We start from the raw sequence: 288,358 nt of genomic DNA, 5'->3' as shown, positions 1-288,358 counted from the left end.
AATGCTCCTGGAGGAAGCCCAGACCAGCAGAGAAGCAAAGTGCCACTGCTGAGTGATGCACAAAGGGCGGGGCCCCCATTGCAGCCTCTCTCCTCACGCACTGGCCCCTGCCTCCACAGGCACTAGGAAGGGCTCCTGCCAGAGTGGCTCACGGGCCCCCAGCCATCATCACCTCAGCACTCTCCTGCTTGGGTGGCCCATTTGCCCAGCTTGCCACCTTGACTCCCTCCTGCCTGACAGGCTCGTACATCCCATAGCCACCCAGCACCCTCTCACCTGGGCAGCCTGCCTGCCCTGATTGCCGCTTCTACATCCTCCTGCCTGACAAGCTCGTGTGCTCCAGCAGCCTTGGGAGCAGACGCCAGTGGGTGGCCCACATGCAGAGATGGGGCTGAAACCACAGCTGAGTTCCAGGGGACATGCAACTAAGGAAGAAGAGCTGAAATCTCTCCTCATGGCTGTGCAAATCATGGCATTACACTTCCTCTGATGGCTTCCTAAATTCAGCACCTGGGAACATCCCAGTGGACAAGTGCTCCTGCAGCTGAGACAGGTCTGGCTTTAGCAGCTGTGGGTTTTGTGGGCACATATACGCTGGGGTTTGGCCAGGCCAGAGTCTGAGCTGCCTCCGTATCTCACATAGTGGGTCCAGGTACATAATTACTGCAGTCCTGGGACCTGACCTCAGTGGATCTGGGCCAGTGGCCTGGTGAAAATGATGCCTGAGTCACCAGGGCCAGTTGCCGCCATAACCATGGTTAAGGTGGGACTGAGAGCAGTACCAACAGCAGTGTACTTTGTAAGCCCACACAATGGGCGGGAAGGAGACAAAACAGAGCACACCCACAGGTGGACACCTCCAGAGGAGGAATACTCAACGGCTTCTGTCCCAGTGGGGGTGCGCCAGTCCTCCCGACCTCACACCGCAGATCAGAAACACAGCTAAGAAACAGACCTGAGGGCCTCTGCTCCAACGACTAGGGATCAGAACCCAACCCTGACAAGGCAGTGACAGCCACAGAGGAAAGGGAACTTTCTGCTGAATAAAAATCAAAATTAAGAAAATCAACAGGAAAGATCAAACTTGGAAAATGTTTGCAATATCAATATCTGGCAAAGAACTTAGATACAGATGAAAGAATTTTTACACTTCAAAAATAAAAAGACAATCCAATGGGAGAAAATGGCAAAAATATATTTATGGATATGTTATATATATAAATATAAAGTATATGTATCCATGAATATATGCCTATTGGCTATTTGCATGTCTTCCTTTTATTTTTAAGTGCCTAATTACATTTTATATATATATATATATATATATATATATATATATATATATATATATATATATATATATACACACTATTACATATAAAATAGATAACTAATAAGAACCTACTGTATAGCACAGGGAACTGTATTCAGTACTCTGTAATGACCTATATGGGAATAGAAACTAAAAAAGAGTGGATATATGTATATGTATAACAGACTCACTTTGCTGTACAGCAGAAACTAACACAACATTGTAAATCAACTATACTCCAAAAAATTAATTAAAATATTTACATATATTGTATACAACATATATATTAAGTATATATAATTTATATATATTTAGAGATTGCTCCATCAAAGACGTAGAAATTATAATTATGATGAGATACCACTACATACCACTATAATGTCTAAAATTTAAAAAACTGTTAATATCAAGTTTTGGTGTGGACCTAGAGAATCATGAATACATTGTTAATGGGCTTGTAGCATGAAAGCTTTAAAGTTAAATATACATTTGCATATGACCAAGCAATTACTTAATAGTTCATGCTTATCCAAGAGATATGAAGTCTTAGGTCACACAAATTTGTTCACAAAAATGTGTAACACCATTATTCATAATAGGTAAAACTGGATATGACCAAAATATCCAAGATTTTTTTTTAAACATCTTTATTGGAGTATAATTGCTTTACAGTGGTGTGTTAGTTTCTGCTTTATAACAAAGTGAATCAGTTATACATATACATATGTTCCCATATCTCATCCCTCTTGCGTCTCCCTCCCTCCCACCCTCCCTATCCCACCCCTCTAGGTGGTCACAAAGCACCGAGCTGATTTTCCTGTGCTATGCGGCTGCTTCCCACTAGCTATCTATTTAACGTTTGGTAGTGTATATATGTCCATGTCACTCTCTCACTTTGTCACAGCTTACCCTTCCCTCTCCCCATATCCTCAAGTCCATTCTCTAGTAGGTCTGTGTCTTTATTCCCGTGTTACCCCTAGGTTGTTCATGACCTTTTTTTCCCTTAGATTCCATATATATGTGTTAGCCTACGGTATTTGTTTTTCTCTTTCTGACTTACTTCACTCTGTATGACAGACTCTAGGTCCATCCACCTCATTACAAATACATCAATTTTGTTTCTTTTTATGGCTGAGTAATATTCCATTGTATATATGTGCCACATCTTCTTTATCCATTCATCCGATGATGGACACTTAGGTTGCTTCCATGTCCTGGCTATTGTAAATAGAGCTGCAGTGAACATTTTGGTACATGACTCTTTTTGAATTATGGTTTTTCTCAGGGTATAGGCCCAGTACTGGGATTGCGGGGTCGTATGGTAGTTCTATTTTTAGTTTTTCAAGGAACCTCCATACAGTTCTCCATGGTGGCTGTATCAATTTACATCCCCTCCAACAGTGCAATAGGGTTCCCTTTTCTCCACACCCTCTCCAGCATTTATATGATACTGGCACAAAAACAGAAATATAGATCAATGGAACAGGATAGAAAGCCCAGAGATAACCCCACACACATATGGTCACCTTATCTTTGATAAAGGAGGCAAGAATATACAGTGGAGAAAAGACAGCCTCTTCAATAAGTGGTGCTGGGAAAACTGGACAGGTACATGTAAAAGTATGCAATTAGAACACTCCCTGACACCATACAAAAAAATAAACTCAAAATGGATTAAAGTCCTAAATGTAAAGCCAGACACTATCAAACTCCTAGAGGAAAACCTATGCAGAACACTCTATGACATAAATCACAGCAAGATCCTTTTGGACCCACCTCCTAGAGAAATAAAAACAAAAATAAACAAATGGGACCTAATGAAACTTCAAAGCTTTTGCACAGCAAAGGAAACCATAAACAAGACGAAAAGACAACCCTCATAATGGGAGAAAATATTTGCAAATGAAGCAACTGACAAAGGATTTATCTCCCAAATTTAGAAGCAGCTCATGCAGCTCAATATCAAAGAAACAAACAACCCAATCTAAAAATGGGCAAAAGACCTAAATAGACATTTCTCCAAAGAAGATATACAGATTGCCAGCAAACACATGAAAGGATGCTCAACATCACTAATCATTAGAGAAATGCAAATCAAAACTACGTTGAGGTATCACCTCACACTGGTCAGAATGGCCATCATCAGAAAATCTCCAACAAGATTTATATGGGTGAACCAGTTGTGGTATATCCATACAATGTCTTATCATATAGCAGTAGAAGGATAGAATTATGAGGAATGCAACAAGGATGAATCTCAGAAACACTATGCTGAGAAAAAAGCTAGACACACAAGAGTATGTACTTTATGTTTCTGTTTATATGACTTTCTAGAAAAGGAAAAATGAATCTATGGCGACAGAAAACATATCAGCAGTTGCCTGTATCAAATATGGAGTAGAGAGTGACTGCAAAGAGGAAAGGGAAAACTGCAAAGGGGGGTAATAGGAAAATTGTCTACCTTGATGGAAACAGAGTTACAAAATATTTACATTTGTCAAAATTCATTAAAGTGGACATTCAAGTTAGTATATTTTTTATATTATACCACAATATATTTCTTTTAATAAAATAATTATGAAGAGTAGGTAAGTGGGCAAAGGACCTGAACGCCAGCTTTAGCTATGTTAGAGCTGTAAAATCAAAAAAAGATCAAGTTGCCCCTAATTTAAAAACCAAGAAAATGCATAGAAGTTGAGGAATAGAGATTTTAACTTATTTTAAGAGTGACTTTTCTAACAATTAGAGCTTCCTAAAAATGAAATAAACTTATTTTGAGTTGGCAATTTCTTTCTCAGTGAGGACATTCAAGTACAAGATGACGATCATTTTTCAGGTATGTTGTAGAAGTGCCTTAGAGATTGAAATTTGCATTAACCAATATTTAAGATGATTCAATAACATCAGAAAATATGCTATATTTATATATGCTCTTTTATGGTAGAGTTCTGTCTATAATGTTTTCTAAAATATCCTTTGAATTAATATTTCAATAGTAGTCTCCAGTGCTGCAAATGTAGGCCAGAAAGTTAGATCTGTGCACAGTCTATTTTTTAAGAAGCTTGTAATCTGGAAGAGAAGATAGACAAAAATGTTGTAGCAAAATGCAGTAAGTTTCATAATAGAGATATCCTCATGCTCTTATATGACATGGAAGCAGTGTCACATTCTTAATATGTCATCTTTTTTTCTGAAATACTTCAGTATGAATTTCTAACAATGATAATAATTAATTAAGGCATGAATTATTTACGGAGAGATACTAGTTATTTCTAAAATATTTGGAGATTGTTTTAACATGAAGGTATTTCTTAGAATACCTCCAGTAAAGTTCCAAAACGTGTCTTTCAAAGCCTAAATGTGTTTGTACAATCCTGAAAACCTCAAGGAAAAATGTGAATGTTGCTGATTATCCACCATTTAAAGTTTTCTAGGCTTTGGCATTTTTCTGTAAGTATAAATAGTTGACTATGAACTATGCAGAGAGTTGTTTTACCTGAATTTCTTTGAGATCCATCAGATGTGGCCATTAAAATGAGTCAATCTCCTCCATTACAACTACTCACTGTGCAGGCTTCTAGTCAAGCATTGGTGGAGATAGCGCAGCTCAATTTAAATGTAAAATTCAAGGTAATGTAACTAAACAAGTTAGTCCTATCCTTTTCCCCTTACTTTCCCTTAGAGAGTTTTTGAAGTTAGGGATTTGTAAAATGAAAATATTAAACCAAATTTAATAGCAAAATGTCATTGATATCATTAGTGAAACCAAGCCCAGTTTCCATTTACCCCAAAGTATAAATTGCCTATCTGAGAAGCAGTTCAAATTTAAGTCATGTCAGATTGGTGGTCTTTCTGAGTTTCAGTTTGGAACTCTTATTTGAAGTCATTGTTTCATTCAAGAGCATCTCAATATCAATAGCAGGTTTTCTACTTCAGCAAAAGCCTTGATGTACATCAGTGCCATTGGGTCCAGAGGATAGTCTCTTTGTACGTTTTTTTTCTGCCAGTCTCACTGCAATGTTAAAGTCACTGATATCACAGAGCACATTTCTAATCCTAACTATATGCCCTAATTTTGGCAGAAATCCACTCCTCCACTTTTATGCAATGTATTAACAACCAGAAATTTAATTGTATTTGTTGAGACTGTAATATCAACGTGAAGCATTCCTTTTTTGAAGCTCAAATTCTTAACACTTGCTTTCCCCTTTGCAAGAAATACTTACTCCTTTACTCCCTTGTCCCCTTAGGCTACCTACGTCATACTTCAGTTAAGAAGACATTTCACAAGGGATGCCTTTCCTCATCCTTCCAGGTGAGAAAGGTTCCCTGTCCCATGGCTCATAGTACCCTGTCTATATTTACTACAATTAGTAATTATTCTTTAGACTGCAGGCTCTAAGAAATATGGACAATGCTTGCTTTTCCACACCTTGTATTACCAGCACCTAATGCAGTGCCTGGGACATAGTAGAAGTTCTATAAATATGTAATGATTGCTGAATGAATGAATGAATGAATGTGTTAGTAACAAGATAAATGCATAAATCGTATTTGTAAAGCACAATACAAAGTAATTTCATTAATATTCACCCACTTATTTGTACCTTTATACCCTTCTCTTCATTTATATATCTTAGAATTACTTTTAATTTTATCAGCAGGGATACAGGATTTAATGATGAAATTTTGATGACATGTATTAGAAATATTTGTGAGTGAGTAAGCACTATGCCATGGTGAGAGAGAGAAAAAAACTAGAAGCTATTGCTATATTCTTGACTCAAATCATACTCAATATTAGTTGTTACATATTATATTACACACACAAATGCATTCTCACTGGCATGGTATCACCTACATTATTATAATTTCCATTTCCTTCCCAATCCCTTTAAAGCCCATATCTGACCCTTAGACTTATTAAATTGCATTGTTTTAAACCACTTCTCCAATTTGTCAAGGTCATATTACGGTCATGTTGAATTTTGATCTTGACAAAGTATTAATCAGTCTTATCAACTAAAGAGAACTGTAAATGACTAAATCCACATGCTTTTCTATCATCCTAGACTTGATGAAAATATTAAATAGCCTCTGGCCCAGGATTGACCTCTACATATAAAACTTCTGTCCACTTTGGTTGAGGAGGAACTATAAATGAGTTTCATTGTTCTACCTACTTTGTTTCCAATAAATAGGTCTCTGGTGCTGATCTATTTTTATAAATTTGTGAATGAATTCAATTAGTAACATTTTTATAATATTAATATTTAATGTCTGATTTCAAGTCGTGGATGAAAAAATGCTAACATCAATGAAAACTACTACTTGCCCAAATAGATTAATAATAGTAAGAACAGTTAAAGTAGATTTTAAATCTACTGTCATGTTTATTTACTTTCCTGAATTGTTCCCACTGTGCCACTTCCTTACTTTCTGAATATGACAGGTTCATGCATGACGTCCTCCTCTAGATGCTGTGCCATTAAGAAATCTCACTGATTATAATAGGTGATCATCTATGATGGATAATAAATATGCTTGTGCATTTTCAATCACAAATCCATGTCTTGCACACTGAAATGATTTTACTTGTTGCTTGATCACGGGGACTTCTTCCTCTGAATAAATAAGACTTGACTTTGCCTCTTTATGCAGTCATCTGCTCACAGTTCTGCCTCTCTCCAGTAGACTGTGTCTCCTTAAAGACAAATGACTATTCATTCATCTTTGATCCCCTTTGCTTAGCATGCATAGTAATTGTTCAACAAATATTTGTTTAATAAGTTAAACACCAATATGCCGTGAAGTAGGAAAATCTGGAGATGTGAGTGGTCAAGATGGGGGGTGTGATTAAAGGACCCCTCTGAATTCTAAGAACAACATACTTAGGAGGGAATGCATGAATAATCAACAGGGCTGACTACTTGACAACTAGTATGTATTCAACTTTCAAATTCTATATTATAAGCATCCCTGAGTGTAAGTTGAAATGGATAGACAGGAATTTTTGTTTTATTTTTTCTAATGAGGAAGCAGTGTAGGTCTCTATTCTCATGGCCTCTGTTGCTTCCTATGAATATTTCTCCAATATCTTGACATAATCATTTTCAGGAAGCCAAGAGAGTCCAAAAGAAAATGACAAACAACAGAAATTGCTTTCATTTTCTAGTGTTTGGAAGAACATAAAAATAGGTTTAAGTTTTTCAAACATACTTAGATTTCATGAGATTTTACTTGGTTTATAATCAATATGATAAGATGCATATATATGTATATAGAATCATCATTCATTTTAAATTGGAAATAATGTGTATCCCCATGGCTGATTTGCAAACTGTCAATAATAAGAACCAAGCTTATGTCCTCCTAAGTCTTTTGTAGCCCCATTTTAACACATTTTCTGAAAGTTATTTCACTTCAACCACTCTAGATACTTTCTAAAAAAACAAGAGATGACTTTTTAAAATTTTCCTTTCAAAATGAAACTATTAAAATATGCTACAAATTGGTGCAATAATGGAAGCTACAACTTACCACGTAAGTTTGTTTGTAATTGAGCAAAATATGTTCCAATAATTTTTGCATTGTATTTGCCTTTCTCTCTGTAATTACTAACCCTTTTTCTTTCACTATGGAATGTGAATTTTGATTTCTCATCTTCAAATTTGCCTTTAAATACATTTCTACCCTTACTTTTCTTCCATCTGGAAGTTAAGTTTTCAAGAGAAAATTTGTTGCCACAAATATTGAATGACTTCATATTAGGAATAATTCTAATGCAACTACTTTGTATTTGGAAATGTGCCACTGTGTTTAGGAAGGCTAAACACATACTTTTGGGTAAGTTCAAAAAAGATTACTCCAATGATTCAACCAAATATATTTCAAGCATATTGATAAGAAATTTCAAACTAATTGTGTGTGATAGCCATCAATTAAAGACGTAAAATGAATGCCTGCTATTTGAAAACATAGTTAAGCCAAGGAAAAGCTGTGCATAACTAGCATGTTCTGTAAAGATAATTGGCTCACTAACGAAATTCTAACAGCCCATTCACATTTCTAGATTTTAATTGAAGAATGGATGGAAATAGTAAGGTGAGCTCATTGCCCAATACACATAAGCATGTGACAATTTTAATTTCTGCAGAGATGCCCATATTGTATGAAATCTTATTAATATTGTGATGGAATACAGTGAATCATGCTGTGAAAGAAGCACATATTTGTTGTACATGTGTTCACACACACACACACAAACACACAGATACACACACATTTCTTTTCTCTCCTCTCTATTCTCATTTCAGTCCCATTTTTCCTCTTCTTAGATAACTGGTATCATGAATTGAATATAAATACTTTGAATCCATGCTTGAACTTTTTACTATATGCAAATGAATCCATGAAAAACACATGACTGCTTTGAGTTTTAAAAATTTATATACATGTCATCATGCCAAATATGTAATCTTAAAAATCATTTATCATGTATATAATTAATTACTTCGAGTGAAGTATTGCATTGCATCTTAAAAATAGTTTATATATGTCTTTTGTAAGCAGCATAAACTGGAATTTTAAAATTTATTTTTATTGTCTCTGTGATCAAATGTATGGTGATTATTGATCTATTTCTCCTTTATTTTTCCATGTTTTATCCCTCCCGGTACTAACTTCGTTTAAACACATTTTTCATTCTCTTTTTATGGTCTACCTTTTTATGAATCATATATGAAATCTTCATTTTTAGTGTTTTCTGAAAAATTTGACATATATGTCTAACTTGAAAAAGTCTAAAACTAATTATCTCATCTTCCTCCTAAGCGGTTCATGGACCCCTCAAATTTTAAATCTGATCTCCAGTATTTCAGTATATTATCTAGTGTTTTAGTTTTACTTTGTACACACCCCCATTGGCTATTATTTTTTACACTCAACCGTTATTCAGATTCATTCCAACATTACAAATTTCTTTGCTGGTCACTGTTCAGTGCACCTTCCTACTTCCTTTTATGCTTATTTTCTTTCTTACTGAAGAACATTCTTTGTACAATGGTCTCCAATCTTGCCTAAAACACATGAGAATTATGTGAGAACTTTTTAAAGCTCCCATTATTGAAACACCGCCTAGATCACTTTGGTTAAAAAAAAAAAATCTCCAAGTATTGGCTTCAGGCATCAGAATATTTTTTAATGCCTTCAGACAATTCCAACAGCTGCTGCTACTGCTTTAGTCATTTTGTTGTTGTTGTTGTTACAGTTTGTGGGTGGTAATTCCTCTTTGTCTATGAATGAAAATGTCTTTACTTCTTGTTCTTGAGTAGTTTTTTTAAAATGAAGTGTAGAATTTTAATTTGGACAGCTATATGTGCTCAGTACTTTGAAGATATTATTCTATTGTTTTCCAGCATCTACCTGTTTTCTGATAAGACAACAGATATTTAAAGCCAGCCCTGAAAAACAAGGCTTATTATTTCCAGGGCTCCCTTGAATTTCTTGGTTTCAACTCCTCCTCACTATTCTAATGTTGAATTTGTTTTTTCTCCTTAAATCCTGAGACTGGGGATCCCCCCATTTTTTATAAGCTTGTTCATTTTCTTTTTATGTGTTGCTACATGTAAAAGCAACATATAAAAGAAAACACAAGTATAACAAACTGTGTGTTCAGGTTGGAAGAAAGGATTCTCAATATCAGTTCAGCCTATCCTATTGACTGAAAGCATTTACCTTGTTTCTTTTACAACTAACTTGAATATTATGAGTCTTACATCTAATATACAGTACTCTTCACCCTTCTTGGAACGTCTATGCTCAATAAGGACATTAGTTGATTTGTCACTAATATTGCTTTCCCTACATGTGAGTGCATTCAGAGTTCTATCCTGTCCCATATACATAGCATAATCTTATATTTTGTATCTAACTGGCATCAGTTTTCCTTTTTTTTTTTCGATTTACTTTTAAGGTTTACTTTTAGCAAGACTGTACTGAAACACTCTTACACCTTAATAGATCTAATTGTCTGGACTTAAAATAATAGATTTCTCTATCACAGGGGCATTTGTCTGTACAGATACTGATTTCTCTTCTCTGCACATGTTTTCATGTTATATGCCCAGTGTAATATGAAGCGAGTTAATTTATTCTGTTGCATATAGTAAAGAATCCAGCAGAATAATGTTATTTAGGGATTTTTTTCCATTATTTCTATGAATAACAACAACATCAACAATAATAGTAATAGAAAAGATAATTTCTACCTATAGCAAGTCTCAGTTTTTTCTTAAATGCAGTAGAAGGCCCTTCACACTCTATTTGTCAGCTTGGCTTCAGGTTTTCCTATTGTTGGCTAGAAGACAGATAAAGGGGATTATGGACAGAACTGAGCCTGGTTTCTGCTAATCTCCAACTTGAATTCTTTCAAGGGTTGCAAAATATGATTCAAGTATTTCACAGGCCTTTATAACCTTTGTCATCTGTCTGGTATATGTGCCATCACGGGTGGATTTGGAACTGACATTTTATATCTCTGATCTCAACTGTATAAATATTTGTTTAGACTGACTATCAACATAGAACACAGACATTCTCTTCTGATGTATGGATGATAGAATAGTCCTTAACTGGGCCCCTAAGGATGGGGCAGGCACAAACTAACAGAGGGCAATGAGGCAAATTTTCAATGAACTCAGATTTTATATTTTCCTTTAGGTAAAAGAGTGGTTGCTTCTATACCAAAAAACTATTTCTTATAATTTGGGTTACATTAAAAATATCTCATATATACAACCATTTATCGGAATCTATAATAGTGACTTGGTTTTCTCAAATACATTATATATGGAGTCCTTTAGACTGGAATTAAATTAATCATGGTTGTATTTTTTTTTCTATAGACTTCCCAGCTATTACCCCCTAGGAAAACTCTCTTAAATAATCAAGAGAAATATTTTAGGCAACATTATGTAAATCATCACCCTTATTAGATGAATTAATATTCTTGAAGTTATAGCTCATTTCATGGAAATCAGATTAACCTGATGTTATGGGCATTGTCATTTATCAGTAAGTTATTTGTTAATATGCTCAGTATGTGACATAAAATATGTAACTTTAATAAGAGAATGGATCACCTCAAATAATTTAGCAAATCTTGAAAATGATAAGGATTAAAATTGTGGATGTATAAAGGACACAGAAGCTTGGAGAACTTTAAAACCATCTATTTCTCTCCTGTTTCCCTTACACAAGGAAATGAAGGCTGACACTTTAGCATGGTTGGGAAATCCTTCTAAAAAGTATCTGACTTTCTCTTAGAATTAACAAGTAATTTAAAGTTTTAAGAACTGCAGAACTGATCACATGAATTACCGTAATTTAGTCAAGAATTTTTTTGAATATCCATTTTTGACAAACATTGTACATATATATACCAGGTTGTAGAGATGAATAAAATCATCCTTAGTCTCAAATAACTGAAAGAAAAATCCCCCAGTATTAGTGAATACTGAGGAATTAAGGATGATGCTATGAGAAAATTTTTATAATGTGAAATTTATTAAGTTAAATAAAATATTGTGCTTTTGAGATTAGAATGACTTGGTTTTGTTCTAATGATACTGATGATAGACAGTGGTTGTATTTTGCAGAAGTTTTATGGGAGCAAAATAAAAACTTGATAATGTGATATAAATTTGGTCCCCCAAGGCGATTTTTATTGTTATTTCTATTGGTGTTTTTAATGAGAGAAATTTCTGTGAGCTATTAGAAAAAAAATATGGATATCAATATCTAATCAAAAAGAAGGACAAAATAATGGATAATTAGAGAATATATATAACCAGTAAATTAAAAATATACTCACATGCTAAGGAAGCACAGTGGTGGAAGTTTTGCTCATCATAAAGCTTTAACAGTGAGTACAAGGTATCTTGGTGTCTTGGGTGTGGGAAGATATGCTAACAACCAGTGATAGATCCGTTGTAAAATTTGGAGCTGTTTCTTTGGTATTAAATTTCACTTAAGACCTGTGCTTCTGGACAGGATGGAGTAATAGGAACTGGATTTACTCTCCTGGCTTAAACTGCTAAAAGTAAAAAAAATATATATATATTAAACAATACTTTTAGACATTGAACAACAAACAGCACAAGACAACGGTTGTATAAAGCTTTAATTATAATGATAACCCATAAAAACCAGTGGCATAATGTTTTGTGTAATACAGTTAAATGTTGGTGTTTGAACAAGTCCGTGGTCACCTGTGAAAAATAAAGGTGGATTCTCTTTTCATATTTATTAACAAAATGAATTTCATAGGGATGCAGTATTTAAATATGTTAAAATACTACAATTACTAGAAGAAAACATTTTTGTTTTATTTAATAAGAGTTAATTTTTATTTTTTTATATTTTTATGTGTTGCATTTATTGCTTTAAGATTATACAAATATGTTTTGATATAATTTAATACATGCAGCATCAACTAGAGTATTCAATACACAGAGTATTCAATGGGTATAGGCTTAGTAGTGGGACCAAATTAGCCCTAGACTAAATTGTTTCACTTGCAGCCTAATAAGGCTTACAAGGAAGCCTCAAAATGATCAAACTATTTCTTAACTACCTCTTTGAGCAAAGTTACAAATATTTTAAAAAAATACAAATACGCTCTGCAACCAGTAAAGTAAAATTCACAATATCTGACATGCAATCTAGAATTACTAGGGATGCAAAGACGAAGGAAAATATAACCCATAACAAGGAGAAAAATTAATTAATGAAAACAGACTGAAAAATGGTACAATCAGTAAACAAAGACATTCAAACAGTTATTATAACTAATTGTCATGGGTTCAAAAAGTTTAAAGGAAAGCATCAACATCTTAAATAGACATATAGAGGATATAAAAATAACCCAAATTGAGTTCCTAGAGATGAAAAATATAGTTTCTGAGATGAAAAATCAACTGGATGGGATTAAAAGAGATGAGGCAATGCAGAAGCAAAGATTGACCTCCCTGCAAAAGCAAAATTTTGTTATTATAATCTGTCCCACTGAGTAGTCCAAATATAAAGTCTGAAATGCAAAATGCCAGCTTGGTCATCTTTTTCCATTTCAAGTTTGCTTTACCCTTTCTGGTTTGTGCTTCCAAAAATAATTAAAGTATAAAATTATGAAAATTGTATTCAATGGTATTAAAATGAAGCATCTATCCATTTTATGGATTGCCCTGCATAATGCAAATATCTAAAATCTAAATATTATGTGTATATATACATATATGTATACATACATATATGTATATGTATCTCACTAGCAGAATGAAAAGAAAATATGAAAGTACAACACAAGTTGTGGAGGAATAGAGTAAAGGAAAGTAAAATGATAGTATTTTTGTTTTTAGATATAGTTGCCCTACGCCGTGGAAAAATGATATACGGATTAGCATATTTTATTTTCTGAGAAGCATGAATCAATTTAAAAGATGAAAGGGCAGATGAATTTAAAGAATCATTAATTTAAATACATAATCAGTCTTCAATTTTTTTGTTACTGACAACATCCCCTTTAAGATTTTCAAAATGCTGAAAGGTGGGATTCCAAGATTTTTAGTTGCTATAGAAGCAATTATTAGCAAATCCTTTCTTCTAGTCTCATTACAGAAAATAGTGCCCTTTGTGCCCAGAGAACTCCCATTAGAACAGATAGCTAGTGGGAAGCAGCCACATAGCACAGGGAGATCAGCTGGGTGCTTTGTGACCACCTAGAGGGGTGGGATAGGGAGGGTGGGAGGGAGGGAGACGCAAGAGGGAAGTGATATGGGAACATGTGTATATGTATAACTGATTCACTTTGTTATAAAGCAGAAACTAACACACCATTGTAAAGCAAGTATACTCCAATAAAGATGTTAAAAAAAAAAAAAGGAACTGCATTTCGGAGCAGCTCAGAACATAGGGTGTACCACTCTGGAGCTATCCTACATTTCCTGTGTCTGATTAAATATTGTGTATATATGCTATGTATTTATATCTCCATCTAAATATACATCTATATCTCCTAAAATACTCTCTCACATATAATGAAGTCACAGTTTCCAGATAGTTGTTCTGGTAGTCATTAGACAAAATATAGTCTCATTTATTTAAAAAATGTGAAATGAGAGAAATGTATGAAAAACTTGATCCATCTTCTGACTGAATTTGTGGTATTGGTACCTTCAGAAGAGGAAATAATTAATTTATTGTAAATTATTTTATTCCTCATTTATTAGAGAGGAAATTTCTAAACTGAAACTGTTAGGGCTTAAAGGGTTTTTTTTCCAGAAGATAATATCTGAGGTTCTCACCTTACACTGAGCAGTATATCACTAGTAAACAATCAGACAAATATGTACATTATTAAGTTATTTTCTTTTCACCTGGCTTTTTAATACTATCATCTGATATACATCATATTAATTGACACTGCAATTTCTTCCTTGATTTGTATATTTTTTTCTACAAACACTTTGCATTCCAACTTCCACGTATCTGATTTACTCATCCCTGTGATGGTCTTCATCTTCAGACATCTTGCTGTCTGGGCTGTTCAACCCTGTGACAGTAAAAGCACACTCACTAGGGACTAGGAGTTTGAGAAGGACTTAGAAAATTGTTTGGAACCTGAAAAAAATGGCTCCAGAATATGAAAACAAATCTGCAAAATTGAGATCAAAACCTGTGTAATTAATATTTTCAACTAATATTACTACAACAGCAACGTTACTCAGCTTTCATATAGTTATCTATAAATTATACTGGATATGTGACTTGGGCACATTTTAATGCATTTGATAACATTTAGGGTAAAGCTTTTAAAAGGGCAATTGCCTAGGACTGAGGAAGGTTTAAAAATGGCCCTGCACAGAATGAACTAGAAGTGACTTCAATGGGAGGCTGAGGCAGAGATGCTGGACCCGGAGAGTGACAGAGCAGGCGTACATTGGAGAGAGCTTTCCTATATAGGAGAGCCAAGAATTTGTTACTTATTGAGGGGGGAGCATGAAGGTAGTGGACCCTATAATGAGAATCCTAGGATTGCTCCTAGATTTCTAACTTGGATAAATGACAGGACGGTACTCTTTGGTGAATACTAAAGGAACAGCAACAGCAGCAAAAGTCTAAGAATGGAACTTTAACATATCACAATGCCACCTTTAAAGTAAATTTGGTATTCTTCTCCTTTTTGAATGAATGAAAATACATTAATTAAAGACACACACGGGCTCCCCTGGTGGCACAGTGGTTGAGAGTCCGCCTGCCGATGCAGGGGACACGGGTTCGTGCCCCGGTTTGGGAAGATCCCACATGCCGCGGAGCGGCTGGGTCCGTGCGCCATGGCCGCTGAGCCTGCGCATCCGGAGCCTGTGCTCCGCAACGGGAGAGGCCACAGCAGTGAGAAGCCCGCGTACCACACACACAAAAAAAAGACACACACATTCACACACCTGCTAATATCTGCTCTTCTGCAATCATGTGTTTTCTGTATAGTGTCTAAATATCTATTCCAGTTGAAGTAGTGCTTAAACACTTCAATATGCCTCTTTTCAGCCAAAAAGAAAAACTGTCTATGACTGTTTCAACATATTTTAAATATATGTATAATCATTGCCAACTTGTCTGCTTTGCAGATTCTAGTTTCCTGTACAATATTTAATATCTCCCTTTATTGAAAATGTCAGTGCTCAGTATTATGATTGTTTTTCATTTTTATTATATGTCTGAATATTAGAATTATTGATTAATCTCTTTATTAATGGAATAATCTCAGCACAATGTTAAATACACTTCTTCTCTACCATTATTATACGTTATTTTAAAGATTTTCCATACAGTTACTTTAAATGGGATTTTCAGATTTTTCAGGCCTTTTGAAGTCTGTAGGATAGGCTCCAGTGAGTAAAAGAAATGCTGAAGAACAACAATATGAATTAAACAAATTTAAGTAGTTAAGAAAGCACTAATCTAGTCACTGAGAAATGTATACTAATATTTACATAGTATGTATATATAAATCAATAGTTTCTAAATGAGATAATCTACTGAACAAAATATCTTAAAATATGAATGAAAAGATGTTGTAAAATCTCTATATGATTAAAGTACAAACATTTTTATAAGCTTGGAATATAAATAATAAGCGCATTTTTGCCTGGGAGACAAGTTGTTATCTGGGAAACCTCAAGACATTTTGTAGATTATCGAAATCACTTTACTATCAATCTTGAGCATTTCTCCTATCAACTCTATAATTAGTATTGGAAATTACCATGATGACTCTATTTCACTATCAGGAACATTGAAGAAACTATTTAAAGTGCTAAACATTGGTTTTAACAAATAAAAAACAATTCATCTGAAGAAGATGTTACAATGAGCTGAGGAATTAAAAGATCTCAAAGTAGAGAAATTTCACTGACTGCAGTATAAACAACTGGAGGGTAGAGAGTGTCTGTTTTTCCTGTTTGCCCTCCAAATTTGGGAACAGTTTTATATGCATGGTGCAGGGTAATAAGCAAATGTTTAACAAATGAAAAGTACTGAATTCATTACCTTGTGGTACAAATGAGGATTTCTTTTGTACTGTAACTAGAAGATTTTAACTTCAGCATTATGAATTATTAATGTCTTTATCTGATTCCCAGTTCTGTGTCAACCAAACTTATTTGAGTGATAATTAGAGGACTTCATGTTTATCCTATCTTCTAGGATTTCACTTTTGCATATCTGTTAATTCATAATTTTGACATTTTTATAGCACAACCAAAGACTATAAAAACACATAGAGCAAGCACTTGCCAAAGAACTCTAAATAAAACACATCTCAGATATGAAATTAGATCCATGCTTGGTTATACTTCTAAGTGCTTCATCTAAAGAGAGACGTGCAACACTGCTGCATGAATTCATCACCTAGGGTGACTTTTAAACCTACCAACAGCTGGCCCCTCTATCATATCTGATTTTATTCAATAGTCTAAGTGATAATAATTTTTGGATCAAGAACTTTATTTTACTGGTTGTAAAGGTGGGCACATGCACACACACACAATCCCCAGTGCTTTTCAAAATTGTGGGACAGAATTAATCATAACTATTGCGTTTAAATGCCATTTATCAACTTATTAAAGTGCAAGCATGCAGGGGAAATAAGCTAAAGACAAGACTTCCGTTTTTCAATTTATTTTTAAAAAGTCTTGTAGAAATCTTTATGAAATTAACACAAAATGGTGGTACCAAAGATCTTTTTGCTTTGTTTATTCCCTAGTCTGTGGCAATGTAAAGAGTGGAAGTTAAGCCGGAATTTAAGTTAAGGAAAGCTATATTGTATAAAGTTTAGCCAAAATTCTCTAACTTGCCATATTTTTTCAAATAAATAAACTTTCTATTCTCTTCCCTCTCTCCTCATCTCCCTTAAGGTATGTCAACTCTAACCCCGCCCCCCCATACACACATCTTGTTGCCTCTGATATTATCTCCTCTACTAGAGGCGCTTTTGTACTTATTGCTACACAATAGTTCAACAATAAAATGTGATAAATGCAGGCAAAGGTGTTTCAAGATAGAAGGTAAATGTCCTTACACATTTTCAACATAGAAACAAAAAGTTTACAAAACAGCACAATTAAAAAAAATAGTTATAGATAAAGTTTGCAGATAATGTCATCCCTTAAAGAAGAGGGATAAGGCACAGAAGAAATGTAGTGTTGAGGACAATGAAAATCAGCCGTTATTGCAATCTATTTATGCTGCATTCAATGGATTTAGAAGACAGAGGCTTGAGTGCTGTCGTTATTACTTGTTTGCCATTTGATGGTGGGCAAAATATTTAATTTCATTGGGTTTCTCTTTCTATGCCTCTAAACTGTGATTCCCAGGCTAAGAAAATATTTCAAATCTTTTCTAGGTCTAAAAGTCACAGACCTTAGTGTACCCTTTATAAAGGCCACATTTTCACAAATGATAGCATTCTTGTAAAACACCTTTATAGAAAGAAAAAGCTATATTTAGAAAGCCCACTCAGTGTCCAGGGTTTTCTGAAGTCGTACTGCTGTTTGTAACCAGGTGTAGGCCAGTAGGACAACACATTTGCTTTAATAACTGTACAGATTTCTTGGAGTTAAACATAAGTTTTTCATTATTCTAAGTGTTGACCTAAGAAATTATTGAAAATAAGAATTGTTCTAATTTACTTCTTGAATTGCCCAGTTCTTACATGGCCTGACATGAAAGGCGATTTAAAAGATTGCATTTAAGTTTGGACATATAGCCTTCATCCTGCTGTTTCATCACAGACCTCTTACAAGATAAACACGTGCAACCATTTTGAGTTTCTGAATGGGAGTGCTCCTTATAGTATTTTCCCCTTATAAATTCCTTGCCAACTTACTCCAATTTGAATGCAGGTAGAAATTTATAAATTCCTCCAAGAACTTATTTTTATTTTTATGAATCTTACAGATTTTGTTTTAATACCGAGGACTTTGTCAAATTCATAGACATTTGATAGAATAAAAAGAAAAAGCATAATTCAGAAAAATCCAAAAACCTCAAATAGAAAATAAGATGCTATGTTGTTAGTAACAGAAATTAGCACAAATAGACTGAAAAACTGACCACCATTGTAAACTGAGCTTTTAACTATGGCAGTCGCCAGGAAAAGGAGGGTTACTCCTCTTTTTTTGCCTTCTTTTAACAATCTCGAAAATTAAAGAAAGATTGAAATGACAATAAAAATAATTTATTTCCCAAACCATTTGAGAGTAGTTGCTAACACAATGCAATGTCTCCCCCAAATCCTCTAGTATTTCCTACAAATATATATCCAAATATAATCATGAAAATAAGGAAATTAACACTGACACATGACCACAGAGCTACTAGTCCTCAGACCACTTTCAAGTTTTGTCAATTATCCCCATCATGTCCTTCATAATAAAAGGATCAGCCCAGTGTCACATGTTGCATCTAGCTGTTCTGTCTCTTTAGTTTTTTAATCTGGAAAATTTTCTCAGGCTTCCCTTGAATCTCATGAACTAGAAAGTTTTAAAGAATATGGATCAGTTATTTTGTAGGATTTAGCTGTTTGTATTTGTCTCATGATTATTCAGGATATGTGTAGTTGGCAGGAATAACACAGTGGTGAAGCTCTGTTCTTCTCACTGCTTCCTATCAAACAATTTTGGCAAACTTTTAACTTGTAACCTTACTGGAATATCATGTTACTCATTTGATTAAGGTGTATCACCCAGTCTTCTCCATTGTAAAGTTATTTTTTTCTCCTTCATTATTAATAAATTTTGTGGTAAGGCACTTTGTAATTATGTAAATATCCTGTTCCTCATCAAACATAATTTACTCAGTTTAATTATTTAAATCAGTATGAACCCATAGACTCCTATTTTATTCAATTGACTATAATACATTTCTGCCATTATTTATTTTGAGGCTGAGATTGTTCAAGATTTGTCCAGTGGAAACCCCTTCAGTTTGGCTTCTATATCCTTTGATGTTTCCCATTTATTGTGTGATATCTCCCTTCTTTTTTTTTAACATCTTTATTGGAGTATACTTGTTTTACAATGGTGTGTTAGTTTCTGCTTTATAACAAAGTGAATCAGTTATACACGTATCCTCATATCTCTTCCCTCTTGCATCGCTCTCCTTCCCACCCTGCCAATCCCACCCCTCTAGGTCACAAAGCACCGAACTGATCTCCCTGTGCTATGTGGCTGCTTCCCACTAGCTATTTATTTTACGTTTGCTAGTGTATATATGTCCATGCAACTCTCTCACTTTGTCACAGCTTATCCTTCCCCCTCCCCATATCCTTAAGTCCATTCTCTAGTAGGTCTGTGTCTTTATTCCCATCTTACCCCTAGGTTCTTCATGACATTTTTTTTTTTTAGATTCCATATATATGTGTTAGCATACGGTATTTGTCTTTCTCTTTCTGACTTACTTCACTCTGTATGACAGACTCTAGGTCCAGCCACCTCACTACAAATAACTCAATTTCGCTTCTTTTTATGGCTGATCCCTTACTTCTTGAAACAATAATATGTTCTAGGGTCATCTTATATTTTCCCTGTAGTGGTTCTAGAATCAGCCATTTCTCCAAAGTGCTTTAGTTCCTTCAGTTGGAGAGCTGTATTTAGAAACCAAGATCTGGACACTAGGTGTATTCATTGCTCTTGGGAAGCAGTGGTCCCAGGTACTCTCAATAGGCAGAGCTAGGGGATTTATGTACATATATACATACACACATATGAAAACACATATTCATAACCATTTACACATATTCACAAACACATTCATTATCATATGCATACATATAGTCTATGATTTTTTCTATAATGCCTCTATATTGAAAATCATGTGCTCACATTAACATCCTCCATTCCCTTTCAACACCCTTTCATTCTAGTTTTTGCCCTTTTCATATTTTAACTCCCTCCACAGATATTAAAATAACACTGATTACCATATTCTTAATATCCTTAATTATTTGATCAATCTTCCTGTATTTAAGTAAATTCTTGTAGCTGCCACTTTCCCATCCACACATTTTCTCCACCTGGCATGGGTTAGGACAATCTGTACAGAGTGGTTGCCAAGGCCACTTCCTCATGTGGATGCCCTTTCACACGAATCAGACTTCAGCAGTCAACTCCAGGCTCCCTTATGCAGACATCCTCTCCCCTTTCTCAGACTCTGAGACCCAATGCCAAGTCATGTGGTTCCTTGAATGCCCACCTCCCCCATGCTGACAAAGTGTTATTTTACCTCACTTAATGGACTAATTTGTTCAAGAAGGGAAGGGATCACAACACTATAAAGCAGTTATACTCCAATAAAGATATATAAAAAAAGGGAAGGGACAAGGAAGAGGATGAAGAAAGGGAGGTGGACAGGGATGAACAGGTATCTTTCCTTTCTAAACAATATTTGAAGAGGTCCTTCATTTAGAAGTTGCAAAGACATTATGAAGTATCAGCTGAAGAACTGAAACAACGACATATATTTACACATCTGTATCCCTACATCTATGACACACAATGTACACCTAATTTTATAGCAACCAAAATATAATTTAACAAAACTTATGATGCTTAGCCATACACTTTAATACTCTGCAACTTAAAAAAATGTGCAGTGCCATTTGGCTGTTAACTATCATCCATTTATATGAATGGATTTGTAAAACTCCTAGCCAAGAGTGCTTGGGATAGCGTCTCTACTGGTCCTTACTGGATCCTCTTCTTCTTTTGTCACTCTTTTCAGTGATTTGTTGATTCTCGATTGTATCTCATTGGTGACTTGCATAACCATTGGTAATCATATCTGGGCAAATACCCCAGCTTTGTGTCTCTCAAAGGGCTGACTGAAAACCACCTGCAACAGAATCAACTGTGGTACTAGATAAGATTCAGGTCCACAGGCCCTGTTCTGATTTCCTGCTCAGAAGCTCTTTAGAGAGTAATGAGTATTTGGAAAATACCTTAGCTAATTCTCACACATTAACACTGAAACCATGGTGGAGTTTGCATGTCTACAATTCCTCAAAGTTCACGGTTTAAAACACATAGGTCTCACCAACTACAGTTCTTTTATTTTAGCTTGATCAATTCACATTTGTTATTTAACCAACTTGGAAATTGCCAGATGTGTGAAGAGCCGCCAAAGTAAAATGTATCTATCTTTTGCAAAAATGTCTTCTACCACGTGTCTCTACAAAATGAAATGTAAATACCTTCTAAGATCTTGCTTGGAGGAATCTTACAGATTTTTTAAATCTTCCAGGTTTTAGGGAATAGCAAGTGCAAAGGCCCTGACGTTGGGAAAGCCACTGCAGAAAGAAAATCTGGATGTGTGTGTGAGAGAATAGTAGTAGTAAACGAGCTTGGAGAGTAGGGTAGAAGAAATACTGAATAAAGCATGTGGGACAGGTAAAGAGTTTAATTTTTATTCTAAAGTGATGGGAACAGGTTTTGGAAAATAATGTGATATGATTCATGGTTTTTTGTGATTATTCTGGCTATTGTATTGGTTATAGACTCTAAGGATTGGGGCAAGACGGGAGGAAGCAAGGAGGTTGTGGAAGAGGCTGCCTATTGCATTAGATGAGGCAAGCAATGATGGCTTGGAGTAAGTAAAGACGGCAAGAGTAAGGTGAGAGGTAGGTGCATTCAGGATGTATTTTCAAGTTAGACTGGCAAGAATTTCTGATGGACTGGACACAGGAATTGTGGGAAAGTGAGAGTTTAAGGATGAATCTAACATTTTTGGCCTGAGCAACTGGATGAGTTATGGAGCCAGGAAAAACGGGAGTGCAATGGATGGATCAAAGCAAAATATTTAGTTTTATTTGCTAAGTTTGAAATGTCTATTATGCATAGACTGGAGATATTTAGTGGGAAATTGGAATTAGGAGTCTGGAGGTTAGGTGAGTGCTTAGGGCTAGAAGTACGAATTGGGGAATCATAAGTCATCTTCCCATTAAAGTAATGGGACTAGATTAAAACTCATGAGTAGTTAAGGTAGATGCAGAGTGAAGGGGGCCAGGAATGAGCCTTAGGGCATTCTAACAGACGTTGAGGGATGGGAGGCATCACCAAGGGAGACTGCCAAGGAATGGTGAGTGAGGAGGGGAGAAATCTAGGAGAGGATGGTGTCCTGGTAGCCAGTGAAACAAAATATTCATTCTGGAAATTATGAGGTTCATTTCCCAAAGTTTCTTGAATTGATGATCATTTGAAACTTGGTATTTTAAAAAGAGCTTTAGCAAACAGAAAAGAGAATAATTTTCTATCATGAGTGATTGATTGCAGTAGCATGGGGAATGGAAACGTTGTGAAAAGGCAATCAAGAATCTATGTAAAAGACAATTTTAAACAAAAGTATTCATTTAAAACACAAGTACACAATATTTAGACATTATATTTTGTCTTTGTGTCAACAGCAGCTACAGCATGCTGTAAGTGAAAGATGAAGGATTACAGTTTAATATCAAATCAGGGAAAAAGGTGAAATAGTTGAATTCTTTGTAGATTTTTAATAGATTTCAAAGCTCTATTGGTTTTGAATAATGTCATATTTCAAACATAATTTTCTAAATAATCAGAACAATTTTAGAATCAGGATAAACCTTATATAACCTTACATAAAACTTATTTAAATGCACATATAGTTCATTTTTACGGGTAAAACTAGGACTCTGGTCTTCTGATTACCAGTACTATTTCTTATTGCAACACACTGTTTAAATGTATAGATGACTGAAAAAAAAGAGCATACCAGTGATCTCTTAAATGTTTTACAAAATATTAAGTAATTAAAATTAGGGGAAATAAAGCTCATGAGGATTAAATTACAGGAAGAGTTTATAAGAGGGCAAACAAGTAGGAGATGTATTTCCACACAGATAAATATGAGGTTTTAGTAGAAAATGACCAAAACTGCATTTATAAGGTCATGATTCTAGCTAAATGATATAAAGACAACCATCATGTGAATAACATATAATTTTGAAGGTGAATTTTGAATATGGAGACTGACACAGATTAACATCTGATTATAATAAAAATCAGATCGGCAGGGTAACAAGGTCTTCTTCATCCCATCACAGCTTATCAGGAATAAGGGAACCTCTTGATACTTTGGTATGTGCCATTTTAGGACAATGAACTTGCTAAAAAGTGAACACTTGATATAAGAAATAGTTTAGAAACATAAATATGATTCAAGAAATCCATGTGTGGTGAAAGCTATGTTGGATTATTTCAAAAAGTTAGGGATGACTAGGTTAAGTAACTTCTCTTTTTAATAACAGAATAACTGTCACATGAAAGATCTCACTATGCCATTGACAAAGATAAAATCCCGGGACGCCATGGCTTCACAGTCTAATAGTCTAGAGATACAATGTCCAGTATAGTGTCCATTAGTCACAAGTGGCTATTAAATACTTGAAATGTGGGCAAGTTTGACTTAGGAACTGAAATTTTAATTTTATTGAACTTACATTTAAAAATTTAAAAACACATGTGACTAATGGCTGTAGTTTTTGACAGCACTAAGAACATTTCCATTATCATGGAAAGTTCTATTGACCAGAGCTGACCCATAACCTTTTTACTTGATTTTACATTTATTCCTCTTTGCTAAGAAAATCCTCTCTCTTACGAAAAAACAATATTAGCAAGATGGCTAGATATAAGCTCAAGATGCAAAAATCTATTGGATTTCTATAATCCAGGAACAAAGAGAGAGCTTAAAAATTATTTAAAATGGAAAAAAAACTACCTAGGAATAAATCTAAATAAAAATGTGCAAGACATTTATGGAGAAAATGAAACCTTATTGAAAGATATTAAAGAAGTCTTAAATAAATGGAGAGGTACATCTTGTTTATGGATTGAAAAGACTCATCATATTGGTGTAAGTTTTCCCCAACTTAATTTATATAGTCAATACAATTACAATAAAAATACTTAATAGAGGTTTTACAGGATTGCCAATTCTGAAATTTATGTGAATGGTCAAGAACAGCTCAGACACACCTAAAAAATCCATTCATTCCAAAATGGTCCTGGAAGACTTAATTATTCATAAGAAAACAAAGAAATTGGATAATACAGACAAGTCGATTGTAAGTGCATTAATGGCTTGAATATAAAACAAAGATACACTAGAACTTTCAGAAGAAAATATACTATATCTGGGTAGCATTAAACTAGGGAAGGACATTTTAAGTAGAACAAAAAGACACTAAGCTAAAAGATAAATTTGATTTCATTAAAATTGAGAGCCACTATTTATCAAAAGACATTAAAAAAGTTAGAAGGTATGAAATAACTTATTTGTGTCATATATAGCTGACCAAAGATTATTTGCTTGTATTTAAAAAACAATACAAATAAGTAGGAAAAAGATAAACAGTAGAAAAATGGACAAAAGATATTCTCTGGACTTCACAGAATAGGAAACATAGGCAACTGTTAAACAAATGAAAGGATTCTCAGCCTATCAGTAATTAGAGAAATACAAATTAAAATTGTTATGGACTGAATTGTGTTCCCTAAAATTCGTATGTTGATGCCCCATCTCCCAATGTGGCTGTTTGGAGACAGGGACTTTAAAAACATAATTATGGTTAAATGAGGTCATAATGGTGGGGCCCTAACAGATATGACTGGTGTCCTTGTAAGAAGAGAAAGAGATAAGAGGGATGTATACACACAGAGAAAAGGCCATGTGAGGACATGGCAAGGAAGCAGTGGTCATCTGCAAGTCAAGGACAGAGGCCTCAGGAGGACCCAAAACTGCCAACATCCTGAGCCTGGACTTCCAGCCTCCAGAACTGTGAGAAGATAAATCTCTTGTTTTTTAAGCCACTGAAGCTGAGGTATTTTGCTAGGACAACCTGAGCAGACTAATACAAGGAACAAAAGACTAGAATGGCCATTCTAACTGGTGAAGCTATAGAGCAAAAGGGCTGAAAATTGATTCCATAACTTTGGAAAACATTTTGACATGAAGTTTTAAAGTTGAATATTTGAATTCCCGACACCTCAGCAATTCTACTCTTAGTATGTCTACTCTTTTACTTATGTTAAATCTTGCACATGTGTACCAGGAAACATTAAAATAAATGTTCATGGAAGTACTGTCCGTAATAGGCCCCAAACAACCCAAATATCATTAATAGAATAAACACATTTTCTTGTATTTATACAATCAAATATTATACAGTAGTACAAATGAATGAACACTAGTTAAAGTAAAGTGGATGAACCTTAGAAACATAATGTTGAGTAAAAAAAGCAAGCACAGAAGACTCAAGTATGATATCAATTTTATAAATCTCAATAATAAGCAAAATCAGATAAAAATTATGTGGATGTTCAACATAAAGCCAAGATCAGAGTGATTTCTTTGGTGAAAGCAGGAAGGTGGGATCAGGGTAGAGAACAGAGAGAAGACTCAGCAGTTTTGATTCTAGTTCGTAGTTTTGGTGGTGTGTTTGCAGGAGTTTTTATTATTTCTCATAACTTACATACAACTAAATATATTCTTTTGTATATTATCTAATAATATTTAAAAAATCAAAATCCATTATATACCAAAGATAACCCCTAGACATTAATTATAGAGAGTCCATTTTGAAACAACATACATAGTTACTCATAAATCTTCTGTAGTTGAAAGCTTTTAGCTATGAAATTCTTCCCCCTTCATAGGAGGACTTTATGTTCCATAATGAAGGAAAATTGTTCCTACTTTAGGACAGTTTGCCTTCTTTATTTAAGTGATACTAGTTCTTTGGCTGCCTAGAAATTTTAAAAACAACTGATAACTACATCTACTGCCTGCAAGAGAATAAAGGAAAAGGAGCATAGGAGGCAATCTCATACATTATTGATAAACACATACAAAGACAATATTGGTACAAAGCTATTTCTCCATATAGCAACTCTGAATTTTATTAATAAACACACACACATATATATATATATCAAACATTAATAAAAGAATAAAATCCAATATGAGTACATTTGCTCTCTTTTTGCAATTAGTTCCAGGATTCTATTTTAGATTATTACTTCATATCTGCGAGAGTTGGGTGTGTGTTTGTGTGTTTGGTTTTATGGAAGTTGCATTGTGCTAAATTTTACATTTCTTTCTAGAATTAAATGGCTTTTGTTATCCCTTGGGAATACTGAAGATAGCAACAACAGATTACTACCTACCGGTGGAAAAGTATAAATAGCAATTTTAGCTGCTAGTGATTCTGAAATTGCCCTTAACTTTGTCCTTCTAAAAATGCTCCAAGAATTACGTTTTGCAAATCCACAGATTTACTATCCATATTCAAGTCATTTACGTGGACAAAGAATGTAGCCTGCGGTATCAGTACAAAGGATGTTATAGCCATCAAGCCATCAGCCACTGAAGCCACCCCCAATGCTCCACCCTGAGGGGATTCAGGATGGAGAAAACAGGATACTGGCGCTAGATAATTAAAGTGCATTTCAAGGGAATGATTTCCATGAGACCAGATTCTTGCATCGCACCATATATAGAAAATTGCTAAATTTATTAAATTAAGATGTCTAGTTTCTTTACTTAACAGTAATCTTTTGATGTTCCAAATACCTGGGTTTTTTTTTTTTGCAAGAACCCCTAAATATCCTGTGCTCTCTCTTACCTCTTCGGAACAGTCCCTCAGAGCTATCTGAGAGGCTGTCTCCTGATTTAAGTCCTCAGTATGTCCTCCAAATAAAACATAATTCTCAACTTTTAGGTTGTGTATTTTTTTTCAGTCAACATTTAATTGTATGGCTCACGTAGGTACTATGCCTAGATGTAATGGGATGAGCTGTAAATTATTAAAACTAGATAAATTCTGTCAACTCTACCACTAGCTGAGATCAGGCTTTCATCTCTGGATACTTCTGTCATAGACCTTGGTAGATATGGGGTCTGTGTTGGTCTTAAAATTATTCTTAGAATTGTGGGGACTCATTCATTCTTTCAGCAAATTATATTGCTTATATTCTATGTGTCAGTTACAGTGCTGGGTCTTGAAATATAGAAGTCAACACACGAAAATACAAGGATAAAACACATTTTCTACCATATTAACTTTTTTCATTCATTAATTCATCCCTAAATCATTCAACAGGCATCTTCTTATTGAATACTGATGAGGGGTCAAATGCTATGCTAAACACTGAGTATATAACTGCAAATGAGATGGGTAGGCCCTGATTTTGATGTCACTACTATCTTTAGTCCTGCCATATAATGGGACACCTTCATTATTCCCTTTACCCTAAGTTTTTATCACAAATTGCTAATGAAAATAAAACTGTTAGTGGAGTTTCAACATGCATAGATAAATGAGAACACAGAACTCCCCTTTCGCATGCCCCATTCTTCTCCTTCTAACTCCCTATGTGAACCCACTTTGTGCCAAGACCAAGAATTTGTGCCCCAATAAGAACCAAGCTGATTTCCTCACACTGACAGGGGCTATTGCTCACTTAGAAGACTTGAAGCTTAATTTTGATAAGCAACTAGAAGACCATGGAGACAACCTATAAAAATGATTTGTATTGGGAGAAAATACTAAAAAGGGTTAATGTGCTGTTCCACATGTCTAACCTCCTGGGATTAAACCACAGGCACCAAGATCACCAAGTGTACTTGGCAACAATGAGCTAAAAATGAAAAAAAAAAAAAGCATCATACTGTTATTGTATTCATTTCCCCCAAGGCACTCTCTGATAAACACCACAACCTCTAAGGTAATTGAGAACAGCTTCCTTGTGGGGTAGGTTAGATATGCATCTTTTTCCAAGCAGTTATATCATATCCAGCTATCAGCACACCTTACTTAAGATGATTGTAATGTATGAGATTAAATGTTCCTACCTGATTGGAAACCTTCTTGTCCTCAATTCATTGGCTATACTGGATTTTTTTTCTTGGGTCAGACCTCCAGAATTCTACCAGAAATCGTTCCTTTGGGGAAACCAGGCCTTCCCAGAAACTCAGGAAACTGAAATGGAGACAGCAAGAGAGAAGGAAATTATTTGGACATATAGACCTCAATTGTTTGGTTTTAAGTAAACGTCCCAGCAAACATCTTCTAAATGGTATAATAACTTTAGGGAAATTCACAGTTTATAAGTTTGTGTACTCATAAACTGAACATATTATGATAAGAGTACAGGTTGCATTTTGTGTCTTCAACTCAAGCAAAGACTTCAAAAAAGGCCCAGTTATACTTTGTTCATTAAGACACAAAGAGAGGGCAAAAAGGGCAAGTTTCTAAGTCTTTTTCTTTAAAATTTACTTCCTTTCTTCAGCCTTCATCAAGATCTTCAGGAAATTAACTTTACTAAAGTTAATTATTCATAAAATAAACATACGAACCTGCAGAAAACTATTTCACAGAGACCTGTAATGTACAATATCCATCGCATACATGCACCATGAGCTTGTCTTTTCTAGCACTGGCATACACAAAACTCTGTGTGTGTGTGTGTGTGTGTGTGCACATGTGTGTCTTTTTTTTGTTATGGAGCCATAGGGAGAAAATAAATCTATTGGCTGCAATTCAGTGATGTAGAAAGATTTAAGGGTAAAGGAAAAGGCTACATCAAGTGAAGCAATAAAGTCATGAGGTTGTGCTTCCATAATAATAACAATAGCAGTCTTCTGTAACCAAGGGAGCAGGCTCCTCAAATTATAGTCACACCTGTTAGACCATCTGCCCATAAATTTCACACAATCATTAATGGAAAACAAATGGCACTGTCTCTCCTTCCCTTTATCCATTGGCCATTCTCATATAAACGATTTTTCTCTTCAAGGTCATGCTCTTTCCTATCTGTTTAAAAATATTAAGATTTAGGAGGGGTGATACATAATGTGGCATGCCTTGGTACTTGTACCAGTGATGGCTCTATAAGGAGCACTGGATTGTTAGGAGGCTATAAATTGAATTCCCCTAGAAGCAGAACCTGAGGCAATAATTTCAATGCAAACTGTTCATCTGGAAGGTGCTTCCAGAAGACTCAGAAGTGGAGTGGGAATTGAGAATGGTGGCATGGAAGGAAGCCAACAGAGGTGCATTACTGAATCAATTACTCCTGCAGGAAACTGCTGCCAGTACTTCAGGGGAGTTCTGTGAAACTCTATAGAACATGTCTCAGAGTTATCCCAAGAACTGGTGAGAAACTTGAAGTACTTATCTTCCAGTCCCCTCTGTCCTTGGTTGAAAGCTACACCCAGATACATTAACTCCTGTACATTTCTGGCCTGCCCTAAGGTGGATAATTGCAGGTGGTAGCATGAGTCTATCAGCATATACTGGAATGATGAGTGCTGGGGTGATATGAGTGGAGCATTGAAACCATCTAATACAGTGGGGGCAGGAGATATCAATTATTGGCTTGCAAGTCCAAATGGGTAACCTTAAATTCCTGGGTTAATGGTTTTACTTTGAGGTATTTAAGCATGATGTATGAGTAAAAATTTCCTCTATTAAATCAAGTTGAAGATCCTAAGTCCCTAATCTTCTGGAAAACTCTGGGAATCTTTTTAACAGATTTTTGAAAAGTAACATGATTAAGATTCCAAACTGACCATTCATTCATTCATTCATTCACTCATTCAACAAACATTTATTGAACACCTAAAGTATGCCATGGGTTAAACTAGGCACCAGTGTTACTGTTACTAACATCATTATCGTGCCATCTAGAAGTCAATGTATTGTGACACTGAAATAAGAAAATCCATAGTTACCGTAAAAATTATTACAGAGTGCTATAGGAAGACATGGTAAGACCTTAATTCATGCCGTGGACAGTAGTATTTGGGGGATATCAGTAGGGCTTCCTGTAGAAGGCAATTGAAATGGATACGTAACATGAAGGAAGGGTGAATTTTTGAGGAAAAGAGAAGATAAATTCATGTTTGCCAGAAAATGAATGGTTAAGGATCAGGCCAGAAAGGAGTTCCATTCATAATCAGTATAAGAAATGTCACTGGGGCTTCCCTGGTGGTGCAGTGGTTGAGAGTCCGCCTGCCGATGCTGGGGACACGGGTTCGTGCCCCGGTCCGGGAAGATCCCACATGCCATGGAGCAGCTGGGCCCATGAGCCATGGCTGCTGAGCCTGCGCACCCAGAGCCTCTGCTCCGCAATGGGAGAGGCCACAACAGGGAGAGGCCCGCGTACCGCAAAAAAAAAAAAAAAAAAAAAAAAAAGAAAAGAAAAGAAAAGAAATGCTCACAGGAGTGTAAGAAAAGAAGACAACGGAGAGGGTGGTTGAATCCAGACCATGAATGGTCCATGTATGTATAGTAAGTGCTATGGTGTATTCTTTGTGTTCCCCTCCAAATTTATACGTTGAAATCTTAATTTCCGGAGGTGATAGTGTTAGTAGGTGGGGCCTTTGGGAAATGATAAAGGTATTAGTGCTCTTATAAAAGAGACGCTACAGAGCTCCTGAAGCTCTTCTGCCATGTGAGGTTACAATGAGAATTCTGTAACTCAAAAGAGGGCCCTCATCTGACCATACTGGCACCCTATTCTTGCACTTGCAGCCCCCAGAACTGTGAGAAAAAAATGCCTGTTGTTTATGAGCCACCCAACCTGCACCATAATCTTACAGCAGCCCAAAAGGACAAAGAGAGTTTGCATGTCAGATTTTACTCCAAGAAAGATGGGAATCCATTGAAGGATTTTAACTGGTAACTTAGAAGAGAGAAAAGTTTCGTAACACAATCAGGTATTTTTATAAGAAAAATTTGTTTCATTTTCAGAAAGATCACTCTGGAAATACTGTGACTAGATTTTTGGAGAAGGGTGATGGCAGTCCCGGATATAGAAAGATGAGTTAGTAGTCCATTAACGTAAGTCAAACAAGAAAGTGGATATAGAAAGTGTGAATTTGTGGCTGAGCGTTCTTTTCTTTTAGCACTTGAAAAATGTTATGTCAGTGCTTCTGACTCCAGAGTTTTAGACAAGCAATATGCTGTCATTGGAATTGGTGTTTCTCAATAAGTAATGCATTGTCTCTGCCTGTCCACTTTCGAGATTTTTTTTTGTTTCTACTTTTCAGAAGTTTAATTATGACACGTCTTGGCAAGGATATCTTTGTGTTTTTCCTCTTTGGGTTTGCTCAGATTCTTGAATTTGTGTTTATGTCTTCTAAAAAAATGGGAACTTTTTAGTCATGATTTCTTTGAATACTTTGTCAGTCCTACTTGCTCTCTGTTTTCATTCTGGAACTTTGATGATATGAATGTTAGTGCTTTTGTTACTGTTTACACGTTCTTGAGATCCTGTTCTTTCTCCCGTCTCTACCCCTCAGTCTATTTTTCTCTGTACATGTGGTGGATTGTATTGATCTCTTCTAAGTTCATGATTCTATGCTTTGTCATCTCCACTCTACTCTTGAGCAAAGTTTTTGATTGTTGTAGTTTTCAGTTCTACTGTTCTCATTTGTTTTTATTGTTGTAACATCTAGTTCTTTGTTTCCATTTGCTATTTTTCCCATTTCTGTCAAGGAACACATAATTGCTAATTGAAGCATTTATGTGACAGCTTATTTAAAATCCTTGTCTAATCATTTCAATAGATGTTTTACCTCAGTTTTGGTGTATGTTTATTGTCTTTTCTCATTTATTCTGTGATTTTCTGGTTCTTAGTGTCATGAGTATTTTTCCATTGTATTCTAAACATTGTGAGTTATTATATGACTCTGCATCCCATTTAATTTTATTATTACTTTTTAGAAGGAAGTCATCCTATTTGAGGTGTAGTATGAGGACTGGGGGGTTATGTATAGATTTCCATTGGGCCCTACTGACAATACCCCAGCAAAAGTGGGCACTTACATTGCCTCACTGCAGACAGATCAAGTAGAAGTTCAGCTATCCTATGGCCCTTCTGACACCTTCCCCCAAAAGTGGGAACATTAATATCATTGTGTTGCCTTTTAGTAGGAGTGGAAGTTCATCTCCCCAGTAGATTTCTTGACACCAGGGGAGGGGAGAAGTGAAGTGTTTGCTGTCCTTCCTCCCACTCCATTCCTTCTTGTTGATGCCAGGTGTGTGTAGAGGGTCAGCTACGTGCTGGCCCCACTGACACCAAGGTAAGAGGAAGAGAACTGCCAACTAGCCCTGCTTGTGCCATCTCATTCTGTCTTACTGCCTCAGGATGGTTATGGGGATTCAGCACCCCACTGGGTCTCACTGACACCATGTGTTGGGGGTTAGTGGAGTGCCTACTCCCTCCAACCTGTAACATCCTATTCTTATTGATGTCAGGGAGAGATGGACGCTAAGTCCCACCATTGGACCCCACGACTGTGTGAGGGCAGCCCAGTGTTAACTAGCCTGTCAGGCACCACCTTTTAAAGTCTGTTTGCTAATGGAAAGGGGTGGAGGCACAGCTCACCACTGGACCACACAGAAACAACCCTGGTGGGTTGTTTCAGAGCGCTGCCTCTTCTGGAGGGCAGGAGTGGGGTGGTGTGGAAGATCAAATCCTAGCTTGGCCCAACTGAAACCACAGGACATAGGGGATGGGTGCAATATTCCACTGGCACTTGGCTCGAGTAGTGTGTATATTATTGCCCAAATGGTCTTCTGTCTTTAGCAACCCCTTTCCTCATACTTTGGCTAGGGGGAACAGGGTTTTGTGTTTTTTTCTGAAGCTTTTTTGTCTGTTGTTCTGTTGGTGGTTATTGATTGGGGGTTCCTGTAATACCCTCTCCAGGATGTATGGGAAGTAACAGGAAACACAGGGGACTCATCACCATATTATTCCTCAAGTCCCAAAGTCCCTAGTTAAGTCTGCCTTCTCATTTCCACCTCTCAGCGTCTTCCTATGTTTGTTTGTTGTTATGTTCAGGGTTTTAGTTTTAAGTGGGAGAACCTGGGAGAAATGGGCTACTTCTTCTTCTTGGAAGCAGAGGTCTGGAGGCCTACTGATGTTAAAAAGTACTGCTGATTGTAAATTAAAATTTGATGATAAACACCTTGCCCTTTAAGAATTATTCTGCTAGATGATGTGGCTTCCCAAAGTTGCTACAATTTGATTTTCATACTTCTAAAAGTCAAATGTTTTGCTGGAGTTGAAATTTAATGATAAGCAAGAGATGAGGCTAAGATGATCTATGTGGTAACAGATTAAATTTGGAAACATCAAAATATATTCATGTTTAGCTTAATATTGTTTCATATTACCTTAATACACATGGTTATGTAGAGAGATACTTATAGATATGTGCGTATACATGGGTCATGTACACACATATTATCTCTTTGCTCTGTCAGCTGAGAAGATCTAGAAGCAATGACATCCGAGCAGCAATTAGCACACCCCACACCCAGATCCTCCTGTCTAATACCTTTCTCCACTAAAAAGACCTAGTTATCCTTGAAGAAATAGCTGATTTTAGGACTGGGGCAGTAAATATACAAGATTTATAGACAAGACCATCTTATAGTGTCAGAAAGTTCCAAAAAAATATATGGGATGGGGATACCTCAGAGTGGCACAAGAGCCAACTGAAAAGAGTTCACAAGGGTCAGGACTAGAGCAATTTGAGGAACAAAGTAACTAAAGTAGAATTAGATTATAACACAAAGTATAAAATAAAAATCCATGAGTTCTTCTGATATAAATAAATAATTGGATACATAAATAAATGCAGGAGAATAGATAAATCTCCAGTGCAATAGAATTCCAAATAGTTTATGTAGTACTCCATCTTAAGCATAACTCCCTATTCCTTAGTTGTGGGCTGAGCATATTGACTTCCTTCCAAAAAGTACAGTATGAAAATGGGAAAACAGTAATCGTACGATGGAGAAACCTGAAAAACACTACCTCAGCCTGGTGATCAAAGTCGACCTCAGCATTCATAATGCATATTCATACTTTGTACACTTGATGTGATCTGACAGAATAACCCTTCTACTCTGTGGTCTTCCTCCCCAAAACACATAATCCCAATATTATCATGAAAAATGCATCAAACAAATTCTAGTAGTGGGCATCCTACAAAAAACTAACTACTCAGAATTGTCAAGGTCATCCAAGGAAAATATGAGAAGTTATCAAACCCAAGAGGAGCCTAAGGAAACATGGCAACTAAAGGTAATGTGATGTTTTGGATGAAATCCTGGAATAGAAAAAGGACATTAGGTAAAAACTAAGGAACTGGACTAATGGATGGGCTATAATAAATGATAATGTATCAATATTTGTTAATTGATTGTAACAATGTAACATACTAATATAAGTGGATCATCATAGAGGGAAATGGGTATAGTGTATATGGAAACACTTTATACTATCTTCTCAATTTTTCTGTAAAATTAAAACATTTCTAAAAAATAAAGTCTATAAAAACATCGTGTTTCTTGTTTTAGGATTATGTGCCTGTATTTCCTAATAAATATGTCAATTTGCTTTACCTTCCTTGATACTGATATTAAAGAAAATACTAAGTAACTCTGAAAGGATTTGTAACTCCAATTCAACAAGCAATAATTCTTGGTATTAACTTTTTGGAAGAACCCACTGAATAAATCAAAGCAAATTGTCTTTAAAGGCTGAATTTCTTTTCAGTGTTTAATCTTTTATATGATTAATGCATACCACAAGCATGATTCTGTTTCAAAGGGCAGCAAACGTTGATTGTAGGCAATGTCTAAAGTAGAGTGAAATGTTAATGCCTGATGCTATAACAACTTTAATATATTTAATGTTTTCAAAATGATGAATTGTTATTTCAGTCAATAAAGTATTCACTTTTATACATTTCCTACCCACGTTTTCCCAAAATACCCACAAGAAATGATACTATCTTCTAACATTAGGTTCATCAAGTTATATTAGAGTTTTTGGTAGCTGTGGTTGCCAATGGTACTGGAATGTGTGATACTTTTACAAATCCTCTCCATGGCAAAATCTGATCCTCACAAGTAGGTGCCTAAAGCCAAATGATATATAGCTTTGTAGCTAGGTTACCAAGCATGTTACTTAGAGGCACAATAGAATGTAGAAAAGGCCATTTCTCTTTCTGTCTTTTTCTGCTCAAAGGTCACTCACCATCTTACTTTTTATCAGCCATCTCAGAAGTTTTCCACAAATTTAGATTATATAATGTCACTTAAAGTGAATGTAGCTCAACATTCTGTTTTAGTACAGCTAATCTCACATTATTTTATTGGTGCTAAATATGTAAATCATCAGCAAATTTTTGTACTTAACTTTTCTTTTCATGTGGACCACTTTTTAAACTCTTTATTGAATTTGTTACAATACTCCTTCTGTTTTATGTTTTGGTATTTTGGCTGCGAGGCATGTGGGACCATGGCTCCCCGACTAGGGATTGAACACACACCCCCTGCATTGGAAGGCGAAGTCTTAACCACTGGACCGCCAGGGAAGTACCTGTACTTAACTTATAAAAATATGTAAAATAAGCTATTCAACTTATTTTCCCTTAAAAAAAAAAGCAATTCTTAGGCTGGCCCTGGGCACATATGTGACTTTGCCATTTTTTCCATGGACTATTTTCTTATCTGTTCTACTGTGTCACATTTGTTCTACCTTCTCAAAAAGAAGCATTCAAAAATTCATCTATGCATTCATACATTTATTAAATAAATCTATTGAACACCTACATACGACACAGGAAAAAAGGCAGAAAACTAATCTGGGTTGCACAGAAAGTAATGAACTCAGTTAAAATTTTTGGTGAAAACAGGTGTTAATCTACTGGAAATTACGTTTCATTATGGGGACTCACAGACTCAAGGAAAATCAAGACCTAAATAATAATAAAGTAATAAAAGCTCTAGCCATTTACTGAGTGCCTGCTTGTACCTGACTCTGAAACTCTAAAATCATTACGGAAGTTTTGAGGATTGTCTGATATGATTATAATGTCCATTTTACAGATGAAATTAACAATCAGAGACATTCGGTTACTTGCCTAAAGTGAAGTGGCCCAGAAACTACAGAACTGGAAATTGAACCTTAGATTTCATAATGCCAAAGTCTGTGCTTTTAATCACAATGTGTGTGTGTGTGTGTGTGCGTGAGAGAGAGAGAGAGAGAGAGAGAGAGAGAGAGAGAATGTGTTTACTAGAGAACTTCTGAGAAATGGCAAGAAAACTGCCAGGTATCCATAAAACAATAATTTAGGAGCTTCTTACTATACAAGTAATTGTTAATCATATGGCTGGATTAAGCATCTCTCACTTTTGAACTAAGACATGAAAAGCTTCCAGAAGTTGAGTCTAAATTTTACACTTATATAAGATACTTCATACAGAATGCTCAAGTATAATAACTAAAGAGCTCTGAAAATACTGGAAGCATTCATATTAGTATGGTTTCATATTGTGGATAATAGAGGATTTAAGAAATTGGCAGAATCAACTGCAGACTCATTTGTTATCATTTCTGTGAAGAACTGAATAAAATGCGAAAAATGAAAAAAGAATGGCTAGCAATTTTAGGTAGTTTGCTGAATCTCCATACTAGGAAAGATTAAGCAAAAAAAAAAAAATTCTCAAAGTTTTATTTTGAAAGCAGCTACAAGTGTATATGGTCTTTTTATACCAAATAACTTGGAATTATGAACTGAAAAATAAGTCTAATCTTCTCTGATGATAAAATTGCTGACTTTATTTGAAACTATGAAATGAAAAATGAGGTAATAATCAGAAATTGTTAAGAAAAGGAGGAGAAAAAACAAAATTATAAGAGTTATGTTAAAAATATTTTGAAACAAACATAAAATCCCCATTACTGGTACAGAGCTTTTAAAACTTTATTTTGGTTTTAAGTTTTAATAAATATTTATATGTTTACATAATTAGTTATAAGGAAGACACAATTTTAGGTAAGCTTTCTTCATTCTTTCTTTATTAAGCATTATTCTATTTTGTTCCATCATCTTGTAATTATACTATAGTAACTGTGTAAGTTTCTACTAAGTGGATATAATTTCCTAAACTGTTTTCCTATTGTTAACAATTAAAAGTGTTTCCAATTTTTTGTTATTACAAATGACATGACAATGAGCATCTTTATATAATAATTTTCTGGATTATAAATTATTTATTGGCATAAGCATCCAGAATTAGAATTAATGTGTAAAAAGCTATTAACATTTTTATCTTGCTAGACATTGCCAAATTACTTGCCAAAAGATGGAACCAAATTATATTGCAAAAATCTTTGCTAACGGAAGACATTATATATAATTTTTGATTTTGCTAAATTAATAAGTTGGAAACCTATGTTCCATTTCTTTGAATTCTTTGATAACAGAGTGCTGCTGGAGGCTGGGAGGGCAGCCATGTCTGTGAAGGCTCCCCAGAGTTGGAGCGGGGAAGTGGAAAAAGGTAAAAAAAAATACTAATTGAATTTTCCCTCCATTGTTATCTCTCACTTTCTTCTGCCTTTGTGTAACTTATATCCAGGTAGCTGGAGAAAAATCATGTGGCAGGGCAAATTGGTATTCCAATAAATTAATAATCACCAGCTTCAAATGGATTTTCAAGACTGGAAATATTGCTCTGACTTACAGTAAGCTCTTTCTAATTCTCCTTAAGGACTATTTTCTTAGAAGCTTTACTTAACCTCCATCCTCTCTACTTCCTTCACTCTGAGCCGGTGAGGTGCTTCATAACACATTAAGAACACAGAAGTCAGTAAATAGTCCACTGCCAAATCCATTAATTCATTAGCATTTGCATTGATCTTTGTATTCCCTTTTACTACAGGAGTTAAAGTTAAAAGGCCGTGTGCACTACAGATAGGATTTCATTTTCTCTCATCTTCTCAAGTACTTCACAGCACTGCATTTTCTATAGCCCATCTACTCCTTATGAATGATTCTTGCCAAAATTCAACCTCATTCTAGACTAGTAACTCCAACTTAAAATGTTAAAATCTATACGTGTAACATGAAAGCCTCCCTCCTCCCCTAATCCCTGCATATCTTCTTTAGCCAATTCATGTCTGAACTTTTCAAAATTGTTATCTTCATATATTGTTTCCATTTCCTCACATCCCATTTACTCCATAATTTACATTCATCTGACTTCTCTCACCGTAGTCTCACTGCCCACTGTCCTGAAATTTTACTTATGAAGGTCACCAGCGATTCCCATGTCAGTATAGCCAATGAATAGTTTTTGTCCTATTTCTAGGCTCTTTCCTTCTTTAAAAAAGAAAAAAGAATAAGAAAAACAAAAACCATTTTTTTCTTCTATGCTTTTACACTCTCATCATCTTCTGTCTTGGTATATTTTATTGGCTTTCTGTGTTTAATCTGATTTCTAACATTCTATTAGTTTCCTTTATCTTCAGTGGAATAAACCAGTATATGAAGGATTATTCTCAACAGTTAGTTCTCATAATAACAGTACTAGTAGCAGCAGTCAACACTCTGTGATGCTTATCATGTGCCAGACACTATTCTAAGACACTGTTTAAATACATATATATATACACACACACACACACACATATATATATATATATATGAGGTTTTCCTCATAGGTCTATGAAATAAGCCTATTATTATATCCGTGTTACAAATGAGAAAACTGAGGCAATGAGAGGCCAAGGTCACATGATCAGTACTTGGTGAAGCTACGCCTGAGTTAATGCTGGAACTTTAGAGTAAACAAGATAATAATGTCTCAGAGATTGGCCTTAAATGTGAGCAACATTTAATTAATGACTTGTGAAGTATCAGAAAAAAATGGAACATTTTCAATTGACTAGGAACTACTAAGTCATGTATCAGTAACTAAGAATGACTCTTATTGAATGAAATTATTTTTCATTATTCTTTTGAAAGGAGAATAGTCTTGTGTTAGTGTTTCAGGTTTTTTTCATTCACATATTTATTCATTTATTAGACACACATTTCCTACACACCTTCTATGTGCCAGTGCCTGCTGCAAGCCTTGGAAGATTCAGTGGTGAGCAAAAAATTACAAAATCCTTGCTCTTAAGCAAATGTCCAGTGGTGGAGGAAGACAGAGTAAACATGTAAATAAATTTTGTACAGCGACAGAAATACAACTGGACAATGGGACGGAGAGGCACTGAGGAGGCAGTTCTCTTTGGTCAAGATAGCAGTGGTGGCGTTTGAACCGAGACCTTAATGATCAGAGGGAAATTGGTCTGGGTAGAAGGATTAGCCAGTCTAAAGCTGGGAGAGCAAGAAGTAGAGCTTGTTGCATCTGAGGGACTGAAAAAGACAACTGTGCCTCGAACCCCATGAAGGTCAGGGAAAGATGTAGTAAGTGACCAGAGCACATGGTCCCTGTGAGCCTGGTTAAGTAGTTGAAAATTTAATCTCTTTACAAGAGATAGCCTTTAGAGGTTAGAAGCAGTGCAATAATAGCATCTGATTTGTGCTTTTTGAAAGACTACTTTGACTGTTGAGTGTCCTACAAAAGCAAAATACTTGTGTCTCTATGAAGTGCAGATAGTAAGTTTTAAAAAGTCCAATGAGCTCACAAGCAGTTGATTTACTAAGTGTAATCATTTATCTTAACTAGACTTCATTAATATAAGCTTGGTGACCTTGGGGCCCTGGGACATATTAGATTAGGGAAACCCAACTATTTTCAAATAGTGTGACTTGAAAAATTCTCGATATTGTTAGGGTTCAGGAAGATTATTTTAGTGCTGGGCCTGGATGGGAAGTTTAGAATAAGAAAAGAAAGTATAATGGCTGGCTTCCATCTATTCTCCCTTTCTGTGGGAGAAATATTGATGGGGTGACTACTTTGCTGTTGACCCAATGCTTAAATTTCAGAGCTGGTTCAATCCAGTAAATATTTGCTGAACAACTATTATATGTTAGGCACCTAGCTGAAACTGATAATATAAAGAGAATAATTAATAATAAAAGCAGGTATTACTAACAAGAGACAGGCACTGTGCTAATGCTAAACATGCACCATCTCAAGTTACATTAATTTACACACTAACCATATAGGGTAGATGCATTTATGATACCATTTTCCGGGTGAGAAATCTAATCCCTTTAAGGGGCTTAAGTTACTTCTCCAAGGTTACACAGCTAGTTAGGGGCATAGGCAGTATTTGGACTCAGGTCTGGTATCAGCACCAATTCTCTTAGCCATTATGCTCTATAAGGACCTTACTTGAGAAGTTCAGGATTATACATATATGGGTACAACCAACCCTAAGACCATCTGGCAAAACTGGCTGCTTGAGAAGTCCTGGATTTATGTAAGATGCTCTTGGAATGGAGAAGATCGTGAAGGAGGGTCCCCAAAACACACTCTCTATACTAAGGGGTAAAAAGAGAGAAAGAATTAGCCTACAGCAGTATGATATTGAGAACCAAGAAACAGTGTTTCTCTCTTTTGTGAATAGTTATTAAATTGTTTCTACTTCAAAATATCAGAAAGAAATCACAGTACTATGGACAGTTTGTGGAGCCACCCTATCTTCGCGTGAATCCTGGCAGGTGTAGAGTTCATAGTATGACCCTGGCACCTAAGTGTAGTTAAGTAAGCTTTCATTTTTCTTTAGGTTGAAAGCAAAGTAGCTTTCTGATAGGTATAGTTTAGGAAAGTCTTCAAAGAAAATATTTAAAGTCCACTATCTCAGAGAAAAGCAATTTTGCAAAAGATCTGTCAGCAAAAGCAAGGCCAAACACACCAATTATTTAGTGAGACTTGTATTGTTATATCATTGCTCATGTTGTTTCTTTACGCATTTACCTGGAAGAAGGCTTTTAATGTTCAACAATTCTCAAAGAGATAAAGACCCACACTGACGTGTCAGAAAGAGCTGTGCCCTGGAATTAGATCAGTTTAGGTTTGACAACTTACTAGAATTAGGTAACGTTCTTAATCTTTCTGAGCCTGTTTCCTATCTGCAAATAGGTATAACACTATCTATTAGAGAGGGATGTGGTTAAATTAAATGACACATGTAAATGAAATATATCCTTCCAGACTGAGAACATACCTAGTAAATGTTAAGTGATCTGCAAATATTCTGCTTTCTTGAAATGGATGAAACCTGTTATCATGTTCTTAACCAATGGTCTAAATATCAAGACAATAGTTAGTTAAAAGTTATATTTGTTCTTTCACTGTCCATCTGCATTTTAACATATTCTAACATATTCTCCTTGATCAATTGTGTCAATATTAGTAACATTTGTCATTTAAGCTATTACTGTTCGTATGTTTAAAATATTTCAATGCGATATAAGTCATTACTCAAAGGGATGCCTAGCTGGCTTTGTCAAAGATTTATTTTAAGTAAAAATGAAAGACACATTTTTCATTTTCACCAAGTTTTATTGAACAGTGTATTCAATAACTGTATGAACTTTGTGGCCAACCCAATACAGTAGCCAAGACATGGAAACAACCTCAGTGATTTTTGTGGATGAATGGATGAAGAAAATGGTGTGCATACAACCTCCAATTATTCAGCCATGATAAAGAAGGAAATCTGGCTATTTGTGACCACATGGGTGGATTTGGGGGGCATTATGCTAAATGAAATGTCAGACAGAGAAGGATAAATACTTTAGGATCTCATATGTGAAACCTAAACTACTGAACTTATGATAGAAAGAATGGAATGATGGTTGCCAGAGCTGGGGGTTGGAGGTGAGGAAAATGAGTGAAGATTATAAACACTTCTAGTTATAAGATAAGTGTGTAATGGTGATGTCATGTACAGCTTGGTCGCTACAGTTAACAATACTGTATTTTATGTTTGAAAGTTGCTAAGAGAGTAGATCTTGAAAGTTCTCATCACAAAAATAAAATTTGTAATTATGTGAATTAAGGTTAACTAAACTTATTGTGGTAGTCATTTCACACTATATATATATATATATATATATATATATATATATATATATATAAATCATCACATTGTACACCTTGGACAGATACAATATTATATATCAATTCAATCTCAATAAAACTGGAAAAATCTCATTTATATTTTAGCATAAATATATCAAATGGGTTTCTTGACAAGATGAATAATAACTATAGATAAAAGGAAATAAGATATTGTTGTTGCTGTTGTTTGCTTTTCCAGAGTGCAAAACACTAAAAAGAGGGGAGGTGAGTATGGGCTTGCAAATGCTGCTTCATGGACCCTAATGCTATGATACAGACATTTAGTCCAGATCTGAAAGAGAACTTGAGTCATTTCAACAAATCTGCAAAACAGCCATGTTCAAACATGAAGAGATATCAGTAAATTCTTTTTCACACTGCAAGAAATCTGCCTTCAGCTTTCAGCAAAACCTCAGTTTTGGGGTTATGAGGGTAACAGTTCTTAAGCAAGCAGTACAATGCTTCCACCAGTGCTTTCTCCCTATGATGAATACGTTTTCAGTCTCCTCACCAGTGCTCATCCCTTCTCCCCTTAATGTCTTGGCCAAAATTCAACCATCAGCCCAGAAAACTCCTTCCCAGTTTCATTGACTGTACGTGACCACGTTATTTCAATCACCTTGGCACATTTATATTACCTACTTCCTAAGGTAGGTATTATATATATGAGATTTTAAATAAAAGAATGCCTGTAAAGTACTTAATGCTCAACTCCTAGCACAATATGAATATTCTGTAACTGCTGACTAGCATTATTATTATATCATTTACATTAAAACTAATCTGTACTTTCTTTCACACACCCATGTTCTTTGTCCCCAACTGGGGTAAAGGAAATAAATGAACATTTATTGGTTATCTACAGTGAAAGTATAGAATGCAGTGTAGGCTATAGAATTAGTGGTGTTCAACACTGAAACTGACCTGGATTTGAATTCCAGACCTCTCACTTACTTAGACTTTACGACGCCTCAGTTCCCTTACTGATAATTAGAGATCATAGACATTTCAGGGACCACGGTAAGGATTAAAAATATTATAATGTTTGGATCCAGAAAGGGCATTCATTACCTCATTTAATGTAAACTCTTAGATAATCTGATTGAGTTTTGAGAATCTGATAACGGCTCTGCATCCTTTTGCTATTTGCTAACTATTCATAGCATTTTGCATAGAATTCCAGGGCTTTGCTAATACGAAAATCAATCAAAGGCTTTAGTTGGCACAAAGAACTCAGAGAAATTGTTATGGGGCAAGAATTAGAATTCTTCTTGAAATACAGACTATCATCCTGGAGAAGAAAGAACAACATTTTAATGTGGTCACATTTGGGTCAAAACTATGCACTTCCATAATGGTGTTTCTACCAGGTCTTGATCTGATTGGGATCGAAATTTCTGACATTACTGTCCCCATCACAGACTTGAAAACCTGGCAGACAATCAAGTGCAACCTACAGTTAAAGGTCGCTCATCTAAAAAAAAAAATGTGTATGTTACTACCATTGTTACAAGAGCGTTATGAAGATTAAGAAAAAGCACAAATAAATTCTCCTAACACCTGACAGCCAAGTAATACATCTTTCAGCTCTTTCAATTCTTTTTCCTTCTTACCTGACTTATTTCCTTCCTTGCTCTGAGTTCTCACTGTGTTTCATGTCCCACAATGCTGAAGTCATTGTAATGCTTTTACTCAGAAATCTCATTTAACATTTAGCATAGTAAATAAGAAAGCCTAAGAAGTGATTGAGGTAAACTGCCATTATTACATCATTCTGATAACCTGATTTGTCCAGAAATGTAACTTTGCGATTCTCCTTTACTTCTAGTTGCTCACCATTCATGGGCACAAATTGAGTGTATATCAGATATATTAAATTCCTGCAAAATTCTCTGTGGTGTGATTTGGGGTTCTCTTTGTGTACTACAGCTTTCCTAAAACTAAACTATTATCATTTCTACTCCTCTTCTGTCTGAAAATCCTCAAAACATAATTTCTAATTAATAGTTATACTAATTGGCATTATAGTCATTCTTTTTTGCTTTTTCTCTGATTATAAGTATCTTCTGACGCTTAAGTCAATCAAATGGGTTCTCTACATATGAGGAAGTTCAAAGGGGAAAGTAGGAGGAGTAGGGTAAGAAGACATTCACACATAGAATTAGTGGAAACCTTAGCAGTAACAAAGCTAGTGAAATTAGAGCTCATTAATTAGCAGTCAGGAAAATTTCATCATGTGTTGTCATTAATTGGTCAACTAGGGTAATTAGGCTTACAAACAATAGAAAGCAAAGAATGGAAAATCTATTGCTTCTGCCAGCTTCTCCTGCTTGTTATAAGCGTAATTTTCTCCTAGTTTATGAAACAATAACAGTTTGGTATTAGAATTTAAATGCCATCAATATAAGATATGGAGATATGTGAAGCCTACTACACTTTCTTCGTAAACTAGTACTATAGCATCATAAATTCCACAGTAGAATGATTTAGTTGAAAGATAAAATTCATGCAGAGTACACTATTTGTTTAAACTTCAAAAGAATCAAAAAGGATTGCTATATCTTGGCACACTCTTCTTTGTAGAATATGTTAGAGCCGGCCTTTTTTTGATTAAGAGCTACTGTTCTGTAGAGAACACATTTTTCATATTCATAATCATCAGGCAAATCAAGGATCTGACTTCCTTAGAATCAGTGTTTTTTCCTCACTTCTTAACAAAGAACAGAACAGCTGATAAGAAAACTAAAATGCATCTTTTTATTGATGTATAGATGATTTACGATATTATATTAGTTTCAGGTGTACAACAAAGTGATTCAATATTTTTATAGATTATACTACATTTAATTTTTATAAAATGATGGCTATATTTCCCTGTGCTGAACAATAAAATCCCTCTTTTGTTAAAAAAAATAGCAAATGATGGAATGTTAGAAAATTAATTTATTTCCCATGAATAATGATCAATAACTATGGGACACTGGCCCATGTAAATTAAGAGGCTTCTTTTTCCATGTGATTCTGAATACAAAATGTATCCATATTCAGGAATCGTTTTCAAAGTGAATTTTTTTTGGTAACTTAATAATCATAATGGGTAGTAAGATCAATTTGTTTTAACACGTATGTAGATCAGTGTTGAATATAAAATGATAAAACGTAGGGTCTTTTCACTTTTTAATTTTAACTCTGTATATGAGACAAAGAAAACGAACTGCTTTCTATCATACTGTAGTTTTTGCTCAACTACTACGACCAAAATCCTTGAAAGAGAGAATTACCTGTTTGTGTCCTTTCAGAACAACCCCCTTGCATACCAGGGCCATAAAAAAACAATAGCCTTGAGAGACCATTCAAGGAAATCATTGTTATTGATTCATCCCTCAAATAGGACCCAATTGAGCAACAAAATGATGCTGAAGTTTATCGTTTCTTCTCAGTGAATTAATAACTCTGGCAGATTTAAATGTCTTTTCCTAGATGACAGAGGTGGCTTCTATACACATACACGATGGACACATACACACAAATAACATCCTGATATCCATTTTACATCTGTAATTCCACTCTGAATTCTCCCTGCCGTTAACCAACTCAAATGCTACATTATTCAACTCCTTTCCCTTGCTGGTTGGATTGGGTTCAGGAAACAGGAAGCTGTTTTAATGTCCTCTTTAGTAAACCTACACCCTATTTATGAACTAAGAAGAAGTAGTTTTGGTTTCTATTTTCTGATATCTTGAGCCTTTCATATGATTGCATCTCTCCAACTATATAGCTTGCAGAATTAGTATTATGACTAGAGATGCAGAAAAGTTTTGCTGCCTAAAAATGTCTTCTCATCTACTAACTGATGGTTGGCATTCAACTCTCATCCCTTTATCTCGGAATCTCATCCCTTTAGCTTAAATCTTTTTTTCCCATTAAAATTCAAATACTGGTTGTGCTTTAAGATCGTAGTCATTTTTACCTCAGCCTGAATGATCCAAAAGCAAGTTTTGATGATGTGCAAGAGGGAAGAGAACTTGAGGGCATAAGTGTTCTGCCGAGGGTATTAGGGAATAGAGAAGACAGAGCAATAAATAGACTCACAGGGGAAACTCAGAAAGTGGAGCTTGATGAAACAAGCAAACATCACGGTTTTGCTAAGGTCTCTTCTAATTAGTTGTTATTCGTGTGTAAAAGTTTGCCTAAAAAGCATAACCTATGAGTGATTTGTGCCCCTGCATATTACGGATGTATAATATAATTCAAACAGTGCAAGGAACACACAGATTACCACATGGCCTCAGCCATGCTCCATTTTGTAGTCTGCCCACTTTGAGCATCAGAAAATGGATGGTAGAAATCTGGTTCATCTTATTTTAAACTTCTCATTCCCCAAATTTGAAATAGTATTTATTTAAAAACTAGGCTCTTTATAAAGATCGCCAAAACACTATAAAGTATTCATTGAAAAGAACCTAACATTTACTACTGTAGTACATTATGTACAATTTATTGACTATATCTACTGAATATACATTTATGTATTACATAATCTAACATTTATATTAAGTATAACTATAATATGATTCTTGTGTCAACCTTGACAAAGCTGGTGAAATCCTTTGCTACAAAAATATGTCTCTGCCTTATCTTTTTGTTTCAGTATTAGTTTCCACATTTGCCAGCAAGATACTTTTCATCCTACTAAACTAATAGGCCACTTAGTTGAATACTGGATAAAATACAAATTGCAGAGAATTCTCCATTTCTGTTTATAATTTTTAAAATTTCAACTAAAAGTGCAAAGCTTTCATCAATTTCTGTAGCTTGCTCTCTTCCTAAACCTACTTGCTTCTTCCATCAATATTTAAGTTTCTGGTTTCAAATAACTGTGACTCTCCTTTAATGTGTTCTCTGTTAAAGGCTTTCTCTCCTTTTAGAATTGTTAGTAGGCGAAGTGGTATGTTTGTGGGAAGAAAACTGCATCTTCTCTACTACTCAGCTGTCAGGACTATAGAGCTACATCCTCAGTTGTATAATCAAAAACCTGGCCTGGCATCAACTAGTGAGATTAAAAACCAGTTTTTCAATTCCTTGCAATTAAAATATTTACATCAACTTCTCTTGGTTGTAACAATACCATAGAGAACCCAGTGTGGGTGTGGCTCATGATTCTGCTTCTCTGACTCATGATCTTAGATGTCTTGTTTCCAACTTCCTAATGAATGTGCCCTTTAGCAATTGCTGGGGGCCAGGTTTGTTTACTGCTACTCCTTTCCAACAGTTCAAGGCCATGAGGCATCTCTTGAATGTATTTCTTTGCTACAAAGTATTTCTCTCCCCTGCCCTCACCACACTCTCAGGTTCTGTTGCTTATTTAAGATTTGCATCTGTAAAGAGTCCTTTGGGTTTGTTTCCTTGGTGGACTGGCTGTCTTCCAAGATTTTGTTGTTAATCTTGTCTGACATTTTAAAGAGGACCTTTCGGTGTTGTTATAAAACTTCTCAAGGAAAGGAAAACAGAAGTGCTCATCTAACCCTCTTCTAAAGACTATGCAAAAAAGCCAGTTGTTTTAAAACATTATGGCTGGTGATATAAATGGCTGCAGCACATTATATCTACACCTGCATGTTTTTAACCTCCAGAAACTAAAAATCAGCTCTGCAACATGCAATCAGCCGTGAAGAAAGAAAGAAACAAACAAAAACCCAGTATTGAAAATTTTCTGCCTGATACTTGAATGTATTGGCGAACAAGCCTGCTACTTCTAGTGTTTACATAAAGACAGTAGTCAAATAACCAATGCCGTAAAACAAACAATTCTTCTGTGAGAAAAAAGAATGATGCTACTTAGAGTTGATGGACATGAACTTTAGGAATTTTAGAGCTGAAAATAATCTTGGAGACCTCCTTTTAGAGATGAGGAATATGAGGTCTATGGTGGTTAAGTGAATTGTCCAAGCCAGAGATGGGACTAGGGTCAAAGTTGAGGTCTTCTGCCAGGATGTTGAGCTTACGCTTTGAACTTGCTGGGTGTTTACATGTTGCATCAACAGAGCCCAAATGTACTGGATTTTCTTCCATTTACTAATAGAAGGAAGTTAGTGCCTTTACAGGTATTGTAGTATAAAATCAGCCCATTCAGCCAAAAATTAGTCAATCTAGGAGTCCCAAAGAGACAATGCTTTGCAGGCTTTTTCTTTTCTTTTCTTTTCTTTTTCCACTGGAAATGGGAATTAGATAGATAATGCATGTTTGTGTGTATGTATGTATACATAAATATACATATATATATATACTTATATCTTGTTCAAATTTAAAAGAATACAATTTTTATAGTCTAATTACGTATGACATAAAAATAGAACATCGTTAATCAAATACATTTGCAGTATTTATTTTTGTAAGTAACTTCCTTTCTTTATATATCTATACAGTTTTAAAGATAATGGGACGACACAGAAATATTATTCATTTTCAAGCTAACACTGATAAATAATGTTTTGTAAGTGCCCTAAATTATGTAAAGACTAAAAGTTCCATTGTTCTATCTATTCTATGGAAAGTGGTTGATGTTTAGCTATGAAATAATGTATCAATCTCAGGAAACAATTCTTAGGTTAAAAAACTCATTTTCCCTATGATGTCTTTTAACAAAGATTTAATTCAAAGAATTTGCCTTTGTAAGATCTCCATCACTTTTCACCATTGTTCCCATGCATGTTCCTGTTAAGAGTGCCTGATTCTGTTGCTAAGCAACCTTGCAGTCTTGTTGGGTCATGATGGTGAACTAATAATTATTTAAAATGTGTCTGTTTGGATAGGGTCTTTTAAAGAATATCGTGATACTTTTGTGTAAGAGGCTGGGTAAGAGGGTTCTTCATTTCAACTTACAGTTCTACAGGAATATAAGTGATAGAATGATGTTTTCCAGAAGAGTTGGAAGAATGCCAAGAGTACACTAAAGAGCACTAGGTCTTACTTCCTCCTGGTATGCTGTTTTTCTAGAAAAGGGTAAAAGTCAGTCAGATGACAAGCCAAGAAATTTACCAAAGGATTTCAAAGAAATAAGAGGAACATCATTATTCCTTTTATTGACTAGATTAAATTATTATGTTTTTCCTTCTCATCCCAAATTCTTAAGAAAAATTGTCAAGCCATATGATGTTGAAAAATAAGTCCCATGCAAGCGAGACATGGGTATTTGAATTTTATCAGGCTTCCAGATAAAACTAAATTGTTGATTAAATCCTCTCCATCCTGCTTGCTCTTGTCCCAGACATCCCTCTCCAGTTCAGGAATATCCTCCTTTAAACAGCTTATTTAACCATATGGGACTGATGCCAGTAGCCTTAATATTTTCTGTACGGTATACTGGGATATATAAGGGGACTACCATCATATCTCTAGCATGTAGTGGGAGTTGGTAAATAGCATTCCCAGTGTGTATCTGGAAAAACAAAAAGGTTGTTCCTTTAAACAATCTTTTTTGGTGATAAAGCAAAGAATCAAAGGTATTTCATTACTAAAGAATCAGAGAATGTCCTAACTCTAAGAGAAGAGCACTTCTAATGTCATCTCAATATCCATCCAATCCAGAAGCAGAGCTGATGGTGCTACCAAGAGACAGAGTCTCCTTGTGGGGACACCACCTTCAAAAGTTTTGGAATGGGGGCTTCCCTGGTGGCGCAGTGGTTGAGAGTTCGCCTGCCGATGCAGGGGACACAGGTTCGTGCCCCAGTCCGGGAAGATCCCACATGCCGCGGAGTGGCTGGGCCCGTGAACCATGGCAGCTGAGCCTGCGCGTCCGGAGCATGTGCTCCACAATGGGAGAGGCCACAACAGTGAGAGGCCCGCATACCACAAAAAAAAAAATAAATAAATAAACGTTTTGGAAGGTACCCCCAAACATCACCAGTTTTCTTTACACCCTTGCTTGTCTCTAGTATTTAAAGATACATCTGATACTTATTGATTCTATTTATATTTTGAGGGTGATCCCTTCTTAGGGATATCATCTCATATGCAAAGTTAAAAGTATTGATCATTTTTCTCTCCTAAACTTAAACTATTATAATTTATGTTTAAGGCAGCCAAGTTTAATAGCTTTATGACTTGGGGCCATAAAGGCGAGTGTTTCAATCTTGGTTCACTGTTCTGTAGGTGGTATATGGCCACTCCAGGTATCAGTTTTCCTACTTATAAAATAGGGTTTGCAGTGCTTTCTTCACAGATACACGATTAAATTTGATATGCTAACATAGTGTCTACCATATAGTGTACATTAAATGTGAGCCCTCTTTCCTATCTCCACTGGGTATGGCCAACTTCTAGTTTTCTAGGATTTACTAGAAAATTTCATACCTTCTAGGAATATATGGCTTCTGATCATATTCCCTTACCATCTTCATTTTACTAAACTAAAGGCTCTTATTTTTTTTTGTAATTCCCACATTCTTATTTCCTATCTCAGCTACTTTTCTGTTAATTTTTTAGAATTCAGTTTATTCTAGCAGGCATTAATTGAGGTAAGGGGAATTACAGTAGGTCCTGTGGTTACAAATGTAAACAGGATCCCTGTTCTCAGGTACCTTACAGTCTAGTGTCAAGAGTAGTAAACAGACAAAAAATTGCAATTTGACCTGATAAATTCTGTGATATTGGTAAGCCTGTGACAACACAAGTGAAATACCTAAATCAGATTAGGGAGGATGGGAAATTAAAGGTAAAGGAGCTGGTCGTACTTGTAGGCTTTTCTCTAGAGTTGGCAAATATCTGTACCTGTGTTCAAGGTTTAGATTGCCCAAGACAGCCTTAATATTCCTTTCAGCTTAATAAAACTTTAGACAGGTTTCTTCCTGACTTATAGGCCCTTGACCTCCCCTTATTTAGAACATTTACTCTAAAAAACATGCAAATTCTTTTTTCACCCCTTTAACTCGTAAATCTTCTTCTAGTCATCTTGCCAGATTTACAACCCAGGAATGTCTTTCTCACGGACATGGGAGGCAGTTTTCGAAATGTAATCATCAAGAAAGATAGCACCGCATTCTCTGTGGGAAGGCAAGAGTCTAACTTCAATAAGTGCTGATTAGCAAACACAGATGGCCTAATCACATTAACCAGTCTCCTCCTAATGTCCTCCAGTACCAGTCCACTAGCTCACTCCAGAATTGATAAACTGTCCCACTTTTTGTTTCAGCAGAGTTTAGTCCAATCTCTCTCTCCAATTGCAAATTTTCAATAAACTTTCCCTTGCCTGTTTAAGTCTGTCCTTGGACAGGATGCATCCAGGTTTTGTACAAGGGGAAAAAACGGATTTTTGCCCAATAATCTACTCACTGATGCCTGGCACTTGGTCAACTTTTGTAATTGCTGATTAAAATAAGTCCATCATTTCAATGTCTAGAGGGAAATGTTTTCAATGGCTCTAAACACTTTGAGCAGTGATAAATGAAATCTCTGAGTTCACCATCTTCTAACTGGAACTAGAATTAATTTTCCAAAAATATATTTCTTTACACTTATGCACAAAATGAGCCTCTGCCTCAAAGAGACTGTGAGTAGGCTCAAGTATCCACTTGTCCTAATAGCTTTATACTCATTCTTTTGGTATTTCAATTATCTCAAGTGTTCAGAATCATGAATAAAGTTGGGAGCAATTCATGATGATGTTAATCAATTATAAATTACTCAACAAGGGCTCCCCTTATTATACTCTCCATGAAGCTCTCTAGAGGATCAGCTCAGGTACTGGCCTCAGGCACAGTCTAGATTGAGAGAGGATTTCAAATAATTGATGGTTTTAGCCAAAATTTTGAATTCTAAAAATGGATGGAAATTTGGAAATTCTAAATCAATCATAGCAAATTACAAATTATCATCAAGAAAGACTGCATAAGAAAAATTTCTAAAGGTTACTGTAGAAATTAAGCTTAAATTCAAATTTAATTCTAAGGTAAATAAAACTATGTATTCCATTTTCTTTCTTCATTATAAAATTTATAAAACCAGAATTTTCTTTCTAATGTGCGCATTTGGTGTACTTGCTTTTTTTTTTTCCAAAAAAAGTTTCCCTAACTTAAGGACATATACAACATAAGGTACCTTAGAATTAAGGAAATATGGGAGAATGATTTTGATTACCTCCTCATGCTACATGAAAATTCATTACTTCAAATTTTCTTGAACAGTTTTTTTAAAAGATGCCAGTTACCTAACTCATACAAACACCCACATACATATGTACACCTTTCTTGTTGGGGAACAGACTTATATTAGTGTCAATAAGTGGTCATTATAGTTAATGTGTTCATTTTATATAGTCATAATTTAAGATATAGTAGAAATTCGTTTGAACATGATATATACCTTTTTAAAATATATTAGAGACTTATAGAACCACCTCACAGTGACTATATTTGTCCATTATGAGGTTTAGAATATACTTTACTACTTAAATGAGTCGAGTATGATATTTTATCATTATACCTTTGCTTTTGTCATATATTGTGGATGTAGAGTCTTTGGTCAGAAACATACCCTCTATATTATAAAAACATCATTATAGAAAAATGTAGTATTCTTTTAATATATAATTTAACATGAAACTAGGACAGATTTTCAGCAAAAGAAGGGAGCTGCATATAGTTGGCTTTTACTGGCAGGCCTGTTTCTGCCCAGTAATTACCCAGTCTTTACATACATGTTACAGTTCAGTGCTTTGAAGGAAATCCAGCTTTCTTTGCTCTCTGATCTTTTCTTCTCACAAAATACTTAGCAAACACATAGCTATTAGCTCCATAGGAAGTAGTTGTATACATCAGGTATTTTTCCCAAGCCCACTTAACCAAGGTACCAAGTAATTTGACTAGAATCCAAACCAAATCAGTTGAAGAGCTAAGTGTGCAAAAAATCCTGTAACACACTAGATTCCAATGAGCCGCAGTTTTATAAACACTGCATCACTTAGCAAACTCAGATGGGGTCTTTGGGTCTTTAGGTTGAGTTTCTTTAATTGGCAAATGCTTAAGAGCACATTTTATTGATTGATTGATTGATTGATGGATTAAAGAATCATCTTTTTTAATTTATTTATTTTTGGCTGTGTTGGGTCTTCGTTGATGCACGCGGACTTTCTCTAGTTGCGGGGAGTGGGGGCTACTCTTCGTTGCGGTGCATGGGCTTCTCATTGCGGTGCCTTCTCTTGTTGCAGAGCACGGGCTCTAGGCACGTGGGCATCACTAGTTGTGGCACACGGGCTCAGTAGTTGTGGTGCATGGGCTTAGTTGCTCCACGGCATGTGGGATCCTCCCGGACCTGGGCTTGAACCTGTGTCCCCCGCATTGACAGGCGGATTCTTAACCACTGCGCCACCAGGGAAGTCCCTAAGAGCCCACTTTAAATGCAGTTACACAATGACATCATGATAAGAAATGCTATAGGAATATAGGCATAGAAAAAAAATTAACATCACTCACATATGCCCTGAGCATTTTCTGCTGGAGAAGCTGAACTTCATAATGAGGGTACTAATATATTACATGCTTCTGATAGTAAGTTCTTATCACTTGAGAAATATCATTAAACGTTATATCTCTGCAGCTTAATCCTTCTTAACCTGAAATATACCTTTAGAAATAATATTTTAACAGTTTGAGAAAATTCAGCTATTACATAGCTATTTACCTAAATATTTATGTGAGATAATTATGAAAGCATTCTATTAATAATTTTTTGAAGACATTGTAATAACAATTTAGTCTTAGAATTTTAGAAAAAAATAAACCAATAAAGGTACTTCTTCTGTTTCAAACTGTACAAATGAAAATTCTGAAGCTAAGTAAATTGGGCAAAGTATGTTGCTGTTTCATAAGTTAATGAAAGTAAATTTATTTATTAAATTTTTATTTATTTATATTTTCATCGGTTAATAACACATAAGGTTCATGTGTATAATATTATATTTTGACATTTATATAAACTACAGTGTGCTCACCACCAAAAGATTAGTTGTCAACAGTCATCATATTGTTGACCCCGGCATTGGGTGTCCAGCACTGTAGCTTGCTGGTCGTTGAATGGAGCTGGGTCTTGGTGTTGAGATGGAGATCTCTGGGAGAGTTTCGCCATTTGATATTACATGGAGCTGGGAGGTCTCTTGTGGAACAGTGTCCTGAATTTGGCTCTCCTACCTTAGAGGCACAGCACTTACGCCTGGCTGGAGCACCAAGAGCCTTTCATCCACACGGCTCAGAATAAAAGGGAGAAAAAGTGAATGAAAAAAGAAAGAAAGAAAGAAAGAAAGAGAGAGGAAGGAAGAGGATAAAATAAAATAAAATAAAGTAATATAAAATGAAATAAAGTTATTACAATAAAAAATAATTATCAAGGAATCAATTTTCTTTTTAAAGTAAAGAACAAAAATGGACGGACAGAACCCTAGGACAAATGGTGAAAGCAAAGCTTAACAGACAAAATCTCACACAGAAGCATACATACACACTCAGAAAAAGAGGAAAAGGGGAAAAAATAATATATCTTGCTCCCAAAGTCAACCGCCTCAATTTTGGGATGATTTGTTGTCTATTCAGGTATTCCACAGTTGCAGGGTACATCAAGTTGATTGTGGAGATTTAATCCACTGCTCCTGAAGCTGCTGGGAGAGATTTCCCTTTGTCTTCTTTGTTCGCACAGTTCCCGGGGTTCAGCTTTGGATTTGGACCCGCCTCTGTGTGTAGGTCACCTGAGGGCATCTGTTCCTTGCTCAGACAGGACGGGGTTAAAGGAGCAGATGCTTCGGGGACTCTGGCTCACTCAGGCCGGTGGGAGGGAGCGCTACGGAGTGCAGGGCGAGCCTGCAGCGGCAGAGGCCGGCGTGACGTTGCACCAGCCTGCGGCGTGCCGTGTGTTCTCCCGGGGAAGTTGTTCCTGGATCACGGGACCCTGGCAGTGGCAGGCTGCACAGGCTCCCGGGAGGGGAGGTGTGGATAGTGAGCTGTGCTTTCAAACAGGCTTCTTGGTGGCTGCAGCAGCAGCCTTAGTGTCTCATGCCCGTCTCTGTGGTCCGTGCTCTTAGCCGCGGCTCGCGCCCGTCTCTGGAGCTTCTTTAAGGAGCGCTCTTAATCCCCTCTCCTCACGCACCAGGAAACAAAGAGGGAAGAAAAAGTCTCTTGCCTCTTCCGCAGGTCCAGACTTTTTCCCAGACTCCCTCCCGGCTAGCCGTGGTGCACTAACCCCTTCAGCTGTGTTCAGACCGCCAACCCCTGTCATCTCCCTGGGATCCGACTGAAGCCGGAGCCTCAGCTACCAGCCCCAGCCTGCCCCAGCGGGTGAGCAGACAAGCCTCTCGGGCTGGTGAGTGCTGGTCGGCACCGGTCCTCTGTGCGGGAATCTCTCCGCTTTGCCCTCCGCACCCCTGTTGCTGCGCTCTCCTCCCTGGCTCCGAAGCTTTCCCCCTCCGCCAGCCGGAGTCTCTGCCCGCGAAGGGGCCTCCTAGTGTGCGGAAACCTTTCCTCCTTCGTGGCTCCCTCCCACTGGTGCAGGTCCCGTCCCTATTCTTTTGTCTCTGTTTTTTCTTTTGCCCTACCCAGGTACGTGGGGAGTTTGTTGCCTTTTGGGAGGTCTGAAGTCTTCTGCCAGCGATCAGTGGGTGTTCTATAGGAGCAGTTCTAGTAAACTCAGGTAGAATAAAATTTGTTTACATTCATTATTGTAATTAAACCAACACACATTTTAATTAAAATAACAAACTTAAACTAGGTTTTATTTACTGAAGATTATCCCAGATTAACACTTTTGGGTTAGTTTCTATATTTCTGAGAGTTTTAGAAGACCCAATTTTTTCAAGTACTTGACCTTCAACCCAACTAAATAGAGCTCTTTTACAAATTAATTTTGGCAATACCATCCTAAGGTAGAAAAATACCACACATATACAATGTACATATATAGACACACGTACATATATAGACACACATAAACATACAGACAGATGCAAACAGGCCTTATAACTATAGTTTTAAAATTTTAGCTATGATTAAGGTACAGTAATATAAAACTCACGAGTTTATAAATGAACAGGTGGATCCAAATTTTGTTTTGGCAGTTGGAATAAGTGATGTTCACCTGCTCAGATGGCTAAAGCTTTTTATTAATGTTTGTGGAGAGGACATTTAAGATTTTTTTATTTGCCCAATTTCTAATTACCATCCCTCCCCGTTTTTCGGATGAGGAACATTTCCCTAAGATTTGCATTTTAGGGAATGGCTGTTGAGTCAATAGAGGAGATGGAGGTAGAAAATCTACATCACAGAGAAAGTATCCAAGTTTTCTCCAAGATGGAGTTTTTCAGGCATATTTGCCTGTTTTCAGAGGTCCAGGGTAATTACCATTTAAATTTTTCTTTTTCTTAAGTGCAAGACAGTTCTGTCTCCAATGTCCTGGTTTTTAACAATATCTACAAGCATTTTGAGATGAATAGGGGAGGTTTGGAGATTGGTAAAATAGGTGGAATTTGATTTGCTTCTAGAGCCACATTTCTGGTTTTTTAGAGGTTTGTAAGACAAAGACTGTTGTTTCCAGTTCCCCAAAGACCTGGTTAACAGCCTATCAAGGGACTGATGTGCCCATCCAACTAAACTTGCTTCTTTATATCAGGGAGATTTCCAACTAAGATGAAAATTAAAAGATTTCTAGAGCTTGAGGGTTTAATGCAGTATGCCTTCAAAAAGTCTGTCTAAAGCATTTAAGAAAGACCTTTCTGAGTACCAAATTCAACCTCAGACCAATTCACCTTAGGGAGAAACCTGTACTATTGCTTCTACTAGCCCCTAAACATTGGCCTCCAGGTGACCCATTTCCCGATCATTTGTAGGAGGGCCTGGGAGAACTTCTGGCCATCTGTTTCCTCTGCAGCGGGGAGGTGTTCCTCAGGGGACTGCCTGGCTTGTCTGATAGCTGTAGTATAATCAAGGGTGGGAAGAACATCCCTTAACAGCCAATCTAGGTTGCTGTGAGTGTGGTTGTGAATGGCCACTAAGCTTTCCATTCCTCTCTAAATTTGGTAAGAGGTTCTGAAAGTTGAGGTAAAAGGCTTTATAACTTAGAAGATCTGCTGCTGTTTGGGGGACATGAATTTTTTTTTTTGTGGGTCCTGGAAACAACCATAGAGGCATTGCATAGGAAGGCCTAAAGCTGGCAGAGCCTGTTTACAGAGTCCTGGAAAGTGGCAAGGGTCATAAGGGATGGAAAAATGATCCCTACCATCTGTCTCTGGTACTTGTTCTGAATTCTATTCCTTGCTTTTAGTATTTTAATGCCTAATCTGTATACCCCAGGCCTAGAGGTTAGGCCAGAGTGCTCTCTGTAAATCTTGTAAAGAAAGGGAAGTCAGAACAGGCAACTTGATGTTTAATGGATTTTGGGGGAATTTGGAGGAATCTGGGGACCTAAGGGAGTTCACTGAGGTGATGCAGTTCGATTTTGAGACGTAGGGTTTAGACCAGAGGCCCAGAGAGCCAAAAGATCTGGAGGGTCAGGGACAGGGAGTTGGGGGTAAAGGAATGTATAAGAGGATGAAAAAGGGGAATTTATGTCAGGTGTAGATGTTATTTTTGTTCTGAGTCTAATTTCTGTTCTCTCGTCTTATTAAGGGAGTCCCTAACAATAGCCATTACACTTAAATATAGCCAATTCGAAGCTCCCATTGTCTGGCAATTGACAGGTAGGATCTTATATTAATCTCAATATCAAATCAAACCAATAAGACTTTTTATGGCTTAACCATGGATGCAAGAAATGTCCCAAAGGAGACTGCAAACATGCAGCCCTAACAATATCTAGAATGAGACAATGAAGGTTGAGATGACAAAGGCCCCTTATGGTGCAGGGCCCCTTGTGACAGACTCCCCTGAGAGCTGGCATAGTCAGACAAAGAGATGCCAGTTGCAAGCCCAGATTGTTACCAGTGATTCTGATCAACTGGCTACCGCACTTGGAATCCCAGTCTTTTCAACTGGAAATGCACATAAGTATAGGTACCTTCCAGGTGGTGGAGACTAGACGTGATATTCTCACTGGTCATAAAGCTAAGCTCTTAAGCATAGAAAAACACAAAAGGAAAATTTCCTGCACCTCTTTTTTTTTTTTCATGTACACATGAATGGCTTCAGATAAGCCTTGGGTCTCTTGGAGCCAAACTGATAGCTAAGAGGCATGTGCCACTGGATTGGGGATTGTGGTATTTTACCATGTACCTCATGACATGGGAATTTTCTTGAGGTTGGTGGTGACCTAGTCAATTTAACCCATTCATGACCAACTTATCCTAACCTGGGGGTCTTGGAGTTAGGTTGCAAGTGCTCTAACAGCTTTTAAGTGCTCGACTGTGCCCACCAATTTTGTGGCTTGCTTCTGAAATTCCATTAGTCATAGCCTTTACCTCATGTGCACATTAACTCACAGTGCCTGTCTGGTGAGAACTGGGAACTCACCAGTCTGTGAGGCAGGCTCAAATGACAAGCTTATAGGACTTTTGCCTCTGTTATACACTGTGGTTTTCATCCTTATGGCAAATGACACAAAAGACATAAACAAAGAAAAGAAACAGTAGGAAAAGTATCAATAGAAAACAAGAGTACTCATATCAAATTTTTACCAGAGTAGGTGTTCCTAAGGAACGAATTCACCCAAATATTTTCTCCTGCTAATCTAAATTTAGAAAAAGCAAAGGACTCTCACCACCTTCACTTCCATCAGACCCTGCAGGCAAAGATCTGGGAGACTGACATGAGATTTCTTCTTTTGGCTTTTGTCAGAGGTCCCAGGTTCTCTCAGCTGCAGCAGCCAGAGTGAGCAGTGTCCAGCCAGTGAAGGTCGCTTCATGGTTGCCAACTCGAGTGGAAACATTTTCCTACTACCCTTCTAGGTTCTTTGGCTGGTCTAATAATCAAATTGACCTAAGACATTAACAGGAGAAAAACAAATTTAATTTTATATGTATGGGAGTCCCATAAAAATAAGAGCCCCAAAAGGCAGCCAGGGAATTGAAGCTTATATAACATTCTGAGCTAAGGAAAGGGGTAGGGGTCTGGGGGTACAAAGGGAAAGAAGGCCATTCACAGGAAGGAAGAGATGTTTAGAAAACAAAGTTTGCCCTGTTACGCAAGTAAGTCTCTTAGGTAAAAAGTTCTCTCTGGTAATAGCTTTTTTCCTGGTACAGGCTCCCTTTCCAATGTAAATTTAAGCTGTTGAGGGGGAGCTAAAGGGCTTTTCCTGAATCTGATGTATTTTGATTATCTTTCGCTCAAAATAGTCCTTATGCCAAAGAGACATCTTTTGGGGTAGAAAAATATGTTCCCCTTTAATCCTCCTATAATAAAATACAGAGAAACAGGAATAAAAAGAGAATTTTTAAAATAAATTTATTTATTTTATTTTATTTATTTTTGGCCACATTGGGTCTTTGTTGCTGCATGCGGGCTTTCTCTAGTTGTGGTGAGTTGGGGATACTCTTCGTTGCAGTGCGCGGGTTCTCATTGCAGTGGCTTCTCTTGTGGCAGAGCACGGGCTCTAGGCATGCGGTCTTCAGTAGTTGTGGCTCGCAGGCTCTAGAGCGCAGGTTCAGTAGTTGTGGTGCACGGGCTTTGTTGCCCCGCAGCATGTGGCATCTTCCCGGACCAGGGCTCAAACCCATGTGCCCTGCATTGGCAGGTGGATTCTTAACCACTGTGCCACCAGAGAAGTCCGCAAACAGAATTTTAATAGCAGGTATACCTCCTATATACATGGGAGGTACCCAGGAAAACTGAGTATCTCCCCAAAATGGCCCAAGCCACCACCTGAGATACCATCTCCAGCTAAAGACAAAGAAGATGTTTAGTGTGGGGGGGCAGTTATGGGAGGTTACCGGGCAAAGCACAGTAAATAAAGATATGTTTGTTATGCAGATTTAAGTCATTTTCCTCTCTACTGATAAGAGTTTCTAGAGATTTAGAGTCATCTTTCCTGTTCTGATATAGAGGGGGAGACACCCTTACAAATGGAGATTTCCCCTTGTAAATGTCCTTTTCAAAAGGGTAACTTCTACTTGGTTTTCTGAGTTTCTCCTGAGTCTGCTCTTTTTTAAAAAATAACCAGTCTAAAATAATTCTTATGCCAAAGAGGCATACTTTGGGGTCCCAAATTTTCCTCCACTTTTGTATAATGGATGATAGAATTGAATTAATGTTAATTTTCATAAGTGTGGTAGTGGTGATATGGGTTTGTATCCTCATTACAGGCATAATGAAGTATTTAGAGGTGAAGTATAATATCCTCAGGCTAATATCAGATTGCTTGATAAAAGAGACATAGGTGTGTGTGAGTGTGTGTGTGTGTGTGTGTGTGTGTGTCTGTGTTTGGAGAGTGAGAGAGAGAGAGAAAACTGGCATTGTGGTACATTAATAGTTGGTATATTTATTCATTATACTGGTCTTTCAACTTTTCTTTGAGTTTGATACTTTTCTCACAAAAATGCAAAAAATAAAATATGAATTAAAAATTTGGTTTAACTGTTTATAGACATTATCAACTGTATGTGTATTTATGCGATGTTATAGATTTTAATATTTCATCTTTTTTCCATAAATAATTGTATACCAAAAATCTATGGAACATCAATTTAAAGGAAATACTATAAGTACGAATACCAAAAGTGTTGCGTGTAGTGAGTATCAGCTCATGTTTTTTTGTTATGTATATAGATGATTGTCAATGAATCTATCTGTGGACTCAAGGGACATTCTGATATCAGCATTCAGTTCTCTCCTTGAGTCCATAGAATAAATGTACAAAAATCATAGTTGACTATGAAAGAGAGTTTGACTTAGAATAGATTTTCAAGAAAGGCTCACAGTATTTTTAAAGAACAGTAGTAAAATTAATGCTAGAGTAGATTAATGTCTGTGAATTTGGATTTTTTTTCAAGTCTTCAGATATTTATCTCCAATTCATTTCACGGAATTATTGTATAATGTGTCACCCAAGTAGAACTAACTATAACATATGGATGTTCATACATTATTTCAATTCTGTTTTGTTCTTTTTATACTATGCAATCTCATTATGAGGACACTGCATAATGATAGGTTTTACTCAATCTCACGGTAAGCTTAATATTCTCTTTTCATATTGTGTGCAATATTGCGGTGTGGGGGGAATACATATTACTTTTAGAAATCATAACCAAATCGGGTATATAGAATGGATTGAAATGGGAATTAAATGATCTGGTTAAAAGTATTCTAGCAAGACCTAGTAACTGGAAAGAAAATATTTTTAATAAAAACGATTATTTTGTAGTTTCATTTTCATTGCTAAAGCATATATTTCACATTTTTATGTTCAAAAAGCTAAAATTTCCATTATTCTTTCTTTCACCTTCCACACTTGAGAAACCTATTTTTCTGTACCTGCGAGTGTCCTACTTTATAATAGTAACGCAAGTGCAATTCTGATAGCATTTATGCTATCATAAAAATTGGCCTTCTACTCTCACCTCTCTTAAAAATTATACTCTTAGATTAATAGATTACCTTCGCATGCTAGATATTTAATAGTCTCCCACCAAAGTTATATATAATTGTGCACCAGTAAGTACTTTAGTCATAAAAGCTTTGGTTCCACCAGTGTTATATGATGTCACTTTCTCTACAGAAACTTTTATTTGCAAAAATAGTTCTACAGGATTCACGTCAGAATCATATTTAGAAAATTCCTCAGTCTACAATTTTCTGTAGTCTAGCACTTTTCTGGAAAGACATTTAACAAAGCAATTTTTACCTAATATACTGATGCTGGTTAATTGTTTCTTTTGTTTTTAATGCTCTTTAAGATAGCTTTCTAATTATGATACATATTTTCACATTTACTAATGTTGAGGTACTCTGTAGCACATAACAGAGTTTATTATAGTGGTTCACTTCTTGGAAGACAATTGTGCTATTTTGTGAGGAGTTTATGTTTAGGATAATGGCTTTAGTTTGCAAAGCTCATTCATGTGAATTATTCATGTCAACACATGTTTAATGTGTACTTACTATGTTCCATATACAAGGTTATGTACTAGAGATAAAAGGAAAAGGAGGAAGAGAGAAGAACTGGCCCAAGGAGGAGGAGAAAGCATGATCTAAGACTCAGGACTTAGTAAAGGACATTGATCCATTACAGTTTTTTTTTAACTTTTACTGTTTACAACTATTCAAACTTAATAAAACAGCACAGAATCACTAGTATATCCAAAACTCAGATTCAAGATGTGATTTTTCCCTATTTGATTGGTACCTTGTTTTAGAATAAAATATTAGTGATACACATGAGAGCTCTCAAAGTCCATGGCATTTTCCTTGCTGCTTAGTTACACACTGTCTAAAGTTTGACTCTACTCTAGCATCCATATTTTTGTAAATCAAGAATTTGTTTATAGTTAGAAATCCTATTCTACTCTTTTATATTTTGAACTTGCATAAATAATATATTTCCTTTTGTAACTTGCATTTTTCATTCAATGTTATGTTTTTCCCCTCAACAGATTTGGAGTTTATCTATTCTAATTCTAGATTTTTAGTAATTAAAGGTCTAACATTCCTACTTGAGTGATCACAGTCTTATATTTAATAACTTTAACCCTTACAGAAAACAAAATTGATGAGTTTCAAAGCATTGGTTCTGATTGTATTTTATATCATCTCCATGTAATTATCGTCTCTATTTTAATTGTACTTATTTATTATTATTATTATTTTTAGTTTCTAATTTCTTTTATTTTAATATCAATATTGGAGTATAATTGCTTTACAATGGTGTGTTAATTTCTGCTTTATAACAAAGTGAATCAGTTATACATATATATATGTTCCCATATCTCTTCCCTCTTGCATCTCCCTCCCTCCCACCCTCCCTATCCCACCCCTCTAGATGGTCACAAACCACATAGCTGATCTCCTTGTGCTATGCGGCTACTTCCCACTAGCAATCTATGTTACATTTGGTAGTGTATATATGTCCATGCCACTCTCTCACTTTGTCACAGCTTACCCTTCCCCCTCCCCATATCCTCAAGTCCATGCTCTAGTAGGTCTGTGTCTTTATTCCCGTCTTACCACTAGGTTCTTCATGACCTTTCTTTTTTTCTTAGATTCCATATATATGTGTTAGCATACGGTATTTGTTTTTCTCTTTCTGACTTACTTCACTCTGTATGACAGACTCTAGGTCCATCCACCTCACTACAAATAACTCAATTTCATTTCTTTTTATGGCTGAGTAATATTCCATTGAATTGCACTTTATTTTTGACTTGGCCCCCAAATTAGTCACACAATTACACAGTGCTTAACAGTTAAACTTCTTGGATTTATCTACATGTATATCACTTTCTTTGCTCAGTTTGTTCTTTAATCCCACTTCTTCACGGTGAGTTTAATTCCCTTCAGTAAGAAACCTATTCCTTGGAACTTTTAGTATTGAAGATCTATAGGTAGAAATTTCTGTCTTTGTCTGAAAATGTCATCTCTTTCATTTTTTAATATGGTTAGTTAAATGTTCTATTCTAGGCTAAGAGTGATTTTTCCATTAGTACTTTAAGGATAGTGCTTTCAGTTATCTTCTGGCATCTATTGTTACTGATGAGAAGATTGCTACTAGTCTCATTGCTCTTTTTATTTGATATTCTTTCTTTCTTCCAAGTTGCTTTGTAGACTTTCCCTTTGCCATTATGTGATGTGGTTTGCCAGCTGTTTTTTAGCCTTGGTTCCCCAGAAAGCAGAGCCTCAGGCCAAGAGTTTATGTGCTATTATTTAATTAGAGAGTACAATGCAAGTGAACCGGATTGCAGGGCAAATGTAGTGAAGCAGGGAAGGATGACGATTCAATATGAAAATGCATGATCAAGCTGGGATTTGACCTCTGGAAGTTCTGTAAACTGGATCTCAAAATTATGGGGAGGGAATGTGAAGAAAGGAGAAAGAATTCATCCATGGGTTTAGCCTGTGGGAGAACTGAAAGGGTTGCTTTAGGAATATTCTCACCTGCTGGAGTAAGGAGAGGGGTGGAGGATAGATTTGTTGGAATCATGAACACAGTGAGACACTGTCAGATTGTATATATAAGTAGTCTGCCAGTGTTGCACATTCTTTTAATGTGGAACAAAGGAAGGATCAGGCTGAGGTGAGGTATATGATACAGGATATAGTCATATATTTGTTTTCATTTCTTTTACTGGTGACTCCATGCACTTCTTTTATCTGAGGATTTATTTCTAACTTAATCTCTGAGAAGTACTATTTCTTCAAATACTTGTTAAATTCACTCTAATCTCACCTTCTAAAAATATTATTAGATGAATGTGGGTCTTCCGTTTTATCCTTTATTCCTTTATCATTCACATTTTCATTTAACCTCATCATTTTTTCTGGCTTATTTTCAACTTATAAAATTCAAATTCAGTTTTATCAAATATGTTATTTAAACTTTCTATGGGGTTTTGTACTCCAATGAACATACTTTTTCTGCCTTTGTCTGCATCAATTGAGATGATCATGTGGTTTTTCTGTCCTTCATTCTGTTAATGTGCTGTATCACATTGATTGATTTTTGTCTGTTGAACCATTTTACACATAAACCCCTCTTGGCCATGATGTATAATCCTTTAATATGGTGTTCAGTTCATTTTTCTAGTTGGATTATAGCTTATCTTTGAAGGTTCCAGCTTATCCTTGATCTTCTAGCTTCCGATCGTCTCTCATTCCTGACTGCCAGCCCTACTGACTTCAGGACTGGCACCAAGAGGCAGGGGCTGTGGATTTACATAGACTGCTTAACAAAGCCCCACTATCATGTAAGGTTTAATCTCTATAATAAAGTCCTTCTAGTGGTTCTAATTGTCCAACCAAACCTTAATATAGAGTTTATCGGATGTCATTTGATATTCTGATCAAGGAAAAATGGAGAAAGCCAAGGTATAAAGTATAGGAACAGAAAGATAAATAACACAAAGGGAAATATATTAAATTTAGGATGATGCACTGAACATAAATATGCTGTAAAAATCTAAAATCTGGATGAAATTGATTATTTCCTAGTAAAATATATACCACCAGAATTGATTCCAGAAGAGTGTGAAAAATAAAAGAGAACCCTTAGAAGACCTTCATTGCTACTTTTGGTGAATTTGTTCACATTTCCATCTGGTTTGGCTTGGAGATCCCACCTCCATATTCTCGTGCTGGGCATGTGACCAAGACCTGGCCAGTTAGAATTCCCTGAACTTGAGGTTTTAACAGAAATCCCAAGCTGAGTCAGTCTTTTGTATAAAGGCTGTCTCTTTGCCTGGGTTCAGTAAATTGGTAATATACAAAAATAGCATTGCGTTTGGTCATTTTTCTTGCCACCCCTTGGAGAAATGTTTCCCCAAAATAATACAAAACAAAACAAAACAAAACAAACAAAACAAACTGCAGAGGGAAGAATATCCAAGTCAGAGAAACATTTTCTATTTATATCCTTTGGGCCCCCACACTTACCTGTGTCTGAAAGTATCAGCACTTTCAAACTTTGTTGTATTGTGAGTCAATAAATTCATTTCCAGCCTTTAAACTAATTTGTAAGTGTTCTCTAGAATTACAACTTAAAATTAATACAATGACCATGGCAGCAATTGCATAAGATTTCAAGAAGCTAATTTTCTTGCAAAAATGAAGTTATGGGTATATACTCTTTCAAGTTCAAATACTCTGAAACCCTTTCCCTCTTGCTGAATTTTTAAATTGCTTTATATTGGATTTCAAAATACAAAAGAAAATGGGTTCTGCTTCAAGATGTTTGTGAATCTAAGCATACGTAGCCATTACCTTTGCCTCTCAAAAACCTATCATAATAACGGTGAAATCTGAAAGAAAGGGAAGCCCACTACTATAATATGCAAGGAGGGGGCTTCAGCTTCTGAGATATATATGTGCCCAGCAGAACTCCTGAGTAACTCAGGATGGCAAGAGGGAGACATAGACTGAAAGTCTATGTGGGGCAGAGTTACTTCACCTACACCTTTTTCTCCAAATAAAAAGCCTGACAGAAAGGCATTTAACCACCCTCTTACCAATTCTTTCTTTTAAAAAGGAGCCTTTTAAAAAAGATATGTAAAGACTGTTTCCAGGTGATCTATAATGGCCAGTGTGTTTGTTACAGTTCCTGCCAAAGACTTATTCTTTCAACATTTGTATGTGTTTAGAATAGTGGCAGGTCTCCATCTGTTCATGGTAAAACTAAGCCTTTCAGGTTCTTTCCTAGTCCATGAATTATTCCTATTTCTCCCAGGACTCATTTTGCTATTTTTAATATTTATCTTATTCTCTCTTATGTCATGCCTATCTCAAATATCTCAACAAATATTTATGGAACATCGACTTTGGGCAAGGCAGTGTTTTTTGGGTGCTATGGCTATTGTAGTGAAAATTACAAAACCCTTGCTTTCCTAGGAGTTTACATTCTTCTTAATATCTAGAGATATTTTGTTTTCTCTTCATATTTACGAATGAAGACCATGAGCTCTGTGTTTATGATTATCTTTACACCTCTCATTTTTCTGTCTTGATTATCTCTGCTAGCTTCTTTATGTCTGTCTACTTTATAATTGCTCCTATTCCAAAGGATTCCATCCATCTCCCTCCACTACTACCATGGAACATACTTTCACAGGCAATACCTCATACTTCTTTGACTTCAGTCTGGCATCTTTATCCTAATTTTAGAAGCATGCTTGTTATTCCGTGATAGCTAGATGAACATTGCCACTAAAATATCACTCTGACATCTCAAATCTCAGAGATTCCAGCTGAATTGTCATCTATTCCTCTACTATGACAAACAAGTTATATTGCATTTCTTATATCAGTGGAACTTCTCACCATCTACTCAGTCACCTAAACCAGAAACTTAAGGTCATCTTTAAATTATCCAAGCAGCCACCAAATTTTATTGTGCTTCTTTAATACTACTTGAATCTATATGCATCCATATCTCAACTGTCTCACCATTATATCAGGACTTTATACTTGTTTCTTCCAGTTAATGCCATAACTCCGTAAGTGGGACAATCTAAATTTTGACAATCTGTTCATATCCCTGCTAGTATGACCATTCTAAAAATTGAAAAATTTTATTCCTATTAGAAAAATCGTGTTGACTGTGCATTGCTTAGAAGATCTAGTTCAACTCTTCAGCCTGATACACAATACCACTTGTTACCTCTTTGGCCTCATCTCTTCATTTCTTGCTAATGTACTTACATCTCTTCCTCTTCTACCCCAGATCATGATGATTCATATTTACTGTTTACTGAGCCCTAAATTTTCAATGCATCTTTACTGTTGCATGCAGTGTTTATTTTGCTTAGAATAAAATTAATGACTTCATTTTATTGGCTAATTGCTACTAGTCCTGTAAGATACAACTCAGATATAACCCAACTTTAAGGAGGTTTGAATTATTAGTGTAGATTTCTCCTCCTAGATCATTCCATTTTATCCTGTATCTGAATCTGTGTCAGGGCATCCCTGACATAGAGTGTTACTGTATGTTTATTCATCTGCCTTCTTTAAAATGTAATACATTTCTTCATGATAAGTGCTGTAGTTCGTAACTATAAACCTAGCACCTAGCATCGCGCATGGCACATTCTTGGTCAGCGTTGAATGCCTGAAATAGTGATTTAGAAAAGGGTTGGCAGATATTATAACTTAATAGGCAAGAAACCCTATACAAATATGTTAAGTAAGTGAGAGAGATCTAGGTTGAAATACATCAAATCCAGGATGGTAAGTAACAGTATTAAAATAGGTTTTCTTTGGAGAATAAAGGGTGAAAAATAAGTCTGGGATGCTCACAGTGGCCAAAAATTCTGAAGCAGTGTGTTTGTGTGTGTGTGTGTGGGTGTGTATGCCAGTAACTGTTCTAGTTTTTAGAAATGTAGTAGTAATTTAAAAAAAAAGAAAGATCTTTTGGAGCTTCTATTTTGGGATAGGAATGGGGAAGAAAACAAGCACAAGATAAATAAAAAATGTTTTAGATAGTCACAAGTGCTACTAAAGAAAAAAAAATACACTTCCAGAATAGAAGATGACAAGGCCAGGGGTGGTAGATAACTGTGTTGTGACTAGTGATGTGAGAATGGAGAACCCAGAGTCCAGAGTTGGCTTATAATTAGTGTCTGTCCTCTACGAATGGTGGATGAGAGAAAAAGGATTTTCCCCAACATGCTTTTCCAAATCTCCACATTTTTGCAGTGATGTTAAAGATGCTGGCTTGATGCTTAAAAATGGAGAGTTTTGAATATCCCACAAAGGAGAGCCTCTTATTTCATAGTGAAAAAGCCTGAGTTAAGATGGTAACGAATTTTCAAATCTTAAAAGAAGTCACAGAAAAGAAATGCAGTTCAGATTTCCATTCGAAATTCTCATACCAGGAAACTTCTCATTGAAGGGAGTATACATTCACCTCTCAAATAATGAAAAGACATGAAATGTTTGGTTAATTGTAGTAAAGAAGATACTGAAGATCTCAAAGTATTGCATATGGATAACAAGTAATATTACTTAACAGAAACATCACATTTCTTTGTGAACTTTCCAGTACATGCAGTGTTTTGATGTTCATGTTGTTCGATGCTCAGGCTTGTTTGCATTAACAAAAGAATCTTTATACTTAATTCTTCATGGAATATTGAGAGCACAACTTATTTTCATGGTTAGCCAAAAAAGATAGACTTTAGATTAGTATCAAAAACTTATCCACAGGCTATAACTACTTTCAAAAAGAATTTGTTATTCAGATAAGGGTTTTTTTTGGAATTAGGCCAAAATAAACAAATGTTTTAAAAACTACCAAGAAAATACAGAGAAAATTCTTAAGATGGAAATATTTATGCTCACAACCACAGTGATGCTGTGTATTTAAACTGATATACTGTAATGTAAAAAATGTATCAGGTTGAGCTCAGAAGATTCAGGTACAAATCTTCTCCATTTCTGATTTGTCAGGGCAGTCAGAGAGGAATATGATTTGGAAGAGCAATATAATACTCAGCAATCGCTTTGAGAGCAAAATAAGTGGCTCTATAGTTTCAAAGTCAGAGTGTTAAATTGGGTTTATGATATAAGCAGCATACACTGGTAGAATGAGATAGGGTGATGTGAAGTAAAGTTAGAGCGATAAGATATTGGTGGTTGTTCAAACAGGAAGGATACTGTCTTCTAGCAGCTTCAGTACCAGGAATTAGGGATTTCATTTTTGGGAAAAATGGTAGAATATAATGTTATAGTGGGCCTAGAATCAAGATATTAAGCCATTTACTTGTTTAGGACTCATTATAATCATTTTCTAGGTACAGGATGGATCCTAGATGAGAAGTTGTATTAGTTGTCTGTTGCTGCATAAAAAATTAGTACAAATGTAATAGCTTAAAACAGCTTCCCTTTATTAGCTCACAGTTCTATAGGTTGGGATACTGGCATGGACTGACTAGGTTCTGTGTTCAAGGTCTTAAAGGTCTGAAATCAGCATTTTTAAACCCTTGGCAGATAATTCTAACATCTAATTCATCTCTGTTGGCATCATCTGTCACATCTTATTCAAGCTGTCATGTATCTGGTTCTTGGTATAAGTAGTGATATTTTATTGTCTTTTGGACATTTTGGCTATTATGTTAGGATACTTTGGTCCCTATTTAAAGTGTTTTGTTTTCTTTAATTTTTAGCAGGCATTCACTCTTTATAGGTTTGGCACACATTTCCTGTACTTTTATGGATGGTGGTTCCATGATAACCTAATTTTCTGACCCTTTGTGGTACTCTTATGGTCTGTTTCTCTTGTGCAGGTGGGGTTACCTCTGGTCCCTTCTCATGCTGCTTATGGGGTCTGAAGTAGCTTCCCCAGGATACGGCACTTGGTGCTTCTGGTGAGGGAAGGGAATCTCTGGAACACGTGATGAAGAGTCCTTCCTGGGCCAGGCACTTGTGACAGGGTCTCCCTGGACTGTAAGGAGTGGAGGGTGCTTACCAGGTTGAGAGCTTTCTGTGGAGGGATCTCCGTTGCCGGTACCAGCAAGTTGCCTGATGTTTCTGGCGAGGGGAGAGGAGTCTCAGGCCCATCTGAGGAGAGCATTGTCCAGGTGGGAGCTTTTTGTGGTAGGAGCACTTTTGCTGGGACCCTTAGCCACTGATGTGTCTGGGTGGTGAAGGGGGATCTCAGGCCCAGTGGGGAAGGAAAGCACTTTCCCTGGTCACTTAGTGTCATCAGGGCTTCCAATTGTTCGTCCTTGCAGGTTCTGCAAGGCTCGCCTGGTGTTTGGGGGATTCCCATTTGATGTGATGGAGGAAGAGCCTCTTTGAGCCACTTCCTGTTACTAAGTTGGGAGTTAGGAAATGCTGGGCCTGGATCACATTTTTTTGTTGGTAGAGGGTCATAAGGTGCCCTGCCATGAGGCTGTTCATCCATTCTGAGGGTCCCTAGGCAATTCACCTTCTCTAGACCTTTCAGAGATCTCCTTTGGTTGTCTCATATTATTTCCAGGATATATAGTTGTGCGTATAAAGGGGGAGCAGAGAGAGGGGAGTATAAACCATCTTATCTGGATTAGAAGTCCTCTCTGTGCCTTTTAAGTGCCCAACTGATTAGGTCAGGCTCACTCTGGATAATCTCCCAATCAACTGTACTATATATCATAATCTAATAATGGGAATGATATTCCATTACATTCACAGGTCTCATACTCAAGGGGAGGGGCTCCTACAAAGATCATTGGGCATCATCTTAGAATTCTGTCGACCACAGAAGGTGCATGTGAATGTACTGAAGCATTAATTAAGCAATTATCATCCTTTGGAAGGTTTTAATCTGTTAGGATAGTATGAAAGCCAAGTACTGTTATAATTATTCTACTCACTTTAAATGAAGTATATCTGATATCAAAAATACTTCCTAAAAATCAGACTATTCAAACAACTTTCAGAAGTTAATGTAAATTTCAGAGGTTTGAGCCAAGCCTTCATTTCTGGCCATGCAGATATCTTCTGTGTGAAAAATATGCTACCTCAAAGATGTTTTCAAAAACTTCACCACCACTCCCCATTTATACGTTGTAGTTATGTGCAAATACTGTGGCTGCCAGCATTTCACAGAGAAAAGAAAGTTCAGTGATGTTTCTGACTTTAACTTTTTAGAGAAGGTGTATACTTAACACTGCCTACATTTGTATAGGTTGCACATTGCACAAAATTTCTGATTATTGCTTTAGGTTATAATACAATGTACTCTCACCTATACCAGGATTGAAAACTTTAAGCAAAATTTTCTGGACTGGCCAATACAACCCCCCAAAAATAGTCTTCAGGCTGAATTAGGAGAAAAGTCCTTCACTATGTTTAGGTTGGGAGGAAGCATGACCTAAATTTTGATTTCAAATACTCGGGGTTTTGGGTGATGGTTTTACTGGGGACAATTAGAATTGAACTATGTAGACATGTTTCTTGAAGCCAAGTTTTACCTTTAAGGCTTTCATATTGCAGCTTGTGAGGCTCCAAGCAGCAATTGGCTACTTTGGGTCATTCACACAATGATTCAGAGTCATATATAAACCATAAAACCCTTTATAAGAAATCAGAATCTGTTTTAAAAATTAATTATATGAACTAAACATATATAGAAAGAAATTGAAGCTTGAATATATTGAAGAAGCAAAAATTAAAGACATACCTATAACTGCCCTTTATCCTTAGTTGTTTACAATCACAGCAAATCAAAGTGTGACATGTTTAAGAGAAAGGTAATTAAGTTCTAAGGCTTTGTCATCTTATCACTTTTAAAAATACAAGATCTGAGTAAATGAAAGGAAAATAGAGAGGGTTGTTAAAGAGCTGAGTCATAGAGTGGAATAGAGAACAAGCGGAAGTGGAAGAGGCAAGAAAGCATACACAGGCTGGGTTTGAAGAGAGTTGGGAATGCTGGTTATAATAGATGGTCTCTGATTTGCTTACCGGATCTACTCGCCATCCTTCTTAACCCTGCTTCGTGATTCCAGGAGGCTGATCTTTATCAGCTTCATGGACCAGTCTCTCTGTGTCTTCAGGTTGGGTTTGGTTAATATGAACTACTGATAAGTGATTAGAAGTCAGGAGGAAAGAAGGCAAGGGTATTTATTTCCATGATCTGCCCCCTTCCAAACTTTAGGTTGGCAGTGGATGCCATTTTCTAAGGTTACATCTCTTGTTGGGTGGGCTTCTCCTATAACTCGAAGACATTCTGGGTTGCAGGAACTGCTATCTCTCTATGCCCCTTCAAACCTAGTGGTTATAATACTGGTTTCTCACAGCTGCTAGCCGCAGGGTACTTCATCATCTCTTGGTTTCCCTTCATTCTTTACACACTTTAGTCTCTTCATTAAATGCTATTCCATCACTCTTTTAAAGTGTGCCATCAGTTTTTAGCTAGAACTGACTGATACATTGGTAGTGGGGAATAGGAGAAACGTTAAGGTAGTGTTAGGGAGGTGGGATAAACTGCTGTGGAGAGAGATAGGAAGAGAAGGGTTTCAAAGCTTTTTATGGCATTCTAGGAATGTAACATGACTTCTTTATGTGAATGACTCTAAGGTAGTCTTAAATGGCTTCTTAATTATTGATATTTGGTTGGGTTTCTGTTTCTTTGCATGCACAACCAGGATTGAACAGGGCTAAGAGATGTCTGGGATTTACATGACGAGATAATACTACTAGGATCTATCTAGATTCATTATATCATATTAAGGCATTTCTCCCATGGAATCAGGAACATCCCAACCCAGTGCACATGCTAAGCTTTTATTGAAATTCAGTGAACTGCTATGGTGTGAAATTAATTTTTATTGTCAGTCCCCTGCGTCGGCAGGCCGACTCTCAAGCCCTGCGCCACCAGGGAAGCCCTATAACACTTTATATAGCTGAGAATTCAGATCTCAATCAGGATTTTCACTCTCATTGGAATCCACTACTTCCCCACGACAAATCGGACAGGTAGAGTTCTCAGACAGCCAGCGATCAATGCAGTGAATGTGATATTCATGGGAGCAAGGTAGTATGCGAAGCTTGCTGTTTTCTGTGTAGTCTGTAAGGCAAATGCTACAGGCTTTTAGTGCATCATTTTCACCAAAAGATCTTACAGCCAAATTGTCAATCTGTGCTTTGGTGAGTCCTGTAGTTTGGTATATATCATCTTCATTTAAGAGGAAAAACTGTTGCAGATTATGGGAGGACCCAGAGTCACTTTCATCAGAAATTATTAGGATAATTTGTCTACCCCCTTGGCTGGTCTCTGATGATAAGTCTGATGATAAGTTTGTTTCTTCACTGCCTTCAAACATCAGTGAGCTAATTCCTGAATTTTCATCACTTGAGCTGGAACCGGAAATAGGACTAGAACTGGAACTAGACATACAATTGGGGCATGAATGACAACTCAGTGTGGAACTTGAATGAGTATCATAGCTAGCATTTGAATCAGAACCAAATATACCACTACTACTACCATTAGATGACTCTAGCCATTCCATGTTTTGACTTGGAGGTGAGACACTATGCTCTAAATTACTGTCAAGGATAATTTGTCTACCCCCTTGGCTGGTCTCTGATGATAAGTCTGATGATAAGTTTGTCTCTTCACTGCCTTCAAACATCAGTGAGCTAATTCCTGAATTTTCATCACTTGAGCTGGAACCGGAAATAGGACTAGAACTGGAACTAGACATACAATTGGGGCATGAATGACAAATCAGTGTGGAACTTGAATGGGTATCATAGCTAGCATTTGAATCAGAACCTAATATACCACTACTACTACCATTAGATGACTCTAACCATTCCATGTTTTGACTTGGAGGTGAGACACTATGCTCTAAATTACTGTCAAGGATAATTTGTCGACCCCATTGGTTGGTCTCTGATGATAAGTCTGATGATAAGTTTGTTTCTTCACTGCCTTCAAACATCAGTGAGCTAATTCCTGAATTTTCATCACTTGAGCTGGAACCGGAAATAGGACTAGAACTGGAACTAGACATACAATTGTGGCTTGAATGGCAAATCATTGTGGAACTTGAATGGGTATCATAGCTAGCATTTGAATCGGAACCAAATGTACCACTACTACTACCATTAGGTGACTCTAGCCATTCCATGTTTTGACTTGGAGGTGAGACACTATGCTCTAAATTACTGTCACTGTCCATAAGGTTACTTGAGTTACTAAATTCTGCCATTGTCTGCCTTAACGTGCTCTGAATTGGAACAGATGTTGTATCATTTAATCTAGTATTTAAAGTTCTGCAAACGGGATTTCTAATGGTATTGACATAAGCTCTCACACCTGCCTGCTCAGAATGTGAATACATATGCCTCAGTCCTCGTTCACTTTCAGAAGTGACAGTGTTGTTTGGTGTCTCAGATGTTAACTGAGTTCTACTAGCTCTGCTGTCTCTCTGAGAATATGCTCCAGAATAAACTTGTCCTACTTCAAGATTGAAGGGTATGGTTGGATATATTTCCCACATTCCCCAAGATTCACCACTGCTGGTTGTATCTGGAGAATTTTCTCCATGAACGGCATTCCTTGTTCTAGAAGTTTCAATAAGACCGCTATTTTGCAACTCAAATCCAGTCATTTGCTGTGTCAATATTTCTTGGTGCTCAGTTCTAGAAAATCTCGCATTCTCACTTAGCAGAGGCTGCTCAAAATTCTGAGAGGGTATACTATGATTAAGTCTTTGTACAATTTCCCTAAGTGAACGTGGAGGCGACCAACTTTCAATTCTTGCTCTGGTTCTCCGATACTCTGGGCTCCTACTTCTTGCTCTTCGCTGACTTGTGGTAGGTGGGAATTCCATTAATGTTTCAGTTGTATCTTGTTCAGACATAGATGGTCTTGTAAATATTGATTCAGATTGTGGACTTTCCACTTGCCTTTGGCTGTCTTCCATATTTTCTCTTCTGGAAAGTCTTGCAGATGCTACATATTCATTCTCTGCATTTGGACTCCCATTATCAAGGTTAACATTTATTTCTAAACTGAATATGAACTGATCACTTTTAGGATTAATTAGGCTCTCTTCCCTCCAAGATTGGTTTTCTCTTTGTCCACTTGTCATATTTTCAGTTTGTCCAGAACAGTTAAGCCAGTCTATTAGAGAGTCACCACTAGACACGTCATCTGAAGAGTCTCCTCTGTCTGTTCACAAAAAAAATGGGGAGGGTGCATAAAAGAACTACCAAAATTAGAACCATCATAAAATAGCACTCTGAAACTTTGTTTCAAAAACAAACAAAAAATGAGAACTTAAATACTCAGATGTTTTAAACTGATTTCACATTTATAGAGTTAATATTTTATAAACTGCACTGTGTAGATTTATACGTAAAGGTAGAAAAGTTTGGATTCCATCCAAAAAGAGTGAGCTAATCCTAGATAAACTTAGAGAATTTTTTAAAAAGGGAATCCGGAGGAAGTCTATGTTTCAGTATTTCATCATATACACAGCCCTGTGTACCACTGTCGGAGGAATGTCAAGAGACTTTTTTTTCAGTCCACTGTCAAAACACTAATGCAATTAAACAAGGTAAACACCAGTTAAGGTGCAATGCTAGTAGTTTAGTTCAATTTACATTATTGTCTAATTTTCATTAGTCTCCAACATGACTACTTGTAGGCTCTTCACTTATGTGCTTTTGATAATAGATAAGCTGTTTTAAAATATAAGGTTATTGCCCAAACATAAACAAGTTTTATAGGTTTAAAAGTGTTTGCATTTTGAATACTTCTTAATGTTACCAAGATTTTTAATTGACATTAAATTGAAGGTCAGATCAAATGAATAGACTGAACCTAGCATGGTACATATAAGACCATATTCAAGAGCCAAAGTATTATAGTATCCTCTTCATTAGACAGCAAAATCCTCTACTTCACACTGGGAGGGAGGACACCAGACCTGAGTTTCGAGCAGGGTTTCTCAGCCTTAGCACTATTGACATTTTGGTGCTGGACAATTCTTTGTTTTGGGGAGCTATCCTGTGCATTGTGGGATCTTTGGCAGCATCCCTGGCCTCTGCCCACTAGATGCTAGTAACACCCATGCCTCCCCTGTGACAACCAAAAATATCTCTAGCCATTGCCAAATGTCCCCAGGTGTTGAAGAGAGCACAATTGTCCCCAGTGGAGAATATTTCTGTTTGCTTTTTTTACATGTCTATGTAGAAAAAATAATTCAGGAAGTAGGAGGGACTTTCAGTTGAGGTAGAAAACCAAGAAAAATACAAATAGGCTACTTTGCACTGTTTCCCAATTAAAACAACCCAGATGTGATTCAGAAAAACAAACAAACAGACCTTGACATGCTCACCAAAAATCAAGTAAATGCCAGTTCTTTTTATGAGAAGTTACTTACCAAATTAATGTAAGTCACTTCTGTATAATTTACTATTTACTATTATGAAATTACTATTTCCTATTATGAAGTTCCTTATTCATCCCATCCTATTCCCTCCAAAAGCAGAATATACCTGTATTTTCATCTGAGTCTTGTGGTGCGTTTTCTTTAATTAGCTGAAGTCTTCTCAGCAACTCTTCTTCCGTACTTTCACCTGGAATGGCTAGAAGATTGTTGTCTCTCATAAGTTCGTAATCTTCTTCACTCAGGTTATTTACGAACCTGGAGAAATCTTCTTCCCGAACCAATCGGTCCGTTTGACTTATGTGTTGGGCCGAAACTCCATCTCCTTCATCGTTGGAATCCGAGTTTTCCACCTTAATAAACAAGTGGAAAATTATCTGAAATTCACGACGTGGTGTTGAAATTCACCAGTGGTCGTTTCGTTTTCTTCGCTTTCTACTTCCTGCCAGAGTGTCCGGTTCCGACTCAGTCGGATGACCCTCCGCACAGATTCCTCCCTTCTCCCTTCCCGACTCAGTTCTGTGGCCCCTGGTGACGCAACAGTTGGGAGCCGCCTCTAGCCCAGAACTTGCTAGACGTTGCCTAGGCACCCATTATCTTCCCCGCTGTTACCGAGTAGGGACTGGATTCAGGTTAGGTTTCATTTCATTCAAAACCAGCCAATGTTACTGAGGGTTTATAGTGTACCAAGCACCGTGCTTCACCTCGTTTCACCCACATGAGCCTATTCTCAGGTTTTCAGGAGGCGTTTTCAGGCTCTGATATACTCTATTTATTCGTTACATTCCATATGACTGCCTTCTTCAAAATGCCATGCCAAAGTCAGCCTAGTTCAATGCAGCAATTCTCATTTTCAGGTGCCCAGGGACCTCCGCCTTTTCTCATGAATTTCTCAAATCCTAGACTCTCACTAAGAAAGCCCACAATTTTTGATAATTTACCAGGGCCCTGGCTGAGTCTCTTTAGTGTGTCCTCTCTCTTTTAACTGTTAATGGCTTCATCTTGCATTATATGGTCCTTCAGTCTTGTTTCAAACAAACAAGAAACACCAAAACTTTGGCAGGCTTTTCTGCTCAGCCAGGGAATTCCTTCTCCACAAAAGCATCAGGTTCATTTTTGTCCTCCTTTCTCATAAATATTATAAATAGTACTTAAGCAAAACTAGCCAGAACATCACAGGAACTTTTAGGACATATACATAATAGTTACTTTGTCTGCCACAGTGAGTACTGACTTTGCTGATTTTGTCGCATGTATCACCTGAAAGGCTTGGTGAAAATAAAATAACGCTCATTTGCAATGCTATCTGGAGGAGACCTCTAATTCACTCTCAGTACACAGCTTAGAAGTTGAAGGAGCTGTGTAAATTCACAGTTGTTGTTTTGTTCACGGTCCACAGCAGGCTTTCTTCTTTGTTCTCAAGGAGATGGAAGGATGGTAACTTTACTGGTGTGACAGTGAAGAATCTAAGTCTATGTCCTGCTTTTGACATTTGTTCCATGCCTCGTTTAACTTAAGCTAGAAAAATCAATCTTTCCCCTCTGAATCAAATCTCAGCAAGTCTTTGGATGAGAACAGAATCCCCTAGACTACCCTGCCTCCTTTATGGACTTCTGAGTGTATTTGTTATCTTTTACTGAAGTTATTCTTTTCACAGGGGAACTCTGTTGTAAACTTGTTTGCTGTGCCTCAATCAAAACTAGCAGTATTATGAAAATTCAGCGTGATTTGTACTCTTGATGCAGGAAACCCTCACAATCGTTAGTGTTCTTGAGAGTGATTGATTCAGTTTAATTCAATTCAATCAATTCAAGTGTCAAGTATGTTTAGCGTTTGTTAAATGTCAGTCATATTATCAGATATTAAGATACAAAGATGAGTATATTTAAGAATCTGTTGTCATTAGAGTATAACAAACAATTGAGCTACACAGAGGTAAAATTACAGTTTTGAGGAGAAAGTGATTTGAGTGAGAGAGAAAATCGGTTTCACTGCATTTGGGTTTTAAAGGATGAATAGGAGTTTTCTAAGTGAATAAAAGGGGGAAATATTTTCAAAAGTGAGAACAGCAACTGCTAACACTCGTAAAACAACAAGGATAGTAGATTTTAATTACTAAAAAAAGACATTAGTTAAATTGGCAGAGCAAAGCCAAAAAATGGAGACCTTTATGACATGTTTAGAAGTTGGACTTTATCATTAGTGCAATGGAAAGATGTTGAAGTCTTTAGACAGTTGATGGTCAAATTTGCAATTTAGAAATAATATTGATAGTAGTGTTGAGGATGAATATGAAGGGCAACAGTTCAGATGGGAGGGTCAGAAATAGATAGAGGGCAGCCTAGGCTAGTGATGACAAGGATCTGAATCAGGGCAAAGGAATATGATTAAAATGAAGGACTTTAACAGATCTCTAGGCAGCAGAACTTACTAAACCTAGTAATATGTGGGAAAGAGGGAAAAGTGAGGAGGGGGAATATATGAGGGAAAGGCAGGGATCAGGATTACTTCTGTATTTCTGTCTTTGCTTAGTGGACAGTGGTACCAATAAGAAGTTACACCTGATTCTGAAGTTGTATGGTTTAGCTTAAGAGGGAGCATGATTGCTTATGATTAGAATAGTATGCAAGTTACCTGAAGATTCAGAAAGTCTTACAGTCTTTCCAAATTTAGGTACAGAAGCACATGAACTAATAGCCCCGGATGTTTGGTGTTCCCTGTAGTTGGCTCTCAGTGTCAATGACTCTAGCTTCCTGAACTATTTGTTCCTGGTTATGTCCCAATTCTGGTGCAAGTAACAGGGTATAGGGATCATCATCCCAGAGACCTACTTATTGACCTTGATTATTTAAATAGAAGCCACCAATATAGCTGTGCTTTACACTTAGTTCTCTCATGTCTTGACTTTCCTTCTGAATATTGCAGTGTAGGTTCAGTAGTTTTTCCTCTGGATGGCAATATTGCTGCTTTGGCCTTTGTTCTATCCCTTGTCTTGATATCAGAAGTCTTCTGAAGATGTTTTTTCTTCACTTCTCATTTCAGAGATGGGAGGTGCATCAGGAAGTCCGGAGGTTGACTAGAGCATCACTCTAAGTTGAGTTGGAGGGGAAGAGGTTGAAGATGGAAAGTGCTTACTTTCAAACAGAGTCAAGCAGTTAAAAATTTGGCCAATCCATTGTTTATGATGTGGTGAAAAAATGGGGTGTGTGTGAGCAGATTTGGCTGTTCTTTTATCCTGGTTGTAATAATGGAGTTTTGTCATCAAGAGTTTTCTTTTACTGACTCTGTCCAAAGAAGCTTCTGAACAGATTCTATGACTCAAAGGGAGACTGAAAATAAACAAGAGATAGCATTCTCCCTGAATATGGGTAAAAGGAGTTCCGTGGCTTTAGAACTATAAGAAATGATCAAGACATATATTCGAGATACCTATTGCATTATAAGAAACCATTCCAAAATGCAGTGGTAGATACAATAGAAACCATGCTGTTATAGTCAGGACTTTGTGAGCTAAGAATAAAGATAAAGAATACTGGGGATGGCTCATCTCTGCTCCATCATGACTGGGCCTCAGCTGTGGTGGCTTGAATGATTGGAGATAGATTAGACAACTTGACTGGTGTCATATGTCTGGGGCCTTGGTTCTGGCTAAGTTTTCTTTGAGTCACATCTTTTGGTGCTGAAATGTCCAACCAAGATGGCATCTTCATTCACAAATCTGGGGCTTGAGTTGGGCTGCACAGGCTGAAAAATCTGGGGCTGGTTTCCTCTCTGTCTCTGTCTTTCTCCATGAAATTTCTCGGTGTAGTTTTGGAGTCTTAGCAACCTGGATATCTCAAAGTAGTTGAACTCTTACATAGTGAGTGGCTTCACCCAAAGTAAACATCTCAAGAGACTTGGCTGGAATCTGTAAGTCTTCCTATGACTTAACCTCATAAGTGCAAGAACACCTTTGCTCTTGCATTCTGTTGATTGAATAAGCCAGTGTATCAGCCCATATTCAAGAAGTGGGACACCACATTCTACCTTTCAATAGAGAGGTAACAAAGAAAACACAATTTTAGACATCATTACACAAACGTAGTAAAATCTCAGTTAAATGAGATGCTTGAATCATGCTTGATCATTTTCGTGTGCCATTTCAATTCTGCTTTGGAGTTAGTCTAGAATATCTTCGTTTTAACTTAATAAAGAGTAATTTTAAATCAAGAAGGAAACATAATTAAAGCTTGATAAGATATTTCATATTTTTATGTTTTTTTCTTTCCCACCAGAAGGATGGGTTAAAAGCTTGAAAGCATTGATGCAGAAAAATGAATCTAAATATGCATGTCTCATGGAATCTACTGGAATTGGTTCTTTGACACAAATACTTGTTTTGAATCTAAACACGAAATTCTTGTTAATTGAAATCACACCCTTTCCACTTACATAGGCTTGACACTAGGAAATAGTTTCATCTCTTCCTTATGCTTACCTCTAATTATGGAAATAAAAATGTATTTATTTAGCAACGTCTCATCCCTCTTATGATTTCCTTTCTTCCCGGTTCTGCTCAGATTTAGACTTTTGATAGCTTTTCTATTAGTGCCGTGTCAGTGGATAGTTTGCTTCTATGCTCTCTAGTTTTGAGCCATTGTACACACTTTCTCTGATGCATGCTCCAGGTCTGTTATTCACAAGCAAGTTAGTTCATATTTCTGCACATTTGTTTATTTGTAAAGTCTTACATTCTAGATTATTGTAATAAATAAATAAACTTACATATACATAAATAATATTCTGTTTGTTACCTATATAGGTATATTTAAAGATGAATTTTACGGTTCCAAGGATGAAACAGATATCAGGTTTGTTTCTCAAAACAAATGAACACAGAGAACACAAAATGAATAAGCAACACAAAAGCTCACAATATATGAGCAAAACCAAATTAAGCAGGTCTGCCATATACAGATTCACAGGTTGTGCACTCTAAAATTCCCAGGGGGCACCATTCATGTAAAGAAGAAAGTGAATGACACTCCTATAAATATGCAGTGTACCACCTGTACAACTGAACATGCAGACACCGAAAATGAGCTTTAATGCTATCTTCTGCCTTCCTTCGACCCAGTAGGGAGAAGAGAAGAGGATAATGAACTCAGGGAGAGTAAATAGTTACTTTATTACTTGTTTTTCTCCAGGCCTAGAATTTTATATCCTCCTATTGAAGGGGGGTTGGTGATTTTGTTCAGTAGCCTGCAGACACAGGGAGGTGCACCGCCTCTTCCACCAAGTATTTACACCAGTAGGTGTAACCACAATGGCAGCGTGTGGTGTGGGTAAAAATGGTCACCTCACATCTCTGTCATGTCGACTCTCCCTTTTATGGTGCTAGTTGGGTGTTGTAGTCGCTCTTATGGAGAGTTATTGAATGGTCAGTCTGGGTTGCCTATTCAAAGAAACTCACCACATTTTCAAATTACATTACAAAAAGGCCCCTACATTTCAGGCATACCATTTTGCTTAAATTCAAACTACTGTACTATAATCAAGTTGCCTCTCTTGCTTAAGTCTCAATATCCACAAACCTCAACAAATTCAATGGACAGTAGGTTGACCAAAGGGTGAAAGTTCTTTAAAAAGTAGCATTTGTATTGGGAGCAGAGTTCGGGTTTCCTTATGGTCGGATTTCCTGGGGCCTCTTTAATATTCAGGCTAAATGCAAGCTCTTATCCACACTATTAGAATGCATCCTCTATCTTCAAACACATTTGACAACTTATTGCATATAGAATAAAGTAAAATGTGTAGTAAGTCCTTACAAAAATCACTCTAGATTTGCCAACATTACTACATTTTCATCTTTCAAACTTCAGTTTAAATGTCACTTCCATGGAAAGGTCTTCCTGACCAGTTTATCTAAAATAAAATTGTGCATGTCATGCTCTGTCACAGATGCTTATCTCTTCCTCCAATAAACTGTATACTATAAGAATAGTGATCTTTATAGCTCATCCTGTGTTTTCCATCTATTCAGTTCCTTAAAGTAGATACTAAATGAATATGCGTTGGAGAGTGAAATAAGTAAAGTAAGGAAGAAAGGCCAGAGGGAGGAAGGGAGGAAGGAAGGGCCTCTGGCAATGATTCTCTCTCCATCTTTTTTCATTCTGGCTGCTGTAACAAAATGCCACAGACTGGGTAGCTTATAAAAAACAGAACTTTATTTTGTAATGTTATGGAGGCCTGAAGTCCAAGATCAAGATAGCAGCATGGTCTCATTCTGGTGAAAGCCCTCTTCCTGATTCATAGCCAGAACCTTCTTGCTGTGTCCTCACATGGTGTAAGGGGGCTAGTGAGCTCTCTGGAGCCTCTTTTAAAAGACATTGATCCCATTCATGAAGGAATTTGTGGAATCTAAAAAATACAACCAACAAGTGAATATAACGAGAAAGAAACAGACTTACAGATGTGGTGAACAAACTGGTGGTTACCTGTGGGGAGAGGGAAGGGGAGAGGGTAGGGGATTAAGAGGTACAAACTATTATGTATAAAATAAGCTACAAGGATATACTGTACAGCACAGGGACTATAGCTAATATTTTATGATAACTATAAATGGAGTATAACCTTTAAAAATCGCAAATGACTATATTGTACAGCTGTAGCTTATATTGTATACCAACTATATTTCAATGAAAATAATAATAATAGTCACAAAAAATCTGAAATAAAAGGCATTAATCCCATTCATGAGGGTGCCACCCTCATGACCTAATCACCTTCCAAGGTGATTGCTAGTCACTAGGGTGATTCCTTCCCTAGTTCATATCGAACCTCTCTGCAATATCTGTACCCTTCTAGTCCTGTATTAAATACACTGCCCTTCAAGATGGCCTGTAAAACTCCTGTTTGCATAAATATTTGCCATTTTTCATCTTCCTGCTTCCTCTTAGACTCTTAAATAGAACAATGTGTGCACTTGCCTTCTACTAGATTGTAAACTGTAGTGATGCAAGAAGTAGGCATCATTATGTGCCCCTCTAATGCCTAACACCAAATGTTATGCACAGTTAGAAACTCAATAAATACCGGATTAGTTGAACTATGGTCCTACTATATAGTGAAAAATTCAAAGGCTATTGAATTGGATTCTGATCTCCCCCGCTCATGAGCTGTGTGACATTGGGTAAGTTATTTAATCTCTCAGTTTTAGTTTCATTATTTGTAAAAGTCAATGATAACTAAATGGGTTGTAGTAAACTTTAGTGACATTCTATGTAAAATAAAGTAAATGTGATACTATATGTAAAGGTGTCTCCTGCTTAAGGTCAGGAATCCATTTGTAAAAATCAAGCCATTTTTGTTAAAATGTAACGAGGAAAAAATTTCCTATTATTTTAATGGAAACCTTTAATATGTTTTATATGTTTGCCCAACAACCCCAACAAATTTCCTGATACACAATGAAACAAAAGAAACAAAAAATTGTTGATATAGATATTTAAAATCATGATATCCTAATCACCTAATAATTAATATGGTTTTAACAAACATTGCTTTGCAGTAACATGGCCTCTCTTAACCCCAGTAACATCAGAGTTGCACATCCTCTTCTGTGACACTTTGCAGGCTTTTCAAAATGTCTACACAGGAATCTGAAGTTTTACCCAATGTATTTGGAATGTAACTCAAATTTTCTCCAACCACTGTGTTCTTATAAAAGTTACCTTGAGTTTGCAGATGCAGATATGTTTTATTGCTGTATAATCACTGGCTGAAGAATATTTGATTGAGAACTAATTAAATTCTCTGTAGTGTAAGTATTAAAGCAAAGAGCTCTTCTAACAGGGAAGTAATAGGAGATATTTTGTGTGTTATATCTTCATATAGGATTGCTAAACAGTGTTGTTCTTAATAAATGTTATTTTCTAACTTCCTTCCATTATGAATCAAATTAATTCTAAACCCAAGATTTAATTTAGTCTTCATTTCTCAAATTCAGTTAAAACATTCATTTTTGGGGTTTTAAGAATTTAATTCAGTTATGCAAAAATATATCTAGGGGTTTATTTTATTTTTTAGTTTTAATTTAATTTAATTTCTTTCTTGAAGTATAGTTCATTTACAATATTGTATAAGTTTCTGGTATACAGCAAAGTGATTCAGTTATATATATATATATATATATATATATATATATATATATATATATATATATATATATATATACACATGTATATTCTTTTTCAGATTCTTTTCCCTTATAGGTTATTACAAAATATTGAATATAGTTCCCTATGCTATACAGGAAGTCCTTGTTGGTTTTCGATTTTATTTTATTTTATTTTATTTTATTTTTATTTTTTATTTTTTAGCAGTATGTGGGCCTCTCACTGTTGTGGCCTCTCCTGTTGTGGATGTGCAGGCTCAGTGGCCACGGCTCACGGGCCCAACCACTCTGCAGCATGTGGGATCCTCCTGGACTGGGGCACGAACCCGTGTCCCCTGCATTGGCAGGCGGACTCCCAACCAGTGCGCCACCAGGGAAGCCCTCGATTTTATATGTAGTTGTGTTTATATGTTAATCCCAAACTCCTAATTTATCCCTCACCCCCTTTCCCTTTGCTAACCATAAGTTTGTTTTCTATGTCTGTGGGTCTATTTCTGTTTCATATATAAGTTCATTTGTATAATTTTTTTTAGATTCCACATATAAGTGATATCATATTATATTTGTCTTTCTTTCTTTTTTTTTTTTTTGTGGTACGCGGGCCTCTCACTGCTCTGTCCTCTCCTGCCGTGGAGCACAGGCTCTGGACGCTCAGGCTCAGCGGCCATGGCTCACGGGCCCAGCCGCTCCACGGCATGTGGGATCCTCCCGGACCAGGGCACAAACCCGTGTCCCCTGCATCGGCAGACGGACTCTCAACCACTGCGCCACCAGGGAAGCCCCTATATTTGTCTTTCTGTGTCTGGCTTACTTCACTTAGTATGATAGGTCCATACATCTTGCTGCAAATGACATTATTTCATTCTTTCTTATGGCTGAGTAATATTCCATTGTGTGTGTATGTGTGTGTGTGTGTGTGTGTGTGTGTGTGTGTGTGTATATATATATATATATATATATATATATATATATATATATATGACACGTTTTCTTTATCCATTCATCTGTTGGTGGGCATTTAGGTTGCTTCCATGTCTTGGCTATTGTAAATAGTTCTACAGTGAACATTGGGGTGCATGTATCTTTTCAAATTATGATTTTCTCCTAGGGCTTTATTGATAATGACATACACTCTAGCCCACCTACCTCACTTGTATTTCCATATATCCTGAGTGAGTCAGTCTCTTTCTTTTGGCTTTTTAAGAAATCTGGATGCTTTCTAGATAATAGTTATCTCCATATGCACATCTGAACCATTTGCATGGCTTCTTTGTAAGTTTATTATTAGGGAAGCTTAGAATAATTTCATAACAACATAGAAAGTGATTGTATACAAACTTTATTTTAACTGTGGACTACCCCCACTCCTACCCCAAATACTCATAGACTGAAAGGTCATCAGAGATGAGCTTGTCTTTGGGAATTGGAGCGTGGAAATCAGAGAAAGGAAGGAAATCACGGAACTACTTCAGTTGGAGATGAAGGAGTGGGTAAATGCCCTTTTCTTGGAAAAAAGATGAATTTCCTACTAGAGGAGAAATCTCTTAAAATATTCAGCTGCACCAGTGATTAACTCTGTTGCAAATTTATTTGCATTCGGCAGGTACTGCAGGGAACAACTAGTGTGTATGCCTTGGCATAGTAAAAAAAAAATTATGTAGACAGAAAGTATATTTCATTTATCTAGTTATTGAATAGCCTGAAATATAGAGCAGTCGAATACTATTTGTAATTTGCGTGAGTGTGTGTGTGTGTGTGAGAGTGAGCAAAGCTATGTTTGACACTAACATCCATTTTTTCTGACTTAAGAACAATAGTTTAATAGATAATTGTTGTTTAAAGAACTGATTGATGCCAGACAGGAAGTTCCCCTCATATTGATTATGTGTAAAAATGCCTAGGAGGGCTTGGGACTGACAGAAACCATCAGTAAACTTCAAAACTCAAACGAGAATTTAGTTGACGGCAGGGTGTTCAGTACAGAAAATAGTTTCAGCACTGACACTGTCTTCTAAGGATCAGTATCTATCCATCTGTATAATAGATATCTGTGCGAAAGACAGTGTGGTATGGTGGAATGAAAACTGAACTTGTAATTGGAATATGGGGATTAGGTTCCAGCTGAGTTCTTTCTCCTGGTGCTATCTTGGAGAGTTACACCTCTAAGAATAACATTCTTTGTTTTTAAACTATGTCTAAGGATCTTTTGGGCTCTATATTTCTATGAAACTCTGATCCTATTTTATCATTGTAGGGGTACTGTGTGTTGGAAGATAGCTAGATAGATCAATGGATGCATATATGGGTGGGTGGAAAGATAAGTGAGTACATACACACACATATACATATACATACATATGTATGCACAATATATACATATAAAAATATATACTTATATATATAGGACTATATATGTGTGTGTGTAACACCTACAGGTTATTTCCATGCATATGTGTCTACATAGAGTGACATCACAAATTCTGGCCATGGTTTTCCTTTTCATTGGCAAATATGACAATAAATCATCTATCATCTATTATTAAAGAGGTAAGACCTCTTAACAGCAAATGGGTCTTGAAAGAGATTTTAACATTGTGAAAGATACGTTAAAATAATCCACAAATATTCATATGCATGTATTGTGAAAATGCTTCTTAGTGGATACAAATGTAAAAGGTGAATAATAAAAGTATCATGAATTCTTTATTCTTCATCGATAAAGAATTCCAATATTGAAAATTTATTGGGCAGTACTAAATAAGTGAGTATCAGGAGTCTGATCTTGCCAAAATCATAACTTTAACTTTTGATGTATAGTATAAATACTATTAGCAGAAACATATTTTTCTAGCAATGACCTTAATAAAAATAAAGCTCCTGTAAATAACACACAGTGAAATCTACATTTTACTCCGTTAATCAACATGTTTAGGTTCATGGGACACTAAAGACCACAGTCATCAATATTACAGAGCATTTTATTAAGTATACATTATTACACCGTAAGTGGGTAGACATTTAGATCTGTATTCTACACAGACTGAGTGCATTTCTGCGGCATAGTTGTCTTTAGTTGAGTGGAATAGGCCCATCGGTGAGAGGTCACAAGTAATCAGCTATCTATATATACTTGGAAGTTTAGAAATAGTTGAGTTTATTTATTTATTTTACTTTAAATGTGTACAGTTTATTATATATCAATTACACCTCACTAAAGCTAAATAATTGAGTTTTCTTGGGATTAGAGACAATGTTTTGAGATGGAGAGAGAATTATCTTAGAGAGTAAATGAAGAGTTGGGATAAATGATCATTTTCTCTGGAAGGAAAAGGGTTTATAATAGGAACCCCTAAGAAGGCATATTGAACTGGCCTTATTTAACATTTTTTTCAAGGGATCAAGATAAGAAGTACCGTGGGAGAATTTCCAAATTTGTGCACAGAACTAAGTTCTTCCAGGTAATAAAAAGATCATCAAAGTAGGATGAACAGGAGTTGAAATGAGCAGAGGAGCTCTAATGAGAGCAGGGAGAAACAGTTCAGGTAAAATCATTGAAACTCTTCTATGAGATGGAAGCCTCTGAGAACTGATTATCACTGCAGAAGAAAGCCTAAGGACTCTGTTGCCTGAAGGTTCAGTCTAAGATTATGACCAGGAAACCAACACTGACCAAATTTGTTGGACATTATCACAAAGGATATTGGAAACAAAGTGAAAGGTATTGTCTTACCCTTGGACAAAATAGAAATTTGTTTGAACCTAGAAGTTCTTAGGAAGTTTTGATAAGTACACCTTAAAATACAGAGGGAAGCAAAAACCATCGATGGAGAGGAGGAACTTCCGTTTGAGAATAGGCGGTTGGAAGAACTCCTCAGTCTGGAAGACACGATGTGGGAGTGGGAGGGAATCTGAGTAGCTCATGTAACGTGTGTATAGATTATTCACTAAATCTTGAGTTAGCTCTTAAGATTGGGAAGAAGCAGCATTAGGGAAAAATAAAGCAAGCTGTCCTCCACATCCTAAGACATGGTACCAACTGAGACTATAAATCTGCAGGTCCAGATTCATTCACAGATGGTAGGCTGATGGGAAGCTGTTAGCCAGAGTTAGGGGGGTAGGGAGCAAATCCCCAACTTCAGATGCTGTAGAGGGTAACGATCTGCCTCTCTCATGCAGGGGGGAGATGGAATTCTCAGCTCAATGCCTCAGGACTCCGGTCCATTATCATGGCTGTTCTAATCTGTTTCTGAAGTGGTCTTTTCTACAGCATTTGAAGAAGTGACTGCATTATCCTGAACATTTTTATCAAGTAACAAATCAGCTGATATAAATGCATAAAGTTGGCTGAAAGCAGGCCAGGATTTCAAAGCCCCTTCGGCATGTCTAGGTTGGGCACACGTCACGGAGCCTAAGAGTTTATTTAGATGGGGAGTCTTAAAAGCTGCAAATAAAAGTGACCATAAAATCATCAAACTTTAAAGTTGGAAAAAGCCTCATGCTTTTTCAAATGTAGAAAAGCATTAACTGAGTCATTAAATGAGCTTTTAAAAAAGCCTCCTGGCAAGAGAGTGACAGATATAGAAATTTAAACCCATGCCTCTGGGGCCAATGCTCTTTCTATCACAAAATGTTTCTCCCTAACATTTGAGGAATCAGAACATACACACACAAACACACACACACACACACACATAACGTTAAGACCCAGGGGTCACTCTTCAACTTGCTTTCAACCATATGGAAACTTTATGGATTGAGTCTTTCAGATATTATTTCAGAGCAGATAAGCCAAACGCTATTTCTCTCACCTGGCTCCCAGCACTGTTCAGTCTTCTCCAACTGGGTATAATTATTCACTAGGGATCTCACCTATTGTTCAACACTCAAACTTGTGATGGCCATGCTGTGGACTCCATTGTCTTGAGAGGAAAGCTTACACACCAAAACATTTGGGTGGGTGAAAGGAACACAGGAGAGGAGACTAGAGGAAAGGTATCAGTGAATATGTAGTGAGTTGTTGCTTTTCTACCTTGATTATACCTGAATTTTTATTTATTTTTATTAACATGAGCTTGCACTACATGCTTGATGTATGACACACGCAGACTCCCTTAACTTAGAACATAATTGTGGCACATGTATCTCCAGCTACAAATATAGATACCAAAGAGCCTAAGGAGCTCTGAGAGTCATATACCTTCATTTATTTTTTTGAGTTTTTATTTTTTTGGGAGAATTGAAGAGAAATAAAAGCTAAAAAAATATCCCTTATTCACCTGGCAATTTCTTTTCATCTTCCTTTTCTCAGGTAACATCTCCTCTAGGAATCCTCCCATACCCAGGAAAAGATAGTTTCTCCTGCTCTTTACAATCAAAACCCCCTGGGCAACCCTTTCTCATATCTTTTATAGCAGAGTGTTGAATTGTGGATTTACTTGTCTGAATCTTCTTTAACCTGTGAGAAAATTGAGTGCAGGGGCTGAATCTTCCAACAGTGTATCTTCCAGTGTCGAGCACAAAAGTGTCAACTAACATGTAGCTTTAAAAGAAAGTATCTTGTATATATTGTAAGTGTTCAGTATATTTGTACATCAAATACATGAAATAATCAAGGCTAAGAAATATGATAGGAAAAAATTAATGTTAAGGAGGATTTATAAATGAGTAGAAAGGGGATTTTAGGGAAGAAATCATGATTTAAGATTATTAGTTTTGTTAACCTGGTATAGGTTGAGGATTGCTATAGAAGAAAAGGCAGTTCAGTACTTTGAAAATGTGTGAAGTCTATATTCATTAGTTCATCAGATAAAATAAGGTGGTATGCCCATAGCTGCTCATCTTTCAAATTTTTTCATAAATGTCAACTTGTTGAAAATATTTTTGAAACTAATTTTTCTTTACCTTTTAAATCCTCTTGGAATTAAACGTGGTGATTTACCACTAAGACCTTCAAGATGTATTTATTTATTTAGGCCACCGTAATAAATGTCAGAGAGAGTCTTTGTACAGAGATGCATTTTAAAAAACACAGTTAATCACCCAAAAGTAATTTATAAAGCAATTCAAATTTTAACCATTACTCATAAAAAAAAGGGGAAAGGAATTAAATTCATAAAAAGTTGAACATTCTTAAATCTTCATCCCCCTACTCAATTTTCTTGTACTTCAGTGCTGCAGAATCTCTAATACAGAAATCCCCAATTATATCCAGCACTTTTTGGCTTTTCCCTTTTCTTTACAAAGCCGCCATTATTTTCTTTTTCTTTTTTTTAAACATCTTTACTGGAGTATAATTGCTTTACAATGGTGTGTTAGTTTCTGCTGTATAACAAAGTGAATCAGCTATATGTATGCATATATCCCCATATTCCCTCCCTCTTGCATCTCCCTCCCACCCTCCCTATTCCACCCCTCTAGTTGGTCACAAAGCACCCAGCTGATCTCCCTGTGCTATGCAGCTGCTTCCCACTAGCTCTCTATTTTTTTATATTTGGTAGTGTATATATGTCCATGCTACTCTCTCACATCGTCCCAGCCTAACCTTCCCCCTTCCTTGTGTCCTCAAGTCCATTCTCTATGTCTTTGTGTTTATATCTGTCCTGCTCCTAGGTTCTTCAGAACCTTTTGGGTTTTTTTTAGATTCCATGTATATGTGTTAGCATACAGTATTTGTTTTTCTCTTTCTGACTTACTTCACTCTGTATGACAGACTCTAGGTCCATCCAACTCACTACAAATAACTCAATTTCGTTTCCTTTTATGGCTGAGTAGTATTTCATTGTATATATGTGCCACACCTTCTTTATCCATTCATCTGTTGATGGACATTTAGGTTGCTTCCATGTCCTGGCTATTGTAAATACAGCTGCAATGAACATTGTGGTCCATGACTCTTTTTGAATTATGGCTTTCTCAGTGTATATGCCCAGTAGTGAGATTGCTGGGTCGTATGGTAGTTCTCTTTTTCAGTTTTTTAAGGAACCTCCATACTGTTCTCCATAGTGGCTATACCAATTTACAGTCCCACCAACAGTGTAGGAGGGTTCCCTTTTCTCCACACCCTCTCCAGCATTTCTTGTTTCTAGATTTCTTGATGATGGCCATTCTGACCGGTGTGAGGTGATACCTCACTGTGGTTTTGATTTGCATTTCTCTAATGATTAGTGATGCTGAGCATCCTTTCATGTGTTTGTTGGCAATCTGTATGTCTTCTTTGGAGAAATGTCTATTTAGGGCTTCTGCCCATTTTTGGATTGGGTTGTTTGTTTTTCTGATATTGAGCTGCATGAGCTGTTTATAAATTTTGGAGATGAATCCTTTGTCAGTTGCTTCATTTGCAAATATTTTCTCCCATTCTGAGGGTTGTCTTTTCGTCTTGTTTATGGTCTCCATTGCTGTGCAAAAGCCCCATAGCAGTACTGTGAGTGTCACTGAAGCAAACTTGAGTCCACTTATCCACATGCAGTAAACCCAATCTACTGACACTGGGTTGTGGTGAAAGAAAGTGCCGTTTTTATTGTAAGGTGCCATACAAACAGTCCGGGACAACTAGTACTCAAAAAGCCTCATTTTCCTGATGGGTTTCAGCAAAGTGTTTTTAAAGGCAAGGTGAGGGAGGGGAGTCCCAAGGTATGTGATCAGTTTGTGCACAGCTCTCTGTTTGGTTGATGGTGAGGTTACAGGACAGTGTCCCAGGGGTTAAGGTCATCAATTCTTTGGCTCCAGTAGGCCTGGGGGCTATGTGCGTATGGTCATTAAGTAGTTAACCTTCCATTTGGTGGGGGTTTTAGCATCTGTAAAGCAGGAAATGTGCATCAAATACTGTGATCTATGTACTTCAGAGAGGAGCTAAAGTAGAGGATATGGGGGAGGGGTCTGTCCTAGGAAGGCCCCATAGGGTCCTCCTCTGTTACATGAGCCCTGATGTTCTTTCCAAAATCCTCTTAAAGTTGAGGACAGACAGATTCGGTTTCCATTTTTTGCTACCAAAAGCATCCTAACTTATACACTTGGCATAAAAATACTCTACTAATTTGGTACCTGCTCAGAGGTCTTGCTCAGGGCTGTACACAACTCCAGCATGTGTCATTCTCATTGACATTGTTATGAATGGTACCCCCTGGAGTTGTGCAGTCCCCAACTTTCATAGTTGTAAAAGGCTGTGCTGCTTTGTATCTGCTCATCTTTCCAGCTCCCCTTCAGTTGTCTTACATATGTGAGCTACAGCTGAGTCAGTTCCAACTACTTTTGCTCTCCAGAGGAACCATGGTATTACTTGGGCTTTTTGTGATCACTTTGTTCCCAATGCCAAATACAGATTCTTCACAGTTTGTTCATCTGACAAAGTCGTGTTTATTCTTTGATGGTCTTCTCAGATATCACCTTTACTATAGAACTTTTCTTGTCACATTATTTTCCTGCCATAGACCTTAGGCACTCATAGTAAATGACTTTATCAAATGTAAACATAGCACTCTGTGTACATTTCTATCAATGCATCTCATGATGGTTTTATGTTAGTCTTCTGTACTGACCTATGTGCTTTTTGAGCAAACAGATTTTTCTAATTGTGGCCTAGTAGAGGAAACCCTAGCACACAGCAGATGCTTAAAGGACTCTCTCTTTGTGGACTGTTTAATGTGTTCATTAACACTCATAATTCACTGAATGAACCAAATCATTTAATATTTACAGTTTTCCACAGCAAGATCTTTTTCGACCCACCGCCTAGAGTAATGAAAATAAAAACAAAAATAAATAAATGGGACCTAATGAAACTTAAAAGCTTTTGCACAGCAAAGGAAACCATAAACAAAATGAAAAGACACCCTCAGAATGGGAGAAAATATTTGCAAACAACACAACTGACAAGGGATTAATCTCCAAAAGATACAAATAGCTCATTCAGCTCAATATCAAAAAGACAAACAACCCAATCAAAAAATGGGTGGGAGACCTAAATAGACATTTCTCCAAAGAAGACATACAGGTGGCCAACAAACACATGAAAAGATGCTCAACATCACTAAGCATTAGAGAAATGCAAATCAAAATGACAGTGAGGTATCACCTCATACCAGTCAGAATGGCCATCATCAAAAAATCTACAGACAATAAATGCTGGAGAGGGTGTGGAGAAAAGGGTACCCTCCAACACTGTTGGTGGAACTGTAAATTGGTACAGCCACTATGGAGGACAGTATGGAGGTTTCTTAAAAAACTAAAGATAGAACTACCATATGACCTAGCAATCCCACTCCTGGACATATATCCAGAGAAAACCATAATTCGAAAGGATGAATGCACCCCAGTGTTCACTGCAGCACTATTTATAATAGCCAGCACGTGGAAGGAACCTAAATGTCCATCAACAGAAGAATGGATAAAGAAGACGTGGTACATAAATACAATGGAATATTACTCAGCCATAAAAAGGAATGAAATAATGCCATTTGCAGAGATATGGTTGGAGGTAGAGATTGTCATACAGAGTGAAGTAAGTCAGACAGAGAAAAACAAATATTGTATAGTACCATTTATGTGTGGAATCTAGAAAAATGGTAGAGATGAACTTATTTGCAAAGCAGAAATAGAGTCACAGATGTAGAGAACAACCTTACGGTTACCAAGGGGGGAAGGGGTGGGTGGGATGAATTGGGAGATTGGGACTGACATATATAACTACTATGTATAAAATAGGTAACTAATGAGAACCTACTGTATATCACAGGGAACTCTACTCAGTGCTCTGTGGTGACCTAAATGGGAAGGAAATCTAAAAAAGAGCAGATATATGTATATGCATGACTGATTCACTTTGCTGTACAGCAAGAAACTAACACAACATTGTAAAAGAACTATACTCCAATAAAAATCAATTAAAAATTTTAGAGTTTTCAATCCCCCATTATCACATATATCCAGATGCAGCAATATTTACTTCTTCTATCAGTTGCCAATGTCAACTTAAAAAAAAAAACCAAACAATACCAGCATAGTAAGGAGAAACTTTACTGAAAAGGTTAAGTGCGAGGAGGGGTCTATTGCAATTGGGGGAGGAGAACTATTGCATTAGGGAGAATGCTGTGACCCTAAGATCTGCAAGCCTCTCAGTGGTTAATCAAAAGGGGTTTTTCTTCTCTTGAGAGTAAGTAACAAGGGTATTAAGGGTAGGCTGTGGGAAAATGGGATAAAAGAGTAGCTTGAGTGGATGGTAGATCAGAGAATATTTTACCTTGAGGTCAGCCTGTTCTTAGGAGAGATTATATGTTGACTCAGTCTGACAGTGAGTCCGAGTTCTGGAGCCTGGAGGAAGGAGTGAAACTTTAAAGTTTAATTAATTAGCAGTTTGTTCCAATTGATTAGTAGCAATAAACACTTCAGCTGATAATTTATGAGACCAAAAAAATGGCAATTTGGAATATCTTTGTCTGGCATTGCCATCGGTAAACACGAGGAGGCATCTGTGGAAGGGTGGTTTTTAGGAATAATCTGTTTTCCACAACACAAAGGGCAGAGAGATATCTTAACTTTTGCTGTTTTCCAGGATTCGAGGGGTCAGGTGATATTCAACATTGTCACTAATAATAGTTTTCAGTGTTGAAGGACACAATTAGATTGTATAAAACTTTATTTTCTTTTCCAGTGGTCATCACACAGCCAAGCAAATGTATCCACTTGTTAAATTTAATTACCTTTTATCTTAGAGAGTTCCCCCAAATTAAATAGGTCGGAAATTTTTATAAAGAATCAAATATTGCTTTCGTGTCTGAAAAGTGTGGACTGAGTATCAAAGACTTATCAGATTCCTTTCAAGCTAAAGTCACCTTCATTCACTTGATAAGACTGTAGAGGGCACAATTGGACTGAAACAAAGCTTGAGTGAAAGAGTGTGAGAACTTTATTACACCTAGCTAATATCCAAATGTGTGCTGTCAGTGATTCATATCTGCCTTTTAGAGCAAAGGTTTTTTAAAAAATCTTCTTAAAAGAAGGTTTTCTTATTTGTCACTTTACTTTCTTTTTACTTAATCCTAACAACATTTCATGTGGGAAAATGTGTTTGAAGAGATGGAATTATAAATGAGTCCAGCATTATTGTTATAGTCCCTGTATTAAAGTGTTACTGTAAGCTAAGGCAAGGAAGTCAAAGATAGTAGATTAAGAGAAAACTGCTGGGGAAATGAGCAAGCATTATTAAAAACAAGTGACAGGTTTGTATTACTCTATTGGAAGCAGCATATAGTAGTGGAAAGACTAAGGAATTAGTTGGGCTATCCATAAGCTATTTGAAGCACAGCTTTTCCAAAGCTAAGTAAAGTTTTCTCTAATCCTCAGCTAGTTTGTGGTTTCAAAATCCTGTAGTGTTCTTGATGCAGTTACCACCAAAATGAAGCATGCCCTTCTTCCTAATGGTCTACTCCTCCCCTTCCTTGTATTATATGTGCAAAACAAATGACATATACACTTTATATTCTCTTTTCACCCTGCTTTCATTCCACGTTGCACCAAGATTTTATTTTCCACATCAGTAATGCTTTATAATTTGAAAATTCAAAGGTTCTTCTTCTGTCTCATTTACCTTAAAATCTCAATTGCTTTTGATCTTTTGCTCCTCACAGATGACTCATCTTTTTGCTGTAATTGTGTTGACTATGTACTACCTGTTTCACTTTTCACATATTTAGCAAATCAGTTTGTTACTTTGAGTGCTTCTTTTTGATTTTTCCCATTCCATTATTTTGGGAATTCACCATACTTCTGTATTTTGTGTGCTGGTTCTCCTCTATCAGACTATTGATTCAATTTTATGTTTCCAGCTAAAACTTGTCATTGGATTGGCTATTACCTCAGTGGGAAATGGCTATGGTATCCATGTAATGTACTCTCACTAAAGCCCCAACTTTGTATTGCTAATTGTCTTCTAAATATTCATAAATGGATTTCTTGCTATTCCTTGAAAGATAGCTATTCAAAATCCTTTTTCTCTCCAAACCTAGTCCCACTTTCTGATTTTCTCATTCTTCTATCTCTGCCGAAGCCTTTAGATAGAAAAAAAATTGAATGTTTTTTCAACTAACACTCTGTAGGCTCCTTGCTATCCTCCTAGGCCAGGTCTTTGGGCCAAGGTAACTAGTCTCTGGATCCATTAGAAAGTCCAAGGGGGCAGAATTTTCTTTATGCTTTATTCATTAATCACAAAAGATGATAACTAGCTCAATTAATATTCATTAATAAATGAATGAGCCCAAATACCCAAAGTTGTTAGGTTCTCCTGTTATTTATTTTACTTTAATTACCAGATCAATATTTTAATACCACTTTTGTATTGCTACTTTTCTGATCAGAAACTTCATTTAGTCTATTTTGTCTCTTTTTTTCTGACTTTTAAGATTGTCCATTTTTCTATTCTAAGGAGGTCCTAAGAAAGTGAATTAATGTTGTGGGTAAGAGTGAACGTACTGGAGTTAAACAGCCTGAGTTTGATTATTGTTCTTTCATTTACTAACTGGGACGGATATTTAATTTTTCTGTGCCTTGATTTCTACATCTGTAAAATTGAGATAATGATCATTGGATTGATGTTAGGATGAAATAACTTAGTGCCTCTTAAGCACTCAAACAGTGCCTGGTATTTAATGAATGCTCAATATGCATTATTACTATTACTATTAACATCTACATTTGAAAAGCGTCTGTACAGTCAGTGACATCCAAATGTTTAATACAACATATCCCATCTTTCAAACAAAATTTTACATGTAATCCCAATAACTTTATGAAATACACAATAAGTGTGGCTTTGATTATTTGTATCCTCCACTCTTTCATAAACTCATAAGTGTCCTTGACAAAATCCCCAAACTCCAAGAACTACAATTTAAAAACCACTGGTCTCAGTAACTTTTTTTTTTGAATATTTATTTATTTGGCTGCACTGGGTCTTAGTTATGGCATGCGGAATCTTAGTTGCAGCATGTGGACTCTTAGTTGCAGCATGCATGTGGGATCTAGTTCCCTGACCAGGTATTGAACCCGGGCCCCCTGCATTGGGAGCACAGAGTCTTACCCACTGGACCACCAGGGAAGTTCCTCGTCTCAGTAACTTTTGATATAAGTATTTATTGATTGACTAAGTCATTTTGAAAACCATTAGATTGTAGAAACAGCAGGCATGTTAATAATGCATCTATTATATTCCTGTCTCAAATGAGGGTATTGTAAGACAAGGAAGTTACATTTGAAAATATTATCTAGCACAGACAATTTATATCTATTTTAGTAAATTAAGTTAGATCAAAAGAATGAACTTTTTTATAATAAATGAGGGGTAAGTTTGAATTAGAAATCATATTTAAGGAATCAAAGTATTGTGTTTTTATAGTTGTCATATATAGAATAGATTATTTGCCCTTTGAGCATTTGGAGATGACTTAAAACATTATTTGTTTCTGAACTAGGCCTATAAGATGTAAAAACCATTTTCTAAATGATAATATTCATATTAACAATACTTATCCTTTTACTTTCAACTCTGTAAGCTTAGTAAAACTTCAGACTTTATTGATATCCCCACATCTAAAAGATATTTATCTCTACTGCTTAACTGGAAATTTTTGAGAAAAAATTAATTGATGTTATTAAAAGAAAGGTGTCATCTAAAATTACACTGTCGACTAATATTATCGAGGTCCAGAGGAAGATGGCGGAAGAGTAAGACTTGGAGATCACCTTCCTCCCCACAGATACATCAGAAATTCATCTACACGTGGAACAACTCCTACAGAACACCTACTGAACGCTGACAGAAGACCTCAGACCCCCCAAAAGGCAAGAAACTCCCCACATACCTGGGTAGGGCAAAAGAAAAAAAAGAATAAACAGAGACAATAGGATAGGGACGGGACCTGCACCAGTGGGAGGGAGCCGTGAAGGAGGGAAGGTTTCTACACACTACAAGCCCCTTCGCGGGCGGAGACTGCAGGTGGCGGAGGGGGAAAGCTTCGGAGTAGCGGAGGAGAGCACAGCAACAGGGGTGCGGAGGGCAAAGCGGAGAGATTCTGGCACAGAGGACCGGTGCCCTCAGGAACACACCAGCCCGAGAGGCTTGTCTGCTTGGCCGCCGGGGCGGGCGGGGCTGGGAGCTGAGGCTCAGGTATCGGCTTTCAGTCGGAGCGCAGGGAGAGGACTGGGGCTGGCGGCAGGAAGAGAGCCTGAAGGGGTTAGTGCACCATGGCTAGCCCGGAGGGAGTCCGGGGAAAGGGTCTGGAGCTGCCGAAGAGGCAAGAGACTTTTTTCCCTTTTGTTTCCTGGTGCGCGAGGAGAGGGCATTAAGGGGGCTGCTTGGGGAAGCGCCGGAGACAGGCGCGAGCCGCGGGTAAGGCGCGGACCTCAGAGACGGGAGTGGGCCGCCGCCGCCGCCGCCGCCGTCGCCACCGCCGCCGCGGGGCCTGTGTGCGAGCGCGGGTCACTGTCCGCCCCACCTTCCGGGGGGCCTGTGCACCCCTCCACTGCCGGGGTCCCGAGACCCGGGGACGGCTTTCCCGGGAAAGCGCACGGAGCGTCATGGGCTGCTGCAATGTCACGCCGGCCTCTGCCACCGCTGGCCCGCCCCACACTGCGCGCCCCTTCCTCCCCTCTGCCTGAGTGAGCCAGAGCCCCCGAATCAGCGGCTCCTTTAAATCCGTCCTGTCTGAACGAAGAACGGACACCCTCCAGCGACCTACGTGCAGAGGCGGGGCCAGGTCCAAGGCTGAGACCCGGGAGCTGTGAGAGCAGAGAAGAGACAGGGAAATCTCTCTGTGCAGCCTCGGAGGCAGCGGATTAAAGCTCCACAGTCCATTTGATGTGCCCTGCATCTGTGGAGTGCATGAATGGACAGCGAATCATCCCAAATTGAGGAAGTGGACTTTGAGGACAAGATTTAAGACTTTCCCCCCTTTTCCTCTTTTTACAACGAATTATTCCAAATTAAGGAGGTGGACTTAGAGAGCAAGATTTCAGACTTCTCGCCCTTTTCCTCTTTTTACAACGAATTATCCCAAATTGAGGAGGTGGACTTGGAGAGCAAGATTTTTGATTTTTCCCCCTGCTCTCTTTTTGTGAATGTGTATGTGTAATCTTCTGTGTAAGATTCTCTCTGTATAGCTTTGCTTCCACCATATGTCCCAGGGTTCTATCGGTCCATTTTTTTTTTCAATAATTACTTTCTAATTTTAATAACACTACTATATTTCATACTTTATTCTATTTTACTTTACCTGATCTTTCTTTTTTTCCTACCTTCCCTTCCTCCCTCCCTCCCTCCGCTCCTCCTTTCCTTCTTTCTTTTTCTTTCCTCCCTCCCACCCTTCTTATTTCCACTTTCTTTTTATTTCCTTCCTCCCTCCCTCCCTCCTGTCTTTCTTTCTTTCTTTCCTTCCTACCTCCCTCTCTCCCTTCTTCCATTCACTCTTCCTTTTGCTTTCACTCCTCCCTCCATCCCTCCGTTCTTTCCTTCTTTCTTTCCATCCTTCCTCCCTCCCTCCCTCCTTTCTTTCTTTCTTCCCTCCTTCCTTCCTTTCTTCCCTTCTTCCTTTCTTTCCCTCTCTCTTTCTTTGTTCTACTAATTTTTTCTTTCTACTTTTTCTCCCTGTTATTCTGAGCAGGGTGGATTAAAGTCTCTTGGTGCTGCAGCCAGGAGTCAGTGCTGTGCCTCTGAAGTGGGAGAGCCAACTTCAGGACACGGGTCCACAAGAGACCTCCCAGCTCCACATAATATCAAGCAGCGAAAATCTCCCAGAGATCTCCATCCCAACACCAGCACCCAGCTTCAGTCAACGACCAGCAAGCTACAGTGCTGGTCACCCTATGCCAAGCAACTAGCAAGGCAGGAACACAACCCCACCCATTAGCAGAGAGGCTACCTAAAAACATAATAAGGCCATAGGCAACCCAAAACACACCACCAGACGCGGACCTGTCCAACAGAAAGACAAGATCGAGCCTCAACCACCAGAACACAGGCATTAGTCCCCTCCACCAGGAAGCCTACACAACCTACTGAAACAACCTTAGCCACTGAGGACAGACACCAAAAACAACGGGAACTACGAATCGGCAGCCTGCAAAAAGGAGACCCCAAACACAGTAACATAAGCAAAATGAGAAGACAGAAAAACACACAGCAGGTGAAGGAGCAAGATAAAAACCTACCAGATGTAACAAATGAAGAGGTAATAGGCAGTCTACCTGAAAAAGAATTCAGAATAATGATAGTAAAGCTGATCCAAGATTCTATTTCCAAGATCCATAATCTTGGAAATAGAATAGACAAAATGCAAGAAACAGTTAACAAGGACCTAGAAGAACTAAAGATGAATCAAGCATCGATTAAAAACACAAAAAATGAAATGAAAAATACTCTAGATGGGATCAATAGCAGAATAACTGAGGCAGAAGAACGGATAAGTGAGGTGGAAGATAAAATAGAGGAAATAACTGATGCAGAGCAAAATAAAGAAAAAAGAATGAAAAGAACAGAGGGCAGTCTCAGAGACCTCTGGGACAACATTAAATGCACCAACATTCGAATTATAGGGGTTCCAGAAGAAGAAGAGAAAAAGAAAGGGACTGAGAAAATATTTGAAGAGATTATAGTTGAAAACTTCCCCAATATGGGAAAGGAAATAGTTAATCAAGTCCAGGAGGCACAGAGAGTCCCATACAGAATAAATCCAAGGAGAAATACGCCAAGGCACATATTAATCAAACTGTCAAAAATTAAAAACAAAGAAATCATATTAAAAGCAGCAAGGCAAAAACAACAAATAACACACAAGGGCATCCCCATCAGGTTAACAGCTGATCTCTCAGCAGAAACTCTACAAGCCAGAAGGGAGTGGCAGGACATAATTAAAGTGATGAAGGAGAGAAGCCTGCAACCAAGATTACTCTACCCAGCAAGGATCTCATTCAGATTTGATGGAGAAATTTAAACGTTTACAGACAAGCAAAAGCTGAGAGAGTTCAGCACCACCAAACCAGCTTTACAACAAATGCTAAAGGAACTTCTCTAGGCAAGAAACACAACAGAAGGAATATACCTACAATAACGAACCCAAAGCAATTAAGGAAATGGGAATAGGAACATACATATCAATAATTACCTTAAATGTAAATGGACTAAATGCTCCCACCAAAAGACACAGAGTGGCTGAATGGATACAAAAACAAGACCCATATATGTGCTGTCTACAAGAGACCAACTTCAGACCTAGAGACACATACAGATTGAAAGTAAGGGGATGGAAAAAGATATTCCATGCAAATGGAAATCAAAAGAAAGCTGGAGTAGCAATTCTTATATCAGACAAAATAGACTTTAAAATAAAGACTATTAGAAGAGACAAAGAAGGACACTACATAACGATAAAGGGATCGATCCAAGAAAAAGATATAACAATTGTAAATAGTTATGCACCCAACATAGGAGCACCTCAATACATAAGGCAAATACTAACAGCCATAAAAGGGGAAATCGACAGTAACACAATCATAGTAGGGGACTTTAACACCCCACTTTCACCAATGGACAGATCATCCAAAATGAAAATAAATAAGGAAACACAAGCTTTAAATGATACATTAAACAAGATGGACTTAGTTGATATTTATAGGACATTCCATCCAAAAACAACAGAATACACATTTTTCTCAAGTGCTCATGGAACATTCTCCAGGATAGATCATATCTTGGGTCACAAATCAAGCCTTGGTAAATTTAAGAAAATTGAAATTGTATCAAGTATCTTTTCCGACCACAATGCTATGAGACTAGACATCAATTACAGGAAAAGATCTGTAAAAAATACAAACACATGGAGGCTAAACAATACACTACTCAATAACGAAGTGATCACTGAAGAAATCAAAGAGGAAATTAAAAAATACCTAGAAACAAATGACAATGGAGACACAACGGCCCAAAACCTATGGGACGCAGCAAAAGCAGTTCTAAGGGGGAAGTTTATAGCAATACAATCCCACCTTAAGAAACAGGAAACATTTCGAGTAAACAACCTGACCCTGCACCTAAAGCAATTAGAGAAAGAAGAACAAAAAACCCCCAAAGTTAGCAGAAGGAAAGAAATCATAAAGATCAGATCAGAAATAAATGAAAAAGAAATGAAGCAAACGATAGCAAAGATCAACCAAACTAAAATCTGGTTCTTTGAGAAGATAAACAAAATTGACAAACCATTAGCCAGACTCATCAAGAAAAGAAGGGAGAAGATACAAATCAATAGAATTATAAATGAAAAAGGAGAAGTAACAACTGACACTGCAGAAATACAAAAGATCATGAGAGATTACTATAAGCAACTCTATGCCAATAAAATGGACAACCTGGAAGAAATGGACAAATTCTTAGAAATGCACAACCTGCCAAGACTGACTCAGGAAGAAATAGAAAATATGAATAGACCAATCACAAGCACTGAAATTGAAACTGTGATTAAAAATCTTCCAACAAACAAAAGCCCAGGACCAGATGGCTTCACAGGCGAATTCTATCAAACATTTAGAGAAGAGCTAACACCCATCCTTCTAAAACTCTTCCAAACAATATCAGAGGAAGGAACACTCCCAAACTCATTCTACGAGACCACCATCACCTTGATACCAAAACCAGGCAAGGATGTCACAAAGAAAGAAAAGTACAGGCCAATATCACTGATGAACATAGATGCAAAAATCCTCAACAAAATACTAGCAAACAGAATCCAACAGCACATTAAAAGGATCATACACCATGATCAAGTGGGGTTTATTCCAGGAATGCAAGGATTCTTCAATATACGCAAATCAATCAATGTGATACACCATATTAACAAGTTGAAGGAGAAAAACCATATGATCATCTCAATAGATGCAGAGAAAGCTTTCGACAAAATTCAACACCCATTTATGATAAAAACCGTGCAGAAAGTAGGCATAGAGGGAACTTTCCTCAACATAATAAAGGCCATATATGACAAACCCACAGCCAACATTGTCCTCAATGGTGAAAAACTGAAACCATTTCCACTAAGATCAGGAGCAAGACAAGGCTGCCCACTCTCACCACTCTTATTCAACCTAGTTTTGGAAGTTCTAGCCACAGCAATCAGAGAAGAAAAGGAAATAAAAGGAATCCAAATTGGAAAAGAAGAAGTAAAGCTGTCACTGTTTGCAGATGACATGATACTATACATAGAGAATCCTAAAGATGCTACCGAAAAACTACTAGAGCTAAGCAATGAATTTGGTAAAGTAGCAGGATACAAAATTAATGTACAGAAATCTCTGGCATTCCTGTACACTAATGATGAAACATCTGAAAATGAAATCAAGAAAACACTCCCATTTACCACTGCAACAAAAAGAATAAAATATCTAGGAATAAACCTACCTAAGCAGACAAAAGACCTGTATGCAGAAATTTATAAGACACTGATAAAAGAAATTAAAGATGATACAAATAGATGGAGAGATATACCATGCTCCTGGATTGGAAGAATCAATATTGTGAAAATGACTCTACTACCCAAAGCAATCTACAGATTCAATGCAATCCCTATCAAACTACCACTGGCATTTTTCAGAGAATTAGAACAAAAAATTTCAAAATTTGTTTGGAAAAACAAAAGACCCCAAATAGCCAAAGCAATCTTGAGAACGAAAAATGGAGCTGGAGGAAACAGGCTCCCTGACTTCAGACTAGACTACAAAGATACAGTAATTAAGACAGTGTGGTACTGGCATAAAAACAGAAAGATAGATCAGTGGATCAGGATACAAAGCCCAGAGATAAACCCACGGACATATGGTCACCTTATCTTTGATAAAGGAGGCAGGAATGTACAGTGGAGAAAGGACAGCCTCTTCAATAAGTGGTGCTGGGAAAACTGGACAGGGACATGTAAAAGTTTGAGATTAGATCATTCCCTAACACCATACACAAAAATAAGCTCAAAATGGATTAAAGACTTAAATGTAAGGCCAGAAACTATCAAACTCTTAGAGGAAAACATAGGTAGAACACTCTATGACATAAATCACAGCAAGATCCTTTTGGACCCACCTCCTAGAGAAATGGAAATAAAAACAAAGATAAACAAATGGGACCTAATGAAACTTCAAAGCTTTTGCACAGCAAAGGAAACCATAAAGAAGACCAAAAGACAACCCTCAGAATGGGAGAAAATATTTGCAAATGAAGCAACTGACAAAGGATTAATCTCCGAAATTTATAAGCAGCTCATGCAGCTCAATAGCAAAAAAACAAACAACCCAATCCAAAAATGGGCAGAAGACTTAAATAGGCATTTTTCCAAAGAAGATATACAGACTGCCAACAAACACATGAAAGAATGCTCAACATCATTAATCATTAGAGAAATGCAAATCAAAACTACAATGAGATATCATCTCACACCAGTCAGAATGGCCATCATCAAGAAATCTAGAAACAATAAATGCTGGAGAGGGTGTGGAGAAAAGGGAACAGTCTTGCACTGCTGGTGGGAATGTGAATTGGTACAGCCGCTATGGAGAACAGTATGGAGGTTCCTTAAAAAACTACAAATAGAACTACCATATGACCCAGCAATCCCACTACTAGGCATATACCCTGAGAAAACCATAATTCAAAAAGAGACATGTACCAAAATGTTCATTGCAGCTCTATTCACAATAGCCCGGAGCTGGAAACAACCTAAGTGTCCATCATCGGATGAATGGATAAAGAAGATGTGGCACATATATAGAATGGGATATTACTCAGCCATAAAAAGAAACGAAACTGAGCTATTTGTAATGAGGTGGATAGACCTAGAGTCTGTCATACAGAGTGAAGTAAGTCAGAAAGAGAAAGACAAATACCGTGTGCTAACACATATATATGGAATTAAAAAAAAATGTCATGAAGAACCTAGGGGTAAAACGGGAATAAAGACACAGACCAACTTGAGAATGGACTTGAGGATATGGGGAGGGGGTAGGGTAAGCTGTGACAAAGCGAAAGAGCGGCATGGACATATATACACTACCAAACGTAAGGTAGATAGATAGTGGGAAGCAGCCGCAGAGCATGGGGAGATCAGCTCGGTGCTTTGTGACCGCCTGGAGGGGTGGGATGGGGAGGGTGGGAGGGAGGGAGATGCATGAGGGAAGGGATGTGGGAACAGATGTATATGTATGACTGATGCACTTTGTTATAAAGCAGAAACTAATAAAATAAAATAAATAAAATAAAATTACACTGTCTTATTCTTAGAAAGAATTTCCGGAGTAATCCAATGAACATGTGACTAAGAGTCATGTACCCTTAAAGGGGTTGAGAACACGTTGTTCATGAGATATTTTAGTCCCTTCATTTTACAAATGAGAAAACTATGAGCCTGCTTAGCTAAGCAATTTACCAAAGATAGATGATTGCATATTAAATATTAAGAAGTATTAAAATCTCTGTTCTCAATCCAGTACTCTTTCCACCATTTGGAAAATTAATCATACAGTCTCAAACATCAAAATATTTTTTTCCTGTATCCAAAAGTGAACAGAATGTCATGTTTTAGAATCCAGATGTCATGTCAACTTAAAAAGCAACATAAAAAACAATTTTAAAATAAAACTTTGGATTAAGCAGATGATGACTGCTTGATTGGTAGTGGCTTATAGTGGAATATAAAGTAAATCAATAAGCAGAAATACTGCAGTCATCTGTTTTTCTGAATGTCAATAAACAGCTGTTCTAAGAAGGATTGAGAAATAGCAAAAGGCTGGTCTTTCTCCAATATGTGGTTGTCTTTATTGAACTCATTTTCTTTTTTCTTTGCCCTTTTAGGTGCCTCTTATCTCTGTTCTCTCCTTCTCCTACCAAAACTTCTTCTAGGAAACTTATACCAAACTTGTACTGAAATGTAAATGGCTTACAAGCTTTAAGGTGCTGCCTCTCCCAGGGAAGTGTGAGGAGTTAGATTTAAGAGGTTCAAAGAAAGGTAAAGTTATAGAATATATATCTAAATATGAAATTTTAAGCATCAATGAGGAAGAGAGTAGCAGTTTTAAATTGTAGGAGGACACACTTCCCAGTGATTTTAAAACCATTGTTAATCTCCACAAAGAAACAAAAACCAAACAAACAAATATGCAACAAATATAACAGCCAAACACAAAAACAAAAATAAAAAAACCCAAATTAACGGGACTTGACTATATTGAAACTGAGATTAATATGTGAAGTATTGATTTCTCTAATAAGTTGAGTCCCTCAGTCCATGAACATGGTATATCCCTTTATTTAGGTATCCTTTAATTTTTCTCAGTAGTGTTTCATAATTTTGCATATAGAAATCTCCATATCTCTCATTAGATTTATTTTTATGTGTTTCACTTTTTAGATATTACCATCAAGAGCATCGTTTTCTGAATATCCTATTTGTTGTTGGTCTGTACAAATACAATTGATTTTTAAAAATACTGACCTTGGATTCAGCAACCTTGTTAAATTATCTTATTCAAATGGCTTACCTGTAGAATTTGTTTCAAATACCATAATGATTAAAAGATCAATTCTCTAAAACAATGTAATAAATCTAAGATTTCATCCAAACAATAATGTTTTTAAAAAGTCATACAGCAAAACTTGACAGGAAAAGAAGAATAAATATGTAAATCCACAATCATCGTGGGAGATTTTTTTTTTTTTTTTTTTTTTTGCGGTATGCGTGCCTCTCACTGTTGTGGCCTCTCCCATTGTGGAGCATAGGTTCTGGACGCGCAGGCTCAGCGGCCATGGCTCACGGGCCCAGCCGCTCCGTGGCATCTGGGATCTACCCGGACCAGGGCACGAACCCGCGTCCCCTGCATCGGCAGGCGGACTCTCAACCACTGCGCCACCAGGGAAGCCCTTTGTGGGAGATTTTAACACAACTCTCTCAGTAGTAGGTAGAACAACCAGCCAAAAGTCCATGGAAGATTTTTAATACAAATACCAAACTCAATCAATTTGAAATATATAAAACGCTCTATGCAACAATGATGGAAATCACACTTTTAACAAGTATATATAGACTATATTACAAAATTAATTATATGGTTGTACATAAAGCAAGTCTCAACATATTTCAAAGACTGAAATACAATAAAATATGCTTTCTGACCATTGAGATGTTGAATTAGAAATCAGTAACCAAAATTATTTAAAAATAGATCCAAATGTTCAGGAATTAAACATTTTACTTAAATAATCCACAAAGGGGCTTCCCTGGTGGCGCAGTCGTTGAGAATCTGCCTGCTAATGCAGGGGACACGGGTTCGAGCCCTGGTCTGGGAGGATCCCACATGCCGCGGAGCAACTGGGCCCGTGAGCCACGGCTAATGAGCCTGCGCATCTGGAGCCTGTGCTCCAGCAACAAAAGAGGCCTCGATAGTGAGAGGCCCGCGCACCGCGATGAAGAGTGACCCCCCGCTTGCCACAACTAGAGAAAGCCCTCGCACAGAAGTGAAGAACCAACAGAGCCAAAAATAAATAAATAAACAAATGTGGGTTTAAAAAAAAAATCCACAAAGTAGAAATCACAATTAGCATAAGAAAAGCAAAATTTTAGGTATACTCCCATGGTTTATTATATATGTGTGTACTCTAACACCATCACAGTTTCCCCCACAAGCATATGCACTAACAGAGTTTGTATCCTATTTATCTAGTTTCCTTTAGGGTCTGATAAGGCCAATTGAAGATGCTTACTAAATGCTAATTGGGTGTATTGGCAGAACTCTTGGTTTTAAGCAACATGATATAACTTAGATAACTTTAAGAAAAGAAATTTATTACAATGATATAGAGTAGCTCACAGAATGGTTTAGAGAGTCAGAGAACCGTGGGTCTAAACTATCAGCCAGGAGAAATGTCTAAACTTATTTCATGGTCTGATGGGGTGAAGATGAGATTGCCACTACTGCTGGATTACTTGATTACTCTGCAGATTATAATGCTGAGCTCACAAACACAGAACGTCAGACGCTGCTGGAAAGAGGATATTGCTTCCACTAGGGTTCTTTTGTGTGACCAGAATAGATTCTACAATTGCTGTTTTCCATTCACTCACTGGCAGCTTTTAATTGCAAATCTGGGGCATATGCATCCAACTGATAGAATTCCGTTTTTGTGCTAATGCCCTAGTTTCAGAGGAGGCTGAGAAAACAAGCACTTGAGATGTTTAGCTTCTATGGTGAAAGGTGGATTCGCCTCATAAAGAGGGAGATTCCTAAAACATAGGGAATGGACAAGGTTCATGCAATTTATCTATGACTTTCAGGCAGACATGGGTCTTGCCAAGACACTTTGGATAGTCTATTTACTGATCTGTAGGTTCTCTGAGCATGATGTCATTAAAATAGAGGATAAGTGTGATGCCAGAAGGTCAAGGTCCCTATGAGCTAAGCTGTGATATAGAATGAAAAAGTTGAGACAATACAGTGAAATTAATACTGCTGCCTTGTGATTTGCAAGCAAATTGTTCTGATGTTCTCAGCTTTTCAGAGTAAAGGAATAAAAGCATGTGCCTAATCAATAGCTATCGATTACTTAGAAAGCAAAGCAGGTTCCTTAGAACCTTGTTGATTTGTTCTAGTGAAGAGACCACATATAGAACAACGGTCTCAATTTGCTGTCTCTAGCTGATCAAATTTATAACAGTCTTCTGTTTTACTCCTGAATACTCTGACTTCTACACTAGACAAATTGAAATTTTAAAAGGGAATATGATAGAAATCACCAATCCTGAATTTGTAAAATCTTTAGTAGTGAAACTAATCACTGTGATTCTCTTAGGGATTTAATCATGCTTTTGACATATTATTATAATAAATAGAGGAAGCTCTTGGGGCTTTTAGTGGGCTCTTCCTAAAAAAATATTATTCCCTGAGACATGCAGCCAAGATGGTGATTCTGCTTGTGGCTGAGTGTACTACTTTAATGATATACTAAGAAACTAATGAAATATTTATGGACATTTGGGGCATCCTACTAGTCCTACTGGGAGGCAGACTTAAGTCAAACTGCCATTTATTATTTCACCTTCATGTCTCCACCCTGACTAGTGGAGAATTGTGGTATTGCAAGTACCAAGAATCAATACAGTGAAGGCTAAAGAGGTTGGGATGGGAAAAATTGACTTCCATTTTCTAGGTAACTCTTCTTGGCTAAGTCATTACATGTCTCCAATCATGGCAAAAAAAAATGTTACTATATATTGTAAAATTGACTTCTCCTTAGAAAGATGGCAAGTGAGGGTTGGAGAGTCCTTTCTTTATTGGAATCTACCATTATATCCTCATCCCACTACAAAGAAGTCCAGTTCTTTTTCAGTCAATGCCCCATTCCAAGATGTCATTAAACTCTCATAATAAAGAGTCATCAGAATTAAATGTTTAGAGTTATTCTATCTCAACCTGTGGATGCAAGAAGTAAGACTTTTATCACATTCACAGAAAGTTAATGATATTTGGCATTACCTTGAGCTGGGAATTTAAGACTGGAATATTACATCCTTATTACATTGGTGTATCCTGTTGTCTTTATTTTTAATTTATTTTATTAGTTTATGAAAAGAAATTTTATTGTGGTAAGAAAACAATATGCGATCTACTCTCAAATTTTTAAGTGTATAATACAGCCTCTGGCAACTATCATTCTATTCTTTGTTTCTACGAGTTTGACTATTTTAGATATCTCATGTAAGTGGAATCATGCAGTACTTGTTCTTCTGTGACTGGCATATTTCACTTAGCATAACGTCTTCAGGTATATCTATGTTACTGCACATGGCAGATTTTCCTTCTTTTTTAAGGCTGGACAATATTCTATTGTATGTATATATTACATTTTAAAAATGTATTCATCCATCAATGGAAATTTAGGTTTTGTCCATATCTTGGCTATCATGAATAATAATGCTGCAGTGAGCATGGTAGTGCAGAAATATCTTCTAGATCTTGGTTTCAAATCTTTAGACTATATACACAGAAGTGGCATTGCTGGGTCATGTGATAATTCTATTTTTAAGGTTTTGAAGACTCTCCATACTCTTTTCCATAGCAACTGTACCATTTTACATTCTTACCAACAGTACACTGTAGTTCCAATTTCTCCACATCCTTACCAATACTTTATTTTTCTATTTTTATAATATCCATCCTAACAGGTTCGGGATGATATCTCATTGAGTGGTTTTTGTTTGTTTGTTTTTTGGGGGATTTTTTGGTCTGCACTGTGTGGCATGTGGGATCTTAGTTCCCTGACCAGAGATTGAACCTGCATCCTCAGCAGTGAAAGCACAGAGTCTTAACCACTGGACCACCAGGGAATTCCCTCATTGTGGTTTTGATTTACATTTTCCTGATGATTAGGTATGTCGAGCACCTTTTCATATATCTGTTGACCATTTATATTTCTTCTTTGGAAAAGTGTCTGTTCAAGCCCATTGACTATTTTTAAATTGGGTTATTTGGGGTTTTTTTTGCTATTAAGTCATAGGAGTTTCTTATAAATTTTGAATATGAACCCCTTATCTGATACAGGGTTTGCAAATATTTTCTTCTATTCCATAGGCTGCCTTTTCATTTTGTTGATTGTTTCCTTTGCTGTTCAGAAGGTTTTTAGTTTGATGTAGTTCTACTTGCCCATTTTTGCTTTGTTGCCTGTGCTTTTGGTGTCATATAGATAGGACATCATTGCCAAAATTAGTGTCAAGGATCTTTTCCCCTATGTTTTCTTCTAGGAGTTTTACAGTTTCAGATCTTATGTTTAAGTCTTTAATCCATTTAGAGTTGATTTTTGTGTATGATACAAGAGTCCAGTTTCATTCTTTTGCATGTGGATATCCAATTTCACCAACACCATTTGTCAGTTCTGAGAAAGAGCAAAGTTGGAGGCATAAGAATTTCTGATTTCAAAAAATATATTACAAACCTACAGTACTCAAAACAGCATGGTACTGGCAAAAAGACAGACTAATGGAACAGAATAAAGAGACTAGAAATAAATATATGCATATACAGCCAACTGATCATTGACAAGGGAGCTAAGAATACAATTGGGAAAGGAGGCTCTCCCAGTGCCCTTAGAAGTAACCATGACACCCTACAGATTTGGAATACCCAGGGCCTTCATACTTTTCTAAAAGATAAATTTATTTATTTATTTTTGGCTCCATTGGGTCTTCATTGCTGTGCACGGGCTTTCTCTAGTTGTGGCGAGTGAGGGCTACTCTTCATTGCAGTGTGTGGGCTTCTCATTGTCGTGGCTTCTCTTGTTGCGGAGCACAGGCTCTAGGCTCATAGGCTTCAGTAGTTGTGGCACACGGGCTCAGTAGTTGTGGCTCGTGGGCTTAGTTGCTTCCCGGACCAGGGCTCGAACCCATGTCCCTTGCACTGTCAGGTGGATTCCTAACCACTGCACCACCAGGGAAGTCCCAGGACCTTCATACTTTTACATGTGAGTTACTACTTGATTTTCCCTAGTCAGGTCACTAGTAGGCTTTAAGTTGCAGGACACTCTAAGGATAATTTTTTCTCAATTTGTTTCTTATTGCCAACTAGAGATTTACTGTCTCCAGTGCCAACCAAGCTAGATAACTGATGGCAATTTCCCCTATATCCTCAATGAGCTGTTGTCTCTGATCTCTCCTGGTATCAATTTTTATGTTAGAGCAATCGGTGACTTACTCTGGGTTAATTAAGTAGAAAATAAACTATTAAAAAGATATTGGACAGTTTATGGAATCTCTAAATAAAAGATTCAACAACCAGGATTGGTGTTTGGAAGTTTAAACTTATGTCTAGGAATCATGCTGTAGAATTGGTCCAGGGAACAACCTAGTGCAAGAGTCACTGGGCAGAGACACTTCAGCTAGAACTACAAATATCAATGATAGGGGATGCTAAATACAGTAATATGAATCACTGATACATTTGTTCTGGATACTGAAAACAGTTTGTGCTTTCCACTTTCAGAATATATTCTAAGCAGTCTTTTCTTCTTGTCAGTAGCTTCTAGTCCAGTCTCCAGAATGGACATAACTGATTGTCAGAGCTAAGGTCATATGCTAGCCTATGGCTTGAAAGGATACTCAGAGATTAAGTAGGTGGCATTTTCAGTCTGTATAACGAGAGACAGATTCTTCCTCATAAGATGGGGATTTCCATAATTTATATATGGGTTCACACACTGGACAAGAACGGGGAGTAGAACTCTCCATTAGAGTTTATTCATGAATAAATACCACAGAAGTCATAATTTTCTTTACAATAATATTTTGGAAACAAGAATAAGGAAGTTTTATATAAATACACACACACACACACACACACATCCATATATGTATATATGGGTGTGTGTGTCTTTATAAATTCTGACTTTATATAAAGTACGCCTTTGTTTTTTACTGTTACTGTTCTGAATGCAGAATGGGGATCCTTTTAGTTACAAAGAGGAAAATGAAAACTTTTTTCTGAACTAAACTACATGAAATGTGAACATGAAGATTAACATCATCTCTGAGGCAGGAATCTCAAAATTATACTCCTTCTCAATCAATGCTATTGTCAGTTCTTAGTTTTATTAATTATTAAAGGAAAATATATATCCAAGACATTCCTGCAAATAAATATTTTAGAATATGTCTGGCTTTTCCTGTACAGTGAAAACATTTTTATAATATGAAATGTAAGAACAGATATTTTTCCAACATAAGTTCTCGTTGCATGTTCTCACATATTATAACCATATATAATTACTGTTAAGTGAAAAGCCTGAATTAGATGAGTAAATTGTTACAGCCAGTGGTAAGAAAATTATTATATTGTTTTTTTAGCACAGTATTTAAATTTGATATTTAAGAAACTTTTGAGGGACTTTTCATCTAGCTAATAAGTGAGTTAACTTAAAACAGAGGAACGTTGTGAAGAGTGGCACCATGGTGTTTTTAGAATCAGAGGGATATGAATTCAAATTATTCAATGATAATTTTTGAGGTCCTACCACAGCCAGGTACATGGCTTTTACATTTTCTCTAGGAATTTCATTTTCATCATCTGAACAATAGATATAAAACATTGAACTAATAAAGTTTTTGAGAGCAGAACAAATCTTAAAGGCAAGACACAAAAAGGTGAAAACCTTTCCAAGTAACTTGACTATGTTCCAGAGCAAAACTCAATAATATTTATAGAAATACAAAAATATTCATCACTACTACAAGGCAAAATTAATAAGTATGGCATCCAACCAAAGATTACCAGGCATACAAAGGGACAGGAAAAGATGAACTATAATAAGAATAATCACTTGAAAGTGACCCCAAACTGGCACAGATGTTAGAATGAGAAGATCAGGAAGTCAAAATAGCTTTTATAATTGTACCACACATGTTAAAAAAAGTTATGTCGAAATATAGAAGATATATAAAAGAACCAAATTTAACTTCTAGAGATGAAAGCTACAGTTATTGAGATTCAAACAAAGCAACAAACAAATCATTTGATAGGTTTTGTGTGTTTGAAACTTTGTTGTTTGAAAATTTGTTTCATTTGTTCTACCAGTCAGACCTGGTAGAAGAAACAGTGTTTCTGGGTAAGAGATGATGAAAATACCAGTCCTCCGGTTAGTTCACTGTCACTGTCAGAGAGCTTAAAAGAGAACTCAGTGTGGTCGAACAGTAGCCCAGAGAATAAGTTGGAGGGGGTTATTGCTGGAAGTGACAAAAGTATGACATGGCTTCCACTTTGGTGGGGTTCTTCCGTTGTAAAAGAGGCAAGAATGAGGATGAACCCTAAACTCTTCCCATGCTGAAGCCACAGAGTGAACCCATTCCATGTTATTAGAGGCCACTGATATCAGAGGCAGAAGACCAGGATCATAACTGCTAATGGGCAGCTAATTGTGCTTGTAGTCAGAGGAGGGTCTCCCTCTTTTCCCCTTTTTCTTTTTAATTCTAAACTCAGGGTTATAATTAAACAAAACAGGAATTTAGAGAAGAGCATGTGGGAAGCTTTTTGGCTATTTGGAGTTGTTGCTTTGAACAAATATCCCCCCAATAAAAATAATAACATAATAATAGTGGTACATGAAATGTCCATATAGTTACTTACACGAATTCTTTAAAATTGGATGTAATTTTTGCTCTAGACTGCAAAAGCATTAACTTTCCCTTGTAGCAGTTACTGAAAAAAAATTAAACATTTAAATTTTTTTACTTCATCAAGATTGAATTTCTCAATCAAACCACATATGATTAACCTGGTTTTCCAATGTATCTTTTATAACAGACACATAATCTGATAATAAACATGGCATTGTTTTCTAAATTATTTTTAATGACATACATGATAGAACATGAGAGGATCTTGGCCCATTTAGCAACCCCCATACTTTTATTTTAATGGAACATATAGTTTAGGTAGAAAATATAGCCTAGTGGATTTAAAAAGAATTATCTTTGGAAATGAAAAATAATGGAACTGAAAGATTATGTATAAATTAGAGACTATAAGGATTTGATTTATTGGAAGTACAGAGTCCTTAAATTGTGCTTCTGGTTAATAAACTGGCTTTAGACATTGGACAAAGGTCTGTAATTTCTTCTACTACAGTCTGGTATTTCAAGAGCTACCAAGAAAACACTGCTGAATGGCTTTAGGTCTCAGAAGTTAAGACACAAGAGAAGTCAGATATCACCACTATGGTGGTAAATTCCCTCTATGCAAAACAATTTTAAAAAATTCCACTTCTCTCGTTAGAATACCACAGTGCAGAACTTCTGTGGTGGCGAAGTGGCTAAGAATCCGCATGCCAAGGCAGGGGACATGGGTTCGAGCCCTGGTCCAGGAAGATCCCACATGCCCAGAGCAACTAAGCCCGTGTGCCATAACTACTGAGACTGCATGGCACAACTACTGAAGCCCACGTGCCTAGAGCCCGTGCTCTGCAGCAAGCAAAGACACCGCAGTGAGAAACCCACACACCGCAATGAAGAGTAACCCCCACTCGCCGCAACTAGCGAAAGCCCACGTGCAGCAATGAAGACCCAATGCAGCCAAAAATAAATAAAAATTAATTAATTAAAGAATAAAAATGAATACCACAGTGCAATGTCATCATCTCCTCAAGAAAAAGTGCCATATAATTCTGTTCTCTCTCTTCAGTGTTACGCAGTAAGACAACATTTGTTTTCTCCAAGTCCCCCCTCCCTTTTTTTGGTAATTTCCCCCTCCTAGAAGAGAGCCTTAGCTTAGATGAGAAAAGAAAGTTTCTATTATCATAACACCAAATAAAGGCTATCAACATTTGCAAGAGAAATTTTGATTGTAGATGTTTAACTGAAAGATTAAAACATATTTCCGTAGGACCTTCAAGGTACCTGACCTCTCCCACAGCCTATCTTGCTGAGAAGATGAAAGGAGCCTATTGACTGCTAATCAAGTCTTTCAGAGTAAGAAGAAAGCTAAAAAAAACCAAGGTCATGGTGAAGAGGAGAAAAGTTAGGGAGAACCTACAGAGATGCAGCTTTAAGCTGAAACCTGTATAGACTTGAAATGGAAAAGAGGAAAACACTATCCATGCTCTCCACTGTTCTCTATGTGTTTTGTATTGTAAAGTAGGCTTTTCTTCTAGTAACAGACCCACTTTCATGCTCTTCCAGATATTCAAGTCTACATAAATGAGGATTTATATACTTGTGGTCTTGTCTGAGATTACTGTACTGTGACATAACATACAGCTGTGCCTCCATCTAAGACTACCATAGAAATTAGCCAAGAAATACTCCACCGTTGATCTAAACTACCAGATTGTTGCTGAGGAAGGGGAGTGCTCACAGCTTTTGTAAACTGATGTAATGAATACTCTTTCAGCAGGGGAGTAACTTGAGAAAAGTAGTAATCTTGGCCTGGAAGCACTGGCCGAGTGTCAAGTTTGAGAATGCATGGTTTAACATGAATGCCTAGGTTAATACTTTCTAGTGAGTTTATTAGTTTCCCATAGGAAAATGTCACAAGCTGTTATCAGGCTATGAAGAGAGGGAAGAAGTCTGGGGAAGGTCATTTGTGTATCTGCATCATCCAAAATGGATGATAGAAGGGAAATTAGATTGTTTATGAAGACGGAGGAAAAGTCCCTGAAATGATATGGCAATATTGATGGCGGCAATGCAGTTGATACAGTATTTGGCTCCAGCTACATTTGAAACAGGGCTTGAAACTAGTGAGAAGACAGCCAGTAGGTACGTGAGAAGAAGAATGCATTCTTTAGGAATTCATGATTCTCTGCCATTCTCAAATAATTCATTGAATAATTAATTGAGAGGATGGGTAAGGGAAATTGATTAAATAAGCTTTAGAGGAACTGATATAAATTATTTAGTGGACAGTGTATATTATGATTGATTTAAGAGATTTTCAAGGGTAATTTTGACTTTAGTCCCTTAAACAATATTTTCCACTGATTTTAGCACCTAATCAAATATCGGAGTAATATTTGACTCCAATTTGTGGACAGATTTGAATATACAAAATCTTAAGTAACCTAAGAATGGAAGGCAAGTTTAAAGAGAAGTTATAAGGTATGAATACAAATTTTTCCTCTCAATAAGCAGTGCAAAAGGAGAACTACAGCTGTAGAACCCTAGAGTTTGTAGAGCTTTTCAGTGTGATTGAGCATCAGAGATCAATGTTTTATGGTACCATAGTAGGAAATCCTATATTATGATATCATAGTACCGAAGTTAGTAATCTTATTCAATTGTGATGGTATTTTAAAAGACTAAGAAAATTAGGATCTGTGTGTGTTTGTACTAAAGGAAGTTGAAGAAGAAACTATTAATCATTAATTTACTATATCCCAAATTCAGAATTCAGAAGTTGGCATGGTATAGATTCAGGAATTTTTTTGTCTGTGTTAGATTTAAGGAAGGAGTGAATATTATTTGATACCCATAAGAAGACTAAACCTAAAGAGAATATAAATACTTTTTTCTAGGGAGATTTTTTTTCCTTTGAAAAAATGCTTCAGGGCAACACTAGAGTCTAAACTCTGGGGACAGTGGCTATTGGTGAGAGTATTTGGAAGTGTAGGTATAGTTAAATAATAAACTTGATTCTTGGAGTTAAGGACTCTGAAAAAGCAAGAAAAGTTACTTCTCTAAGGGCAAGATCACCTTAAGGAAGTTAATTTGAAAATGTCATTTAAAAGGTGTGAGTTTTGACACACTTCAGTGAATATGCGCACCATGTTGTTTATTGACAAGGGGAAAAAGAATTACTTATCTCATTAACAAGACCACTTCTTACCAATCTGAAAGAACTAAAGATATTTGGAGAGTTCAGATGGTATTATAATTGATTCATCCAAGATTACTCCTAGAGTGAAATAAGTGGATTGGCATTCAGCATCTATTTGATCTATAGTCATTTCCCTTTATTCGAGGTTTCATTTTCTGCTGTTTCAGTTACCCACGGTCAATCGAAGTCCAAAAGTATTAAATAGAAACTCCCAGAAATAAACAATTCATAAATTTCTGAGTAGTGTGATGAAATCTTGTATCATCCATCCACCCACCGGGGTATGGACCATCCCTTTGTCTGGCATATCTCACCCTTTAGTCACTTAGTAGCCCTCTTCCTTATAGAACTGACTGTCTCAGTATCACAGTGCTTGTGTCCAAGTCACCCTTATCTTACTTAATAATGGCCCCAAAGCAAAAGAGGAGTGATGCTGGCAATTTGGATATGCCAAAGAGAAGCTGTAAAGTACTTTCTTTAGGTGAAAAGGTGAAAGTTCTTGGTTTAATAAGGAAAGAAAAAATCATTTGCTGAGGTTTCTAAGATCTATGGTAAGAATGAATCTTCTGTATGTGAAATTGTGAAGAAGGAAAAATAAATTCATGCTAGTTTTGCGGTCACACCTCAATTTGCAAAAGTTATGGCCACAGTGCATGATAAGTGCTTAGTTAAGATGGAAAAGGCATTAAGTTTGTACAATAAGATATTTTGTGAGAGGAAGGGACCACATTCACATAACTTTTATTATAGCATATTGCTATAATTTTTACATTTTATTATTAGTTATTGTTAACCTCTTACTGTGCCTATCTTATAAATTTTATCATAGGTATGTAAGTATAGGAAAAAACACAGTATATATAGGATTCGGTGCTATCTGCTGTTTCATGCAACCACTGGGGTCTTGGAATGTATACCCTGAGGATAAGGGTGCTACTGCATTTTCTAGTATACCTTCCTAAGGCAGAGGATAGAAGTTAAGAAAAAAAAAATCCCAAACCCTCTTTCAGCTTGGTATCTTTATATAAAAGAAATTCCACAAACTCAGTGCATTTATGTGAGACTTGGAATTTGAAAATAAGGAAAGGCAGTTATCCTGGTGCTTTAGCTTTTGTGGCCAGCAAGCATCACTGTGGAGACATAAGTATTCATCTGTAGCATCATTCCTGTGTACTTAACTCCCTAGGTAGTAAGCACAATAGCTGTTTTTCTTTGTGAGTTTAGATGGAAAATCTATAGACTCTATGTACATTTAATGAAAATTATGAAGCAGTAACAATTGTTACAATCATACGGGTCAAGAAATGGAACATTGGCAACAACCAAGAATCCCCTCCATGCCTTGCATCATCACAAAACCCTCCCATAGCACAAACAATAACCACTTACCTAACTTTTATGTTAACCCATTCATTGTTTTTCTTTGTAGATTTATTACTTATGTGCACATTCCTGTAATACTGTTGATAGATATTTGTGTTGTTTTCTATTTATGGCTGTCATGAACAATGCTGAACAAGATACATGTTTATATATGTATCCTAGTTCACAGGAGAACACATTTCTCTAGGGAGTGAACTACTGAGTTATAGGGAAGTATCAGGCATGAGATGCTGAGTCACAGAGAATATATGTCCTTAAACCACAACATAATGACAAGTGGTCAAATCAACTTACACTTCCAACAGTGGTAGTGACTGATATTTAAATTCCTTGACATTAGTTGTTATCATTTATTTTAATATTTCCTATCTAATCTGTGTGTAATGGTACCTCATTATGGTGTGAATTTTAGTTTTCATGATTACTAGTGAAAATATAAATATTTTACAATTTTAAATATAGTTATTGGCTTTTGGGATTTGCTGTTTTTTGAAGGGTCTATTGAATTTTTGGCCTACTTTTCTATTGGGTTATTTGCCTTTTTATTCTTGCTTTTAAGAGTTTATTTCATTTTTTAATTGAAGTATAGTTGATTTACAATATTATATTACATTCAGATGTAGAACATAGTGATTCAATATTTTTATAGATTATACTCTATTTAAAGTTATTATAAAATATTGGCCATATTTCCTGAACTGTAAATATATCTTTGTAGCTGATTTATTTTACACATTTTATACCTCTTTATCCCCTACCCCTATCTTGCTCCTTCCTCCTTCTCTTTCCCCACTGGTAACCACTAGTCTGTTCTCTATAACTGAGTCTATTTCAGTTTTGTTATATTCATTCATTTTATTTTTTAGATTCCACATATAAATGATAACATACAGTATTTGTCTTTCTCTGTCTGACTTATTTCACTAATCATAGTACCCTCCATGTCCATCCATGTTGTTGCAAATGGCAGGATTTCTTTCTTTTTCATGGCTGAGTAATATTTCTCTGTGTGTGTGTGTGTGTGTGCGTGTGTGTGTATCATACCACATGTTATTTATTCATTTGGCTGTTAGCAGGCACTTAGGTTTCTTCCATATCTTGGCTATTGTAAATAATGTACATAATGCTGCTGTGAACATTGGGTGCATTCATCTTTTTGGATTAGTATTTTCGTTTTCTTTGGATATATACCCAGGAGTGGAATTGCTGGATCTTATGGTAGTTCTAATTTTAGTTTTTGAGAAACCTTCATACTGTTTTCAATAGTGGCTGCACCAATTCATATTCCTACCAGCAGTGTACTAGGGTTCCCTTTTCTCCACATCCTTGCCAACATTTGTTATTTGTAGTCTTTTTGATGATAGCCATTCTGACAGGTATGAAGTGATATCTCATGGTGGTTTTGATTTGTATTTCTTTGTTGATTAGTGATGTGCATCTTTTCATGTGCCTATTGGCCACCTGTATGTATTCTTTGGAAACATGTCTATTCAGGTCTTCTGCCCATTTTTAATTGTTTTTTAAAATTGAGTTTTATGAGATGTTCATATATTTTAGATATTAACCCCTTATAGGTCATATCATTTGCAAATATTTTCTGCCATTTAGTAGGTTGTCTTTTCATTTTGTCAGTGGTTTCCTTTTCAGTGCAAAAGCGTTTAAGTTTATTTAGGTCCCATTTGTTTATTTTTGCTTTGTTTCCTTTGTCTTAGGAGACAGATCCAAAATAATATTGCTATTATTTTTGTCAGAGTGTTTTGCCTATGTTTTCTTCAAGGAGTTTTATGGTTTCTGATCTTGTATTTAGGTCTTTAATCCATTTTGAATTTATTTTTGTATATGATGTGAGAAAGTGTTCTAATTTAATTGTTTCACAAGTAGCTGTCCAGTTTTCCCAGCACCACTTATTGAAGAGACCTTTTTCCTATTGAACATTCTTGCCTCCTTTGTCTTAGATTAATTGACCATAAGTGTATATAGGTTTATTTCTGGTCTCTCTATTCTGTTCCATATGTCTGTTTTGGTGTCAGTACCATACTGTTTTGTTTACTGTAGGTCTGTACTATAGTCTAAAGTCAGGGTGTGAGATAGCTCCAGCTTTATTCTTTCTAAGTTCTTTTCATATTTTGAATAGTAGTCTCTCTATTGGTTTTATATGTTGCAATGATCTTTTCAAACTCTGTGGCATGACCTCTCTTTTAACTATCTTTGTGTTTTCTTTTGTTGGAAAATATTTCTTAATTTAATGTGGGTAAATACATCAATCTTTTCCTTTAAAGCTTATACTTTTTTCCATCTTTCTACTTTGTGGCTTAAAGATAGCCTCCTATATTGTCTTTTAAAATATATTTGGTACCATTTCACATATAGGTCATTAATCCATCTGGAAATAATTTTGTTTACAATATGATACAATTTTAATTATTTTTTCTTTATGGATACCTTAGTGCTCAGCATTTTTTAATTGAAAAGTTTGTTATGTCTTTGTTGAGGTGCTGTGATACCTCTGTTATACAGAGGTGCCATATGTATGTGTGTGTGTGTGTGTACATATATATACATATGATTTTGTTTTAATAATATATGTTTTGGTTTGTTTTTCTGTGTCTCTATTAAGTCTTCTTTTGGTTCATTTGTTTGTCTCTGTATCAAAACTGCACCCTCTTTGTTACTATAGCTTTATAAGAACACTGAATATTCAGTAGAACAACTTTTCTCACATTTATATTATTCTTCAAGTGTGTGGTGGGCTTTTGTAATCTGTATAAATTTTTAAAGAAGTTTTTCTGGTCCAAAACAAAATCTTGGGCATTTTCACTTAGATTTTGCTTACTCTATAACTTAATCTTTACAGACTTAACATCTTTTCACTATTAAGATATCCAACTTATAAACACAAAATATATCTCTATTCACTTCTGAAATCTTCAAGGTCTTTGAAAAACTATTATAATGTTGTCTGTAAAGGCTTTGTATATCTTATTGGATTTATTGCTACTTCAGCTTTTTCGTGCTATCTAAAAGGATTTCTTTCTTTTTACTATCACTTTCTGTTTGATGCTATTATATAAAAACACAATTTATTTTTATTGATTTTTATCTAGAAATCTTAAGAAGCTCTCTTACAAATCCTAGCAATTTCCTGTACATTATTTTGTATTTTCTCTGTACACAACCATATCATATATAAATAGAACAAGTTGTGTGTTTTCTTTTCTAATCCTTAAACATTTTAGTTCTTTTTCTTGACTTTCTCCACTGGCTAAACTCTGAAGTACAATACTGAATAGAGTGGTGACAGGGGGCATCCTTGTCTTCTTCCTGATCTTTAAATCTTTCATCATCTCACCTGTATCTATAATGTTCCTCTATGGTAGATTGCTAATTTTCATTTAAGAAAGTTTGTTTCTACTTTGATAAGATTAGCTGCAGGTTTTTGTAAAATCATACATGACTGCTGAAATTATAAGAAACTTTTGATTTCATTTTTTTGTATGTTTAATTTTATTAATTTTGTCGTGTAAAATAATTTTGGTTGTCTGTCATGAAATTAGCTTTTTATATTGGACTCAGTTTGCTTATATTATATTTATCATCTGTTTTCCTGGGTAAGGTCACCTCTAATTACGCTTTCTTATACTACCCTTTCCTGTCTTGAAATGAAGAATATATTCAAAAGTACTTGAATAGTGTTCCCTCTTTCTATTCTCAAAGAGTTTGTGTACTACTGGAATTCTTCCTTTCTTTAGAACACACTAGTGAAAAATCTTGGATTTCAGCTTTCTTCATGGTGAGAGTAGTGAGTGCTGATTCAATGTCTGTAATGTATAAATGTATGTATAAATTTCTATTTCTGTTTGAATCTATTTTGATGTTATATTTTTCTAGGGGACTGTGACTTTTATAAAATTTAAAATTTATTTGAAAACACTTTGTTCATTTTTTCCTTTGTAAAGTCTGTAACATGTATGTGATATATGACCCTTTTACCTTTCTGATATTGGTTTCTTGCGCTTTCTATCTTTTTTTATTCTTTTTTGGTCTTGAGAAGCCTCTCAAGTAGATAGCCATTTTTATTAGTATTTTCAAAGAGCCAAGTGTTAGCTTTTGAATTTGTGTTGTTTATTTTCTATGTCATTAATTTCTGCTCTTGCATTTGTTATTTACTTCTTCCACTTTCTTTGGGTATGTCTCTTGAAGATAGCACATAGTTACATGTAATTTTATGCAATCTGACACTTATTTTCTTTTCATTTGGAGCAGCCAATCCATTTGCATTAAATGTAGTTACTAATTTGGTTTAAATCTTCCTTTTTTTCCTACTTGTCTAAATTCTTTCATATTTTTCTTTTTCTTCTGGAATCATGAAATATTTATAACAGTCTACTTTTACTTTATTAAGTTTGAAACTGTAAGCTCTATTTTATTATTTAATGACAATTTCTGTCAGAATTTACTAAATATTTAGAGCTGAAAAAAAAACCCTTGCTGGAAACCTGTAAATCAATACTTGTAATCTGTGTCACACACACACACACACACACACACACACACACACACATATTTGAAAGGAAACTTATTAGAAATTAATTAGCTAAGTTTGCAACATAAGAATTAAATAGATTGTGCCATAGAAGAAGAGATAATTAATAAAACAAGTAGGACAAACAGAAAACAAACTTTAGAGGGTATCAATAATCTACAACTTGTAGGAGGACTCACACTTCACACTATTTAAAAAAATAGTGATAGGACAGTAAAATGGCGTCACTCAATTGAAAACCATCTAAGCAGTTCCTCCAACAATTAAACATGAAATTACCATATGACCCAGCAATTCTACTCCTAGATGTATACCCAAGAGAAATGAAAACCTATGTTCACACCAATTGAAGAAGAATGTTTATAGCAACATTTTTCATATTAGCAAACAAGTGGAAACAGCCAAAATGTCCATCAGCTGATAAATGGATGAACAGAATTGGTATGTCCATACAATGAAATATTACTTGGTTATAAAAAGGAATGAAATACTGATGCATGCTATCACCTAGATGAACCTTCAAAATATTATGCTAAGTAAAAAAGTCAGTCACAAAAGACCTTATATTGTATGATTCTCTTTCTATGAAATGTCCAGAATAGTGAAATCTACAGAGACAGAAGATAGATTAGTGGTTGCTTAGAGCTTGTGGCAAGTAGGGTGGGAATATAGGGAGGTGATGCCTAAAGAATATTAGATTTGTTTTTTGAAGTGATAAAAATGTTCAAAATTGACTGTAATGATGGTTGCACTTATATGAGAACATACTCAAAATCACTGAAATATATAAATAGGTGAATTCTATGGTATGTGAATTATATGTCAGTAAAAAATGGGATCTAAATAGACAATAGAGAGGATCAGTAAACTTCAATTTTGTTTCTTTGAAAATATAAAGAATGGTATTTTTTTATGTTCATAGAAGAGGAAGGTGCAAACAAAACTATGAAAGAAAAGGGGTTTTATTTACATATATTTGAAGTTTTACTAATTATAGGAATAAAGAGTATTATGCCATTAATAAGAAAATTTATAAAAAATTGAATTAAAAAATAAAATTAGCACAATTGTCTTAAGAGGAAATAGAGAAACATAGTATACTAACAACTTTTACATGAATAGGATAGTCTGGTCAAATGTCTACAAATCAGCAAACAAAAACACCAGGACCAGACATTTTAAAAGTGACTTTGCAAATCCTTCTGGGCTCAAATTAACCTTTATCTTATATAAAATTTTTCAGAGAGTGAAACAAGAGGGTATACTCACTTTTTCAATATACAATAGCCAAACCAAAACAAATAAATAAATAAAATATACCACACATCCATTTATAGAAATCAATAAAACTATTCCAAATAAAATATTAACACAAGATTAATTTATATGTACCGAAGCAAAAGCCAGTGGAAAATATATGTGAAAACAAAAAAAGAGGTGGAAAATGTCTGCATACAAAATACAAGAAAATCTAATCTCTGAACTTGCTGGATGACTGACGTACAAAAACCAATAAGAATTTAAAATATTAGCAACAACCAGTAAGAAAATGTACTACTATTAGTAAATACTATTCCATTAATACTTTTACTATTAAGTAAAAATATCATTCACAATAAAACAATAAATATCAGGTATTTGAGAATAAATATAATGTGAGTCAAATATTCATAGAGAAAATGAAGCTTTCTTAAAGGATGTAAAAAATTAAATGGAACACTTTGTAATATTCTTTGAAAACATGAATCAATATCTTATAATTGACCATGGCAATAACTTGTGTATGCATTGCTATTACAATGAAAATTGCAATAGATATTTTCATAAGCCATGACAAGCTAAATCTAAAGTTTATATGGGAGAGAAGTGTATTAGGCAGAGTTCTCCAGAGAAACAGAAGCAGAGCCAATAGGACATGTGTATGTGCAAAAAATCTGCAGGGCAGGGCAACAGGCTGGAGACCCAGGGAAGAGCTGATATTGCAGTGTGAGTCCAAAGGCAGTCTGCTGGCAGAATTCCCTCTTTTTGAGGGGCCGTCAGTCTTTTTTCTATTAAGACTTTCAACTGATTGGGTTAAATGTTAATCTCATCTAAAAAATTCTTCACACAAATATCATGAATAATGTTTGACTAAATGTCTGGTTACCGTGTCTTAGCCAAGGTGACCATTAGGTATAAGTAGGGAGTTGAAAGTAGCCAAAAATTTTTGAAGAAGATATGAAAACATTAAGAAACATGAAGAAAGGGCAACCTATGCTACCTGATATAAACACTTAAAGTCATATTAATTAAAACAGTGTGGTACTGGCACAGCAAAGGTATAGACAAACAAAATTGAACAGAATATAGGGCCCAGGAATATAGATAGATTAAAAAAAAGACTAATGTGGTAACATTACAGATTTGTGGAGAAAGGATGAACCTTTTAATAAATGGTGTTGAGATTATTGGAAATTCATATGGACAAAGGGTTAGACCCCTATCTTAAAGAAATGAGAAAATAAATTCCAGTTCAAATCAAAAATTAAATATGAAAGAAAAAACATTAATACTTTAAAAGCAAAATATGGATATAGCTTTATGAAATCAGGTTAGGGAAAGGTGTCTTAAAGACAACATTTAAACAATCACAAAGTATGAAGAAAAGCTCAACAGATTATATGACATTAATATTGAAACATTTCCACAGCAGTATAGACAAATGGACAAATAAAAACACAAAAGAATACATCTGGGTGGCCACGAAAATTATAATAGAAAGGTCAGCCTCTCTATCATTAAGGAAGTTCTTATTTATCTACATTAGAAGCTAGGTGCATTGGAATCTTAATGTAGTGCTGTATATAATAAGGTGGATGTTACCTAAATTACCTTCTTAAAGGTAATTGATAAATAAATTATGGTTTGTTTTCAAAAGTATTATATTATACAATAGGTAAATTGAATGAAATGTTTTTGTGTGTATTAACATGGGTGGATCATAATAACATAATGTGGATTTAAAAAATAAATTGCAGTTACAAAAAGAGTATGTAGGTTTACAAATATATGAACTGAAGGGATGGGTGTGTGTGTGTTTTTGTATGTATGTGAGAGAGCGAGAGACAGTGTGTGCATGAGTTTTTGTGTGTGTTAAATAAGAATATATATGTAGTCAGATATGGCAACATGAACATAGAAGATTTTCATACCTTTTGGTTAGAGATCTCTCTAATGATTGGGGATGATCTGAAGCGAAATGCAGGAATCAGATCTTTGGAAACACAGTCAGGCTCCACGTGAAGTTTTGAAAAATTTACCACTTTAAATAAACATTTTCTTCTCTGAGTCTGTTAAGATTTATTGCAAGTTCGATCTAATGAGCTGTATAGTAGAATGAACTTTTCAAAGTATGCTTGGTGAGGGATAGATTTCAGATCATTGATTGTTCCCTTAAAGACTAAGGCTATTTGGTGAGGAGGTTCCAAAACAAGGATTTTGTCGATATATAAATCTGTTTTCTTGAAGAGCTAATTATTTGTACTTATGGCAGTATAATTTACTGAAGCTTTAATTTGTGTTTATTTTCCCCAAGAACTCTATTACCACCACTTCGAGATGGTAGTTAACATTTGCTGTTAATTACTTCAGGGGAGATTTGTGTTAGGGTGAAAAGCTGGTGTTTCCTGGAATTGACAGATTTTCCTTTGTTCTTTGAAAAGCACAAATACTTTGAAAGAATAATGTTAGGTGAGAGAGAGAGAGAGAGAGGAAAAAGAGGAGAGCCATTGAGACTCCAAAGGAAGAGGGATAGATGTCCCTGAGGCTGGAGAGAGGGACATATCTTCATGTAGCAGAAAACTTAAACATTCACTATGGCAATGTGAAAATAGGGCATGTCTCCAGAGATAGAGAAAGATTTCAGAAACAGTGGTTATGCACTTCATGCAAGTAATATGGGTTCAGGCACCAACTTTCCTGTGATTCCAGTTTATCAGTGAAGCAGTAGAGTCAGCAGATTTAAAGCCACCATGAAAGTTCAACAAGATGTATCTTTTGTTTAAGGCCCAAATACAGACCCTCTACCACACTTTCTAGGGTTATTTTAAGCCTCTAGAATGTTCATGTGACCTAATGAAAGAAATGGATTCTTGAATGATGACAAACTGGTAGAGTTTCTTCTTTGCCTGATGGGATGAGGGCTTACATTATTATTAAATTTGAAATAAAAGAAGTAAATAAATGAGTCTCTTCTTGACCAAACACTTTAAATTCACTTTAATGAGAATACCAGTATGGTGTTGTAGAATAACAAAATCTCATGCAAGAAGGGAGCCTAGAGATCACTCCATCCAGCCTACCATTTTGTAAATAAGGAACCTGAAATTGATCAAATGTGGACAACTTGCCCGAACTTAATATTCTGGTAATTAATCAAGCTGCGATTCAAACTCAGGTCTTTTGATTCCAGGTCTAGTTTATTTTTCCCATTATATTAGGCTTTGTTTAAATAGATATAATTTAAAAGTACATGATACCTTTACTCACTGTGGGACAGTATTCCAACATCAAGGTTTTATTTCTATTTGCCTTTCCTTGAACCTAGGACAGTTGAGGATGACAAACACACACACACACACACACACACACACACCACTCAGTAAATCTTCATTGCTTGGACTATCAACCCATTGGTATTTTAGCATTTCCTTCAGAGATATGATGCATCCTAAGAAGGTATATTTTCAAATAGCATATTTCAGATGAATTATCTAAATGTGTGGGGGTTAGTTCCTGAAAATCTATTTCTCAGTTAATTGCTAGTTAATGTTTTTCTATTTTTACCACCTTAATCTGCTATCCTTTACCTGGACTCTTATAAAGGGCCTTCTAAAGTTTCTTCTTGAATCCTTGTTTACATGTCTATAGGAAACTCCCCATAGATAATCTTTTGTGTGTGTGTGTGTGTGTGTGTGTGTGTGTGGTATGCATGCCTCTCACTGCTGTGGCCTCTCCTGTTGCGGAGCACAGGCTCCGGATGCACAGGCTCAGTGGCCATGGCTCGCTGGCCCAGCCGCTCCGCGGCATGTGAGATCTTCCTGGACCGGGGGACGAACCCACGTCCCCTGCATCGGCAGGCGGACTCTCAACCACTGCGCCACCAGGGAAGCAGCCCCCAATACATAATCTTAAAAAAATAAATTAGACCATTTTTCTCCCATGTTTAAGCCTCCAAACCCAACTCTGCATTGCACTATCCTATTGTAATTGAATAAAATCAATATTTCTCACCATTGACTAAAAAGCTTACATGATATGGCATCTCCCAAATACTCCTTTGTTTGGTCTGCTATGACAAAAATACCATAGACTGTCTTTTTCTGTCTTATATCACTTATATATGGAATCTAAAAAAGCCAAAGTCATAAAAGCAAAGAGTAGAATGGTGGTCCAGGGGCTGGGAGTGGGGAAATTGGAAAAATGTTGGTCAAATGATATAAACTTGCAACTGGTAGTGATAGGTAAATAAGCCCTGGAGATTTAATGCACAACATAGTGATTACAGTCAGCAATACTGTACTATAAACTTCAAAGTTGCTAAGAGACTAGATCATAATTATTCTCACCACAAAAAAAGAAATGATAATTGCGTGACATGATAGAGGTGTTAGCTAATGCTACTGGTGGTAATCATACTGCAATATACAAATGTATCAAACCAACAAGTGTACACCTTGCACTTACATAATGTTATATTTCAACTATATCTCAATAAAAAATACTATAGGCTGGGTGGCTTAAACACAAATATTTGTTTCTTATAATTCTGAAGTAGTATTTCCCCTGAATACTACTTCACTATTGAGTTGTAAGATCATCTTACATATCCTGGATGCCAGTCTATGTTATGTATATATCTATATCTATATCTATATCTATATCTCATGAATATTTTCTCTAATCTGTTGCTTGCCCTTTCATTTTCTAATGGTGTCTTTAAAAGTGCAGAATTTTAAAATTTTAATGTAGTTATAATTTTTTTTATAATTATCAAAATGCTATTTTTAAAATTCTGAGGTAACGTGGTTTTAATTATAAATTGAAAAGCAGATAGTATAGGTATGTGATTTTGTATCTCATTCAGAATTTGGCAGTCTGGTAGCTTGTGAATATTTTCTGTTTGTACTATTATTGCATGTATGAATTTATTTACGATAAATATACTTACGTGATACATAGAGAATAGTTAAATTGTCAGGATTTGCTATTTCCCCATAACCTTTCTCCTCTCAATACTCTGAAGACTTGAAATGTTTACTTTCTTAATTGGTACAAGGCCTTTGTTGAGGTGGGGGGTGGACGGGAGAGAGATACAAAGAATGTAAAGAATACAAATAATAGCCCAGGCTATTCTCTATGAGGAAGAATGAAAGAGGGCAGAGGGGTAAGAAGGATAGGGAACAATAAAGGAAGGGTGAGGACAGGAGAGAAGAGGTAAAAGGAAAGAGCAGTCACTATCAGGAATGGGATTTAGGAAAGGGAGTGTGTAAAAAATCGTTCGGAATCCTAGCTGTGTGCTGCCTCCATCTTTAAAACAAATCAACATGATCTTCAGTGCTTTCTGCAGGTTGGTTTCTGTTTGTGTGCATTATCATACCTAGGCTGTGATATATTTGACATCCTAAATTTTCATGGAGTTTATTTCCCACTCTGACATCTATGTATCTTACTGACACAACTTGAGTACTTCCTACTTTTTCTCATGTCCAATCACCATAAACTCATCAATACAAGGGACTATCATAATGCTTTTGTGATATCCAGATGACTAATCTCCCTATGGACTATAATATTATAGACATCGGGAGACTTGGCATAGGACTCAGGTAAGACAGAGTTTGAGTGTACTTCTATCTCTGTCAGGTAGAAGTGAACTGCTCCATTACGTTTGCTGTTTGATGTGGAGACAACTATTCGTCAGATCAATAGCTGTATATCAGGAGTTAGAGATGTTTTGATTTGTTCCAGGAAAAAAAGGCCCATAAAATCCAGCAGCTCTGATTAGAATTAGTACCTCATTATCTTATGATAATGAACAATCATTGTCCATGACTTATTTGCCTTTTTTACAGGCCAAACAGATTATTTAAATGGGGCAGGTGATGGAGATTACCATCTGCATGGTTATTTTAGTCTCTGCAAATTCCCCAGATATGTGCTATTGCTAATTTTTGGTATTGTTTTCATGTAGGGACAGTTCCAGGAGCTTCCACTTGGCCCTTCCTATGTATTTTTTTCCAGTTGTGGCAAAATATGCATGACATAAAAGACACCATCTTAACCATGTTTAGGTGTACCATTTAGTGGCATCAAGTACATTCACATTGTTGTGCAACCATCATTACCATTCATCTCCCGGACTTTGTTCATCTTCCCAAACTGAAACTCTGTACCCATTAAACAACACCTCTCCATTCATCACTGCACCCAGACCCTGGCAATCTCCATTCTATTATCTGTCTATATAAATTTGATTACTCTATTACCTCATATGACTGGAATCACAGTATTTGTGTTTTTGGTTCTGGCTTATTTCATTTAGCATAATGTCTTCAAAGTTCTTCCGTATCGTAGTGTGTGTCAGAATTTTTTACCTTTTAAGGGTCATTAATATTCCATTGTATGTATATACTACATTTTGTTTATCCATTCCTCTGTTGATGGACATTTAGGTTGTTTCCATCTTTTGGCTATTGTGAATAGTGCTGCTAAGAACATGAAATTACAAACATCTGTTCAAGTCCCTGCTTTTAATTCCTTTGGATATATACTCTGAAGTAGAATAGCTAGATCGTATGGTAATTCTGTTTAATTTTTTGAGGAACTGCAATGGAGAAGGGTTCAGATTTCTACACATCCATGCCAATACTTGTTATTTATTATTGTTTTTAATAATAGCTATCCTAATGGGTGTCAGGCAGTAGCCGTTCTTAATAGCACTTACCTTGTTTGAGAGTTCTGTCATTTTCCAAGTATGTGTACTCCAAAAATACATTCAGATATGGGGAAATATAGTGTAGGTCACTGCACAAGATTTCTAGTGAGGTGAACTTGCGTCAAAATTCCAATTATCACATGGCTTCCATAAGCCCTATTATGACCTGAAGACCACAGTGATGTTTTGGAACCTCAGGTGTGTAAATTTATCTTAATAACCTCTGAAAAATTCTGAGTTTTCCACTTTTCTTTCTAAACATTCCCCCTGGAAAATTGTAAACACCGTTGAGGTAGACCTGGAGAAAAAAAAATCACACTCTATACTTTTGACAGTTTTGCAGCAAAGTTTCTGAAGCTATTGTAGCCACCTGATCTCTGGTTTAGGTCTGGGCGAGGCTGTAATTTTCATTCCTGGAAAATCAATGCAGGTTTCTGCTCATTGTGCTTGAATTTTATTTTCATTTATACAGTCAAGCCTGCTCATCAATGTAATTCCCAGTGTAAATGTGATTAATCTGTTACTGCTGGAAGTCACTTTGGGTCAAAATAGTGCCACTCTGCCCTGCTGACCTTTATGATAATTGCACTCACCTTTTTTCTCATATTAAATGCTACCACTTAACCTCTGCTACTCTGTAACCCTATATTCCTGTTAAAAGCACGGGGGCCATTTCATTGGTGCTATCCCGCATTGTCATCATTAGCCCCCAGAAGACAGATTCCACAGAGGTTTTCAAGGATGCTTGTATTTCTCTCATCAAAGAATGTCTTAATGTCTTGAAGAAGAATGTTATCGATGACCTCTGTGGGGGCATAACTGTGGGATAGTTGAGTGGGTTTTACATAATTAATCCACTCCAACATTCTCATTTTAAGTGCATGGATTCCTTTGTCCACATTCTGTCAGATAAATTATGGCATCTTGCCCTCTTTGAATGTTGCTGACTAATTCCATCTTTCTCAGTCTAGCACTTATAAAACATATGCCAGGGTTTCCCTGGTGGCACAGTGGTTGAGAGTCCACCTGCCGATACAGAGGACACGGGTTGGTGCCCTGGTCCAGGAGGATCCCACATGCCGCAGAGCGGCTGGGCCCGTGAGCCATGGCCATTGAGCCTGCATGTCCGGAGCCTGTGCTCCGCAACGGGAGAGGCCACAACAGTGAGAGCCCCGCGTACTGCAAAACAACAAACAAAAAAACCCAAAAAACCATATGCCACACACACATTCTACAGGTTTCTGCTGATACACATTAGCAGGATATAGCATTTCTTTTGATGTATATGCTAACTCCTACCAGGGTGGACATTATACTTGCCTCCTGGGGCCTGGTGGAATCTGACTGTAGTTATTAGGATGCAGTAAGTGCTGATGTGGGTGGGTCTTGAGAAAAGTAGAAATTTCCTTGAAAACTAACCTATTTAGATGAGGTCTTTAGAGATATGTTAAGTAAGGGAAGGTTAGTTTCCTCAAATGGGGAGGAAGAAGGGTGGCTTCCTTTGGCGAGGAAACCACAGGAAGATTTGGGTTAAAAATTTTCATATTAATCTGAGTCTGCCTACCTGCACTTATCCTAAATACTCAATATATCCTTATCTTAATGCCCAGCTCTTCCTGATCAATGTCCTGATATTAATCTGTGAGACTTAGCACAGATGTACCTTGAACTTGCATTTTAATTCTGCAACCCACACTTTTAGATTTGAAACTTGATCCTCAGCCATGTCTGCTGTGTGGCTATAAGACATGAGAAAATTTTTAGGCCCTCAGTGTGGCTCTCTGTGTCTTCCCATGCCTCGATCTGAGAGTTTAAACACCTAACACCTTTTAACATTAAGTGTAAACATTTTCATTTTGTAAGCTCTCTGGTGCTATAAGAAGCAGCTAATGGTCCCCGTGGTGCTTGTAGTTATTACTGCTGTAATAGACAAAATCAGCTGCCGCTTGACATGTAAAAGTATTGTCTTCAACTGGCAATATGTTCAAAGCAAATATTGCTGGTAATTTATTTATGGCTTCCACTACTCGGAAGAAGCACTTGTCTTTGCATTGGCAATGGAGTCACTACTACATTCAAGCTCAAAACCTTATTCCAGAGTCCCATCTTGAGCATCTTTTTCCTGGGATTACTCATGCAGGACAGGAAATCTGCTTCAGGAAGTTTAGAAAGTAGATTTTAATAAAAGGAGCTTGTTTCAAAAGTTATAAAATCTGGAGTCAAATGAAATAGGAAGGCAACCTAGAGTTTGGAAAGACTGAATCCCCTAAGCAGAACTCTAATGAATGTAGAGACTGCTGGTGGGTGCTGGGGACATGGAGGGAGAAGCCCTTGAGCAGGAATTGGATGCATGAGGGAGACGAAGCCTCAGTTGTATGTACAACTCAAAGAAAGAGGGCATTCTGGGTTCTCCCCTATCCCCTTCTTCCAAACTCTCACCAGTCCTTCCTTTACTCAAAATTAATTGGAAGCTAGTTGCCAGTGAATCCTGGGAAACCGAGTTTTCAGGAGTCAGTCCTCTAAAATAAAAATCAGAGCTGGAAAAAGAGAAATAGTCTTTAAAAATTATTCACACAAATATGCCATCCCTTTACGATAACTTCTCACATTCCAGTTCACTTGTTCAAATACCCCACCACTATGATAGTACTTTGACGCAAGTCTGTTTACTCCCTTGCTTTCTCCTGATACTGCCTTTGTATCTCTCCTTACTCTCTTACATTCCAATGTCCATTATCTAATAGTGTGTTTGTCCCTAGCCCTGTTCCAGTGTCTTTTAATTATGCTGGATCAACCCAAACCATTGCTTTCTCTTTTCTTGACCTCCAGCTTTCAAAGTCTTCCCAAGTAAAGTGTATAATAGTTTAGATTGTTTCCTTTATAAATTCATGATCACTAACCTAAAAGGTCCTTTAATATTGCCCTTTAATTCTGCTACATTAATCTGGACCCATCATTTCCCACTCTTTACACTTTGTTCTCTCTTTCTGCACTATTCTTTGTTTTTTTAAAAAAATCTTTATTGGAGTATAATTGCTTTACAATGTTGTGTTAGTTTCTGCTGTATAACAAAGTGATTCAGCTATTGCACTATTCTTAAATGGCATGTCCCCACCATTTGCTATAATATCAGGAGATAATCTCTTTTAATTCACAGAAAAGAAAAAAACATTAGGAGAACTTTCCTGTTAATTAACATAATAGAGTTACTACATCTGCTGCCATGTTTATCTCCTTTGGTAATTTAACAGAACAGAAGCTCTATTCCTACTAAACCCAATTCTCTTACTCCTGATTTGGATTGCATCACCTTGTACTCTCTAAGGATCCTTATTTTGTTCAATACCTTCTCTAATCTGGATCTTTTCCACTATCTTTTTTAAACATTCTAAAATCTTCCAAATTGGGAAAAATAATAAAGAAGAGTAAAGCAAAAAAGAAAAGCAAAACCAAACTCACCTTTATCCACCTGACCTCTATTACTAATTACCACACTATCTCTTCTTCAAAGGCACAGTTTTTAAAATAATTCTTGAAAATGTTTTTCTATATCTTGGCAATTGTGAATAATGCTTCAATGAACATGAGAGTGCAATCTTTTTGAGATCCTGATTTCAGTTCTCTTATACATATATATACACACACACAGACACACATATATCTAAATATATATATCTACATATATCCATTCAGAAGTGGGATTGCTAAATCATATGATAGTTCTATTTTTAATTTTTCGAGAAGCCTCCATACTGTTTTCCATAGTGACTATATACCATTTTGTATTCCCACCAACAGTGTACAAGAGATCCAATTTCTCCATATTCTCCCCAGTACTTGTTACCTCTGTATTTTTGAAAGTAAGCATGCTAAAAGGGGTGAGGTGATATCTCTTTGTGATTTTGATTTGCATTGCCCTGATGATTAGCGATGCTGAGTACCTTTTCATATACATTTTGGCTATTCATATGTGTTCTTTGGAAAATGTATATTCAAGTTCTTTGCCCATTTCTTAATCGAGTTATTTGGTTTATTTGCTACTTAGTTGTGGGAATTCCTTATAAATTTTGGATATTTACCCCTTACCAGATATATGATTTTCAAATATTTTCTCCCATTCCATTGGTTACCTTTCCATTCTGTTGGTTGTTTCCTTTGTTGTGCAGGAGCTTTTTATTTTGATGTAGTTCTACTTGTCTATTTTTGCTCCTGTGGTCTGTGCTTTTGGTGTCATAGCCAATAAATCATTGCCAAGATCAATGTCAAGAAGGTTTTCCCAAAATGTCCATCGACAGATGAATGGTTCAAAACATGTAGTATATATTTACAATGGAATATTTTCAACTTTAAAAGAAGAAGGTGGTTCTACCATTGTGGCAACAGGGATGAACCTGGAGGACAATATGCTAAGTAAATAAGCCAGTCACAGAAGGGCACATACTGCATAATTCCATTTATATGAGGTATCTAAAATAATCAGACTTCATGGAAGCAGAGAATAGAATGTTGGTTGCCAGGGGCTGGGGAAAGGGAGAAATGGGGAGCTGTTGTTCAACAGGTATGAATTTTCAGTTATACAAGATGAGTAAATTCAAGAAACCTGCTGTACCAATAGTGTCTGTAGTTAACAATAGTGTTAAGCACTTAAAATTAGTTAAGAGGGTCAATTTCATGTTAAGTGTTCTTACCACACACAGAAAAAATGGGACACAAGGAAGCTTTTGGAGGGGACAGATATTTCTATTACCTTGATTGTGTTAATTGTCTCATGGGTTTATGCACATGTCCAAACTCATCAAATAGTATACATTAAACATGTGCCATTTTTTGTGCATCAGTTGTACCTCCATAAAGCTGTTTAAAAATGTTTATCTATATTTGATATCTTCACTTTATTACTTCCTTCTCATGCTTCAACCCACTCCCAATAGAATCCATCTTTTATTACTCCAATAAAAAGGTACTTCATAAGTTATTTCCAAATCCATGGATGCGATGTGAAAATTTTCTCTCCTACTTACTTGACCTGTAAGTAGGATTTGCTTCTGTCTTTGAGACTTGATTTTCCTTGACCCAAAAACTCTTCTGGTTTTCCTTTAATCTCTGCGGCAGTTCATTCTCTATCTTCTTTGCAGGTACGTATCCTTCTCCTCAGACATTAAATGTTGAAATTCTGCAAAATTCAGTTCTAGGCCATTATGTCCTCTCACTCTAGAACTCATAATATGATTTCACAGAAACACACAGCTTCAGTTACCAACTCCATAAACTTTGGACATTTGTGTACCTGAGACCTCTAATCTGAATTCTGTAAATCCAGTTGCTTATTTAACATCTAAATCTGTTCATTTAAAATATACATAAAGCTAAATACTCATGGTCTCCCTAAACTGCCGAATCTCTCCTCCTTCATTTTCACTTGTCTTAGTGTGTAGTGACACCATTCACCCAGTTGTATAAACCAGGCACCTAACAATAATCCTTGAGTTCACCCTCTCGCATCAGCCACTATATCCTATCCATTATCAATCTTATCCATTTTACCTCCTAGATACTTCCTTAATCTATCTAATGTCCTCTATCTACTCATCATTGTAAGTGGTAAATTAATGCATGAATATAAATTTCCCTGATTGCTTTGCTTGCTACCTATAGTTTTTATGGCAGAAAAAATTATATAAAAAAAATCCGGAGTTCCCTGGTGGCGGAGTGGTTGAGAATCTGCCTGCCAATGCAGGGGACACGGGTTCGAGCCCTTGTCTGGGAAGATCCCACATGCCGCGGAGCAACTAGGTCCGTGAGCCACAATTACTGAGCCTGCACATCTGGAGCCTGTGCTCCGCAACAACAGCGACCGCAACAGTGAGAGGCCCGCGCACCGTGATGAAGAGTGGGCCCCACCTGCCGCAACTAGAGAAAGCCCTCGCATGGAAACGAAGACCCAACACAGCCATAAATAAATAAATTAATAAATTAAAATATATATATATTAAAAAATCCGTTCATCTTCCCTATATCTTCCCTTCTGTTCCTCCATCCTCCTCTCCCCATTTCAAGCAAGTATCCAGGACTCCCTAGAAACCTCTTCCTCAGGAAATATGCCATTTCTAAGCATCAAGGTGTGAAGGAGGAGATTACAAGGCAGTTGGAGGATTAAAAGCCATTGAGTACAACAAGCACTGCCTGACACTCCCTTTTTACTGGATAGAGCCTTGGAGCTGCACCAACTCATTAGAGGGATGTAGTTGAGAGAGATATAGGGAAGGCATGTAATAGGCATGAGGTATCTATCTCATCAAATATTTCAACATCCCAAACATTATACAGGAACATTTATAAATGGGACATAAAGGTACAGGTGTCCCGGTCTCAGAAGACCAGAAGGACCTCCACAACACTTTCATGTTACAGGGTTTTTATACCACTTTGGCTGTGTAAGGTACCTCTAATAATGGCTGAGTCTAAATTCTCTACCTGCTCAGTTATTTAAAGAATTAAATTCATTTAAATCAAGTAAAGAAACAGTAGGTTTATAGCAGCTCATAACTGCTTACTTTTTAAAATTTATTTTTTTATTTATTATTTTTGGCTCTGTGTTGGGTCTTCGTTGCTGCACGCGAGCTTTCTCTAGTTGCGGAGAGTGGGGGCTACTCTTTGTTGCAGTGGGTGGGCTTCTCATCACGGTGGCTTCTCGTTGCGGAGCATGGGCTCTAGGTGCGCGGGCTTCAGTGGTTGTGGCGCATGGGCTCTAGAGCGCAGGCTCAATAGTTGTGGCACACGGACTCTAGAGCGCAGGCTCAGTAGTTGCAGCACATGGGCTTAGTTGCTCCGTGGCATGTGGGATCTTCGGGAACCAGGGCTGGAACCCGTGTCCCCTGCATCGGCAGGTGGATTCTTAACCACTGTGCCACCAGGGAAGCCCCATAAATGCTTACTTTATGTAGAAATGCTGTCACCAATATATGGCAAGAACTTTGCTTGTATAATTTACACTAACTGGTATAATACACCTTCTACAAGAAAACTGAACAAGAATGAACTAGGGAGCAAAACATTTTTATCCTTTGAGCCATTCTGTTTTTAAGGGTTCTTGTAAGCTCCGATGTTTTATCTCTGAGAGAAAGAAAAAAAAATTTTTTTAATTGGAAATTTAGAGATTTTTTTTTTAACTTAAAATGAAAGATCTTGGTAGTAATCGAGTGTATTGTATTGTCATGTGTTTTATCATTCAATTTATAGAACTAATTGCCCATGTGTTCTTATAATAGGGGAGGAAAAAATAACGGTTTTAGTCCCAGTATAGATATTGCATGATAAAAGGAGAATGATGACCATCTCCATTTCCAAAGGGAGAACAGGAATTCAAAACATGCTATGCCATAAAACGTTTAATTCAGCATTTTAAAATATTTTGAGCATTTTGAACTCAATGTTTTGTAACTTCTAAAAAAGTATAATGTATATACATAATTTCCACACATTTAAAATGAGTTGTTAAATTGTTGAGACCTGACTTCTTTCTCAAAATTAAGGTATGCTAGTCGGACCTGAGAATAGCCTCCAGAGGGCGACCAAGTTTCATCCCTGCAAACAACTGCATCAAAATTTAACATTGCTTCCAACAAAAGCAAGGACTTTCTAAGGTTAAAATTTGAAAAGCCAGTGATAATAGTTAATCCTTGAAAAAATACCATGACCCAAAGTCTGAATAGCTCTGCAAATATTGGTTGTTTAAGAAGGAGACCACCTCTAATTTGATGGTTTAGTAGAGCAAGGGTCTTTGGATCTAGACAAATCTCACAAAGCTAGTAGATCAGCAAAACTTGTCATCAGTTCACGCATGCTCTAATTTTCCTGCTCCCTGAAGTCTACCTATTCTAAGCACCTTGTATTAGAAGGGTTTGGCTCTTGCATTTCAACAGACGTAAGGCCTTAAATTCAAGGGTCAGCTCTACAATTGGTTGATATATTACTTTGTAAACAGAGTTTCATCTACGGAATGGGATAAATATCTTCCTTATGTCTCATTGTTTTGTGAGTATTAAATTAGATAAATATATGAAAACACTTGACACAATGACTGGTAGGTAAATTTACTTTCTGCCCATTTCTTTTGCCCTCCCTTTTTTTCTCCTTAAGTTGAGAAAGATAGGATCTTATTATGTCATTCACTTCAATGTTTTAGTGCTATATCACTCTTCCATTACTTTTTCCCAAAGTATATTTTTAAAAATCTCACAGAAATAAAGTAGTGATTAAGTTTAAATAATTGATATTTCTCAATCCCTAGACAGAAGTATATCTAATAAAAGTAGGTTTGTTAATCCTTGACTCATAATGACTAGAAAATAAAGAAGTATTTCTAATTGGGCAATCCATCCAATTGGCTCTCACCGTGTACCAATGGATTATTTTTTTCTACTTATTTCATCTTTATTAAAGCTACAACACAGAGAACATTAGTTGAGTTAACTTTGTAACTGCCCTTTCTCATTATTCCTGACCTGTATCTAACTAGCAGACAGTTACTTTTGATTCTTCTGAGAAAGTTTCTAAAGCATTGCTTTTCTTTATAAAATAACCTTCCTGAAGGTAATGCTAATTTTTTTTTGTTTTGTTTTGTTTTTTTTTTTAGTTTTTTTTATTTATTTATTTTTTTAAATTTTTTGCCTTATAACAAATTTAATCAGTTATACATATACATATGTTTCCATATCCCCTCCCTTTTGCGTCTCCCTCCCAGCCTCCCTATCCCACCCCTCCAGGCGGTCACAAGGCACCAAGCTGATCTCCCTGTGCTATGCGGCTGCTTCCCACTAGCTATCTACCTTACATTTGGTAGTGTATATATGTCCATGCCGCTCTTTCACTTTGTCACAGCTTACCCTTCCCCCTCCCCATATCCTCAAGTCCATTCTCTAGTAGGTCTGTGTCTTTATTCCTGTCTTACCCCTATGTTCTTCATGACATTTTTTTTCTTAAATTCCATATATATGTGTTAGCATACAGTATTTGTCTTTCTCTTTCTGACTTACTTCACTCTGTATGACAGACTCTAGGTCTATCCACCTCATTACAAATAGCTCAATTTCATTTCTTTTTATGGCTGAGTAATATTCCATTGTATATATGTGCCACATCTTCTTTATCCATTCATCCGATGATGGACACTTAGGTTGTTTCCAGCTCCGGGCTATTGTAAATAGGGCTGCTATGAACATTTTGGTACATGTCTCTTTTTGAATTATGGTTTTCTCAGGGTATATGCCCAGTAGTGGGATTGCTGGGTCATATGGTAGTTCTATTTGTAGTTTTTTAAGGAACCTCCATACCGTTCTCCATAGCGGCTGTACCAATTCACATTCCCACCAGCAGTGCAAGAGTGTTCCCTTTTTTCCACACCCTCTCCAGCATTTATTGTTTCTAGATTTTTTGATGATGGCCATTCTGACTGGTGTGAGATGATATCTCATTGTAGTTTTGATTTGCATTTCTCTAATGATTAATGATGTTGAGCATCCTTTCATGTGTTTGTTGGCAGTCTGTATATCTTCTGTGGAGAAATGTCTATTTAGGTCTTCTGCCCATTTTTGGATTGGGTTGTTTGTTTTTTTGTTATTGAGCTGCATGAACTGCTTATAAATTTTGGAGATTAATCCTTTGTCAGTTCCTTCATTTGCAAATATTTTCTCCCATTCTGAGGGTTGTCTTTTGGTCTTGTTTATGGTTTCCTTTGCTGTGCAAAAGCTTTTAAGTTTCATTAGGTCCCATGTGTTTATTTTTGTCTTTATTTCCATTTCTCTAGGAGGTGGGTCAAAAAGGATCTTGCTGTGATTTATGTCATAGAGTGTTCTGCCTATGTGTTCCTCTAAGAGTTTGATAGTGTCTGGCCTTACATTTAGGTCTTTAATCCATTTTGAGCTTATTTTTGTGTATGGTGTTAGGGAGTGATCTAATCTCATACTTTTACATGTCCCTATCCAGTTTTCCCAGCACCACTTATTGAAGAGACTGTCCTTTCTCCACTGTACATTCCTGCCTCCTTTATCAAAGATAAGGTGACCATATGTCCGTGGGTTTAACTCTGGGCTTTCTATCCTGTTCCATTGATCTATCTTTCTGTTTTTGTGCCAGTACCATACTGTCTTGATTACTGTAGCTTTGTAGTATAGTCTGAAGTCAGGGAGCCTGATTCCTCCAGCTCCATTTTTCGTTCTCAACATTGCTTTGGCTATTCGGGGTCTTTTGTGTTTCCATACAAATTGTGAAATTTTTTGTTCTAGTTCTGTGAAAAATGCCAGTGGTAGTTTGATAGGGATTGCATTGAATCTGTAGATTGCTTTGGGTAGTAGAGTCATTTTCACAATGTTGATTCTTCCAATCCAAGAACATGGTACATCTCTCCATCTATTTGTATCATCTTTAATTTCTTTCATCAGTGTCTTATAATTTTCTGCATACAGGTCTTTTGTCTCCTTAGGTAGGTTTATTCCTAGATATTTTATTCTTTTTGTTGCAATGGTAAATGGGAGTGTTTCCTTGATTTCACTTTCAGATTTTTCATTAGTATATAGGAATGCCAGAGATTTCTGTGCATTAATTTTGTATCCTGCAACTTGACCAAATTCATTGATTAACTCCAGTAGTTTTCTGGTAGCATCTTTAGGATTCTCTATGTATAGTATCATGTCATCTGCAAACAGTGACAGCTTTACTTCTTCTTTTCCGATTTGGATTCCTTTTATTTCCTTTTCTTCTCTGATTGCTGTGGCTAAAACTTCCAAAACTAGGTTGAATAAGAGTGGTGAGAGTGGGCAGCCTTGTCTTGTTCCTGATCTTAGTGGAAATGGTTTCATTTTTTCACCATTGAGGACGATGCTGGCTGTGGGTTTGTCATATATGGCCTTTATTATGTTGAGGAAAGTTCCCTCTATGCCTACTTTCTGCAGGGTTTTTATCATAAATGGGTGTTGAATTTTGTCGAAAGCTTTCTCTGCATCTATTGAGATGATCATATGGTTTTTCTTCTTCAATTTGTTAATATGGTGTATCACGTTGATTGATTTGCGTATATTGAAGAATCCTTGCATTCCTGGAATAAACCCCACTTGATCATGGTGTATGATCCTTTTAATGTGCTGTTGGATTCTGTTTGCTAGTATTTTGTTGAGGATTTTTGCATCTATGTTCATCAGTGATATTGGCCTGTAGTTTTCTTTCTTTGTGACATCCTTGTCTGGTTTTGGTATCAAGGTGATGGTGGCCTCGTAGAATGAGTTTGGGAGTGTTCCTCCCTCTGCTATATTTTGGAAGAGTTTCAGAAGGATAGGTGTTAGCTCTTCTCTAAATGCTTGATAGAATTCGCCTGTGAAGCCATCTGGTCCTGGGCTTTTGTTTGTTGGAAGATTTTTTATCACAGTCTCAATTTCAGTGCTTGTGATTGGTCTGTTCATATTTTCTATTTCTTCCTGATTCAGTCTTGGCAGGTTGTGCATTTCTAAGAATTTGTCCATTTCTTCCACGTTGTCCATTTTATTGGCATAGAGTTGCTTATAGTAATCTCTCATGATCTTTTGTATTTCTGCAGTGTCAGTTGTTACTTCTCCTTTTTCATTTCTAATTCTATTGATTTGAGTCTTCTCCCTTTTTTTCTTGATGAGTCTGGCTAATGGTTTATCAATTTTGTTTATCTTCTCAAAGAACCAGCTTTTAGTTTTATTGATCTTTGCTATCGTTTCCTTCATTTCTTTTTCATTTATTTCTGATCTGATTTTTATGATTTCTTTCCTTCTGCTAACTTTGGGATGTTTTTGTTCTTCTTTCTCTAATTGCTTTAGGTGCAAGGTTAGGTTGTTTATTCGAGATGTTTCCTGTTTCTTAAGGTGGGATTGTATTGCTATAAACTTCCCTCTTAGAACTGCTTTTGCTGCATCCCATAGGTTTTGGGTCGATGGACAGATCATCCAAAATGAAAATAAATAAGGAAACACAAGCTTTAAATGATACATTAAACAAGATGGACTTAATTGATATTTATAGGACATTCCATCCAAAAACAACAGAATACACATTTTTCTCAAGTGCTCATGGAACATTCTCCAGGATAGATCATATCTTGGGTCACAAATCAAGCCTTGGTAAATTTAAGAAAATTGAAATTGTATCAAGTATCTTTTCCGACCACAATGCTATGAGACTAGATATCAATTACAGGAAAAGATCTGTAAAAAATACAAACACATGGAGCCTAAACAATACACTACTGAATAACGAAGTGATCACTGAAGAAATCAAAGAGGAAATTAAAAAATACCTAGAAACAAATGACAATGGTAATGCTAATTTTAACTACTGATCAAGATGGCCTTAATGTGTCCCTCAGTTTGGCTCAACTTCAGACAGGTTTTTTCTTTACCATAGGCCCTTAACCTCCCTTTTCTGAAAACATTTACTTTAAGAAACTTGAAATTGTAAATTCTTTCTCTGCCCCTTTGAGATGTAAATTTTCTCCTAGTCACTTGATACTTTTCCAACCCAGAAATGTCTTTCTCAAGGACCTGGGAGTCAGCTCTTTGAAATATAACCTTCAAGAAAGGTATTGCCCCTACTTCCCAGTCTCTGTGGGGAGTATAGGAGCCTAACTTTGATAAGAGCCAAAGCAAACAGAGATGGTCTAATTATATTGACCAACCTCTTCCCCAGCATCCTCTACTATTTTTCCTACAGCTCATCCTGGCATCTAAAAACTTCCATGCCTTTTGTTTCAGCAGAACGGAGTTCAGTCTCTCTCCCCTATTACAGAATCATCTTGAGTAAAGTACTCCTTGCCTGTTTAACCATCTGGTGCAATTTTTCTTCGACATCACTCCATCACATACTCCAAACTGCCTACCACTTTCAGATTAATCTTATAAAACTTTGTATATGTGCTGCTGAAGTGAGCACAATCTTTATAAAACTTTGAATCACTCCCTATTTCCGGTGGCATGAAGCCCACCATTCAAACTTCTCCACAGTCTTATACCTTCCAAACTCATTAGTGTTATCTTCCAATTCCTGAATTCTCTCCTCCAATAATATTAGTACATTTTCTTCCTAAACGTGGCTAACATTTCCCCATTTTGAGATTTCATGTCTCTTCTATTTTTTTTTTTAATATTTGGAAATTTTATTATACTGTATTTGCCCATAACAAATAAAATAGAAATTGTTTCAAGTCTTTGCAAATAAATTTAATACAGGGTATTAAGAACACCAGTGATGAAACTTCTGAGAAGTAAAGAAGGGCCACCTAGATAATGGAGTGATTAGTAGGAACAGGAATTTACTTTTACCTCTATGCTGGAAAGGCAGAGTTAAGCAGAGGGTTGTAAAGGAGTCCAGGGCCAGGTTAAATGATCATCAATGTCAGACCATACCAGTTCTGTCTCATTGGAGTTGGAGCCATGGAAGTTACAAAGTTGCTGCTGGAGAATCTTCACAAAGTAGAGGAAGAAAGGGAGAAATCTCGTAGCTTATCCCTAAACTCCCATATACCATCAGTTGCTTCTTTTTGGCTGCGCCTGATCAGAAGTAAGCTGCCTGTATGAGTCTGCTATCATGTGATACAAAACAGATTCAAGAAGGAACAATGACTAAATTCAAGAAAAAGCAGCCCAAAACTAGTATTTTTGCTTGAATGTTGTGCAACAGTCTGTTTTCTGTATTTTTCTAACTTTATTGAGATGTAATTGACATATAGCATTGTGTAAGTTTAAGGTGTACAACCTGTTGGTATGTTACATGTTGTGAAATGATTACCACAGCGGAGCTAGTTAACACAACTCCGTTACCTCGCATAAATAACATTTTTTTTCGGTGAGAACATGTAAGATCTACTCTCTTAGCAACTTTAAAGTATATAATACAGTTCTGTTAACCTCAGTCACCATGCTGTAGATTAGATTCCCAGAAATTCATGTGCTAACTGGATATTTTACCCTTTGGTCAACATCTCCCCATTTCCCCCAACCCCAACCCCTGGCAACAACCATTCTATTCTCTGTTTCTCTGGGTTTGGCTGTTTTAGAGTCTACAATTTAGTTACATCATGCAGTATTTATTTTTCTCTCTCTGACTTATTTCACTCATCATAATGCGCCAAGGATCCATAAATGTTGTTGCAAGTGGCAGGATTTTCTTCTTTTTCATGGCTGAATAATATTCCATCTATGTACGTACCAAATCTTCTATATCCATTTACCCATGTATGGACACTTTGGTTGTTTCCATTTCTCGGCAATTGTGAATAATGCTGCAATGAACGTGTGAGTGCAGATATCTCTTTGAAATAGTGATTTCATTTTCTTTGGATATATATACACCCAAAGCAGGATTGCTAATGTATGGTAGTTTTCTTTTTAATTTTTTGAGGAGACTCCATATTGTTTACCATAGCGGCTGTACCAATTTACATTCCCACCAACAGTGCACAAGGGTTTCCTTTTCTGCATCCTTGTCAACATTTGTTACCTCTTAGTCTCTTTGAGGTGATAGCTCGTTGTAGTTTTGATTTGCATTTCCCTGGTGATTAGTGATGTAGAGCATCTTTTCATGAACCTGTTGGTGATTTGGATGTCTTCATTGGAAAAATTTTTATTCAATTCTTCTGCCCAAGTTTTAATTGAATTGTTTGAGAATCTATATCTATCTATCTATCTATCTATCTATCTATATATATATAGCCATTGTATGAGTTCCTCATATATTTTGGATATTAACACCTTATCACATACATGATGTGCAAATATTTTCTCCCATTCTGTAGCTCACCCTTTCATTTTGTTGATTGTTTATTGTTCTGTGTAGAAGCTTTTTAGGTTGATGTAGTTATATAACAAGTTGTATATAACAAGTTATATAACAAGCTGTATTTCTCTTGGTGATTTTAAGATTCCCTTGTTATCTTTAACGTTGACATTTTAATTTTCATATTTCTTGGTATGGATCTCTTTAGGTTGACCTGCTTTGGAGCTCTCTGGGCTTCCTGTATCTGGATGTCTGTTTCTTTCCCCAGGTTAGGAAAAGTTTTCAGATATTATTTCTACAAATGTTTTCTGCCCCCTTTTCTCTTCTCCTTCTGGAGTTCCTATAAGGTGAATGTTATTCCATTTGATGTGCCATAAATCCCTTAAGCTATATTCATTATTTTCATTCTTTTTTCTTCCTTATTCTCTGATTGGATGAGTTCCTCTGACCTGTCTTTGAGTTCACCTATTCTTTCTTGTGCTTCATCTACTGTATTTCTAAGTTCAATTATTGCATTCTCCAGTTCTGTGACTTCTATTTGGAACTTTCTTATATCTTCTGTTTCTTCGTTGAAGTTCTCACTGTTTTCATCCATTTTCCTTCTGAGTTCAGTGAGCATTTTTATGACCATAACTTTGAACTCTTTATCAAGTAAATTACTTATGTTCATTTCATTAAGATTTTTCCCTGAGGTTTTATTTTGTTCTTTTTTTGGAGTATAGTCCTCTCTTTCTTCATTTTGCTTGACTCTCTGTGTTGGTTTCTATGCATTAAGTGAAATAGCCACATCTCCCAGTCTTGAAGAGCTGTGTGACAGATGAACCTTGTCATTTAACCCTGTCTACTCTTGGTTGCCTCTCAAATCTTTGTGATTGTCTAAGCAGTTTATTTTTAATAGACCTGGCACACCATCCCAGCAGTTGAGGGTGTGCCAAGACAAATGAGCAACCCAAAGTGGAGGATCTCAGGCAGTACCTAGATTCAGGTTGATAGGAAGCCAGAAAATTTGGTAACAGCTTTTAAAGAATGCAAATATATTTAGCCTTGTGAGATTGCAAGTGTAAGCCCAGCTGCGCCCCAGAAGCAAGCAATCTGAAGGTGTTCCCCGGGGAGCAGTCACAAGAAAACAGTGCTTCACATAAGTGTACAAGCTCCATTCTGGGAGATACCAGTGAACTGTAGTAAGGCAGAGTGAGGGTGGAGAGATGGCACCCCCAGCCTACCTTCCCCGAGAGCACATCCGTAGCCTCTAGATGTGTGCTGAACCTGAAGTCTGCTCTTAAGTCTTGTCCCTACTAGCAAATAGGCTTTTCTCATGTAAAGGCTGGGGCTGTGTCTCAGTCTGATGTGTAGTGGTACATCCTGGGGGTGGTATCCTGCCAAGAACTGTCTCTCCAATTGTTACAGTCCCATGGGACTCAGAAAAGAAATCCCTCCTGGCCTCCAGAGCCAGGTGATCAAGGAGCATCCCCTGAGTGGAGGCCACAAAAATGGGATCTCCTGTCTTGGAGATTCTGGGTCTCTGGAGCACATCAAAAGGAAAGTGTGAAGATGATGCTTACTGGCTGAGTGAGGCGGTGGGAAGAGTGCAAAGATGACACCATTTGAATAAAGGGAAAGAGGGAAAAGAAAAAAAGAAAAAGAAGAAGAAAATATATATATATAGCAAGACAGAGGAAGAGCAGGGAAGAAGGAGCCAGCTGGCTGGAGCACAAAGTTGTCACCTGCAGGAAAGGAAAAAGGGGAAAAAAGATGGCACCTTTCAGTTTTATCAAGGCAGAGAGAGAGCAGGAAGATGGCACCTGCCAGCCTCTGTCCCTGGGGAGTATTCCAGCAGGCCCCTGTTCCTCAGATTAATGCTGTAAAATTGGGAAGTGAGTCTCTTTCACAAAAAGTCAGAGTGCTTTTCAAACAAACAGAATATTATTTATGTATATGTAAGTTTATTTATTTATTACAATAATCTAGGAGGTAAGACTTTACAAATAAACAAATGTGCAGAAGTATGAACTAACTTGCTTGTGAATAACAGACCTGGAGCATGCCTCAGAGAAAGTGTGTAAAATGGCTCAAAACTAGAAAAAGCATAGAAGCAAACTAACCACTGACACGGCACTAATAGAAAAGCTATCAAAAGTCTAAATCTGGGCTTCCCTGGTGGCGCAGAGGTTGAGAGTCCGCCTGCCGATGCAAGGGACATGGGTTCGTACCCCGGTCTGGGAAGATCCCACATGCCGTGGAGCGGCTGGGCCTGTGAGCCATGGCCGCTGAGCCTGCACGTCTGGAGCCTGTGCTCCGCAGTGGGAGAGGCCACAACAGTGAGAGGTCCATGTACCGCAAAAAAAAAAAAAAAAAAAAAAAAGTCTAAATCTGAGCAGAACCAGGAAGAAAGGAAATCATAAGAGGGATGAGACCTTGCTAAATAAATACATTTTTATTTCCATAATTAGAGGTAAGAATAAGGAAGAGATGAAACTAATTCCTAGTGTCAAGCCTATGTAAGTGGAAAGGGTGTGATTTCAATTAATAAGAATTTCTTGTTTAGATTCAAAACAAGTATTTGTGTCAAAGAACCAATTCCAGTAGATTCCATGAGACATGCATATTTATATTCATTTTTCTGCATCAATGCTTTTAAGCTTTTAACCCATCCTTCTGGTAGGAAAGAAAAAGACATAAATATATGAAATATCTTATCAAGCTTTAATTATGTTTACTTCTTGTTTTAAAATTACTCTTTATTTAGTTAAAACGAAGATATTCTAGACTAACTCCAAAGCAGAATTGAAATGGCACACGAAAATGATCAAACATGATTCAAGCATCTCATTTAACTGAGATTTTACTACGTTTGTGTAATGATGTCTAAAATTGTGTTTTCATTAAACATAGCGGAGTAGAGCGAAACAGGGAGAGTCATCCTATAGACCTTGTTTGAATCTAAACATATTATCTATTACTGTAACTTTGAGAAAATCACTTAATTTGCATCAGCCTCAATGCCTTTATCTCTGAGAATAGTAATACCTATCTTGCATGGGGCTTGAGATCAAATAAGTTAAAACACAAGCAGAGTGTCTAGCAATTACAGTTGCTCAGTAAATAGCTCTTAATATTACCAATGGTCTCTGATGTGGGAAAACTATTACATAATAAAAAGATCCTTAATCGGGTATCTTTAAAATCAGGCTGAATGCAAAGAACTTCAGATTTTATGTCCTCCCTTTTTTTATTTTTACCCAGAGAATAATGCAATTCAGAAAAGAGAGGGAGAGATTAATTTCCACTTCAACTGAAAAGTCATCATTATAAGAATTTTTTCATCATGTGCTATAGTACATTAAATATAACCATAAAATCTTTGTTACCTCTCTATTGAAAGGTAGAATGTGGTGTCCCACTTCTTGAATATGGGCTGATACAGTGGCTTATTCAATCAACAGAATGCAAGAGAAAAGGTGTTCTTGCACTTGTGAGGTTAAGTCATAGGAAGACTTACAGATTCCAGCCAAGTCTCTTGAGATGTTTACTTTGGGTGAAGCCACTCACTATGTAAGAGTTCAACTACTTTGAGATATCCAGGTTGCTAAGACTCCAAAACTACACCGAGAAATTTCATGGAGAAAGACAGAGACAGAGAGGAAATCAGCCCCAGATTTTTCAGCCTGTGCAGCCCAACTCAAGCCCCAGATTTGTGAATGAAGATGCCATCTTGGTTGGACATTTCAGCACCAAAAGATGTGACTCAAAGAAAACTTAGCCAGAACCAAGGCTCCAGACATATGACACCAGTCAAGTTATCTAATCTATCTCCAATCATTCAAGCCACCACAGCTGAGGCCCAGTCATGATGGAGCAGAGATGAGCCATCCCCAGTATTCTTTATCTTTATTCTTAGCTCACAAAGTCCTGACTATAACAGCATGGTTTCTATTGTATCTACCACTGCGTTTTGGACTGGTCTGTTATACTGCAGTAGGTATCTGGAATATATGTCTTGATCATTTCTTACAGTTCTAAAGCCACGGAACTCCTTTTACCCATATTCAGGGAGAATGCTATCTCTTGCTTATTTTCAGTCTCCCTTTGAGTCATAGAATCTGTTCAGAAGCTTCCTTGGACAGAGTCAGTAAAATAAAACTCTTGATTTACAAAACTCCATTATTACAACCAGGATAAAAGAACAGCCAAATCTGCTCACACACACCCCATTTTGTCACCACATCATAAACAATGGATTGGCCAAATTTTTAAGTGCTTGACTCTGTTTGAAAGTAAGCAGCTTTCCATCTTCAACCTCTTCCCCTCCAACTCAACTTAGAGTGATGCTCTAGTCAACCTCCGGACATCCTGATGCACCTCCCATCTCTGAAATGAGAAGTGAAGAAAAAACATCTTCAGAAGACTTCTGATATCAAGACAAGGGATAGAACAAAGGCCAAAGCAGCAATATTGCCATCCAGAGGAAAACTACTGAACCTACACTGCAATACTCAGAAGGGAAGTCAAGACATGAGAGAACTAAGTGTAAAGCACAGCTATATTGGTGGCTTCTATTTAAATAATCAAGGTCAATAAGTAGGTCTCTGGGATGATGATCCCTATACCCTGTTACTTGCACCAGAATTGGGACATAACCAGGAACAAATAGTTCAGGAAGCTAGAGTCATTGACACTGAGAGCCAACTACAGGGAACACCAAACATCCGGGGCTATTAATAGTTCATGTGCTTCTGTACCTAAATTTGGAAAGACTGTAAGACTTTCTGAATCTTCAGGTAACTTGCATACTATTCTAATCATAAGCAATCATGCTCCCTCTTAAGCTAAACCATACAACTTCAGAATCAGGTGTTACTTCTTATTGGTACCACTGTCCACTAAGCAAAAACAGAAATACAGAAGTAATCCTGACCCCTGCCTTTCCCTCATATATTCCCCCTCCCCACTTTTCCCTCTTTCCCACATATTACTAGGTTTAATCAGTTCTGCTGCCTAGAGATCTGTTAAAGTCCTTCATTTTAATCATATTCCTTTGCCCTGATTCAGATCCTTGTCATCACTAGCCTAGGCTGCCCGCTATCTATTTCTGACCCTCCCATCTGAACTGTTGCCCTTCATATTCATCCTCAACACTACTATCAATATTATTTCTAAATTGCAAATTTGACCATCAACTGTCTAAAGACTTCAACATCTTTCCATTGCACTAATGATAAAGTCCAACTTCTAAACATGTCATAAAGGTCTCCATTTTTTGGCCTTGCTCGGCCAATTTAACTAATGTCTTTTTTTAGTAATTAAAATCTAGTATCCTTGTTGTTTTACGAGTGTTAGCAGTTGCTGTTCTCACTTTTGAAAATATTTCCCCCTTTCATTCACTTAGAAAACTCCTATTCATCCTTTAAAACCCAAATGCAGTGAAACCGATTTTCTCTCTCACTCAAATCACTTTCTCCTCAAAACTGTAATTTTACCTCTGTGTAGCTCAATTGTTTGTTATACTCTAATGACAACAGATTCTTAAATATACTCATCTTTGTATCTTAATATCCGATAATATGACTGACATTTAACAAACGCTAAACATACTTGACACTTGAATTGATTGAATTGAATTAAACTGAATCAATCACTCTCAAGAACACTAACGATTGTGAGGGTTTCCTGCATCAAGAGTACAAATCACGCTGAATTTTCATAATACTGCTAGTTTTGATTGAGGCACAGCAAACAAGTTTACAACAGAGTTCCCCTGTGAAAAGAATAACTTCAGTAAAAGATAACAAATACACTCAGAAGTCCATAAAGGAGGCAGGGTAGTCTAGGGGATTCTGTTCTCATCCAAAGTCTTGCTGAGATTTGATTCAGAGGGGAAAGATTGATTTTTCTAGCTTAAGTTAAACAAGGCATGGAACAAATGTCAAAAGCAGGACATAGACTTAGATTCTTCACTGTCACACCAGTAAAGTTACCATCCTTCCATCTCCTTGAGAACAAAGAAGAAAGCCTGCTGTGGACCGTGAACAAAACAACAACTGTGAATTTACACAGCTCCTTCAACTTCTAAGCTGTGTACTGAGAGTGAATTAGAGGTCTCCTCCAGATAGCATTGCAAATGAGCGTTATTTTATTTTCACCAAGCCTTTCAGATGATACATGCGACAAAATCAGCAAAGTCAGTACTCACTGTGGCAGACAAAGTAACTATTATGTATCTGTCCTAAAAGTTCCTGTGATGTTCTGGCTAGTTTTGCTTAAGTACTATTTATAATATTTATGAGAAAAGAGGACAAAAATGAACCTGATGCTTTTGTGGAGAAGGAATTCCCTGGCTGAGCAGAAAAGCCTGCCAAAGTTTTGGTGTTTCTTGTTTGTTTGAAACAAGACTAAAGGACCATATAATGCAAGATGAAGCCATTAACAGTTAAAAGGGAGAGGACACACTAAAGAGACTCAGCCAGGGCTCTGGTAAATTATCAAACATTGTGGGCTTTCTTAGTGAGAGTCTAGGATTTGAGAAATTCATGAGGAGAAAAGGCGGAGGTCCCTGGGCACCTGAAAATGAGAATTGCTGCATTGAACTAGGCTGACTTTGGCATGGCATTTTGAAGAAGGCAGTCATATGGAATGTAACGAATAAATAGAGCATATCAGAGCCTGAAAACCTGAGAATAGGCTCCTGTGGGTGAAACGAGGTGAAGCACGGTGCTTGGTACACTATAAACCCTCAGTAACATTGGCTGGTTTTGAATGAAATGAAACCTAACCTGAATCCAGTCCCTACTCGGTAACAGCGGGGAAGATAATGGGTGCCTAGGCAATGTCTAGCAAGTTCTGGGCTAGAGGCGGCTCCCAACTGTTGCGTCACCAGGGGCCACAGAACTGAGTCGGGAAGGGAGAAGGGAGGAATCTATGCGGAGGGTCATCCGACTGAGTCGGAACCGGACACTCTGGCAGGAAGTAGAAAGCGAAGAAAACGAAACGACCACTGGTGAATTTCAACACCACGTCGTGAATTTCAGATAATTTTCCACTTGTTTATTAAGGTGGAAAACTCGGATTCCAACGATGAAGGAGATGGAGTTTCGGCCCAACACATAAGTCAAACGGACTGATTGGTTCGGGAAGAAGATTTCTCCAGGTTCGTAAATAATCTGAGTGAAGAAGATTACGAACTTATGAGAGACAACAATCTTCTAGGCATTCCAGGTGAAAGTACGGAAGAAGAGTTGCTGAGAAGACTTCAGCTAATTAAAGAAAACGCCCCACAAGACTCAGATGAAAATACAGGTATATTTTGCTTTTGGAGGGAATCGGATGGGATGAATAAGGAACTTCATAATAGGAAATAGTAACTTCATAATAGTAAAGAGTAAATTATACAGAAGTGACTTACATTAATTTGGTAAGTAACTTCTCATAAAAAGAACTGGCATTTACTTGATTTTTGGTGAGCATGTCAAGGTATGTTTGTTTGTTTTCCTGATTCACATTTGGGTTGTTTTAATTGGGAAACAGTGCAAAGTAGCCTATTTGTATTTTTCTTGGTTTTCTACCTCAACTGAAAGTCCCTCCTACTTCCTGAATTATTTTTTCTACATAGACATGTAAAAAAAGCAAACAGAAATATTCTCCACTGGGGACAATTGTGCTCTCTTCAACACCTGGGGACATTTGACAATGGCTAGAGATATGTTTGGTTGTCACAGGGGAGGCATGGGTGTTACTAGCATCTAGTGGGCAGAGGCCAGGGATGCTGCCAAAGATCCCACAATGCACAGGATAGCTCCCCAAAACAAAGAATTGTCCAGCACCAAAATGTCAGTAGTGCTAAGGCTGAGAAACCCTGCTCGGACCTCAGGTCTGGTGTCCTCCCTCCCAGTGTGAAGTAGAGGATTTTGCTGTCTAATGAAGAGGATACTATAATACTTTGGCTCTTGAATATGGTCTTATATGTACCATGCTAGGTTCAGTCTATTCATTTGATCTGACCTTCAATTTAATGTCAATTAAAAATCTTGGTAACATTAAGAAGTATTCAAAATGCAAACACTTTTAAACCTATAAAACTTGTTTATGTTTGGGCAATAACCTTATATTTTAAAACAGCTTATCTATTATCAAAAGCACATAAGTGAAGAGCCTACAAGTAGTCATGTTGGAGACTAATGAAAATTAGACAATAATGTAAATTGAACTAAACTACTAGCATTGCACCTTAACTGGTGTTTACCTTGTTTAATTGCATTAGTGTTTTGACAGTGGACTGAAAAAAAAGTCTCTTGACATTCCTCCGACAGTGGTACACAGGGCTGTGTATATGATGAAATACTGAAACATAGACTTCCTCCGGATTCCCTTTTTAAAAAATTCTCTAAGTTTATCTAGGATTAGCTCACTCTTTTTGGATGGAATCGAAAGTTTTCTACCTTTACTTATAAATCTACACAGTGCAGTTTATAAAATATTAACTCTATAAATGTGAAATCAGTTGAAAACACCTGAGTATTTAAGTTCTCATTTTTTGTTTGTTTTTGAAACAAAGTTTCAGAGTGCTATTTTATGATGGTTCTAATTTTGGTGGTTCTTTTATACACCCTCCCCATTTTTTTTTGTTAACAGACAGAGGAGACTCTTCAGATGACGTGTCTAGTGGTGACTCTCTAATAGACTGGCTTAACTGTTCTGGACAAACTGAAAATATGACAAGTGGACAAAGAGAAAACCAATCTTGGAGAGAAGAGAGCCAAATTAATCTTAAAAGTGATCAGTTCATATTCAGTTTAGAAATAAATGCTAACCTTGATAATGGGAGTCCAAATCCAGAGAATGAATATGTAGCGTCTGCAAGACTTCCCAGAAGAGAAAATATGGAAGACAGCCAAAGGCAAATGGAAAGTCCACAATCTGAATCAATATTTACAAGACCATCTATGTCTGAACAAGATACAACTGAAACATTAATGGAATTCCCACCTACCACAAGTCAGAGAAGAGCAAGAAGTAGGAGTCCAGAGTATCGGAGAACCAGAGCAAGAATTGAAAGTTGGTCGCCTCCACGTTCACTTAGGGAAATTGTACAAAGACTTAATCATAGTATACCCTCTCAGAATTTTGAGCAGCCTCTGCTAAGTGAGAATGCGAGATTTTCTAGAACTGAGCACCAAGAAATATTGACACAGCAAATGACTGGATTTGAGTTGCAAAATAGCGGTCTTATTGAAACTTCTAGAACAAGGAATGCCGTTCATGGAGAAAATTCTCCAGATACAACCAGCAGTGGTGAATCTTGGGGAATGAGGGAAATATATCCAACCATACCCTTCAATCTTGAAGTAGGACAAGTTCATTCTGGAGCATATTCTCAGAGAGACAGCAGAGCTAGTAGAACTCAGTTAACATCTGAGACACCAAACAACACTGTCACTTCTGAAAGTGAACGAGGACTGAGGCATATGTATTCACATTCTGAGCAGGCAGGTGTGAGAGCTTATGTCAATACCATTAGAAATCCCGTTTGCAGAATGTTAAATACTAGCTTAAATGATACAACATCTGTTCCAATTCAGAGCACGTTAAGGCAGACAATGGCAGAATTTAGTAACTCAAGTAACCTTATGGACAGTGACAGTAATTTAGAGCATAGTGTCTCACCTCCAAGTCAAAACATGGAATGGCTAGAGTCACCTAATGGTAGTAGTAGTGGTACATTTGGTTCTGATTCAAATGCTAGCTATGATACCCATTCAAGTTCCACACTGAGTTGGCATTCAAGCCCCAATTGTACGTCTAGTTCCAGTTCTAGTCCTATTTCTGGTTCCAGCTCAAGTGATGAAAATTCAGGAATTAGCTCACTGATGTTTGAAGGCATTGAAGAAACAAACTTATCATCAGAGACCAGCCAAGGGGGTATACAAATTAGCCTAATAATATATGATGAAAGTGACTCTGGGTCCTCCCATAATCTGCAAACTACAGGACTCACCAAAGCACAGATTGACAGCTTGGCTGTAAGATCTTTTGGTGAAAATGATGCACTAAAAGCCTGTAGCATTTGCCTTACAGAGTACACAGAAAACAGCAAGCTTAGCATACTACCTTGCTCCCATGAATATCACATTCACTGCATTGATCGCTGGCTGTCTGAGAACTCTACGTGTCCGATTTGTCTTAGGCAAGTAGTGGATTCCAATGAGAGTGAAAATCCTGATTGAGATCTGAATTCTCAGCTATATAAAGTGTTATAGGGCTTCCCTGGTGGCGCAGGGCTTGAGAGTCGACCTGCCGATGCAGGGGACTGACAATAAAAATTAATTTCACACCACAGCAGTTCACTGAATTTCAATAGAAACTTAGCATGTGCACTGGGTTGGGATGTTCCTGATTCCATGGGAGAAATGTCTTAATATGATATAATGAATCTAGATAGATCCTAGTAGTATTATCTCGTCATGTAAATCCCAGACATCTCTTAGCCCTGTTCAATCCTGGTTGTGCATGCAAAGAAACAGAAACCCAACCAAATATCAATAATTAAGAAGCCATTTAAGACTACATTAGAGTCATTCACATAAAGAAGTCATGTTACATTCCTAGAATGCCATAAAAAGCTTTGAAACCCTTCTCTTCCTATCTCTCTCCACAGCAGTTTATCCCACCTCCCTAACACTACCTTAACGTTTCTCCTATTCCCCACTAAGATCCGGTAAGCAAATCAGAGACCATCTACCACAACCAGCATTCCCAACTCTCTTCAAACCCAGCCTGTGTATGCTTTCTTGCCTCTTCCACTTCCGCTTGTTCTCTATTCCACTCTATGACTCAGCTCTTTAACAACCCTCTCTATTTTCCTTTCATTTACTCAGATCTTGTATTTTTAAAAGTGATAAGATGACAAAGCCTTAGAAGTTAATTACGTTTCTCTTAAACATGTCACACTTTGATTTGCTGTGATTGTAAACAACTAAGGATAAAGGGCAGTTATAGGTATGTCTTTAATTTTTGCTTCTTCAATATATTCAAGCTTCAATTTCTTTCTATATATGTTTAGTTCATATAATTAATTTTTAAAACAGATTCTGATTTCTTATAAAGGGTTTTATGGTTTATATATGACTCTGAATCCTTGTGTGAATGACCCAAAGTAGCCAATTGCTGCTTGGAGCCTCACAAGCTGCAATATGAAAGCCTTAAAGGTAAAACTTGGCTTCAAGAAACATGTCTACATAGTTCAATTCTAATTGTCCCCAGTAAAACCATCACCCAAAACCCCGAGTATTTGAAATCAAAATTTAGGTCATGCTTCCTTCCAACCTAAACATAGTGAAGGACTTTTCTCCTAATTCAGCCTGAAGACTATTTTTGGGGGGTTGTATTGGCCAGTCCAGAAAATTTTGCTTAAAGTTTTCAATCCTGGTATAGGTGAGAGTACATTGTATTATAACCTAAAGCAATAATCAGAAATTTTGTGCAATGTGCAGCCTATACAAATGTAGGCAGTGTTAAGTATACACATTCTCTAAAAAGTTAAAGTCAGAAACATCACTGAATTTTCTTTTCTCTGTGAATTGCTGGCAGCCACAGTATTTGCACATAACTACAACGTATAAATGGGGAGTGGTGGTGAAGTTTTTGAAAACATCTTTGAGGTAGCATATTTTTCACACAGAAGATATTTGCATGGCCAGAAATGAAGGCTTGGATCAAACCTCTGAAATTTACATTAACTTCTGAAAGTTGTTTGAATAGTCTGATTTTTAGGAAGTATTTTTGATGTCAGATATACTTCATTTAAAGTGAGTAGAATAATTATAACAGTACTTGGCTTTCATACTATCCTAACAGATTAAAACCTTCCAAAGGATGATAATTGCTTAATTAATGCTTCAGTACATTCACATGCACCTTCTGGGGTCGACAGAATTCTAAGATGATGCCCAATGATCTTTGTAGGAGCCCCTCCCCTTGAGTATGAGACCTGTGAATGTGATGGAATATCATTCCCATTATTAGATTATGATATATAGCACAGTTGATTGGGAGATTATCCAGAATGAGCCTGACCTAATCAGGTGAGCACTTAAAAGGCACAGAGAGGACTTCTAATCCAGATAAGATGGTTCATACTCCCCTCTCCCTGCTCCCCCTTTATATGCACAACTATATATCTTGGAAATAATATGAGACAACCAAAGGAGATCTCTGAAAGGTCTAGAGAAGGTGAATTGCCTAGGGACCCTCAGAATGGATGAACAGCCTCATGGCAGGGCACCTTATGACCCTCTACCAAAAAAAAAATGTGATCCAGGCGCAGCATTTCCTAACTCCCAACTTAGTAACAGGAAGTGGCTCAAAGAGGCTCTTCCTCCATCACATCAAATGGGAACCCCCCAAACACCAGGCGAGCCTTGCAGAACCTGCAAGGACGAACAATTGGAAGCCCTGATGACACTAAGTGACCAGGGAAAGTGCTTTCCTTCCCCACTGGGCCTGAGATCCCCCTTCACCACCCAGACACATCAGTGGCTAAGGGTCCCAGCAAAAGTGCTCCTACCACAAAAAGCTCCCACCTGGACAATGCTCTCCTCAGATGGGCCTGAGGCTCCTCTCCCCTCCCCAGAAACATCAGGCAACTTGCTGGTACCGGCAACGGAGATCCCTCCACAGAAAGCTCTCAAACTGGTAAGCACCCTCCACTCCTTACAGTCCAGGGAGACCCTGTCACAAGTGCCTGGCCCAGGAAGGACTCTTCATCACGTGTTCCAGAGATTCCCTTCCCTCACCAGAAGCACCAAGTGCCGTATCCTGGGGAAGCTAATTCAGACCCCATAAGCAGCATGAGAAGGGACCAGAGGTAACCCCACCTGCCCAAGAGAAACAGACCATAAGAGTACCACAAAGGGTCTGAAAATTAGGTTATCATGGAACCACCATCCATAAAAGTACAGGAAATGTGTGTCAAACCTATAAAGAGTGAATGCCTGCTAAAAATTAAAAAAAAACAAAACACTTTAAATAGGGACCAAAGAATCCTAACATAATAGCCAAAATGTCCAAAAGACAATAAAATATCACTACTTATACCAAGAACCAGATACATGACAGCTTGAATAAGATGTGACAGATGATGCCAACAGAGATGAATTAGATGTTAGAATTATCTGACAAGGGTTTAAAAATGCTGATTTCAGACCTTTAAGACCTTGAACACAGAACCTAGTCACTCCATGCCAGTATCCCAACCTGTAGAACTGTGAGCTAATAAAGGGATGCTGTTTTAAGCCATTACATTTGTACTAATTTCTTATGCAGCAACAGACAACTAATACAACTTCTCATCTAGGATCCATCCTGTACCTAGAAAATGATTATAATGAGTCCTAGACAAGTAAATGGCTTAATGTCTTGGTTCTAGGCCCACTATAACATTATATTCTACCATTTTTCCCAAAAATGGAATCCCTAATTCCTGCTACTGAAGCTGCTAGAAGACAGTATCCTTCCTGTTTGAACAACCACCAATATCGTATCGCTCTAACTTTACTTCACATCACCCTATCTCATTCTACCAGTGTATGCTGCTTATATCATAAACCCAATTTAACATTCTGACTTTGAAACTACAGAGCCACTTATTTTTCTCTCAAAGCGATTGCTGAGTATTATATTGCTCTTCCAAATCATATTCCTCTCTGTCTGCCCTGACAAATCAGAAATGGAGAAGATGTGTACCTGAATCTTCTGAGCTCAACCTGATACGTCTTTTACATTACAGTATATCAGTTTAAATACACAGAATCACTGTGGTTGTGAGCATAAATATTTCCATCTTAAGAATTTTCTCTGTATTTTCTTGGTAGTTTTTAAAACATTTGTTTATTTTGGCCTAATTCCAAAAAAAACCCTTGTCTGAATAACAAATTCTTTTTGAAACTAGTTATAGCCTGTGGATAAGTTTTTGATAGCAATATAAAGTCTATCTTTTTTGGCTAACCATGAAAATAAGTTGTGCTCTCAATATTCCATGAAGAATTAAGTAGAAAGATTCTTTTGTTAATGCAAACAAGCCTGAGCATCGAACAACATGAACATCAAAACACTGCATGTACTGGAAAGTTCACAAAGAAATGTGACGTTTCTGTTAAGTAATATTACTTGTTATCCATATGCAATACTTTGAGATCTTCAGTATCTTCTTTACTACGATTAACCAAACATTTCATGTCTTTTCATTATTTGAGAGGTGAATGTATACTCCCTTCAATGAGAAGTTTCCTGGTATGAGAATTTCGAATGGAAATCTGAACTGCATTTCTTTTCTGTGACTTCTTTTAAGATTTGAAAATTCTTTACCATCTTAACTCAGGCTTTTTCACTATGAAATAAGAGGCTCTCCTTTGTGTGATATTCAAAACTCTCCATTGTTAATCATCAAGCCAGCATCTTTAACATCACTGCAAAAATGTGGAGATTTGGAAAAGCATGTTGGGGAAAATCCTTTTTCTCTCATCCACCATTCGTAGAGGACAGACACTAATTATAAGCCAACTCTGGGCTCTGGGTTCTCCATTCTCACATCACTAGTCACAACACAGTTATCTACCACCCCTGGCCTTGTCATCTTCTATTCTGGAAGTGTATTTTTTTTCTTTAGTAGCACTTGTGACTATCTAAAACATTTTTTATTTATCTTGTGCTTGTTTTCTTCCCCATTCCTATCCCAAAATAGAAGCTCCAAAAGACCTTTCTTTTTTTTTAAATTACTACTACATTTCTAAAAACTAGAACAGTTACTGGCATACACACACACACACACACACACAAACACACACACACACACACACAGCTTCAGAATTTTTGGCCACTGTGAGCATCCCAGACTTATTTTTCACCCTTTATTCTCCAAAGAAAACCTATTTTAATACTGTTACTTACCATCCTGGATTTGATGTATTTCAACCTAGATCTCTCTCACTTACTTAACATATTTGTATAGGGTTTCTTGCCTATTAAGTTATAATATCTGCCAACCCTTTTCTAAATCACTATTTCAGGCATTCAACACTGATGAAGAATGTGCCATGCCCGATGCTTGGAGCTAGGGTTATAGTTACGAAGTACAGCACTTATCATGACGAAATGTATTACATTTTAAAGAAGGCAGATGAATAAACATACAGTAACACTCTATGTCAGGGATGCCCTGACACAGATTTCAGATACAGGATAAAATGGAATGATCTAGGAGGAGAAATCTACACTAATAATTCAAACCTCCTTAAAGTTGGGTTATATCTGAGTTGTATCTTACAGGACTAGTAGCAATTAGCCAATGAAATGAAGTCATTAATTTTATTCTAAGCAAAATAAATACTGCATGCAACAGTAAAGATGCATTGAAAATTTAGGGCGCAGTAAACAGTAAGTATGAATCATCATGCTCTGGGGTAGAAGAGGAAGAGATATAAGTACATTAGCAAGAAATGAAGAGATGAGGCCAAAGAGGCAACAAGTGGTATTGTGTATCAGGCTGAAGAGTTGAACTAGATCTTCTAAGCAATGCACAATCAACACGATTTTTCTAATAGGAATAAAATTTTTCAATTTTTAGAATGGTCATACTAGCAGGGATATGAACAGATTGTCAAAATTTAGGTTGTCCCACTTACGGAGTTATGGCATTAACTGGAAGAGAAAACTATAAAGTCCTGATATAATGGTGAGACAGTTGAGATATGGATGCATATAGATTCAAGTAGTATTAAAGAAGCACAATAAAATTTGGTGGCTGCTTGGATAATTTAAGATGACCTGAAGTTTCTGGTTTAGGTGACTGAGTAGATGGTGAGAAGTTCCACTGATATAAGAAATGCAATAGTAGAGGAATAGATGACAATTCAGCTGGAATCTCTGAGATTTGAGATGTCAGAGTGATATTTTAGTGGCAATGTTCATCTCGCTATCACGGAATATCAAGTATGCTTCTAAAATCAGGATAAAGATGCCAGACTGAAGTCAAAGAAGTATGAGGTATTGCCTGTGAAAGTATGTTCCATGGTAGTAGTGGAGGGAGATGGATGGAATCCTTTGGAACAGGAGCAATTATAAAGAAGACAGACATAATGAAGCTAGCAAAGATAATCAAGACAGAAAAATGAGAGGTGTAAAGATAATCATAAACACAGAGCTCATGGTCTTCATTCGTAAATATGAAGAGAAAACAAAATATCTCTAGATATTAAGAAGAATGTAAACTCCTAGGAAAGCAAGGGTTTTGTAATTTTCACTACAATAGTCATAGCACCCAAAAAATACTGCCTTGCCCAAAGTCGATGTTCCATAAATATTTGTTGAGATATTTGAGATAGGCATGACATAAGAGAGAATAAGATAAATATTAAAAATAGCAAAATAAATCCTGGGAGAAATAGGAATAATTCATGGACTTGGAAAGAACCTGAAAGGCTTAGTTTTACCTTGAACAGATAGAGACCTGCCACTATTCTAAACACTTACAAATGTTGAAAGAATAAGTCTTTGGCAGGAACTGTAACAAACACACTGACCATTATAGATCACCTGGAAACAGTCTTTACATATCTTTTTTAAAAGGCTCCTTTTAAAAGAAAGAATTGGTAAAAGGGTGGTTAAATGACTTTCTGTCAGGCTTTTTGTTTGGAGAAAAAGGTGTAGGTGAGGTAACTCTGCCCCACATTGAATTTCAGTCTATGTCTCCCTCTTGCCATCCTGAGTTACTCAGGAGTTCTGTTGGGCACATATATATCTCAGAAGCTGAAGCTCCCTCCTTGCATATTTTAGTAGTGGGCTTCCCTTTCTTTCAGATTTCACCATTATTATGATAGGTTCTTGAGAGGCAAAGATAATGGCTATGTATGCTTACATTCACAAACATCTTGAAGCAGAGCCCATTTTCTTTTGTATTTTGAAATCCAATATAAAGGAATTTAAAAATTCAGCAAGAGGGAAAGGGTTTCAGAGTATTTGAACTTGAAAGAGTATATACCCATAACTTCATTTTTGCAAGAAAATTAGCTTCTTGAAATCTTATGCAATTGCTGCCAAGGTCATTGTATTAATTTTAAGTTGTAATTTTAGAGAACACTTACAAATTAGTTTAAAGGCTAGAAAGGAATTTATTGATTCACAATACAACAAAGTTTGAAAGTGCTGATACTTTCAGACACAGGTAAGTGTGGGGGCCCAAAGGATATAAATAGAAAATGTTTCTCTGACTTGGATATTCTTCCCTCTGCAGTTTGTTTTGTTTGTTTTGTTTTGTATTATTTTGGGGAAACCTTTCTCCAAGGGGTGGCAAGAAAAATGACCAAACGCAACTCTATTTTTGTATATTACCAATTTACTGAACCCAGGCAAAGAGACAGCCTTTATACAAAAGACTGACTCAGCTTGGGATTTCTGTTAAAACCTCAAGTTCAGGGAATTCTAACTGGCCAGGTCTTGGTCACATGCCCAGCACGAGAATATGGAGGTGGGATATCCAAGCCAAACCAGATGGAAATGTGAACAAATTCACCAAAAGTAGCAATGAAGGTCTTCTAAGGGTTCTCTTTTGTTTTTCACACTCTTCTGGAATCAATTCTGGTGGTATATATTTTACTAGGAAATAATCAATTTCATCCAGTTTTTAGATTTTTACAGCATATTTATGTTCAGTGAATCATCCTAAATTTAATATATTTCCCTTTGTGTTATTTTTCTTTCTGTTCCTATACTTTATACCTTGGCTTTCTCCCTTTTTCCTTGATCAGAATATCAAATGACATTCGATAAACTCTATATTAAGGTTTGGTTGGACAAGTAGAACCACTAGAAGGACTTTATTATAGAGATTAAACCTTACATGATAGTGGGGCTTTGTTAAGCAGTCTATGTAAATCCACTGCCCCTGCCTCTTGGTGCCAGTCCTGAAGTCAGTAGGGTTGGCAGTCAGGAATGAGAGATGATCTGAAGTTAGGAGATCAAGGATAAGCTGGAACCTTCAAAGATAAGCTATACTCCAACTAGAAAAATGAACTGAACACCATATTAAAAGGATTATACATCATGGCCAAGTGGGATTTATGTGTAAAATGGTTCAACAGACAAAAATCAATCAATGTGATACACCACATTAACAGAATGAAGGACAGAAAAACCACATGATCATCTCAATTGATGCAGACAAAGGCAGAAAAAGTATGTTCATTGGAGTTCAAAACTCCATAGAAAGTTTAAATAACATATTTGATAAAACTGAATTTGAATTTTATAAGTTGAAAATAAGCCAGAAAAAATTATGAGGTTAAATGAAAATGTGAATGATAAAGGAATAAAGGATAAAACGGAAGACCCATATTCATCTAATAATATTTTTAGAAGGTGAGATTAGAGTGAATTTAACAAGTATTTGAAGAAATAGTACTTCTCAGAGATTAAGTTAGAAATAAATCCTCAGATAAAAGAAGTGCTTGGAGTCACCAGTAAAAGAAATGAAAACAAATATATGATTATATCCTGTATCGTATACCTCACCTCAGCCTGATCCTTCCTTTGTTCCACATTAAAAGAATGTGCAACACTGGCAGACTACTTATATATACAATCTGACAGTGTCTCACTGTGTTCATGATTCCAACAAATCTATCCTCCACCTCTCTCCTTACTCCAGCAGGTGAGAATATTCCTAAAGCAACCCTTTCAGTTCTCCCACAGGCTAAACCCATGGATGTATTCTTTCTCCTTTCTTCACATTCCCTCCACATAATTTTGAGATCCAGTTTACAGAACTTCCAGAGGTCAAATCCCAGCTTGATCATGCATTCTCATATTGAATCGCCATCCTTCCCTGCTTCACTGCTTTTGCCCTGCAATCCGGTTCACTTGCATTGTACTCTCTAATTAAATAATAGCACATAAACTCTTGGCCTGAGGCTCTGCTTTCTGGGGAACCAAGGCTAAAAAACAGCTGGTAAACCACATCACATAATGGCAAAGAGGAAAGTCTACAAAGCAACTTGGAAGAAAGAAAGAATATCAAAAAAAAAGAGCAATGAGACTAGTAGCAATCTTCTCATCAGTAACAATAGATGCCAGAAGATAACTGAAAGCACTATCCTTAAAGTACTAATGGAAAAATCACTCTTAGCCTAGAATATAACGTTTAACTAACTATATTAATAAATGAAAGAGATGACATTTTCAGACAAAGACAGAAATTTCTACCTATAGATCTTCAATACTAAAACTTCCAAGGAATAGGTTTCTTACTGAAGGGAATTAAACTCACCATGAAGAAGTGGGATTAAAGAACAAACTGAGCAAAGAAAGTGATATACATGTAGATAAATCCAAGAAGTTTAACTGTTAAACACTGTGTAATTGTGTGACTAATTTGGGGGCCAAGTCAAAAATAAAGTGCAATTCAATGGAATATTACTCAGCCATAAAAAGAAACGAAATTGAGTTATTTGTAGTGAGGTGGATGGACCTAGAGTCTGTCATACAGAGTGAAGTAAGTCAGAAAGAGAAAAACAAATACGGTATGCTAACACATATATATGGAATCTAAGAAAAAAAGAAAGGTCATGAAGAACCTAGTGGTAAGATGGGAATAAAGACACAGACCTACTAGAGCATGGACTTGAGGATATGGGGAGGGGGAAAGGTAAGCTGTGACAAAGTGAGAGAGTGGCATGGACATATATACACTACCAAACGTAACATAGATTGCTAGTGGGAAGTAGCCGCATACACAGGGAGATCAGCTAGGTGGTTTGTGACCACCTAGAGGGGTGGGATAGGGAGGGTGGGAGGGAGGGAGATGCAAGAGGGAAGAGATATGGGAAAATATGTATATGTATAACTGATTCACTTTGTTATAAAGCAGAAATTAACACACCATTGTAAAGCAATTATACTCCAATATAGATATTAAAAAAAAAGAAATTAGAAACTAAAAATAATAATAATAATAAATAAGTACAATTAAAATAGAGACGATAATTACATGGAGATGATATAAAATACCATCAGAACCAATGCTTTGAAACTCATCAATTTTGTTTTCTGTAAGGGTTAGAGCTATTAAATATAAGACTGTGATCACTCAAGTAGGAATGTTCGACCTTTAATTACTAAAAATCTAGAATTAGAATAGATAAACTCCAAATCTGTTGAGGGGAAAAACATAACATTGAATGAAAAATGCAAGTTACAAAAGGAAATATATTATTTATGCAAGTTCAAAATATAAAAGAGTAGAATAGGATTTCTAACTATAAACAAATTCTTGATTTACAAAAATATGGATGCTAGAGTAGAGTCAAACTTTAGACAGTGTGTAACTAAGCAGCAAGGAAAATGCCATGGACTTTGAGAGCTCTCATGTGTATCACTAATATTTTATTCTAAAACAAGGTACCAATCAAATAGGGAAAAATCACATCTTGACTCTGAGTTTTGGATATACTAGTGATTCTGTGCTGTTTTATTAAGTTTAAATAGTTGTAAACAGTAAAAGTTAAAAAAAATCTGTAATGGATCAATGTCCTTTACTAAGTCCTGAGTCTTAGATCATGCTTTCTCCTCCTCCTTGGGCCAGTCCTTCTCTCTTCCTCCTTTTCCTTTTATCTCTAGTACATAACCTTGTATATGGAACATAGTAAGTACACATTAAACATGTGTTGACATGAATAATTCACATGAATGAGCTTTGCAAACTAAAGCCATTATCCTAAACATAAACTCCTCACAAAATAGCACAATTGTCTTCCAAGAAGTGAACCACTATAATAAACTCTGTTATGTGCTACAGAGTACCTCAACATTAGTAAATGTGAAAATATGTACCATAATTAGAAAGCTATCTTAAAGAGCATTAAAAACAAAAGAAACAATTAACCAGCATCAGTATATTAGGTAAAAATTGCTTTGTTAGATGTCTTTCCAGCAAAGTGCTAGACTACAGAAAATTGTAGACTGAGGAATTTTCTAAATATGATTCTGACGTGAATCCTGTAGACCTATTTTTGCAAATAAAAGTTTCTGTAGAGAAAGTGACATTATATAACACTGGTGGAACCAAAGCTTTTATGACTAATGTGCACAATTAGTGGTGCACAATTATATATAACTTTGGTGGGAGACTATTAAATATCTAGCATGTGAAGGTAATCTATTAATCTAAGAGTATAATTTTTAAGAGAGGTGAGAGTAGAAGGCCAATTTTTATGATAGCATAAATGCTATCAGGATTGCACTTGCGTTACTATTATAAAGTAGGACACTCGCAGGTACAGAAAAATAGGTTTCTCAAGTGTGGAAGGTGAAAGAAAGAATAATGGAAATTTTAGCTTTTTGAACATAAAAATGTGAAATATATGCTTTAGCAATGAAAATGAAACTACAAAATAATCGTTTTTATTAAAAATATTTTCTTTCCAGTTACTAGGTCTTGCTAGAATACTTTTAACCAGATCATTTAATTCCCATTTCAATCCATTCTATATACCCGATTTGGTTATGATTTCTAAAAGTAATATGTATTCCCCCCCCACTGCAATATTGCACACAATATGAAAAGAGAATATTAAGCTTACCGTGAGATTGAGTAAAACCTATCATTATGCAGTGTCCTCATAATGAGATTGCATAGTAAAAAAAGAACAAAACAGAATTGAAATAATGTATGAACATCCATATGTTATAGTTAGTTCTACTTGGGTGACACATTATACAATAATTCTGTGAAATGAATTGGAGAGAAATATCTCAAGACTTGAAAAAAAATCCAAATTCACAGACATTAATCTACTCTAGCATTAATTTTACTACTGTTCTTTAAAAATACTGTGAACCTTTCTTGAAAATCTATTCTAAGTCAAACTCTCTGTCATAGTCAATTATGAATTTTGTACATTTATTCTATGGACTCAAGGAGAGAACTGAATGCTGATATCAGAATGTCCCTTGAGTCCACAGATAGATTCAATGACAATCATCTATATACATAACAAAAAAAATGAGCTGATACTCACTACACACAACACTTTTGGTATTCATACTTAGAGTGTTTCCTTCAAATTGATGTTCCATAGATTTTTGGTATACAATTATTTATGGAAAAAAAGATGAAGTATTAAAATCTACAACATCACATAAATACACATACAGTTGATAATGTCTATAAGCAGTTAAACCAAATTTTTAATTCATATTTTATTTTTTGCATTTTTGTGAGAAAAGTATCAAACTCAAAGAAAAGTTGAAAGACCAGTATAATGAATAAATATACCAACTATTAATGTACCACAATGCCAGTTTTCTCTCTCTCTCTCACTCTCCAAACACAGACACACACACACACACACACACACACACACTCACACACACCTATGTCTCTTTTATCAAACAATCTGATATTAGCCTGAGGATATTATACTTCACCTCTAAATACTTCATTATGCCTGTAATGAGGATACAAACACATATCACCACTACCACACTTATGAAAATTAACATTAATTCAATTCTATCATCCATTATACAAAAGTGGAGGAAAATTTGGGACCCCAAAATATGCCTCTTTGCCATAAGAATTATTTTAGACTGGTTATTTTTTTAAAAAGAGCAGACTCAGGAGAAACTCAGAAAACCAAGTAGAAGTTACCCTTTTGTAAAGGACATTTACAAGGGGAAATCTCCATTTGTAAGGGTGTCTCCCCCTCTATATCAGAACAGGAAGGATGACTCTAAATCTCTAGAAACTCTTATCAGTAGAGAGGAAAATGACTTAAATCTGCATAACAAACATATCTTTATTTACTGTGCTTTGCCGGGTAACCTCCCATAACTGCCCCCCCACACTAAACATCTTCTTTGTCTTTAGCTGGAGATGGTATCTCAGGTGGTGGCTTGGGCCATTTTGGGGAGATACTCAGTTTTCCTGGGTACCTCCCATGTATATAGGAGGTATACCTGCTATTAAAATTCTGTTTGGAGACTTCTGGTGGCACAGGGGTTAAGAATCCACCTGCCAATGCAGGGCACATGGGTTCGAGCCCTGGTCCGGGAAGATGCCACATGCTGCGGGGCAACAAAGCCCGTGCACCACAACTACTGAACCTGCGCTCTAGAGCCTGTGAGCCACAACTACTGAAGACCACATGCCTAGAGCCCGTGCTCTGCCACAAGAGAAGCCACCACAATGAGAACCCGCACACTGCAACGAAGAGTATCCCCAACTCACCACAACTAGAGAAAGCCCGCATGCAGCAACAAAGACCCAATGTGGCCAAAAATAAATAAAATAAAATAAATAAATTTATTTTAAAAATTCTCTTTTTATTCCTGTTACTCTGTATTTTATTATAGGAGGATTAAAGGGGAACACATTTTTCTACCCCAAAAGATGTCTCTTTGGCATAAGGATTATTTTGAGCGAAAGATAATCAAAATACATCAGATTCAGGAAAAGCCCTTTAGCTCCCCCTCAACAGCTTAAATTTACATTGGAAAGGGAGCCTGTACCAGGAAAAAAGCTATTACCAGAGAGAACTTTTTACCTAAGAGACTTACTTGTGTAACAGGGCAAACATTGTTTTCTAAACATCTCTTCCTTCCTGTGAATGGCCTTCTTTCCCTTTGTACCCCCAGACCCCTACCCCTTTCCTTAGCTCAGAATGTTATATTAGCTTCAATTCCCTGGCTGCCTTTTGGGGCTCTTATTTTTATGGGACTCCCATACATATAAAATTAAATTTGTTTTTCTCCTGTTAATGTCTTAGGTCAATTTGATTATTAGACCAGCCAAAGAACCTAGAAGGGTAGTAGGAAAATGTTTCCACTCGAGTTGGCAACCATGAAGCGACCTTCACTGGCTGGACACTGCTCACTCTGGCTGCTGCAGCTGAGAGAACCTGGGACCTCTGACAAAAGCCAAAAGAAGAAATCTCATGTCAGTCTCCCAGATCTCTGCCTGCAGGGTCTGATGGAAGTGAAGGTGGTGAGAGTCCTTTGCTTTTTCTAAATTTAGATTAGCAGGAGAAAATATTTGGGTGAATTTGTTCCTTAGGAACACCTACTCTGGTAAAAATTTGATATGAGTACTCTTGTTTTCTATTGATTCTTTTCCTACTCTTTCTTTTCTTTGTTTATGTCTTTTGTGTCATTTGCCATAAGGATGAAAACCACAGTGTATAACAGAGGCAAAAGTCCTATACACTTGTCATTTGAGCCTGCCTCACAGACTGGTGAGTTCACAGTCCTCACCAGACAGGCACTGTGAGTTAATGTGCACATGAGGTAAAGGCTATGACTAATGGAATTTCAGAAGCAAGCCACAAAATTGGTGGGCACAGTCGAGCACTTAAAAGCTGTTAGAGCACTTGCAACCTAACTCCAAGACCCCCAGGTTAGGATAAGTTGGTCATGAATGGGTTAAATTGACTAGGTCACCACCAACCTCAAGAAAATTCCCATGTCATGAGGTACATGGTAAAATACCACAATCCCCAATCCAGTGGCACATGCCTCTTAGCTATCAGTTTGGCTCCAAGAGACCCAAGGCTTAGCTGAAGCCATTCATGTGTACATGAAAAAAAAAAAAATAAGGTGCAGGAAATTTTCCTTTTGTGTTGTTCTATGCTTAAGAGCTTAGCTTTATGACCAGTGAGAATATCACGTCTAGTCTCCACCACCTGGAAGGTACCTATACTTATGTGCATTTCCAGTTGAAAAGACTGGGATTCCAAGTGCGGTAGCCAGTTGATCAGAATCACTGGTAACAATCTGGGCTTGCAACTGGCATCTCTTTGTCTGACTATGCCAGCTCTCAGGGGAGTCTGTCACAAGGGGCCTTTGTCATCTCAACCTTCATTGTCTCATTCTAGATATTGTTAGGGCTGCATGTTTGCAGTCTCCTTTGGGACATTTCTTGCATCCATGGTTAAGCCATAAAAAGTCTTATTGGTTTGATTTGATATTGAGATTAAGATAAGATCCTACCTGTCAATTGCCAGACAATGGGAGCTTCGAATTGGCTATATTTAAGTGTAATGGCTATTGTTAGGGACTCCCTTAATAAGACGAGAGAACAGAAATTAGACTCAGAACAAAAATAACATCTACACCTGACATAAATTCCCCTTTTTCATCCTCTTATACATTCCTTTACCCCCAACTCCCTGTCCCTGACCCTCCAGATCTTTTGGCTCTCTGGGCCTCTGGTCTAAACCCTACCTCTCAAAATCCAACTCCATCACCTCAGTGAACTCCCTTAGGTCCCCAGATTCCTCCAACTTCCCCCAAAATCCATTAAACATCAAGTTGCCTGTTTTGACTTCCCTTTCTTTACAAGATTTACAGAGAGCACTCTGGCCTAACCTCTAGGCCTGGGGTATACAGATTAGGCATTAAAATACTAAAAGCAAGGAACTGAATTCAGAACAATTACCAGAGACAGATGGTAGGGATCATTTTTCCATCCCTTATGACCCTTGCTACTTTCCAGGGCTCTGTAAACAGGCTCTGCCAGCTTTAGGCCTTCCTATGCAATGCCTCTGTGGTTGTTTCCAGGACCCACACCACAAAAAATTCATGTACCCTAGACAGCAGCAGATCTTCTAAGTTATAAAGCCTTTTACCTCAACTTTCAGAACATCTTACCAAATTTAGAGAGGAATGGAAAGCTTAGTGGCCATTCACAACCACACTCACAGCAACCTAGATTGGCTGTTAAGGGATGTTCTTCCCACCCTTGATTATACTACAGCTATCAGACAAGCCAGGCAGTCCCCTGAGGAACACCTCCCCACTGCAGAGGAAACAGATGGCCAGAAGTTCTCCCAGGCCGTCCTACAAATGATCGGGAAATGGGTCACCTGGAGGCCAATGTTTAGGGGCTAGTAGAAGCAATAGTACAGGTTTCTCCCTAAGGTGAATTGGTCTGAGGTTGAATTTTGTACTCAGAAAGGTCTTTCTTAAATGCTTTAGACAGACTTTTTGAAGGCGTACTGCATTAAACCCTCAAGCTCTAGAAATCTTTTAATTTTCATCTTAGTTGGAAATCTCCCTGATATAAAGAAGCAGGTTTAGTAGGATGGGCACATCAGTCCCTTGATAGGCTGTTAACCAGGTCTTTGGGGAATTGGAAACAACAATCTTTGTCTTACAAACCTCTAAAAAACCAGAAATGTGGCTCTAGAAGCAAATCAAATTCCACCTCTTTTACCAATCTCCAAACCTCCCCTATTCATCTCAAAATGCTTGTAGATATTGTTAAAAACCAGGACATTGGAGACAGAACTGTCTTGCACTTAAGAAAAAGAAAAATTTAAATAGTAATTACCCTGGACCTCTGAAAACAGGCAAATATGCCTGAAAAACTCCATCTTGGAGAAAACTTGGATACTTTCTCTGTGATGTAGATTTTCTACCTCCATCTCCTCTATTGACTCAACAGCCATTCCCTAAAATGCAAACCTTAGGGAGATGTTCCTCATCCGAAAAACGGGGAGGGATGGTAATTGGAAATTGGGCAAATAAAAAAATCTTAAATGTCCTCTCCACAAATATTAATAAAAACTTTAGCCATCTGAGCAGGTGAACGTCACTTATTCCAACTGCCAAAACAAAATTTGGATCCACCTGTTCATTTATAAACTAGTGAGTTTTATATTACTGTACCTTAATCATAGCTAAAATTTTAAAACTATAGTTATAAGGCCTGTTTGCATCTGTCTGTATGTTTATGTGTGTCTATATATGTACGTGTGTCTATATATGTACATTGTATCTGTGTGGTATTTTTCTACCTTAGGATGGTATTGCCAAAATTAATTTGTAAAAGAGCTCTATTTAGTTGGGTTGAAGGTCAAGTACTTGAAAAAATTGGGTCTTCTAAAACTCTCAGAAATATAGAAACTAACCCAAGTGTTAATCTGGGATAATCTTCAGTAAATAAAACCTAGTTTAAGTTTGTTATTTTAATTAAAATGTGTGTGTTGGTTTAATTAAAATAATGAATGTAAACAAATTTTATTCTACCTGAGTTTACTAGAACTGCTCCTATAGAACACCCACTGATCGCTGGCAGAAGACTTCAGACCTCCCAAAAGGCAAGAAACTCCCCACGTACCTGGGTAGGGCAAAAGAAAAAACAGAGACAAAAGAATAGGGACGGGACCTGCACCAGTGGGAGGGAGCCACGAAGGAGGAAAGGTTTCCGCACACTAGGAAGCCCCTTCGCGGGCAGAGACTCCGGCTGGCGGAGGGGGAAAGCTTCGGAGCCACGGAGGAGAGCGCAGCAACAGGGGTGCAGAGGGCAAAGCGGAGAGATTCCCGCACAGAGGACCGGTGCCGACCAGCACTCACCAGCACGAGAGGCTTGTCTGCTCACCCGCTGGGGCAGGCGGGGGCTGGGAGCTGAGGCTCGGGCTTCAGTCGGATCCCAGGGAGATGACAGGGGTTGGCGGTCTGAACACAGCCTGAAGGGGTTAGTGCACCACGGCTAGCCGGGAGGGAGTCTGGGAAAATGTCTGGACCTGCGGAAGAGGCAAGAGACTTTTTCTTCCCTCTTTGTTTCCTGGTGCGCGAGGAGAGGGGATTAAGAGAGCGAGCCGAGGCTAAGAGCATGGACCACAGAGACGGGCATGAGACACTAAGGCTGCTGCTGCAGCCACCAAGAAGCCTGTTTGAAAGCACAGCTCACTATCCACACCTCCCCTCCCGGGAGCCTGTGCAGCCTGCCACTGCCAGGGTCCCGTGATTCAGGAACAACTTCCCCGGGAGAACACACTGCACGCCGCAGGCTGGTGCAACGTCACACCGGCCTCTGCCGCTGCAGGCTCGCCCTGCACTCCGTAACCCTCCCTCCCACCGGCCTGAGTGAGCCAGAGTCCCCGAAGCATCTGCTCCTTTAACCCCGTCCTGTCTGAGCGAGGAACAGATGCCCTCAGGCGACCTACACGCAGAGGCGGGGCCAAATCCAAAGCTGAACCCCGGGAACTGTGCGAACAAAGAAGACAAAGGGAAATCTCTCCCAGCAGCCTCAGGAGCAGTGGATTAAATCTCCACAATCAACTTGATGTACCCTGCAACTGTGGAATACCTGAATAGACAACAAATCATCCCAAAATTAAGGCGGTTGACTTTGGGAGCAAGATATATTATTTTTTCCCCTTTTCCTCTTTTTCTGAGTGTGTATATATGCTTCTGTGTGAGATTTTGTCTGTTAAGCTTTGCTTTCACCATTTGTCCTAGGGTTCTGTCCGTCCATTTTTGTTCTTTACTTTAAAAAGAAAATTGATTCCTTGATAATTATTTTTTATTGTAATAACTTTATTTCATTTTATATTACTTTATTTTATTTTATTTTATCCTCTTCCTTCCTTCCTCTCTCTTTCTTTCTTTCTTTCTTTCTTTTTTCATTCACTTTTTCTCCCTTTTATTCTGAGCCGTGTGGATGAAAGGCTCTTGGTGCTTCAGCCAGGCGTAAGTGCTGTGCCTCTAAGGTAGGAGAGCCAAATTCAGGACACTGTTCCACAAGAGACCTCTCAGCTCCATGTAATATCAAATGGCGAAACTCTCCCAGAGATCTCCATCTCAACACCAAGACCCAGCTCCATTCAACGACCAGCAAGCTACAGTGCTGGACACCCAATGTCGGGGTCAACAATATGATGACAGTTGACAACTAACCTTTTGGTGGTGAGCACACTGTAGTTTATATAAATGTCAAAATATAATATTATACACATGAACCTTATGTGTTATAAACCCATGAAAATATAAATAAATAAACATTTAATAAATAAATTTACTTTCATTAACTTATGAAACAGCAACATACTTTGCCCAATTTACTTAGCTTCAGAATTTTCATTTGTACAGTTTGAACCAGAAGAAGTACCTTTATTGGTTTATTTTTTTTCTAAAATTCTAAGACTAAATTGTTAATACAATGTCTTCAAAAAATTATTAATAGAATGCTTTCATAATTATCTCACATAAATATTTAGGTAAATAGCTATGTAATAGCTGAATTTTCTCAAACTGTTAAAATATTATTTCTAAAGGTATATTTCAGGTTAAGAAGGATTAAGCTGCAGAGATATAACGTTTAATGATATTTCTCAAGTGATAAGAACTTACTATCAGAAGCATGTAATATATTAGTACCCTCATTATGAAGTTCAGATTCTCCAGCAGAAAATGCTCAGGGCATATGTGAGTGATGATAATTTTTTTTTCTATGCCTATATTCCTATAGCATTTCTTATCATGATGTCATTGTGTAACTGCATTTAAAGTGGGCTCTTAGGGACTTCCCTGGTGGCGCAGTGGTTAAGAATCCGCCTGTCAATGCGGGGGACACAGGTTCGAGCCCTGGTCCGGGAGGATCCCACAGGCCGTGGAGCAACTAAGCCCATGCACCACAACTACTGAGCCCGTGTGCCACAACTAGTGATGCCCACGTGCCTAGAGCCCGTGCTCTGCAACAAGAGAAGGCACCGCAATAAGAAGCCCGCGCACCGCAACGAAGAGTAGCCCCCACTGCCCGCAACTAGAGAAAGTCCGCGTGCAGCAACGAAGACCCAACACAGCCAAAAATAAATAAATTTAAAAAAAGATGATTCTTTAATAAATAAGTCAATCAATCAATAAAGTGTGCTCTTAAGCATTTGCCAATTAAAGAACCTCAACCTAAAGACCCAAAGACCCCATCTGAGTTTGCTAAGTGATGCAGTGTTAATAAAACTGTGGCTCATTGGAATCTAGTGTGTTACAGGATTTTTTGCACACTTAGCTCTTCAACTGATTTGGTTTGGATTCTAGTCAAATTACTTGGTACCTTGGTTAAGTGGGCTTGTGAAAAATACCTGATGTATACAACCACTTCCTATGGAGCTAATAGCTATGTGTTTGCTAAGTATTTTGTGAGAAGAAAAGATCAGAGAGCAAAGAAAGCTGGATTTCCTTCAAAGCACTGAACGGTAACATGTATGTAAAGACTGGGTAATTACTGGGCAGAAACAGGCCTGCCAGTAAAAGCCAACGATATGCAGCTCCCTTCTTTTGCTGAAAATCTGTCCTAGTTTCATGTTAAATTATATATTAAAAGAATACTACATTTTTCTATAATGATATTTTTATAATATAGAGGGTATGTTTCTGACCAAAGACTCTACATCCACAATATATGACAAAAGCAAAGGTATAATGATAAAATATCATACTCGACTCATTTAAGTAGTAAAGTATATTCTAAACCTCATAATGGACAAATATAGTCACTGTGAGGTGGTTCTATAAGTCTCTAATATATTTTAAAAAGGTATATATCATGTTCAAACGAATTTCTACTATATCTTAAATTATGACTATATAAAATGAACACATTAACTATAATGACCACTTATTGACACTAATATAAGTCTGTTCCTCAACAAGAAAGATGTACATATGTATGTGGGTGTTTGTATGAGTTAGGTAACAGGCATCTTTTAAAAAAACTGTTCAAGAAAATTTGAAGTAATGAATTTTCATGTAGCATGAGGAGGTAATCAAAATCATTCTCCCCTATTTCCTTAATTCTAAGGTACCTTATGTTGTATATGTCCTTAAGTTAGGGAAACTTTTTTTGGAAATAAAAAGCAAGTACACCAAATGCGCACATTAGAAAGAAAATTCTGGTTTTATAAATTTTATAATGAAGAAAGAAAATGGAATACCTTGTTTTATTTACCTTAGAATTAAATTTGAATTTAAGCTTAATTTCTACAGTAACCTTTAGAAATTTTTATTATGCAGTCTTTCTTGATGATAATTTGTAATTTGCTATGATTGATTTAGAATTTCCAAATTTCCATCCATTTTTAGAATTCAAAATTTTGGCTAAAGCCATCAATTATTTGAAATCCTCTCTCAATCTAGACTGTGCCTGAGGCCAGTACCTGAGCTGATCCTCTAGAGAGCTTCATGGAGAGTATAATAAGGGGAGCCCTTGTTGAGTAATTTATAATTGATTAACATCATCATGAATTGCTCCCAACTTTATTCATGATTCTGAACACTTGAGATAATTGAAATACCAAAAGAATGAGTATAAAGCTATTAGGACAAGTGGATACTTGAGCCTACTCACAGTCTCTTTGAGGCAGAGGCTCATTTTGTGCATAAGTGTAAAGGAATGTATTTTTGGAAAAATAATTCTAGTTCCAGTTAGAAGATGGTGAACTCAGAGAATTCATTTATCACTGCTCAAAGTGTTTAGAGCCATTGAAAACATTTCCCCCTAGACATTGACATGATGGATTTATTTTAATCAGCAATTACAAAAGTTGACCAAGTGCCAGGCATCAGTGAGTAGATTATTGGGCAAAAATCCGTTTTTTCCCCTTGTACAAAACCTGGATGCATCCTGTCCAAGGACAGACTTAAACAGGCAAGGGAAAATTTATTGAAAATTTGCAATTGGAGAGAGAGATTGGACTAAACTCTGCTGAAACAAAAAGTGGGACAGTTTATCAATTCTGAAGTGAGCTAGTGGACTGGTACTGGAGGACATTAGGAGGAGACTGGTTAATGTGATTAGGCCATCTGTGTTTGCTAATCAGCACTTATTGAAGTTAGACTCTTGCCTTCCCACAGAGAATGCGGTGCTATGTTTCTTGATGATTACATTTCGAAAACTGGCTTCCATGTCCGTGAGAAAGACATTCCTGGGTTGTAAATCTGGCAAGATGACTAGAAGAAGATTTACGAGTCAAAGGGGTGAAAAAAGAATTTGCATGTTTTTTAGAGTAAATGTTCTAAATAAGGGGAGGTCAAGGGCCTATAAGTCAGGAAGAAACCTGTCTAAAGTTTTATTAAGCTGAAAGGAATATTAAGGCTGTCTTGGGCAATCTAAACCTTGAACACAGGTACAGATGTTTGCCAACTCTAGAGAAAAGCCTACAAGTATGACCAGCTCCTTTACCTTTAATTTCCCATCCTCCCTAATCTGATTTAGGTATTTCACTTGTGTTGTCACAGGCTTACCAATATCACAGAATTTATCAGGTCAAATTGCAATTTTTTGTCTGTTTACTACTCTTGACACTGGACTGTAAGGTACCTGAGAACAGGGATCCTGTTTACATTTGTAACCACAGGACCTACTGTAATTCCCCTTACCTCAATTAATGCCTGCTAGAATAAACTGAATTCTAAAAAATTAACAGAAAATTAGCAGAGATAGGAAATAAGAATGTGGGAATTACAAAAAAAATAAGAGCCTTTAGTTTAGTAAAATGAAGATGGTAAGGGAATATGATCAGAAGCCATATATTCCTAGAAGGTATGAAATTTTCTAGTAAATCCTAGAAAACTAGAAGTTGGCCACACACAGTGGAGATAGGAAAGAGGGCTCACATTTAATGTACACTATATGGTAGACGCTATGTTAGCATATCAAATTTAATCGTGTATCTGTGAAGAAAGCACTGCAAACCCTATTTTATAAGTAGGAAAACTGATACCTGGAGTGGCCATATACCACCTACAGAACAGTGAACCAAGATTGAAACACTCGCCTTTATGGCCCCAAGTCATAAAGCTATTAAACTTGGCTGCCTTAAACATAAATTATAATAGTTTAAGTTTAGGAGAGAAAAATGATCAATACTTTTAACTTTGCATATGAGATGATATCCCTAAGAAGGGATCACCCTCAAAATATAAATAGAATGAATAAGTATCAGATGTATCTTTAAATACTAGAGACAAGCAAGGGTGTAAAGAAAACTGGTGATGTTTGGGGGTACCTTCCAAAACTTTTTTTTTTTTTTTTTTTGTGGTATGCGGGCCTCTCACTGTTTTGGCCTCTCCCATTGTGGAGCACAGGCTCCGGACACGCAGACTCAGCTGCCATGGTTCACGGGCCCACCTGCTCCGCGGTATGTGGGATCTTCCCGGACTGGGGCACGAACCTGTGTCCCCTGCATCGGCAGGCGAACTCTCAACCACTGCGCCACCAGGGAAGCCCCCCTTCCAAAACTTTTGAAGGTGGTGTCCCCACAAGGAGACTCTGTCTCTTGGTAGCACCATCAGCTCTGCTTCTGGATTGGATGGATATTGAGATGACATTAGAAGTGCTGTTCTCTTAGAGTTAGGACATTCTCTGATTCTTTAGTAATGAAATACCTTTGATTCTTTGCTTTATCACCAAAAAAGATTGTTTAAAGGAACAACCTTTTTGTTTTTCCAGATACACACTGGGAATGCTATTTACCAACTCCCACTACATGCTAGAGATATGATGGTAGTCCCCTTATATATCCCAGTATACCGTACAGAAAATATTAAGGCTACTGGCATCAGTCCCATATGGTTAAATAAGCTGTTTAAAGGAGGATATTCCTGAACTGGAGAGGGATGTCTGGGACAAGAGCAAGCAGGATGGAGAGGATTTAATCAACAATTTAGTTTTATCTGGAAGCCTGATAAAATTCAAATACCCATGTCTCGCTTGCATGGGACTTATTTTTCAACATAACATGGCTTGACAATTTTTCTTAAGAATTTGGGATGAGAAGGAAAAACATAATAATTTAATCTAGTCAATAAAAGGAATAATGATGTTCCTCTTATTTCTTTGAAATCCTTTGGTAAATTTCTTGACTTGTCATCTGACTGACTTTTACCCTTTTCTAGAAAAAAAGCATACCGGGAGGAAGTAAGACCTAGTGCTCTTTAGTGTACTCTTGGCATTCTTCCAACTCTTCTGGAAAACATCATTCTATCACTTATATTCTTGTAGAACTGTAAGTTGAAATGAAGAACCCTCTTACCCAGCCTCTTACACAAAAGTATCACGATATTCTTTAAAAGACCCTATCCAAACAGACACATTTTAAATAATTATTAGTTCACCATCATGACCCAACAAGACTGCAAGGTTGCTTAGCAACAGAATCAGGCACTCTTAACAGGAACATGCATGGGAACAATGGTGAAAAGTGATGGAGATCTTACAAAGGCAAATTCTTTGAATTAAATCTTTGTTAAAAGACATCATAGGGAAAATGAGTTTTTTAACCTAAGAATTGTTTCCTGAGATTGATACATTATTTCATAGCTAAACATCATCCACTTTCCATAGAATAGATACAACAATGGAACTTTTAGTCTTTACATAATTTAGGGCACTTACAAAACATTATTTATCAGTGTTAGCTTGAAAATGAATAATATTTCTGTGTCGTCCCATTATCTTTAAAACTGTATAGATATATAAAGAAAGGAAGTTACTTACAAAAATAAATACTGCAAATGTACTTGATTAACGATGTTCTATTTTTATGTCATACGTAATTAGACTATAAAAATTGTATTCTTTTAAATTTGAACAAGATATAAGTATATATATATGTATATTTATGTATACATACATACACACAAACATGCATTATCTATCTAATTCCCATTTCCAGTGGAAAAAGAAAAGAAAAGAAAAGAAAAAGCCTGCAAAGCATTGTCTCTTTGGGACTCCTAGATTGACTAATTTTTGGCTGAATGGGCTGATTTTATACTACAATACCTGTAAAGGCACTAACTTGCTTCTATTAGTAAATGGAAGAAAATCCAGTACATTTGGGCTCTGTTGATGCAATATGTAAACACCCAGCAAGTTCAAAGAGTAAGCTCAACATCCTGGCAGAAGACCTCAACTTTGAACCTAGTACCATCTCTGGCTTGGACAATTCACTTAACCACCATAGACCTCATATTCCTCATCTCTAAAAGGAGGTCTCCAAGATTATTTTCAGCTCTAAAATTCCTAAAGTTCATGTCCATCAACTCTAAGTAGCATCATTCTTTTTTCTCACAGAAGAATTGTTTGTTTTAGTGCATTGGTTATTTGACTACTGTCTTTATGTAAATACTAGAAGTAGCAGGCTTGTTTGCCAATACATTCACGTATCAGGCAGAAAATTTTCAATACTGGGTTTTTGTTTGTTTCTTTCTTTCTTCACGGCTGATTGCATGTTGCAGAGCTGATTTTTAGTTTCTGAAAGTTAAAAACATGCAGGTGTAGATATAATGTGCTGCAGCCATTTATATCACCAGCCATAATGTTTTAAAACAACTGGCTTTTTTGCATAGTCTTTAGAAGAGGGTTAGATGAGCACTTCTGTTTTCCTTTCCTTGAGAAGTTTTATAACAACACCGAAAGGTCATCTTTAAAATGTCAGACAAGATTAACAACAAAATCTTGGAAGACAGCCAGTCCACCAAGGAAACAATCCCAAAGGACTCTTTACAGATGCAAATCTTAAATAAGCAACAGAACCTGAGAGTGGGGTGAGGGCAGTGGAGAGAAATACTTTGTAGCAAAGAAATACATTGAAGAGATGCCTCATGGCCTTGAACTGTTGGAAAGGAGTAGCAGTAAACAAACCTGGCCCCCAGCAATTGCTAAAGGGCACATTCATTAGGAAGTTGGAAGCAAGAAGTATAAGATCATGAGTCAGAGAAGCAGAATCATGAGCCACACCCACACTGGGTTCTATATGCTATGGTTAAAACCAAGAGAAGTTGATGTAAATATTTTAATTGCAAGGAATTGAAAAAGTGGTTTTTAATCTCACTAGTTGATGCCAGGCCAGGTTTTTGATTATACAACTGAGGATGTAGCTCTATAGTCCTCACAGCTGAGTAGTAGAGAAGATGCAGTTTTCTTCCCACAAAAATACCACTTCTCCTACTAACAATTCTAAAGGGAGAGAAAGCCTTTAACAGAGAACACATTAAAGGAGAGTCACAGTTATTTAAAACCAGAAACTTAAATATTGATGGAAGAAGCAAGTAGGTTTAGGAAGAGAGCAAGCTACAGAAATTGATAAAAGCTTTGCACTTTTAGTTGAAATTTTTAAAATTATCAACAGAAATGGAGAATAATCTGCAATTTCTATTTTATCCAGTATTCAACTAAGTGGCCTATTAGTTTAGTAGGATGAAAAGTATCTTGCTGGCAAATGTGGAAACTAATACTGAAACAGAAATATAAGGCAGAGATATTTTTGTAGCAAAGGATTTCACCAGCTTTGTCAAGGTTGACACTACTTAATATAAATGTTAGATTATGTAATACATAAATGTATATTCAGTAGAAATAGTCAATAAATTGTACATAATGTACTACAGTAGTAAATGTTAGGTTCTTTTCAATGAATACTTTATAGTGTCTTTGCGATCTTTATAAAGAGCCTAGTTTTTAAATAAATACTATTTCAAATTTGGGGAATGAGAAGTTTAAAATAAGATGAACCAGATTTCTACAATCCATTTTCTGATGCTCAAAGTGGGCAGACTACAAAATGGAGCATGGCTGAGGCCATGTGGTAATCTGTGTGTTCCTTGCACTGTTTGAATTATATTATACATCCGTAATATGCAGGGGCACAAATCACTCATAGGTTATGCTTTTTAGGCAAACTTTTACACACGAATAACAACTAATTTGAATAGACCTTAGCAAAACCGTGATGTCTTCTTGTTTCATCAAGCTCCACTTTCTGAGTTTCCCCTGTGAGTCTAATTATTGCTCTCTCTTCTCTATTCCCTAATACCCTCGGCAGAACACTTATGCCCTCAAGTTCTCTTCCCTCTTGCACATCATCAAAACTTGCTTTTGGATCATTCAGGCTGAGGTAAAAATGACTACGATCTTAAAGCACAACCAGTATTTGAATTTTAATGGGAAAAAAAGATTTAAGCTAAAGGGATGAGATTCCGAGATAAAGGGATGAGAGTTGAATGCCAACCATCAGTTAGTAGATGAGAAGACCTTTTTAGGCAGCAAAACTTTTCTGCATCTCTAGTCATAATACTAATTCTGCAAGCTATATAGTTGGAGAGATGCAATCATATGAAAGGCTCAAGATATCAGAAAATAGAAACCAAAACTACTTCTTCTTAGTTCATAAATAGGGTGTAGGTTTACTAAAGAGGACATTAAAATTGCTTCCTGTTTCCTGAACCCAATCCAACCAGCAAGGGAAAGGAGTTGAATAATGTAGCATTTGAGTTGGTTAATGGCAGGGAGAATTCAGAGTGGAATTACAGATGTAAAATGGATATCAGGATGTTATTTGTGTGTATGTGTCCATCGTGTATGTGTATAGAAGCCACCTCTGTCATCTAGGAAAAGACATTTAAATCTTCCAGAGTTATAAATTCACTGAGAAGAAACGATAAACTTCAGCGTCATTTTGTTGCTCAATTGGGTCCTATTTGAGGGATGAATCAATAACAATGATTTCCTTGAATGGTCTCTCAAGGCTATTGTTTTTTTATGGTCCTGGTATGCAAGGGGGTTGTTTTGAAAGGACACAAACAGGTAATTCTCTCTTTCAAGGATTTTGGTCGTAGTAGTTGAGCAAAAACTACAGTATGATAGAAAGCAGTTCGTTTTCTTTGTCTCATATACAGAGTTAAAATTAAAAAGTGAAAAGACCCTATGTTTTATCATTTTATATTCAACACTGATCTACATACGGGTTAAAACAAACTGATCTTACTACCCATTATGATTATTAAGGTACCAAAAAAATTCACTTTGAAAACGATTCCTGAATATGGATACATTTTGTATTCAGAATCACATGGAAAAAGAAGCCTCTTAATTTACATGGGCCAGTGTCCCATAGTTATTGATCATTATTCATGGGAAATAAATTAATTTTCTAACATTCCATCATTTGCTATTTTTTTTAACAAAAGAGGGATTTTATTGTTCAGCACAGGGAAATAGAGCCATCATTTTATAATAATTAAATGTAGTATAATCTATAAAAATATTGAATCACTTTGTTGTACACCTGAAACTAATATAATATCGTAAATCATCTATACATCAATAAAAAGAGGTATTTTAGTTTTCTTATCAGCTGTTCTGTTCTTTGTTAAGAAGTGAGGAAAAAACACTGATTCTAAGGAAGTCAGATCCTTGATTTGCCTGATGATTATGAATATGAAAAAAGTGTTCTCTACAGAACAGTAGCTCTTAATCAAAAAAAGGCCGGCTCTAACATATTCTACAAAGAAGAGTGTGCCAAGATATAGCAATCCTTTTTGATTCTTTTGAAATTTAAACAAATAGTGTACTCTGCATGAATTTTATCTTTCAACTAAATCATTCTACTGTGGAATTTATGATGCTATAGTACTAGTTTACGAAGAAAGTGTAGTAGGCTTCACATATCTCCATATCTTATATTGATGGCATTTAAATTCTAATACCAAACTGTTATTGTTTCATAAACTAGGAGAAAATTACGCTTATAACAAGCAGGAGAAGCTGGCAGAAGCAATAGATGTCCCATTCTTTGCTTTCTATTGTTTGTAAGCCTAATTACCCTAGTTGACCAATTAATGACAACACATGATGAAATTTTCCTGACTGCTAATTAATGAGCTCTAATTTCACTAGCTTTGTTACTGCTAAGGCTTCCACTAATTCTATGTGTGAATGTCTTCTTACCCTACTCCTCCTACTTTCCCCTTTGAACTTCCTCATATGTAGAGAACCCATTTGATTGACTTAAGCGTCAGAAGATACTTATAATCAGAGAAAAAGCAAAAAAGAATGACTGTAATGCCAATTAGTATAACTATTAATTAGAAATTATGTTTTGAGGATTTTCAGACAGAAGAGGAGTAGAAATGATAATAGTTTAGTTTTAGGAAAGCTGTAGTACACAAAGAGAACCCCAAATCACACCACAGAGAATTTTGCAGGAATTTAATATATCTGATATACACTCAATTTGTGCCCATGAATGGTGAGCAACTAGAAGTAAAGGAGAATCACATAGTTACATTTCTGGACAAATCAGGTTATCAGAATGATGTAATAATGGCAGTTTACCTCAATCACTTCTTAGGCTTTCTTATTTACTATGCTAAATGTTAAATGAGATTTCTGAGTAAAAGCATTACAATGACTTCAGCATTGTGGGACATGAAACACAGTGAAAACTCAGAGCAAGGAAGGAAATAAGTCAGGTAAGAAGGAAAAAGAATTGAAAGAGCTGAAAGATGTATTACTTGGCTGTCAGGTGTTAGGAGAATTTATTTGTGCTTTTTCTTAATCTTCATAACGCTCTTGTAACAATGGTAGTAACATACCCATTTTTTTTTTTTAGATGAGCGACCTTTAACTGTAGGTTGCACTTGATTGTCTGCCAGGTTTTCAAGTCTGTGATGGGGACAGTAATGTCAGAAATTTCAATCCCAGTCAGATCAAGACCTGGTAGAAACACCATTATGGAAGTGCATAGTTTTGACCCAAATCTGACCACATTAAAATGTTGTTCTTTCTTCTCCAGGATGATAGTCTGTATTTCAAGAAGAATTCTAATTCTTGCCCCATAACAATTTCTCTGAGTTCTTTGTGCCAACTAAAGCCTTTGATTGATTTTCATATTAGCAAAGCCCTGGAATTCTATGCAAAATGCTATGAATAGTTATCTACCTATCTAATTATTTTTAGCAAAAGGATGCAGAGCCGTTATCAGATTCTCAAAACTCAATCAGATTTTCTAACAGTTTACATTAAATAAGGTAATGAATGCCCTTTCTGGATCCAAACCTTATAATATTTTTAATCCTTACCGTGGTCCCTGAAATGTCTATTATCTCTAATTATCAATAAGGGAACTGAGGCGTCATAAAGTCTAAGTAAGTGAGAGGTCTGGAATTCAAATCCAGGTCAGTTTCAGTCTTGAACACCACTAATTCTATAGCCTACACTGCATTCTATAGTCTCACTGTAGATAATCAATAAATGTTCATTTATTTCCTTTACCCCAGTTGGGGACAAAGAACATGGGTGGGTGAAAGAAAGTACAGATTAGTTTTACTGTGAATGATATAATAATAATGCTAGTCAGCAGTTACAGAATATTCATATTGTGTTAGGAGTTGAGCATTAAGTACTTTACAGGCATTATTTTATTTAAAATCTCATATATATAATACCTACCTTAGGAAGTAGGTAATATAAATGTGCCAAGGTGATTGAAATAACGTGGTCACGTACAGTCAATGAAACTGGGAAAGACTTTTCTGGGCTGATGGTTGAATTTTGGCCAAGGCATTAAGGGGAGAAGGGATGAGCACTGGTGGGGAGACTGAAAACTTATTCATCATAGGGAGAAAGCACTGGTGGAAGCATTGTACTGCTTGCTTAAGAACTGTTACCCTCATAACCCCAAAACTGAGGTTTTGCTGAAAGCTGAAGGCAGATTTCTTGCAGTGTGAAAAATAATTTACTGATATCTCTTCATGTTTGAACATGACTGTTTTGCAGATTTGTTGAAATGACTCAAGTTCTCTTTCAGATCTGGACTAAATGTCTGTATCATAGCATTAGGGCCCATGAAGCAGCATCTGCAAGCCCATACTCACCTCCCCCCTTTTTAGTGTTTTGCACTCTGGAAAAGCAAACAACAGCAACAAAAATATCTTATTTCCTTTTATCTATAGTTATTATTCATCTTGTCAAGAAAATCATTTGATATATTTATGCTAAAATATAAATGAGATTTTTCCAGTTTTATTGAGATTGAATTGATATATAATATTGTATCTGTCCAAGGTGTACAATGTGATTATATATATATATATATATATATATATATATATATATATATATATATATATATATATATATATATAGTGTGTGAAATGACTACCACAATAAGTTTAGTTAACCTTAATTCACATAATTACAAATTTTATTTTTGTGATGAGAACTTTCAAGATCTACTCTCTTAGCAACTTTCAAACATAAAATACGGTATTGTTAACTGTAGTGACCAAGCTGTACATGACATCACCATTACACACATATCTTATAACTAGAAGTGTTTATCATCTTCACTCATTTTCCTCACCTCCAACCCCCAGCTCTGGCAACCATCATTCCATTCTTTCTATCATGAGTTCAGTAGTTTAGTTTCCACATATGAGATCCTAAAGTATTTATCTTTCTCTGTCTGACATTTCATTTAGCATAATGCCCCCCAAATCCACCCATGTGGTCACAAATAGCCAGATTTCCTTCTTTATCATGGCTGAATAATAGTAGGTTGTATGCACCCCATTTTCTTCATCCATTCATCCACAAAAATCACTGAGGTTGTTTCCATGTCTTGGCTACTGTATTGGGTTGGCCACAAAGTTCATACAGTTATTGAATACACTGTTCAATAAAACTTGGTGAAAATGAAAAATGTGTCTTTCATTTTTACTTAAAATAAGTCTTTGACAAAGCCAGCTAGGCATCCCTTTGAGTAATGACTTATATCGCATTGAAATATTTTAAACATACGAACAGTAATAGCTTAAATGACAAATGTTACTAATATTGACACAATTGATCAAGGAGAATATGTTAGAATATGTTAAAATGCAGATGGACAGTGAAAGAACAAATATAACTTTTAACTAACTATTGTCTTGATATTTAGACCATTGGTTAAGAACATGATAACAGGTTTCATCCATTTCAAGAAAGCAGAATATTTGCAGATCACTTAACATTTACTAGGTATGTTCTCAGTCTGGAAGGATATATTTCATTTACATGTGTCATTTAATTTAACCACACCACTCTCTAATAGATAGTGTTATACCTATTTGCAGATAGGAAACAGGTTCAGAAAGATTAAGAATGTTACCTAATTCTAGTAAGTAGCCGAACCTAAACTGATCTAATTCCAGGGCACAGCTCTTTCTGACACGTCAGTGTAGGTCTTTATCTCTTTGAGAATTGTTGAACATTAAAAGCCTTCTTCCAGGTAAATGCGTAAAGAAACAACATGAGCAATGATATAACAATACAAGTCTCACTAAATAATTGGTGTGTTTGGCCTTGCTTTTGCTGACAGATCTTTTGCAAAATTGCTTTTCTCTGAGATAGTGGACTTTAAATATTTTCTTTGAAGACTTTCCTAAACTATACCTATCAGAAAGCTACTTTGCTTTCAACCTAAAGAAAAATGAAAGCTTACTTAACTACACTTAGGTGCCAGGGTCATACTATGAACTCTACACCTGCCAGGATTCACGCTAAGATAGGGTGGCTCTGAAAACTGTCCATAGTACTGTGATTTCTTTCTGATACTTTGAAGTAGAAATAATTTAATAACTATTCACAAAAGAGAGAAACACTGTTTATTCGTCCTCAATATCATACTGCTGTAGGCTAATTCTTTCTCTCTTGTTACCCCTTAGTATAGAGAGTGTATTTTGGGGACCCTCCTTCACGATCTTCTCCATTCCAAGAGCATCCAGGACTTCTCAAGCAGCCAGTTTTGCCAGATGGTCTTAGGGTTGGTTGTACCCATATATGTATAATGCTGATCTTCTCAAGTAAGGTCCTTATAGAGCATAATGGCTAAGAGAATTGGTGCTGATACCAGACCTGAGTTCAAATCCTGCCTATGCCCCTAACTAGCTGTGTAACCTTGGAGAAGTAACTTAATCCTTAAAGGGATTAGATTTCTCACCCGGAAAATGGTATCATAAATGCATCTACCCCATATGGTTAGTGTGTAAATTAATGTAACTTGAGATGGTGCATGTTAAGCATTAGCACAGTGCCTGTCTCTTGTTAGTAATACCTGCTTTTATTATTAATTATTCTCTTTATATTATCAGTTTCAGCTAGGTGCCTAACATATAATAGTTGTTCAGCAAATATTTACTGGATTGAACTAGCTCTGAAATTTAAGCATTGGGTCAACAGCAAAGTAGTCACCCCATCAATATTTCTCCCACAGAAAGGGAGAATAGATGGAAGCCAGCCATTATACTTTCTTTTCTTATTCTAAACTTCCCATCCAGGCCCAGCAATAAAATAATCTTCCTGAACCCTAACAATATCGAGAATTTTTCAAATCACACTATTTGAAAATAGTTGGGTTTCCCTAATCTAATATGTCCCAGGGCCCCAAGGTCACCAAGCTTATATTAATGAAGTCTAGTTAAGATAAATGATTACACTTAGTAAATCAACTGCTTATGAGCTCATTGGACTTTTTAAAACTTACTATCTGCACTTCATAGAGACACAAGTATTTTGCTTTTGTAGGACACTCAACAGTCAAAGTAGTCTTTCAAAAAGCACGAATCAGATGCTATTATTGCACTGTTTCTAACCTCTAAAGGCTATCTATTGTAGAGAGATTAAATTTTCAACTACTTATCCAGGCTCACAGGGACCATGTGCTCTGGTCACTTACTACATCTTTCCCTGACCTTCATGGGGTTCGAGGCACAGTTGTCTTTTTCAGTCCCTCAGATGCAACAAGCTCTACTTCTTGCTCTCCCAGCTTTAGATTGGCTAATCCTTCTACCCAGACCAATTTCCCTCTGATCATTAAGGTCTCGGTTCAAACGCCACCACTACTATCTTGACCAAAGAGAACTGCCTCCTCAGTGCCTCTCCGTCCCATTGTCCAGTCGTATTTCTGTCGCTGTACAAAATTTATTTACATGTTTACTCTGTCTTCCTCCACCACTGGACATTTGCTTAAGAGCAAGGATTTTGTAATTTTTTGCTCACCACTGAATCTTCCAAGGCTTGCAGCAGACACTGGCACATAGAAGGTGTGTAGGAAATGTGTGTCTAATAAATGAATAAATATGTGAATGAAAAAAACTGAAACACTAACACAAGACTATTCTCCTTTCAAAAGAATAATGAAAAATAATTTCATTCAATAAGGGTCATTCTTAGTTACTGATACATGACTTAGTAGTTCCCAGTCAATTTAAAATGTTCCATTTTTTTCTGATACTTCACAAGTCATTAATTAAATGTTGCTCACATTTAGGGTCAATCTGTGAGACATTATTATCTTGTCTACTCTAAAGTTCCAGCATTAACTCAGGCGTAGCTTCACCAAGTACTGATCATGTGACCTTGGCCTCTCATTGCCTCAGGTTTCTCATTTGTAACACGGATATAATAATAGGCTTATTTCATAGGCCTATGAGGAAAACCTCATATATATATATGTGTGTGTGTGTGTATATATATGGATTTAAACAGTGTCTTAGAATAGTGTCCGGCACATGATAAGCATTACAGAGTATTGACTGCTGCTACTAGTACTGTTATTATGAGAACTAACTGTTGAGAATAATCCTTCATATACTGGTTTATTCCACTGAAGATAAAGGAAACTAATAGAATGTTAGAAATCAGATTAAACACAGAAAGCCAATAAAATATACCAAGACAGAAGATGATGAGAGTGTAAAAGCATAGAAGAAAAAATGGTTTTTGTTTTTCTTATTCTTTTTCTTTTTTAAAGAAGGAAAGAGCCTAGAAATAGGACAAAAACTATTCATTGGCTATACTGACATGGGAATCGCTGGTGACCTTCATAAATAAAATTTCAGGACAGTGGGCAGTGAGATTACGGAGAGAGAAGTCAGATGGATGTAAATTATGGAGTAAATGGGATGTGAGGAAATGGAAACAATATATGAAGATAACAATTTTGAAAAGTTCAGACATGAATTGGCTAAAGAAGATATGCAGGGATTAGGGGAGGAGGGAGGCTTTCATGTTACACGTATAGATTTTAACATTTTAAGTTGGAGTTACTAGTCTAGAATGAGGTTGAATTTTGGCAAGAATCATTCATAAGGAGTAGATGGGCTGTAGAAAATGCAGTGCTGTGAAGTACTTGAGAAGATGAGAGAAAATGAAATCCTATCTGTAGTGCACACGGCCTTTTAACTTTAACTCCTGTAGTAAAAGGGAATACAAAGATCAATGCAAATGCTAATGAATTAATGGATTTGGCAGTGGACTATTTACTGACTTCTGTGTTCTTAATGAGTTATGAAGCACCTCACCAGCTCAGAGTGAAGGAAGTAGAGAGGATGGAGGTTAAGTAAAGCTTCTAAGAAAATAGTCCTTAAGGAGAATTAGAAAGAGCTTACTGTAAGTCAGAGCAATATTTCCAGTCTTGAAAATCCATTTGAAGCTGGTGATTATTAATTTATTGGAATACCAATTTGCCCTGCCACATGATTTTTCTCCAGCTACCTGGATATAAGTTACACAGAGGCAGAAGAAAGTGAGAGATAACAATGGAGGGAAAATTCAATTAGTATTTTTTTTTACCTTTTTCCACTTCCCCGCTCCAACTCTGGGGAGCCTTCACAGACATGGCTGCCCTCCCAGCCTCCAGCAGCACTCTGTTATCAAAGAATTCAAAGAAATGGAACATAGGTTTCCAACTTATTAATTTAGCAAAATCAAAAATTATATATAATGTCTTCCGTTAGCAAAGATTTTTGCAATATAATTTGGTTCCATCTTTTGACAAGTAATTTGGCAATGTCTAGCAAGATAAAAATGTTAAGAGCTTTTTACACATTAATTCTAATTCTGGATGCTTATGCCAATAAATACTTTATAATCCAGAAAATTATTATATAAAGATGCTCATTGTCATGTCATTTGTAATAACAAAAAATTGGAAACACTTTTAATTGTTAACAATAGGAAAACAGTTTAGGAAATTATATCCACTTAGTAGAAAATTACACAGTTACTATAGTATAATTACAAGATGATGGAGCAAAATAGAATAATGCTTAATAAAGAAAGAATGAAGAAAGCTTACCTAAAATTGTGTCTTCCTTATAACTAATTATGTAAACATATAAATATTTATTAAAACTTAAAACCAAAATAAAGTTTTAAAAGCTCTGTACCAGTAATGGGGATTTTATGTTTCTTTCAAAATATTTTTAACATAACTCTTATAATTTTGTTTTTTCTCCTCCTTTGCTTAACAATTTCTGATTATCACCTCATTTTTCATTCCATAGTTTCAAATAAAGTCAGCAATTTTATCATCAGAGAAGATTAGACTTATTTGACAGTTCATAATTCCAAGTTATTTGGTATAAAAAGATCATATACACTTGTAGGTGCTTTCAAAATAAAACTTTGAGAATTTTTTTTTTTTTGCTTAATCTTTCCTAGTATGGAGATTCAGCAAACTACCTAAAATTGCTAGCCATTCTTTTTTCATTTTTCGCATTTTATTCAGTTATTCACAGAAATGATAACAAATGAGTCTGCAGTTGCCGCTGCCAATTTCTTAAATCCTCTATTATCCACAATATGAAACCATACTAATATGAATGCTTCCAGTATTTTCAGAGCTCTTTAGTTATTATACTTGAGCATTCTGTATAAAGTATCTTATGTAAGTGTAAAATTTAGACTCAACTTCTGGAAGCTTTTCATTTCTTAGTTCAAAAGTGAGAGATGCTTAATCCAGCCATATGATTAACAATTACTTGTATAGTAAGAAGCTCCTAAATTATTGTTTTATGGATACCTGGCAGTTTTCTTGCCATTTCTCAGAAGTTCTCTAGTAAACACATTCTCTCTCTCTCTCTCTCTCTCTCTCTCTCTCTCTCTCTCACGCACAGACACACACACACACACATTGTGATTAAAAGCACAGACTTTGGCATTATGAAATCTAAGGTTCAATTTCCAGTTCTGTAGTTTCTGGGTCACTTCACTTTAGGCAAGTAACCTAATGTCTCTGATTGTTATTTTCATCTGTAAAATGGACATTATAATCATATCAGACAATCCTCAAAACATCCGTAATGATTTTAGAGTTTCAGAGTCAGGTATAAGCAGGCACTCAGTAAATGGCTAGTGCTTTTATTACTTTATTATTATTTAGGTCTTGATTTTCCTTGAGTCTGTGAGTCCCCATAAAGAAACGTAATTTCCAGTAGATTAACACCTGTTTTCACCAAAAATTTTAAGTGAGTTCATTACTTTCTGTGCAACCCAGATTAGTTTTCTGCCTTTTTTCCTGTGCCGTATGTAGGTGTTCAATAGATTTATTTAATAAATGTATGAATGCATAGATGAATTTTTGAATGCTTCTTTTTGAGAAGGTAGAACAAATGTGACACAGTAGAACAGATAAGAAAATAGTCCATGGAAAAAATGGCAAAGTCACATATGTGCCCAGGGCCAGCCTAAGAAGAATTGCTTTTTTTTTTTAAGGGAAAATATGTTGAATAGCTTATTTTACATATTTTTATAAGTTAAGTACAGGTACTTCCCTGGCGGTCCAGTGGTTAAGACTTCGCCTTCCAATGCAGGGGGTGTGTGTTCAATCCCTAGTCGGGGAGCCATGGTCCCACATGCCTCGCAGCCAAAATACCAAAACATAAAACAGAAGGAGTATTGTAACAAATTCAATAAAGAGTTTAAAAAGTGGTCCACATGAAAAGAAAAGTTAAGTACAAAAATTTGCTGATGATTTACATATTTAGCACCAATAAAATAATGTGAGATTAGCTGTACTAAAACAGAATGTTGAGCTACATTCACTTTAAGTGACATTATATAATCTAAATTTGTGGAAAACTTCTGAGATGGCTGATAAAAAGTAAGATGGTGAGTGACCTTTGAGCAGAAAAAGACAGAAAGAGAAATGGCCTTTTCTACATTCTATTGTGCCTTTAAGTAAAATGCTTGGTAACCTAGCTACAAAGCTATATGTCATTTGGCTTTAGGCACCTACTTGTGAGGATCAGATTTTGCCATGGAGAGGATTTGTAAAAGTATCACACATTCCAGTACCATTGGCAACCACAGCTACCAAAAACTCTAATATAACTTGATGAACCTAATGTCAGAAGATAGTATCATTTCTTGTGGGTATTTTGGGAAAACGTGGGTAGGAAATGTATAAAAGTGAACACTTTATTGACTGAAATAACAATTCATCATTTTGAAAACATTAAATATATTAAAGTTGTTATAGCATCAGGCATTAACATTTCACTCTACTTTAGACATTGCCTACAATCAACGTTTGCTGCCCTTTGAAACAGAATCATGCTTGTGGTATGCATTAATCATATAAAAGATTAAACACTGAAAAGAAATTCAGCCTTTAAAGACAATTTGCTTTGATTTATTCAGTGGGTTCTTCCAAAAAGTTAATACCAAGAATTATTGCTTGTTGAATTGGAGTTACAAATCCTTTCAGAGTTACTTAGTATTTTCTTTAATATCAGTATCAAGGAAGGTAAAGCAAATTGACATATTTATTAGGAAATACAGGCACATAATCCTAAAACAAGAAACACGATGTTTTTATAGACTTTATTTTTTAGAAATGTTTTAATTTTACAGAAAAATTGAGAAGATAGTATAAAGTGTTTCCATATACACTATACCCATTTCCCTCTATGATGATCCACTTATATTAGTATGTTACATTGTTACAATCAATTAACAAATATTGATACATTATCATTTATTATAGCACATCCATTAGTCCAGTTCCTTAGTTTTTACATAATGTCCTTTTTCTATTCCAGGATTTCATCAAAAACATCACATTACCTTTAGTTGCCATGTTTCCTTAGGCTCCTCTTGGGTTTGATAGCTTCTCAGATTTTCCTTGGATGACCTTGACAATTTTGAGTAGTTAGTTTTTTGTAGGATGCCCACTACTAGAATTTGTTTGATGCATTTTTCATGATCATATTGGGATTATGTGTTTTGGGGAGGAAGACCACAGAGTAGAAGGGTTATTCTGTCAGATCACATCAAGTGTACAAAGTATGAATATGCATTATGAATGCTGAGGTCGACTTTGATCACCAGGCTGAGGTAGTGTTTTTCAGGTTTCTCCATCGTACGATTACTGTTTTCCCATTTTCATACTGTACTTTTTGGAAGGAAGTCAATATGCTCAGCCCACAACTAAGGAATAGGGAGTTATGCTTAAGATGGAGTACTACATAAACTATTTGGAATTCTATTGCACTGGAGATTTATCTATTCTCCTGCATTTATTTATGTATCCAATTATTTATTTATATCAGAAGAACTCATGGATTTTTATTTTATACTTTGGGTTATAATCTAATTCTACTTTAGTTACTTTGTTCCTCAAATTGCTCTAGTCCTGACCCTTGTGAACTCTTTTCAGTTGGCTCTTGTGCCACTCTGAGGTATCCCCATCCCATATATTTTTTTGGAACTTTCTGACACTATAAGATGGTCTTGTCTATAAATCTTGTATATTTACTGCCCCAGTCCTAGAATCAGCTATTTCTTCAAGGATAACTAGGTCTTTTTAATGGAGAACGGTATTAGACAGGAGGATCTGGGTGTGGGGTGTGCTAATTGCTGCTCGGACGTCATTGCTTCTAGATCTTCTCAGCTGACAGAGCAAAGAGATAATATGTGTGTACATGACCCATGTATACACATATATCTATAAGTATCTCTCTACATAACCATGTGTATTAAGGTAATATGAAACAATATTAAGCTAAACATGAATATATTTTGATGTTTCCAAATTTAATCTGTTACCACATAGATCATCTTAGCCTCATCTCTTGCTTATCATTAAATTTCAACTCCAGCAAAACATTTGACTTTTAGAAGTATGAAAATCAAATTGTAGCAACTTTGGGAAGCCACATCATCTAGCAGAATAATTCTTAAAGGGCAAGGTGTTTATCATCAAATTTTAATTTACAATCAGCAGTACTTTTTAACATCAGTAGGCCTCCAGACCTCTGCTTCCAAGAAGAAGAAGTAGCCCATTTCTCCCAGGTTCTCCCACTTAAAACTAAAACCCTGAACATAACAACAAACAAACATAGGAAGACGCTGAGAGGTGGAAATGAGAAGGCAGACTTAACTAGGGACTTTGGGACTTGAGGAATAATATGGTGATGAGTCCCCTGTGTTTCCTGTTACTTCCCATACATCCTGGAGAGGGTATTACAGGAACCCCCAATCAATAACCACCAACAGAACAACAGACAAAAAAGCTTCAGAAAAAAACACAAAACCCTGTTCCCCCTAGCCAAAGTATGAGGAAAGGGGTTGCTAAAGACAGAAGACCATTTGGGCAATAATATACACACTACTCGAGCCAAGTGCCAGTGGAATATTGCACCCATCCCCTATGTCCTGTGGTTTCAGTTGGGCCAAGCTAGGATTTGATCTTCCACACCACCCCACTCCTGCCCTCCAGAAGAGGCAGCGCTCTGAAACAACCCACCAGGGTTGTTTCTGTGTGGTCCAGTGGTGAGCTGTGCCTCCACCCCTTTCCATTAGCAAACAGACTTTAAAAGGTGGTGCCTGACAGGCTAGTTAACACTGGGCTGCCCTCACACAGTCGTGGGGTCCAATGGTGGGACTTAGCGTCCATCTCTCCCTGACATCAATAAGAATAGGATGTTACAGGTTGGAGGGAGTAGGCACTCCACTAACCCCCAACACATGGTGTCAGTGAGACCCAGTGGGGTGCTGAATCCCCATAACCATCCTGAGGCAGTAAGACAGAATGAGATGGCACAAGCAGGGCTAGTTGGCAGTTCTCTTCCTCTTACCTTGGTGTCAGTGGGGCCAGCACGTAGCTGACCCTCTACACACACCTGGCATCAACAAGAAGGAATGGAGTGGGAGGAAGGACAGCAAACACTTCACTTCTCCCCTCCCCTGGTGTCAAGAAATCTACTGGGGAGATGAACTTCCACTCCTACTAAAAGGCAACACAATGATATTAATGTTCCCACTTTTGGGGGAAGGTGTCAGAAGGGCCATAGGATAGCTGAACTTCTACTTGATCTGTCTGCAGTGAGGCAATGTAAGTGCCCACTTTTGCTGGGGTATTGTGAGTAGGGCCCAATGGAAATCTATACGTAACCCCCCAGTCCTCATACTACACCTCAAATAGGATGACTTCATTCTAAAAAGTAATAATAAAATTAAATGGGATGCAGAGTCATATAATAACTCACAATGTTTAGAATACAATGGAAAAATACTCATGACACTAAGAACCAGAAAATCACAGAATAAATGAGAAAAGACAATAAACATACACCAAAACTGAGGTAAAACATCTATTGAAATGATCAGACAAGGATTTTAAATAAGCTGTCACATAAATGCTTCAATTAGCAATTATGTGTTCCTTGACAGAAATGGGAAAAATAGCAAATGGAAACAAAGAACTAGATGTTACAACAATAAAAACAAATGAGAACAGTAGAACTGAAAACTACAACAATCAAAAACTTTGCTCAAGAGTAGAGTGGAGATGACAAAGCATAGAATCATGAACTTAGAAGAGATCAATACAATCCACCACATGTACAGAGAAAAATAGACTGAGGGGTAGAGACGGGAGAAAGAACAGGATCTCAAGAACGTGTAAACAGTAACAAAAGCACTAACATTCATATCATCAAAGTTCCAGAATGAAAACAGAGAGCAAGTAGGACTGACAAAGTATTCAAAGAAATCATGACTAAAAAGTTCCCATTTTTTTAGAAGACATAAACACAAATTCAAGAATCTGAGCAAACCCAAAGAGGAAAAACGCAAAGATATCCTTGCCAAGACGTGTCATAATTAAACTTCTGAAAAGTAGAAACAAGAAAAATCTCGAACGTGGACAGGCAGAAACAATGCATTTCTTATTGAGAAACACCAATTCCAATGACAGCATATTGCTTGTCTAAAACTCTGGAGTCAGAAGCACTGACATAACATTTTTCAAGTGCTAAAAGAAAAGAACGCTCAGCCACAAATTCACACTTTCTATATCCACTTTCTTGTTTGACTTACGTTAATGGACTACTAACTCATCTTTCTATATCCGGGACTGCCATCACCCTTCTCCAAAAATCTAGTCACAGTATTTCCAGAGTGATCTTTCTGAAAATGAAACAAATTTTTCTTATAAAAATACCTGATTGTGTTACGAAACTTTTCTCTCTTCTAAGTTACCAGTTAAAATCCTTCAATGGATTCCCATCTTTCTTGGAGTAAAATCTCACATGCAAACTCTCTTTGTCCTTTTGGGCTGCTGTAAGATTATGGTGCAGGTTGGGTGGCTCATAAACAACAGGCATTTTTTTCTCACAGTTCTGGGGGTTGCAAGTGCAAGAATAGGGTGCCAGTATGGTCAGATGAGGGCCCTCTTTTGAGTTACAGACTTCTCATTGTAACCTCACATGGCAGAAGAGCTTCAGGAGCTCTGAGGCGTCTCTTTTATAAGAGCACTAATACCTTTATCATTTCCCAAAGGCCCCACCTACTAACACTATCACCTCCGGAAATTAAGATTTCAACGTATAAATTTGGAGGGGAACACAAAGAATACACCATAGCACTTACTATACATACATGGACCATTCATGTTCTGGCTTCAACCACCCTCTCCATTGTCTTCTTTTCTTACACTCCTGTGAGCATTTCTTTTTTTTTTTTTTTTCTTTTTTTTTTGCAGTACGCGGTTCTCTCCCTGTTGTGGCCTCTCCCGTTGCGGAGCACAGGCTCCGGATGCGCAGGCTCAGCAGCCATGGCTCATGGGCCCAGCTGCCCCGTGGCATGTGGGATCTTCCCGGACCGGGGCACGAACCCTTGTCCCCAGCATCGGCAGGCGGACTCTCAACCACTGCACCACCAGGGAAGCCCCAGTGACATTTCTTATACTGACTATGAATGGAACTCCTTTCTGGCCTGATCCTTAACCACTCATTTTCTGGCAAACATGAATTTATCTTCTCTTTTCCTCAAAAATTCACCCTTCCTTCATGTTACATATCCATTTCAATTGCCTTCTACAGGAAGCCCTACTGATATCCCCCATATACTACTGTCCATGGCATGAATTAAGGTATTACCGTGTCTTCCTATATCACTCTGTAATAATTTTTATGGTAACTATGGATTTTCTTATTTGAGTGTCACAATACATTGACTTCTAGGTGGCACGATAATGATGTTAGTAACAGTAACACTGGTGCCTAGTTTAACCCATGGCATACTTTAGGTGTTCAATAAATGTTTGTTTAATGAGTTAATGAATGAATGAATGGATGGTCAGTTTGAAATCTTAATCATGTTACTTTTCAAAAATCTGTTAAAAAGATCCCCACAGTTTTCCAGAAGATTAGGGACTTAGGATCTTCAACTTGATTTAATAGAGGAAATTTTTACTCATACATCATGCTTAAATACCTCAAAGTAAAACCATTAACCCAGGAATTTAAGGTTACCCATTTGGACTTGCAAGCCAATAATTAATATCTCCTGCCCCCACTGTATTAGATGGTTTCAATGCTCCACTCATATCTCCCCAGCACTCATCATTCCAGTATATGCTGATAGACTCATGCTACCACCTGCAATTATCCACCTTAGGGCAGGCCAGAAATGTACAGGAGTTAATGTATCTGGGTGTAGCTTTCAACCAAGGACAGAGGGGACTGGAAGATAAGTACTTCAAGTTTCTCACCAGTTCTTGGGATAACTCTGAGACATGTTCTATAGAGTTTCACAGAACTCCCCTGAAGTACTGGCAGCAGTTCCCTGCAGGAGTAATTGATTCAGTAATGCACCTCTGTTGGCTTCCTTCCATGCCACCATTCTCAATTCCCACTCCACTTCTGAGTGTTCTGGAAGCACCTCCCAGATGAACAGTTTGCATTGAAATTATTGCCTCAGGTTCTGCTTCTAGGGGAATTCAATTTATAGCCTCCTAACAATCCAGTGCTCCTTACAGAGCCATCACTGGTACAAGTACCAAGGCATGTCACATTATGTATCACCCCTCCTAAATCCTAATATTTTTAAACAGATAGGAAAGAGCATGACCTTGAAGAGAAAAATCGTTTATATGAGAATGGCCAATGGATAAAGGGAAGGAGAGACAGTGCCATTTGTTTTCCATTAATGATAGTGTGAAATTTATGGGCAGATGGTCTAACAGGTGTGACTATAATTTGAGGAGCCTGCTCCCTTGGTTACAGAAGACTGCTACTGTTATTATTATGGAAGCACAACCTCATGACTTTATTGCTTCACTTGATGTAGCCTTTTCCTTTACCCTTAAATCTTTCTACATCACTGAATTGCAGCCAATAGATTTATTTTCTCCCTATGGCTCCATCACAAAAAAAAGACACACATGTGCACACACACACACACACACACACAGAGTTTTGTGTATGCCAGTGCTAGAAAAGACAAGCTCATTGCGCATGTATGCGATGGATATTGTACATTACAGGTCTCTGTGAAATAGTTTTCTGCAGGTTCGTATGTTTATTTTATGAATAATTAACTTTAGTAAAGTTAATTTCCTGAAGATCTTGATGAAGACTGAAGAAAGGAAGTAAATTTTAAAGAAAAAGACTTAGAAACTTGCCCTTTTTGCCCTCTCTTTGTGTCTTAATGAACAAAGGATAACTGGGCCTTTTTTGAAGTCTTTGCTTGAGTTGAAGACACAAAATGCAACCTGTACTTTTATCATAATATGTTCAGTTTATGAGTACACAAACTTATAAACTGTGAATTTCCCTAAAGTTATTATACCATTTAGAAGATGTTTGCTGGGACGTTTACTTAAAACCAAACAATTGAGGTCTATATGTCCAAATAATTTCCTTCTCTCTTGCTGTCTCCATTTCAGTTTCCTGAGTTTCTGGGAAGGCCTGGTTTCCCCAAAGGAACGATTTCTGGTAGAATTCTGGAGGTCTGACCCAAGAAAAATAATCCAGTATAGCCAGTGAATTGAGGACAAGAAATTTTCCAATCAGGTAGGAACATTTAATCTCATACATTACAATCACCTTAAGTAAGGTGTGCTGATAGCTGGATATGATATAACTGCTTGGAAAAAGATGTATATCTAACCTACCCCACAAGGAAGCTGTTCTCAATTCCCTTAGAGTTTGTGATGTTTATCAGTGAGTGCCTTGGGGGAAATGAATACAATAACAGTATGATGCTTTTTTTTTTTTTTCATTTTTAGCTCATTGTTGCCAAGTACACTTGGTGATCTTGGTGCCTGTGGTTTAATCCCAGGAGGTTAGACATGTGGAACAGCACATTAACCCTTTTTAGTATTTTCTCCCAATACAAATCATTTTTATAGGTTGTCTCCATGGTCTTCTAGTTGCTTATCAAAATTAAGCTTCAAGTCTTCTAAGTGAGCAATAGCCCCTGTCAGTGTGAGGAAATCAGCTTGGTTCTTATTGGGGCACAAATTCTTGGTCTTGGCACAAAGTGAGTTCACATAGGGAGTTAGAAGGAGAAGAATGGGGCATGCGAAAGGGGAGTTCTGTGTTCTCATTTATCTATGCATGTTGAAACTCCACTAACAGTTTTATTTTCATTAGCAATTTGTGATAAAAACTTAGGGTAAAGGGAATAATGAAGCTGTCCCATTATATGGCAGGACAAAAGATAGTAGTGACATCAAAATCAGGGCCTACCCATCTCATTTGCAGTTATATACTCAGTGTTTAGCATAGCATTTGACTCCTCATCAGTATTCAATAAGAAGATACCTGTTGAATGATTTAGGGATGAATTAATGAATGAAAAAAGTTAATATGGTAGAAAATGTGTTTTATCCTTGTATTTTCGTGTGTTGACTTCTATATTTCAAGACCCAGCACTGTAACTGACACATAGAATATAAGCAATAAAATTTGCTGAAAGAATGAATGAGTCCCCACAATTCTAAGAATAATTTTAAGACCAACACAGACCCCATATCTACCAAGGTCTATGACAGAAGTATCCAGAGATGAAAGCCTGATCTCAGCTAGTGGTAGAGTTGACAGAATTTATCTAGTTTTAATAATTTACAGCTCATCCCATTACATCTAGGCATAGTACCTACGTGAGCCATACAATTAAATGTTGACTGAAAAAAATACACAACCTAAAAGTTGAGAATTATGTTTTATTTGGAGGACATACTGAGGACTTAAATCAGGAGACAGCCTCTCAGATAGCTCTGAGGGACTGTTCCGAAGAGGTAAGAGAGAGCATAGGATATTTAGGGGTTCTTGCAAAAATAAACCCAGGTATTTGGAACATCAAAAGATTACTGTTAATTAAAGAAACTAGACATCTTAATTTAATAAATTTAGCAATTTTCTATATATGGTGAGATGCAAGAATCTGGTCTCATGGAAATCATTCCCTTGAAGTGCACTTTAATTATCTAGCGCCAGTATCCTGTTTTCTCCATCCTGAATCCCCTCAGGGTGCAGCATTGGGGGTGGCTTCAGTGGCTGATGGCTTGATGGCTATAACATCCTTTGTACTGATACCGCAGGCTACATTCTTTGTCCACGTAAATGACTTGAATATGGATAGTAAATCTGTGGATTTGCAAAACGTAATTCTTGGAGCATTTTTAGAAGGACAAAGTTAAGGGCAATTTCAGAATCACTAGCAGCTAAAATTGCTATTTATACTTTTCCACCGGTAGGTAGTAATCTGTTGTTGCTATCTTCAGTATTCCCAAGGGATAACAAAAGCCATTTAATTCTAGGAAGAAATGTAAAATTTAACACAATGCAACTTCCATAAAACCAAACACACAAACACACACCCAACTCTCGCAGATATGAAGTAATAATCTAAAATAGAATCCTGGAACTAATTGCAAAAAAAGAGCAAATGTACTCATATTGGATTTTATTCTTTTATTAATGTTTGATATATATATATATATATATGTGTTCATTAATAAAATTCAGAGTTGCTATATGGAGAAATAGCTTTGTACCAATATTGTCTTTGTATGCGTTTATCAATAATGTATGAGATTGCCTCCTATGCTCCTTTTCCTTTATTCTCTTGCAGGCAGTAGATGTAGTTATCAGTTGTTTTTAAAATTTCTAGGCAGCCAAAGAACTAGTATCACTTAAATAAAGAAGGAAAATTGTCCTAAAGTAGGAACAATTTTCCTTCATTATGGAACATAAAGTCCTCCTATGAAGGGGGAAGAATTTCATAGCTAAAAGCTTTCAACTACAGAAGATTTATGAGTAACTATGTATGATGTTTCAAAATGGACTCTCTATAATTAATGTCTAGGGGTTATCTTTGGTATATAATGGATTTTGATTTTTTAAATATTATTAGATAATATACAAAAGAATATATTTAGTTGTATGTAAGTTATGAGAAATAATAAAAACTCCTGCAAACACACCACCAAAACTACGAACTAGAATCAAAACTGCTGAGTCTTCTCTCTGTTCTCTACCCTGATCCCACCTTCCTGCTTTCACCAAAGAAATCACTCTGATCTTGGCTTTATGTTGAACATCCACATAATTTTTATCTGATTTTGCTTATTATTGAGATTTATAAAATTGATATCATACTTGAGTCTTCTGTGCTTGCTTTTTTTACTCAACATTATGTTTCTAAGGTTCATCCACTTTACTTTAACTAGTGTTCATTCATTTGTACTACTGTATAATATTTGATTGTATAAATACAAGAAAATGTGTTTATTCTATTAATGATATTTGGGTTGTTTGGGGCCTATTACGGACAGTACTTCCATGAACATTTATTTTAATGTTTCCTGGTACACATGTGCAAGATTTAACATAAGTAAAAGAGTAGACATACTAAGAGTAGAATTGCTGAGGTGTCGGGAATTCAAATATTCAACTTTAAAAATTCATGTCAAAATGTTTTCCAAAGTTATGGAATCAATTTTCAGCCCTTTTGCTCTATAGCTTCACCAGTTAGAATGGCCATTCTAGTCTTTTGTTCCTTGTATTAGTCTGCTCAGGTTGTCCTAGCAAAATACCTCAGATTCAGTGGCTTAAAAAACAAGAGATTTATCTTCTCACAGTTCTGGAGGCTGGAAGTCCAGGCTCAGGATGTTGGCAGTTTTGGGTCCTCCTGAGGCCTCTGTCCTTGACTTGCAGATGACCACTGCTTCCTTGCCATGTCCTCACATGGCCTTTTCTCTGTGTGTATACATCCCTCTTATCTCTTTCTCTTCTTACAAGGACACCAGTCATATCCGTTAGGGCCCCACCATTATGACCTCATTTAACCATAATTATGTTTTTAAAGTCCCTGTCTCCAAACAGCCACATTGGGAGATGGGGCATCAACATACGAATTTTAGGGAACACAATTCAGTCCATAACAATTTTAATTTGTATTTCTCTAATTACTGATAGGCTGAGAATCCTTTCATTTGTTTAACAGTTGCCTATGTTTCCTATTCTGTGAAGTCCAGAGAATATCTTTTGTCCATTTTTCTACTGTTTATCTTTTTCCTACTTATTTGTATTGTTTTTTAAATACAAGCAAATAATCTTTGGTCAGCTATATATGACACAAATAAGTTATTTCATACCTTCTAACTTTTTTAATGTCTTTTGATAAATAGCGGCTCTCAATTTTAATGAAATCAAATTTATCTTTTAGCTTAGTGTCTTTTTGTTCTACTTAAAATGTCCTTCCCTAGTTTAATGCTACCCAGATATAGTATATTTTCTTCTGAAAGTTCTAGTGTATCTTTGTTTTATAGTCAAGCCATTAATGCACTTACAATCGACTTGTCTGTATTATCCAATTTCTTTGTTTTCTTATGAATAATTAAGTTTTCCAGGACCATTTTGGAATGAATGGATTTTTTAGGTGTGTCTGAGCTGTTCTTGACAATTCACATAAATTTCAGAATTGACAATCCTGTAAAACCTCTATTAAGTATTTTTATTGTAATTGTATTGACTATATAAATTAAGTTGGGGAAAACTTATACCAATATGATGAGTCTTTTCAATCCATAAACAAGATGTACCTCTCCATTTATTTAAGACTTCTTTAATATCTTTCAATAAGGTTTCATTTTCTCCATAAATGTCTTGCACATTTTTATTTAGATTTATTCCTAGGTAGTTTTTTTTTCCATTTTAAATAATTTTTAAGCTCTCTCTTTGTTCCTGGATTATAGAAATCCAATAGATTTTTGCATCTTGAGCTTATCTAGCCATCTTGCTAATATTGTTTTTTAGGAAGAGAGAGGATTTTCTTAGCAAAGAGGAATAAATGTAAAATTAAGTAAAAAGGTTATGGGTCAGCTCTGGTCAATAGAACTTTCCATGATAATGGAAATGTTCTTAGTGCTGTCAAACACTACAGCCATTAGTCACATGTGTTTTTAAATTTTTAAATGTAAGTTCAATAAAATTAAAATTTCAGTTCCTAAGTCAAACTTGCCCACATTTCAAGTATTTAATAGCCACTTGTGACTAATGGACACTATACTGGACATTGTATCTCTAGACTATTAGACTGTGAAGCCATGGCGTCCCGGGATTTTATCTTTGTCAATGGCATAGTGAGATCTTTCATGTGACAGTTATTCTGTTATTAAAAAGAGAAGTTACTTAACCTAGTCATCCCTAACTTTTTGAAATAATCCAACATAGCTTTCACCATCCATGAATTTCTTGAATCATATTTATGTTTCTAAACTATTTCTTGTATCAACTGTTCACTTTGTACCAAGTTCATTGTCCTAAAATGGCACATACCAAAGTATCAAGAGGTTCCCTTATTCCTGATAAGCTGTGATGGGATGAAGAAGACCTTGTTACCCTGCCTGTCTGATTTTTATTATAATCAGATGTTAATCTGTATCAGTCTCCATATTCAAAATTCACCTTCAAAATTATATGTTATTTACATGATGGTTGTCTTTATTTCATTTAGCTAGTATCATGACCTTATAAATTCAGTTTTGGTCATTTTCTACTAAAACCTCATATTTATCTGTGTGGAAAAACATCTCTTACTTGTTTGCCCTCTTATAAACTCTTCCTGTAATTTAATCCTCATGAGCTTTATTTCCCCTAATTTTAATTACTTAATATTTTGTAAAACATTTAAGAGATCACTGGTATGCTCTTTTTTTCAATCATCTATACATGTAAACAGTGTGTTGCAATAAGAAATAGTACTGGTAATCAGAAGACCAGAGTCCTAGTTTTACCCGTAAAAATGAACTATATGTGCATTTAAATAAGTTTTATATAAGGTTTATTCTGATTCTAAAATTGCTATGATTATTTAGAAAATTATGTTTGAAATATGACATTATTCAAAACCAATAGAGGTTTGAAATCTATTAAAAATCTACAAAGAATTCAACTATTTCACCTTTTTCCCCGATTTGATATTAAACTGTAATCCTTCATCTTTCACTTACAGCATGCTGTAGCTGCTGTGGACACAAAGACAAAATATAATGTCTAAATATTGTGTACTTGTGTTTTAAATGAATACTTTTGTTTAAAATTGTCTTTTACATAGATTCTTGATTCCCTTTTCACAACGTTTCCATTCCCCATGCTACTGCAATCAATCACTCATGATAGAAAATTATTCTCTTTTCTGTTTGCTAAAGCTCTTTTTAAAATACCAAGTTTCAAATGATCATCAATTCAAGAAACTTTGGGAAATGAACCTCATAATTTCCAGAATGAATATTTTGTTTCACTGGCTACCAGGACACCATCCTCTCCTAGATTTCTCCCCTCCTCACTCACCATTCCTTGGCAGTCTCCCTTGGTGATGCCTCCCATCCCTCAACGTCTGTTAGAATGCCCTAAGGCTCATTCCTGGCCCCCTTCACTCTGCATCTACCTTAACTACTCATGAGTTTTAATCTAGTCCCATTACTTTAATGGGAAGATGACTTATGATTCCCCAATTCGTACTTCTAGCCCTAAGCACTCACCTAACCTCCAGACTCCTAATTCCAATTTCCCACTAAATATCTCCAGTCTATGCATAATAGACATTTCAAACTTAGCAAATAAAACTAAATATTTTGCTTTGATCCATCCATTGCACTCCCGTTTTTCCTGGCTCCATAACTCATCCAGTTGCTCAGGCCAAAAATGTTAGATTCATCCTTAAACTCTCACTTTCCCACAATTCCTGTGTCCAGTCCATCAGAAATTCTTGCCAGTCTAACTTGAAAATACATCCTGAATGCACCTACCTCTCACCTTACTCTTGCCGTCTTTACTTACTCCAAGCCATCATTGCTTGCCTCATCTAATGCAATAGGCAGCCTCTTCCACAACCTCCTTGCTTCCTCCCCTCTTGCCCCAATCCTTAGAGTCTATAACCAATACAATAGCCAGAATAATCACAAAAAAACATGAATCATATCACATTATTTTCCAAAACCTGTTCCCATCACTTTAGAATAAAAATTAAACTTTTTACCTGTCCCACATGCTTTATTCAGTATTTCTTCTGCCCTACTCTCCAAGCTCGTTTACTACTACTATTCTCTCACACACACATCCAGATTTTCTTTCTGCAGTGGCTTTCCCAACATCAGGGCCTTTGCACTTGCTATTCCCTAAAACCTGGAAGATTTTAAAAATCTGTAAGATTCCTCCAAGCAAGATCTTAGAAGGTATTTACATTTCATTTTGTAGAGACATTTGGTAGAAGACATTTTTGCAAAAGATAGATACATTTTACTTTGGCGGCTCTTCACACATCTGGCAATTTCCAAGTTGGTTAAATAACAAATGTGAATTGATGAAGCTAAAATAAAAGAACTGTAGTTGGTGAGACCTATGTGTTTTAAACCGTGAACTTTGAGGAATTGTAGACATGCAAACTCCACCATGGTTTCAGTGTTAATGTGTGAGAATTAGCTAAGGTATTTTCCAAATACTCATTACTCTCTAAAGAGCTTCTGAGCAGGAAATCAGAACAGGGCCTGTGGACCTGAATTTTATCTAGTACCACAGTTGATTCTGTTGCAGGTGGTTTTCAGTCAGCCCTTTGAGAGACACCAAGCTGGGGTATTTGCCCAGATATGATTACCAATGGTCATGCAAGACACCAATGAGATACAATCGAGAATCAACAAATGACTGAAAAGAGTGACAAAAGAAGAAGAGGATCCAGTAAGGACCAGTAGAGACGCTATCCCAAGCACTCTTGGCTAGGAGTTTTACAAATCCATTCATATAAATGGATGATAGTTAACAGCCAAATGGCACTGCACATTTTTTTAAGTTGCAGAGTATTAAAGTGTATGGCTAAGCATCATAAGTTTTGTTAAATTATATTTTGGTTGCTATAAAATTAGGTGTACATTGTGTGTCATAGATGTAGGGATACAGATGTGTAAATATATGTCATTGTTTCAGTTCTTCAGCTGGTACTTCATAATGTCTTTGCAACTTCTAAATGAAGGGCCTCTTCAAATATTGTTTAGAAAGGAAAGATACCTGTTCGTCCCTGTCCACCTCCCTTTCTTCATCCCCTTCCTTGTCCCTTCCCTTTTTTTAATATCTTTATTGGAGTATAACTGCTTTATAGTGTTGTGATCCCTTCCCTTCTTGAACAAATTAGTCCATTAAGTGAGGTAAAATAACCCTTTGTCAGCATGGGGGAGGTGGGCATTCAAGGAACCACATGACTTGGCATTGGGTCTCAGAGTCTGAGAAAGGGGAGAGGATGTCTGCATAAGGGAGCCTGGAGTTGACTGCTGAAGTCTGATTCGTGTGAAAGGGCATCCACATGAGGAAGTGGCCTTGGCAACCACTCTGTACAGATTGTCCTAACCCGTGCCAGGTGGAGAAAATGTGTGGATGGGAAAGTGGCAGCTACAAGAATTTACTTAAATACAGGAAGATTGATCAAATAATTAAGGATATTAAGAATATGGTAATCAGTGTTATTTTAATATCTGTGGAGGGAGTTAAAATATGAAAAGGGCAAAAACTAGAATGAAAGGGTGTTGAAAGGGAATGGAGGATGTTAATGTGAGCACATGATTTTCAATATAGAGACATTATAGAAAAAATCATAGACTATATGTATGCATATGATAATGAATGTGTTTGTGAATATGTGTAAATGGTTATGAATATGTGTTTTCATATGTGTGTATGTATATATGTACATAAATCCCCTAGCTCTGCCTATTGAGAGTACCTGGAACCACTGCTTCCCAAGCGCAATGAATACACCTAGTGTCCAGATCTTGGTTTCTAAATACAGCTCTCCAACTGAAGGAACTAAAGCTCTTTGGAGAAATGGCTGATTCTAGAACCACTACAGGGAAAATATAAGATGACCCTAGAACATATTATTGTTTCAAGAAGTAAGGGATCAGCCATAAAAAGAAGCGAAATTGAGTTATTTGTAGTGAGGTGGCTGGACCTAGAGTCTGTCATACAGAGTGAAGTAAGTCAGAAAGAGAAAGACAAATACCGTATGCTAACACATATATATGGAATCTAAAAAAAAAAAATGTCATGAAGAACCTAGGGGTAAGACGGGAATAAAGACACAGACCTACTAGAGAATGGACTTAAGGATATGGGGAGGGGGAAGGATAAGCTGTGACAAAGTGAGAGAGTGGCATGGACATGTATACACTAGCAAACGTAAAATAAATAGCTAGTGGGAAGCAGCCGCATAGCACAGGGAGATCAGTTCGGTGCTTTGTGACCTAGAGGGGTGGGATTGTGAGGGTGGGAAGGAGAGCGATGCAAGAGGGAAGAGATATGAGGATACATGTATAACTGATTCACTTTGTTATAAATCAGAAACTAACACACCATTGTAAAACAAGTATACTCCAATAAAGATGTTAAAAAAAAAAGAAGGGAGATATCACAGAATAATTGGGAAACATCAAAGGATATAGAAGCCAAACTGAAGGGGTTTCCACTGGACAAATCTTGAACAATCTCAGCCTCAAAATAAATAATGGCAGAAATGTATTATAGTCAATTGAATAAAATAGGAGTCTATGAGTTCATACTGATTTAAATAATTAAATTGAGTAAATTATGTTTGATGAGGAACAGGATATTTACATAATTACAAAGTGCCTTACCACAAAATTTATTAATAATGAAGGAGAAAAAATAACTTTACAATGGAGAAGACTGGGTGATACACCTTAATCAAATGAGTAACATGATATTCCAGTAAGGTTACAAGTTAAAAGTTTGCCAAAATTGTTTGATAGGAAGCAGTGAGAAGAACAGAGCTTCACCACTGTGTTATTCCTGCCAACTACACATATCCTGAATAATCATGAGACAAATACAAACAGCTAAATCCTACAAAATAACTGATCCATATTCTTTAAAACTTTCTAGTTCATGAGATTCAAGGGAGGCCTGAGAAAATTTTCCAGATTAAAAAACTAAAGAGACAGGACAGCTAGATGCAACATGTGACACTGGGCTGATCCTTTTATTATGAAGGACATGATGGGGATAATTGACAAAACTTGAAAGGGGTCTGAGGATTAGTAGCTCTGTGGTCATGTGTCAGTGTTAATTTCCTTATTTTCATGATTATATTTGGATATATGTTTGTAGGAAATACTAGAGGATTTGGGGGAGACATTGCATTGTGTTAGCAACTACTCTCAAATGGTTTGGGAAATAAATTATTTTTATTGTCATTTCAATCTTTCTTTAATTTTCGAGATTGTTAAAAGAAGGCAAAAAAAGAGGAGTAACCCTCCTTTTCCTGGCGACTGCCATAGTTAAAAGCTCAGTTTACAATGGTGGTCAGTTTTTCAGTCTATTTGTGCTAATTTCTGTTACTAACAACATAGCATCTTATTTTCTATTTGAGGTTTTTGGATTTTTCCTAATTACGCTTTTGCTTTTTATTCTATCAAATGTCTATGAATTTGATAAAGTCCTCGGTATTAACACAAAATCAGTAAGATTCATAAAAATAAAAATAAGTTCTTGGAGAAATTTATAAATTTCTACCTGCATTCAAATTGGAGTAAGTTGGCAAGAAATTTATAAGGGGAAAATACTCTAAGGAGCACTCCCATTCAGAAACTCAAAATGGTTGCACGTGTTTATCTTGTAAGAGGTCTGTGATGAAACAGCAGGATGAAGGCTATATGTCCAAACTTAAATGCAATCTTTTAAATCACCTTTCATGTCAGGCCATGTAAGAACTGGGCAATTCAAGAAGTAAATTAGAACAATTCTTATTTTCAATAATTTCTTAGGTCAACACTTAGAATAACGAAAAACTTATCTTTAACTCCAAGAAATCTGGACAGTTGTTAAAGCAAATGTGTTGTCCTACTGGCCTACACCTGGTTACAAACAGCAGTACGACTTCAGAAAACCCTGGACACTGAGTGGGCTTTCTAAATATAGCTTTTTCTTTCTATAAAGGTGTTTTACAAGAATGCTATCTTTTGTGAAAATGTGGCCTTTATAAAGGGTACACTAAGGTCTGTGACTTCTAGACATAGAAAAGATTTGAAATATTTTCTTAGCCTGGGAATCCACATTTTAGAGGCATAGAAAGAGAAACCCAATGAAATTAAATATTTTGCCCACCATCAAATGGCAAACAAGTAATAATGACAGCACTCAAGCCTCTGTCTTCTAAATCCATTGAATGCAGCATAAATAGATTGCAATAACTGCTGATTTTCATTGTCCTCAACACTACATTTCTTCTGTGCCTTATCCGTCTTCTTTTAAGAGGGATGACAACATTATCTGCAAACTTTATCTATAACTTTTTTTTTTAATTTTGCTGTTTTGTAAACTTTTTGTTTCTATGTTGAAAATGTGTAAGGACATTTACCTTCTTTCTTGAAACAACTTTGCCTGCAGTTATCACATTTTATTGTTGAACTATTGTGTAGCAATAAGTACAAAAGCGCCTCTAGTAGAGGAGATAATATCAGAGGCAACAAGGTGTGTGTATGGGGGGGCGGGGTTAGAGTTGACATACCTTAAGGGAGATGAGGAGAGAGGGAAGAGAATAGAAAGTTTATTTATTTGAAAACATATGGCAAGTTAGAGAATTTTGGCTAAACTTTATACAATATAGCTTTCCTTAACTTAAATTCCGGCTTAACTTCCACTCTTTACATTGCCATAGACTAGGGAATAAACAAAGCAATAAGATTTTTGGTACCACCATTTTGTGTTAATTTCATAAAGATTTCTACAAGACTTTTAAAAAATAAATTGAAAAACGAAAGTCTTGTCTTTAGCTTATTTTCCCTGCATGCTTGCACTTTAATAAGTTGATAAATGGCATTTAAACTCAATAGTTATGATTAATTCTGTCCCACAATTTTTAAAAGCACTGGGGATTGTGTGCGTGTGCATGTGCCCACCTTTACAACCAGTAAAATAAAGTTCTTGATCCAAAAATTATTATCACTTAGACTATTGAATAAAATCAGATATGATAGAGGGGCCAGCTGTTGGTAGGTTTAAAAGTCACCCTAGGTGATGAATTCATGCAGCAGTGTTGCACGTCTCTCTTTAGATGAAGCACTTAGAAGTATAACCAAGCATGGATCTAATTTCATATCTGAGATGTGTTTTATTTAGAGTTCTTTGGCAAATGCTTGCTCTATGTGTTTTTATAGTCTTTGGTTGTGCTATAAAAATGTCAAAATTATGAATTAACAGATATGCAAAAGTGAAATCCTAGAAGATAGGATAAACATGAAGTCCTCTAATTATCACTCAAATAAGTTTGGTTGACACAGAACTGGGAATCAGATAAAGACATTAATAATTCATAATGCTGAAGTTAAAATCTTCTAGTTACAGTACAAAAGAAATCCTCATTTGTACCACAAGGTAATGAATTCAGTACTTTTCATTTGTTAAACATTTGCTTATCACGCTGCACCGTGCATATAAAACTGTTCCCAAATTTGGAGGGCAAACAGGAAAAACAGACACTCTCTACCCTCAAGTTGTTTATACTGCAGTCAGTGAAATTTCTCTACTTTGAGATCTTTTAATTCCTCAGCTCATTGTAACATCTTCTTCAGATGAATTGTTTTTTATTTGTTAAAACCAATGTTTAGCACTTTAAATAGTTTCTTCAATGTTCCTGATAGTGAAACAGAGTCATCATGGTAATTTCCAATACTAATTATAGAGTTGATAGGAGAAATGCTCAAGATTGATAGTAAAGTGATTTCGATAAGTTACAAAATGTCTTGAGGTTTCCCAGATAACAACTTGTCTCCCAGGCAAAAATGTGCTTATTATTTATATTCCAAGCTTATAAAATTTTTTGTACTTTAATCATATAGAGATTTTACAACATCTTTTCATTCATATTTTAAGATATTTTGTTCAGTAGATTATCTCATTTAGAAACTATTGATTTATATATACATACTATGTAAATATTAGTATTCATTTCTCAATGACTAGATTAGTGCTTTCTTAACTACTTAAATTTGTTTAATTCATATTGTTGTTCTTCAGCATTTCTTTTACTCACTGGAGCCTATCCTACTGACTTCAAAAAGCCTGAAAAATCTGAAAATCCCGTTTAAAGTAACTGTATGGAAAATCTTTAAAATAACATATAATAATGATAGAGAAGAAGTGTATTTAACATTGTGCTGAGATTATTCCATTAATAAAGAGATTAATCAATAATTCTAATATTCAGACATATAATAAAAATGAAAAACAATCATAATACTGAGCAATGACATTTTCAATAAAGGGAGATATTAAATATTGTATAGGAAACTAGAATCTGCAAAGCAGACAAGTTGGCAATGATTATACATATATTTAAAATATGTTGAAACAGTCATAGACAGTTTTTCTTTTTGGCTGAAAAGAGGCATATTGAAGTGTTTAAGCACTACTTCAACTGGCATAGATATTTAGACACTATACAGAAAACACATGATTGCAGAAGAGCAGATATTAGCAGGTGTGTGAATGTGTGTGTCTTCTTTTTTTTTTTTTTTTTTTTTTTTGTGGTACGCGGGCTTCTCACTGCTGTGGCCTCTCCCGTTGTGGAGCACAGGCTCCGGATGCGCAGGCTCAGCAGCCATGGCGCACGGACCCAGCCGCTCCGCGGCATGTGGGATCTTCCCAAACCGGGGCACGAACCCGTGTCCCCTGCATCGGCAGGCGGACTCTCAACCACTGTGCCACCAGGGGAGCCCGTGTGTGTCTTTAATTAATGTATTTTCATTCATTCAAAAAGGAGAAGAATACCAAATTTAGTTTAAAGGTGGCATTATGATATGTTAAAGTTCCATTCTTAGACTTTTGCTGCTGTTGCTGTTCCTTTAGTATTCACCAAAGAGTACCATCCTGTCAGTTATCCAAGTTAGAAATCTAGGAGCAATCCTAGGATTCTCATTATAGGGTCCGCTACCTTCATGCTCCCCCCTCAATAAGTAACAAATTCTTGGCTCTCCTATATAGGAAAGCTCTCTCCAATGTACACCTGCTCTGTCACTCTCCGGGTCCAGCATCTCTGCCTCAGCCTCCCACTGAAGTCACTTCTAGTTCATTCTGTGCAGGGCCATTTTTAAACCTTCCTCAGTCCTAGGCAATTGCCCTTTTAGAAGCTTTACCCTAAATGTTATCAAATGCATTAAAATGTGCCCAAGTCACATATCCAGTATAATTTATAGATAACTATATGAAAGCTGAGTAACATTGCTGTTGTAGTAATATTAGTTGAAAATATTAATTACACAGGTTTTGATCTCAATTTTGCAGATTTGTTTTCATATTCTGGAGCCATTTTTTTCAGGTTCCAAACAATTTTCTAAGTCCTTCTCAAACTCCTAGTCCCTAGTGAGTGTGCTTTTACTGTCACAGGGTTGAACAGCCCAGACAGCAAGATGTCTGAAGATGAAGACCATCACAGGGATGAGTAAATCAGATACGTGGAAGTTGGAATGCAAAGTGTTTGTAGAAAAAAATATACAAATCAAGGAAGAAATTGCAGTGTCAATTAATATGATGTATATCAGATGATAGTATTAAAAAGCCAGGTGAAAAGAAAATAACTTAATAATGTACATATTTGTCTGATTGTTTACTAGTGATATACTGCTCAGTGTAAGGTGAGAACCTCAGATATTATCTTCTGGAAAAAAACCCTTTAAGCCCTAACAGTTTCAGTTTAGAAATTTCCTCTCTAATAAATGAGGAATAAAATAATTTACAATAAATTAATTATTTCCTCTTCTGAAGGTACCAATACCACAAATTCAGTCAGAAGATGGATCAAGTTTTTCATACATTTCTCTCATTTCACATTTTTTAAATAAATGAGACTATATTTTGTCTAATGACTACCAGAACAACTATCTGGAAACTGTGACTTCATTATATGTGAGAGAGTATTTTAGGAGATATAGATGTATATTTAGATGGAGATATAAATACATAGCATATATACACAATATTTAATCAGACACAGGAAATGTAGGATAGCTCCAGAGTGGTACACCCTATGTTCTGAGCTGCTCCGAAATGCAGTTCCTTTTTTTTTTTTTTAACATCTTTATTGGAGTATACTTGCTTTACAATGGTGTGTTAGTTTCTGCTTTATAACAAAGTGAATCAGTTATACATATACACATGTTCCCATATCACTTCCCTCTTGCGTCTCCCTCCCTCCCACCCTCCCTATCCCACCCCTCTAGGTGGTCACAAAGCACCCAGCTGATCTCCCTGTGCTATGTGGCTGCTTCCCACTAGCTATCTGTTCTAATGGGAGTTCTCTGGGCACAAAGGGCACTATTTTCTGTAATGAGATTAGAAGAAAGGATTTGCTAATAATTGCTTCTATAGCAACTAAAAATCTTGGAATCCCACCTTTCAGCATTTTGAAAATCTTAAAGGGGATGTTGTCAGTAACAAAAAAATTGAAGACTGATTATGTATTTAAATTAATGATTCTTTAAATTCATCTGCCCTTTCATCTTTTAAATTGATTCATGCTTCTCAGAAAACAAAATATGCTAATCCGTATATCATTTTTCCACTGCGTAGGGCAACTATATCTAAAAACAAAAATACTATCATTTTACTTTCCTTTACTCTATTCCTCCACAACTTGTGTTGTACTTTCATATTTTCTTTTCATTCTGCTAGTGAGATATATATACATATATGTATGTATACATATATGTATATATACACATAATATTTAGATTTTAGATATTTGCATTATGCAGGGCAATCCATAAAATGGGTAGATGCTTCATTTTAATACCATTGAATACAATTTTCATAATTTTATACTTTAATTATTTTTGGAAGCACAAACCAGAAAGGGTAAAGCAAACTTGAAATGGAAAAAGATGACCAAGCTGGCATTTTGCATTTCAGACTTTATATTTGGACTACTCAGTGGGACAGATTATAATAACAAAATTTTGCTTTTGCAGGGAGGTCAATCTTTGCTTCTGCATTGCCTCATCTCTTTTAATCCCATCCAGTTGATTTTTCATCTCAGAAACTATATTTTTCATCTCTAGGAACTCAATTTGGGTTATTTTTATATCCTCTATATGTCTATTTAAGATGTTGATGCTTTCCTTTAAACTTTTTGAACCCATGAAAATTAGTTATAATAACTGTTTGAATGTCTTTGTTTACTGATTGTACCATTTTTCAGTCTGTTTTCATTAATTAATTTTTCTCCTTGTTATGGGTCATATTTTCCTTCGTCTTTGCATCCCTAGTAATTCTAGATTGCATGTCAGATATTGTGAATTTTACTTTACTGGTTGCAGAGCGTATTTGTATTTTTTTAAAATATTTGTAACTTTGCTCAAAGAGGTAGTTAAGAAATAGTTTGATCATTTTGAGGCTTCCTTGTAAGCCTTATTAGGCTGCAAGTGAAACAATTTAGTCTAGAGCTAATTTGGTCCCACTACTAAGCCTATACCCATTGAATACTCTGTGTATTGAATACTCTAGTTGATGCTGCATGTATTAAATTATATCAAAACATATTTGTATAATCTTAAAGCAATAAATGCAACACATAAAAATATAAAAAATTTAAAAAATTAACTCTTATTAAATAAAACAAAAATGTTTTCTTCTAGTAATTGTAGTATTTTAACATATTTAAATACTGCATCCCTATGAAATTCATTTTGTTAATAAATATGAAAAGAGAATCCACCTTTATTTTTCACAGGTGACCAGGGACTTGTTCAAACACCAACATTTAACTGTATTACACAAAACATTATGCCACTGGTTTTTATGGGTTATCATTATAATTAACAGCTTTGTACAACCGTTGTCTTGTGCTGTTTGTTGTTCAATGTCTAAAAGTATTGTTTAATATATATATATATATTTTTACTTTTAGCAGTTTAAGCCAGGAGAGTAAATCCAGTTCCTATTACTCCATCCTGTCCAGAAGCACAGGTCTTAAGTGAAATTTAATACCAAAGAAACAGTTCCAAATTTTACAACGGATCTATCAGTGGTTGTTAGCATATCTTCCCACACCCAAGACACCAAGATACCTTCTACTCACTGTTAAAGCTTTATGATGAGCAAAACTTCCACCACTGTGCTTCCTTAGCATGTGAGTATATTTTTAATTTACTGGTTATATATATTCTCTAATTATCCATTATTTTGTCCTTCTTTTAGATTAGATATTGATATCCACATTTTTTTTTCTAATAGATCACAGAAATTTCTCTCATTAACAACACCAATAGAAATAACAATAAAAATCGCCTTGGGGGACCAAATTTATATCACATTATCAAGTTTTTATTTTGCTCCCATAAAACTTCTGCAAAATACAACCACTCTCTATCGTCAGTATCATTAGAACAAAACCAAGTCATTCTAATCTCAAAAGCACAATATTTTATTTAACTTAATAAATTTCACATTATAAAAATTTTCTCATAGCATCATCCTTAATCCCTCAGTATTCACTAATATTGGGGGATTTTTCTTTCAGTTATATGAGACTAAGGATGATTTTATTCATCTCTACAACCTGGTATATATATGTACAATGTTTGTCAAAAGTGGATATTCAAAAAAATTCTTGACTAAATTACGGTAATTCATGTGATCAGTTCTGCAGTTCTTAAAACTTTAAATTACTTGTTAATTCTAAGAGAAAGTCAGATACTTTTTAGAAGGATTTCCAAACCATGCTAAAGTGTCAGCCTTCATTTCCTTGTGTGAGGGAAACAGGAGAGAAATAGATGGTTTTAAAGTTCTCCAATCTTCTGTGTCCTTTATACATCCACAATTTTAATCCTTATCATTTTCAAGATTTGCTAAATTATTTGAGGTGATCCATTCTCTTATTAAAGTTACATATTTTATGTCACATACAGAGCATATTAACAAATAACTTACTGATAAATGACAATGCCCATAACATCAGGTTAATCTGATTTCCATGAAATGAGCTATAACTTCAAGAATATTAATTCATCTAATAAGGGTGATGATTTACAAAATGTTGCCTAAACTATTTCTCTTGATTATTTAAGAGAGTTTTCCTAGGGGAAAATAGCTGGGAAGTCTATAGAAAAAAAAATACCACCATGATTAATTTAATTCCAGTCTAAAGGACTCCATATATAATGTATTTGAGAAAACCAAGTCACTATTATAGATTCCGATAAATGGTTGTATATATGAGATATTTTTAATGTAACCCAAATTATAAGAAATAGTTTTTTGGTATAGAAGCAACCACTCTTTTACCTAAAGGAAAATATAAAATCTGAGTTCATTGAAAATTTGCCTCATTGCCCTCTGTTAGTTTGTGCCTGCCCCATCCTTAGGGGCCCAGTTAAGGACTATTCTATCATCCATACATCAGAAGAGAATGTCTGTGTTCTATGTTGATAGTCAGTCTAAACAAATATTTATACAGTTGAGATCAGAGATATAAAATGTCAGTTCCAAATCCACCCGTGATGGCACATATACCAGACAGATGACAAAGGTTATAAAGGCCTGTGAAATACTTCAATCATATTTTGCAACCCTTGAAAGAATTCAAGTTGGAGATTAGCAGAAACCAGGCTCAGTTCTGTCCATAATCCCCTTTATCTGTCTTCTAGCCAACAATAGGAAAACCTGAAGCCAAGCTGACAAATAGAGTGTGAAGGGCCTTCTACTGCATTTAAGAAAAAACTGAGACTTGCTAAAGGTAGAAATTATCTTTTCTATTACTATTATTGTTGATGTTGTTGTTATTCATAGAAATAATGGGAATAAAAACCCTAAATAACATTATTCTGCTGGATTCTTTACTATATGCAACACAATAAATTAACTCGCTTCATATTACACTGGGCATATAACATGAAAACATGTGCAGAGAACAGAAATCAGTATCTGTACAGACAAATGCCCCTGTGATAGAGAAATCTATTATTTTAAGTCCAGACAATTAGATCTATTAAGGTGTAAGAGTGTTTCAGTACAGTCTTGCTAAAAGTAAACCTTAAAAGTAAATCGAAAAAAAAAAAGGAAAACTGATGCCAGTTAGATACAAAATATAAGATTATGCTATGTATATGGGACAGGATAGAACTCTGAATGCACTCACATGTAGGGAAAGCAATATTAGTGACAAATCAACCAATGTCCTTATTGAGCATAGACGTTCCAAGAAGGGTGAAGAGTACTGTATATTAGATGTAAGACTCATAATATTCAAGTTAGTTGTAAAAGAAACAAGGTAAATGCTTTCAGTCAATAGGATAGGCTGAACTGATATTGAGAATCCTTTCTTCCAACCTGAACACACAGTTTGTTATACTTGTGTTTTCTTTTATATGTTGCTTTTACATGTAGCAGCACATAAAAAGAAAATTAACAAGCTTATAAAAAATGGGGGGATCCCCAGTCTCAGGATTTAAGGAGAAAAAACAAATTCAACATTAGAATAGTGAGGAGGAGTTGAAACCAAGAAATTCAAGGGGGCCCTGGAAATAATAAGCCTTGTTTTTGAGGGCTGGCTTTAAATATCTGTTGTCTTATCAGAAAACAGGTAGATGCTGTTGTCTTATCAGAAAACAGGTAGATGCTGGAAAACAATAGAATAATATCTTCAAAGTACTGAGCACATATAGCTGTCCAAATTAAAATTCTACACTTCATTTTAAAAAAACTACTCAAGAACAAGAAGTAAAGACATTTTCATTCATAGACAAAGAGGAATTACCACCCACAAACTGTAACAACAACAACAACAAAATGACTAAAGCAGTAGCAGCAGCTGTTGGAATTGTCTGAAGGCATTAAAAAATATTCTGATGCCTGAAGCCAATACTTGGAGATTTTTTTTTTTAACCAAAGTGATCTAGGCGGTGTTTCAATAATGGGAGCTTTAAAAAGTTCTCACATAATTCTCATGTGTTTTAGGCAAGATTGGAGACCATTGTACAAAGAATGTTCTTCAGTAAGAAAGAAAATAAGCATAAAAGGAAGTAGGAAGGTGCACTGAACAGTGACCAGCAAAGAAATTTGTAATGTTGGAATGAATCTGAATAACGGTTGAGTGTAAAAAATAATAGCCAATGGGGGTGTGTACAAAGTAAAACTAAAACACTAGATAATATACTGAAATACTGGAGATCAGATTTAAAATTTGAGGGGTCCATGAACCGCTTAGGAGGAAGATGAGATAATTAGTTTTAGACTTTTTCAAGTTAGACATATATGTCAAATTTTTCAGAAAACACTAAAAATGAAGATTTCATATATGATTCATAAAAAGGTAGACCATAAAAAGAGAATGAAAAATGTGTTTAAACGAAGTTAGTACCGGGAGGGATAAAACATGGAAAAATAAAGGAGAAATAGATCAATAATCACCATACATTTGATCACAGAGACAATAAAAATAAATTTTAAAATTCCAGTTTATGCTGCTTACAAAAGACATATATAAACTATTTTTAAGATGCAATGCAATACTTCACTCGAAGTAATTAATTATATACATGATAAATGATTTTTAAGATTACATATTTGGCATGATGACATGTATATAAATTTTTAAAACTCAAAGCAGTCATGTGTTTTTCATGGATTCATTTGCATATAGTAAAAAGTTCAAGCATGGATTCAAAGTATTTATATTCAATTCATGATACCAGTTATCTAAGAAGAGGAAAAATGGGACTGAAATGAGAATAGAGAGGAGAGAAAAGAAATGTGTGTGTATCTGTGTGTTTGTGTGTGTGTGTGTGAACACATGTACAACAAATATGTGCTTCTTTCACAGCATGATTCACTGTATTCCATCACAATATTAATAAGATTTCATACAATATGGGCATCTCTGCAGAAATTAAAATTGTCACATGCTTATGTGTATTGGGCAATGAGCTCACCTTACTATTTCCATCCATTCTTCAATTAAAATCTAGAAATGTGAATGGGCTGTTAGAATTTCGTTAGTGAGCCAATTATCTTTACAGAACATGCTAGTTATGCACAGCTTTTCCTTGGCTTAACTATGTTTTCAAATAGCAGGCATTCATTTTACGTCTTTAATTGATGGCTATCACACACAATTAGTTTGAAATTTCTTATCAATATGCTTGAAATATATTTGGTTGAATCATTGGAGTAATCTTTTTTGAACTTACCCAAAAGTATGTGTTTAGCCTTCCTAAACACAGTGGCACATTTCCAAATACAAAGTAGTTGCATTAGAATTATTCCTAATATGAAGTCATTCAATATTTGTGGCAACAAATTTTCTCTTGAAAACTTAACTTCCAGATGGAAGAAAAGTAAGGGTAGAAATGTATTTAAAGGCAAATTTGAAGATGAGAAATCAAAATTCACATTCCATAGTGAAAGAAAAAGGGTTAGTAATTACAGAGAGAAAGGCAAATACAATGCAAAAATTATTGGAACATATTTTGCTCAATTACAAACAAACTTACGTGGTAAGTTGTAGCTTCCATTATTGCACCAATTTGTAGCATATTTTAATAGTTTCATTTTGAAAGGAAAATTTTAAAAAGTCATCTCTTGTTTTTTTAGAAAGTATCTAGAGTGGTTGAAGTGAAATAACTTTCAGAAAATGTGTTAAAATGGGGCTACAAAAGACTTAGGAGGACATAAGCTTGGTTCTTATTATTGACAGTTTGCAAATCAGCCATGGGGATACACATTATTTCCAATTTAAAATGAATGATGATTCTATATACATATATATGCATCTTATCATATTGATTATAAACCAAGTAAAATCTCATGAAATCTAAGTATGTTTGAAAAACTTAAACCTATTTTTATGTTTTTCCAAACACTAGAAAATGAAAGCAATTTCTGTTGTTTGTCATTTTCTTTTGGACTCTCTTGGCTTCCTGAAAATGATTATGTCAAGATATTGGAGAAATATTCATAGGAAGCAACAGAGGCCATGAGAATAGAGACCTACACTGCTTCCTCATTAGAAAAAATAAAACAAAAATTCCTGTCTATCCATTTCAACTTACACTCAGGGATGCTTATAATATAGAATTTGAAAGTTGAATACATACTAGTTGTCAAGTAGTCAGCCCTGTTGATTATTCATGCATTCCCTCCTAAGTATGTTGTTCTTAGAATTCAGAGGGGTCCTTTAATCACACCCCCCATCTTGACCACTCACATCTCCAGATTTTCCTACTTCACGGCATACTGGTGTTTAACTTATTAAACAAATATTTGTTGAACAATTACTATGCATGCTAAGCAAAGGGGATCAAAGATGAATGAATAGTCATTTGTCTTTAAGGAGACACAGTCTACTGGAGAGAGGCAGAACTGTGAGCAGATGACTGCATAAAGAGGCAAAGTCAAGTCTTATTTATTCAGAGGAAGAAGTCCCCGTGATCAAGCAACAAGTAAAATCATTTCAGTGTGCAAGACATGGATTTGTGATTGAAAATGCACAAGCATATTTATTATCCATCATAGATGATCACCTATTATAATCAGTGAGATTTCTTAATGGCACAGCATCTAGAGGAGGACGTCATGCATGAACCTGTCATATTCAGAAAGTAAGGAAGTGGCACAGTGGGAACAATTCAGGAAAGTAAATAAACATGACAGTAGATTTAAAATCTACTTTAACTGTTCTTACTATTATTAATCTATTTGGGCAAGTAGTAGTTTTCATTGATGTTAGCATTTTTTCATCCACGACTTGAAATCAGACATTAAATATTAATATTATAAAAATGTTACAAATCGAATTCATTCACAAATTTATAAAAATAGATCAGCACCAGAGACCTATTTATTGGAAACAAAGTAGGTAGAACAATGAAACTCATTTATAGTTCCTCCTCAACCAAAGTGGACAGAAGTTTTATATGTAGAGGTCAATCCTGGGCCAGAGGCTATTTAATATTTTCATCAAGTCTAGGATGATAGAAAAGCATGTGGATTTAGTCATTTACAGTTCTCTTTAGTTGATAAGACTGATTAATACTTTGTCAAGATCAAAATTCAACATGACCGTAATATGACCTTGACAAATTGGAGAAGTGGTTTAAAACAATGCAATTTAATAAGTCTAAGGGTCAGATATGGGCTTTAAAGGGATTGGGAAGGAAATGGAAATTATAATAATGTAGGTGATACCATGCCAGTGAGAATGCATTTGTGTGTGTAATATACTATGTAACAAATAATATTGAGTATGACTTGAGTCAAGAATATAGCAATAGCTTTTAGTTTTTTTCTCTCTCTCACCATGGCATAGTGCTTACTCACTCACAAATATTTCTAATACATGTCATCAAAATTTCATCATTAAATCCTGTATCCCTGCTGATAAAATTAAAAGTAATTCTAAGATATATAAATGAAGAGAAGGGTATAAAGGTACAAATAAGTGGGTTAATATTAATGAAATTACTTTGTATTGTGCTTTACAAATACGATTTATGCATTTATCTTGTGACTAACACATTCATTCATTCATTCATTCAGCAATCATTACATATTTATAGAACTTCTACTATGTCCCAGGCACTGCATTAGGTGCTGGTAATACAAGGTGTGGAAAAGCAAGCATTGTCCATATTTCTTAGAGCCTGCAATCTAAAGAATAATTACTAATTGTAGTAAATATAGACAGGGTACTATGAGCCATGGGACAGGGAACCTTTCTCACCTGGAAGGATGAGGAAAGGCATCCCTTGTGAAATGTCTTCTTAACTGAAGTATGACGTAGGTAGCCTAAGGGGACAAGGGAGTAAAGGAGTAAGTATTTCTTGCAAAGGGGAAAGCAAGTGTTAAGAATTTGAGCTTCAAAAAAGGAATGCTTCACGTTGATATTACAGTCTCAACAAATACAATTAAATTTCTGGTTGTTAATACATTGCATAAAAGTGGAGGAGTGGATTTCTGCCAAAATTAGGGCATATAGTTAGGATTAGAAATGTGCTCTGTGATATCAGTGACTTTAACATTGCAGTGAGACTGGGAGAAAAAAAACGTACAAAGAGGCTATCCTCTGGACCCAATGGCACTGATGTACATCAAGGCTTTTGCTGAAGTAGAAAACCTGCTATTGATATTGAGATGCTCTTGAATGAAACAATGACTTCAAATAAGAGTTCCAAACTGAAACTCAGAAAGACCACCAATCTGACATGACTTAAATTTGAACTGCTTCTCAGATAGGCAATTTATACTTTGGGGTAAATGGAAACTGGGCTTGGTTTCACTAATGATATCAAGGACATTTTGCTATTAAATTTGGTTTAATATTTTCATTTTACAAATCCCTAACTTCAAAAACTCTCTAAGGGAAAGTAAGGGGAAAAGGATAGGACTAACTTGTTTAGTTACATTACCTTGAATTTTACATTTAAATTGAGCTGCGCTATCTCCACCAATGCTTGACTAGAAGCCTGCACAGTGAGTAGTTGTAATGGAGGAGATTGGCTCATTTTAATGGCCACATCTGATGGATCTCAAAGAAATTCAGGTAAAACAACTCTCTGCATAGTTCATAGTCAATTATTTATACTTACAGAAAAATGCCAAAGCCTAGAAAACTTTAAATGGTGGATAATCAGCAACATTCACATTTTTCCTTGAGGTTTTCAGGATTGTACAAACACATTTAGGCTTTGAAAGACACGTTTTGGAACTTTACTGGAGGTATTCTAAGAAATACCTTCATGTTAAAACAATCTCCAAATATTTTAGGAATAACTAGTATCTCTCCGTAAATAATTCATGCCTTAATTAATTATTATCATTGTTAGAAATTCATACTGAAGTATTTCAGAAAAAGATGACATATTAAGAATGTGACACTGCTTCCATGTCATATAAGAGCATGAGGATATCTCTATTATGAAACTTACTGCATTTTGCTACAACAATTTTGTCTATCTTCTCTTCCAGATTACAAGCTTCTTAAAAAATAGACTGTGCACAGATCTAACTTTCTGGCCTACATTTGCAGCACTGGAGACTACTATTGAAATATTAATTCAAAGGATATTTTAGAAAACATTATAGACAGAACTCTACCATAAAAGAGCATATATAAATATAGCATATTTTCTGATGTTATTGAATCATCTTAAATATTGGTTAATGCAAATTTCAATCTCTAAGGCACTTCTACAACATACCTGAAAAATGATTGTCCTCTTGTACTTGAATGTCCTCACTGAGAAAGAAATTGCCAACTCAAAATAAGTTTATTTCATTTTTAGGAAGCTCTAATTGTTAGAAAACTCACTCTTAAAATAAGTTAAAATCTCTATTCCTCAACTTCTATGCATTTTCTTGGTTTTTAAATTAGGGGCAACTTGATCTTTTTTTGATTTTACAGCTCTAACATAGCTAAAGCTGCCGTTCAGGTCCTTTGCCCACTTACCTACTCTTCATAATTATTTTATTAAAAGAAATATATTGTGGTATAATATAAAAAATATACTAACTTGAATGTCCACTTTAATGAATTTTGACAAATGTAAATATTTTGTAACTCTGTTTCCATCAAGGTAGACAATTTTCCTATTACCCCCCTTTGCAGTTTTCCCTTTCCTCTTTGCAGTCACTCTCTACTCCATATTTGATACAGGCAACTGCTGATATATTTTCTGTTGCCATAGATTCATTTTTCCTTTTCTAGAAAGTCATATAAACAGAAACATAAAGTACATACTCTTGTGTGTCTAGCTTTTTTCTCAGCATAGTGTTTCTGAGATTCATCCTTGTTGCATTCCTCATAATTCTATCCTTCTACTGCTGTATGATATGACATTGTATGGATATACCACAACTGGTTCACCCATATAAATCTTGTTGGAGATTTTCTGATGATGGCCATTCTGACCGGTGTGAGGTGATACCTCAACGTAGTTTTGATTTGCATTTCTCTAATGATTAGTGATGTTGAGCATCCTTTCATGTGTTTGCTGGCAATCTGTATATCTTCTTTGGAGAAATGTCTATTTAGGTCTTTTGCCCATTTTTAGATTGGGTTGTTTGTTTCTTTGATATGGAGCTGCATGAGCTGCTTCTAAATTTGGGAGATAAATCCTTTGTCAGTTGCTTCATTTGCAAATATTTTCTCCCATTATGAGGGTTGTCTTTTCGTCTTGTTTATGGTTTCCTTTGCTGTGCAAAAGCTTTGAAGTTTCATTAGGTCCCATTTGTTTATTTTTGTTTTTATTTCTCTAGGAGGTGGGTCCAAAAGGATCTTGCTGTGATTTATGTCATAGAGTGTTCTGCATATGTTTTCCTCTAGGAGTTTGATAGTGTGTGGCTTTACATTTAGGACATTAATCCATTTTGAGTTTATTTTTGTGTATGGTGTCAGGGAGTGTTCTAATTTCATACTTTTACATGTAGCTGTCCAGTTTTCCCAGCACCACTTATTGAAGAGGCTGTCTTTTCTCCACTGTATATTCTTGCCTCCTTTATGAAAGATAAGGTGACCATATGTGTGTGGGGTTATCTCTGGGCTTTCTATCCTGTTCCATTGATCTATATTTCTGTTTTTGTGCCAGTACCATATAAATGCTGGAGAGGGTGTGGAGAAAAGGGAACCCTATTGCACTGTTGGTGGGGATGTAAATTGATACAGCCACCATGGAGAACTGTATGGAGGTTCCTTGAAAAACTAAAAATAGAACTACCATACGACCCCGCAATCCCAGTACTGGGCCTATACCCTGAGAAAACCATAATTCAAAAAGAGTCATGTACCAAAATGTTCACTGCAGCTCTATTTACAACAGCCAGGACATGGAAGCAACCTAAGTGTCCATCATCGGATGAATGGATAAAGAAGATGTGGCACATATATACAATAGAATATTACTCAGCCATAAAAAGAAACAAAATTGATGTATTTGTAATGAGGTGGATGGACCTAGAGTCTGTCATACAGAGTGAAGTAAATCAGAAAGAGAAAAACAAATACCGTAGGCTAACACATATATATGAAATCTAAGAAAAAAAAAAGGTCATGAACAACCTAGGGGTAACACGGGAATAAAGACACAGACCTACTAGAGAATGGACTTGAGGATATGGGGAGAGGGAAGGGTAAGCTGTGACAAAGTGAGAGAGTGACATGGACATATATACACTACCAAACGTTAAATAGATAGCTAGTGGGAAGAAGCCGCATAGCACAGGAAAACCAGCTCGGTGCTTTGTGACCACCTAGAGGGGTGGGATAGGGAGGGTGGGAGGGAGGGAGACGCAAGAGGGATGAGATATGGGAACATATGTATATGTATAACTGATTCACTTTGTTATAAAGCAGAAACTAACACACCACTGTAAAGCAATTATACTCCAATAAAGATGTTTAAAAATAAATCTTGGATATTTTGGTCATATCCAGTTTTACCTATTATGAATAATGGTGTTACACATTTTTGTGAACAAATTTGTGTGACCTAAGTCTTCATATCTCTTGGATAAGTATGAACTATTAGGTAATTGCTTGGTCATATGTAAATGTATATTTAACTTTAAAGCTTTCATGCTACAAGCCCATTAACAATGTATTCATGATTCTCTAGGTCCACACCAAAACTTGATATTAACAGTTTTTTAAATTTTAGACATTATAGTGGTATGTAGTGGTATCTCATCATAATTATAATTTGTACGTCTTTGATGGAGCAATCTCTAAATATATATAAATTATATATACTTAATATATATGTTGTATACAATATATGTAAATATTTTAATTAATTTTTTGGAGTATAGTTGATTTATAATGTTGTGTTAGTTTCTGCTGTACAGCAAAGTGAGTCTGTTATACATATACATATATCCACTCTTTTTTAGTTTCTATTCCCATATAGGTCATTACAGAGTACTGAATACAGTTCCCTGTGCTATACAGTAGGTTCTTATTAGTTATCTATTTTATATGTAATAGTGTGTATATATATATATATATATATATATATATATATATATATATATATAAATGTAATTAGGCACTTAAAAATAAAAGGAAGACATGCAAATAGCCAATAGGCATATATTCATGGATACATATACTTTACATTTATATATATAACATATCCATAAATATATTTTTTGCCATTTTCTCCCATTGGATTGTCTTTTTATTTTTGAAGTGTAAAAATTCTTTAATCTGTATCTAAGTTCTTTGCCAGATATTGATATTGCAAACATTTCCCAAGTTTGATCTTTCCTGTTGATTTTCTTAATTTTGATTTTTATTCAGCAGAAAGTTCCCTTTCCTCTGTGGCTGTCACTGCCTTGTCAGGGTTGGGTTCTGATCCCTAGTCGTTGGAGCAGAGGCCCTCAGGTCTGTTTCTTGGCTGTGTTTCTGATCTGCGGTGTGAGGTCGGGAGGACTGGAGCACCCCCACTGGGATAGAAGCCGTTGAATATTCCTCCTCTGGAGGTGTCCACCTGTGGGTGTGCTCTGTTTTGTCTCCTTTCCGCCCATTGTGTGGGCTTACAAAGTACACTGCTGTTGGTACTGCTCTCAGTCCCACCTTAGCAATGGTTATGGCGGCAACTGGCCCTGGTGACTCAGGCATCATTTTCACCAGGCCACTGGCCCAGATCCACTGAGGTCAGGTCCCAGGACTGCGGTAATTATGTACCTGGACCCACTATGTGAGATACGGAGGCAGCTCAGACTCTGGCCTGGCCAAACCCCGGTGTATATGTGCCCACAAAACCCACAGCTGCTAAAGCCAGACCTGTCTCAGCTGCAGGAGCACTTGTCCATTGGGATGTTCCCAGGTGCTGAATTTAGGAAGCCATCAGAGGAAGTGTAATGCCATGATTTGCACAGCCATGAGGAGAGATTTCAGCTCTTCTTCCTTAGTTGCATGTTCCCTGGAACTCAGCTGTGGCTTCAGCCCCATCTCTGCATGTGGGCCACCCACTGGCGTCTGCTCCCAAGGCTGCTGGAGCACACGAGCTTGTCAGGCAGGAGGATGTAGAAGCGGCAATCAGGGCAGGCAGGCTGCCCAGGTGAGAGGGTGCTGGGTGGCTATGGGATGTACGAGCCTGTCAGGCAGGAGGGAGTCAAGGTGGCAAGCTGGGCAAATGGGCCACCCAAGCAGGAGAGTGCTGAGGTGATGATGGCTGGGGGCCCGTGAGCCACTCTGGCAGGAGCCCTTCCTAGTGCCTGTGGAGGCAGGGGCCAGTGCGTGAGGAGAGAGGCTGCAATGGGGGCCCCGCCCTTTGTGCATCACTCAGCAGTGGCACTTTGCTTCTCTGCTGGTCTGGGCTTCCTCCAGGAGCATTCCTTGTTGTGGAGCTCCTCACTCCTATCCCCTTGAGCTGTCTTCTCACAGCCAACATCATTCCCCTTCCTGGGTCTGCTCTTCAAACCCCACATTCCAACACTCAGCCCCCCCCCGTGTGCACCAGTGGTCCCCAGTGGCTGGGGCATGCAGAGCTGTGGCCAGACCACTTGTGTAGGCCTCACTCTCTCCTGCCTGCCACAGACTGGTTGCTGCACTGTTCTCTGAGCCACCAAATTTCTCCTTCTGCCCCAGCTTCTCTCCCCGCTGCTTCCCCAGATGCGGGAACCTCTTCTCACCTTCAGCTCCGCTCCCCCGCCCAGGGTCACAGGTCACGTCCCACTTCATCTGCTCTTCCTTTTCCCTTCTTCTTTCTTTCATCCTACCTGCTTACGTGGGGATCTTTCTTGTCCTTTCAGGTGCCTGAGGTCCTCTGCTAGTGTTTATCAGGTGCTCTGGGAGAATTGTTCCATTTGTAGATGTATTCTTGATGCATTTGTGGGGAGATATGAACTCCACATCTTCCTACTCCTCCGTCTTCTTGACTGACTAATCAGCAGTTTGAGTTTTAAAAGGCCACTTTTTCCCCTTTTTTAACCTTGGTTTCAGGTTCTACCTAATTTAGCTAATTAGGCTCAGGTCATTGTGGTCTGTATTTACATTTCTGATTTGTACCGATTTGCAAGACAAAGACAGTTGCTTTTAATTCCCCAAAGAACTGGCCTGTCACCTAAATAATATTAAAAGATTGATTTGCCCAACTACGTTTTCTTTAACTTGCTTTTCTGTATCAGTGAGAAGATTTCCAACTAGACTGAAATTTCAGAATTCTATAGTCTAGAACTTTATGGTTTAATTGATCATACCTTCTAAACTTGCATAAGGCATTCAACAAAGACCCTGTTTCTGAGTGCACAGGTTAGACCCAGAGTAAGGTCTCCATTATTTATTTTTATTATCCCTTAAATATTAGCTGTCAGTTCTTACTTTATATTGTATAGGCTCAGGTAATCCCACTGGTTTCCTTTAGTATGTTTAATTAATATTTCCTTCATATGCCGTCTTATAATATCAGGCAGGGGAAGAATTCCCCAGTGAAACATGTCTATCCCACACAATATAATTAGGCAAAAGAGAGGTAATTATCTTACACAATGCCCATTTAAACATACCAATTTTTAAAAAGACTCTGGGGTCCCCAGAGAGTGGTTGAACCAAGGGACTCAGGCACTTTTGTCAATCTTTTAACTTGATTAATTGGTCTAACTTTTGCCCCAAGTAATTGTTGGTCAGGTATCTCGGTGTAATTTTACGTGTATAAAATTTACATGTAATAAAATATACGTACTTTAAACTGGGGTAAATAGGGCAGACTTGTTTGGGTCTGGCCCTTTAATGTTGATGACAAGTAGGAGATCCCTTTGGCCCATCCAATCTTAGGCAGTATTGTACCCAATCTTTGATTTATCTCATTAATGTCTGTTTTATTTATCCCACTTTAAAATAACCATCTAAAGATTTCTTATTCGTTTAGGAGAAGTCCCTTTAAAATTTCCACCTTGTTGGGAAAAATTTTTAGGCTTTTCCTTCAGTTTTTTTCCCTGTTACTTAACCTAATTAACAATAATTATTCTAATGTTTTTATTAGCATCTGTAAGACCCATTTAGGGGAAGCAGAGACCACAAATAAGGTTTCCCAAACCAATTTTTTGGGTTTGTTTGAAACTAAAGGAGTTTTTAGGTTAACCATTATATGACTAATTTCCAGCATTTCCGCCCCCCCATAGGAGCCAATGAAACAGCTGTTTATAATGAGAGCTCTCTAAAAATTTACCAATTTAGAAGTTTCTCCAATTTGAAGGATCCATCATCTGGCCATAAATGAGGTATACCTTAATAGTGACTCAAACCAATAAGACGCAAGAGGCTTCCCCACAAAAGAGTGTAAAGGATGCTGTCTAAATAAGATCCAGAGAGTTTACTCCCAAAAGTAGTTTAAGAAAGTAATGGTCTTTGTTGTACAGGCTGACACAATGAAGGTTAAGATGGCAAAAAGCCCCTGAGAGTTGTACAGTCAGACAAAAGACTGCTCAGAATCCCAGTCTATTTGACTGGCTGCCAAATGTACACCATATAAGTACTTTTGGATGGTAGTGACCAAGTTCTCAAAACACACACACACACACACACACACAGAAGAATATCAGAACACTTACATTTCAAAGACACGGGAAGAGAAATGCAAGTTTCCCCTAGAAAGCCTTTTGTTTTTTTGAAGTCAGAATTCTGAAAAGATGTTTTTATCGAGCCAGCTTTTTCTAACTTAACTGCATATGCAATAAAAGAGTCCTATCTTAGTCATTTTTAGGGCAAGATTTTCTTTAAGTCCCAAGTAAGTAAGCACTTGTAAATGTAAATTTTGTATGGACATAAACCTGGCCAGGATATCCGTTGGAGGCTGGAAATCTGTTGTTCCTTTTTCTTTTGTATTGAAAGCTAAGTTCCCCATTCTGAGTTCAATTTGTGAAGATCACTTTTATTTTGACAAACTCTATTAAAGTAGCCAATTCAAGGAAGACAGGTTAGTCTTCCACCTAATTACCCAGTCCAACTTTTACTCAGTGTCTTTCACCTGAGCAAAGTCTCCCCAGTCTTTCAGCTGAGGATAAACCACAGTGTCTACACTGAGCAAGATCTTCCCAGTGTCTTTTAAGTGAGGCTAACCCACTTGAGCAGAAGTCTTCCCAGTGTTTTTCTACTGAGGATAAGCCCTCAGTGTTTAAACTGAGTAAAAATCTTCCCAGTGTCTTTCACTGAGGATGACCCAGGTACTTCTTCTTGAAACCAAGTTTCAAGGATAACCTACTACTCAAGAGAAGAGTTGAACACCACTGCATACAACTTAGGATCATCAACCAAAACTGGAGATCCAAGAACCAGGAGATACTCACCCAAATTCGTCTGGACTCTCTGAGAAAGCGGACAGGCCCAAGAAGCCTCTGCTGGTGCCAGGACTCTGGATCCTCATAGAGTTCAGGCAAAGAAGAAAAGTCTGCTCTGGGCCCCTTCATTGGTTGCCAAGACTGCTGACTGAAAACTATGCACAACCCAAAAGGAGAATTATGTTTTATTTGGCAGATTTTCTGAGGACTTAAGCCCAGAACACAGCCTGTCAGATCACTCTGAGGAACTGCTCAGAAGACCTAAGGGAGGAGTCAACCAAAACCAGGTAGTCAGAACATCAAAAGGTTACTATTAATTAAAGAAAACTAGACATCTCAAGTTAAGGACTTTAGCACTTTTCTATGTATGAGAAGATGAAAGAATCTGGGCTCTGTGAAATCATTCCTTTGATGTGCACCTTAACTCTAGAATCAGTACCCTGTTTTTCTCCATCCCGAATCCCCTCAAGGTGCACAGTTGAGGGTTCCTGCTTTGACATCTGACTTGATGACTGCAACATCCTTTGTCTACTGATATGGCAGGGAACATTTTTCATCCACGGGTAAGAAATTGAGGAGAAAATTAACATAATTCAAGATATAAAACCATTACAATATTAAAAATTCCCAAATGTCAAACAAACATAAGTACCCTTGACCTGTAAAATGGAAGATGCCAAAGAAGGGAAAAAAAGAAACAATAAAGAAAATGTAGAAAATAAAGCATAAAATAAGATGGCAGAAATCAATAACAGTAGAACAATAATTAAATAAATCAAGGTAAATGTTATCATAAGATTTTTAAATTTCCAAAAAAGAACCCCATCAAACAAAACATATTGAAAATAAAGTAATAGAGAAAATTTAGAGAGCAAATATGAATGCAAAGAAGACCTGTTAGGTAGTTAGTCAGACATTAGCAGCAAGGAGGTGACAGTGGTGAGAAAGACAAGAAGAAGAAATTGAGTCACACGCAGCCATCTGGGGACTCTCCCTTGACTCCACCCAGAACGGGAGAAACTATGGTCTGGTGGTGGGCAGCTTATCCTGATAAAGAGAGGCACAGTAACATAAGGGGACTTCTCCAGGCTGTGCATGCCCAGACCAGACAGGCGTATAACCTATAGTAAATCCAAACTCATTATACCATAATTACAATAAATTACATGTGGTTTTGCCCCTCCCCCCACCCAGTAGGCATTTCTTGGGGATTCAAAGATGAGAGCATGCGCAGCAGAAAACTTGTTCCATAGCTCAGGACTGTCAATCAAATAATGATCCTTGTCACTCACCCCCGCCTCTCTGCCAAATGCTCCTTAAAAGCGCTCGTAAGGGGCTTCCCTGGTGGCGCAGTGGTTGAGAATCTGCCTGCTAATGCAGGGGACACAGGTTCGAGCCCTGGTCTGGGTGGATCCCACATGCCGCGGAGCAACTAGGCCCGTGAACCACGACTACTGAGCCTGCGCGTCTGGAGCCTGTGCTCCGCAACAAGAGGCCGCGATAGTGAGAGGCCCGCGCACCACGATGAAGAGTGGCCCCCGCTTGCCACAACTAGAGAAAGCCCTCACACAGAAATGAAGACGCAACACAGCAAAAATAAATAAATTAATTAATAAAAACTCCTACCCCCAACATCTTCTTTAAAAAAAAAAAAAAGCGCTCGTAAGCCTTTATAGGAATGCTGCTTTCAATTTGCCGAAACAGTACACCCATCCCCCCCCCCATCCCGAGAGTGTACCTTTGCTTCGATATACTTTGCTTTGGGCTTGCTTCACTTCGCTGAAATAGCCTGTTCTCAGAAACAGCCTGCTCTTTCTCTCTCCTTCTCTCTCTCCCTCTCTGAGAGTGTACCTATGCTTAAATCAACTTTGCTTTGTGCTTAAGCTTAACTTGGTAGTTTGCGATCCTTTGCTTACTATCATGGAACCAAGATAGCTGGTCCAGGCCTTCCACTGACCTCCTCGGTTGAAGCTATTTTGTTAAAAAGCATGTCCACATGGTGACAGACCTAAGTCTAAATTTTGATAAAAGGTTGAATTAAGGTGAGACTATCATATGGGAGGAAAAGACTAGGAAAAATAGTAGATGTAGGAGATATGTTTGTGAAAGTGCACATTCATGGCAATATAGCCAAATAAACTCACATGCCCACGTTCCCACTAAAACTGTATAAAATTATGACCAACAAGCAGAGAATACACATTATTTTAAAGCCCTCATGGGGCATTAAGACATATTTACCATGTGAATCCTTCAGTGAATCTTGTGTTACTGCTAAGGGATGTCATAAGGGAATTTTGTGTAAGACTCAAAGCTCCCTTTCTATATGGTTCAGGCTGGACTTGAAGCTTCAGGGGCCTGGGAGGATGGGGCAGGAAAGGCAAGGCACACTCAGAAAAGAGAATACATCCATAACACACTAGGAATATCTGAAGAGGCTGCTCAAGACCTGGCTCAGCCCCAAGGGTTTGACCCCTAGTCCTACTCTTCACCCTACAGCCCTTTAGGGTCAGGACCTTGGCTCACCCTAACCCATTCCTAGCTTCCGGGTATAGAATGAGTGCACATGTCTGAATGTTAATGTTCTCTCAAAATTTACCTGTTGAAATCCTACCTCTTAAAGATAGGAGGCGGGGCCGTGCAAAAGTGCTTATGAGCTTTCATGAATGGGATTAGTGCCTTATGAAAGAGACTCCAGAGATATCTCTAGCCTCCTCCCATCATATGAGGATACAGAGAGAAGGCTCCAGCTGTGAACCAGGAAGAGAGCTCTCACTACGAGGTGGCCATACTGGTGACTTGATCTTGGGCTTCCCAGCCTCCAGAACTGTGATAATAAATGTCTGTTGTTTTTAATCTACCCAGTCTATGGTATATTGTTATAGCAGCCCTAATGGATTAAGACGACATATTTCAAAATTTATCTGGAGAGTGGGGACTGTCTTATCATTGCAAACTAAGAAGTTGGGTTGAGACAACATATGAAAGATTTTTTTTTAAGTAGAAAATTATGGATTATTGGATTTGAAAGTACTAGATTGGTTAAGGAACATGAGTACGTGTGTGTGTGCGTGTTTGCAGTGTGTCCCAAAAGTTTTTGTGCAGTTTAAAGATTTACTAACTCCAGAATTATAAACACTACAAACTTACAAAAACATCATTTGAAGGTTTAACTGTTACCAGATGCAAGTCTGTGTGCCTGATGCACAGTGAGGCTAAATACTGAAACATCAGAGTTTGAAGCAGAGAAAGGTTTACACAGTGCCATGCAAGAAGACATGTGGCTCATGCCCAGGAAAAACCCCAAGCTCCCTGAAGGCTTTCAGCAAAGCCTTTTTAAAGGCAAGGTGAGGGAGGGGCATGACTAATTGTTGCAAATATCTTGGTGTTGGATCCTTTGTTCTAGAGGCTGGCCAGATGGGTCAGATCCTGGTCAGGTCATGTGTTCCTGTAAACCTCCAAGAAAACAATTATTATTCTCTGTTCTGCAACTTTTTATCTCCATGAATGGGCTCTTAAAAGTCAGAGCCTTAGAAATAGTCTATCCTGTATATTTCAGGCTCTAGGCAACATTGTTTTACAAAAAGTGCAGAGCCAGCCTGGATCACAGGGATGGACAGAGTTAGCTCAGGCAACAGAGCATAAAGATTAAAGTAAAAATGATCTCATGTGGAGGCAGATTTGTTCTTTCCTATTACATAACTATTTATAATTCTTTCATACTTATGAATTTTGAAAAATAAATTATTTCAATTTTTGTGTGTAGTTCCCTCTGATAGAAAATGAGGCAAAACATACACTATTCAAAATTCACAAAACTAAATAAGTGTAAAAGAAATTCAAGTTCTATCCCTGGGTTTACACAAGACACATACATGATGTGGGGAAAGTTGGAGCTGAGGACAAAGGAAATCCTGAGTAAAAATGTCTGTGAAACAGCCAGTCTTCCAGGGTCAGCTTAAGATGTTCAAGAGTTATCAAGTTGGTGGGCCTCAAGTAAAGGTCTCTAATGGATGAAGGAACCAGGTTCCAGATGGAATGAAGAGAAAATTGGCTAAGGTCTCTCTGACAGGATGAGAGTAGTTGGAAGGAGGGATCTGGAAGCCCCAGGAGGGTGCAGGTGTCTGTGGGTGTGGATGGGAAGGGAAGGAGGGGCAGTGATTCAGCCTATTTCTCTTATTGCCCCTCCCCCACACTCAGGAGCCCTTTGTGACAAGGCCACAGCTCTGTGATGCAGGCCTGGGGTTCTGCCATCAAGTGAACTCCCAGTTCTCTGTTGCCTGAGGGCAGCAATGCAGTTCAGAAGATGGAGAATCTCTTTTCTTTGAAAGACATTGTTGCTATCTGGCTGAGATCCAGCCCAACTTCCTGGGTGATTGATATCATCCTTGGGTTCCTGTGTGGACTGGGGCTCTTCCTAATGTTACTCCACTGCTTCCAGAGTAATCTATTCTTAGCACCACCTAGGAAACATAGAAACATCAGGAAGGTAAGAAACCTTTGGCTTAATCCCAGCAGAGATTCTCTCTTTTTTTCTTATTCTTATTTCCACTTTTCTAAACCACGTAGAGAGACTCCTGAGATGGGAACTCTCAGAAAAGTATAGAACATCATCCTTCTAGGGAAAAGCCAGGCCAGAGAGGGGTTAGAGTGGGCATGAGGATTTCTAGCCTAAGATCTTAGACCAGGAGTTCAGGTATGGTAGAGGGCTCCAGGGCAAGTCCCAAATGCAGTGACTAATGGTTAAGGACTGGATTACTAAGAGGTCAATCTCTGCAGGAAGGCTGACCCCTGAGCCCTGGTTCACCAGCCACCTTCCCACAGCGGGTGTCTCAAGTGAGACCTTCCTCTGTGTTGGGGCTGAGCCCCTGAGAGCCTGAGAGAAGAGGCTGGAGTGGAGGTCTGGCCTTGGGAAGCAGAATCCTATCTGACAAAGCTCACGTGGGCATCTAGGTCTGAGAATGTGTTTGTTTCTTGATCAGAGGAACAGTGACAGAAGAAATCTATGGTGATTAAAACTTAAAAAATCCTTCTTGGGCTTCCCTGGTGGTGCAGTGGTTGAGAGTCCCCTTGCCAATGCAGGGGACGCAGGTTCGTGCCCCAGTCCGGGATGATCCCACGTGCCATGGAGTGGCTGGGCCTGTGAGCCATGGCCGCTGGGCCTGTGCGTCCAGAGCCTGTGCTCCGCAACGGGAGAGGCCACAACAGTGAGAGGCCCGCATACCCCCCCAAAAAAAAAATTCTTTGCACTCTTCAAAGAAGAAAAACTGAAAATATTGTTATCCACTTTAAAAATAAGTAAAAGGGGAAAAAACCCCACAGAGTTTTAGTTAAATGTAGAAAGTCATGTTGTTCATGAACACAGCTTGCCTAGATAGAGGACAGTGAGAGTTGGGTGTTCGCCCCTCACTTTTTCTTATCTCTCAGCATCAAGTAAAGCTGAAGGGGAGGAGCAGGAGTAGGAAGAAAAGTGGATCTTTGAAAGGTAAGCCTTTGCCATTCAGCCCTGCGCGACCCGAGAGTTAGCTTCCATCTCTCCTAGTCCTGAGGGCCCAGCTTCACGGTCTCTGAGGATGCCAGTGGCAGAGCTTATTCCTCAGGAAACAGAGCCTGAGCCTAATTAACAGAGCCTAATGAACGTGGAAGCACTTTGCAAAGGACAAACCCTTTTCAAGTGAGACTTACCATCACTGTCAGGGACATGTGGCCTTGGACACTGATACTTGGGCTCCAGAGTCTAATTCTCCAAAGATTTCCCTTAAAGGGCCATTGCACTCAGCCTCCTGAAAGACTCTTAGGCCTCTGCCTTCACCACCATGACCCAGTCTCCTGATTTCCAGCTTGCAGGGATTGCCTGGAAGAACTGGAGGGGACTCACGACCTGGTTTCACTTCTGCAAAGGTAAAGAACCTTTCCCCTTCTCTCCTGGGTCATCCTTCCTCCCAGAGCCTATAATGTGACCCCAGCCCTGGGAGGGGGAGCTATGGGAGGGCATGTCTAAGGCCCTAGGGTGAGGGAGAGCAGGAGCATTATGAAGTCAGTGTGGGGGCAGAGGAGGGTTCTTGGGCTGCAGGTGCCCACCCCTGCCTGTCCTGTCTGGCCATCCTGGCCCCATCTGCTCTCCTACAGCTGCCTGGGGAGGCTTCCTGGCAAGGGCAACGTTCATCAGCTCTCATGTCAAGACCCTCCTGGTGAGACGTGCAAAGCAGTGTCTGCTGGAGCCTGTGGAAGATACTGCTTGAAGGGTTGGGAACCCTGCATAAACACCTCCTGTAGGGTTTCCTTCCTTGATCCAGACGCTCGAGAGGTGCTGGAAGCACATATTAAAAGGTTTTGGGTAAAGCACAGGTGGACCCTACCCCTCAAGGTCCTCAAGCCCATAAATCTCTTTAAGTCGAAAAAGTTCCAACCCTCCACCGTTCTGCAGTTTGCCACTTCCCCTTCAGCCACCTGTGTATCTGGGTCCCACTCAGTCAAGTGTGCTGAGTTCCTGGAGAAACCTCCTCAGGCTCATTCAGGAGAGAAGGTGATAACAGAAGAGTCAGTTCCTACCCTGAAGAGGCCTCTCCTTGTCCCCTCAACTGTGTGTAAGGAAATCCAGAGTACCCTGGGAGTGGTTCCATCTGTTGACTACCATGGGCCCTCAAAGGCTTCTCTGACTGGACAGGAGGGCAGGCCACCTTCTCAGTCCCTCACACTCAGCCTTGTGGGCAGAACCTGGAAGAGTGAGAGTGTGGAATGGGTCAAGAGGGACAGCCTAGAGCCAGGTCCAAGTTCAGCAATGGTCAGGAATGAGCCAAGAGAGGAGAGTGGTGGTCAGGCCTCACGAGACCCCTGCCATAGGGTAACAGTGATGGAGGTGAACTTAGGATCCCAATCTTTGAGAGGTGAAGAGGCCAGGGAGGCTGTGGAGGCCAAGGAGTCTCCTGCTCTTCAACCACAGTCTAGTGTTACCTTGGAAACCAAAGTGTTGACAAAATCCCAAACCACAAATGTACATATGAGGAGTTTAGAGGTGCCAGGGGCCAGTAGAAGTTTTCTACTACCTAGACTGTCTGTTTTCCAACATCCAGGTGAGCCATGCCTTAACATGGAGGTTGCTAGTGAGTTTAACTCCAAAGTAAAGGTACAGTCAGACAACCAGCTTCAGGACTTTCCCAAACACAGGTTCCTTGCTGCAGACAACTTGGCTTCTCAGGTGCCTCAGTGCCATCCCCAGAGAGTCCCCACCAGAGACAGGTTAGCTTCCCAGGTGCCAAGTGGCCTTATGGAAGCCCAAAGGAGCCACCTAGGGCAGCAGGAGCCCAAAACTTCAAAACTCCAAGACTCATGCAAGAGCCAGAGCAAGATGATTGCCCCTACTTACAAAAGAGAGGACTGTAGGAGGCATAAACCAGGAGAGCATGAAGAAAGGTTTAAAGAATTAGGGACCTCTCAAGCTGGAAGTATGAGCCGCCCTGCCCAGGTCAGGGGAATAACAGACTCTATTGGGAGCAGATGTCTCCAGCTCATGCCAGAGAAGAAACATAGCCCTCCAGAAAGCCTCTTCAGAAAAAGGATGAGGCTATTTTTAAAGTGGATTTCCCCCAAGAAAAAAGTCAATGGTCGAGATGCTCTGCAAAAAAAAAAAGCCCATATCAGCCACTGCCCAGAGTCACGGATCAGTCAAAAGCAGATCAACCTTGAAGAGTGAGACTGCTGAGGGTCGGGCACGCATGACAGCTGTTGGACAGATCCCAGAAGAAAAAAGAGCAATTCACCATGGACTTCATGCCACAAAGTTAAATGAACACAAACTGGAATTCCAAGTCCCAGTATGTGGGTGTTTCGGCTACCATAGGCTTACCTCCTACCCAGAGCAAGGGAGAATGATGGGTTATACAGCCTGCAGTCATAAAGCCACCTCCAAGGGCCAGAGTTGTTCTATCAGGGAAAGGGAAGTCAGACACCAACATAGTTTGAAAAGTGTAAGGTTCGACGATGAGCAGCTGGGCCTAAGGTGCCTCCCATCCTTGCCCCCCAAGAAGAGTTTGTTTCCAGTTAGTACCTGCCAGTATGGGCCAAGGATTCCAGGTGCCCCAGCCCGCCATCAACACTATCCAAGGCATTGTCATCTTTGGGGAGGTGTCTTGCCTGCTCGACAGTAAAATCCTTCTTTAGTCTTCCCTTTAGTAGGAAAACATGTCTCCAAGTAAAAATTCAGTCCATGTAGAGAAAATGATTTTCTCATTAGCACATCCAAGATATTTAATGTTCCCCAATACATATATATATATACATATATATATATATTTTCTAATAAAAGCATAGTGTAATGGCTGCTGTCTGTGCTGTGCACTTTGTCTTCTAGAAGGGAGGGGCATGGAGGGAGGTGGACAGTAGCATCACAAGCTTGCTCCTTGTCTCGTGTCCCTTCATTGCACCTTATGATACTGTCATTACACAAACCAAAATTACTCTAACAATGAGATGGGAAAAACCTATGAAGCCCACACCCAAGGATCTGGTTCAACCAGTCTTTCTCCTTCTTCTATGCTACTTTGAACTTTATGCAACTGTAGTGGATAGGTTTACACGATAGGGCCGGATATTGCAATTCAGGCTTCAGGAAGTGTCAAAGCCAAGTGGATGGAAGTTTGGGGGGAATAGAGTATGGGCTCTGAGTTCAGAAACGGGAGAAACCTTGCCCCTGGATCTCTTGGTAGGAAATATCCAACATCTGCTCTTAAGAGTTCCTTCTCTCTCTGATGAAGGCTGGGATTGAGATATGCCCTATGAACCCCTTTTAGCTTAGGCATAATAAAATGTACAGCATCACCCTCCCCCACCTCTGTTTCTCCTAGACTTTAGAACAGCAGCAAGGATGGCATTTCCAGCTCCGTGTGTGTAGGTGGGGGGAGTATCAGGGAGGCTGCTGAGGGCTGTGTTGAGTCCAGTCCCATATAAATGAATGGCTATGTTCATGGGTCACCTACCTTCCACTCTATGTTAACCCCAGAGAAGGAGTTTTGGATGAATGGAATAGGGGTGTGACTGTGGGTAGTAACTATCTGATGGTCAAACACTGTGAATTTAGGGTGGGACGTAGGTGTAGAAAAATCCCTGGATCCAAGGAAGGAGGCAAAGTGGTACCAGATTCCCATAAATGTGCAGTTCTGAAAGAGCAGCCCCCTGACATACAACCACCATCTAAAGGCCTAAAGGGGAGGAAAAGTTAAGGGTCCAGTAGCTCATCATGGCCCCACCCCAGGGTCTCTAGCCTATTCCAACTCTAAGATCACAGACCTAGAGAAACCACCTTTAGGTCAAAACAGAAGGTCAAACTTATAGAAGTAAAGCAAATCAGGGAAGGTTAATCTCTTAATACTATATTTAATAAGCTTACACATCATCACCTCTTGACTTTTAGGAAGGATAACTTAACAATAGGTGTAAAAGCCAGGACTAGGGAACTTGGGATGTGACTCCTAGTCTGGTGACCTTCACATAAACACATGGCCCAAGGACTGCTCCAGGGGAGAGGTGGGGACTGGCCTGTGATTGTGTAGTAAGCCTTGCCTGTCTCTCAGTCCTTGATCACCCCAGAGCCTGGCAGGTGAAGAAGCAATCAGACAGGATTTGTGGTGGTGTGGAGGTGACCTGTGCAAAGTGGATGGGGCAGGGTGCAATCCAGGGGTGTTCCACTGATCTGCTTCTAGCACAGCTTTTCTTGTCTCCTGACCCCCATCCATATGGAAAAGCAGGGAGATGAGGAAGAATTTCTCTAGAGTGATTTGGTGCTTTCTGCCATGTGCAGGGCGCATGGTGGACACAGCTCCAGGTGGTGTGTTTCTCATTGTGGAGATTTCTGTTCCAGCTGATGCCCCTGATCCAGATGACAACAGAAATGGACCCCATCCCCCATCCCTGTCAGGCCCCTCAACACGTGGAAATGCTGTGACCTGGGGTGGAGGGGGCAGAGTGAGCACAGGACTGCTCACACCCCTGGTTTCTCCCTGGAGCTAGGCCCTACCTCTGGGCCCCAATTCCCAAGGCAGCCTCCAGAATAGGCAGAGCAGTGAGAGTGGAGCCAGGACTTGTGGGAGGGGTCGGTACCCAGAGGAAAGAGTTGACAGGGCTGGGACCTGAGCCTGGCTGCTGCTGGGTGCTCTCAGGGGCACCCAGAAGTGAGTTCTGGGAATATGGGGAAGCTGGACTTGGACCCCCGGCTCCTGCTGGGAGAGTGCCACAGACAGGTGATGCTGATGGAACAGCAAGAAAACAGAAAGAATCAAGTCCCTTTGCCTTTCTCTTGCTGCTCCGTCTTCCAGGTACAGTAAGACAAGAAATTGAGAGACCAAAAGAAAAAAAGAAATGGAGAGACCCAGAGACAATACACAAAGACTTCACAGACACACCTCTCAAGAGACACTTCTCACACAAACACCTTTCTCAGAGATCACATACTGAGACCTCACACAGGGACCTCATGTTGCTTCACAGACCCTCAGACAGCAACCTAGCACAGATTTAACAGATTTCCCAGAGATACCTTCCAAAGGGACCTCATACAGAGACTTCACACAGAGATCTCAGCCAGAGACAACACACAGAGACTTGGCACAAAGACCTCACAGAGACCTCACATCTATTCTTCAGTATCCATTGACAAGCCTTTCTTAGTGAATATGAAACCACTTAGCAAACTGGCAGCATGATAAATATATTATCAGTTGTGCCCCTCTGAGATCCACCAGACACTCACTGTCAGCATTACTCTAAATGGGGACATGTTTGAGAAGTTTTGTTCTTTTGGAATGTCACTGCCTCTGAACAAAAGAATTATACATTCCAAATGTAGATTTTCAAATTTCTTTCTTAGGTGTTCATTAGCTTGAAAATCACATATTACATTATTTTATTTTTATTTATTTTAGAAGAATAAAGAAAATAATGTTTATTTCTTAGAAATGCATGTAGTACTCTATTTTTTTATTTTAAAAGATTTTTAGTGGAGTATAGTTGAGTTACAAATTTGTGTTAGTTTCAGGTGTACAGCAAAGGGAGCCAGGTATACATATACATATGTCCACTTTTTTTAAAGATTCTTTTCCCATAGAGGCCATTACAGAGTATTGAGTAGAGCTCCCCGTGCTATACAGTAGGTTATTATTATCTATTTTGTATATAGTCGTGTGTATATGTCAATCCCAATCTCCCAATTTATCCTTCCCCCCTTATCTCCTGGTAACCATAAGTTTTCATTTGTACCCTTTTTTTAGGAGAATCACAAATTTTCAGCACAACTAAAACACTGTCAGTCTCCAGTGAGAGAAAATATTTGTCCAGTTTTAGTTATCATCCAGTCAAATGGTATCTGGCACATTTTTTACTTTATTGAGGACAGAACTTAAACTTGAGATGGCTTACTTGTTTCCTTTGGGAACATAAGAAAAACCTGCAACAAAGGTACTCTAGGAATGAAATAAACCAAGAAAGAAGCATCTGGACTCACATTCACTTCTCAGAGGGCTGTGTAACTAGCACATTATTTTGCACATAATAGCTTGCATCAGGTTTGTGGGGTTTGCTTTACTTTTTAACAGGCCAATAATCATGTGAGGATTTTTCACAAGTCAAATTTCTGGTTTTAAATTTTACATTCTGGCAAAATTATGCTTCTGAATATTATTTTATTTCTTAAAATGTGGTAATGCCCTAAAATGATATTACACAATCATAACGTTCAGCTAACATACTTAAAAAGATGGGCTATTAAGGATTCATTCTTAAATAATTCTATGAAATGCACATTTTCTAAGACATGCAGTTAGGATCCACTTTATATTCATTATAGGGTTAACAAATTGCTTAAAAAATTTTTGAAAGATTATAAAATATATGACTTAGCCTATGCTTGACATTCTACGTGTTACCTCATAAAATTACTGAGGGAAGGATATCTTAATATCTGAATTGAAGGTAGTGTACATTTAATCTACATTTGGCTTATAACAATGAATAATGAAAGGCTTTCATTTATTATATATCTCACACTTTCCAAAGGGTACACTTCTAAAAGACTACTGATTTCTCACTGCTAATAAGCAACCTATTGTCCTTGCCTTGGTAAAATCTATCTTAATGACAGCTGGTTGTCTCCCAGATTATCCATTGGTATTACAGCATCATGGTCTTTTAAGAGGAACAGGGCTGACACAAGGACTCTTTGGGCTTATTTCTACAAGAAATTTAGTTTTTCTATTCTCCTAATTAAAAAATGTATAATTATTAATTTTTCCCTTTACTCCTTTATGTCATTGAATCAGAAAACAATGGACCATGGTCATGTATGTCATCTAATACTCTATCAGATCACTTTTTTTTAAAATAGTGCAGCTTGGGCTTCCCTGGTGGTGAAGTGGTTGAGAGTCCGCCTGCCGATGCAGGGGACACGGGTTCGTGCCCCGATCCAGGAAGATCCCACATGCCGCAGAGCGGCTGGGCCCGTGAGCCATGGCCGCTGAGCCTGCGCTCTGCAACGGGAGAGGCCACAGCAGTGAGAGGCCCGCGTACCGCAAAAAAATAAAAAATAAAAAATAAAAATAAAAATAAATAAATAGTGCAGCTTACTCAGGTAAGTTTACTGATCAGAACAAAATGGAATCAATTAGGAAAAAGTTCATACAGGAAAATATCCTTTTCAAAGTTGACTATTTTAACACAGTTAAATAAGTGATTATTTTTTAATCCTTTGAGTTAAAATTGTTCAGGGTGGCCAAGAAAGTCTGGAAACATGAAAAATGTCCATAAAAGCACTTTATTACTATAATACGTTGAATGTGTTGCTCCTCATTATTAATTCACAGTTCATTAAGCTGGGCAAAATTACAATGAACAATGTGCATTAAAGCAAAATTCCCATCAACCATTTTCCATCTGTCATACATTGTGTCAGATGATTTGTGTGTCTAATTTTCATGGAAAAACTTGTACCTTTACTCCAGAATAAGAAATCAAGGGGGATCAATCTATTAAAAAGATATTAATATTCCCAGACTCTGTGGCCTTCCGTATTTTCTTTTTAAGAAGATTCACCTAGTGCAAATCTTATAAATATTTTTACCATTTAATATGCCCAGACAAAATGCATACAAAAATTAGATAAAAGAGAAAACAACAAAAACAGATCCCCTTTGTTTTCAAAACATTTGATGTTTACATCAAAATATTTTGTTGAAAATGAAGTGATTTTTAATCTATAGTTAAAAGACACTATAATGATATTTAGAACATATTACAGATCTGGATTTTTACAAATAGATTTTTATTTAAAAGAGGTCTCACACTGATATCAAGAAACCAGGCACTCTAGAACAAAATGTGGAGAGATGGCAATTATGCGATGACTTCTTAATACTCCAAGGGAAAAAGATTTTTTCCAAAGTAGTCCATCTACAATAGTAACCCTTAAGATCTACTCCCCTTGATAGGTGTCAATATTATTTCCTCTTTTATACACATTTACTTTATAATTAACTCCTACAGGAGGACATTTCTGGAAATGTTCCCAGATATCTACAGCCACACTTTCTGTCATGATCACACCATGGAAAAAGTAGGGAACCTCCAGATCCTGATGATCCAGGGGTTTCATAATTACCCCTTTGAGGTCAGTCAGAATCATAATCATTCCCAGAACAGGGTCGGTCTTTACATTTGTGCCCCTAGACATGCAGATTGTAACACTACCCACCCAAAGGCAAGTTGTCTTCCTTACTCAGGTTTGCAGGGGCACCACTCACTGTGGTAGCTAGAAGAGTCCGTTGCCCCCAGCCCGGACCTGCATTCTCTACTCTCCACAGACACATCGTACTACAGATATACCAGTGGTGCTGATGAAACTTCCAGAAAGCTATAAAATAATGCATGCCAGGCATGGTAGATGAGGATTTAGAAAATGCTAACATCTTCTCTAGGAAATAAAGGTGACATACCTATGTGGCTTTAAGCATTTTTGTGCATTAGCTGGCCCCCTGGATCTGGGAAAAAGCATCTGATTTTAAAGTTTCTCAGCCTCATTCTCTGCAATGAAATCTGAAGCTCTTCCTTCCTTCTCTGAGTCCAGAAGCTGGAATTGATACAGTCTGCTCTCTGTGATTTGTCTCTACCATTTGTTTCCAGTGACCACTTCAACTCAGATATCTCTCAATTCAGGGATCACTCCTAAACTTCAGGACGAAGGTCACTGCCCTTTTTATTCCCACCACAATTTTATGCTAGTAACCATTTACAGTGTCAATAAATTTATTTTGTAGAATGTGCCCCCTGGACTCCACCTGCTAAATCTGTTTTGTGGGCAAATCATCTGTTACTTAGCTAAACAAATTTTATAAAATCATATTTCATAAAATTGCATTACATAAAATGTTACTTTCTTATTTTATAAAATTGGTAAATCCAGGGATTTAGGCTTAAGTATTATTTTTTAAAATGTTGGTACTCATTTTGCCAATTTTTCTCTTTTTACATATATCAGAAAATATGTTAAGAACTCAACTGTGAAGATACCACTATTTTTATTTTTTCTCACTTTTTGTACTTAACTTTTATAACAAACCTTTATTATTGCACAGGAAACAGGAAAGTTTGTTCCTTGGAAAACATCAGGTCTAAGAACGTACTAAGTTAAAGCTTAGCATGTTAGATCTGCGAGTAGCCTTGTCTTTTTTTTTTTTTTTTTTTTTTTTTTTTTTGGTACGCAGGCCTCTCACTGTTGTGGCCTCTCCCGTTGCAGAGCACAGGCTCCGGACACGCCGGCTCAGCGGTCATGGCTCACGGGCCCAGCCGCTCCGCGGCATGTGGGATCTTCCCGGACCTAGGCACGAACCCGTGTCCCCTGCATCGGCAGGCGGACTCTCAACCACTGTGCCACCAGGGAAGCCCAACCTTGTCTTTTTTTTAATGATGCTTTTTTCTGAATTGGTAAAAAAAAAAAAAAAAAAAAGCCTTAAGGCTTAGGAACAGAAGCAATTTGAGAATTAAAATCCAAATCATTCCAATGAAGTTTGTCAGAACAGTTTGTGTGTGGAGAGGACAGCTTCTAGGCACTTCAGAGAAACCAGCAGGACAGAATTGAGAATAGCCAGCACCTTACAGGGCTTCCCACAGAAATGCTTTAATGCAAAGAGGTGAGTATATTTCACAGGGAGACCAGGGAGAGGATGCAGAGAGAATTAAATCACATTCAAGCACCTGTTTACCTGGGAGGTAAGTTCCTTCATATTGTGGTCAGATGCTGTTTAGGGGGACACTGGTGCAGGGGAGGTGTTGGGAGGATGAACTCTTTTCTTAGTGATTTTGCAAGTGTGAAAATTCATCCAACAGAGATGCTAGAAAAATTTGCTCCTAGTAGCGAGCATCCAACATGATATTTTGGGACAAAAATGTGTATTTGGAAGAATTTTTCACAAAAGAGCAGTGATGGGAGGAAAAGATTCATATGGGCCTGGCTAGTAATATTCTTCCTTCACAATTTTCTTGTGGGTTCCTGAGGCCTGTTGTGACTGCTTGGAGACCTGGTCCCCAAGCAATGGCCCTCTTTGTCATACTCAGGGTAACCCAGGAAGTTGCTTGTCTGAAGCAGAAAAGGTTCTCCCTTCCACTCATGTCCTCTTGCTGATCAGATGAACACATGGCATCATCTACAGCTGAGAGGTGTTTGTTAACTACCTTTGTTTCATAGGACACAACTCATATATACTCTACAGTAATGTTTATCACTGTCTTTTATAATCTCAAGGTAAGAAGTAATCAGTGTTAAAATCATTCTACTGGAATAACAAAGCACATGACTTTTTTTTCCCTAATAGTGATTGTATTTGTTTGCTAGGGCTGCCATAACAAAATACCATACTGGCTCCTAGGTGGCTTAAACAACAAAAATATATTTTCTCATAGCTCTAGAGGCTAGAAGTCCAAGATCAAAGTATCAAGTTTAGTTTCTTTGAGGTCTCTCTCCTTTGATGGCTACCTTCTCGCTGTGTCCTCACATGGTTGCCCCTCAGTCTGTGCATGTCTGTGTTCTAGTATTCCCCCCTTATAAAGATACAAGTCATATTGGATTAGAGTCCATCCATATGATCATTTTACCTTAATTTTCTCTTCCAAAGCAGTATTTCCAAGTAGAAGTTAAGCTTACTGTACAAGCAATCAGGTATCGAATAAGAGGCATTGCTATGGAGACAAAAAAACAATGGTTAATAATGGAGGCAAATTTCATACCAGTTTTTGAGTTCTGAGGGTAGACAGTTGAGAAGATCTCTAAATGTCAGGGTTAAAGCATCTTTTGTAGTTTGAATGTCCATCAGATGTTCAGGTAAACTTTCTGAGTGGTCCATAGAGCAACAGGAACGAAGAAGACTGTCTAAACATGAGCTGCTGTGGAGATTTCTCTGAAGTTTATACTAAGATATCTACCTTCAGTATGCAGGACTTCAGAAAAAAAAGGCAGTTTTAGTTTCAATGATTCCAAGTTAAAAGGGTGGGAGAAAATTTGGAAACACTAGTTTGGAGAGTTGTAGTCAGGTAGTGGAGGAAACTAGAAAAATTCAGGACACAGTCCAGTTTTCAGGTAATTAACAAAACTTCAAGGAAAATTAATAGCACTAGAATCTAATATCCACAATACGTATTTTGGTTTCTATCAAAAGATAATTTTTCTCTCTAAAATCACCCTCATTTCTATCAAAGATAGCCAAATTAAGACAAATTTGTTTGCAAAATAAGTCTAGATTCAATAAACTTGGTCTTATTTATATAAGTATAGCAAGGATTGTGACTGACCATATAGGCTTATTTTTTATTTTTATTTTTTGCTTTTATTAAGAGAATTTATTGCCTCTCTCTCCTCCCAATAGCTCAAACATGAAGAAGCAACATCAGAGGAAGACAGACAGAAAATGGCTCTTTGAGTTTGTCCTTCTTGGCATTGGTGAAGGAAGAGGCAGCTTTCTCAAAGTTTTTATCTGCTTAATAGGATGTAGTGGAGAAAGGGAACAAGGAAAGTCAGAGGATAAGTGAACAGGCTCTGCACCTACCAAGGATGTGTTATCCTCCTAATCGTCCCAGTAGGAATATTCCATTCATGTTCTTTGATCTGATCCTTGCATTGGAAGACACTTCTTTTGTTAATCTCTTTTTTTAATTTAATTTTTATTTTATATTGAAGTATAGTTGATTTACAATGTTGAATTAGTTTCAGGTGTACAGCAAAATGATTCACTTATACATATACATATATCCAGTCTTTTTCAGATTCTTTTGCCATATAGGTTATTACAGAATAGTGAGTAGAGTTCCCTTTGCTATACAGTAGGGTCTTGTTAATTATCTATTTTATATACAGTAGTGTGTATATGTGAATCCAAACTCCTAATTTATCCCTCCCCATACCTTTTCCCTTTAGTAACCAGAAGTTTGTTTTTTAAGTCTGTGAGTCTGTTTCTCTTTTGTAATTAAGTGCATTTGTATCATTTTTTCAGATTCCACAGATAAGTGATATCATATGATATTTGTCTTTCTCTGAATTACTTCACTTAGTATGATAATCTCTACATCAATTCATGTTACTGCAAATGGCATTATTTCATTCATTTTTATGGCTGAGTAATATTCCATTGTATATAAGTACCACATCTTCTTTATCCATTCATCTGTCAATGGACATTTAAATTGCTTTCATATCCTGGTTATTGTGAATAGTGCTGCACTGAACACTGGGGTGCATGTCTCTTTTGGAAGTATAATTTTCTCCAGATACATGCCTAAGAGTAGGATTGCTGGATCATATGGTACTTCTATTTTTAGTTTTTTAAGGAATCCCATAATATTCTCCATAGTGGTTGAACCAATTTACATTCCCACCAACAGTGCAGGAGGACTCCTTTTCTCCACACCCTCTCCAACATTTTTGTAGTCTACAGTTTGTAGACTTTTTGATGACGGTTACTCTGACTGGTGTGAGGTGATGCCTCATTGTAGTTTTGATTTGCATTTCTCTAATAATTAGCGATGTTGAGCAGATTTTCATGTGCTTTTTGCCCATCAGTATGTTTTCTTTGGAGAAATGTCTATTTAGATCTTCTGTCCATTTTTTGATTGGGTGGTTTGCTTTATTGATATTGAGCTGCATGAGCTATTTGTGTACTTTGGAGATTATTCCATTGTCAGTCTCATCATTTGCAAATATTTTCTCCCATTCTGTAGGTTGTCTTTTTGTTTTGTTTATGGTTTCCTTTGCTGTGCAAAAGCTTTTAAGTTTGATTAGGTCCCATTTGTTTATTTTAGTTTTTGTTTTCTTTCCTCTAGGAGGTGGATCCAAAAAGGTATTGCTGCTGTGAAAGAGTGTTCTGCCTGGATTTTCCTCTAAGAGTTTTATAATATCCAGTCTTACATTTAGGTCTTTAATGCATTTTGAGTTTATTTTTGTCTGTGATGTTAGAAAATTGTTCTAATTTCATTTTTTTACATGTAGCTGTCCAGTTTTCCCAGCACCACTTATGGAAGAGACTGTCTTTTCTCCATTGTATATTCCTGCCTCCTTTGACATAGATTAATTGACCATAGTTGTGTGGGTTTATTTCTGGGCTTTCTATTCTGTTCCATTGATCTATATTTCTGTTTTTGTGCAAGTACCATACTGATCACTGTAGCTTTGTAATATAGTCTGAAGACAGTGAGCCTGATTCCTCCAGCTCCATTTTGCTTTCATAGTATGCTTTGGCTATTTGGGGGTTTGTGTTTCTATACACATTTTAATATTTTCTGTTCTAGTTCCGTGAAAAATGCCATTGGTGGGGGCTTTCCTGGCGGTCCGGTGGTTGGGACTTCACCTTCCAATGAGGAAGATGCAGGTTCGATCCCTGGTCAGGGAGTTGGGATCCCACATGCCATGCAACCAAAAAAACACACACAAAAAAAACAAAAACCAAAACATAAAACAGAAGCAATATTGTAACAAATTCAATAAAGACTTTAAAAATGGTCCACATGAAAAAAATCTAAAAAAAAAAATTCCACTGGTAATTTAATAGGGATTGCATTGAATCTGTAGATTGCCTTAAGTAGTATAGTCATTTTGACAGTATTGATTCTTCCAATCCAAGCACATGGTATATCTCTCCATCTGTTTGTGTCACTTTCGATTTCTTTCATCAGCATCTTAGAGTTTTCAGAGTACAGGTCTTTTGTCTCCTTAGGTAGATTTATTTATAGGTATTTATTCTTTTTGATGTGATGGTAAATGGGATTCCTTCCATAATTTCTCTTTCTGATCTTTTGTTTTTAGTGTATAGGAATGAAAGAGATTTCTGTGTATTAATTTTGTATTCTGTGACTTTACTGAATTCATTGATGTGGTGTATCACACTGATTGATATGTGGAGATTGAAAAATCCTTGCATCCTTGGGATAAATCCCACTTGATCATGGTGTCTGAGCCTTTTGATGCGTTGTTGGATTCACTTTGCTAGTATTTTGTAAATGATTTTTGAGTCTATGTTCATCAGTGATATTGACTTATTTTTTTCTTTTTTTTGTAGTACCTTTGTTTGGTTTTGGTATCAGGGTGATTATGGCCTCATAGGATGAGTTTGGGAATATTTCTTCTTCTGAAATTTTATGGAATAGTTTCAGAAGAACAGGTGTTTAATGTTCTCTAAATGCTTGATAGAATTCACCTGTGAAGCTATCTGATCTTGGACTTTTGTTTGTTGGGAGCTTCTTTTTTTAAAATAAATTTTAATAAAATTTAAAAATAAATTTATTTATTTATTTTATTTTTGGCTGCATTGGGTGTTTGTTGTTGTATGTAGGCTTTCTTTTTTTAGTTGTGGCAAGCAGGGGCTACTCTTCATTGTGGTGCATGGGCTACTCATTGCGGTGGCTTCTCTTGTTGCAGAGCATGGGATCTAGGCACGTGAGCTTCAGTAGTTGTGTCATGCAGGCTCAGCAGCTGTGGTTCGTGGGCTCTAGAGAGCAGGCTTAGTAGTTGTGACCCACGGGCTTAGTTGCTCTGTGACATGTGGGATCTTCCTGGACCAGGGTTCGAACCCGTGTCCCCTGCCTTGGCAGGTGGTTTCTTAACAACTGCGCCACCAGGGATGCCCTGTTGGAGTTTCTTCATCACAGTTTCAATTTCAGGACTTGTGATTTGTCTGTTCATATTTTCTATTTCTTCCTGGTTCAGTCTTCGAAGGTTGTACCTTTCTAAGAATTTGTCCATTTCTTCTAGGTTGTGCATTATACAGGCATATAGTTTCTGGTAGTAGTCTCTCATGAGCTTTTGTATTTCTGTGGTGTCCATTGTAACTTCTTTTGTATTTCTAATTTTATCGCTTTGAGCTCTCCCCATTTTTTTCTTGATGATGCTGGCTAATGGTTTATCAATTTTGTTTATCTTTTCAAAGAACCAGCTTCTAGTTTCATTGATCTTTCCTACTGTTTTCTTTGTCTCTCATTTATTTCTGCTCTGATCTATATGATTTCTTTCCTTCTACTTAATTTGGGTTTTATTTGTTCTCCTTTCTCTAGTTGCTTTACATATAACGTTAGGCTGTTTATTTGAGATTTTTCTTGTTTCCTGAGGTAAGATTTTATCACTATAAACTTCCCTCTTAGAAATGCTTCTGCTGCATCCCATAGGTTTTGGATCTTCGTGTTTTTGTTTTCATTCGTAGGTATTTTTTAATTTTTGCTTTGATTTCTTCAGTGATACATTGGTTGCTTATAGCATATTGTTTAGCCTCCATGTATTTGTGTTTTTTACAGTTTTTTTCTTGTAGTTGATTTCTAATCTCATAGCATTGTGTTTGGAATAGGTGCTTCATATGATTTCAATTTTCCTAAATTTACCAAGGCTCACTTTGTGTCGCAGCGTGTGATCTATCCTGGAGAATGTTTCGTGTGCACTTGAGGAGAATGTGTATTCTGTTGCTTTCAGATGGAATGCTCTCTAAATATCAATTAAGTCCTTCTGGTCTAATGTATCATTCAAGGCCTGTGTTTTCATATTGATTTTGTCTGGATGATCTGTGCATTGATGAAAGTGGGGTGTTAACATCCCCCAATACTATTGTGTTACTGTCAATTTCTCCTTTTATGGCTATTAGCATTTGCCTTATATATTGAGGCACTCCTATGTTGGGTGAATATATATTTACAATTGTTGTATCTTCTTCTTGGATTGATTCCTTGATCATTATGCAGTGTCCTTCTTGGTCCTTGTTACAGTCTTTATTTTAGAGTCTATTTTGTCTGATATGACTATTGCTACTCTGGCTTTCCTTTGATTTCCATTTGTATGGAATACCTTTCTTTTACCCTCTCACTTTCAGTCTGTGTGGGTGTCTAGATCTAAAGTGAGTTTCTAGTAGGCAGCATATATATGGTTCTTGCTTTTGTATCTGTTCAGCCAGTCTATGTCTTTTGGTTGGAGCATTTAGTCTCTTTACTTTTAATGTAATTATCAATATGTATGTTCTTATTGTCATTTTGTTCATTGTTTTGGGTTTGTTTTTGTAGCTCTTTTTTCTTCCCTTCCTCTTTTGTTCTCTTCCCTTGTGGTTTGATGACCATCTTTAGTGTTGCATTTGGGTTGCTTTTTCTTTGTGTATCTATTGTAGATTTCTGGTTTGCATTTCCCATGAGGTTTTGATATAGCAGAGTGTATATATATATATATATATATATATATATATATATATATATATATATATATATATATATATGAAAAGTTGCTTTAAGTTGCTGGTCTCTTAATTTCAAATGCATTTCCAATATCCTGCATTTGTACTCTCCTCTTCTCATGATTGCTTGTTTTGATATCATATTTGTAAGTGGATGATTTCCTACCTTTACTGTATGTTTGCCTTTAATGGTGAGCTGTCCCATTCATAATTTTCTTTTTTTTCTAGTTGTGGCATTTTCTTTTTCATCTAGAGAAGTTCCTTTAGCATTTGTTGTAAAGCTGGTTTGATGGTGCTGAATTCTCTTAGCTTTTGTTTGTCTATAAAGCTTTTGATTTCTCTGTCACGTCTGAATAAGAGCCTTGCTGGGTAGAGTATTTTTGGTCGTAGGTTTTTGCCTTTCATCACTGTAAATATATTGGGCTACTCCCTTCTGGCCTGCAGAGTTTCTGCTGAAAAAATCAGCTGATAAGCTTACTGGGGTTTCCTTGTATGTTATTTGTTGTTTTTCTCTTGTTGCTTTTAATGTTTTCTTTGTCTTTAATTTTTGTCAATTTCATTCATGTGTGTTGGCATGTTCCTCTTTGGGTTTGTCCTGTATTTGACTCTCTGTGCTTCCTGGACTTGAGTGACTGTTCCTTTTCCATGTTAGGGAAGTTTTTGGCTATTATCTCTTCAAATATTTTTTCAGCCCCTCTGTCTCTCTCTTCTCCTTCTGGGACCCCTATAATGTGAATGTTGGCACATTTAATGTTGTTCCAGAGGTCTCTTAGACTGTCCTCATTTGTTTTCATGTTTTTTCTTTATTCGGTTCCAAAGCAGTGATTTTCACCAATCTGTCTACCAGCTCACTTATTTATTCTTCTGCCTCATTTATTCTGCTATTGATTATTTGTAGAGTATTTTTCATTTCAGTTATTGTTTATCTCTGTTTTTTAAAACTTCTAGCTCTTTGTTAAAAATTTCATCTATGTTCTTGGTCTGTGCCTCCATTCTTTTTCCAGTTACTTGTATCATCTTTACTATCATTACTCTGAATTCTTTTTCAGGAAGATTGCCTATCATCTCCACTTCACTTTGGTGTTCTTCCAGAGTTTGATGATGTTCCTTCATCTGCATCACATTTCTCTGCCTTCTGTGTTTGTAGCCTCCTTTCCTCAGGCTGCAGGATCTTGGCTCCTCTCACTTCTGGTGCCTGCCCCCTAATGGGTGAGGTTGGTCCAGGAGCTTGTGCTGTCTTCCTGGTGGTAGGGACTGGTGCCTGCCCACTGGTGAGTGGAGCTGAGTTTTCTCCCTCTGGTGGGCAGGGCTGTGTCAAGTGGTGTTTAGAGGCGGCTGTGCGATCAGAATAAATTTAGGCAGCCTGTCTGCTCATGGGAGGGTCTGTGTTCCCACCCTGTTGGTTATTTGCCCTGAGGCATCCCAGAACTGGAGACTGCAGGCTATTGGGTGGGGCCAGGTCTCATTGCCCAAATGGTGACCTCCAGGAGAGCTCACACCAAAAAATATTCCCTGGGTCCTCTGCCACCAGTGTTCTTGCCCCCACAGTGAGCCACAGCCAACTTCTTCCTCCCCAAGAGACCCTCCAAGACCCTCAGGTAGGTCTGGCCCAAGCTTTTATGGAGTTACTGCTTTGCCCTGAGTCCCAGTACACATGAAACCTTGTGTCACCCTCCAAAAGTGGAGTCTCTTTCCCCCAATCCTGTGGAGCTCCTGCCCTCAAGTCCCACTGGCCTTCAAGATCAAATGCTCTGGGATCTCCTCCTCTCATTGCCATGTCCCCAGGCTGAGGAGCCTCACGTGGGTCTCAGAGCTCTCACTCCTCTGGGAGAACCTCTGTGATATGATGATTATTTCCCACTTTCTGGGTCACCCACCCAGCAGGTATGAGATTTGATTATATCACAAAAGCACCCCTCCTACCATCTAGTTGTATCTTCTTCTTTGTCTTTGGATGTAGAGTGTCTTTTTTGTATGTTCAAGTCTTTTTTGTTGATGGTTGTTCAGCAGTTCGTTGTGATTTGGGTGGTTTCATGAGAGGAGGTGAGCTCACGTCCTTCTACTCTGCCATCTTTGTCTCTACCCTCTCTCCTGAATGTCACTGTGAGGAGTTCTGGCTTCTTAAAGTTCAATTTTGATTGAAATTCATGAAGGACTTCAGGCTTTACCTCTGGTCAACCACTATCTCTGCAGAATATCTCCAGGGTTAGAGGGAAATCTCCCATATAGGCTCTTTTAAATCTGCTTTGCTGGAACTTTTTATAAGGAATCTCCAGATTAAACTTTTAATAGTCCCTTGAGGCTAAGAAGCCAAGCCAATCATTTGACATCTATAGATTTGGGTGAATTCTTCTCCTCAATGTCCCCCACATATTCTGAGGTTCTTGCATTTGCCAGGAAGTGACCTTCCTTACTCAGCTAGTAAGGCTGCTGGGAACTCTAAGCAAGGTACCACACTATTTTCCCAAGGGGCTTTATTGGCTCCATGAAGTCAACCTTAGTTTCTTAAAGCTGTTTGGTCAAACCTAAGTTTATGTATATCTCTCTCAAATATGACATTCTAGGCAGAACTTTAGTAATATAATCAATGTTTGCAATTATGTGCTATTATAAGGAGAATAGATTCTTATTGAAATTATGCAAATAACTATATTGCCAAGAAAACAAGAATGTTCACTGAAAGCTTCTGAATTCTGGAGGAATCGGGTAGGGAGAAAAAGACAAATGATTCAATTTTGCTTACAAGGGTATAATTTACCAAACTGCTCTAAGCTTAAGAGAGAAAAACAAATTTTCCTACATTTGGAGAAACAAAAGTTAAAAAAAATAAAACCAGCAATGTTTCAAATGTAAAAATCATAGGGCTTCCCTGGTGGTGCAGTGGTTGAGAGTCTGCCTGTGATGCAGGGGACCCGGGTTCGTGCCCCGGTCTGGGAGGATCCCACATACCGTGGAGCGGCTGGGCCTGTGAACCATGGCCGCTGAGCCTGCGCATCCGGAGCCTGTGCTCCACAACGGGAGAGGCCACAACAGTGAGAGGCCCGCGTACCACGAAAAAAAAAATCATAAAATGGGGCTTTCCTGGTGGCACAGTGTTTAAGAATCTGCCTGCCAGTGCAAGGGACATGGGTTCAAACCCTGGTCCAGGAAGATCCCACATGCTGCAGAGCAACTAAGCCCACGTGCCACAACTACTGAGCCTGTATTCTAGAGCCCATGAGCCACAACTACTGAAGCCCATGCACCTAGAGCCCATGCTCTACAACAAGAGAAGCCACTGCAATGAGAAGCCCACGCACCACAACGAAGGGTAGCTGCCATTCGCTGCAACTAGAGAAAGCCCACACACAGCAACAAAGACCCAATGCAGCCAAAAATAAATAAACTAAATAAATTTATTTTTAAAATCATAAAATATTATAACCATCTTCTTCAGTTTACTTAGTCTCATGTAATTAATTCTTGTTTTGTTTGATCTTTTGTTAGAAGTTTTATGAAACCGTCAATTTCTCCATTAGGGTTTTGTAAATCCTTACTCAGTTCAGTGTAATGATTTGAAATTCATCAGAAACTTGTGTTCTAGAATACTTGTTAGATCCTTTTCCATGAATTTCTCTGAACATGAAACACATTTTCAGGAAGCTTTTGTAAAAGCATCTGAGTAAAACCATTGTCTAAGTAATAAAAGACAAATATCCATTACTAAAAATTTGATTCATTCTAATGGAATTGACAAGAAAATTTATCTCTGTGACACAAAACATTTAAGATAATAACTAGAATTATGACTGATAACATTATACTAGGACATATCCAATTTTAGGAATTTCATATACTTTCCAGAACATTTATATTAATAACATTCACCCTTATGATATAACCTAGAGTTTATGATCATTTATTTAGCAATGCTTCCCACGTAAGTAACATACCAAATAAGCCTAATGAGTTTCATAGCTCTCTTTTCTAATAAGATAAAACAAATCTTTTAGGGTGTTTCAAGGGGCTTCTGGAAAACCTGAACATTATTTCCAGGTCAATAAGACTTCATTTAGAATTTGACTTAGGGGAAAATCTACTTTTTCAAAAATAAAAATGTTTTAAAACACTTTGTCAAATATGATCATATGTCACTGTGAATTAATATTTAGTTATCAATTTAATCAAAGTGACAAAGATTCACATGTAAATACAGACAGTTAAATAGTGTAAAAAGACTTAGCTCTTTTAATATTGAAAGCACTCAGTTTTTCTTCAAAATTATCAGACTCATCAAGACAAAATGTACAATATTTGTTTTGCTAGACAGATTACATTAAATATAAAAAAAAAGTCTTTGTTTATAATTTCTCATTAAGAGCAGACCAATAATTAAGAAAATTTTGCAAAAAGAGAGAAAAAACAAATTTTAATTTTCTACCAGCTTACTTTGGATATTAAAACTCAATCACTTTATTAAATTCTTTCCAATCTTAGACCTGACTACACATAAAATTCCTTTCTAAAGATTCCTTTTTAACAAACCTCTTACAACTTTCTCTGCCCATTTTGATTTGTCCCTTGTTCTCTTTCCCATTTAGAAGTTACCAGCTTTAGGACAAAAATCACTTAACAAAGTTTTTACATGAACAAAAACGTCTCCATAGCTTACACTTTTTCTTACCCCAAAACATATTCTAATTTCCTTATAATTCCTAGTAGCTTTAACCACATATATTATTTACAATTCTTAATCCTTTGAAGCTTTAATTTTTTTGTAAAGATAAAGTTAAAAATTATTAACTGTGTAAGTATTTTGTGGCTTGGCAAACTTATAAATACATTTCATAATTTCTAGAAACATATTCTACTTCATAGTACAAGGTTATTGTTTATTTATTTATTTATTTATTTATTTATTTATGGCTGTGTTGGGTCTTCGTTTCTGTGCGAGGGCTTTCTCTAGTTGTGGCAAGTGGGGGCCATTCCTCATCACGGAGTGCGGGCCTCTCACTATCACAGCCTCTCTTGTTGCAGAGCACAGCCTCCAGACGCGCAGGCTCAGTAATTGTGGCTCACAGACCCAGTTGCTCTGCGGCATGTGGGATCTTCCCAGACCAGGGCTCGAACCCGTGTCCCCTGCATCGGCAGGCAGATTCTCAACCACTGCGCCACCAGGGAAGCCCCATAGTACAAGCTTCTAATGAAGCACAAGACGTGTTTAGTAATAGAACCAAACATATTTAGTGTGTAATAAGAGGTCAAAAGTAGGTAAACTTAGACTCGTGCAGCAATTAATATTTCAGTATTTTGTCTTAGTTGGAAATGATCTAGACATTCAATTCATTTAATTTAACTTAGCAAAACTCTAAGGGTACAATTTGTCAAAGACATTTAGAAAACTATTTAAGTTAACATAGCAAAAACAATTATTGCTAAAAAAAAGTTTACCTAAAAGAATTCTTATCTTATGTCTATTTAATTAATTTGTCCTTAACAATCACTCAGATTCCTCATGACAATTTCATAAGATGTTAAAGTAGTGTTAGCCTTCATCTTAAATTATTATTATTATTACTGTTTTCTGAGAAATTTTGTAAAAGAGATAACATGAGCTTATTTGACTTTTAGTAAAACTACCTAGCATAAAGCTAGTATACTTAATGCTGATAACTCTTAAGATATGTCTGTATTAATTAATCCATTAAACCTGAACTAGATTTTACTTACCAAAAAGTATCCAAGATCATGTGAATTTGAAAAATATTTGTATTCGTTTTTGTTATATTTTTGAGAATTTTTAGATTGCTTGTTGGAATAAATTAAGTTTACTTACTCAGATAGCTACAGTCTTTTATTAATTATGGAGAAGACTTTTAAGTCTTCTTGCCCTTTAAGTGTACTTGCCCTTGATAAACAATTTTAAGGAGACTGTGATTTAGAGTTTGAGCAAGAGAGGGGTTTTTTGGTGGTTTTTGTTTAAAAAAAACACCTCTTTCCTTTTTTTTCTTTAAATTTTAGTTTCAGGTTCTAACAATTGAGATAATCTGGGCTCAGTCTCAGGCAATGTGGCTGTGTTTACGTTTCAAAGACATGGTAAGATTTATAACTTTAAGGGACAGAGAAAAAAATGTAAATTTTCTTCTGTGAGTTTTGGAGTGTATTTTTCTATTATCATAAGTCTCAGGGTAATTATTATTTTAAAAACTTTTTCTTCTTAAGTACAGGACAATTTTGCTCCAATTATCCTCAACTTTTATAATATCTACAAGAATTTGAGAGGAATAGGTTTCAGGGTTGGTGAAGATAAATGGGCCTTGACTTGTTCCTAAGTTGCATTTCTGGTTTGGTAGAGATTTGGAAGACAAAGATAATTGTTTCTATTAGCTCTTGAATATTGGCTTCTTCCAACTGATCTTTTCCTAATTATTTGTAGGAGGGCCTAAGGAATTGCTGAGGAGGTGGGGCAATTTTTAAAATTTTTCTTAAAAAGGGGAATTCACGTTGGATCTTTATTTTAAGTCTAATTTCTGTTATTTCATCTTAATAACGATTCCCTAAGGCTAGCTGTTATACATTATTTTTCCTTTCAATTTGATCCTTCCATAAATACCAATATGACAGCTGTTTATGATGAGAGCTCTCAAAAAGGTAATCTTTTAAATACAGCAAATTTAAAGGATCCATCATCTGGCCATTGAGGAGTAAGACCTTTCATTAATTTCAAATAGTGACTCAAATCAGTAAGGCTTTTTATGGAACGACCCAGAGGTAACTTTTCAGGCTTAGAATAAATCGTTACCATGGATGAAATAAGCATACTTTCAGATGGAGAGGGCACGGATGGTATAGCCCCTATAATGTGAAAATTCATTTCCAAGGATAATCTAAGAAAGCAAAGGCCTTCATTGCACAGGCAGTAAGGGTGGTATAGTGCAAACTGTGTCCCTGGTCTCTCCTGGGAATTTGAGGCACCTCTGATCCCAAACCTACTAATCTGTGACATCAGGCATATGCTGCTGGAATGGGACTTTTCCAACACTTACAAGGTAATGAAGGTTGAAACAACAAAGGCCCCTTATGGACTGGGTCCCCTTAGGACAAACTCCTCTGACAGCTGGCACAACAAGACTAGAGTGTGCTGTTTATGACTTTGTGTCTCAGAACCCCAGTCAATTCAACTAGTTACCAGATGCACCCCAGTAAATACACCATCCAGATGGTGGAGACCAGAGAGAATATTCTCACTGGACAAAAAGCCAAACTCTCAGGACAGAGAAAAATACAGAAGGAAAAATCTCATCCAGTTTTTATATAGAGGACTGACAGCAAAGTTTGTCTTAATAGGCACTGGACTGGAGAGAACTGTTAACTCACCAGTCTGTGAGGCTGTCTCCAACAGCAAGCTTATAGGGCTTATGCCTGTACTCTGCCCTATGGTTCTTTCTTCTTATGAAACATGACTCAGGAGACAGAGACAAAGAAAAACAGTGACTATCTCTGGGAGGAAAGGATTAAGAAAAACTGAGATGAGATTACTCATTTCCAAAAACCAGATTTTCTATGTCACAAGGATCTTGCTCCATAAGTATTTTCTTCTGCTAATCTAAATTTAGAGATAGAGAAAAGGAGACTCTTAAGCACTTTCCCGCCCACCAGAACTTACAGGCCTGGGAAGTTGAGGAGATAAGAAATTTTACCTTCTGCTGGCCTTTGTCATGTGTCCTAGGATCTCTCAGCTGCAGCAGTCTTGTGGGGGGAAGCAGGGTTTAGCCAGCCTCCTGGTTGTCTTGTCAGCTGTTGAGGAGGAAGAAATGTCCCTGCCAACCTTCTTGAGTTAAAGAAGTAACAAGGTTTATACAGCCTTCTTGACCCTGCATTCCCTATCTCTGGTGCTAATGATGTCTTTCTACCTCCTGGTACAGGCAGGGCACCATTCACATGAGATATTAATTTCCTGCTTTCATGGAGACAGATAGGAAGGTCAGTGTGTCTCTCTTGCATCAGTCATTTCTTCAGTAACATTAATTCAAAGTAATATTCCACTGAGGCATATTTTGGAGCATCCTGCCCTGGGCACCAACAAAGTCAAATGGTTTAGAGAGAAAGCAAGTCCCTTTGTCAGCAGTGACCTGTGCTCATGGTGATTGTTATTCCATCTCCACAATACCACTGGGCTGGGTGCTCAAGAAACAGAGCTGGGAAAACATGGCTCCTGTCTCTTATAATTTATAGTACCAATGTTTCAAAGAAAAACTTTTATGTAGTGCCTCCTTTGTGTTAGACAATAATGCTGGTATATTTTCAAGATATACAAATAATAGAAAGAGACATGTATGGTACTTGAATTGTAGTGAGACATTAAAAATTTCCCCCCCAAAAAATCTTTTTCTTTATACTTATAAGAAAAAAAAATGTAGATTCATTTTGGACAAGATAAAGAAAATTTATGAAGTGATAAATCTAACCTGAGAAAGTAGAAAAGAACACAGTACATAGGCTCTGAGCATTCTACTCACAGAAAATATTGTCCTGTTCTTTTGCAATATGGACTTGTTCCCCTGTCCCTATGGCTGTCTCTTCCCCTCTCTGTTTCTGCCCCTCTTCTCTCTCTCCCTCACACATACAATTTTCCCCTACAGAAAAACCCATTGACTAAATGCTAATGGGCAGGCACTGTGCTCAAACTGAGGCTACAGTGGTGAGTTAAAAGCAGAGATCATTTTTCCATCCTCATCAAACGTATATTCCAAGATGGAGAAAGTGAATACTAACCAAAGAGTCACACAACCATAATATTGCAACCACAACTAACAACCATAACCACGGAGTTAAGCTAAGCAAGCCACTATTGTCAGCTGTCTCTCAACCCTCAGTAGAGTGTGTTCCACTTAAAGGCCTTGAGTAAGTCAATATTCTGTTGAGAAAATCCAGGAAATTTCTCAGTCTTCCACATCTGAAATTATGCAGGTTTTGGAATGTCAGGAACAAGAGTGAGGGGAAAGGTCATTCAGAACTGCAGCTAACCAGTTTCTCTCTTTCTGACTGCTGCAATAACCTCCTAGTCTATCCTGTGTTAACTCCTGTTCCTCTGGCCTGTTCACAGAGCTGCCAAAGTGGTCCCTTAAAATTTAAGCCTGATTGTGCCACTCTATACTCAAAATCGTCCAGTGAATTCAATTTAATTACAATAAATCCAAAGTTCTCACCAAGGCCTCAAAGTCCTTTTTGATCTCTTCTCCCCTTCTCCCATGTCTCTCTTGGCCTCATTCCTACCACTCTCTCCCTTGTTTTCTGTAATCCAGCCAAACTTGCTTCTTCTCCAGCTTTTACTACAACACTACTTAGTAGACAAACAATTTATTTTAAATTAGGCAAAAACTTTAATAAGACACTTAACCAAAGAAGATACATGAATGGTAAATAAGCAACATTTTAAAATGTTCAGCATTATTAGTCATCAAAGAAAAATTAAAACCACAACACAAATAACTTCACATCTACTAGAATGACTAAAATTAAAAAGATTGATAGCATCAAATGTTAGTAAGGATGGAGAACAACCAGAAGTCTCATACATTCCTGAAGAAAATGTGAAATGATGTACTACATTGGAAAACAGTTTGGCATTAATACAACCCCCTAATTTCACCCCCTAGGAATTTAAATGAGAAAAATATGTCCACACAAAATGTGTACATGAACGTTCATAGAAACAACTTTATTCATGATTGTGAAACTGAGTAGAATCCTGTGGGGCTTTCCCAGTGACAGACTCAAAGTGTTCCCTGCTTCTTGTTTGTAGAACAAAGCTTTAGTCTCCTAGGCTTCCCTTGATTTCCAAAGAGCAGTTAATGATTATAGAACTGACCAAATTCAGAAACAAAGGAAAAGCAGTCAAGCAAGAAAAGTAACAATAGATTGAAAAACAGTGTTGTCTCTATCCCTTTCTCCTCAAGGGATATAGATAACAGTCTGACACATATCCTTGATGTGGTGCTCCAAGGACAATGGTGCTTCAAGGACAAAGGACAACCCTCTCTGAAAAAGTGTCAGTGTTACACCCCTTATCAGACCCTTAATTGCCCTCCCCACCATGTTGTGATGGTTATGAAATTCCTGAGCCCAGCTGGGCGATGAGACCTGTCCCAAATAAGAAAAGGCATCTTCCCTGTCCCACTGCCACTCTATAGAAGGAAAGTATATGTGCCTCGACCAATCAGTAAATGAAATTTTCACCATGAACCATTCCTTTGATTTCTGGCTATAAAAACTGATCAATAGCACATGTTTTGGGTCGACTCCCCCAGACTACTAGGAAGTCAGCCTGCTGTTCTGGCAGAAAAACTTTCCTCTAATAAATTCTATCTTCTCTACATTCTGCCTTGTGTCCGGAAATTCTTTTCCAACCCACGTTTGGACCACGACACATGAGTGTTTTTTGTAGACACTAAGGCTCTCCACCTGATGGAGGATTTGACTACATGCTGATCACAAGCATGTAGGTCCCAGACTGTTTGGAAAAAGAAGGCTGATGATTAAGGTTCCCAAGACATCACCCTGTCACCTCTCCACCAACTAATCAAAAGAATGTCCATGAACTGATAATTCACCCTGAGACCCTCACTCCTAATGTTGTCTTTAGAAACACTTGCCCAAAAGTCTTCAGGGAGTTTGGGTCTTTTGAGCATTAGCTGCTTGTTATCCTTGCTTCGCATCCTGCAAATAAACACTGTACTTTCCTTCACCACAACTGGTATCAGTAGATTGGCTTTGCTCTGCATTGGGTGAGTGAATCTGTGTTTCGTTTGGCAATAATTTGGGCAACCATGAAGGGGCCACCATCCCCAGTGGGCATCTCAACCATAGCACACTGGCCGCTGACCAGTGGCAGCTCATGGATACAACTCAGCAGCTGCTTGAGCACCTTTGTCTCAGAGATGGCCCTGAACACTTGCCACTGAGCAGGCATCATTGGCCCATGGCACTTTTGATTTCTGTGGTAAAGGGAAAAAGACACATGCTTTGCTGGTTGAGATTTCTCTAGTAAGTAGTGGAACTTGTGTGTGATAATACCAGGGTATTCATTCTCTTAGCCATCTGGGTCTGTCAGTGGCTAAACATTTGTTGGGATTTTCCCTTTTGGGCTGAGGAGTTTGAAACTCTGAGAGACAACATTTGTTTGTTTGTTTGAGATTTTAAGATTACCAGCCATAAACAACTGAGAATGGGTAATCAGAGCTCTGTTTCATCTTATATTCCCTACGGTGTATTTTGCAGAATTGGGAAATTCTTAGCTCTTAGTTTCGTGGGCTCATACCCATGAAAAGGAGAAGGTGATATTTTTCTAAAAATCATGTGGTCACAGTATTCTTTAGGCTCAGGAGAATAATGCCCCAGATGGGGCACTTTTTGACATTCTAAATCTTGTTTTTGCATATGAAAAAGCTGGCTTGTTAAAAGTATCTCTTCACTCTTCTGACCAGAAGGAAACAAATCTTACTAGGAGGAACTTACATTTTTCTCCCTGTGCCTCTGAAATGTAAATGTTCTTCCCTGGGCTCTAATGTACTCTCACTCACTCTTGTCTATACCATTGCCAATTCCTGAGACTGAGGGGGGAAAAGGGAGAAGAGTCCTTTTTAAACTCAGGCAGGAAAACTGTGAGATCTCTGTCTGGAATGTATGTATGTCCATGTGTACATTATAAATATATCTCTTTTCCTTTGGATGGTATTATCAAAGTTAGTTTGTAAATGAGCTCTATTTAATTGACTTAAAGGAAATTAAGCACTTACAGAAATTCTCAGAAATATAAAAGAAACTAACTTGAATGAATTTCAGATTCATGTGATCTGAAAAATATTCAATATTCAATTTGGGATAATGGCTGACTTGGTCTAATGTCTCATAAAGTTTTCTTGGGTAATCTAAACATAATTTTTGAGAACAAGTGAATAAAATAGAAGTAAATGAGACGAGTTTTTAGGTGAACTCTGGGAATAATTATGTTTTAGGAATGTCTACTTAAAAATAGCTTTTCTGGAAGTTTTAGTAACTTGAAATTTTAGAGTTTAACTAAATTAAGCTAAATGATGAGAATTCATTGAATATCGAGGTCTTTTCCAAATAAAATAATATACTGAAATATTAATTACTAAACATTGGCTTCCTTTCACAGAGAAAGTAAAGATATTTAAGACTATTAATAAATATGTTTGGTGTCACACTGAGACATTTTCCATAAGAAAGTACATATTTTTAGAAATAATAAATAGCATTTATTTATAAATTTGCCAATCTACTGAATGTTAATGTAAAGAACAGCTCATAATTGCTTACTTCTTAATTTTCACTAGGAATTTAGGTTTTTAAGACTTGAGAATTCTAATTAAATATGTAATTAAAGCCACTAGAAATAATGAGAACATTTTCGTATACAGGGTAATAGGGTGTGTGTTTTCATTAAAAGAAGGTATGAAGAATAGGAATTTATTTTGTTAAAGAAAAAGGAAGTAATTTTGTCTTAAAGCTGGTTATTTCTAAAGAGGAAATAAAATAAAGGGCAAGTTAATATGAATATAGAAAGTTGTAGATTTCTGGGGAAAAAGTAATCTTTAGAAAGAAATTCTATGTGTTGTCAGGACTCACTAAGATTAGAATGAATTTAATTGAGTAAATGAATTTTAAGATTAAAAGTAAAGTGGTACAAAAACTTAAAATTTTTTTCTCTCTCTGTTAAGATAAAAAAGTTTTCTTGGCATATTGATTTGCTTTTGATTACAGATTGTAAATTTTCTTTACCTTTTAAATAATCTGTTATAACTTTCTCTATTTGCTTTTAAAATCTTTCATTGTAACTTTGGTTAAATGGATACACATTGTTTCACAGTGATCTGTAATCCTATTTGACCAAGTGTCTTGAAACTTTTTAACATTTTGGATAAACTTCTCAAGGATAGAATCCTAATGAAAGATATTTTGACCTCTAGATAGTTTTGGGATGTTTCAGAGGACCCCTAAGTCATCTCAAAGAGAGATATTAAACTAATTAGGATTATTTGGTATGTTATGGGAGGCACTGTCAATTGATTAGAGATAAATGTATCCCCAACATTTTAGGTTATACATTTAGATTATACTAAATATCATTAATATAGATATTCTTATGTTATATGAAATTAAATAAAATTTCTAAAATTTGAATATGTCAAATTTGTATGTTACAGAAGTAAACAAATTTTTTTGTCAATTGCATTTTAACCAGCTCTTTAACTGTGTCTTTTTAAGTCTTTTTATCATTCATAGATGCTTTTGCAAAAGTGCTTCATCTTCAGGAAGATTCATACTAAAGACTTTCTGACAAGCGCAGGTTTCTGATAACTTTCAAATCATACCGTTGAATTGGGTAAGAAATTAAAGAATTCTAATGGAAATCCCGATGGTTTCATAAAGGTTAAGGCTGCAAACTGTAAACAGCTCAAATGTTCATCATCAAGTGAATGAGTAATTCACATCAGCAATAAAGGGGAATGAAATATTAATATACATAACATGGATGAATCTCAAAACATGCTGAGTGAAAGAAAACAGGAACCAAATACACACTGTTAGATTCTAGTTATGGAAATTTGAGAATGGGAAAACTATAGTCACTGAAAGCAAATCATCATATCACTTTTGTAGGAAGGTGAGGCTTGACCACAAAGCAACCTAAGGAAACTTTCTGGGTAATGGAAATTTTCTGTATCATGATTGTGGTAGTGATTACACAAATGTACATATTTGTCAAAATTTATCTAACTGTGCTATACACTTAACATGAGTGCTATTAGTTGTATGTAAATTGTACCCCAAAAGGGGTGATTAAAAGGAAATATATATTATGTATGACATATAAATATATGTTTACATATATTACATATATATCATGACAATAGAATAAAATATGTTCTTAGTGATTAAATTGCCATTTAGCCAACATCCAGAATGCCAAACATCCTTATTTTTTTCTTGTTTTTCCTTTCTCTAACCTCTCAAAAAGCATCATTTTTAAGTCACATCAACATTGCTGATTAGATTTGCAGTAATTTGAAAACACAGAAGACATTCCTTTTACAAATATAAACAAAAGCTTCTTTCATCTGCTCTCTAGATCTTTTTATTCTTATGCCACATTCTTTACACCAGTTGACCAATTGAGTTAGGCACTCATTTCCTTTTTCACAAATCTTTGTTGTGTTTCTGCTAGTTCTGCATTAGGGACTATTAAGGAGGAAAACCACTGACACAAAATGGTTTCATTTGTGCTGAAGCCCACGATACCACGCATATATTTAATGCCTAACCTACTTGCAATTTCGACCTTCACCAGAAATGTTATCTTAATTCTGAAATCTGGAATTTTCTGGTCAGCACCAATGTGGTAATCTATCACAGGGGCCCTCTCCATCTCCCCCAAACCAAGAAGAAGAGGCAATCTGCATGATAAACTCAAGGCTTCCCTTCCCTACAAAGAGAAGATAGTACTGGTCCCAAATAACCTTTTTTTCTTTTGCTAATGACTTTCTTGCCCACCCTCCTTTCTATAAAAACCTTCCACTCTGTATAACTTCTCAAAGTGCCCTTCTATTTACTAGATGAGATGCTGCCCAATTCATAAAGCATCAAATAAGGCCAATCAGATTTTCAAATGTACTCAGTTGAACTTTGTTTTTTAACAAGACATGATCTTAAACAAGATAAACATTGCCCCTGTTTCCATCTGAGGTGGCCTCAGCCTGCAGCTGCTTGAAGCAGGATTTTGGTTCCTGGCCAGAGATTGAAGTCAGGCCGGGGCAGTGAAAGCACTAAATCCTAGCCACTAGACCACCAGGGACTAGTGGCCAGTGACATGTTCCTGGCCTGTCTGCTGTGTAGAAATGAATTTCCACAGACATGGAAAGTAGTGAAACAAGTAAAGTGTTTATTAGGAGGACAAAGAATACATGTGGCTCGACACATGGGTGGGCTCAGAGAGAGAGTTGCGCTCACTTTAGGTAGTTTGAATCACTTTTATGGGGAATTTCTTCCAGGTTTCCTTTGACCAATCATCTTGCTTTGCCTGGTTCTGAGTCCATATTTGGTATACCTCAGGGTCCTCCCGTGTTCATGTGCATCTCTTAGCCAAGATGGATTCTAGCGAAGAGGCCTATGGGTAGTTGACATCACTTACTATGGGGTGGTGCCCTCTCCCTTTTTGACCTCCAAGGAACCTTTCTGCACATGTGTAGCTGGGAAGGTCTCCTTGACTACGAGAATGAGGAACATCTAGTCTTTTATCTCTTATCTGGGCAGGGCACAGCCTCCTTTCTCGATTGCCCTGTTATTGATATTTTGGAGTTTCTGTCCAGAGGGAATGAACTCCTGCTGCTTACCCTGGGGCCCATCTATCTCCTGCCTCACTTTCACAGAACTCACAATCTGCTGTGAGAGACAGTCAGAATATGAGCCCACACACACAAATAATTTTAAAGCCCGATAGATTTGAAGTCAATAGAAAAGACATTGAGGGCTTCCCTGGTGGCACAGTGGTTAAGAATCCGCCTGCCAGTGCAGGGGACACGGGTGCAAGCCCTGGTCCAGGAAGATCCCACATATCGTGGAGCAACTAAGTCCGCGAGCCACAACTACTGAGCCCGCATGTTGCAACTAGTGAAGCCCATGAGCCTAGAGTCCGTGCTGCGCAACAAGAGGAGCCACCACAATGAGAAGCCCTCAGACTGCAACGAAAACCCAATGCAGCCATAAATAAATAAATAAATAATTTTTTTAAAAAAAGAAAAGACATTGAAAAAGAAATGGGCCTCCTTTTGATAAGGAAGTCAGAGGTTTCTCTGTAACTTCTTTTGAGAACAATAAGCCATGTCTTTTCCTTCTTCTACATTTTCTCTCCCCACTGCTGACCCCAACAAAATGCTGAAGACAGAATTTGCACTCAATAGATTACCTTTTAAATTGATGTAAAAGTATAAAGTATATTTATGTGTGTTAAAGTATGGAAGGGCATACATTTGGAGCATAAAAGCTCAGTACCTGCTGGAAATATCACATAATTGATGAATATAAAACTAATTATATAATAGGGAAATTAAAAAGAAATTTCAGGCTGTGTAGAGACTAAATTAAGAGAACAATAACATATATAATAGCTGAATATTTTGGCATTTGAAATTGGAATTTAAAAAATAGATAAGAGAGGAAGAAATAGGAGTCTTAATTAATAACTGAAGGACAAAGGGGGGATAGGTAGCTTATTTAGCTTATTTCTGCCTTTTTAGTTGCAGAAAATATCAGTTTTGAAACCAGATATGGTTGCAATGTATTAGTTCTGCACAAAGTGCTAGGATGAGTTTCCCCACACCCACGGTTTGGGGATAATGCTTTACTCATAACTCATCTTTCATGCATTTGCCTAAATTCTCGTGGAATACAGCTGGACGTGCAGCTCATAAATATGACCTTTGGATGTGTTTTAAACACTACTGAACTCCATTTTGATTTTACATATTAAAGCCTCTGGGCTCTATTTACTCTTTCATTATATAACATTCATTTATCTTATGAAAAACGCTGTGATTCACTGTTGGTCTAGCATTTTTTTTTCCACTTATTTGGATGATTTTTAGAATCCAAACTGTATTGTTATTTATCTTGGAAAACAGAAACACTTTCGGGAGTCAATTCTCTGAGTCCCAAACCCCTCACCTGACACCCTCTTGTGGTGCTGTGCCCTGGGGGGAGGACACAGCAGGATCTGCAGGTGGAGAGGCCTAGAGAGCTGAGGGTATTATGTGTCTGGTTAATCGCCAAGATTAGTCAAGCCCCAAATTATAGTGTTGAGGGAGAAATTTTTCACCTAATGGGGTATGGGGAAGTCATTTAGGCTTATACATGGTTCAGTGTAAACTTTGTGTGAACTGAAAGAGCCTGTCAAACACACACAGCACATCTGCTTTAACCATTAAGGAAAAGAAATGTCTGATTCACAAAGAAGGATAAATGACTCCCTTCTTACGATGCCCATGTTAACCCCCTCTCGAAGATGAGCTTCCTTTCCCACGTGCCAGGATCCTACTATCTCACTAGATATGTCCTCAATCTGTCTCTTTTGAAATCTTTAAGGAATAGACCCCTGTCATGTTTGATGTATGTTCTTTGTTCTGATAAAGCATAAGACTACCATGCTTCAGTGGAGAAGTTCCTTAGAGCCTTTTGAGGGGCTGCCTCCCACATTATAGCCCTCAGCTTGGCTCAAATAAAAGTATTTTCTGTTCCTATTATAAATTCTTTATTAGTTCCCTCCACAGTGTGTTATTCCTTATGAAGTCCAGCTGTTCTAGGCTGACACCAAGCCACCCTGAAGCAGCCATCGTGTCTTCATTGCCTCTTTCTCACATCTGGGTCCTTGAAGGTTGCTGAGATCACACTTGCTTGTCTGTGTCCATGGAACCCAGGGCAGAGCCCAGGTCCTCCCACCAGGGCCCTGGATTCTGGTACCAAACCCAGGAGAAGGTGTGCTCTAGTGATATCAGCCTCACCTGGCACCAAGGCCAAGATCGTCGTGTGTTTTTTCCCAGACTTCTTCTGTGGGAAAGGGTTTTGTGACGTTTTGTTTTCCCTAGTTCACCCTAGAGAGATGCAAGGAGGAAGTCTGATGCAGACTTTCCAGCTTACAAACATCTGAGGGCTGTGTCTCAGGTCAGGATCAATGTTCCCTTTTCCATGGGCATTCAAGTCAGTGAGGCAGCCTGACTTGAGGGCCAGGACTCTGCCTCTGTAGTCCTGGAGTTGATGGCTGAAGGCTGGGGACAGGGGCGATGCAGTTCTGCCCAAGGGGAATTAAAGGCCAGAAAGCCCTGGTTTCTGCAGGAGTCTGATCATCGCCTGAAATGTATGCCAGTTAACATATAATTTCTTTATCCTATTTATTCATTATTGTTATTTCTCATTGTACTTTGGGACTCAATTTTTTATTGTTATAGAAATCCAATGTTTTCAAAGATTCTCCCTCAAGGATTCTACTGTTAACATTTTTCATTAAGAGAAATGCCTGTCTATTCCAATCTTTCTTTCCCTCCATTATTGACTGTGTCTTTTCTAGGTCTTGTCCTTGTCTCCTGGGCCACAGTCAGTAATGTCTCCACTTATGTATTCTGAGTGTGTGATCATTTGGTCCAAGGGATTCTGCTGAATGAAGTATAAATTCTGATATCTTTCTCTTGCAAACTTTCAAAACCTACAAATAAAATGAAGATATGGGCAATATAAAATGAAAATATGATTTTCCATTCTTATTAATATCTATCTCTATTTCAATAGAATCCAATTATTGGCCCCCAATGACTATATTTTTCAAAAGAATTCCCTAAATAATTACCAGTAATTCACTACCCCAATGTAATGTAGAAGATATTCTTAGTGTATTCTTCAAATTCATGTTGATGGAATGCCCAAGTTCCCTATATCAAATTGAGCTCCTATATTCCCTCTGAATAATAAAACTAAGATATGTTTGCTAAAGGTTGTTGAAAAACAACATTTTAGTTTGACATGGATGGTACAAATATAGTATCACTAAGGGTGAAAATTTAGTATATGTCCTGTGGACTACCAGTTTCATGTTCCACAATCACAATCGAACCATTTAAATACAGAATTATTTCCTAATTCTGTTAAATAAACCTCATTATAAATAACAAGCATTTTGAAAGCTTTAAATTTTTAACTATAGCTAATTAATTTGTACCTTTTCTCCTCTATCAACAAAAAATTGACTTTCATGGTTAACTCAGTTAAAAAATAAAACAGCACAATAGGAAAGAAGTAAAATATCTCCATTGCCTACAATATATAATAATATATATAAATATGCTGATGAAAAAAACGTGGGTCTGCTCTCTCATGTGCAGTAAAGCAAATCTACTGACACCAGGTTATGGCGAAGGAAAGTGTAGCGTTTATTGCAGGTGCCAGGCAGGGAGTTCAGGTCAGCTAGTGCTCAAAACACCTGAACCCCCTTTCCTGATGGGTTTCGTGAAAGCATTTTTAAATACCAGGTGAGAGAGGGGAATCACAGGGTATGTAATCAGCTCCTGCACAATTCTTTGATTGGTTGATGTGAGGTAACAGAGCAGTGTCACAGTGGTTAACATTATCAATCCTCAGGCTCCAGTAAAAGATCTCCTACTTAAAACAGTTTTAAAAGTTAAAAAAAATAAACATTAACTGAGTAGAGGGAAGGTATCCTCATTTTCAGAACAGTGTAAAGTCAGCAAATATCACAACTGATGCACCCCTTGAAGATACTGATCTTGACTGGTTGCAATTTTTAAGAAAACACATTTGGGTAAAATTAACTCTGCACTTAAAAAAATTGAGTCACAGGTTTTAGGTTTTCTAAATGCTCTAAAAGTACTTATTTTTCCTTTCCAAGAAGGGACTTTCAACCTCCCCCAAAGTAAAAGGGCAGTGCCTCTTGTATTGCTTCTCTCACTGAACACACCGAAGAAAAATTGCATCATGTTGGTGTCTATCTGAATAATGTGCTCAGGGCTCTCCCTGAGTCACTGCATGGTTCTCATTTGCACGTGGGAGCCAATGGGTCTAAGTGCTGGCCACCACAAGATGTGCCACTATGGCATGTGGATTATTTTGAGCTGAAAACAATCAAGGCCCAAAAGACTCAGGAAGAGCCTTTGAACTTCCCCCTTATTGCCTAAAATAATTTAAGACAGGAGGCCTGTCCCAGGAAGAAGCTATCACTAGAGATAAATGTAGTATAATACTAGGTGTGGTAGAACAGGAGGAACATTGAAAAGCCCATTTGATCAAAATCCTCTCTGTGGGGCTTCCCTGGTGGTGCAGTAGTTGAGAGTCCACCTGCCGATGCCGGGGACACGGGTTTGTGCCCCGGTCCGGGAAGATCCCACGTGCCGCGGAGTGGCTGGGCCCATGAGCCATGGCTGCTGGGCCTGTGTGTCCGGAACCTGTGCTCTGCAAGGGGAGAGGCCACAACAGTGAGAGGCACGCGTACCGCAAAAAAAAAAAAAATCTCTCTCTGTCTCATTGTCTTTGGATGGATCAGCAAACATTTGTTTACCAAACATTAACTCTTTTTAACTTCCTGTGAATTACCTTACTTCCCCTTGAAATTTCAGACCCATACCTCCTTCTGATGCCGAAATTTGGCCTCTGTGCACTGGTATGGAATCGAATTCGGTGGCAGAGTTTGGGTGAAGTAGAAAAGAATAGGTTTATCGCGTTGCCAGGCAAAGGGGGACACAGCAGGCTAATGCCCTCAAAACTGTGTGTCCCAACCTGGGGGGATTTGGTGAGGAGTTTTATAGCAATGGTTCAAGGTCAGGGTTGCTGATAAGGATTATGGTGTGTTCAGGGCCTGCAATCCTTTAATCTGGCCTCAGGTGGTCTCCTGATGAGCTTCTATGCTTCTCAAGGTTATCAAACTGTGATCTTCTCTCTAGAATGAAGGATGCTTCATCAAGTAGTTAACATCTTCCATTTGTTGGGGGTTTGAGTTCTGTAGAAGAGCTCAAAGTTATTGTTATATGTTTCCCTTGAGGCAGAACCAGGATCTTGTCCCAAAGCTGCACTATTGTTTCTTGACAGTTCCTCCCTTGTCTCTGCAGCCCCTCCCTTCCCTGATTAGCAACTATTTGACCCTACCCTTTGGAATTCAGGGAAGGTTGTGGAGGCTGAAGCCTAGTCCCTGCAAACAAGAAATGGGGGACACAGAAAGACTTTAGTGCCCAGGAGCGCCACAGGGTCCTGCTCAGTTTCACTTCTCTTTAGTCAAGAATATATATATGTCACCTTGTCTTGCTGTCTTTGGAATTCTTCATACTTACGTGAATTCCCCATGTGCACATAATAATTTAATTTTCTCTTGTTAATCTGCCTTATGTCATTTTCATTGCCAGCCAAAGAGCTAATGTTACCCAAAAACCTGGGTTTGCCTCTTGGTGGGCGTCAAGCTGAAAGGCACAACAAAAACAAAGATTGGGAGAAGAAAGGATTTGTTACTTGCAGCAAGTAAAGAGAACACCGGGGGTCTTTCCCAAAGCAGTGTCTTCCTGAACAGCAAAATGGGGGAATTTTTAAGCTAAGGGTATATGCATATTCATGAAGGGGTTTGGGTGGTCCACAGAGTCCAAGCTTTAGTGGACTGAAGTCATGAGGGTCAGAAAAGGTCAATATCATCATTCCTTATGTTCCCAGTTGATCAGGCTAATCTTTACCATTGAAAGAGAACTGGGAGTCTTTACAATTATCTTTGTTATTGTTACTTCTTTGACCTGAAAACAGTCCTTTGATTCTGCATTATTTTGTTCCCTTAAGATCATTAATTACTGAGACCCTTTCAACGGCAAGCATCCTGGCCAGGCTTAGACTGCAAAACGGCTTAGGCCAAAAATGACCCCTAGATATACATATTATTAAACTTTTGTTTTATTTTCTCCTGTTAATCAGTCTCACGTCAATTTAATTCTTAGACCAGCTCAAAGTGTTACCTGAAACACTTCTTTTGTTGAGCCAAAAGACACAACCAAGCCAAAGGGCAGGAGAAGGAAGGGTTTATTACTTGCAGCAAGTACAGAGAACAGCAGGGATTTTCCCAAAATGGTGGCTCCTTGAACAGCCAAATTGGGAAAGTTTTAAACTGTCAACTGAAAAGAAAAAAGCACAAACTGAGAGTTGTGAGTGTAGTTTTATTTGGGGCAAAATGAGGACTATAGCCAAGGAAACAGCCTCTCAGATAGCTCTGAGGAACTGCTCGAAAGAGTTAGGGGGAAGGTCAGCATGTATGTGATTTTGGTGAAGGGGGACACATGTAATCAGGGACACATTTTGGCAGAAATTTGCTGCTAGTCACGAAATGGTGGCTGCTAGTCACAAGGAGCAGATGTCTCCATTAATGATTTTAGTGCTTTTCTAGATATGAGAAGATAAAAGAAACTGGGCTCATAAAATCTTCTGAAAATATCGAACAATCTGAAGGCCTGTTCTGCCGGGTTTTCTCAGAGCATAGACTGCCTCATTCTTGATCTCTGTCCTGAATTCCGTTCAGGGTGTGTTGAAGGTTGTGAAACAAAATTTATATTTTATGGCAAGACAAGAGAAATTTAAACATAAATTCTTCTCTGCCCTTTGGTCTCCTCTCTCCCCACACTGTGCGCTGTGCATCTGCATTATACATTGACCAAACCTCCCCCATAGGCAGGGACACTTGCTCAACCATAAAGAGCAACATTCTCCTAACATCAACAAGACAACTCCCTCCTTAAGAGCTAACATTTCTTCTTGACCTTGTAAGGGGTTACATGACCAGCAGGATGGCACTTAGATCTGAATTATGTAAACGTTCAATAAAATGTCATTTGATGTACAGCCCTCTGTCTCAAAAAAACCTTATACACCTCCCTGGGTTTCTAATGGGCAGAACAGTTTTCAGAGTTTTCTGAGATGCTCTTCCCAGGTTATAATCCTCAAATTTGGCTCAAAGAAAAATTTCCAGTTCTCTTTTAGATCAAGTGATTACTTTTTTGTCAAGGTCAGAGACTACAGTGGCTAGTGACTTCATTCTTATAGAACCAGATGATAAGGGACAATTTTATTTCACAAGATCATTAATTACTGAGACCTGTTCAAGAGCAAGCATCACGACCAGGCTGAGATCACAAATGATTTAGGCTTAAAATGGCTTCTCTTATGTCAAAAAGTTATATTTGATTCTTTTTCTTTGGGGACCCCCTACTCCATTTGCCTACAGAAGGGCAGAGGAAAAGTTCTTCCTCTCTGACAGTCTTCATGACTGCCTGGAGAAACAATGATGGACTCAGGAGTTCTTCTCAGCCTCGATGTGCACAGAAATCTTTATGCCTATGGTAAAGGGGCATGGAAAGGAGAGGGTTCTCAATGTGTAGAAGTTCAGATGCTTTCAAAGGCAGGCAATGTGCCCTGCACTATAATGCCTGTTGGGCAGGAAGAAAGTTTCCTGTACCCTTCTATATTTTTCTGATTAGTCTAGGAATTAAATTGACATGAGACAGATGAAGATTAACAGGAGAAAATCAAACAAAATTTAATAATATGTATACATGGAAGAGACCCAGGAGAACTCAGTAAATCTCCCAAATGGCTGAAATCCTCACCTTAAATACCACTTTCAACTACAGACAAAGATGTTGGGTGTAGTGGTTTGGGACTTCAAAGGGGAGGAAGGCAATTCTTCCTCGGACCTCATACGTGAAGTCACCATACCTCAAGGGGAAATTCAGTTTGCACTACAACTTGAACTAAAGAACAGTTCTTCGTGTAACACTGCCGGATATTGGAAGATACACAGGCCCCTCGGCCGACCGAAGGCATTCCTTCATTGAGGCAGTTCGCTAGCCGCAGAACACCCTGCTTTAAAAAGTTGATTCAGTTAAGGGCACAGTGGGTAGCTTGTGTCTCTTTTACTTGTTAGAAAACACACGTATTTAGGCTGCGTGTCAATCTAGACATGGCGTCTATAGCGAAAAGCCTGGTTTTCCCATTTTGAAAGCTCCATTCTTGCAGCCGGAAAAAACCTGAAAAACACTGTTGTTGCCGTGTTTCTAGTCCCTGCAGGCATGGCTCTGAGAAAAAAAAAAGAGTTTTCTCGAAAGAAAGAGGGTGCTTCCAGGTCCTGGGTGGGAGCTCTTCCTGCCCTGCTCTAGAGCTAAGGGGAATCTCAATGGGGGCCCTAGCCTCGACGTAAGGTCTTGATTTGGCATCCAGAAGGGTAGGCGTGAAGCAGGTTCCCTGAGGCCTTAGTCGCAGTTCTGCATTCGTTTAACGGCAGTAAGTGTCTAGAGACTCGTGGCCCCGTCGCGTCAGCGCCAGTTTCAGGACAAGAACTCTGAGGACCCGCCGGCTCCCCTGGGCTTGCTGGACCACACTCAGACCCGTAGGCCCTTCAGGGTGCCCCAGGGTAGGCCGAGGGAAGGGGAACACACTGCAGTCTACCTTGGGGGAGCTAGATGTTGATGTTACAACTACCGGTTTTTTTTTTTTTTTGCAAGAACCCCTAAATATCCTGTGCCCTCCCTTACCTCTTCAGAACAGTCCCTCAGAGCTATCTGAGAGGCTGTCTCCTGACTTAAGTCCTCAGTATGTCCTCCAAATAAAACATAATTCTCAACTTTTAGGTTGTGCATTTTTTTTCAGTCAACATTTAATTGTATGGCTCACGTAGGTACTATGCCTAGATGTAATGGGATGAGCTGTAAATTATTAAAACTAGATAAACTCTGTCAGCTCTACCACTAGCTGAGATCCGGCTTTCATCTCTGGATACTTCTGTCATAGACCTTGGCAGATATGGGGTCTGTGTTGGTCTTAAAATTATTCTTAGAATTGTGGGGACTCATTCATTCTTTCAACAAATTTTACTGCTTATATTCTATGTGTCAGTTACAGTGCTGGGTCTTGAAATACAGAAGGCAACACACGAAAGTACAAGGATAAAACATATTTTCTACCATATTAACTTTTTTCATTCATTAATTCATCCTTAAGTCATTCAACACGCATCTTCTTATTGAATACTGATGAGGGATCAAATGCTAGGCTAAACACTGAGTATATAACTGCAAATGAGATGGATAGGCCCTGATTTTGACGTCACTACTATCTGTTGTCGTGCCATATAGTGGGACAGCTTCATTATTCCCTTTACCGTAAGTTTTGGGGTTTTTTTGCGGTACGCGGGCCTCTCACTGTTGTGGCCTCTCCCGTTGCGGAGCACAGGCTCTGGACGCGCAGGATCAGCGGCCATGGCTCATGGGCCCAGCCGCTCCACGGTATGTAAGATCTTCCCAGACGGGGGCACGAACCCGTGTCCCCTGCATCGGCAGGCAGACTCTCAACCACTGCGCCACCAGGGAAGCCCTACCCTAAGTTTTTATCACAAATTGCTAATGAAAATAAAACTGTTAGTGGAGTTTCAACATGCATAGGTAAATGAGAACACAGAACTCCCCTTTCGCATGCCCCATTCTCCTCCTTCTAACTCCCTATGCGAACTCACTTTGTGCCAAGACCAAGAAGATGTGCCCCAATAAGAACCAAGCTGATTTCCTCACACTGACAGGGGCTATTGCTCACTTAGAAGACTTGAAGCTTAATTTTGATAAGCAACTAGAAGACCATGGAGACAACCTATAAAAATGATTTGTATTGGGAGAAAATACTAAAAAGGGTTAATGTGCTGTTTCACATGTCTAACCTCCTGGGATTAAACCACAGGCACCAAGGTCACCAAGGGTACTTGGCAACAATGAGCTAAAAATGAAAAAAAAAGAGCATCATACTGTTATTGTATTCATCTTCCCCCAAGGCACTCTCTGATAAACACCACAACCACTAAGGGAATTGAGAACAGCTTCCTTGTGGGGCAGGTTATATATGCATCTTTTTCCAAGAAGTTAAATCATATCCAGCTATCAGCACACCTTACTTAAGGTGATTGTAATATATGAGATTAAATGTTCCTACCTGATTGGAAAATTTCTTGTCCTCAATTCATTGGCTATACTGGATTTTTTTTCTTGGGTCAGACTTTCAGACTTCTAACAGAAATTGTTCCTTTGGGGAAACCAGGCCTTCCCAGAAACTCAGGAAACTGAAATGGAGACAGCAAGAGAGAAGGAAATTATTTGGACATATAGACCTCAATTGTTTGGTTTTAAGTAAACGTCCCAGCAAACATCTTCTAAATGGTATAATAACTTTAGGGAAATTCACAGTTTATAAGTTTGTGTACTCATAAACTGAACATATTATGATAAGAGTACAGGTTGCATTTTGTGTCTTCAACTCAAGCAAAGACTTCAAAAAAGGCCCAGTTATCCTTTGTTCATTAAGACACAAAGAGAGGGCAAAAAGGGCAAGTTTCTAAGTCTTTTTCTTTAAAATTTACTTCCTTTCTTCAGCCTTCATCAAGATCTTCAGGAAATTAACTTTACTAAAGTTAATTATTCATAAAATAAACATACGAACCTGCAGAAGACTATCTCACAGAGACCTGTAATGTACAATATCCATTGCATACATGCACCATGAGCTTGTCTTTTCTAGCACTGGCATACACAAAACTCTGTGTGTGTGTGTGTGTGTGTGCACATGTGTGTCTTTTTTTTGTGATGGAGCCATAGGGAGAAAATAAATCTATTGGCTGCAATTCAGTGATGTAGAAAGATTTAAGGGTAAAGGAAAAGGCTACATCAAGTGAAGCAATAAAGTCATGAGGTTGTGCTTCCATAATAATAACAATAGCAGTCTTCTGTAACCAAGGGAGCAGGCTCCTCAAATTATAGTCACACCTGTTAGACCATCTGCCCATAAATTTCACACTATCATTAATGGAAAACAAATGGCACTGTCTCTCATTCCCTTTATCTATTGGCCATTCTCATATAAACGATTTTTCTCTTCAAGGTCGTGCTCTTTCCTATCTGTTTAAAAATATTAGGATTTAGGAGGGGTGTTACATAATGTGCCATGCCTTGGTACTTGTACCAGTGATGGCTCTGTAAGGAGCACTGGATTGTTAGGAGGCTATAAATTGAATTCCCCTAGAAGCAGAACCTGAGGCAATAATTTGAATGCAAACTGTTCATCTGGGAGGTGCTTCCAGAAAACTCAGAAGTGGAGTGGGAATTGAGAATGGAGGCATGGAAGGAAGCCAACAGAGGTGCATTACTGAATCAATTACTCCTGCAGGGAACTGCTGCCAGTACATCAGGGGAGTTCTGTGAAACTCTATAGAACATGTCTCAGAGTTATCCCAAGAATTGGTGAGAAACTTGAAGTACTTATCTTCCAGTCCCCTCTGTCCTTGGTTGAAAGCTACACCCAGATACATTAACTCCTGTACATTTCTGGCCTGCCCTAAGGTGGATAATTGCAGGTGGTAGCATGAGTCTATCAGCATATACTGGAATGATGAGTGCTGGGGAGATATGAGTGGAGCATTGAAACCATCTAATACAGTCGGGGCAGGAGATATCAATTATTGGCTTGCAAGTCCAAATGGGTAACCTTAAATTCCTGGGTTAATGGTTTTACTTTGAGGCATTTAAGCATGATGTATGAGTAAAAATTTCCTCTATTAAATCAAGTTGAAGATCCTAAGTCCCTAATCTTCTGGAAAACTGTGGGGATCTTTTTAACAGATTTTTGAAAAGTAACATGATTAAGATTTCAAACTGACCATCCATTCATTCATTCATTAACTCATTAAACAAACATTTATTGAACACCTAAAGTATGCCATGGGTTAAACTAGGCACCAGTGTTACTGTTACTAAAATCATTATCGTGCCACCTAGAAGTCAATGTATTGTGACACTCAAATAAGAAAATCCATAGTTACCGTAAAAATTATTACATAGTGCTATAGGAAGACACGGTAAGACCTTAATTCATGCTGTGGAGAGTAGTATATGGGGGATATCAGTAGGGCTTCCTGTAGAAGGCAATGGAAATGGATATGTAACATGAAGGAAGGGTGAATTTTTGAGGAAAAGAGAAGATAAATTCATGTTTGCCAGAAAATGAATGGTTAAGGATCAGGCCAGAAAGGAGTTCCATTCATAATCAGTATAAGAAATGTCACTGGGGCTTCCCTGGTGGCGCAGTGGTTGAGAGTCCGCCTGCCGATGCTGGGGACACGGGTTCGTGCCCCGGTCCGGGAAGATCCCACATGCCGCTGAGCGGCTGGGCCCGTGTGCCATGGCTGCTGAGCCTGCGCGTCCGGAGCCTGTGCTCCGCAACGGGAGAGGCCACAACAGGGAGAGGCCCGCGTACCGCAAAAAAAAAAAAAAAAAAAAAAGAAATGCTCACTGGAGTGTAAGAAAAGAAGACAATGGAGAGGGTGGTAGAAGCCAGACCATGGATGGTCCATGTATGTATACTAAGTGCTATGGTCTAGTCTTTGTGTTCCCCTCCAAATTTATACTTTGAAATCTTAATTTCCGGAGGTGATAGTAGTAGTAGGTGGGGCCTTTGGGAAATGATAAAGGTATTAGTGCTCTTATAAAAGAGACCCCACAGAGCTCCCTAAGCTCTTCTGCCATGTGAGGTTACAATGAGAAGTCTGTGACTCAGAAGAGGGCCCTCATCTGACCATACTGGCACCCTATTCTTGCACTTGCAACCCCCAGAACTGTGAGAAAAAAATGCCTGTTGTTTATGAGCCACCCAACCTGCACCATAATCTTACAGCAGCCCAAAAGGACAAAGAGAGTTTGCATGTCAGATTTTACTCCAAGAAAGATGGGAATCCACTGAAGGATTTTAACTTGTAACTTAGAAGAGAGAAAAGTTTCATAACACAATCAAGTATTTTTATAAGAAAAATTTGTTTCATTTTCAGAAAGATCACTCTGGAAATACTGTGACTAGATTTTTGGAGAAGGGTGATGGCAGTCCCGGATATAGAAAGATGAGTTAGTAGTCCATTAATGTAAGTCAAACAAGAAAGTGGATATAGAAAGTGTGAATTTGTGGCTGAGCATACTTTTCTTTTAGCACTTGAAAAATGTTATGTCAATGCTTCTGACTCCAGAGTTTTAGACAAGAAATATGCTGTCATTGGAATTGGTGTTTCTCAATAAGTAATGCATCGTTTCTGCCTGTCCACTTTCAAGATTTTTTTTGTCTCTATTTTTCAGAAGTTTAGTTATGACGCGTTTTGGCAAGGATATCTTTGCGTTTTTCCTCTTTGGGTTTGTTCAGATTCTTGAATTTGTGTTTATGTCTTCTAAAAAATTGGGAACTTTTTAGTCATGATTTCTTTGAATACTTTGTCAGTCCTACTTGCCCTCTGTTTTCATTCTGGAACTTTGATGATATGAATGTTAGTGCTTTTGTTACTGTTTACACGTTCTAGAGATCCTGTTCTTTTCCCATCTTTACCCCTCAGTCTATTTTTCTCTGTACATGTGGTACATTGTATTGATCTCTTCTAAGTTCATGATTCTATGCTTTGTAATCTCCACTCTACTCTTGAGCAAAGTTTTTTGATTGTTGTAGTTTTCAGTTCTACTGTTCTCATTTGTTTTTATTGTTATAGCTTCTAGTTCTTTGTTTACATTTTCTATTTGTCCCATTTCTGTCAAGGAACACATAATTGCTAATTGAAGCACTTATGTGACAGCTTATTTAAAATCCTTGTCTGATCATTTCAATAGATGTTTTATCTCAGTGTTGGTGTATGTTTATTGTCTTTTCTCATTTATTCAGTGATTTCCTGGTTCTTGGTGCCATAAGTATTTTTCCATTGTATTCTAAACATTGTGAGTTATTATATGACTCTGTATCCCATTTAATTTTATTATTACTTTTTAGAAGGAAGTCATCCTATTTGAGACATAGTATGAGGACTGGGAGGTTACATACAGATTTCCATTGGGCCCTACTGACGATACCCCAGCAAAAGTGGGCACTTACATTGTCTCACTGCAGACAGATCAAGTAGAAGTTCAGCTATCTTATTGGCCCTTCTGACACCTTCCCCCCAAAAGTGGGAACATTAGTATCATTGTGTTGCCTTTTAGTAGGAGTGGAATTTCATCTCCCCAGTAGATTTCTTGACACAGGGGAGGGGAGAAGTGAAGTGTTTGCTGTCCTTCCTCCCACTCCATTCCTTCTTGTTGATGCCGGGTGTGGGTAGAGGGTCAGCTACCTGCTGGATCCACTGACACCAGGGTAAGAGGAAGAGAACTGACAACTAGCCCTGCTTGTGCCATCTCATTCTGTCTTATTGCCTCAGGATGGTTATGGGGATTCAGCACCCCATTGGGTCTCACTGACTTCATGTGTTGGGGGTTAGTGGGGTGCCTACTCCCTCCACCCTGTAACATCCTATTCTTATTGATGTCAGGGAGAGATGGATGCTATGTCCCACCATTGGAGCCCACGACTGTGTGAGAGCAGCCCAGTGTTAACAAGCCTGTCAGGCACCACCTTTTTTTTTTTTTTTTAATAAGTAAATTTTTTTATTTATTTGGCTGTGTTGGGTCTTCATTTCTGTGCAAGGGCTTTCTCTAGTTGCGGCGAGCGGGTGCCACTCTTCATCATGGTGCTCGGGCCTCTCACTGTTGTGGCCCCTCTTGTTGCGGAGCGCAGGGTCAGTAGCTGTGGCTCACGGGCCCAGCTGCTCCGTGGCATGTGGGATCTTCCCAGACCAGGGCTCGAACCTGTGTCCTCTGCATTGGCAGGCAGATTCTCAACCACTGCACCACCAGGGAAGCCCAGGCACCACCTTTTAAAGTCTGTTTGCTAATGGAAAGGGGTGGAGGCTCAGCTCACCACTGGACCACACTGAAACAACCCTGGTGGGTTGTTTCAGAGCGCTGCCTCTTCTGGAGGGCAGGAGTGGGGTGGTGTGGAAGATCAAATCCTAGCTTGGCCCAACTGAAACCACAGGACATAGGGGATGGGTGCAATATTCCACTGGCACTTGGCTCGAGTAGTGTGTATATTCCACTGGCACTTGGCTCGAGTAGTGTGTATATTATTGCCCAAATGGTCTTCTGTCTTTAGCAACCCCTTTCCTCATACTTTGGCTAGGGGGAACTGGGTTTTGTGTTTTTTTCTGAAGCGTTTTTGTCTGTTGTTCTGTTGGTGGTTATTGATTGGGGGTTCCTGTAATACCCTCTCCAGGATGTATGGGAAGCAACAGGAAACACAGGGGACTCATCACCATGTTATTCCTCAAGTCCCAAAGTCCCTAGTTAAGTCTGCCTTCTCATTTCCAACTTTCAGCGTCTTCCTATGTTTGTTTGTTGTTATGTTCAGGGTTTTAGTTTTAAGTGGGAGAACCTGGGAGAAATGGGCTACTTCTTCTTCTTGGAAGCAGAGGTCTGGAGGCCTTCTGATGTTAAAAAGTACTGCTGACTGTAAATTAATATTTGATGATATACACCTTGCCCTTTAAGAATTATTCTACTAGATGATGTGGCTACCCAAAGTTGCTACAATTTGATTTTCATACTTCTAAAAGCCAAGTGTTTTGCTGGAGTTGAAATTTAAAGATAAGCAAGAGATGAGGCTAAGATGATCTATGTGGTAACGGATTAAAGTTGGAAACATCAATATACATTCATGTTTAGCTTAATATTGCTTCATATTACCTTAATACACATGGTTATGTAGAGAGATACTTATAGATATGTGCCTATACATGGGTCATGCACACACATATTATCTCTTTGCTCTGTCAGCTGAGAAGATCTAGAAGCAATGACATCCGAGCAGCAATTAGCACACCCCACACCCAGATCCTGCTGTCTAATACCTTTCTCCACTAAAAAGACCTAGTTATCCATGAAGAAACAGCTGATTCTAGGACTGGGGCAGTAAATATACAAGATTTATAAACAAGACCATCTTATAGTGTCAGAAAGTAAGGAAGTTCCAAAAAAAAAAAATACAGGATGGGGATACCCCAGAGTGGCACAAGAGCCAACTGAAAAGAGTTCACAAGGGTCAGGACTAGAGCAATTTGAGGAACAAAGTAACTAAAGCAGAATTAGATTATAACCCAAAGTATAAAATAAAAATCCATGAGTTCTTCTGATATAAATAAATAATTGGATACATAAATGCAGGAGAATAGATAAATCTCCAGTGCAAAGAATTCCAAATAGTTTATGTAGTACTCCATCTTAAGCATAACTCCCTATTCCTTAGTTGTGGGCTGAGCATATTGACTTCCTTCCAAAAAAGTACAGTATGAAAAAGGGAAAACCATAATCTTATGATGGAGAAACCTGAAAAACACTACTTCAGCCTGGTGATCAAAGTCGACCTCAGCATTCATAATGCATATTCATACTTTGTACACTTGATGTAATCTGACAGAATAACCCTTCTACTCTGTGGTCTTCCTCCCCAAAACACATAATCCCAATATGATCATGAAAAATGCATCAAACAAATTCTAGTAGTGGGCATCCTACAAAACCCTAACTACTCAAAATTGTCAAGGTCATCCAAGGAAAATCTGAGAAGCTATCAAACCCAAGAGGAGCCTAAGGAAACATGGCAACTAAAGGTAATGTGATGTTTTGGATGAAATCCTGGAATAGAAAAAGGACATTAGGTAAAAACTAAGGAACTGGACTAATGGATGGACTATAGTAAATGATAATGTATCAATATTTGTTTATTGATTGTAACAATGTAACATACTAATATAAGTGGATCATCATAGAGGGAAATGGGTATAGTGTATATGGAAACACTTTATACTATCTTCTCAATTTTTCTGTAAAATTAAACACTTCTAAAAAATAAAGTCTATAAAAACGCTGTGTTTTCTTGTTTTATGATTATGTGCCTGTATTTCCTAATGAATATGTCAATTTGCTTTACCTTCCTTGATACTGATATTACAGAAAATACTAAGTAACTCTGAAAGAATTTGTAACTCCAATTCAACAAGCAATAATTCTTGTATTAACTTTTTGGAAGAACGCACCGAATAAATCAAAGCAAATTGTCTTTAAAGGCTGAATTTCTTTTCAGTGTTTAATCTT

At 37.2% G+C, this 288,358-nt stretch overlaps 1 protein-coding gene and 1 long non-coding RNA gene across 2 annotated transcripts; both read right to left on the bottom strand.

The window, feature by feature from the left end:
* Window positions 1-6,996: 6,996 nt before the first annotated feature.
* LOC309803921 lies at window positions 6,997-12,235 on the bottom strand. Its single transcript, XR_014294024.1, has 3 exons — window positions 12,186-12,235; window positions 10,582-10,670; window positions 6,997-7,016 (listed from the first exon to the last, which is right to left on the bottom strand). It is a non-coding gene; the product is annotated as an uncharacterized lncRNA (long non-coding RNA).
* Window positions 12,236-73,848: 61,613 nt separating this feature from the next.
* LOC309807016 (E3 ubiquitin-protein ligase RLIM-like) lies at window positions 73,849-230,371 on the bottom strand (the record flags this gene model as incomplete). The annotated part of the gene is made up of 4 exons (XM_082626191.1): window positions 73,849-73,883; window positions 74,952-76,112; window positions 77,444-77,687; window positions 230,195-230,371. The coding sequence occupies 4 exons, from the start codon at window positions 230,369-230,371 to the stop codon at window positions 73,849-73,851; spliced, it is 1,617 nt and encodes a 538-aa protein (XP_082482317.1).
* Window positions 230,372-288,358: the final 57,987 nt, after the last annotated feature.

This window comes from Mesoplodon mirus, assembly GCF_964341445.2.
Source record: "Mesoplodon mirus genome assembly, chromosome: 1".
NCBI classification, from domain to species: Eukaryota; Metazoa; Chordata; class Mammalia; order Artiodactyla; family Ziphiidae; genus Mesoplodon; species Mesoplodon mirus.
Note: the sequence above shows the minus strand (reverse complement) of the source record. Positions and strands in the feature narration are given on the sequence as shown.